The sequence below is a fragment of the Mauremys mutica genome, chromosome 2 (genome assembly GCF_020497125.1).
Source record: "Mauremys mutica isolate MM-2020 ecotype Southern chromosome 2, ASM2049712v1, whole genome shotgun sequence".
Lineage (NCBI taxonomy): Eukaryota > Metazoa > Chordata > Testudines > Geoemydidae > Mauremys > Mauremys mutica.
In genome coordinates, this window is record NC_059073.1 from 53990973 (window position 1) to 54277091 (window position 286119).

At 44.1% G+C, this 286119-nt stretch overlaps 2 protein-coding genes and 2 long non-coding RNA genes across 4 annotated transcripts; 3 read left to right on the forward strand and 1 right to left on the reverse strand.

Annotated features, from left to right (window-relative positions):
- The first annotated feature begins 19200 nt into the window (after window positions 1-19200).
- Window positions 19201-182894, forward strand: ZNF704 (zinc finger protein 704). The gene is made up of 10 exons (XM_045004454.1): window positions 19201-19285; window positions 66925-67172; window positions 138181-138284; window positions 142812-143044; window positions 145674-145774; window positions 146757-147018; window positions 151631-151735; window positions 175174-175271; window positions 177333-178104; window positions 182114-182894. The coding sequence occupies exons 2-9, from the start codon at window positions 66946-66948 to the stop codon at window positions 177442-177444; spliced, it is 1242 nt and encodes a 413-aa protein (XP_044860389.1). The 5' UTR covers window positions 19201-19285; window positions 66925-66945; the 3' UTR covers window positions 177445-178104; window positions 182114-182894.
- On the reverse strand, window positions 166129-225400 carry LOC123363472. Its single transcript, XR_006576768.1, has 3 exons — window positions 225133-225400; window positions 211758-211842; window positions 166129-166371 (listed from the first exon to the last, which is right to left on the reverse strand). It is a non-coding gene; the product is annotated as an uncharacterized LOC123363472 (long non-coding RNA).
- A 4202-nt stretch (window positions 225401-229602) lies between these two features.
- LOC123363474 lies at window positions 229603-236954 on the forward strand. The gene is made up of 3 exons (XR_006576769.1): window positions 229603-229701; window positions 231104-231167; window positions 236848-236954. It is a non-coding gene; the product is annotated as an uncharacterized LOC123363474 (long non-coding RNA).
- An 8369-nt stretch (window positions 236955-245323) lies between these two features.
- Window positions 245324-275172, forward strand: LOC123363471 (trichohyalin-like). The gene is made up of 8 exons (XM_045004455.1): window positions 245324-245396; window positions 254837-254951; window positions 256190-256374; window positions 260611-260765; window positions 261940-262102; window positions 269871-270026; window positions 272778-272945; window positions 274297-275172. Exons 2-8 carry the CDS (start codon window positions 254924-254926, stop codon window positions 274462-274464), a joined length of 1023 nt encoding a protein of 340 aa, XP_044860390.1. The 5' UTR covers window positions 245324-245396; window positions 254837-254923; the 3' UTR covers window positions 274465-275172.
- The last annotated feature ends 10947 nt before the right edge of the window (window positions 275173-286119 follow it).

Here is a 286119-nt window from a genome sequence, read left to right on the forward strand (position 1 = left end):
ATCCTTTTCCTTCTATTTACTCTCTTTCCCCTTGTCAAGAATGAGAGAAAGCATAAGGGGAATGGTGAATCTTCCTACAAATCTCTCCTCAAGCCCTATTTCTGTTTGAGTGCCTACTGGAAATTACCACTTGATAATAGCTTGGCAGAGGACCAGTGTAATAGGGGATGGGATTGCTGATATTTTACTTTAAATATAACTGATGTGGAACCATGGAGTTGTGTACACATAGGTGCTGACTCCATGGGTGCTCCAGGGCTGGAACAGCCATGGGGGAAAAATGGTGTGTGTTCAGCACCCACCGGCAGCCCCCCTATCAGCTCCCCTCAGTGCTTCCTATCCACTGGTGGGCCCCACCGATCGGCGGCTCCTCCTTCCTCCCCGCGCTTCCCGCCCACTGCAATCAGCTGTTTTGCAGCATGCAGGAGGCTGGGAGGGAGAAGCCAGGAGGCAGCACGCTCGGGTGGGGGGGGAAGGAGTGTAACTGGGCGGGAAGAGGCAGGAATGGGTTGGGGCCTTGAGGGAAGGGATGGAGTGAGGGTATCCTGGGGCAGAGCTGAGGGTTGAGCACCCCCCAACACTTTGGAAAGTCAGCCCCTGTGTGTGCACATCCTCTAATCTGTGTAGCTGCATACCTTTATTAGTGAGACAAGGTGGCTGAGGTAATATCTTTTGAGCCTAGACCTGAAGAAAAGCTTTGTAGCGCTTGAAAGGTTTCTTCTTTCACCAACAGAAGCTGGTCAAAGAAGAGATTTCATCTACCTCATCTCTCTCATATCCTGGGACCAAGATGGCTACAACAACACTGCAAATATCTTTATTTCTGTTGCCTTTGTCCTTCTCCCCATTGCCTCCTATTTTTTGTTACATTTGTTTGCTGCATCTTGTCTTAAACTAGCCGGCAACCTTTGCAAGGCAAGGACTGTCCTCTTTGCTGTTTGTACAACACCTAGCACAATGGGGCTTGACTCCTGATGGTCACCTCTGGGTGCTCTGGGAATACAAATACCAAAGATATGTATTTTTTTGCTACTACTGTCAGCAGATATGACTATGAATACACAAAAGCAATATACCTATTGAGTGTCTACTTTATGATGGATCCCTGTAATCATTATGGATTACAATTTATGCACCTTTCTAATGATTACTTTATAAGGAATAAGTTCCCATCTAGCTCTAGTTTCTGTCAACCTAGATGAGTAAATTAGAATAAATTATACCATGAGCAGAAGTGGACAACTGCCTAATTTTTATGTGGTGGAGAAATCCAAAAGCAGCTTCATGAAAATGAGTTTCTGACTTCAGACAGATGATTTAAAGAGAAACAAACCCAGTTTTAACAGTGATTGTAAATATCTGTGCCAAATATTCACCTAAGGATACAAATGCAATCTGTATGTTATTACCTGCTCAGGGGTAATCCGAGAAGGGGTTAATGTTGAAATTCATGAAAACAAACTAATCAAGTAAACAAATCTGTTGCTCCCTGGAGCTTCACAGTTGTCTCTCTTCTGAACACCCAGCCAGATGAGGCGCGTGGTGACAGTAAGGAATAAAACAGGAATCCCCCTGCTCCAAAACCTCTCGCCCCTTCCACTTAAATTGAAGGAGAATCTCTGCCAACAAAGAGCTTAGGGCATACTACTGTCGTTGTTTCCATCTTGTAGAGGGCGATAGCATACAAGCACACCAACAAAAGAGGGATACTGAGAAGGTTAAGGAGGTTAAATGCTGGAGTTCAACGCACAGTTAACTGTGTTTACAAATCTTGGAAAATAACATGGGGGAAGGAGAAGCTTTGAATTAACACTATTAAACAAAATTGGAAATAAAATAGCAAAGGATGGCAAAACTACTGAAATATTATCGATTCACGGGGAGAATATGCAAAAAAAAAAAAGACTTGTGCATCCATTGTCACACACATCTTTGAGACCAGCGAAGTACAGCTATTTAGTGAGTTGGCATTGCTCAAAATCAACTAATCTCCCTGAGCAGACTTAGATTCAAAGCATACCAGAGAGCAGCTCTTTGTTAATCATAATAAAGAATTTGCTGTATTCAAATGAAGTTACAGCAAAAGTGGATCCATGCCAATGCAGTACCAGTGTTCCAAAAGGGAATAAAGGCAAGCTCGGAAATTATACACCCTTCATCTCAATGTCTGCAATTTGCAAAATAATGGATACAATAGTGGAGTAAGTTTTCAAAATGCATGTGCAAATGACGTATCATTCTCTGTAATCTAGTAGGAAATAACTAATAGGGATAGATAGTTTTGGTTAATGAGCTACTTTTTGACAAAACTATGATACACTAATAAATTATATTTACATATTTGGAATAATAATTCATGGGACAGCCTAGTTATGGGATCAGTGGTAAAAAGATTGACTAAATCTACCTTTAAAAAAAAAGTAAGTTTACAATTTCTAAGAGGAACTTGATACTTTTATGCAAAAATATTAATCTAGATTCCAAGTCCCATAAGACATGGGTTTGCAGGCTACCTAGATTTCTGAACTGCACACAATTTGGACAGCTAGGACCACAGAGACAGAAGAAAGTGAAACTATTTGTACAATTTTTAAGGGCCAAATTCTGCCATATTTACTTTCGTTGAGCAGTGGCATACCCCATGAATTGTCCCGTAGGAAGTGATAAAAGAACCCCAAGGGCTTGGATGAGGGGCCTGGAGTGAGGCAAGGAAGAAGGAATCTGTGTGTGCGCGTGTAGGGTACAGTCAGACATGGAAGGGGGATTCAGGGGAGAAGAAGATAAAACAGGAATCTCTTGCACAGCTTTTCAGAGGCTGGAATGGTGTGCAGGCCACTGGAGAGCATGAAGACCATGGAGTAAACTGGCATGAGTAGGGACAACGGAGTCTGGAGTGTGGGGGAAGTAGGGGAGACTTCCCAGGAGACTAGGAAGGGATGGATGGAGACTAAGACATGGAAGGGGGGCAGGGGAAGTGGAGTGCAGAATCCAAGGGAGAGCTGGAGGTGGGATGGGGCTGCTGAGGCTCAGGGGAAGCATCATGCTACATTTCAAACACTCTCATTTGTAGATATAAAACTTCAGGTGATTAAAGTGTTCAAAATGTGTATAAGAACCTCCTGTTCTCCCACTTCAATCCCTTTCATTGTCCCCTTCCCTGTACTATTCTACCATCCCCCCAGGCCGTGTCCCACCCTGGTCCTCTGCACACTGCCATCTGTGCCTCTCCCAGTCACTGCACACAACCTCTACAATCCCCATCCCATATTCCCTGGTCTCCTATAGTTCCTTATATGCTCTGTTCTATGCCTTTGTCCCTTACACTACTCCTCACCCCTAGTCCCCTGCACCCCTTTCCATATCCATCCTTTATGTCCCTGACCCCAATTCCACCCTCCATGAGCTGCTTATCTACTGCCCACCTTCAAAATCTGCTCCAGCCTTTCCCAGTGTGCCTTCATTCTGTCTTTGTCTACACTTGGATTTCAAGATGTGCCGTAACAAGGTGTTAGCCAATGTGCTCTGATTGACACATTCCAAAAGTCTAGTGTAGACAAAGTGGTTGGTATTTAAAGCTAGGCTCTTATGTGACCAGCTAACACATGTCAATGCCTCCACTGCCTTGTCTAATGCCTTCTTACAGTATGTGTCTAGACCCAAGTCTAGACAAAGCCTTTGAGACTAGGGGTATGTCTACACTACGAAATTGGATCGATTTTATAGAAGTCGATCTTTAGAAAGACATTTTATACAGTTGACCCTGTGTGTCCCCACTAAGCACATTAGGTTGGCGGACTGTGTCCTCAATATCGTGGCTAGCATCGACTCACAGAGTGGTGCACTGTGGGTAGCTATCCCACAGTCCCTGCTACCCATTGGAATTCTGGACTAAGCTCCTAATGCCTGATGGGGCAAAAACATTGTTGCGGGTGGTTTTGGGTACATGTCATCAGTCTCCCTCCCTCCTTGAAAGCAACGGCGAACAATTGTTACTGCTTTTTTTCCTGGGTTACCCGTGCAGACACCATACCACAGCAAGCATGGAGCCCGCTCAGCTCACCACTGCTGTTGTGAGCATTGTAAACACCTCGCGCATTATCCTGCAGTATGTGCAGAACCTGGCTAGGGGACACCAGCACGAGGACAATTGTGAGGAGGATATGGACACAGACATTCCTGAAAGCATGGGATGTAGCAATTGGGACATCATTGTGGCACTGGGGCAGATTGATACAGCGGAATGCCAATTCTGGGCCTGGTAAACAAGCACAGACTGGTGGGTCCACATAGTTTCGCAGGTATGGGATGATTCCCAATGACTGAGAAACTTTCGCATGCATAAGGCTACTTTCATGGAACTGTGAGAGTTGCTTTCCCCCGCCCTGAAGTGCAGGAATACCAAGATGAGACCTGCCCTCACAGTTGAGAAGCGAGTGGCAATAGCCCTGTGGAAGCTTGCAACATCTGACTGCTACCGGTCAGTCGGGAATCAATTCGGAATGAGAAAATCTACCGTTGGGGCTGCTGTGATCCAAGCAGCCAAGGCAATCACTAACCTTCTGCTAGCAAGGGTAGTGACTCTGGGAAATGTGCAGGTCATAGTGGATGGCTTTGCTGCAATGGGGTTCCCTAACTGTGGTGAGGCAATAGACGGAACGCATATCCCCATCTTGCCAACCAGTCCATAAACCACAAGGGGTACTTCTTAATGGTGCTGCAAGCACTGGTGGATCACAAGGGACATTTCACCCACATCAGTGTGGGGTGGCTGGGAAAGGTGCATGACACTCGCATCTTTAGGAACTCTGGGCTGTTCAAACAGCTGCAAGAAGGGACTTACTTCCCAGACCAGAAAATTACTGTTGTGAATGTTTAAATGCCAATAGTTCTCCTTGGGGACCCAGCCTACCCCTTGCTCCCATGGCTCATGAAGCCATACACAGGCAGCCTGGACAGTAGTAAGGAGCAGTTCAACTATAGGCTGAGCAAGTGCAGAATGGTGGTAGAATGTGCCTTTGAATGTTTAAAAGCTTGCTAGCACTGTTTGCTGACTAGGTTAGGCCTCAGCGCAGTCAATATTCCTATTGTTATTGCTGCTTGCTGTGTGTTCCATAATATCTGTGAAACTAAGGGGGAGATGTTTATGGCAGGGTGGGAGGTTGAGGCAAATCGCCTGGCAGCCAATTTTGAACAGCCAGACACCAGGGCAATTAGAAGAGCACAGCTAGGCGTGCTGCGTGTCAGAGAGGCTTTGAAAACCATTTTCATGAAGGGGCAGGCTATGGTGTGACAGTTGTGTGTGTTTTTCCTTGATGCAAAACTGTCTCCTTTGTTGAATTTACTTCCCTGTAAGCCACCCCCCCCCCTTTGACCATAGCTGGCAAAGGAAATAAAGTCCCTATTGTTTTGAATCCATGCATTCTTTCTTTATTTTTAAAAAAGTGAGATCACTGACAAGGTAGACTGGTGGGAGGGAGAGTAGGGAAGGACAAGGCCACATTGCTTATTGTAGCCACACTGCAAATCAAAGCTGTTTGAATGACAGCATTCTGTTGCTTGGGCCATCCTCTGGAGTGGAGTGGCTGGGTGCCCCGAGCCTTCCCCCAACCCCGCGTTCTTGGGAGTCTGGGTGAGAAGGATATGGAACTTGGGGAGGAGGGCAGGCGGTTATACAATGGATGCAGTGGCAGTCTGTGCTCTTGTTGCCTTTCCTGCAGCTCCACCAGATGCCTGATCATGTCCATTTGCTCCCCCATTAGCCTCAGCATCTCCTCCTGCGTGTTCTGATCATGCTCACTGAATGCTTTCCTGGCCTCTGCCACCAAATGCCTCCATGCATTCAGCTGTGCCCTATCAGTGCGGGAGGACTGCATGAGCTCAGAAAACATGTCATCACAAGTGCGGTTTTTTTCACCTTCTAATCTGAGACAACCTCAGGGACGGAGATGATACGGGGAGCATTTGCACCTGCAGGGGGGATAAAAAGGGAGAGTAAAATTTAAGAAAAGTTTCTGAGAACAAAAGGGAGACTTTCACAGTGAATCAAGCAATTCACAGCAGACACCGCATTTTGCCTTTTATATTGAGCGTCTGCCAGTATGCTGACACATCACACACGGCTGGGCAACAGAATTCATTTTCCAGGCAGCCATGGTAAGCCAAAGGGTTGACTTCTTCTGCCTTCATAACATGTGGAAATGGTTTCAAACTGCAGCATCCTCCTTTCCCATAGCAAGCAATTCCGGTTGGGTTTGCCATTTTAAAAGGAGGGGGTTGCGGTTTTGGGTTGGATGTGCAGCACACCCCTCCCTCCACCATGTGGCTATTCTCCGAGATAATCCCTTTTAGCCAAGCGAAAACAGCCCAGCATGAAAGAGGCCCTTTTACTGTTCCCTTACAAAAATTTCCCTATTTTAACCAATTGACCATGAATGATATCACTCTCCTGAGGCTGACACAGAAAGATAAAGACCAAATGTTGCATGAATGCGACCAAAACCCAGGACCATTTGCTGCCATGCTTTGTGGTGCAATGATTCCAGACTACTTGTTACTGGCTTGGCATGGTAAAGTGTCCTACCATGGAGGATGAAATAAGGTAGCCCTCCCAGAAATCTTCTGCAAAGGCTTTCAGAGTACCTCCAGGAGAACTTCACGGAGATGTCCCTGGAGGATTCCCGCTCCATCCCCAGACACATTAACTTTTCTAGTCGCTGTACTGCCCGTGAATGCATCCCAATTCTTCAGGGCAAATCAAACATTAAAGACAATTGCTTTTAACCCTTGTAGTGTAGTTACAAATGTGCACTCACCAGAGGTACTTTCTCTGCCTTCAGGGTCTGTAAACCTGCCTTGGGAGGGTATTGGCTCCAGGGTGATGAAAAGGTCCTGGCTGCCAGGGAGAACGGATTCTCCACTTGCCTGCTGCACATTCTCCTCCTCCTCCTCCTCCTCTTCCTCATCCACAAAAGCCTCCTCCGTGTTGCGTGAGACTCCCTGCTTGCAGGTGTCCACGGACAGTGGTGAGGTACTGGAAGGGTTCCCCCCTAGAATGGCATGCAGCTGATCATAGAAGCTGCATGTATGGGGCTCTGACCCAGAATGAAAGTTAGCTTCAGCCTTGACTATCATCTGGGATCTTTGTATGTAAGACACGAAGTAAATGCCATGTGTTTAACAAATATTAATGCCTTAAGATAAATAATAGCACTATGAGATAAGTTGCTGTCCCATTTCCCTACAGCAAACCCCAAGCATTCAAAAATCATGAATCAGGCCCCCAAACTCATGAGATTCAATAATAATGATTTTTGAGCCATTTTTAAAACAGATTTTAGGTTTTTTTTCTTTGCCTTCTGGTTTCTTAGACTTTAGAGTATGCTTGGGTCAGATTTTAAAGCTTTTCTCCACAAACAATGAGGGCTAGAAACTTTTTTTTTTTTTAATGAAAGCTGAGAGTCTCATGAAATCACTTGTTTCCCAGAGCTCCGGCTTTAAGAAAACAACAAATTTAGTGAGATGTGAAATAAAATTGTGATCATTGGCAATGCTGCATTTTACAGGTGGGGAAATGGAAGCAAGAAGAGCTTAAATGGCTTGACCAGGTTTGCACAGGAAGTCTGCTTCACAGACAGAAACAGAACCTAGCAATATTGACATCTCAGTCTTGAGTCTTGACCATAGGACCATTGTCATAAGAAAAATGCAAGTAGTCATAATTATTGGAAAGTATTTTAACCATGGTGACCAGATGTCCCGATTTTATAGGGACAGTCCCAATATTCGGCGCTTTGTTTTATATAGACACCTATCACACCCTCCCTTTCCCCCCCCTCCTGATTTTTCACACTTGTTATCCGATCACCTTAATTGTAACAGATCAAAATATTGTATACTTCCACCTAAAACTACAAACAGTTCATAAAACCCCACTGCCTAATGTTCATCTTTATGGGTTAAACAGTTTTATGGCTGATGCAAATATAATTTGTCACATTGTTTAGAACATAATCTCTGAGAACCAGAGAGAGCTGCCTCGATGACAGCTCTGAAACATTCTCAGGGTGTATTCCTTCCTTTCTCTCTCCATAGACTGTGCAACAGCATTGCTTTTCAGGCTTATGTTTTTGTTATGGAACAAAAACCTCATTCCCAGCTGTGGCGCCAAAATCTAGTGCACACTGTAAAAGTAACTGACAGATCGGATGTGTAGTGTAGCGGAGGCCTGGTGGAGTGAATCTACCAATGGCAAGCTCCCTTTCTCAGAACCACACATGTTTACAGACAGCATTCTGCCGGTAGGTGGAATTGTCAGAATAAAAATCTGTACAGGATCCTGAGCAGGAGCATGGATCGAATGCATTGTGAGCATTTGTGACACTGGCAAACTGAGACATCTGCTCAAGTGATATAAGGCTGCTGCTAAAAGAATTTCAGATAGGAGGATTATACACACACACACACACAGAGCTGCACTCACCTTTGTAGGGGAGAACATACACAATGTTGTTTTTCTTAAATGCACAAAATAATTTCCATGCAAGTTAACTATTCTAAAAGGTTACAAGCATTCATTTTTGTGAGAGGAAGAGAGGTAAGTTCAGATTCCTCCAAAGGTCATGATGCACAAACGGTAGAACTGGTCAGGGAAAAAGGGGAGAGGAGAGGAAGAGTTTCTGTGAAAAAATGTCAACAAATGATTTTTTCCCCCTCCAAAATGTTCAGACTATCACTGAAGGGTTTGGCAACTGAAAAATGTCTTGTTTTTTTTTTAATTTAAACCAAAAAATGATGAGGAAAGCAGACTTTTTTGGGGGGGGTGGGGCGGGGGGAATTCCATCAAAACATTTCAAATGACAAACTTCAACCAGTTCTAATGAACAGTATTTACCTGCTGTAAAGCTCACTATTTTTATGTGACACGCTTATCCTTAGCTTTTCCCTTTTATGCCCTTTAAGGTAAAGTTGATCATATTTCTAAAATTACCAGTATGAAAATAGTCAATTGTATCATAAGGTAGCATTTATCTAAAGTGGTTGTCTTGTAATTGCTTTACAAACATAAATTATTCCTCACAACACCCCTGCCAGGTAGGCAAGTTAAGTATAATGCTCATTTTACAGTAGGGGAAACTGCTAATATGAGTAACTTACACAAACTTCAGATTGGGAAAAGATTCTGGCTTCCTGATGAACAAAGCTTAATTTTCATACAGAAAAAGGATAAATTGCAATTAAAAGCAAGGATGTAAAATTTCACTGGTGTGAAGGGTCAGATTTGTTAGACGACGAGGAGTTGATATTCTGTGGAACCAGAGACTAATTTAGGGCTCATCATACCATCAGGAACTGAGAAGAATTCAAACTGTGGATTCAGCTTTCCATTCGTCTATGGCAGTGGTGGCACATGAGTTATCAGGCTATCTGATTAATTTTCCGTTCAGTTCCAACACAATTTTAATGGTCACTACCTCAAGAACTGTTAGAAATAAAACCAATGTAGCACATAATCTGAAATGTTCAGATCCCATTTTTCAAAGGTAGATAACATTAATCCATAATACCAAGAGTTTGTGTGAATCACAGCTGCTAAAACTACACCAAAACTGAAGTCAGGGCACGGGGAAGGCAAGATGAGGACATAAATAATTAATAACAATCAAAGTTATATTGTTTTAAAAGTGTGTATGTCACCTAGTTTATTGAATTCATTATTTCAGTATTTTTGTCAGTTGTTTGATAACCGTGTAAAAACATTCGGTAGCATCACAAACCTTACAGTGCAGTTTTACCCTAAAAAGTGAGTTGGTAAATATGGCATTGTGGGGTTCTCTAGTTATTGTGTCTTACTAAATTCCTGATCAAATCTGCTCATCTTGCAATGAAAAAATGTTGGTTGCTCTTTTTTGTTCTTTTTAACTGCTAGCCCTGAAAATTCAGCCTAGATTCTGGGACTGGAGCTGAATTGTTTCCATTTCACATGTCACCAATAAAGAGAAGTTAATGGCCCCAATCCTACAAATGTTTCAGCATGTGTTTAATGTACCTCACACGAGTAGTCCTACTGAAGTCAGTTGGCCTACTCTCATGCTTTAAGTTAAGCATGTGTTTAAGTCTTTGCAGAACCGTGGCCTATAACTGTGTACTTCCCATCCTTGGTACCCTATCACAGTAAAGTCTGAGAGGTTGTTTTAGTCCAATGCTGCCATTAATGTCCTAAGCAGTGTCTATTTATCATTGGCTCTTTGTGGTTTATGATTAGACAGGGAACCAGGAAGTGCCCATGATGTCCGCACTAGCGTGAGATGCGGATGACTGCTCAGGTTGTTCCAGGAGAGGAAACCATGCAAGAAGCACAAATATTAGCTTTAATTTTTGTGAAATTATTGAAGATTTATGTAGTTGACAAGAAACAAAATTTTGGTGTGGGGAGACACTTTTTAACCTAGATGACACCCTTTCTTCATGGTCTGATCTGTTATGATCTGCCAAGGCTTGAAATACTTTGTTGGACCAGCAAAAATACTCTCAGGACTAGTAAGCTTTTCTAAGTACTGATCCTGTACCAGTGATCAGAAAGAGAAATGTTTGACTGATGATTAAAACTGTTACTATTGACTTCATTCCAACACATGATTACTATTAGAATCTTCTTAACGTAAATGTAGCCTTGATTGCATGGTGGAATTGCTCCACACAATAGCCAGATTCAGAAGCAATCTTGTGCTCCCCATTCTCTAGATGAGCGGGCACAGGAATGTCACAGAAGTGATGATTTGGGTTACTAAAGAGAGGGTGGGAAGGTTGCCACCTCTCTTCTTTTGAGCAGCATCTGGTAGACAATGTACAGACTAATGTTGTCAATCATTCCCTTCTTCTTGAAGGTGTCTGACTGTCCTCCCAGCTGGAGAGAGCGCTTCAGTGATCATTGCAAAGCAAAAAGAATCAGAAGTTCACAAAGAGGGTGGGGAGAAGGCAGGTCCTCAATTAAAGAAGTTGGCAGCAGCTCCAATGCCTGGAAGTACCAGAGCAGTAGCAGAATACACACATAATAAATGCATGTGCTGCTTTTAAAGGTACAGATCAAGGAAATTCAGCTACATTTGTTACACTCTATAATTAAGTATTAGAAACAGAGAAATTAGGATCATAAAGGAGTTCTTAAGTCACCCCTCTGTACAGGCATGTTCCCTGCAATATACTTCCATACACATTTACAAGATGTGATGTTTGTCTAGCTTATGGATTAGAACAAGGGTGGGCAAACAATGGCCTGTGGGCCACATCCGGCCCGTGGGACAGTCCTGCCTGGCCCCCGAGCTCCTGGCCCGGGAGGCTAGCCCCCAGCCCCTCCCCCCGCTCCCCCCCCCCAGCCTCAGCTCGCTCTCTCCGTTGCCGGTGCAATGCTAGTCTGGGCGGCGGGGCTGTGAGCTCCTGGGGCAGCGCAGCTGCAGAGCCGGGCCTGAGCAGGTCACTGTGCTGTGTGGTGGTGGTGGCGGCAGCGTGGCCTGGCTCCAGCCACAGCCGTGCTGCCAGCCACCGGTGCTCCAGGCAGCGCGGTAAGGGGGCAGGGAGCAGGGGGGTGGTGGATAGAGGGCAGGGGAGTTTGAAGTGGTGGTCCGGGGGTGGGGGCATGGATGATGGTCAGGGGGGAAACAGGGGGTTGAATGGGGGCAGGGGTCCTGGGGGCAGTCAGGAAGGAAGGGGGGTTGGATGGGGCAGCAGGGGGCAGTTAGGGGCAGCGGTTCTGGGGGCAATCAGAGGACAGGGAGAAGGGGTGGTTGGATGGGGCAGGGGTCCTGGGGGGGCTGTCAGGAATGAGAGGAGGGGTTGGATGGGGTGGTGGAGGTCCAGGGACAGTCAGGGCTCCAGGAACAGGGGGGTTGGTAAAAATGAGAAAGTAAGCAATGTTTCAGTAATAGTGCAGGGTGCCACTTTTGTATTTTTATGTCTGATTTTGTAAGCAAGTAGGTTTTAAGTGAGGTGAAACTTGGGGGTATGCAAGGCAAATCAGACTCCTGAAATGTTTACAGTAGTCTGGAAAGGTTGAGAGCCACTGTCTTGTGCTATAGAATTCCTGCTAGCCAGACCAGGATTCTGCATGGTGGGCCAGCAAAATACACAGTTAACTGCACCTTGCTGCTCTTGTGTGTAAGAACAAAGTGCACCCCTACCTGAGGCTGATTAGCGCTTGCTGCTGCTGGCAAACTAGCCAACTGGCTACAGACAACCCTAATCTGCCAATCATGTCCCATAATAGTTTTGGGACCAGTGAGTTAACTGACTGTCTTTTAGGGCCTCCATGAGTGTTCTGGTGAGTCTCTCTTGCTGCTTTTTAAAAGAAGGGGCTCCCAACCCCTGGGCACCAGGCTGTGCACAGAAGGCAGGATTTAGACTCAAATAAGATCACAGTATAAACTAACAAAATCTGGAATGAAAGAATGGTAACTTTAAACAAACGAGTGAACAATTACACTAGAAATAAGAGACATACATAGCTGAGAAATGGACCAGTAATGAATTCAATGATAAAATTTAGAGTAAAATAATGGTGAAAAAGATGTAGTGTAAGGAAATTCTACCAATCATTTTAAGGTATAGACAACATAGGTCAATGCCAATGATGGCTAGAGTTTTCTTCTGTGGTTAACACATGGCACTGTCAGGACGATACAATGAGAACAGTCAGACAATGTTTATATAAGATGAAATGTGAGACAATAGGTGAAACTCAGGGATTTCAACACTAAAATTAAGGGAAAAAATATTCCATTGCTGATAAGGCACCCCCACCTCAGGAATGCCCCTAAAAGAGTTATAACACTAAGGGTTGTAAAGTAGAGATACCCAGGTGCTTGGAAGTTTAGGGAGGAAACAGAACGACCCCAAGAATTGGTAAAATGGATAAAATAAGCTCTGACCAGTGAATTTATGCTGACTATCTACAGAAACAAAAAAGGTCATAAATAAGTTACAATTTGGACATGAGAGATACAATGTAAAAAGAGTTGAGCAGGGAGGAGAAAACATAGGTGCCACTGCGTGATTGGTTAAATTTTGTTGTGTAGGTGTGTTGAATAATATCACAGGTTTAATTATGTTAAAGGAGGTAACTAGTTTTACCTATATAATGTAACTGAAAAACAATGCTTTTTGGGAACCATCTCTGGACTTCAATGTAACATTAAGTTGTTAGAACCCTGACCCCTCTGCACGACTGTGGTGTGCAAAGGCAGCACCGGCACCCTCAGACGAGAGGATCTTGAGTGGCCATTGTAGCAGAAAGAGAGCCTGAAACATAAGGCTTTGTATCAGAAGCCCAGTGTGCTCCGGGTAAAGTTTGTCTGTATATTGGGAGTGGTGAGCATAAGAGATTTGCTTCATATACGTACTCTGTGTATGCTGCTAATAAACAGATGTTTAGAGCACAGCTGTTTAAGGCTGTTTCACTGGGAAAAGGTTCCACAAACTCTTAGAGCCCTGAGCCCCATGGGAAAAGGCAGGTACTTAAATTGACCAAGTTTCTTCCTGAGCCCCAGGAGTAAGGAGAGGTGCCTTACACCCCCAACCCTTGGAAGGGAGAGGGTGGGGGTGCCTAAATTGACTGGGTCATGCCTTGAGCCCTCAGTAGGATATAGGCAGGGTACCCTAGAGTGTTGTGAGTAACAGCATGGCAAAAAAAAAAAGTCCCCGTCCCAATTTTTCACACTTTCTATCTCGTCACCCTATAAGAAAAGAGAGTTGATTGGAAGACAATGGATTCTGTTACACATTTGATTCCTAACACTTAATGGACCTAGAAGAATAAAGATTTAGCAGGGCTGTGGAAGCTCTGCATTTAATCCCTAAACTGTTCTTATAAATCTTCTTAGGACATCGCTTTTGTTTTTTAATTAACCTGTTGGAAAATCTGTGTTAAACTGCTGCTCCAGTGCTACAGGATGAGAAATGTGCTGGGGAGAAATAGAACAAATAGTTATTTCTGTCCTCCAGGTGTACATGAAATTTTGAGAGAGAAACTCTTCTTGCGATCATCCCAATCTGGCTCAGTTAGGGAGTGCTAAAAATCTCAGACCAGTCTCTGCTCTGTTTCACTGGTCTAAATCCAATGCACAGACAATAATTATCAAGTCCACTGAATTCTACAATAATTCTGGGGAGAAACAGTCTAACTGAAGGTTTAAATACACAGAGCTGTATTCTGAAATTACATTGAAGAAAACAGGTTTACTATAGCTTCACCCCAGCATAAATTAGTGTAGAATGTAATTCTATGTAAGTATTTAAATACATTTGCTTTCCTGGGCCAGATAATAGTCTTTATTTAGTCGTTCACATGCTAGATGTGTGGCTGCATAACCTTACACTTGTGACAATGATTAATTCAATTTGCCTACCACTTGTTTTCCCATTTCCCTTTTAGTGTATAATTATGACTGAAACATATAGGGGTAGAATCTGATGTCAGTTTCATCACTGTAAACCTTGAATAATTCCAGTGAATTGATTCAGTAAATTTGACTCTGTGAATTTGAATTCAGTGGAATTACTCCAGACTTACACCAGTGCAAATGAGATCAGAATGTGGCCCACTATCCCCTATAAAGTGTTTATAATTTAAACTACTGAGGACTTCCTCATATGTGAAGCCTTTTTTGCAGATGGCTCTGCTCTGCCTAGTCATAGTGTAGCCAATTAGTTCATTTTATCATCCATTTATCATTGTAGTATGTGATGTTATGGTCAATTCATATGCTATTTCATATGTAATCAATGTGTGCAAAATAGATTTGTTACTAGGCCATAGGCTTAACAATGCTTGACATGAGTGGGTGAACGATGAATAACCCTATGCCAGTAAAGTCATAAGATTACTGCAAAAGGTGTGCCAATAGATAACGAAATAAAAAACTAGATTGCAATAAATGGTAAGGTAATGTCCAAGATCACGAGACATCTGATTGTAACATCATGGAATGTCCTGTCCTGACCACAGGGTACATGATGTACATAGGTGCTAATGAGCATAAGAGGAACTAAGAACAACCTAGGAAAACTGGGGCACCGCAATATCCATGGAGTATGGAAGCACAGATAAGGAAAAGAGGGTTGAAACCCTCATGCATAAGCATAAGGTGTTATGTATGCTCAGAACAAGATAAGAGATTCCCTGGTTGGGTAAAAGTGGGAAGACCCAAGGGACGAGCCCAAGAATTGACCTCGCAGGAAATCCCAGCAGGAACCATCCCTCTATTGATGATTTGTCTATTAAGCAGTCCATTGGACCCTAGAATATCTTTGAGAATGTGAGATTGATTACAGTCTTAGATATTGTGTAAGATTTCTATATGCATGGGTAACTGTAATCTTACTTACTGATTTAAAAAAACTTGTAGTACAGATAAGACGACGTAATTGTGATTGTCTGTGGTCACTATCCTTGGACTTTGAGTGCTCTTAGAGTCTCCAAATTTGAGAAAAACACCAGAGGTAATTTTCACCCAGTTGTGCTTGAAACTGTAGCAGTAGGAGCTAAACCCATGGTAGTTTAATACAAAATTACTACATTCAATTTAAATAAAAAAGGCTATAATAGTGAAAATTACCTACAGCTTATCCTTGACAGGTTCTCAGAACAACTAAACAGTTTGGACTCACTATCAACCTGGACAAAACTGAAGTACTCTTCCAACCAGCTCCCTCAACCACTACCCCTGAGCCAAATATAATCATTGATGGTCCAAGATTAAAGAATGACAATCAATTTGCATACTTTGGCAGTGTCATCTCAAGTGATGGTTCTCCGGATCACGAAATATCAAATAGAGTTCAAAAGGCTTAGGACACTCACCAACATACCATCAAACTCTCGACAAAACTGATGATATACAATGCAGCAATGATAGCATCCCTTTTATATAGGTATGGAACATGGACAATTTACTGCAGCCGCATCAAGCAACCTGAAAAATTTCACATAGGCTGTCTGTGCTCTCTTCTGAGGGTCCATTGGCAAGACAAAGAGTCAAACATTAACATCCTTGAAAGAGCAAAAACAACCAACATGACTATCAAAGCTCATCTTAGATGGACAGATCATATTATGACAGATTCCTGAAAAGTGTCCTCTATGGCTAGCAGAAACTCAGAAAGTGCAGGAATGGTGATCAACGTAAATGCTTCAAAGACACTCATAAGCAAAATCTCAACTCATGTAACATAATTATTGATAACTTTGAAGACACAACTAAAGACAGACCTGAATGGAGAGCAACACTTTGAAAGAGACAGACATGTAAAACTGATTGGGAAAAAAGGGTCAAGCTTCATGCCGAGCCTTCAGCAGGAGCCTACACATTCCTATGTGACCTCTGTTTGCAACCTTGCTCCTCACAGATTAGACTATGGAGCCACAAGAGATGTTGTGACATCATTGTTGGATATGACAGACAGCCATACTGTGGACTTAAGGAAGATTAGAAATTAGATTTATGATATTCAAATTAGGGCTGTCAAACAATTTAAAAAATTGTGATTAAGCATGAGATTAAAAAATAATTGTGATTAACTGCAGTTTTAATCACACTCAAACAATAATAGAATACCATTTATTTAAATATTTTAGATGTTTTCTACATTTTCAAATATATTGATTTCAATTACAACACAGAATACAAAGTGTACAGTGCTCTTTATATTATTTTTTATCACAAATATTTGCACTGTAAAAAAAATAAACAAAAGAAATACTATTTTTCAATTCACCTCATGCAATTACCATAGTGCAATCTCTTTATCATGAAAGTGCAACTTACAAATGTAGATTTATTTTTTGTACATCGCTACACTCAAAAATAATATAAAACTTTAGGGCTTACAAGTCCCACTCAGCCAATTGTTAAGACAAACATGTTTGTTTACATTTACGGGAAATAATGCTGCCCACTTCTTATTTACAATGTCACCTGAAAGTGAGAACAGGTATTCGCATGGCACTGCTGTAGCATTGCAAAGTATTTACATGCCAACTATGCTAAACATTTGTATGCCCCTTCATGTTTTGACCACCATTCCATGAGCTCTGTAGGAAAACATAAAAAACAATTATAATAAACAATAATAGAATACCACTTTAAGTGTAACAGAGCGTGATTAATTTAAGTTGAGTTAATTTGTTTTGAGTTAATTGCTTGAGTTAGCCGTGATTAATTTATAGCCCTAATTCAAATACATGAATGTACTATACATGTGGATTCACTCAGTCTTTAACCTTTCAAGGCTTTTAGGCCTTGGGCATGATGGAATCCACATTTAAAGCAAAACGTAAACCTGTCTTTGGTCTTCATTTACACTGTCCATTTTGCCTTCCAATTTATGTGATTAGAAGTGAAAAGAGGCAGGATTTATTTTTTGTCTCTTTTTCAAAAGCAGGATTGAGCCACTAAACACAACAGAGGTAAGAAGCTAGATAATCATGTGTATGTCAGAAGATATGAGAGAACTGCACATCTAATCAATGACAACTATTGTCAAACTTGTCAATCCCCAACTGAGCAAATTTTTGCCAGTGTATCTGGCAGCATCACATAGTCTTATTGCTGTGTTTTGTTAAGCATGTGGAAAAGCAACAAAACAGTATGGTAAAAGAGTGCGAAGCTACAGTAAAATGAATCTTTCAAGTGCTTGCAGTACCTACTTCCAAGACTCTTTGGGAAAATATATTGAATAAGAACTAGCTATAGAGGAATTGGCAACGGTCAGTCTATTCACACATCCTGTCACAAAAATCCCCACCTACCCAGAAGCAGGAGGTAGAGAGAGAAAATAAAGTTATTTCTATTAACAGCACAGCACGTTAATTAATTTAAAAATTAAGGGGGGGGGACAACAGCAGAGGTGAGGATGCTAATAGCTGCCATAGTCCTATAACATTGGCTAGGGCTCCAGTTCTTTAGAACAAATGTTCAAAGCCCAGGGCTATCCTCTAAAACTGTTGGTAGCTCTGATTAAGGGCGTCCTTTTAAAAATAATGAAGTATCCTGCTCTGGAAAGATTGCTGCTTATCAATGAGAGTGCTATATCTGTTTAATATAGGCTATATCACCTACTAGGACAATATTCTATGCACAGAGGGGTGGATTTGAAAAAACAAACAAACTTATTGGAGCGTCATCTCTAACTCCTGTGATCCTTTATACATGGAGACGCACGTTGCTGTATAATAGTTAACTGATTCGTAATTCCTTGTTTCTGTTGTAAACAACTTTAATTTTGATAAAATATGGGACACCAAATTGGAGTGAAACGCAGGGCGCTGTGGACTCAAATGAATGATGCCCCTCGCAATGAGGTAAGGTTGAGAAGGTGCAACTGCCGGATAATGATTTGTTTTCAAAATGACTGTTTGTTTGATTCTGATTAATGGTGGAAATCTACTAGTCCTGTGTTTGTCAGAGCTTCTTTAAATGAGAGCACCCCTCAAGTGTCATCACGGGGCTAGGCAGTGGCAAATGTTAAGTACTGCTAACAGTCTCGCCCCGGCTCCCTTTCTCAAGCAGCAGCGATCCTTTCCTCCCTCCCTGGGAGAGGCGTGGTAGTGACAGCGCCGGAGCATGGCCATTGCTCTCCAGCGAAGCGCCGGGCTGAGCGGGGAGCTGGAGGAATCCAGTCCGGGTTTTGGGGCACGGGACTAGCGGGCTGCCTGCAAGGAGCGGCGAGTAAAGCAGGAACGCACCGCTGCCGACAGCTGGGGCAGAGCAGAGCAGAGGGGACGGGCAGGCCCGCGCCGAGGGCAGCGGGAGCAGGTGGGGAAGCCGCGGGACTGGGGAGTCAGTGCCCCTCCGGAGCCGATTGCCACCTAGGCTCGCCTGCCCCATGGCTGCAGCGCGCCCATTGCGCCGCCCCACTGCCCCCTCCAGCGGCTGTGTCCCCCTGTGAGCGCCGCCGCCGCCTCCCGAGCCCCGGGCGTCTATGAGTGGCCGGCGCGGGGCCGCCGCCCGGAGCTGAGGCGCGCCGCGGGCTCCGCACCATGCAGGCGCGGCGCTCGGCCAAGCGATCCAGCCTGGGCAGCCGGCGGCGAAGCGTGCCGCTGGCAGCGCCCGCCCCGGATGGGGGCCGGGCCCCCAAGCCCGAGAGCGGCTGCTGGAGGCCGCCCCGCCGCGAGGGCTCTGCCGCGGCGCTGGAGGAGGAGGAGGACGAGGAGGTGGAGGTGGAGGAGGATGAAGAGGAAGGCGGCTTGGGGAGCCCGCCCGCGCCGCTGCCCATCCCCGCCAAGGGAAGCCTGAAGGTGCGTCCCGGGCTGGAGTCCCGCCGGCCCCCTCCCAGTTAGGGAGGGTCTTGAGTGCCCAGCCCTGCCCTGGGCTCCCTCAGCCCCGGCGCCGGTGGGAGGCGCTGGCGCGGCGGGTGTCCCGCTCCGCGGTGTCGCTGCCCTGGCCCGTGCTGCAGGCGGGGTGGGGTGGCGGCCGCTCCCTAGTCCGGAGCGAGAAGCTGCGCTGGGGGGCGGGCCCGGCTGCCCCGCTCTCTGGGATGGGGCCTGGACGTGTGCGTCATGGGGGCTGCCCCCTTCCCGTGGTGGGGTGACGGAGCAGGTCGAGGGTTGGGAGAACTGGGGTGTTGGGGGCGGCAGCCATGACCCCACGACACCGGGGGGGGGGTGAAGACGGGGAGCGTTCTGCGAGTGCCACCCTCTCCTCTGGGGCTGGGCATGGGCAGAAGGGGAGGGGCAGGGTGCTGCCCTTCTCAGGCTGGAGGAGGGGAGCGTTGGGGGTGAGGGTTATTGGTGTTGTTCTCTTCTTCAGGGCTGGGTGCACCACCCCCTCAGTGCCACAACCTCTCTCTTTCTCCAGGGCCAGGTATTGAGGGGGATGTGGTGGATGCTGCTCCCTTCTCTGGTTTGGGTGTATGTGTTGTGGAGGCCACCCTGTTCTCCAGGCATGGGCACAGAGAGGGGCATTGTGTGTGCTGCCCCTTCCTTTGGATGAGAGGTGCTCTTTTAGCTTAAAAATGCTATTGAAAACTGTGGTAATATACAATAGGAAAGCTATAAACTAGGGAAACTCAACATATAAAATAATCTATTGGTTAGCTACAGGGAGCTGTATTGTTGGCTCACTGCTGTTCCTCAGCTCTCTGAAACAGGAAGGGTAAGTCATAGGTGTAGAAAATGTGGAGCTGTTTTGCTGCTTATAACATTAATAGTTGTGAACCCCTTTTAAATCTGATCCTGTACTCGACAAGTACTTAAAGTAGTTGTGAGCTTTATTTTACTAGTGCTCAGTGTGGTTAACAACAAAAACGAGCGGGGTTTTTTTTTTGGTGTTTTGTTAGTATAATTTTACAGGGGATTGTTGGTTTCTGAAATAGTGGGTACAGCCATTTTTCTGAAGTAGGAATTAGCATTTTATCATCGATTTGGGAAAAGCAATCAATCATGGGAGTCCTACAATTAAAATGGATGTGATGGAGTCTTCTAATATTTTAGGTGGTTTAGAATACTTAAAGAACCAAATATTCCCCTTGTTAAATGTATGTCTTGAGATTTATTGTCAGATGATGCTGAGGGATTTGTAACTTAATTTTGACCATCGCTCTAGATTTTTCAGGAGTAAAGCTGGACATATAAGTGCCCATGTGTCACATGAGACAGATTGCCAAGAAGTACTAGGATATGAGGGGTTACAGGTAGCTCTGGTAAGCTGCATTAAATGGGTGATTTAAAAAAAATGATTTTTAGTTACCATATTAATTGAATATTAAGATTTACTCAGTGTCTAGACCAGAGGTTTTCGTGGGGTGCACAGAGGAATGTTCAGGGAGGTGAGCAGCAATGACAGCCCTGGAGGGGAGCTTAGGGAGTTCCACCTCCTGACTTACCTCAGCAGTCCACCCAGGCTGTGGGTGAGTGTCAATGCCTCCATGCCCAGCCCTCGGTCCGTCCCCAGAGACTGTCGCACACGCCTTCCCCCACCCTGAAAATCCACCGGGAGAGGGATAGGTATTTGGGGAGGGCACACCCAAAAATTGTAACTCAAAGGGGGGAACTCAGCTCAAAAAATTTGAAAACTGTTGGCCTAGACCCTGTGTGGAGGCCTGATTCAAAGTCCACCAAAGTCAATGTGATTATCTCCATTGAGTTCAGTGTGCTCTGATTCAAGACTTGTCTGAGTGCTTTAGAAATGTCTGTAGGCCCTGAACCTGCAAAGGTCTATGCACCTGCCTAACTTTACTGCCATGAGTAGCTCTATTGATTTCAGTGAGACAACTTGTGGTAAATTAATAGTAATGGTAGTAAAGTGAAGCACAGTGCATAAAGTAAGTGTTTGCAGGATCTGGGATGCAGATAGGTAGAGATGATGTGGGACAATTTATACTGAAGTCAGATAATTATATACACTTTAAGTTTTAAAAATTCTATTTAATGATTTTCTAACAAAGAGGGAAAAAGTATGAAAAACTTATAGAACTTGTGAAAGGTGCCAGGTTGACATTAGTCCTTTGCATATCCACAGTAAAAAGCACAACAAAAGCTGCAACAGTGCAAGATACCTCTACGCTATTAAAGTGTTTCAATCCTTACTCAGAGGGATTGTTGTAGGATTGTGAGGGTAAATCCAAGCAAGTTCAACCATTGGCCTATCTGCAGAGCCTTTCACAAAGGTGTCAGTTGGAGTGATACTTTTTGTGACACATCATTATGATCTGGACTGAGACCACCAATCCATATTATTCAGGTTTCCAAGCAGTTGACACCTTATAACTACTTAGTTGCTACAGATCTATGTGACACTTGAACTGGCAATCTAGAGATGAAGGGCTCTGTGACTGATTACTAATCCCATGTATCACCTTATCCCGCTGAAGTTAGAATCATGAAAGTCTTTCGCACATGGCATGGAAAGTGAATCTTTAAAGCATATGATATGAGGCAAATTACATCTTGTATCACACGGGAGAAGGAAACTAATGGGGAAAGTCTAAAGTGGAATACTAGTAAAATTAAATATTATCTGGATTATATAGCTATAAATTGCATACAACGTGGATTTCCTGAATATACTGTTTTCTGTGTTGGCAAACATTCTTTTGAGAAGTGTGTTATGTGAATACATATGAAGGTATTCAGATGTGAGGGTTTTTGTTTTGCATTTATTGTTTGTATGTGCCTAGTGTTCACTGACAAGCACATGAGCCTTATAGATCAGATCACAGTAGTAATTTTGCTTTTTGATAAGATACTGTTTAATGTAGTTTACTTGGTGTAAAGTGTTATGTCTCTTTCACTGAATAGTGGCTTTCATTGAATAGTAACATAGATGTTGGTATATTAGAAGAGAGTATGCAGAGTTGTCAAAGTGCATTGTTTCAGTGTTTTGTTCTTGACTAAATATTATAAACAAAGTAATGAGTTATAATTTAACATGTACAAGTATATAAGTGGGACTGCCCTTATTTATAGACTGATAAACATATGCCCCCATGAATCAATTCTCAGGGCTCTAATACAATAATTTTAAAACATAACACACTAAAAATAAGGAAACAGACAAAATGAACTCAGAATAGAACTCCCTCTCACTCTGACCTCAAAACCGTAGGAGCAAATAGGCTTTGCATCATGCACTAAACATCAGAATTTGGATTCTTGGCAAATACGTAGCCAAGGGTCTGTGACCAAAAACATTCTACCTCCTGTTCCCAGAACTCAGAACTGGAAACTCTTAGCAAAACTGACCCCAGTTGATGTCAGCTAGTGAGATGATGCATACTAGATAGTGTTTCAAATGTAGTCAGGACCTAAATCATGATGGGCTTTATAAATAAAATTCAAAATCTGGAAACAATGGTTTTCACTGCATTCCATGCAATGCGGGTGCAATATGTACATCTCCAGAGAGCACCATTCAGTAAGAGGGATGCAACATTCTCATAAACACATTTAGATAGTTACAAGAGACAATCAGCTTGATATTGAAGGATCAAAGAATTTTACATTAGCTGATGATTCCAAGTGGTCTTCACTGAATGGTTTATGTGGAGTGAATTGTAGTAGTCCAGTTTGTTGGCATGGGGGCTGCATTGGAGTTAGGGCTTGGAAAAAATTACTGGACAGCTACTTACCGACTATTGAAAACTGTTTGTGCCACCATACCCCCAAAGCCGTGCCCTCTCTACTATAAAGAAATAAAACCGTTGTATACTGTCTGTAATAGTGACAACATCAGTCAGCTTTCTATTTAACATATTTTAAAATGTGGAGAGAAAGAGGATGACAGTGACACTAAAGAGAAGTCATATGCCACAATCAGTTATAGGAAAGAAAAAATAGTGACATCAGGGAGAGAAAGTAGATAGAATATGCAACAAAGAAGCTATAGTAGGGGTCAGCAACCTCTGGCACGCGGCTTGCCAGGGTAAGCACCTTGGCGGGCCAGGCCAGTTTGTTTACCTGCTGCGTTGGCAGGTTCGGCCGATCATGGCTCCCACTGGCCGCGGTTTGCCATCCCAGGCCAATGGGGGCTGCGGGAAGCGGTGCGGGCCCAGGGATGTGCTGGCCGCGGCTTCCCGCCACCCCCATTGGCCTGGGACAGTGAACCGTGGCCAGTGGGAGCTGCGATTGGCCAAACCTGCCGACGCGGCAGGTAAACAAACTAGCCCGGCCCGCCAGGGTGCTTACCCTGGTGAGCCGCGTGCCAGAGGTTGCCGACTCCTGAGCTATAGTAAGTAGGGCTCATGGAAGATAAGGAAAAAATTAATTGACAACATTTGATTTTCACTAATGCTCATCTAAATATATTTGCTGAATAAAGACCTTTTTAAAAATGAGTTGATGTATAGTGGTGAAATTAATATATATTTCTGAGGTTGTTTTTTTTAATGAGTCCCCTTTACCTTATCTCTTTTTAGCATGTGACTCATCATAGTATTTCATGTCTTCTGTTATGGTGGGAAGTGTTTGGCAAATAGGTTGGTCTTGCAGCATGTTCTGAAGATGGCTAAGCTTTGGCTCAGTCTTTTTTTTTTCTCCTCCAGTAACTTACTCCAGTGTACAGCACTCTTGACCACAGACACTTTATCTCTAGCTCTTATGAGCTTCATCCTAGGCATCACTGCTGCATTTTCCCAGAAGAGCTCCAAGATAGAGAGAGTCTCTGAGTTAGCTGGGACCTGACCTCATGATAGCCTTGGTTTTAATCTATAAGGATTTCCACCCTCCGCTTCCTTTCAATGCCAAATCAAAGTACGGGTAGGATATGTCCTGCTGAGGAAGTACACCGCCACAACATCCTACATAAACTGAAGCCTCTTTGTCATTTCCACCTTTAACCCCAGATATAATGAATGGCAATAGTCCAGTCTGGAGGTGAAAAATGCTTGGGTCACTGTGGCCACATCTTGCCCAGGAGGAAAGAACTGGAGGTGGAAGAAAGCCTCGGGGGGGGGGGGGGAACGACACTTTATGCCAGCTGGAACCTAGAAGAGGCATGAGGGTTGTATGTGGTGGAAGAGAGAGATGGAGACGAAGGGAGTAAAGGGGAATATACTCAAGGAGTCACCTCCAGACTGGACTATTGCCATTCATTATATCTGGGGTTAAAGGTGGAAATGACAAAGAGGCTTCAGTTTATGTAGGATGTTGTGGCAGTGTGCTTCCTCAGCAGGACATATCCTACCCGTACTTTGATTTGGCATTGAAATCAAATATCTGAGCCTCTAGCTATTATCTTTGGAAAATCATGGGAGACAGGAGAGATTCCAGAAGACTGGAAAAGGGCAAATATAGTGCCCATCTATAAAAAGGGAAATAAAAACAACCCAGGAAACTACAGCCGGGGAAGATAATGGAGCAAATAATTAAGGAAATCATCTGCAAACACTTGGAAGGTGGTAAGGTGATAGGGAATAGCCAGCATGGATTTGTAAAGAACAAATCATGTCAAAACAATCTGATAGCTTTCTTTGATAGGATAACGAGTCTTGTGGATAAGAGAGAAGCGGTGGATGTGGTATACCTAGACTTTAGTAAGACATTTGATACTGTCTCGCATGATATTCTTATCAATAAACTAGGCAAATACAACTTAGATGGGGCTACTGTAAGGTGGGTGCATAACTGGCTGAATAACCGTACTCAGAGAGTAGTTATTAATGGTTCCCAATCCTGCTGGAAAGGTATAACAAGTGAGGTTCCGCAGGGGTCTGTTTTGGAACCGGCTCTGTTCAATATCTTCATCAACAACTTAGATATTGGCATAGAAAGTATGCTTATTAAGTTTGCAGATGATACCAAACTGGGAGGGATTGCAACTGCTTTGGAGGATAGGGTCATAATTCAAAATGATCTGGACAAATTGGAGAAATGGTCTGAGGTAAACAGGATGAAGTTTAACAAAGACAAATGCAAAGTGCTCCACTTAGGAAGGAACAATCAGTTTCACACATACAGAATGGGAAGAGACTGTCTAGGAAGGAGTGCGGCAGAAAGGGATCTAGGGGTTATAATGGACCACAAGCTAAATATGAGTCAACAGTGTGATGCTGTTGCAAAAAAAGCAAACATGATTCTGGGATGCATTAACAGGTGTGTTGTGAGCAAGACACATGAAGTCATTCTTCCGCTCTACTCTGCGCTTGTTAGGCCTCAACTGGAATACTGTGTCCAGTTCTGGGCACCACATTTCAAGAGAGATGTGGAGAAATTTGAGTGGGTCCAGAGAAGAGCAACAAGAATGATTAAAGGTCTTGAGAACTTGACCTATGAAGGAAGGCTGAAAGAATTGGGTTTGTTTAGTTTGGAAAAGAGAAGACTGAGAGGGGACATGATAGCAGTTTTCAGGTATCTGAAAGCGTGTCATAAGGAGGAGGGAGAAAACTTATTCACCTTAGCCTCTAAGGATAGAACAAGAAGCAGTGGGCTTAAACTGCAGCAAGGGAGGTTTAGGTTGGACATTGGGAAAAAGTTCTTAACTGTCAGGGTGGTTAAACACTGGAATAAATTGCTTAGGGAGGTTGTGGAATCTCCATCTCTGGAGATATTTAAGAGTAGATTAGATTAATTTCTATCCGGGATAGTCTAGACAGTATTTGGTCCTGCCATGAGGGCAGGGGACTGGACTTGATGACCTCTCGAGGTCCCTTCCAGTCCTAGAATCTATGAATAAGTGACCTTTTCAAAAACCTTAAAGATCTTGTTTAGTGAAGTTTCCAGGGTAGTGTGTTATCAGAACTAATTCAGCTGTATGCATATGAGAACAATAAATGCTAGGTTGCTGATTGTATAACTGTAGTTTGCCTATGAAACTGTTCTTCTGTGACACAGCTGAAAATTCATCTTCAGCTATAATAGCAGCCATTTGAAATTAGACTGCAATTAATATATTGGAGTAGTCGCTAATATTGAATATCTAGAAGCAGAGGCTAATTTTTACTGTGCTCATCTAATCTTCGGTGTGAAATTCTCTTGAATCCCTGTGGATCCCACAATAAGTTACAGTAATTGTTATGGGCTGTGGTGTTATGGCCTGTGCTGACTACATTAAATCTCATGGGATCATAAATAATCGAGTATGTGCATTGAGGCTGCACTCTTCCTATGGTAAGATTATATCAATATCATACAGTTTTTATGAATAGAGAATTGGAAGGAGGACTGGCTGGCAAGAATTCCCTTGGTGAGCAGGAATACTAAAGGACATGTTCAGCCCTCAGATACATATACGTTGCTCCCATACATACATAAAGCCAATGGGAGTTCACTGGGCCTAAGGTTAGAATTTAGTCCTAAATGTTCATCAAAGAACAGAATTTCATGGATCTCAATTTCATTTCATGTTGCTAATGAGCAGGTTAGCTTGCATGGACTGGCTCATACGTCAGCTCCGAAGTTTACTGCTACTTTCTGCTTAGCTAAAATATTCAGTTACAAAACTATTATCAGGTAGGGGTTGAACATTGAGCTAACTGCAACAGTTTGGAAAAGAAGCCTTACGCATGGATTGGGCAGATTGATTTGTGCATCATGGACATTCCTGATTAGTAGGGACGGGTGAACCTTGTTGCATTTGAAGGGTCATAGATCTCCACCTTATTTTTATAGGATTGTAAAACTAGCTAGTTTTTGAGTCTTTTCCCCAATAATTTCATGCTATGTGCATGTGTGTATTTAAAAGATTCAAAATAAAATGAGCTATAAAACCCATTTCAAACTGAATTTACAAGACACTGCTTCTAAGGGGTTACATTCAGAAATCTTTCCACATATAAAAGTCCTCCCCACTTCCTTCCACCAGCCAAAATAGCATTTCCAACTCCAACATCTCCCACAGCCATCCCCCTGCCTTTGTCCCCAAGAAAGGCCTGGGAAAACAGGTGAGGCTTGGAGTGCGTCTTGAGGGTCAAATCTGTCTTCTGGAGGAAGACAGGAAAAGAAGAAGGGAAGCAGAATCCAAAACCTTTGCTGAGAGTGCTTTGCTGCCAGCTTCTTGCAGTTATACATGGAGCGAGCTGTGAGTTTGAGCACTTATAATGCTCTCAGCTGTCAAAGTAATGCACACTTTTTTAACTAAAGAGAAGCCTGTATTAATATATTGAAGATAGGAGAGCCCTCAAATGTAGGCTGGCACCCTGTATTTTTGTCGGAGTTATGTGAGGTGTGTGAGGGTCATTTTTGTTCTTTCAGTTGCATTTCTCTCTCTTTCCCTCTGTTCCTTCTTTCACAGTCTCTCTAAAACATCACAGGAATTCAATACTTTCTGTAGTAGATCAGGCCTAGATAGGTCGCATCGACCTGTGTGTGCATGTGTCTACACTCAGATTTGTCTCCATCCAACATAAGTGCCCTGTTAGGTGGTTTTATTGCATCACCATCCCTATACAGCATGGATCTATGGTCAAACTGCTGAGGTCGACACTGTGTGAATGAAGATGCTCCATGACTTCCGTCAACCCTAACAGTCCTCCAGCAGCTGTCCCACAATGCCCCATTCCATGCGACCGTGATGGCTCTTGTCACAGTTGTAAACTCCACTGGCTAGGGGTCACAGAGACCGGAAACAATAGCCGTTTCCCTCCAAACCTCAGCCTGTTTTTGAAATGCCAAGCTTGGTGAGCACACCTAGCTGCTCACCCTTCTTATGAGCAACTGTCCAACCGACTGTGCTGGCTCCATGCACTAGATGCAGTCCGGCATGGAGTAGACAGGTGGTATTCGATCTCCTGGGCCTGTGAGAAAAGGCTGTGCAGGCGCAGCTATGGACCAGCTATAGAAATGTGGCGATCTACAAACGGACTGCATGGGGAATGCAGGCAAAGGGGCACGTTGGGGATCAGCAGCAGTGCCATGTGAAAATGAAGGAACTCCGTTAGGTGTGCCACAAGACCAGGGAAGCCAACAATCAATCTGGTGCTGAGCTGCAAACCTGCTGCTTTTACAATGAGCTGCATGCCATGCTTGGCGGAGATCCGCTAGCACCCTGCATGTCACTGTGAATACCTCGAAGGAGCCAGAGAATCCTGCCATGAACAGTGAGCAGAGGGGAGCTGCTGCTGGGGGCTCCAGCCATGCTGTGAGCCAGGAGCTGTTTGAGGTTTTGCCACAGTCTAGCCAGTCCTGCCAAGGGAGCATGGATGAGCCTGCTGAAGGGGAGGGCAACGCGGGTAAGTGTGTGCATGCATTTTCCCTTACAATGTCTAAATTTAAAGATAGTGCTCGGCCCATCCCCAAGTTAATAAGACACAAGTATCAACTTTTCATTGTTTTACTTGTATGAGAAGAGTGAGAGGTACAACAAATAGAGGTAGAGTTGGTTTCTGTTTTTGTATATAGGGCCCTTTTATCCTCCTGAGAGATCTTGATGAAACTTCTGTGGAGATACCTTGCAATTTTCTCCTAAAGATTTCTATGGATGGCTGCCTTATATCTTCCTCCATGGTAGGATATTTTTCCATGCCATTGTGAGTTTTGGCTGGCACCATTGCAGTAAACAAGCTAGCGGCATATGGGTCTGGATGGCTTCGGGATACCAGCAGCAGCTGTATTCTCTGTGCCTTTGTTAACCTCAGGAGGGAGATATCAGCTGAAGCTGCAACCACCTGTGCAAAATAATACCAGTATTCAGTGCCATTGCCTGATACTTATACGTTGGAATAGGGACTGAAATTGTATTGTTTCTTGCAACAGAAAAGCATCTCCCCTCCCCTGGCAGGCCAAACACACCATGGCTGGGGCTGGAGAGCAGTGCGAGCCGAGGCATTCCAAAGCCAAAGTTCGAGTAAGCATTTTTTTATTAAAAGTGTTTATGGGAACAAGGGAACTGAGTTATATCTTTCCCTTTCCATTGTGACTGTGAATCCAGTGGCACATCTCTCTGTCTTTATCAGCAGCTTCCGGCATGAAAACCTTGAGTGGTGCTCCCTCTATGCTTGCAGAACGTCTGGCACTTAGGAGGAGGAGAAAGAAAAGGACTAGGGAGGACATGTTCTGTGAGATCCTGCAAGCCAGTGTTGCATCAGACTATGATCAAGGGGCTTTGAGGGCCAATATGACTGACAGCATGGTGAAGGAAAGAGGACAGGCGAAAATCCCAGCAGGAAAAGGAGGGGGAAATGCACTAGGACATAATGGCTCTTCTCAGGCTGCAAACCCAAATGTTGCACATCCTAGTTGACCTACAGGCCCTAAAATCCCAGACTCCCCTTCCTTTGCAGAACTCCATGGCCACTGCTTCCTACTCCCCCAACATTCCATGTAGCATCATGGGCTGCATCCTTATGCTTAGCACTCCATACAAGGGGACAGCAAGGGAAACCACAGCTTCACATACACTCACCTGTGAGAACTGCCGGTGGCGCATGTGTAACCACAATGGACTACATTTGTGCACCAATATGGACAGAAATGTTTACTTCCCTTCCAATTTTAAAGTTCCACTCTGTTAATGTACGTTAAAAGTTTTTATTGCATTGTTTTTCTGCACTTCCCCCACACACTCAATAAAGTTCTATTTTTTGAGAATCAGATTATTTTTATTAGTTCACAACACATATTGCAGCATGCAAAGTGGTACTCAAAGCACACAGTACTTATAAATGTACTGCAAGCACTACACAATTCTTAGCAGCGCCCAAAGCTCCAGGCCTGGAGAACAATCTAGCACAGAACACTACTGTGGCTGACTGTTAAAGTGCTGTGAAATTATGCAGGACACAGTAGGCAGCTATAACCCTTGGGATATTTTTCTTGCTGAGATCCAGTCAAGTGGGTAAACACCACCAGCCTCCCTTCAGTTTACCAATAGCACATTCAGCTGTCATTCTGCACCTGCTGAGTTAGTCAGCTTGATCAATTGGTCCTTCAGACTTCGTATAGATTGGAAGACATGTTGTGATTGGCGCATTCTTCTTGTATCCTGGCCTTCCTTCTTCATTTGCGGCCATGTCTTTTCACGATAAAATCTTCCCATCTCTTTGGAGGTCAGCTGAGTGGTTGTTTAAGTTCCCGTGGGTACCACATGCAGTCCACTGATTGTCAGTGAGCCTCGCTATATGGCCGTCCCATCGTATTTTACTATGCTTGCTCTCAAAGATGACATCCTGCACTCCACTCTACTGTCTGATCACTTCACTGGGGACTCGTTGCAGATTGAAATTCTCAGAATTCTTCTTTCCATCGACCTCTGAGTGACAGATAGTTGCTGCTCCTCAGTCTTCATCAGCACCCATGGGCGCTGAGTTGTTAGTTGAATCTTTCCTTGGTGCAGTCAAGGGGGCCAATATATGGCTTTGTGATCCCGGGGAGCCAAAAGGAAGGCTGGATCCCCCAGAATCACTATTGGCATTTCCATAACACCAATGGAAATCCACTGATTGGGGAAAAATGTCCCAACTTGCAGTTTTCTGAACTGTCCTGTATTCTTAAAGATGTAAGCATTATGCACCTTCTCTGACCAGGCAACATTGATGTTGATGAAATGTCCCCAATGATCCACCAATGATTTTATAACGATAGAAAAGTAGCCCTTTTTATTGATATACTCCGTGGCAAGGTGGGCTGGTGCCAAAATAGGGATGTGCATGCTATCTGTTGCCCCACTGCAGTTTGGGAACCCTATTGCTGCAGATCCATCCACTGTGTCCTTCATGTTGCTGAGAGTCACAGTCCTGTGTAGCAGTAAATGATTAATGGCCCTACATGCTTGCATAACAACGGCCCCCGCTGTGAATTTTCCAGCTCCAAAATTATTTCCCACTGACCTGTAACAATCCAGTGTTGCAAGATTCCAGAGTGTGACCACCACTCAGTGGTCTATGGGCAATGCAATTCTCATTCTGGTGTCCTTGTGGTGGTGGACTGGGGCAAGTTTGGCACACAGATCCAGAAATGTGGCCTTTTGCATCTGAAAGTTCTTCAGCTACAGCTTGTCCTCCTAAACCTGCATTACAATGCAGTCCCATCAGTGCTCAATTTTTGGGCCTAAAAGCAGTGTTCCACCATGTGTGGCTGCTCCATGAATGCAAACACCCACCTTGAACTGTTTTTGCTATGTCCCTCAATAAATTCTCCTTGAAGAAATTATCATGTCCCCCATTGCTGCAGTACTTCCTGCAGTACTAAAATCTGCATCTGTATTTGCAATGTTCATGAGAATGGTGCAGAATTTTGTGGGCTCCACGCTTCTGTCAGAGATGGCAGTGCTAAGCAAGTTTATGGGATTTAAAAAGAGAGACATGAAAATTATGGGATATGGGTGGCATTATGGGATGGAGGAAGTTGCATGCTAGCTCCCGGAGAGCCCTGGATGAGTCATTTCTATCCCATAACACATTGCCAAAAAATTCCAAAGGTGGCATACCAGATGGCTGCTTGTGGTACACTCTGCATTGACACATCCAGTCCTGGTGAGTATGCCACCACTGAGAACAGCCGAACTCCATCCTCTTTGGAACCCTGCTTCAGGTAGTTGAAGGCTGCTATTAAATTCCCCCTCACTCTTCTTTTCTGCATACTAAATAAGCCCAATTCCCTCAGCCTCTTCTCATAAGTCATCTGCCCCAGCCTCCTTATAATTTTGTTGCCCTCCGCTGGACTCTGTCCAATTTGTCCACATCCTTTCTGTAGTTGGGGCCCCAAAACTGGACTCAGTACTCCAGATGTGGCAGTGCTCCTACTGATGCAGCCCAATATGCTGTAAGCCTTCTTGGCAACAAGGGCACACTGTTGACTCCTATCCAGCTTCTCGTCCACTGTAATCCCCAGGTCCTTTTCTGCAGAACTGCCACTTAGCCAGTTGGTCCTCAGCCTGTAGCAGTGCATGGGGTTCTTCCATCCTAAGTGCAGGACTCTACACTTGTCCTTGTTGAGCCTCATCAGATTTTTTTTTTTTTGGCCCAATCCTCCAATTTATCTAGGTCTCTCTGGACCCTATCCCTACACTCCAGCATATCTACCTCTCCCCCCCCCAGCTTAGTCATATGCAAACTTGCTGAGGGTGCAATCCATTCCATCATCCAGATCATTAAAGAAGATATTGAACAAAACCAGCCCCAGGACCAGCTCATGTGGCACTCAGTTTGATACCGGCTGCCAACTAGATATCAAGCCGTTGATCGTTACCCGTTGAGCCCAACAATCTAGCCAGCTTTCTATCCACCTTAAAGTCCATTCATCCAATCCATACTTCTTTAATTTTCTGGCAGGAATACTGCGGGAGACCGTATCAAAAGCTTTGCTAAAGTCAAGATATATCATGTCCACCGCTTTCCCAATATCCATAGAGCCAATCAGGTTGGTCAGGCATGACTTGCCCTTGGTGAATTCATGTTGACTGTTCCTGATCGCCTTCCTCTCCTCCAAGTGCTTCAAAATGGATTCCTTGAGGACCTGCTCCATGATTGTTCCGGGGACTGAGTTGAGGCTGACGGGTCTCTAGTTCCCTGGATTCTCCTTCTTTCCTTTTTTAAAGATGGGCACTATATTTGCCTTTTTCCAATCATCCGGGACCTCCCCCAATCGCCACGAGTTTTCAAAGATAAAGGCCATTGGCTCTGCAATCACATCAGCTGACTCCCTCAGCACCCATGGATGCAGTGCATCCTGCCCCATGGAATTGTGCATGTCCAGCTTTTCTAAATAGTCCTTAACCTGTTCTTTCATCACTGAGGGTTGCTCACTTCCTCCCCATACTATGCTGTCCAGTGCAGCAGTCTGGGAGCTGACCTTGTCTGTGAAGACGGAGGCAAAAAAAGAATATCAGTTCCTGTCTGAGGCTAGAGGAGTGAAAAAGAGTGTGCCTCTCTGGCCAGAGGATTCTGACAAGTAGCCAAAGTTTATGGCTGGCTGAATATACACTGAGATTGCAGAGGGAGAAGGCCCAGAAGATGTTGCTCCCTGAAATAGGGCTGGCAATAGAAAGGGCTGGGTAAGAAGAGGCTCAAGGAACTAGCAGTGAAAGACTGAAGTGAGCAGTTTGTGGTTACTATGTAGGGTCCCTGGGTTCGGATGTGGAGTAGTGGCCAGGCTCTGGTTCCCCCACTGCCACAGGTAAAGTGGCATAAACCTCCAAAGGGGGCAGGGCTTATTTGGGAGCTGAAACAAAGGGCTGCATTTAAAGGGCCCAAAGCTGGGCTGAAGACCGTAGCAAGGGCAAAGAGACTGTTTTATCTGCTGGATTCTTTTTAATACAGTAGAAGGGTGACATGGTTGAAGGGTCAAGTCACTGAAGATCCCTCCCAAGTTCAGCTGGCAGCCTGCAGGAGGAGAGGGAAAAAGGGAGGTGGATGCTGGGGCAAGAAAAGGACTGTGGTACCACATCCAGCCACTAGAAAGCATTCAAGAGGGGAGTGCCCCATATCATGTGTTTATGGGATCCTGCTATTGTTATAAAACGGAGTGAGATTGAGAGATTAACTCTTTGATATTGGTTTGTTAGTTTACTATCAAGCTCATTTAAAAATTGTTGGTGAACTGTCTTTCGAAAAATGGGTACTGTATGGTAATAATTCTATTGAACAGTAATAGACATTTTCTTCACAGGTGAAAACATATGTTGTACTGCTGGTTTAAAAACAAAACAAACAAACAAAAAAACCCCTTGACAGTATCCGATAAAGTACAGGGATACCATATTTGTAAAGTTTCCAAAGGAAATTAAAAGAGCAGTAAGCCATTCCTAATGCTTAAGTCATCCAAAAGAATACTGAAAGATGGTAGAGTAAGGGAAAATCTGGCGTTCACATTTCATATTTGCAATTATATGTGAAAAGAAAACAATGGATTAAATATGAAAAGTGATTGAATATTCATCAGCTCACCTCTCGCCGACTTGTACTGTCACTGTAGGCTGTAGCTCCTTGCAGAACAGAACATTCAAGCATTTTGCTCTTTTAGTACTGATGAACAATGTATAATTTGATAACTTTCACTATTTGGCATCTTGCCAAACTTTCTAACTCGGAATAGTAATGATTGTGATGACATTTGTCTCACAGTATTAAAAGTACATGGCTGGGTAGTACACATTGTTTGACAATAAAACTAATGAGGGCAGGAAATTGAGATACTGTAGATCAACTTCTGTTGCTTGAACTTTGTGAAGAGCAAAAATATCTTTTTTTACGGTCACTAATTTTTCATAAAGAAATAATCCAAGGATGAAAATCCTGACTGCAATGAAGTCAGTGGCAAAACTCCCATTGACTTCAGTGCGGCTGGGATTTCACCCATGAATGTGATTACTGGATTGGTGTTCCACATACTTTTTTTTTTTTTTTAAACAATAGCCTTAATATTTTTTTGTTTTTAAATACATCTTCAAACTATAGTAGATAGTACCAAATAATCATTAGGCACAGGATTAAAGAAAAAAGTAAAATGCTTATGTGATTAGATACTGAAATGTGTAACTTTATAGACAATCATTTCAGAATCATTCACTGAGCTTTTCTTAACATAATTTCAAGAAGGTTGCTTGGACTTTTGATAAGCAGTGTGATTATGACAAGCAATCATAAAATTGAATTTGGTATTGGATGGCTACTAGTGGTTTATACCTGCATCACGTTTCTACATAGTGCACAAACTGTATGATAATCCTATATAAATCTTACATTGTAAAGGTTATACACTAAACATTTGACCTGAGTTGATCATTTTACATACTGGATATCACTCTGGAAATAACTTTTAGTCTTCTGGATAGCAAATGCTTGGGATTGCAGTGCTGTCCTTGCAAGCCAAGCCTTTTCAGACTTAATTGTAACACTGGTCTACAATTTTTGAGAAGTCGTCTGCTTCAGACATAAAATGTAATATTTATTATGTATTTTGATGTGCTGAATTCAAATATGACAATTAAAACAACTGATTGGCTACTGTTTCTAAGTTATTTAAGTTTTTACATTTTATGTCTATGTATATTGTGTAGATAGTAGAGTTTTAATCATAAATTGTAAACCTAGGTCTTTTCATGTGTTTATGGTTGCTTTACATGATAATATTTCACCTGTCCTGTTTATGTAACACTTTAAAAATCAGCAAAAGGGTTATATAAATAAAATTTATTATGAAACAAAAGGCAAAAAACTATTATGTACATAGTTTAGTCCTATTCAGTGTCTACTCGGCGCTTCTTGGCTTGTCTCTTGTATTCATTAAATGGAGCATCTCTTGTCACTGTCCAGCAATAGTCTGCAAGCGTTGATGGGCTCCATTTGCCCTGATAGCTTTTCTCCATTGTTGCAATGTCCTGGTGAAATCGCTCGCCGTGCTCGTCGCTCACTGCTCCGCAGTTCGGTGGAAAAAAATCTAGATGAGAGTGCAAAAAATGTATCTTTAGTGACATGTTGCAACCAAGGCTTTTGTATGCCTTGAGGAGGTTTTCCACCAACAACCTGTAGTTGTCTGCCTTGTTGTTTCTGAGAAAATTTATTGCCACTAACTGGAAGGCTTTCCATGCCGTCTTTTCCTTGCCACGCAGTGCATGGTCAAATGCATCATCTCGAAGAAGTTCACGAATCTGAGGACCAACAAAGACACCTTCCTTTATCTTAGCTTCACTTTATCTTGGAAATTTTCCACGGAGATACTTGAAAGCTGCTTGTGTTTTGTCAATGGCCTTGACAAAGTTCTTCATCAGACCCAGCTTGATGTGTAAGGGTGGTAACAAAATCTTCCTTGATTCAACAAGTGGTGGATGCTGAACACTTTTCCTCCCAGGCTCCAATGACTGTCGGAGTGGCCAATCTTTTTGATGTAGTGGGAATCTCTCTTGCACGACTATCCCATTCGGGAGAGAAAACAGCAGTACTTTGTGTATCCAGTCTGCAGACCAAGCAAGAGAGCAACAACCTTCAAATCGCCACAAAGCTGCCACTGATGTTGGTCATAGTTTATGCACCTCAAAAGTTGTTTCATGTTGTCATAGGTTTCCTTCATATGGACTGCATGACCAACTGGAATTGATGGCAAAACATTGCCATTATGCAGTAAAACAGCTTTAAGACTCGTCTTCGATGAATCAATGAACAGTCTCCACTCATCTGGATCGTGAACGATGTTGAGGGCTGCCATCACACCATCAATGTTGTTGCAGGCTACAAGATCACCTTCCATGAAGAAGAATGGGACAAGATCCTTTTGACGGTCACGGAACATGGAAACCCTAACATCACCTGCCAGGAGATTCCACTGCTGTAGTCTGGAGTCCAACAGCTCTGCCTTACTCTTGGGTAGTTCCAAATCCCTGACAAGGTCATTCAGTTCACCTTGTGTTATGAGGTGTGGTTCAGAGGAGGAGGATGGGAGAAAATGTGGGTCCTGTGACATTGATGGTTCAGGACCAGAAGTTTCATCCTCTTCCTCGTCTGACTCAAGTGAGAGTGATTCTGGTGCATCAGGAACCGGCAGTCCTTCTCCGTGGGGTACTGGGCGTATAGCTGATGGAATGTTTGGATAATGCACAGTCCACTTTTTCTTCTTTGACACACCTTTCCCAACTGGAGGCATCATGCAGAAGTAACAATTGCTGGTATGATCTGTTGCCTCTCTCCAAATCATTGGCACTGCAAAAGGCTAGATTTCCTTTTCCTGTTCGACCACTGGTGAAGATTTGTTGCACAAGTGTTGCAGCATATGTGTGGGGCCCACCTCTTGTCCTGATCTCCAATTTTGCAGCCAAAATAAAGGCGATAGGCTTTCTTAACCATAGTGGTTATACTGCGCTTTTGTGATGCAAAAGTCACTTCACCACAAACATAGCAGACATTATCTGCACTGTTCACACAAGTACGAGGCATCTCTGCTCACTTTGGCTAAACAGAAATGTGTCCCTTTGCAAAATCAAACACTGACAAATAAGAGAGCATGACACTGTATGATTTCTAGAGTTGATATAGGGCAATTTGTTCAGCAGAATGATGTAAGCTTCGTTATGATTGCATCATCCATGACTTCTAGGAATAACATGATGCAATTCATATCCTGTATGACGCAATACCAGCTTCAGATTGCATCATTCATTGTTTTGCCTAAAAAGCAAGTACTGTCCAAACCCAGTCATAGATTTATTCATAGATCCAGTCAAAGATGTATTTTAGTCATTTCTGGTTTAAATTGAGATCCCTTCCCTTTATAACTCACTTATCCTCCGCTATTCCCAAGTCAAGGGTCGTATATACTGACCCAATAGCATAACTTGAAAACTAGAGCCAATCAACAATTTTAAGCATCATTTTCGTTCTCAGTGACCCAGAATTAGTAAAGTTTGACTACATTTATTTCAGAAGCATTTTGGCTGTAGAGCAGTGATGTAAGACCATCAAATCAACCAAAAATTTGAAATTAGATTTTTGCTGCTTATGAGATAGAATACCCCTAAAGAAAACACTCTCGCTTGGGTACCTGCTGCTGTCTGTCCAGATAAGTATCCTTATTCTATGTACTGAGGTAGAGCAAAGAGATGTGGATATTTTTCTTTTCTATATATTGATAGCTCCCTCTGCTGACGCATTGAAGCACCATGTACTTGATGGAAACCCTAATGTTCTCTTTCTCTGAGAAGGCAGGTTGCTGTCTGTGTGCTTTCTGAGACCCCTCTTTCAGTAAAAAATATTTTCCTTCCTCCAGTTTACCAGCAGTCATTAGGAAGAAAGTCTCTCTCTTTTCTGGAGCAGGGGAAGAAGTTTGAGGTCTCCCCTAGCCCTAGTGGTGGTTTCTGCAGTGCTTCCAAGTGGCAACAGCCATGCCCAGAAGTGAGATTGAAGGGCCTCCTCCTTCTGCTCTCGGATTCTTGTACTAGGACCCTCTTCCCCCCGTAAAAAAGCAGGATGAGTCTTTTGGGGCAAAAGGATCTTTGGGGAGCATCTCTTGGCTGTTCAATTCTCTTGCCAGACAGTCTCCTTGCTTGTTCAGCTGCCGTAAGGAGCATGCCTTTCACTTGTATCAAACAAGGTCAGTCAGAGAGGAGAAAATGTGTGTGATGTGGACCCTCTAATAGTCTCCCCATGGTGCCCTCTAAAAGGGTCTCAGGGCACTGAGACCAGTGCCCAGTATTGACCCTAGTATCTTTAATTGACGGTACCTGTATAATCAGGCTGTTCCAACAATGGGACACAACTAAGAACCAGCTCAGCCCCTCCCCTTGCACTGGAACCTCATTATGTAAACAGCCTCATTGATTCAGATGAAGATTTCTTCCTCCTGTGGGCCAGTAGGTTAAGAGTTCAGATCCTCCTAAGAGGTCCTGGCTCCATCCTTTGTCTCTCAGCTGGCCCTTTGCAAATTCAAGTAACATGGCAGCTTCTGGTCTCAGATTTTGCAGACCTGTCCAGAAAGCCCACTCTTTCCAAGCCCAGTTTGCAACAGATCTTGAAGCCTCTTAGCCTTTCTCCCCACCTTGGAACTTGATCTGGAGGTCTCCAGAAAATAGATTGAACAACCTAGCATTACTTGCTGAATCAGGTAAAATCACATCCGTGGGGGAAATTTCCCACTTCCTCTGGGATCATTCTAAATGTGACGGCTTCCATTTCCTCTCTCTGCATGTGGTTATTGAGGATTTGATTGACTTTATCAATTCCATTTTAGAGACTGCAGAACCAACCTCTCATTTTCACTGACCCAAGATCACTAAAGGTGATAAGAAAGACAGACACAGCAGCTTTTCCTATTCCTTGTGCGGAAAGGAGAGTGGGCTTGAAATCGTTGAAACTGAAGAGGAAGAAAGATAATTAGCACAGCCTCCTTAATTAAATCCTGTGTAATTTACAGGTGCAAATTAAGCCAATATATAAGCCAGGCTTAAACTGATGTAAGAGTGTCCACATACAAAGCTGCACCAATTAAACATATCCCATTCAGTTATACCAATAGAACTTCCGCATGAATACAGGCCCTAAATCAGGTACAGCTGGACCAGGGTGCTATGTTCTCACTAGTCCTTTCCTCTTTATATCTCCCTCAAGATCACTTTTAGCATGTGAAAGTCCTGATTTGGGTGAATGAAGCAAGGTTTCCTAGGGACTTTGGTGAACCACAAAATAGAAAATTCCCTGAAGTGGGGCTTTGATTCTTAATCCAGTTCACTACAAACAGCCATGTGGTTGCAAAACTCAGGGTATGTCTACATTACAGCAACTATGCTATTGTAGTGTAGACACTTCCTACATTGATGGAAAGGGTTTTCCCACTCTCCTAGAGGTGGTACTTAGGTTGACAGAAGAATCCTTTTGTTGACCTAGCCACATCTGCAACGGGAGTTAGGTAGACACAGGGCTGGCTCCAGACCCCAGCGCGCCAAGCGCGCGCTTGGGGCGGCATTTTGCTGGTAGGGCGGCAGGCGGCTCCGGCGGACCTCCCGCAGGCATGACTGCGGAGGGTCCGCTGGTCCTGGAGCTCCGGTGGACCTCCGGCAGAAATGCCTGCGGAGGGTCCGCTGGTTCCGCGGCTCCGGTGGAGCATCCGTAGGCGTGCCTGCGGGAGGTCCACCAGAGCCGCGGGACCAGCGGACCCTCTGCAGGCACGTCTGCAAGAGGTCCCCCGGAGCCGCGGGACCGGCGACCGCCAGAGCGTGCCCCGCGGCGCACCGCCCTGCTTGGGGTGGCGGAATTCCTAGAGCCGCCCCTGGGTAGACATAACTGTAGTCCTCAGGGCATGACATTTTCCACAGCTCTGAGTGATGTAGCTAGGTCGATCTAAATATTAGGTGTAGACCAGGCCTCAGTCTTGTCTAACTTATGTCATGGTCATAAACCAGAGTTAAATAATGACTATATTCAGGAATGTTTGGAGTGCAAAACTGACTTGGGCAGTCACTGTAGAGGCAGAAAGAAAGGGGTTATGAAATTGTGTATGCCAATAAACATGCTATAAAATAAAAGAAATAACACATGACAAGTAGGCTTGTTTTCTGTAAATAAGGTCTGTCACTTCCCTTCTTTAAAAGTTTAGCTAGGAAGCCAGGCTTATTGATGCTTCAGAGGATCTCTGACTTTTCAAAAAAAACATGAAAATCCAGGCTTTATGTATTTAGATCCTTCCAGGGTTTTTAGTTGAAAGGACCAATCTTTAGATAGATCTTGGTGTCAGAATTTGCAGGACTCTGATGAGGCGAGGCTTTTGTGGATTTTGGTGCAGGTAATCCATTAATCCACTTCAGATAAATATAAATTCAGGTACAGAACCGGTGCCAAAACCATAGATCTTTAAAAGCTGGTTTCTGGTTTTTCACCCACATTTTGAAGATCTAAATACTGAATATTATTTGTTAGTAATTTTCAGCTATTGTGACCTATTCTCTGGCTTCCTTACATCACACTATTTCTGCCTCAGTTCATCCTAAAGAGTTTCAGGCAGTCATCTTCTTTTCCATTGCTAATGTACATCTGTGCTCATCTCCTACAAACCCTTTCACTCTCTCTATGCCTTGCTCAGATTTGTCTCCTGACTGCTCCTTTTGTCTCTTTCACTCATTTCATCTTCCATATTGCCCCTTGTGCTTGAAACTGCTTCCGAGTTAAGGATCGTCCTCCCCAAATTACAATAATATGTATGCAGTATTGTAGCTGGGTTAGTCCCAGGATATTAGAGACACAAGGTTGGTGAGGTAACATCGTTTATTGGACCAATTTCTGTTGGTGAGAGAGAGACAAGCTTTCAACTTACACAGATCTTTTCTTCAGGCAGATCTGTGCAAGCTCAAAAGCTTGTCTCGCTCACCAAAAGAAATTGGTCCAATAAACAATATTACCTCATCTACCTTGTTTCTCTAATACAATACAAATTTTGTATATATTATAAATCAGCATTCAAATGTATCCAGTCAAGAAGGGTTGGCAGAAGCCTTCCATTCTGAATTATTCCACCTCCACTCAATCATTTTATAGGATTGTTGTGGGGTGCTAGCATTTGTACCTGTTTATCTTTCATATTTACTGGACACATGATTATGTACCTAACTAAAGAGCCTACTAAAAGAATACTGTATATGGGAGAAGGGATTGGTAATGCATTTCCTTTCACATCTCTTCTCCTATGTCCACAGCACATATATGACTCTCTGGAATGGTGGAAACAAAAGGCCAGTGGTGTGTATGAATCATTTTTGTTTGTATGTGTGGGAGAAGGAGATGGTAGAAAGGGGCCCTAGTGGCTTCCTGAGGTTTTTCTTAGATCCAGGCTATCATCATCTATCCCCTCTGCTGCCAGTTCTCACAAAAGGCTGTATGCAAAAAACAGCATTTCCAGTTATCTCCAGCTGCTGGCTGTCCTGCATGATAACTGCATGTGCCCAGGTGAATGATGGAGTCAAGCCTCTGCCCCTTTTTGACCTGAATGTCTAGTCAACATTTGGGCCCTGGGGATGTTCCAGTTGGGAGTAGAAATTTAATGGAGTCTGGTATTTTTCTTTGATGCCATCTTGCTTATTTACAAGGGAGGAACAAGGTCATGCTTCTCCGAATGCAGGAGGAACCAGAAACAAAAAAATAATTTCTTAGCTTACAACCCCAAGCCTTTTTAGTAGGCAACAGAAACAAAAGCACTGTTTCTCTAGCGCCCCCCCCCCTTCCAGGGCTGTACACCAGACTGACATACTGCTGTTTGGCTTGCTTGCTTTTTCCATCTTATTCTATTCGCTCTCTCTTCTCCTCCAACCTCCCACTCCCACCTCCAACCATTGGATTGGTTCACATAACTCTTTTGTTTTAGGTGGGGGTGTCATGTTCTGGGGTGCAATCCAGACCAGTCACTGCCTGCCTTCGGTGCCTCCCAATGCTTTTCTGTTGTAGCTCCCAACTGGGCCACTCCCAACCAACCTACCAGCATGCAGATCACACCTGGAGTGTCCGTGTGCTAGACAGTTCTGGTTCTGCAACTCTGACCCCAGCTGCCTGTCTACAGCTCCACTTTGGCTTCCGCCATCCTCAGTTACTACTTACAGGATAACCCCCAACATACTTCCAGTCCCACTTTTTCACCAAAATGTGTGCTCTGGTCCTCAGCGTCCAGCCCTCTCCTGGACAGTTCAGAGAAATAAAAATGGTTCATTTGCTCCTTGAAGGAGACAAAACACATCAATTTACCACATGAACTGGAGCTGATATTCATTTTTGCAGAAATGCAGCACTGTTGGTTTAGATTAGCAGTAAAACAAGTTCATGAACAAAAGAAGATGGGATTTTAAGTATCTCTTATACCTGAAATCAAAGTTTAGAAATGGTTACAAGCAAATGAAAGTGAAAACACACATATTAAAGTCTAAAACTTAACCTAGCAAGTTTTGGTTCAAGGCTTTGTTCAAGATGGGCATTCTTAACCACAGTCTTCCAGCAAGATGGTGACTGACTGTCTCCTTGGTCAGGATCTCTTCCAGAGGCCCAAAGGTGCTGGTGCTTTTGTTATCTTAGGTGAAAGAGAGAACTAGGGGTTCTTTGCCCCTTTATTTTATACTCCATTGAACCTTTGAAGTGGAGTAGTCTGAAGGATACCCCTCAAAGTAAATTTTATTCAAGCTGTGAGGAAGGCGACATGGGCTCTAGTGGTAAAGGAAGCTCCATGCTCTTTCGTCTCCCACTCGTATTTGCTGAAATGCACATTGTTCTGTTTCCTGCCATATCCTGCCTTTGCTGTCTTGATGACCATATTTACTGCTTAATGTAAATTGAGGTAAACACACATTCCTTTGTTTAGAATAAACCCATTTAACAACTTTTGCCTAGGCAGGGCTATCTATTTTTGAACATGTGCTAATAACATTATGCGGGAATTCATCACTTTTACATATAATGTTCCTATATGCATTTGATCATTATTGACCAGCAAGTGGTTAGTTTTCAAATGATACTTCAGAAAGCGTATTTTGTACAAATATTACAATAGGGTGTTGATGCAGGGGTGCTTTGGATCACAGAGGGTTGGTGATTAACTTCTTCTTACAGTTATGCTATTGAAGGGCGTATTCATACCCATCAACCTCAATAAGACTTTAACTCCGCTCATAACAAAAGTTTTACCCAGGTCATAACTTATTTGTGTGTGTGTGTGTGTGTGTGTACATTCACTTGGGTATGTGCCTGCCCCATCCAAGACAGCCAGTGTGCCTGTAATAGTATCATATATGTACACACGCCCCAAAAAAGTAAAATGGTGAATGCTGACTCCAAATCTTAGTGCTATACTTTGAAAAGGGGGTAATATTGGATGCCAGGTTATTCTATGTTTAAAATTACTAAAAATATTTAGTTTAGAGAAATAAGGAATGGTAGGTTGGCTCTTAAATTGTTTCTCTTACTGCCAAATCAGGGACAACCAAATCAAAAGATAGGAATTATTGATACAGGCTATTCAGAAGACTCTCTTAGGGTTTGTGGCTCCCACTGTTTTAGTCACAGGGGTTCTTTTACATATCTTTAGGGGATACCAGGGTCAAGATCAAGCAAGATAAGCACAATTATTAATCATGGCTATCTTATTAAAGAGACAAGTATCAGAGGAGTGGCCGTGTTAGTCTGCATCTGTAAAAGCAGCAAAGAGTCCTGTGGCACCTTATAGACTAACAGAAGTTTTGGAGCATGAGCTTTCGTGGGTGAATACCCACTTCGTCGGATGCATGTGGACGAAGTGGGTTTTCACCCACGAAAGCTCATGCTTCAGTACGTCTGTTAGTCTATAAGGTGCCACGGGACTCTTTGCTGCTTATTAAAGAGAGGAAAAGAAAACATTAGACAAAACACAGAAGACTACACAAATGATGAACTGGTTACTTCAATTGCAGATTTGTCTATGTCTCTCTCTGTGGAGAACTTTTAACAGAGATTATATCCTTCAGAGTGAACCATCTCTGGGACGGGGGGCACTTTGGTAAATTATCAAAGTATATTGTTACCCCCAAATGATCATGAATCCATTCGTTAGATGTACATCCTTTAACTAAGTGTTTATAGATGGCCAAAATTTTGTTTCAGAGTAAGTGGACTTATTGGTTATTTATAAGGTGACCGAATAGCAAGTATGAAAAATTAGGACTCGGGGGTGGGGTGGTAACAGGCGCCTATATAAGAAAAAGCCCTGAATATCGTGACTGTCCCTATAAAATCAGGACATCAAGTCACCCTAGTTATTTGTAACCAGCCAGTTTATAGTTGGGTAAAGTAAACAATCTTATCTACATCTTGTGAAATAGAAGAAAATATTTAAATCTGTTACTTAGAAAAAGCCATTTAAGGAGCTCCGACAGGCCAGTTATGAATACTAAGAATCTTAAATACTACTAAATTCCACTGTTTCTCTGTTTACAAATGTTGAGCCCCTTTCTGCTTTTCAGAAGTACAGTACATGGTCTAATCATCTGGCAGTTACTAGGAGAAACTGTTAATATTTTAAGTCACAACAACAATTTCATGTCCCAATGGAATCATTACAAGAGATTAAATCTAATCCCCTGGCAGCATTTTAGTTAACTTCCTCTCTCCAATCAAATCTGAAGTTTTGGGGAGCTTTTCGTAAGGTTAGTTTCTTCTTGAGTCTATTTTCTTATGTTTGCGGTAGCTTGCTTGTAGAGATGGACAGGATGAATTGTAGAGTGCTTGCTGTCCAAGCATGGTAGCAGAGGGTGGATGGATGGGTGTGTGTGTGTGTGTGTGTACACAGGGGTGGCTCTAGCCATTTCGCCGCCCCAAGCACGGCGGTACGCCGCGGGGGGCGCTCTGCCGGTCGCCGGTCCCGCGGCTCCGGTGGACCTCCTGCAGATGTGCCTGCGGGAGATCCGCCGGAGCTGCCTGCCGCCCTCCCGGCGACCGGCAGAGCGCCCCCCACGGTATACCGCCCCAAGCACGCGCTTGGCGTGCTGGGGCCTGGAGCCATCCCAGTGTGTACATGTGCTCACTTCAGAGATTTTTAATACTCTTCTCTTTCCAATTTTCAGGAAATTATAGGAAAACACATCACCTTCAGGCTTGTTTGCATTTAAAGTTTGTTGCTGTCACTCTCTTTCGCTGGCTGCATGTCTCTGGATTTGGCTTAGGTGATCCCCTTCGGCTCCTGAATATGTAGTCTGCCTAATGAATATGCAACGTTCTTTAATTGCCTTTGTTGTTTTTTGTGGTAGGAAGGCATCACAGTTAACTTTTAAAGTTAGTTTTAACTCTTTTTTTAAAATTATTATTATTCAGTCCATTTTCTGAAATATTCTTTCCATTTTATTAAAATTTGACAGGAAATAAAATTTTTTTTTCAAAAAGTCCAAACACTCCAGATCTTGAAATAGAAGTTTTTAGTTCTCAAAACAATCTTTTAAAATAGACTTTCTAAGAATTATTTAATCTTAAATTGTTGATTGTACATAACAATTTTTGGAAACATGATTTTCTTGTCTTCCTGGAAGGGTGAGAGATGCTTGAGGACTGCCAGTAATTAATTAATTTTTCCATTAATATAAATAATGTATACTTAAATGGCTTTTTACATTAGTTTAGTATCAGATGACTTTGATATATTTATAAAAATAATACCTTACTATTCATATAACAATATCAGGTAGTTATGTGAAGGCTTGTATTCAAATATTTGCAAATACACATACACCTCAAAAGAATCATAGAGTCAATCGTAGGACTAGAAGGGACCTTGAGAGGTCATCTAGTCTAGTACCCTGCATTTAAGTTAAGTATTTGAGAGACAACAAAGGTTTTCATCTATAAGTAGAAACATGAGTTGGGAAGAATCAGTATCTTCTGGAAAACATTTTCCCCCTATAAATGTTCTCCAGGTTTACAGAATGAAGACTTTAGTGTGTTTGCAAATTAAATCCATTTCAGTCAGGATACTTCTCTAGAATTCTTTCTGTGGGTTCAAACTAAGAGTGTTTCTTTGCAAAGGTGAGGTTGAAAAGACTCACTTTAATGGCTTGGTTTATACCTCTGATAATACATCCTATGCATTATTTCTTAAAGTTTTTCAAATAAAACATCCATCTGTTCTTTACACAACCAGACATTCTTCTCAAACATAAATATCTTACAAAATCTGTTTTCTTTAGATAAAGATCATATCTATACCAAACTGATGTATTATACAAGAGGGATGTTGGCTTGTTTGCTTTTGAGCAAATGGCTGCTATATTTACAACCTACCATTTGCAGTGTATTGTTGTTAGACTCTTGTCAAATATTCTATACAAAGCATAAAGCACAATAACACACTTATACATCTTTCAAAACACAATATAAAAGAAAATAGTATAGAATGTCAAAGTGAAATAGAAATTATAAAGCTGCATTCCAGAATCTGTGTAAATGCCCTTTTGGTGGTAAACTCTCTTCAGCCGTACAGCCCTGTTTATCTTCCCTGACATTTGCTGGTTCTTGGGAGATAAGGTAGAAACCTTCTGGGATTCTTTTGGTTAGCTTGAATATTTCACATAATTTAAATAAACAAAAATGTATGCATGAAGTATTTTCCTCCAAGCACCGTGTGCATGAAAATAATAACTATATCATAAGCTTCAGTAAAGGTGTAGGCAAGTTTAATAACAAATAATTGTATTAATATTTCTCTCCTACAGTGCCATAGCACTATCTTGTGAAGCCCATAGAACATTAATTCTTTGACATGTGTTTAGTATTCAAAAATACTGATGACTATTAGTTGGTATTCAATCAAAAACTGAAGACATGGATTTGTCTTAGCCAGGGTTTAAAAAAAAATCCAGTCCCATTTATATATGAAGAGAACACTTACAATGGTCCTAATAATGCATTATCTCATGTATTGTTAACAAGCAGGAATTTACAAATGCTTAGAGTGATTAGACTAAACTGACTTGGTTTATGTGTAATGAGCAGCCACTGGTGAGGAAAATAATTAAATGCAAAGTGTAGTCCAAAACGTAGTAATACATTAACATTCAGGGCAGAGCTTTTCCAAACATCATTACTAGAATCTATCTTACCTCATTGTATTCTTGTGTGAATAGAGAGTTCTGGCTGAATAGAAATTCAGATAGTACAATGCAGTTCTTTCCTTCCAATGTTGCTGCATTCTCCGGGAGGCAAAAAAAGAGAGTTCACCTCACATGAACATTAAGAGAGCTTGAGCTGGAAATACATTAAAAAGTAACTGAAACCCTTATTCTTCCAGGAATTCATTTTTAAAGAGTCTGTTACTCTTTTGATGTTGTCTTGGCAACAAGAGGTGCCTATCCTATGCTTCTTGTTGCTGATAGTGATATTTTGCTATGGACTGTACTTCTATTTTTTTCTTATATAGAACAAGAGAGATGATTATTACTGACCCCAGAACACAGCTATGTTGGCTTAGGCCTGATCTACACCAAAAAGTTAAGTTGACCCAGTTACATCTCTCAGCGGTGTGAAAAATCCACACCCTGTGAGTCAGTGTAATTAAGCTCACATAAGACCTGGTGTAGACAGCCCTCGGTGAATGGAAGAATTCTTCTGTCAACCTAGCTACCACCTCTCAGGGAGTTGGGTTTCCTGTGCTGATGGAAGAATCCCTGCCGTCAGTGTAGATAGTGTCTACGCTCAAGTAGTAGAGCGGAGCAGCTGTGCAGCTGTAGTGTTTCAAGTATAAACAAGCCAGGAGACCAGACTGTGACCTAAACTAGTCTTGCAGCCATCTGTCCCCCTTTTTTGGTTAAACTTTGTGTGTGTGTCCCGTTATTATTATACTGGAAGATGCTAATGGCTGCCAGCAATTTGATCTATAGGTGATTATAGACCTCATTAGAGCTGGTGACCATGCTAGGGACCCTTCATTCAAGCTAAATGAAAGAAACAGTTAAGCTCCTTTATAGGGTAAGATAGCTGGAGAGACTAAGAAGTCACCCCACAAGGGACTGGGTGCATGGGAAGGCCTGAGCAACAACTAATTCAGAGGAAATAAGAGGGGTTTCCCTGGGAGTCAGGGGCAGCTCCAGGCACCAGCGCACCAAGCGCGTGCCTGGGGTGGCATGCCTGTGGGAGGTCCGCCGGTCCTGCGGTTTTTGCGGCAGGTACGCTGAATGCGCAGGACTTGCGGCCCTCCTGCAGGCGTGCTGCCGAATCCGCGTTACCAGCGGACCTCCCGCAGGTGCGCCGCTGAAAGCCGCCTGACTGCCGTGCTTGGGGAGGCAAAATACATAGAACTGCCCCTGCTGGGAGTTACGGCAAATGCAGGAGCTGGGGCTTTGATTGTTTGCAGCTGTGTGTGTCAGAGGCAGGGAAATTTGTAGAAGGCAACAAAAAGGAATGAGGGAGTAAAGAGGACTCCAGGAGACACGAGAGAAGCAGTTGTGAGTATGGCACTGAGGGAGCAGAGACAGAGCTCCTTGGGGTGCAGGACTGACTGGAAAACAGGCTTGAATTTCTGCTCCCTGTTTGTTCTTACTGTGTTCACAAAGCCTCGTTTCCCTGTTCATTCTTTGTAAATGAACGAGACTGCATCAATGAAGTATCCAACTCATACCAATTATCCTCTTTCCAGAAATGACCCGACAAAGCCTCAGGTATTGGCTAACCACTTGGAACAAGGGGCAGCAATATATTAGTCCCTTTTAAGGTATATGAGAATGCATGCCAAGGTTGAAATTTTAAGAAGTTTTTTTCTCCATATTTTCTGCATTATGGGTTACTTGCAAAAATTGCATGACCCCACTTCTTCCTATTATAGACCATGTGGATTTTTGTGAATAGCCCATAATGCAGAGAACACTCACTATCTATTCTTAAAATTTCAATGCTGGCTTACATTCTTAAATGTGCAACACATTAATGGGACCTCCTGATTTGTTAACCAGATAGTAAGTGTGTCCTGAACTTAATGAACTTCCAAGGACACAGGGAGAGGTTTGTAGCAAATGAACACCAAAGCAGAAGACTGGGTAGCTTATTATGGCTTGAAAAATCCACTCAGAAAGAAGGATAACATAGTAAGATGGAGATCTGGGATGTGGGAAAGAATTTGGAGGAAAAATAAGAGATAGAAAATACATGGGAGGAGGTAGAGAATGCTATATAGGCAACAGGAGTGGGAAAGAGAGAAGGGAAAGGAGGGAAGAGAATGAAGACAACTCGAGAAATCATATACTATGATCAGTTATAAGAAAGAAAAAAGAGTGATGCTAAGAACAGAAACTGCTTACAAACCAAAGCAAGAGCGATGTATTAAGTAAAGCTGGCTGAAGAATATGTAGCCATGCTGTGGCTATCAGTGTTTTCACTATTAACTGGAAGGAAGTTTAGAATGGAATCAGACCAATAGACTTTATAGTGACTCACATGAAAATTAAGAATCTCTGTTAAACTAGATAGCATCTTTCTTTACATTCAGATCTTTTTTTAGGTTGTGCATAAACCTGGGGCTCAGAATTAGGTTGCTGATTATTGATTAATTATTGACCATGTTGATCTATCCAAAATATGGGAAATGTGGCAGAGGTAGTTACTTGTGAGCCAGAGGAACTCAGGCCCAGATCCACAGAGGGACTTAGGTGTACTGACGCTCAGTGTTTTGGCATCTAACTTTTAGGCCCATGGGAAATCACTGGAACAGCACAGCAATCCACAAAGCCTCAGTAAAGTGCTAGGCTCTGTATACAGTAAACGGGGAGAGATGGGCACCTTAGAATGTGGTCCACAGAAGTCAGCATGCCAGGAGGGGAACTGTCTAAGCTAGCCAAAGGGAGATGCTGATGAGAGAGGAGTCTCCCATGGAAATAGGTGCCTGAGACTGATCTGAAGGGAGGTAGCTATCTGTGCTTGTGATCCATGACCGAGAACCCTTCTCCTGGAGTCAGGTGGCTTAGGCGCCTAAGTCACTTCTCATGAGAATGAGTTTGGCACCTACCTCACTCCACACAAAATAGGTGGAGGTCTCCCATTTTCCAGGTGGGTGCCCTAACCACCAGGCTATACGGTCAATCTCTCTCAATGCCTCTTTCATTTTTTTAATCTAAAGTGGAACAGTTTCAACAGGACAGATGGAGGGATCCCCACATGAGACTATCCCAGCTGTGGGCAAACTTTTTGTCCCGAGGGCCACATCTGGGTATGGAAATTGTATGGCGTGCCATGAATGTTCATGAAATTGGGGGTTGGGGTGTCGGAGGGGGTGAGGGCTCCGGCTGGGGATGTGGGCTTTGGGGTGGGGCCTTAAATGAGGAGTTCAGGGTATGGGAGGGTGGTCCAGGCTGGGGGTTTGGGTGCGGGCTCCGGCTGTGGGTGCGGCCCTGGGGTGGGGTTGGGGATGAGGGATTGGGGGTGCAGGAGGGTACTCTGGGATGGGACCGAGGGGTTTGGAGGGTGGAAGGGGGATTGGGGCAGGAGGTTGGGATGCAGGAGGGTGTCAGGGCTCCAGGCGGCACTTACCTCAGGCAGCTCCTGGAAGCAGTGGCATGTCCCCCCTCCAGCTCCTACACGGTGGTGCAGCCAGGCGGCTAGGCGCACTTCCCTGTCTACAGCCGCTGCCCCTACAGCTCCCATTGGCTGCAAGCTGCGGGGGTGGCGCTTGGGGCAGGGGCAATGTGCGAAGCCCCCTGGCTGCCCCTACGCATAGCAGCCAGAGAGGGGACATGCCACTGCTTTCGGGAGCCACATGGAGCCATGGCACACGCGGAGCAGGGCAAGCCCCGGACCCCGCTCCCTGTCGGGAGTTCGAGAGACAGATTAAAACGTCTGAAGGGCTGGATGCGGTTCCCAGGCTGTAGTTTGCCCACCTCTGGACTATCCCGTAGCTCAGTGGTTAGAGCGCTACGCCTGTTCAAATCCATTCTACCTTTTAGGCAGAGGGGGGAATTGAACCTGGATCTCCCACATCCCAGATGAGTGCTCTGACCATTGGGTAAAAGTGATAAGGTTGGCATCATCACATTGTCATCTGCCCTCCCCTCCATATATGCCTGCCGGATCAAGCCCCATGGGTGAGATAGGTGGAGGAGCACCTGTCTCCCTCCCTCCCCGGTTGGTAGATTGCTCTGGGGCTTAGGCAGGAAATGGGCATCTGGATGACTAGTGAGGCAGCACTGCACATGCTCTGAGGCAAGAACTTAGACACTTAGGGAATTTTTACAATGGACATTTAGGCTCTGAGTGAGGTTAGGCAGCAGCCATGCAGAAGTTTTATGGATCACAGTGATGCCTAAGTACATATGTGGAGTTGGACCCCAAAGAGCAACTGAGTCTGGTTTATAAAGGGTCTTGTTGGCCTTAAGTAGAGGTGGAGTAATAGAATGGCTTAATTCACCCATGGGCTGTTTGGGCTCTGGCTAAAATGATTAAAGCCTCATCTTAGGGGCTCAGAGGGAACATGCACATGCAGGGGTTTCCTCTAGGCAGTTGTTCCCTTGAAGCATTTTCCCTACCAGGGGTTGTGTCTATAGAGGCATTCCCCTAGAGACTTTCTTTTTCCCCTATAGAGGAACTGATATATAGTATCAAAATTTCAATGAGTTTTAGAGGTATGTTCCATCTTTGTATGATGTGACACTATTTTTTTTGCCTGAAATTAGCACAAGAATGGTCATAGCCTTGAAGCTATCTAATTTACTCCATCCCTGAGAAGAACTCCCACTGTGTGTTGAATTGGGGATTTATCATTTATACTTTTTATCATTTCCATGGCTCCGTCAGTATATTTAGGACTTTACCAAGAACATTAAAGAATAAAGTTCACTGTCCCATACAGTGTACACACTGGGTATGTCTACACAGCAAAGAAAAACCCGCGGCTGGCCTGTGCCAGCCGACTCGGGCTGCATGGATGATTCTTCTTTGAGTGCTTGCTCATGTCGATTCCAATTAGTTATGCGCGTGCTGCGTCCACAGTAGCCAGAAGGTTTTTCCCCTATCAGTATCCATTGGGTTAGCTCAGGTGCACCCTGGAGTCATGCCTCAATAACGCTGTATACAGGGCCCTGCCACTTCAGTTCCTTCTTACCACCCGTGATGGTTAGTTGGAATGCTCATTCTCTCTTGCTTCAGCAAGCCTTCTCCCTAGCAATTGTCACACTGTTTTTTCTGTAAATAGTTAGAGTTGTAGTTAGTTTAGTCATTATATAGCTAGAATTCCAGAAGGGAATTGTTCTGGGGATATCCTTCTTCTTTTCCCGCCACCCCCCATACTGGGGCATGCCTTGGTCCCCAGGGTTTAGACCCTGCACAGTTTGTAACAAGCCTATGCCCAGGATTGACCCTCACACTTCCTGCTTGAAGTGTCTAGGGGAATTGCATCAGGACTGTTGAAAGATCTGTAGGGGATTCCGCCCCAGGACTCAGAAAGAGAGGGACCAACGGTTGAAGATCCATCTGATGGAGGCTGCCTTCTGTCCCCACTCAGAGTCAAGTTAGTCTGAACCGACGCCTAGCACCTCAGCATCAGTGCGCAGTGCTCCAGTGTTGACATGGGAAACTGGCACCGAGAAAGGACTCGGGTAGAGATACTTGGCACCAACAGGGCTCCCTGCACAGGGGATCTGCATATGTCAGCATGCGGCACCCTTCCCAGTCCCCAGTGCCCTGCAAGAAGAAGAAGCCAGACGGGGGCGCTCACTCACACGAGACCAGGACGGAAGGACTCGGACGCAGTGAGAGATGCGTTGGGCCATGTAAGCGCAGCATCGCCTAGTCTAGCACTGTTGACTCCTGCCCTGAGAAGGGGTCAGTTGAGTCCAGCTCTCCAGAACTCCTCTCCCTGGGAGAGACGCGGAGAGGTGTTGGAGCTGCCCTCCACACTGGACCTTTGAGGCGGTGAGAGAACTCATCACCTTCACAGCACTGCCTTCCCCGCCTAGGCAAGACAGAGCACCGAGCTCAAAAAGTACCCCTGAGACCCTCGGTGCCATCCCGAGGCAAGCCAGCGATGGAAGTCCAGTCACCATCACCTCGGCACTGGTCACTGGTACCGTCTGGCAACAGACTGGCAGGGCAGCCGCACTGGTCCCCAATCTCTCAGCACTGCTCCCCAGCACCAGTGGGCATGACTCCCCTATGGTCCTCCTACAGTGAGTCCTCCCAATCGGAGGTGGAGTCCTTTGTGTCCAGGTGGAGCTGGCAGAGATTGGAACGCAGATGCTCGAGGTCGGACAGGGAAAGACAGCAATGTCCCCAGATGCCATGACCCGCACAATGCCAGGCTCCAACCCTATGGCCATTTTGAACCCCCTGGGCATTCTATCAAAGCCAGGAGTCTTATACCAGGAGGTTGGTATTGGTGGCTTCAGAATCCCACATGCCTCCCCCACCTCCCTCGATGCAGGATCAGCCGTCACAAGCTGTACCGGTCACCGCACCGGAAGACCTGGCACCATGCGATCCTCTCAGTGCCAAGGGCCAGGAGCAAGAGCCGGTCTTTGTGAGGTTCCTCAGGAGCTAAGGGGCAAGGGGTTCTATTCCCATTATTTCCTAATCCCGAAAGCCAAAGAAGGCCTCCGGCCCATCCTAGACCAGCGAGACTTCAACAAGTTCATGAAGAAGATGAAGTTCTGCACGGTCTTTTTGACCTCCATTATCCCTTTCCTGGATCCAGGGGACTGGTATGCCGCCCTCGACTTGAAGGACGCTTATTTCCATATTTCAATAACACTGTCCCACAGAAGGTACCTCAGGTTTGTGGTGAACCACAATCACTATCAGTTCATGGTCTTCCCCTTCAGCCTGTTGGGGTCACATCAGGTGTTCACCAAGTGCATGGCAGTTATGACCACTTTTTTGTAGAAGTGCCAGGTGCAGATGTTTCCATATCTCGACAACTGGCTGATCAAGGGCCGCTCCAAAGCACAAGTGGACCTGCATGTAAGCATGATAAGAGCAATTTTCAATGACCTTGGCCTTCTACTGAACGTGCAGAAGTCAACTCTGTCCCCCGTTCAGAGTATAGTGTTCATAGGGGCAGTATTGGACTCAAAACAGGCAAGAGATTTCTACCAGAGTCACGATTTCAGACCCTTTGCGACATCACACAAGGTGGCAGACAATTCCCTATCCCCACAGCAAGAAATTGCCTGAAGCTCCTTAGCCATGTGGTCACCTGTACTTACATAGTGCAGCATGCCCGACTGAGGATCCGTCAGGCATGGCTAGCCTTGGTGTATCGACCAAACCGGGACAGTCTAGACAAGATTGTCACTCTTTCCTGGCCAGTTCTCAAGTCTCTCCTACAATGGCTCAACCCGCAAGCTGTGTGCGCGGGGATTCCCTTCTCCAGACGTCAACCATCTCTCTAGTCTCAGATGCGTGAGCGATGGGGTGGGGAGCACATCTGGGGACGCTCAGGACTCAGGGCCTCTGGTCACAAGCAGAGCTCTCACTTCACATCAACATCAGGGAGCTGAGGGCAGTTCGTCTGGCATGCCAGATCTTCCAAGCTCACTTGGAGGGAAGATGTGTATCAGTCATGACAGACAATACAACAGCGATGTTTTATGTAAACAGACAGGGGGAGCACACTCCTCTCCCCTGTGCCAGGAAGCCCTCAAACTGTGGGACCGCTGCATAGCTTACTCAATACACCTGGAGGCATCTTATCTCCTCAGAGTTCCGAACCAGTTAGGAGACCATCTAAGCAGATGCTTTCACAACCATGAGTGGTCAAGCCTCCTGGACATTGTGAACATCCATCTTCCGACAGTGGAGAATTCCCCAGATAGACTTGTTCACGACAAGATACAACAGGAAGTGTCTGCAGTTCTGCTCCTTCCTGAATCACAGCCCGGGCTCAATCGTGGATGCATTCCTTCTTTCCTGGAAGGACCACCTCCTTTATGCGACCAATCCCACAAAGTGCTATTCAAGGTTTGGAGGGACGAAGCCTCAGTGATATTGATAGATCCAGCCTGGCCATGTCAGCACTGGTACATGTCTCTTCTGTCAGTGGAAACTCAGATCACTCTACCGCTGCTCCCAGACTGTCTTCAGCATCCCAACCTCAAGTCTCTCCACCTCACAGCTTGGAAGCTCCATGGCTAAACCGAATGGAGCTTGTTTGCACGGATCCAGTTAAGGAAGTCCTCCTTGGCAGTAGGAAACCATCTACTAGGGCCATCTACCTAGCCAAATGGAAGAGAGTCACAATTTGATCATTGCAGAGAAACACGTCTCCTACACACTTGACAATACCTTTTTATTTTGGACTACCTTCTGCACCTAAAGCAACAAAGACTTTCTATGTCATCAGTAAAAGTCCACTTGGCTGCCATTTCTGCCTTTCACCCAAGTGTGGTGGGCCATTCGGTCTTCACCAACCCAATAGTTGGATGCTTTATTAAAGAACTTGACAGGCTATACCCTCAAGTATGGCAGCCGATCCTGGCCTGGGACCTTAACTTGGTTCTTTCCAAACTAATTGGTCCCCTCTTTGAACCACTTGCGACATGCTCTTTGCTCTAACTCTCATGGAAGGTAGCATTCCAGGTGGCAATAAACTCTGCCAGGAAGGTATCTGAGCTTAAGTCCCTAACATCTAAACCTCCTTACACAGTGTTCTATAAGGACAAGATTCAGCTTTGACTGCACCCAGCCTTCCGCCCGAAGGTCATCTCCCAGTTTCATGTTAATCAGGATATTTTTCTCCCAGTTTTTTACGCCAAGTCGTATGCAGACAGCCGGGAACAAAAACTCTACACTTTGGATGTTCACTTAGCATTAGCCTTCCATATCAAACGGACAAAACAGTTTTGAAAATTCACTGAAATATTCATTGCAATAGCAGACAGATTGAGAGGACTCCCAGTCTCTTCTCAAAGAATTTCATCATGGATTACATTGTGCTTCCGGATGGGCTACGATCTGGAGAAAGTATCTGCTCCCACGCTGACAGCAGACTCCACAAGGGCGCAGGCATCTTCAGTGGCATTCCTGGCTCAGGTTCCAACTCATGAAATTTGCAGAGCTGTGACATGGTCCTCAATCCATACCCTTACCTCGCATTACATTTACTCAGCAGGCTAGAGATGATGCAGCCTTCGTCAGAGTGGTGCTTCAATCAGCAAACCCATGAGCTCTGACCTCACCTCCAAGTTCCTGCATGGGAGTCACCTAATTGGAATCAATATGTGCAAGCTCTCAAAGAAGAAAAAACTGTTACCTATCTTTTGTAACTGTTGTTCTTCTAGATGTGTTGCTCATGTCCATTCCAAGACCCACCCGCCTCCCCTCTGTTGGAGCAAGGCCGGCAAGAAGGAACTGAAGTGGCAGCGGGTCGGTAGGGCCCTATATACAGCACCATTGAGGCATGACTCCAGGGGGCACCTGAGTCGATCTGACAGGTACTGCTAGGGGAAAAACCTTCCGGCTCCTGTGCACGTGGCACCTACACACCTAATTGGAATGGACATGAGCAACACATCTCGAAGAACAACAGTTACAAAAGGTAGGTAACAGTTTTTTCATTGCTGCCTAGACTTCTGGGTTTGGGTTGGAGCCTGAGCTCTGGGACCTCCCACCTGGCAGGGCTCTAGAACCCAGATTCCAGCCCGAGTCCAGAAGTCTACACGGCAATGAAACAGCTCTGCAACCCAAGCCCTGCGAGCCCAAGTTGGCTGGCATGGGCCAGTCATGGGTGACTAGTTGCTGTGTAGACATAGCCTCAGACAGTGGATATCCGTTTAGAATGGAAGCTTCATGAAAAGTGAAAGAAAGAAGAGCTCAGGATGCGGGAGTTTGTCCCACGTTTAGGGGCCAATGGGAGAATGTACTTCTATAATATATACTATACTATATTGTGTCCAGTTCTGGGCGCCACATTTGAGGAAAGATGTGGACAAATTGGAGAGAGTCCAGAGACGAGCGACAAAAATTAAAGGTCCAGAAAACATGAGGGAAGATTGAAAAAATTATGTGTGTTTAGTCTGGAAAAGAGAAGACTGAGAGGGGACATAACAGCTTTTTCAAGTACGTAAAAAGTTGTTACAAGGAGGAAGGAAAAAAATTATTCTCCTTAACTTCTGAGGATAGGACAAGAAGCAATGGGCTTAAATTGCAGCAAGGAAGATTTAGGTTGGACATTAAGAAAATATTCCTAACTGTCAGGGTAGTTAAACACTGGAATCAATTGCCTAGGGAGGTTGTGAAATCTCCATCATCGGAGATTTTTAAGAGCAGGTTAGACAAACACCTGTCAGGAATGGTCTAGATAATACTTAGTCCTGCCATGAGTGCAGGGGACTGGACTAGATGACCTCTCAAGGTCCCTTCCAGTCCTATGATTCTATATGTCATATACATAAAAATATACCCAGTGTTCTGTGGAGGCTGTTGGAGTTTACTTTCTGTACGTAAAATGATATCCTTAATGCATGGTGAACACTTTTAAAATATGTTTTAAAATATCCATTTAACCTTCCGTGCGTATCATGAGCAAGTTAAGAGGCTAACTCCCAATGAGGATGTTGTGAAGATATAGATTTCAGTTTGTGTTGGGACAGCCAAAGGCATTATTCCTCAAGAAAATCCACCCAAATTTGGCCAAGTTATAAGTCTGAAAAATTACAGTTTGCACATGCTCAGTAGCGACTTCTTAAATTTTAGTGGCTAAATTTCCCCCAAATTTCCATGGGGGGTGGGGTGCAGGAGAGTAGATTGGGACAAGGAGGCTGGTTGAAGAATAGGACTGGTTGGGCAAAGAGACTGGGTTGAGGAGTCGGGAGGGGGACACTGAGATTGGAGGAGGAGTCCGGAGATTGGGACTGGAAGCCAGTTGAGCTGGGGAGCATGTGTGGGGCTGGTGATTGGCCAGGATCAGAGAGAGAGACTGATTTGATGAGAAGCTGGTGCAGAGAGGGAACTCAGGCTGGGTAAGGAGACTGGGACTGTGGTGGGGGTGGGGAGCCTCGGGTGGGGAATTCAGATGGGTGAGACTAGGAGTTGCTGAGCAAGGAGACTGGTACTGAGATGAGGCCTGAGGAGTGGAGAATGAGATTTGTTAGATGAGGAGAATGAGACTGGAATAAAGAGACGGAGGTGGGGAAGAGACAGGACTAGGGGTAGGATAGGGAAAGGTTGGAGGGGAAGTGGCAGAAGAGGTCACACTTGCGGATGAGGGAGAGAAAGAAGGGGAATGGGCAGAAGTCTGTGCTCAGTAGGTCACACTCTCCTCCAGAGCTTGGAATGGAACCTAACTTTCCCGAGTTTCATCATTCCTCTGCTGTCGGCAGATATCTGTGAAACCCACTGGCAAAGTGACCTATCCCCCTCTGATGCTAGTCCACTTTGAGGATGACAACCTACTACTGCTATTCCATGTTCTGTAGCACAAGTGGCAGAGGTCTCTGCATCAGATCTAAAGTAGAGTTCCCAAAATTTTTTTGCTGATTCTCTTTCAGAGATTCATGTACCATGCTCACTCTCCCCCCTTTCTAAGGGATGGGGGGAGATGGATGCTTTGTATTTATGGGGGCTGGGTGAGGGCATGCCCAGTACCCACAGGAACTGGAGGTAGTTCTCACCCTGCATCAGTTGAGGAAGGCTTCCATTCACTATAGTGTTCGGGCAGTCTTGGGTGCCAGGATCAGATTCCTGCCTGTCTTGTTCCATCCCTGCACAGGGGAAGTTAATGGGGCCATACTGGGGTCAGTGGAAGGTTGTATCCCATGAGTAGTGCTCCCCATGCTGGACAGAACCTCCTCTGACCCTGGCCCTGTCCGCTTCCCTTGCGCAGGCTGTGTTTGGCAGGGGAAGCAGATGGGGCTCTGTGCCCTGGGGCCATCCTGAAGTTCTGGGGTCAGGAGAGATTTCTATCCATCAGAGGGGGCAGTACTCCTATGGTACAGCCTTCTACTCCCTGCTCATAGAGTCCTCTCCAGCCTCCTCAGTAGAGGAGAGTAACTGCCTGTTGGTTGTTGCCACAGCAGTGGGAAAGTGAAAAAGGCAGAGAGCCTAGTCCTGGCAGCTGAGACTGCCTTGCACAGAGCCCTATCCACTTCCTCTGCTGAGCAGAGCATCCTGCTGCCCCAGGCTCTTCAGTGTGGCCCTGTCAGGTCCTTGCACTACCTAATAACCTTATTACACTGTTTTTCCCCAGAGCGTGTCCCCCACAGTTTGGGGACATCTGATCTAAAGGTTCCCAACCTGGGTGATGACCTTTTGTAGATGTCAGTATAATGGCACACGGGATTAGTTTTTTCACCATGCTTTTTAAAAAGTTGTGAAATTACACACAAACTACATTAACAGAACATTGGTAAGGTTGAAAAGTCAAGCACTAAAAAGTTAGGAAATGCCAGAATTAAAGTTGCATGTGCAACCTTAATTTAACCTGCTGGTGCATATGCATTATGATAAAGCCTTTAATTACATGATCATATAACTTTTTCCTACCAAGGCCCCAGCCTCATTCAATGCAAGGGGTGGACCTGTTTTGGGGATTAAATGGTTGTGTAGTGAAGGCAGCTGTTTTCTGTAGGACCCCTGTCTCATTTGTTACAGAAGTTGGAAGGTGTGTAGTGAATGAAGCAGGTGATTGTAGGAAGAAGGTGGTCATTGTCATAATTAAGGTAGTTTAACTGGATTCTCTTCCTGCCTGTGCCACAGAGTCCCTGTGAGGTCCTAATCTTCATAAATCAGACTTTTCACAGCAAGTCACTAATTTTGTTTTCCTGATATTCTGGGTGTCTGACTTGAGATCCCGGGGTCCGATTTGCAGAAAGGCTGAGCACTCACTGCTGCGACTGAAGTCAATGGATGCTGCACTTTGTGAAAAATGAGGTTCTAGGCATCTCAGATTGGGCACCCAAAATTAGTGGATGCTTTTGACCTTCATTTCTGTGCCTCACTTGTTCATCTGAAAAATGGGGATGATATATACCCCCTTTTTCACAGGGGTATTGTGAAAATAAATTCATTAATGTTTGTGAAGCACTAAGATCCTTTACTGATGAGCACCATAGAAAAGCCCATGAGGAAATTAAAAATTGTGCCTTCTGAGTAAGGTTTGAATAGTGTCAAGTAAATAAGGCATGGGGGCACACATTGACCAATTAGGAGAACATAAAATGTCCATCCTGTGCACTGAATATGTTAGGGGTCATGTGGAAATCAAAAATAGTATGCGATCATGTACTTAAATACTGTCATAATGTAGCACGCACAGGAGCCAAATTAAGGTTGCACAGGCATTAACACTGACATTTTGTGTGTGTTTGCACGTTTGTGTGTGCGCGCTTGTGTGTGTAAATTCTGACCCTACAGCAATATTGATGGAAATTGAGCGAACGCATGAGGCCCTTGAGGAGGGACTTCTAGTCTATTTTTTAAATGTTTTTTTTTAAATATAATCACCATTACCACAACCAAATTTATACCATCTGTATCTTAGTTCATCGTTCTAGTTGTTTACATGTTGAGTGTTTTGCTTTCCAAGACAGTGGAAAGGCAAATTTTCTCAGTAGCATGTCAACTGGCTGTGCATCAAGAAGTATAAAATGACTAATGCTTTCTACTATTTACATTTTTTAAAGTAACTGTTCCAGTTTTCTGTTGAAACTGCTAGTAGTCCTGCCATGGAAACATTAGAATGAGACACACATTAAATCATTTGTCCTAAGTATTTATGTGCCTGTGGTGATATGTGCTTTTCATAGCAGAACAAACTTGGCATAATTATCTATCCTGTGAACTGAAAATAACATACCATTCTCGTACCTGCCGATGTTTAAAAACTATACATAGAGATGTTTGGGAGCAACAAGCATCTTTCTGCTCTGTTGTTAATAATTTGTCAGGAGACCTTTTTTGGAGGGGAAAAGAGGTAGTTTACTTAAGATACGTCTACACTGGAAGTTTTACTTGTAAAATTTCCACTGACGTACAGCTGCCAATATGGCCATATTGCTAGAGTGCAATCTAACTTGTCTGCATTTGCAAGTGAGCTCATCCTCAGTGATGGGTTGTGTTGGTAGAAGATGTGGATGGGTATTCCAGTGTCCCCTGCACCACTGGCCGGTACACTGCCTTCTGGGGAAAGATTGTAGTGCGTTGTGGGATACCAGAACTCCTCTCAGGGTATTATGGGAGTTTGGGGTCAAATTCTCACAAGCGCCACTGTACCATCCCAGAACCTGCTCTTCCTTGTACCAGTTTTCGATCTCTGCCATCTTACTGTGAGAAGTATAGATACTGAACAGATCAGTAGACCTATCATGTCTGTTTTAGAGACCAAGCAACTGATTGTACTGTGTTTGCAGAACTCGTTTCTATGACAGCTGGGTGTGCAGCAATGAATTGGAGATAACTGAGGATGTCTGGATGATGCAGACAATCAGTGGCCTTTGCTAATTGCTGCAGCCATTCACTGACCAACTACACATGGTAGAGTGGCAGTTCTGGGCTCATGAAACTAGCATGGAAAAGTGGGATTGCATCGTGATGCAAATATGGGATCATAGCAGTGGCTGCAGGATTTGTGGAAGGCCACATTTCTGGAACTGTGTGCTGAGCTTGGCCCAGCTCTTCAGTAAAGACACTCCAGAATGAGAGTTGTTTTGACAGTGAAGAAATGGGTGGCTATTCTAGAAGCTTGGAACCCCAGATGACTATCAATCTCAGTTCAGTGCTGGAAAAATCTGTGGTGGGGGTGGTCATCATCCAGGTGTGTAAGGCCATTAAATGTGTTCTGTAGCACAGGATGTAACTCCGGGCAATGGAAAGGAAATGATGGATTCAGCAAAATGGGCTTCCCTAATTATGGTGGGGCCATGGATGGGATGCATACCCCGAACCGTCCATTCCTTCCCTTTTCCATGGTAATGCATTCATGAGTAGATCACCATGGACATTTCACTGACACTAACACTGGCTGGTCAGGAAAGGTTCTTGATGCTCACATCTTTAGGAATACAAGATTTCTTAACAAGCTGCAAGCAGGGACATTGTTAGGGTTGGAAGAGACCCCCCTGTATGTGTTCCCTGGTTTCACGGTTTTTGAACTTGGACCACTAGAGGAGTTCCAAGAACAGGTCCTCTCCTGACTTTTTCCCCCTCCTGATCAAGGTCAGTCTTTCAGCAGGCATAGCTGGGGTGGCCCTCAAGAATGTCCCAGCCAAGAGGTCACTGATAAACAACCAGAGAGGCAGCCATTGTTAGATTTAAGGGATTAGTAGACATCAAAATAAATGCCACAGCTGCTTAAAATATTTCCCATATAGATCTGTATAAAACATCTGAACAGGTCACAGTCACATCCGCTTGCATCAGGCTCGTGCACCAGCGCATGCCATGGTGAGCGTCTAGGGGTACTTTTGAAACCCTTTAGGTGTGATGGGTGCAGGGCTAGATGTCGGGTCCAGGGTAAATGTAGGGATAATGCAGTAAACACTGTTGAACTTTGGCAGTGAGGATACTGGCAGCTATATCACTTTGGAGGATACAAAAGGCCCAGAGAAAGCATCAAGATGTCTTGAGGTTGCCTGGGCCCATACGCAGCTGGCTTCTTCACAGTGATCATACCCCTGGAGCTTATTGCAGAGTGTCTTATTGCAGCGGGAGAAACAAGGCTGCTCTTCTTAGAAATGCATGGGGAAAGATCAGAGTACTTGCTGAAAGTTTCCCCGACACTGTGCCAGAGAACAAAAAGGATGTCTGGGCCAAGGTAAACCAGAAACTCTGCAAGTGGAGGAGAGTTGTGGTAGTTGGCTATTTCTGTGAGCCAGTCCAAACCCCGTGAGCCAGCAGCAGGTTCTGCCTCTTTCCTGAGTCTATGCACAGCATGAAAATATTTTGTTTTATACTTGGATTTTCAGACATGAAAGGCAAAATATTGCATTTATGGTCTAGAAAACCTTCATCTCATAAGCTTACAAGAATATTTCTGCAACATCATGTAGTGAATGCCCAGGTACTAGATTGCTTGCAAGCATTGTTTTGTATTTTTGATGTATTTATTTTAAATGCTCAGGTATTGGTTTGTGTATATGTCTTTTCTGGTTTTATTTTTATTTTAAAAATGTTCGTTCTTTGAAAGGCTTCTTATCAAAGGCTTCTGCCAAAGCCTGTGTTTGGGAATGCTTTTTGGTATCTTAAAAAAAAAACAACAAAAAACAAAAAACAATAAAACAGAAATTCTTTAACTATTGCTGCCCTGGAGGTGTGTGGGTTACATGTTGAGCTAGTAAGAGTGTTGAAGGCTCCTTTACCTCTAGGAGCTGCAAGCATGATCCTCTGGGCTTTTTTCCCTTGGCCCCAGTCCCAGAAGGTACTCTTAGGGTATGTCTACACTATGAGATTATTCCGATTTTACAGAAATCGATTTTTGGAAACAGATTGTATAAAGTCGAGTGCACGCGGCCACACTAAGCACATTAATTCGGTGGTGTGCGTCCATGTACCGAGGCTAGCGTCGACTTCCGGAACGTTGTACTGTGGGTAGCTATCCCGTAGCTATCCCATAGTTCCCGCAGTCTCCCCCGCCCGTTGGAATTCTGGGTTGTTGCGGGTGGTTATGGGTAAATGTTGTCAGTCAATCCTCCCTCCGTGAAAGCAACAGCAGACAATCATTTTGCACCCTTTTCCCTGGATTGCCCGGGCAGACGCCGTAGCACGGCAACCATGGAGCCCGTTCAGCCTTTTTTCACTGTCACCGTATGTCTACTGGATGCTGCTGACAGACGCAGTACTGCAGTGCTACACAGCAGCATCCCCTTGCCTTTGCAAGTTAGCAAAGACGGTTACCAGTCATACTGTACCGTCTGCTGCTGTCATGGGTGCTCCTGGCCAGCTTCGGTGAGGTCGGTCGGGGGCCCCTGGACAAAAATGGGAATGACTCCCCAGGTCATTCTCTTCTTTACATTTTGTCTAATGGAAATCAGTCCTGCCTAGAATATCAGGCAAGCCTACTAAAGAACCAGAGAGGCAAATGGCCGCTCCGGGTCAGAGCCCCAGACATCCCACAGAAATGATGAGCTGCATGCCATTCTAGGGGGTGCCCCTGCAACAACCCCACCTGTTGCTTCCCTCCCCCACCCCTCCTGGGCTACCGTGGCAGTTATCCCCCCATTTGTGTGATGAAGTAATAAAGAATGCATGAATTTGAAACAACACTGACTTTATTGCCTCTGCAAGCAGAGATCGAAGGGGGGAGGGGAGGGCGGTTGGCTTACAGCGAAGTAGAGTGAACCACCATTCTGCACTTGCTCAGCCTATAGCTGAAAATGGGAATCTGGGATAAGCACTAAGATAGAAGCACAGGCAGGACTGAATCTCCATTTGTGTGTGGGCCTTTGGTTGACACTGGTAAAATACAAAATGTCCCAGGATATGTATGTTGGGGGACAGTTCTAAACAGCAACTTAATTTTTTTATTTGCAGCAAAATGTAGAGGTCTAAGTATCTGATTATGATCCCTGGTAGCAAGGGGTAGGCTGCGGTAGGCGTGACCACGCAGTGCTTCTGACTGGGAGAGCAGCCTGAGGCAGAAGCCTCCAGCTGCCATGATATTCCAGGCAGGACTGAATTTCCATTAGACAAAACTTCAAGAAGAGAATGACCTGGAGTCATTCCCATTTTTGCCCAGGCGCCCCCGACCGACCTCACCGAGGCCAGCCAGGAGCACCCGCAGGATGATGATGATGGATACCAGTCATACTGTACTGTCTGCTGTCCGCAAGGCAAGGGGATGCTGCTGTGTAGTGCTGCAGCACCGCATCTGCCAGCAGCATCCAGTAGACATACAGTGACATTGAAAAAAGGTGAGAAACGATTTTTTTCCCTTTGCTTTCATGGGGAGTGGGGCTGACGACATATACCCTGAACCACCCACGACAGTGTTTTTGACCCTTCAGTCATTGGGAGCTCAGCCCAGAAGTCAAATGGTTTTCGGAGAGTGCGGGAACTGTGGGATAGCTACAGTCGTCAGTCGCCCCTCCCTCCGTGAGCGTCCATTTGATTCTTTGGCTTACTGGTACTCTTGTCTCAGCTCCTTAAGTTTCATGCAGCACTGTGCTGAGTCCCTGTTGTGGCCTCTGTCCATCATGGCCTTGGAGATTTTTTTCAAATGTTTTGGCATTTCATCTTTTGGAACGGAGTTCTGATCGAACAGATTCATCTCCTCATACAGAGATCAGATTCAGTATCTCCCGTACAGTCCATGCTGGAGCTCTTTTTTTATTCTGGGACTGCATGGTCACCTGTGCTGATCAGCGCTCCACGCTGGGCAAACAGGGAATAAAATTCAAAAGTTCGCGGGGCTTTTCCTGTCTCCCTGGCTAGTGCATCCGAGTTCAGATCGCTGTCCAGAGTGGTCACAATGGTGCACCGTGGGATAGCTCCCGGAGGCCAATAGCGTCAAATTGCGGCCACACTAACCCTAATTCGAAATGGCAATGTCAATTTCAGCGCTACTCCCCTTGTCGGGGAGGAGTATAGAAATCGATTTTAAGAGCCCTTTATGTTGACAAAAACGGCTGTTGTGTGGATGGGTGCAGGGTTAATTCAATTTAACGCTGCTAAATTCGACATAAACTCATAGTGTAGACCAGGCCTAATACTTGAAGTGGAAGCATCTAAAGCGTGTAGCCCTCCCTTTTGTAGGAGGGGAGGCAGAGAGGAGGAGGACTGGAGGAAAGGCTCAGAGTGAATACTGACCACTGTCATGTATTTAAGGGTCACAACTTTTTGTAACCCTGACCCATGTTGTGTGACTGGGGTCAGGAAATAAAGGCTGGTCTCTTAACAGCCCTCCTGTGTGTTTGCACCTTTACAGTGTGAGGGTCTGAATCTCCCTGTAGAAGAGGCCAAGTGGTGGCAAATTATCATAGCTGCTATGAAACAGCCTCTTTGGAACTGCCAGTTTCTGTTTAATGGTCAAACAGGACGTGGCCAATAATTCATACTCCTGCAATCAGGAATCAGGTTCTTCTATGGGGAAGAGGGGGGAGAGAGACAGGTTTAAATATGTTATCTTTATTTTCAAGTAAAACACAAATGATTAAATTACTTCTCGGAAGCCTCCCAGTTGTTTTAAAAACACACTTCACATTCCTTCCAAATGATATTTACAGTTATGCTGTGCAATAATTGTGTGTGTGTGTGTGTATGTGTGTGTAATAAAGTTTTGGTGGGCTAGCCATGTTGGATTCATTTTAGAAAGATATCCATATAAATTGTGAATTCTTCTGTTTATTTCCAAATAAAGACTGTGTGTGTGTGTGTGTGTGAATATATAATACTTAGTTATTTGATTTATTCTTAGGTTAAGAATCATGAGTTATCTGAAGCTGCTTACCTTATAATGCAGTCAGGAATTGCTTCCCAAAACAATGATATTATTGTCTGGACTGCCTTTGTCACTAGTAAATTTCTTTTGAAGCAAAATGACAGCAATTTTAGAGTCTGTGAAGGGCAAAGTGGTAATGGCCTAGTTAATGATGCTAAATAGAAGTGATTGCCTGAGGAGTGTTGAATTTTTTCCCCTTTTAAGAGAAATAAAGGAAAATGTAATAATAATTGCTTTTAATTTTGCAGGCAGGCAGCATTAAGCGTGACATGACCTTCACTGCATTTCAACAGGATGACCTAAAAAGTGACATCAGTCAAAAATTACCAGACCAACAATTTTTCCTGTTGGCCATGAGGGAGGAAGATTTAAAAACTGCAGACACCAAAAAACCAAACAGAATTCATGAGCATGAAAAAGAAAACACTCGTTCTGTCTGTCTTCTTGAACAGAAACGCAAGGTTGTTTCTTCAAATATTGATGTGCCTCCAGCAAGGTAAGGACAGACTCTTAAAAGCATGTTTTGTTTTGTCTTTTAGTGGAAGAGGGGAGGAAAGTTTGATTACTGGTACTGTTGGCACAGTGAGGCTAATAGGCATTCTCCAGCAGGTCAAAGTAAAGCATTAAACTGTTCTTCTGAAGTGTCAGCTGGAGAACTAAACATACCAATAACAAAAACCAGAAACTGAAAGCATTTGAACCTTACCAGCATGTGTTTCTTCTGCTCCCTCTCTGTCATGAATGGTTGTACAGGGTATAGTAAGTTTCAATCCACTTAGCTGCACAGCTAAGTGCTCTGGAAGAGATTTTTTTAAAAAGAGAAACAAATACTGAGTCCCAATAAAGGGAGATGGGGGAGAGAAAAATGGAGATGGAATAGTATAAACAGAGAAATGGAGGTTGTTATTTTACATTGAGACCCAGTGTGGTGTAGTGCATAGCTGAGGCGCCCTAGAAGAAACCTGGGGAAGGATGTGTGCCCCTGACAAGTCAGAGATTGATGATGGAGACAGTGCCAAGGATCTTCCCACTCCTATCCCATCTGCCTGCATGCTTGCTCTCCAGGAGTGGCTGAAGGTCCCTAAAAGCGGGGGGTGGGGGGCACTGGTGCTCAAATTGTGGCCCTGTCCCCCCTGCCAGCTGCCCCTTCCCCCCTAGGCCTCCTTCCTGTGCTGCCTCTTCTCCCCAAGATCCTGACCTCCACTCACTCCTCTCTGCCCCTTCCCCCTATGTTGCTTGCCCTTATGGCCTGTAAAAAGTGGGAGGGCCATGGCCCTCTTACCCTCCCCCTCGTTCCAGCTCTCCTGTTGCTACCGCACACCGTACCTGCATCCGCAACATGGAGCAGATACTCAAGGGAGAATATGGGGTCTTATTCTCCATTAAACCCCTAGGACTGAGTCATAATGAGGCCTATTGAAGAGCGGGAGAGAAAGGAAATGAATGAATTGAAGAAAATAAACATGAAGGGGAAGGTAACAAAGGAAAGAAAAATCTGTGTTCCCAGGAAGTGGGATGGAGTGTGGATAATTCAACTAAAAACATGTCTGAGCCATTGTGGTGTAAACAGTTGCGTGTACTTTTACTTTGTACATGTTATTACACTTCTGCCCACTGTGGATCTGCTGTAAATGCACACAAACGTAGGTAATTTTATTAAACAATTCCACTTTTGGTTAAACTGCTCAAGATGAGTATTTGGGGATAAATAACAGTCCTCCAACTTGACAAATGCCCAGGTGAGAAGGCGATGACACTGTTTATTTGTATGTTTTCTTGAGTTTAAGTAACAGCTAGAGAGGGAATTTCATGCTGTGTGTCTGTAGAAATGGAGGAATATAGATGGTTTGAAATCTTATGGAACTTTGTGAGATCTATACACCGTTTACGGATGAGAGCAAGAGAATGCTGTGACGGGCTGGATCACAGAAACCCCTTTGGGACTGCCTCTGAGCCCGTTTTCCCTGGCAGCTTGGGACTTCAGTATCTTGCCTTGTTTGAGCCGGACACACTTGCCTGCTGCAAACACAGATCCAGGTCTGAACCATGTCCCCCACAAGCTGCAGGCTTAAATGAAAACAGCTTAAGAAGTGCTCCTGTCTCCTGCACTCAGATACCCAGCTCCCAGTGGGGTCCAAACCCCAAATAAATCTGTTTTTTACCCTGTATAAAGCTTATACAGGAGAAAACGCATACTTTTTTTGCCCTCTATAACACTGATAGAGATGCACAGCTGTTCCTCCCCCCAGTATTAATACTTACTCTGGGTTAATTGATAAGTAAAAAGTGATTTTAGTAAATACAAAAAGTAAGATTTAAGTGGTTCAAATAATAACAGACGGAGCAAAGTAAATTACCAAACAAAAATAAAATAAAACACGCAAGTTTAAGCCTAATACAGTAGGAAATTAAATGCAGGTAAATCTCACCCTCAGAGTTGTTCCAGTAAGCTTCTTTTACAGACTAGCCTCCTAGTCTGGGTCCAGCAATCACTCACACCCCTGTAGTTACTGTCCTTTGTTCCAGTTTCTTTCAGGCATCTCCTTAGGGTGGAGAGGCTATCTCTTGAGCCAGCTGAAGACAAAATGGAGGGATTTCCAGGGGCTTATATAGTCTCTGTCTTGTGGGTGGAAACCCCTCTCTTCCCCTGTGTAGAATCACAGCTGCAAGATGGAGTTTTGGAGTCACATGGGCGAGTCACATATCCATGCATGACTCAGTTCTTTACAGGCTGAGCCATTGCCCACATGTTAGACCTAACATTCCCAGGAAAGCTTAGATGTGGATTGGCGTCTCTCAAGGTCCATTGTTAGCCAAGTACTCCCAAATACTTGAATAACCCTTCACACTATGTTGATCAAATCTACCTTAGGTGCTTTCTACAGCAAACACTTTAAATACAAGCATAGAGCCAACGCTCATAACTTCAGATATAAAAATGATACATGCATACGAATAGGATGAATACATGCAGTAGAACATAACCTTTGCAAAGATATGTTACATGGCATATCTAGCTTAAAACATATTCTGTTATGTCATATTTACACTCATAAGCATATTTCTATAAAGCATTATGGGGTGCAAGGTCACAAATGCTTCCTCTAAGAAATTCTGAAAATTAGAATGCTAGAAAACATCTCTCTCTCTCTCGCACACACGCATACACACACGCACACACACGCACACACACACACAGTTTCTGCGATGATTCAAACTTCTCCAGATTCTCTTGTTTGTATTGGCTAAAAACTACTATAGGTAATGTTGTGGTGAATGTCCTGGGGTCCAGGTTAACCTGAAGTGTTCCTGTATGTTTTTTCTTTTTTAATTTTGACATTGAGGTTTCAGCAAAGGCCTTGTAAAATGTCTGCATAGTAAATTTATTCGTATGTAATGCTCAACGGAATGCCTTCCAATATGTCTAGTTGTCCAAGTTTGTTTATTACAAGTTCTGCCTTTGAAGTATATTGTGGTACTGGGAGTGGGTAAAGGATGATTCGATTGAGCTGCAAAGTTCAAGACTAGATCAGAGCTTCCCCGAAGTCTGAAGGTGGCGGTACCACTGGTTTTGCTCTGGCCCCTAGAGATAGAAGCCAGCTGTGAAAATCCGTGAAGTTCACAAATGTTCAGAGCTGGGATTCTGTTTCAGCTCCATCTCTAATAAGTGAACGTTTAAAATTTGAAAACGTTCGTGCAGGGATCGGCAACCTTTGGTACACGGCCTGCCAGGGTAAGCATGCTGGTGGGCTGGGCCAGTTTGTTTACCTGCCGTGTCCGCAGGTTTGGCCGATTGCGGCTCCCACTGGCCGCGGTTCGCCGTTGCAGGCCAATCGGGGCTGCGGGAAGCGGCATGGGCCAAGGGATGTGCTGGCCGCCGCTTCCCACAGCCCCCATTGGCCTGGAGTGGCGAACCACGGCCAGTGGGAGCCGCGATCGGCCTAACCTATGGACACGGCAGGTAAACAAACCGACCCAGCCCACCAGGGTGCTTGCCCTGGCGAGCCGCATACAAAAGGTTGCCGATCCCTGCCTTTGTTTATTTCAGTGTTTTCATGATATTCATCACTGTATTTTCTGAGTGCCACCCAAAAGTGACTAGACTTATCTCAAAACACCCCTGTGAGTAAGGCAGTATTAGTATCTCCATTTAAGGAAACTGAGGCACAGAGTGTAAATGCCTTTTGTTCAATCATAGAAATGTAGGGCTGGAAGGGACCTTGAGAGGCAGGACCAAGTAAACCTAGGCCATACCTCACGGGGGGTTATCCAACCTGTTCTTAAACATCTCCAGTGAAGGGATTCCACAACTTGCCTGGAATCTTATTTCAGAACTTAACTGCCATTATAGTTAGAAAGGTTTTCCTAATATCTAATCTAAATCTCCCTTGCTGCAGATTAAGCCCATTACATCATGTCCTATCTTCAGTGGACATGGAGAACAATTGAAAAATGTCCTCTTGTAACAGCCCTTAACATATTTGATGACTGCTATCAGGTCCTCCTTCAGTCTGCTTTTCTCGTGACTAACCATGCCCGTTTTTAACTTTTCATCCTAGGTCACGTTTTCTGAACCTTTTATCATTTGTGTTGCTCTCCTCTGGACTCTCCTACAGTGAGTGCCCAGGATTGGATGGAGTTCTCCAGCCGAGGCCTCACCAGTGCTGAATAGAGCAGGACAACTACCTCCCATGTCTTACATTTGAGATTCCTGTTTATACACCCCAGAATATTAGCCTTTTTAGCAACTGCATCACATTGTTGATTCCTGGTTCAATTTGTGATCCACTATAATCTCCAGATCCTTTTCGGTAGTACTACTGCTTAGCCAGTTATTCCCCATTTTGTAGTTGTGCATTTGATTTTTTTCCTGCCAAAGAATAATACTTTGCACTTGTCTTTATAATATTTCATCTTGTTGATTTCAGAACAATTCTCCAATTTATTGTCATTTTTAATTCTAATCCTGCCCTCCAAAGTGCTAGCAACCCCCCTCCCAGCTTGGTGTCCTCCACAGATTTTACAAGCATACTGTCCACTCCATTATTGAAGTCATTAATGAAAATAGTGAATAGTACTGGACCCCAGGACAGACTCCTCCACAATTCCACTAGATATGTTCCCCCTGTTTGACAGTGAACCATTGATAACTATTCTTTGAATACAGTCTTTAAACCAGTTTTGCATCCTCCTTATAGTAATTTCATCTATATTACATTTCCCTAGTTGCATATGAGAATGTCATGGGGGACTGTCAAAAGCCTTACTAAAATCCAGATAGATCACATCTACATCTTTCTGTCTATGCACGAGGCCAGTAACCCTGTCAAAGAAGGAAATTAGGTTGGTTTGGCATGATTTGTTCTTGTTGACAAATCAGTGTAAGCTATTTCTAAAAACTCTATTATCCTCTGGTGCTTACTAGTTTGTTTAATCATTTTTTTCAAGCATCTTTCCAGGTACCAAGGTTAGGCTGACTAGTCAATATTTCTCCAGGTTCTCTTTGTTCCTCTTTTTAATGGTTGGTACTATGTTTGCCCTTCCCTAGTTCTCTGCGATCTCATCCATCCTCTATGAGTGCTCAAAGATAATCACTATCAGTTCCCAAATTGCTTCAGCTTAAGTACCCTAGGATGAATTTCACCAGCCCCTGCCAACTTGTATACATCTAACTTATCTAAATATTGTTAACTAGGTTTTTTCCTATTTCAGCTTGCATTTCTCCCTCTTGTTGTTAATATTAATTGTGTTAAGTATCCGATCACTTCAGAAGCAAAATAGGCATCAAAGACCTCATTTGTCTTGATGTCATCATCTGTTATTAGCGTTCCTTCACTACTAAGCAATGGACCTGTACTTTCCTTATGCTACAGGATTAGATTGACATAAGCTGCCTTGCATCGACCTAGCTGTGGAAGTGTCTTCACTTAAATTTGGCTCCTGCTGACGTAAATGTGTCTCTACACTGAATTAGTAACACCCCCTCCCCAAGCAACATAGAGTAATGGTGGATGTAATTAGGTCAACACAGTGTCAATGTAGACATTGCATTGCTTATATCGATTGTTACTGGCTTTCAAAAGCCATCTCACAGTGCCCCACACTGACAATACAATAGATACAAGTGCTCCTCATGAGGATGGGCACCTCTGACACAAGGAGCCGAGTGTGCGCGCACACAAACAATTTAATAACTGTGGTGACTATATGCCAACATAATTTTGTAGTGTAAGCATGGCCTTAGTCTTTCTCTTGCTCTTAAGATACTATAGAACCTCTTCTTATTGTCTTATGTCCCTTGCTACCTGTAACTCATTTTGTGCCTGAGTCTTGCTTGTCACATAGCAAGTCTGTTAGAGCAAGGCATAGAACCTCGGTCTTCCAAGTGCCAGTAAAGTTTACCCTTCACCACCACAAGAATGTACTTCCTCAGTGAGATGGGGGTTTTCCACGAAGAAGGAAAAGAGAGAATGAATTTAATGTTTACAAGTACCTTAGTAAAACTAATTGCGATTTGAAGAAATACATCTGTTCATTTAGGAACCAGTGAACTCAGAGTGGTTTGGCATGTGTGAGCGAAGGATGCTAGAATTAGCCTTTGTAAGCAATGAAAAGTTTCCTGGTTGCCAAAATGTCCTCTAAAGTAGTTTGATGATGCATTTTATGCTATAAGTAACTAAATTAGATTGTTCTGCTTGCAAGAGAGGATTTTTTTCTTGTTTATATACATTCCAGTCAAGCTAGTATTCTAGCAGAATTAGTGAATGAAGAGGGAAAACTAACCTAGATTTTAGACCCAGTAAAACAGTGATGGATACCTTGGTGACAATTGCTACAATTTTGAGGCAAATTCTAGTAAAAGTTGTAATTATTTGGGAACTCATTATTTTCTTCACTTTGGGACATATTGTCCCACTCCTCCATAGTGGACAGGAAACTCTCCAAGGCTCTGCTAGGGGGAATATCCAGTGTCTTTTCCTACAACCCCCTTCAGCAGAGTGATTGTGAGTTCAGACCCAAATTCAGTGTATTGGTTGAAATTGCTGCAAGTGTGGGGGGTTCTGTGAAGTCCCTGTGCCTTTTCACATGGTCTCCGTCAGCTTTCTCCTCTAGGGAATCTTTGCTGCATTTGGGGAAGTAGGGACAGGGTAATTTCTCAGAGCAGCACTCTCTGTCCAGAGGTCCCTTGTCTGAATTTGTTTGGTCTTGTCTTCTCCACCTCAATAAGTTTTAATCAATCTACTGTATGCAAGTTGTTGCAAACTAAATGGCTTTTTCGTTTGAATGATGCAATAAGAAACTAGGCAAGGATTGCAGTAACTTTGTTTATACAAGGCGTTATCTTGTTTATTTAAGATCTGCTTACAGTTTAGGAAAAAAACACACAAACTTCTGCAACTGTGTATGAAGACTGAAGATAAGGACACAGAACACTACAGAAGTACAGTTTATTTATTTTTTGTTTTAATAATTTAGTGGAGATTATTTAAGGCCATATAACTGAGGAACTGTGTGTTTTGTTTCTGGTGCCAAAGTCAACAATTAAAATGAAACTTTATAATAGCTCTCCAAACAAAGGGGGGTGTACAAGGAATAAGAGCTTCAGAGACACACTGATAGTAGTACAGAATCTTTAACACAGCATGCGAATATCTTAAAAGTAGATCTTTTAACATAGGCTTCTTCAGAATTCGCAGTGTACTTAAGTGAGCTAATATCCCTTCCTTTTCAAAAAACTAAATCAAACCCAACCACATATTATTTTTCCCATAACATATCTGTTATAAAGGTGTAAGTAAGAGACAGAATTTTTCAGTGAATAAGAATGAAGGTCTTAGTGAGATGTAGAAGTGTAATGACAAAGAATCATTCTGAAAATGCAATAATTTATAAATGTCACTTGACAGATGAGTGCCGCCCTAGGGCTTGCAACTTGATTATTTTGTTTGGATTATGAAACTTTAGAAATGTAGAAAAGTTTAAATCCAGACTAACAGCTGTTTGGAAGCATAGTTCTGAGGTATGCTTTAGTTCCACTAGATGGCAATACAGAGCACTTTGCTTTTGTGAAAATGTAACTGGGGCTGGCCAGAATACAAGAATTCCATTTTGTAAAAAAAATAGAGATTTTGAAATTTGTTTTTGTTATAGTGTGGAACAAAAACGGAGACCTTCTCTTATTTTTTTCATGAAAATTTTTGAAGCAGACAGATTCCAGAATAGCCTGTAGTCTTGTGGGTAGGGCACTCACCAGGGATATAGGAGACCCAGGTTCAAGTCCCTGCTTAAAATCAGGCAGGACTTGAATATGGGTCTCCACATCCCAGGTGAGTTGCCCTAGCCACAATTCTTGACCAGCTAGCAATGTAACTCTGAGTTTAAAGGAATAGTAGAAAGATTAAAATATATTTGTGTTTTTGAAGATCCCTTAGATTATTACATGTGAAATAATTTAAAAATCTTACTTATATTTCAGCATTAATGGTGATTGTTTACTTTTTGCATTTGACTCCGGATGGACAATTTCTGGCTCTCAATGCATTATCATGGTGTTGCAGTGTTTGGATTGCAAATGGGATTAAAATAAGAGAAAATCATAGAAGCTTTACTGTTGATCTGAGGCCTGGTCTACGCTACAGGAAAAAGTCGATCTAAGCTACATAATTTGAGTTACGTGAATAGCGTAACTCAAGTCAACATAGCTTAGATCAGGGGTCGGCAACCTACGGCACGCGTGCCAAAGGTGGCACGCAAGCCAATTTTTAATGGCATGCTGAGGTCCCGGCCGCCGGCCTCACTCAGTCTGCTGCCAGCCTGGGTGAACAGAACCGCAGCCTGGCAGTGGGCTGAGCAGCCCGGCGGCTGAGACCCCGGCTGGCAAGGGGCCAGCAGCCGGAACTGAAACCCAGCCGGAACCCAGAGCCGGCCGATGCTGGGGCGCAGTGCGTGGTGCACTTCCAGTGCGGGGGCTGCTGGCTGCCGGAACTCTCCCGCAGGCTGGCGCTGGCGGCCTAAGCAGCAGGCAGTCAGGCAAGTTGGGGCCAGCAGGAGGTGCGGTGGAGGTGTCCGTGTCCCAGCCTGTCCTGCTGCCCCTCTCTCGCCAGTGGACTGAGTGGGGCCAGTGGCAGGCTGAGAGGCTCAGCCTGCTGCTGGTCTGGGGTTCTGGCCGCCAGCCCCCCTGCCAGCCGGTGTCCAGACTTCCGGCCCTGCTCAGCCCACTGCTGGCCTGGGGTACAGGCAGCCACCCCAGGGCTCTGCTCCTGGCCTCAGCCACTCCCTGCTGTGGCGCACATTGGAAAACTCATCAAAGAAAAGGATCACACTAAACTGATAAGATCGGCATTTTAATTTTATTTTAAATGAAGCTTCTTAAATATTTTAAAAATCTTATTTACTTTAAATACAACAATAGTTTATTTATATAATAAAGACTTATAGAGAGAGACCTTCTAAAAACGTTAAAATGTATTGCCGGCACGCGAAACCTTAAATTAGAGTGAATAAATGAAGACTTGGTACAGCACTTCTGAAAGGTTGCCGACCCCTGGCTTAGATCTTCTTAGCATGGGGGTCCATACTACGTGATGTCGACTGGAGACGCTCTCCCATCGACTCCCCTTACTTGTCTCAATCCGGTGGAGTACAGGAGTCAATGGGAGAGCAATCTGCGGTCAATTTAGTGGGTCTTGCAGAAAGCAAATGTGGGGCTTATATCAACATGAGAATTTCCTTTTTAAGATTATTACATTTATTGTTTAACTTATGTTGCCATGTTAACATACAATGATTTGAGCTGGATACTTCTTTCTGTTTTAAATGTTTGTATAAATTAGACATAAGTGATATGGAGGCCTTTTTCTGTGCAATTTGGGGGGAGGGGAAATGCAGTATTAACATCTTTCTAGTCCAACAACAGGATTAGAAAGAATTTGAGAGAACTGTCAGTCAGCTGCCAGCTGAATATCTCTTCCTGAAGGGTAGCTTTTTCTTCCATGTAAGTGCCTTTGTGTTTACTTCAGTTTTAGTCAGTCTGCATACTTCTGCTTTTGTATATGTGTTTATTACATAATTGTTTTGGAGAGTTTGCCATGTGTACAAGTTTTTCCAGTTGGACCAGGAAGAAATTAGGGGTTCATTCATGTAGGGTAACCTTTTCTTTAGCATTATCTTTAATCAGCCTACTACTGTAACTTGTTTCCACAATATCTCTTTTTATTAAACCTTCATGTGGCTCAACAGGTTGCAGCTTACACCAGTGTATAAGGGAGTCTGAGTATTAGTATAACATTTTTGGAATCTCACATTATTCTGAATTTATCCCCCTGGTTTTGTTCCAGTGTTTTACACTTTACTCCTGGGGAAATTCTGTGCCAAAAAAATTAAAAATTCTGTGCGCAAAATTCTGCATATTTTATTTGTCAAAATAACACAATTAGGCCAGTTTCAATTTTTTTATTTAAAAATACCTGTCAATAAGTAACAGTATAGACAAAATAAAAGATTTAGGAAATGTTTTTTTACTAATAGATTCCTTAGTAGGCATATTAATATAGAACTTTGAGTAATAATTCATTAAAACTACAATACAGAAACATATTTCCCGTACCCCTCAGAATCAGCCCAAAGGCTTGGGGGAATCAGGGGTAATGAAGGAGCTGAGAGAGAGAGGGAAGTAATTGCTGGGAAGGAGCCTGGGATTGAACCTGGAGGGCTGTTGGGGGTGGGTGGGAGAAGTATAGAATGTTTTTTCTTGGGGGGGAAGGATTGTTAGTGAGTTGGGGAGCCTCCCCCATGCAGACCCTGGCTGTCCCTTAGCCTCTCCCAATCAGTCAGGCACATCTGCCCCTTTTCCCATGTGCCCCTGCACGCCTACTCTCATTCAGCCCTGGGTTCAGTCTGTCCTTCCCATAGGCCTTCTGAACCCGTTTGTGACCCCCCCCAGCAGACCCGTGTGCCCCAAGCTGTCGGTCTGCTTCCCCCCACCCCCATATCCCATGCCTCTTCATCTGGCCCCACAAGCAGGGTGCTGTGAGGAGTGCTGCCTCTGCTCTTTCCCTATTGGATGCTGACTGCTATAGCCAGTGAGCGGTGAGCTGGCTGCTTCTGTTTTGGTGCCAGAGCAGCCCCTGGTGGGCAAAAGAAGTAACTGCAGCACCTCTCCAGCAGAATGTATTTTCTGGAGCAAAAAAAATCTGCAGGGCACACGAATTCTGCGCTTACACAGTGGCGCAGAATTCCCCCAGGAGTAACATTTGTATGCTGGCTGTCCTATTCTGACCCTCACAAAAATGACTTATAATGAAATTATCCATGAGAAAAATGTAAAAATGTCAAAATAAAATAAATATGATCAAGTTAAACATCATAATGATGAAGTCTCCTATGTGTTGGACATACAGTTTGAGATATTTCTATGTATGAGGCTTCAGAAGCAGACTTAGAAGATGGTATTGTATTTATGTAATAGGTTTACCATTTTTCCAAAAATCTTGCTATTGATCAGTGAAGATGGTTTACTATGGCCCATATCCACTTGTCTCCATCTGTAAAAGTGGTTAGCACCTTATCCTACCAGAAGTCAAGAGAAGAGGCTGAATTGTTTTCACTGTTTGATTATACGAAGTTGCCAGCAGGACTGTGATCTCATTACCAAGCATATTCCAATGAATTCTTCTAATATGCACAGAGGAGAAATGTCTCTTAATTGGCAAAGAACATTAGGCAGTGGCTCAGTTGCATTCAATAGTCATTGCTGCTTTATCTATTAGCCATCAGAGTGAATCCATGTCTTGTTCTCAAACTTTAATTCCTCCAAAAAAAAATGTGTGATTTCATAATACTGCTAAACAGCTGGCAATAGTCAATAAAAGTAGCTTCCTTGTGGTTTGCATTAACTGTTGTACAAAAAAATCACTGTTGAAGTGCCAAACATCTGTGCTTCTCGTGCAAGAAAAAAACCAATGGGTATGGGTTTTAACTTTTTGCCTCTATTAAATAAACAGGCAAGAAAACATTACCATGTATATGGGTATGTTTAGTATGTTCATGTCTGTAGTGAATTTTGGTAAAACATTTTCAAATGGAAAAAAAACCCAATTACATCCTAGATTAGACAGTAGTCTTAAATGTTATATCAGGTGGTCAGCAAAGATAAGATTAGTATTCAGACAGAAGATGTTACTCTCTACATGGTACCAAAATTGCAAACGATCATTTCTTTTTAACCAACTTTTAGAAGTTAATGAGTTTTATTATGTAATAGCAACTCTGGTGTATTCTGTGCAAGATTCACTTTATTACAAACTGGAGGTGGGAAAGTTGACAATTTTGCATATTTATCGTAATGTTGTATCTGAGATTTTTACGTAAGTTTTATTTATAACTGTAAGACCAAACACTGCACTAATAAATGACCTCACAACCTTATTACCTTCACTGAGAATAGAGTCAAATTTGACCAGTGGTCTATATTTGATGAAGGATCTATATCAGGGATCGGCAACCTTTCAGAAGTGGTGTGCCGAATCTTCATTTATTCACTCTAATTCAAGGTTTCGCATGCCAGTAATACATTAACATTTTTAGAAGGTCTCTTTCTATAAGTCTATAATATATAACTAAACTATTGTTGTATGTAAAATAAATAAGGCTTTTAAAATGTTTAAGAAGCTTCATTTAAAATTAAATTAAAATGCAGAGCCCCCCGGACCGGTGGCCAGGACCTGGGCAGTGTGAGTGCCCCTGAAAATCAGCTTCTGTGCCGCCTTCGGCACCTGTGCCATAGGTTGCCTACCCCTGATCTATATAGATGAAAGGTCACTTTTCAAGGATTTTCTAATTACAGTTGTTACAAGATGTTTTACATGCATTAAACATCCATTAAGGATTATTAGGTACTCAAATGCTGTAGTAATGAGGGACATACAAATCAGGCATTTAAAATAATCTGGACATCCATATATCAAAGTGATTTAAGATACATAGGTAGGAGGAATATTTATTATTTTAATGTCTTTCTCTTTTATAGTAGCATTCTATAAAAGGATGTATTTATTTAAGGCAGGTACCACATCTTCCTCTATGTTTTGAAAGTGGCTAGCACATTGTAGGCACTAATGCAACCTGAATAACAAATCATCCTCGTCATAATAATCCACTTGATAGTAGCAAATATTTTTTACAGTAACATACAAGGCAGGAGTATTATGTTAGATAAATTAGATTTGTTTAAAGGGATGCACACTTTCTGCTGAGCTGCTAGCATTTTCTTTGAGATTATTATACTCTTGTATATATTTATAACAGCACTTGGGAGGTTAAGGTATTGTGCAAATGGAGTTAGTAAAAAGCTTTTTTTTTATTTTTCAGTATGAAACGCTTATTCGTTTTCTGTACGGACGAGTATTTCTTATAAGCTTGCAATGGTTCTTCTGTTTTGTTCAAGATCCTTTTAATGCACTTTACCTGCTAATTTACTATATTTTTTGAGAATATAATGGGCAATGTCTCTGGTTTTAAACATATTAGCTGAGCTCATTGCTTAAGCACTTTGCAGAGACTTTTATTTCGAGTTCAGTGAATTCTCTCAAAGGCATGTCAGTTATTAGTCCAGTCAGTGGCAAATATATACCAAGTAATTTTAATCAAACTCTAATTTCCAGTGCTTAGAGAAGTATGTACGTTCCATTCATTTGAATGGACAGTCTGTAGGAAACTACTGTTGCAGCATGATCTTGTCTAAGTACTATTACTGGGGAAGAACTACCTGTTTAATTTCAAGATGGCTGACATACAAGTAATAACAAATACTGAATAATAGAATGATGGTTAGCAAGCAGCAGACAAGGCACAGGTGGTGGTGGTGGTATCTGATCAGTTCAGGTTTCAAAACCTCTTGGTGTATATGGAGAAAAAGAGACAGGCCATAATTTTACAGATTTAACAGCTTTCTGTAATGATCTCCATGTCGTTCATACATCTGACTACACACATAATGCAAGCACAACATCAGAGCGTGTATATTCAAGTGTGTCTGAAATATCTGCTGGAGTGTGCACCTGGTTCACTTACGGGCATATGTGTATATTGACCTTTAGCCTCTCTTTTAGGTACCGTAGGTGTTTATTAAAACCAGGCCCAAAGAGTATAAGATGGGCTAGCACCACCTCCCCAGTGTTTTTTTTCTGTAAGCAGTCAGACCTCTAATCAAACCCCATTGATTGAAAATGTTACATAAAACTTTTAAAATCAACCTTTTTTCCCCTAGAAGACATATTTTTTTCTTTTGAAATTCTTTCTTTATCCCTGATTTTTACCTCAACTGAACACTCTCCCTGTGTCTCTCCCTTCATTTGCTTGCTTTGCTACTGGCTGTCTTCTCTTCAGTTCTCTGGTTTTGTTTGTTTTTCCTCCAGTTCCATTTGTTCCTTTATCTTACCAGCATATTGCCCTATGTCCTCTTTCCATCCCAGGTACTCTGTTTTCTCTCTCTTCTCCCTCCATCCTGCCTCAGGTCCTCCCTTCTGTTCCTCATCTCTGTTGCCTTTTCTCTCCTAGCTTCCAGAGTCTGTCTTCCTTTAAGGCTGCTGTACATGGCAAGGAAGGGATAGTAAGAAAAGAGGGCAGAACTGACCCTTTCCCCTGCACAGTGCCACTTACAGGGAAGGAGGGGAAGGACTGCATCAGTTTTAATGGAGGATGACTGCTCCTCTGGTCAGTTCCAGGAGAGAGGAGAGGATAATGGAGATGTTGTGCTTGGCCAACCTTAATGTGCATATTTCCTGAAAAGTGTCTGAAAATGGAACCACCTTACTCCAAGATCTGCTTAATTGGGCGATTTTTTTTAAAAAAGAAACATTTTACTGCAGAAGCAGCATAGCTAAGGCTATGTCTATACTGCACTATGGAAAGGATTTTTCCATTGCTGTAGGGACTCCACTTCCCTGAGTGATGGTCTGTTGACCTTACTAGGTTTACAACAGGAGTTAGGTTGGCATAGTGCTTCAGGTATGAATTTTTTATGCCTCTGAGTGTGGTAGCTATGTCAACCCCAGCTTTACATATAAAGCAGGTCTATGAGGAATTGAGCAAAGTTGTGTTCCTAAGTGAAGAGGCTGCCTTCAGTTTTGTTTTTAATATTATCTTGGGGAATATGATTTGGTGTCTTTGTTACTTTCAGTTCCTTGAATTAGTTCTTCTGGATCTTTGCAAACTTCTCAGTATCTCTTTCTCTCCCACAGTCTTGTCTGGGTTTCTCATCTTCTCACCTCCACTCTTGTATCTGAGACACAAGGTGGGTGAGATATAGGGTTGCCAACTCTCCAGGATTGTCCTGGAGTCCCCAGGAATGAGATATTAGTCTTTAAAGTTTGTCATGTGATGAAACCTCCAGGAATATGTCCAACCTAAATTGGCAAACGTTCTGAGGTAATATCTTTTACTGGACCAACTTCTATTGGTGAGAGAGACAAGCTTTTGAGCTAAACAGAACTCTTCCTCAGGTCTAGGAAAGGTAGAGTGTCACAGCTAAATACAAGGTCAAACAGATAGTTTAGCATAAGCAGCTAGCACTTATTCTAATGAACCATTCAATGTGAAGTGGCCTGTTAACACCCCTACAGTTGTAGGACAAAAAAGGGAGGTTAGTGCATTACAGATTCCTGTAACAAGCCATAAATCCAGTGTCTTTATTAAGACCATGATTTTTAGTGGCTACCAAAGTGCTTTGCTAACTTTTTTTTCTAACTTTGCTAGATACTAAAAATCATGATCTTAATAAAGACACTGGATTTATGGCTTATTACAACAATCTGTAACCCACTAATCCCCCTGTTTTGCCCTATGACTACAGGGGTTTTAATGGGCCACTTTCACCTTGAACGGTCCCTTGGTTTACCAGAAGTAGTTAAAATGCTGCTGTTTGACCTTGTATTTAGCTGTGACATTCTGACTACCTTTCTGACTACCGCGTCTGTCAGCAGCATCCAGTACACATACAGTTACAAAAGGCAAAACGGGCTCCATGACTGCCATGCTATGGCGTCTGCCACTGCAATCCAGGGAAAAAGGGCGCGAAATGATTGTCTGCCGTTGCTTTCCCGGAGGAAGGATTGAGTGACGACATTTACCCAGAATCACCCACGACACTGTTTTTGCACTGGGATCTCAACCCAGAATTCCAATGGGCAGAGGAGACTGCAGGAACTATGGGATAGCTACGGGATAGCTACCCACAGTGCAACGCTCCGGAAATCGACACTAGCCTCGGTACATGGACGCACACCGCCGAATTAATGTGCTTAGTGTGGCCGCGTGCACTCGATTTTATACAATCTGTTTTATAAAACTGGTTTATGTAAAATCGGAATAATCCCGTAGTATAGACTTCCTGGACATTCTATAACAGATTTAAAAGTAGCCATACTTGAACAAAAAAAACTTCAGAAACACACTTCAAAGAGAAACTGCAGACCTAAAATTCATTTGTAGATTTAACACCATTAATTTGGGCTTGAATAGGGACTGGGAGCGGCTGGGTCACTACAAAAGCAGCTTTGCCTCTCCTGGAATTGACACCTCCTCAACAGTTATTGGGAGTGGACTACATCCACCCTGATTGAATTGGCCCTGTCAAACTGGTTCTCCACTTGTGAGGGACTCCCTTCTCTTCATGTGTCAGTATAACAATGCCTGCATCTTTAATTTTCACTCCATGAATCTGAAGAAGTGGGTTTTTACCCACGAAAACTTATGCCCAAATAAATCTGTTAGTCTTTAAGGTGCCACCAGACTCCTTGTTGTTTTTGTGGATACAGACTAACACAGCTACCCCCTGATACTTGACAAACTATTCTGTTGTTCCAGGAATAAAAATAAAGTGGAAGCCATTAAAAAGTCAATATTAGCCAGTCGTTACCACCCAATGACTACAGGTATTCGTGTTCTGTGGGAGAAAACTGGGATAATCTAATTGTGGACGCTTTTGGTAAAGTACTACAATTCTAATAGCAGCCACTGTATATCTCTTCACTGAATGAAACTCGGAGGACCAGATCCTCACCTGGGGTAAATCAGTATAGCTGCATTAGAGCTGGAGCTACACTGATTTACATCAGCTGATAGTCTGAACCAAAATTGTCATCCTAGTTTGCCAAAACTGTCTCCTGACTCCTTCCATTATACATTTTTCCATCTATCCGTCTATTATTGCTTAGTCTGTCCCACCCACTTAGTCTCCTTTCTGTTCCCTCGCTATGGGTATGACTCTGCTCCATCCACCTAGAAATCTAACCCTCCCTCTAAATTACTTCCTCTTTTCACATCTAGTCTCCAAACCTTCCTTTTCCTTCCACTTTAGCTAAGAACTTTAGAAAACAATTCCTTCTTCACACCATTCACCTAATTAATAAATCTTTCCATTCTCGCCTTACTATGACCAGGTTGCGAGATTGCATACTGGCATCTTAACCATTTGTAAAGTTCACCTTGCTTTTTGTTTCCCCCATTCCATCTTTCTTGTCTTTGCCTTCAATTGTTCATACAGGAGATGTGCTTTTAAAGTGTTATTTTTATTCCTCCTTTTGCTTTTTTGAGACGGTGTATAAGTGATGCTCTGTGAAAATAAATTGTAGAGTGTTGTGTTGTACTAATAAAGTGTTGTACTGTTTAAAGGTTCCTCTTGTTCTTTTACTATATTTTGAGTGTGTTTATGTGCATGGAAAACATCCAAGTAACTACTTTTTGCTATAAGGCAATTGAAAGGGAAGCTGCTAAACGCATTGCAGCTTTGGAGAGGGAAGGGAAGTCAGAAGAATGGGAATCCTGGCCAAACTTGTGAACTTAATCCTTATTTTTCACCATCATTTTCATGAAATCATCAAAGCTTTGTATATCCTGATGAAATGTAGTATTTGTTTATTGAAAATAAGTATGTTTCTCCCAAAGAGGAGTGTTTATTTCAGCTCTTTCTAAAACTGACAATAGTCCTAAATTCCTATCTGCTTGCTTGCTTTTTGCTATGTGAGAAACTTTTTCACACAGCTCTGATTTGATGATCTTCAACCAGAGTAGAGAGAAACCAAATTTATCTTCATAAGCCAGCAGAGGAGCTAGAAGATTTATGTATAGATTTGGCTATATTTTTATGGCTCTTGTTTTTTAAAACAAGTAAAATAGTAAATCACAAATACAAGTAGGTAATAACTCATTCAATAACTAGTACAGTGCAGCCACAAACAGGACAGATTGAAAACATACACAAATCTTTTAAGTAAACACTGACAATTTGAAGTTTCTTTCTACAAGCCAAAAATAAAATGCTTTGCCTGACCCCCAATGTAGCTTCTTTCTTTTTAAAACACTCTGAAACTTTTAACAAGTAGATGCAGAGCAAAACAGATCTTCAATTAAAGATTGACTTTTCCGTCACTAACCCATGTGTCTGTCAAAGGTTTCTATATATTTCTAGATCTAACACTTTTTAAAAAAAAATATTTATACTACAGTAGTGTCAAAATGTACTAGGCTGTCTCTGGACTTATTATTTGTGTTTGTGGAAGCACCTAGGAGCCCTGGTCATGGACCAAGACCTCATTGTGCTAGGCCCTGTACCAGCATAAAAACATACCTTTCATGGAAACTACATCACATAGGCTGCAACCTTACATACTGTTGAGTGCCCACAATGGGAGCCGAGGGAGCTCAGCACCTCATTGGATGAGACTTCAGTTCTCTAACTAAAAACGGAATTCATAATGAACTGATACAGAAAGAAACTTCCAGCTGAGACAAGCCTCCAAGGGCCTCTGCCTTCTTGGCCAGCAGGAGGCATCTTGTAACCTCAGAAAGCAACTGCTTATGGGCCATGAGGATTGTGGGTTGAGTCTTGGCTGGAGCAATGGACAAGCTGCACATGTGGCAGGCTAAAGTAATGCCAGCTGTAACTCCACTGACATCAATAGTTGCTCCAAACATGAATTTGGCTCTGTAATTTCAGCCTCAGGTGATAGACTCCACTAACTGATTGTCAGAGACAGTGTTTGCCCACCAGCTGGCACACGCAGCAAGTTGAAGACAAAAAGGTGAGGGTCTCATAAAATAAGAGGCTACTGAAAATTGTGCTAGGATTGCTGAAGAATTTTTTTTTCCTTGAAACCATATAAAATAATCAATTTACTAAAGAGATTATAGTGAAGCTATCGAAGGGGGAAATGGCTGAGTATGTACCAATTACCTGTGAATCTAATAGTGCCAAGGGGTGGGGAAGGAGTACCACATAACATCTATTTAGTCACCTCTCACCACCTACACTTTTCCAAAATTATAATCTTTGTTCAATACACTGAATAGACCCAATTACGTCAATGGTATATTTTCAGTCTAGGCTGGTAATGGGATTGATTGGGTGGTAGCTTATTTTTCCTCTCTCCCCTCCTCCTTCCCCCCTGGGTAGGCCAGTTACCTCCCACATTAAAGTGAGTTTCTCTTCCCCACCAACTTTCTGCAGAAGGGATAGCTAGGGTGAACAAGTGGTAGGTACATTATAAACTATCTACGGTACTTTGGAGGGCCAAACCTCGACTGAACCCATTTCCCTTCTACAACCTACCAGTGGATTGTAAACAGTAGTTTGGGAAATTGTGTGTGTGTGTGTGTGTGTATGTATGTATGTGTATGCACACACATGCATGCATGATAACATTCTCTGTCTATAGATCCCTGGCAAAATGACACACATGGCCCAATCAGCTTTCCAAAAAGCATCATCAATCAGCCATTGCAATAAAGGACAAAAATTAGTAATCAAATCCCCCTGATGTTCATTGAATATCATATTTGGAATTTAAGTTCAGCCCATCTCTCATTGTTCTAAAGCTAACTAGGAAAATGACCTTTTATTTGTTTGGGTAAATATAGTTAACATTTTAGAGAGAGATATGTACTCTGTTGCTTTAGGCTTTATATAAAATAATTTAGTTTAAAAACCATTCAGTGTTTCACAGATATTATACTGCTGGATATGCCCTGCTGAAGATCATGTATGGATAAATGCTTAAACAATCATTAGGCCAGAAAGAGCAAGAGCCAGAGAAAATGACTCTATAGTCCAATGGTTAGGACAGCTTCCTGGAAGGCAGGAGACCCAGGGTCCAGTCCAGTCCCCCTTCTCCGATCACTGTTCAAATCCTTTCTCCCATTGTGTTTTTAAGGGTACGTCTACACTACGGGATTATTCCGAATTTACATAAACCGGTTTAACAAAACAGATTGTATAAAATCGAGTGCACGCGGCCACACTAAACACATTAAATTGGTGGTGTGCGTCCACAGTCCGAGGCTAGCGTCGATTTCTGGAGCGTTGCACTGTGGGTAGCTATTCCGTAGCTATCCCATAGTTCCCGCAGCCTCCCCCGCCCCTTGGAATTTCAGGGTTGAGATCCCAGTGCCTGATGGGGCAAAAATCATTGTCGCGGGTGGTTCTGGGTAAATGTCGTCAGTCACTCCTTCCTCTGGGAAAGCAACGGCAGACAAGCATTTCGCGCCTTTTTTCCCTGGATTGCCCTGGCAGATGCCATAGCATGGCAATCATGGAGCCTGTTTTGCCTTTTGTGACTGTCACCGTATGTGTACTAGATGCCGCTGACAGAGGCGATTCAGCAGCGCTACACAGCAGCATACTTTTGCTTTTGCATGACAGCAGAGATGGTTACCAGCCATATTGCACCATCTACCATACCATAAATTGGTAATAAGATGATCATGGCTACCAGTCCTTTTGCACTGCAGTATTTGCTGCTGTCATAAGTGCCCCTGGCTGAGATCAAAAGCCAAAATTGGGAATGACTCCCTGAGTCAATCCCTCCTTTTTGGTATCTAAAAATAGAATCAGTCCTGCCTAGAATATGGGCAAGTGTACTAGAGAACCACTGTATCATAGAACCAGAGAGCACAGCTGCTCTGTGTCAGATCCTGCAGAAATTATGAGCTGTATGCTATTCACAGGGGGTTGCTCCGGCAACAACCCCACCTGTTGATTCCGTTCTTCCCCCAGCCTTCCTGGGCTACCGTAGCATTGTCCCCCCACTTGTGTGATGACACAGTGACTTGTTAGTGAGAAATGAGTGGAAGGCAGCCTCCAGCTGCTATGATAGTCCAGACAGAACATTAAGCAGTGTGTAGGAGAGGAGCCCAGCATCCCGCTGCTAGTCCAGAGGCAATTGAATCTTTTCTTTACACATGAAGGGTGGGGGCTGATGGAGCTCAGCCCCCTGTTGCTATGATGAAGACGGTTACCAGCCATACTGCACCATCTACCAGGAAAAATTAGGGGCAGGCGCCCTTGATCGACCTCACTGATGCTAGTCGGCATGGTTACCAGTCCTTTTGCACTGCACCATAAGGCTAATGATGAGGATGGTTACCAGCCATATTGCACCATCAGCCACCCATGGTGGGGGGGGAGTGAGGATGTTGGTGTTGAGTGCTGCAGCATCGCGTCTATCTGCAGCATTCAGTAAAGATAGGGTGACATGTAAAAGAGTCAAGAGAGGATTGTTTTCCCTTTCACTTCTGGGGGTGGGGGGGGTGCATAAATTGCCGAGCTATGCCCTGACCCACCGCGGACACTGTGTTTGACCCTAGAAGCATTTGGAGCTCAGCCAAGAATGCAAATGCTTTTCGGAGACTGCAGGAACTGTGGGATAGCTTGAGTCCTCCAGTCCATGAGCGTCCATTTGATTCTTTGGCTTTCCGTTACGCTTGTCACGCAGCAGTGCGCTGAGTCCCTGCTATGGCGTCTGTCTGGAGATTTTTTAAAAATGATTTTGAATTTTGTCTTCTGTAACGGAGCGCTGATAGAACAGATTTGCCTGCCCTTACAGCAATCACATCCGCATGGTCCATGCTGGAGCTCTTTCTTTATTTTGATTTTTAACTGCATCGCCACACGTGCTGATCGGAGCTCCACGCTGGGCAAACAGGAAATATTCAAAAGTTCGCGGGGCTTTTCCTGTCTACCTGGCCACTGCATCCGAGTTCAGATTGCTGTCCAGAGCGGTCAGTGGTGCACTGTGGGATACCGCCCGGAGGCCAATACCGTCGACCTGCGGCCACACTAAGCCTAATCCGATATGGTAATTCCGATACTAGCGCTACTCCTCTCGTTAGGGAGGAGTACAGAAACCGGTTTAAAGAGCCCTTTATATCGATATAAAGGGCCTCTCAGTGTGGACGGGTGAGGTGTTAAATCGGTTTTACGCTCCTAAAACCGGTTTAAACGCTTAGTGTAGACCAGGCCTTAGTGGCAAAAGTAGTAATGGGTTCTGAAAGCAGAGTCCAGCATTTACTGACTTGGAAAGGAAGAATGGCATTTTTCACAAGTGGATTGTTGGTCTTATACTTTGTTGTATGGTTCAGTACTGGATCTAACCCAATTTGTTGTCGTTTGAGAGGCTGAAAGCCCAGAAATGCCAGTTCTGTGCACCAAGGGTTGGCACTACAAGTAGTTTTAGAATGGATATGAATATTGTTCGCTTAAAAAAGCAGCTCTCATACTGTAAGCATGCTATCTCTGCAACTTAAACTGAAATATTCAATTGGTCTTTTTATTTATTACATTGCTATGTGTCAGGGGGCTGCAGTTTAGAAAGAGGTCAACAACTTTTTAAATTCAGTTACAACCATCTTAACTCTAGACACTGGTTACAGAAGGGAACTGAACATTTGCTACCTTACCTGCTGTGTTTCTCTGACAGTTAATTATACTCCTCGTGCTATTTGCCGCTCTTCACGGGGAGGAATGTTTTGTGTATTCAGTGCTTTGAGCACTGGTTGTTTACAAAAGATATAAAGTAGATTCATTGTTTTGTGCTCACCAGGAAGTAAAGGGGAATTTTGTTGGCAATCGTCCACATGTCCAGCTTTGAAACTTGATTACCATTCATTTGAACACTGATGTAGCTTTTCTGCACTGTATAGCTTTTGATAGTGGACTCTGTGGAACACAAAAGGGTGGTGGTGAAGAATTAAATTATTTTTAATAATACAGTATCAAAAGATATCCTAAGAGCCTTATAGATATGATTTGAAAAGACCATACCTTGAGGTAGGGTGAATCATAAGGATGACTTCTGTCCTCCTATCCACCCCAGGAAGATAAAAGATACTTATTGGAATTAGATTTGGGGAAGTCTGATAGGTGATCTCATTTGTTTCCCTATTACCAGAGGATTTTTCCCTATTGAATATACTCCCTATTGAATATTTTCAAATGCTTTGTCCAGTTGAAACTTACAGCATCTGAAAAATAATCCCTTTGAGGATGGCCTTTGTTGATGATTGTGTGACTAGGCTAAATGAGGATCACCTCCCTTATGCATTCCAGTACATGCATGTGTGTGCTGTGTTGTATCTGAGTCTGATGTATATGATATTAACTGACAATAGAATTTTGCTGAGAAAATGTTATATTTTATACCTGAATCTCTGTATTTTGGGTTAGGAGAATGGCAATTCGCTCAAAAAGAAAGCTGTATCTCAGGTAGTGATTATTTTTAAAAGTTGTAGTGTCCATGTTAGTGAGTTTAGGGTAGCAGCTCTGCTAACAATGATGTCTAGAAGTTGTTCAGAATTTTGCAGATAAATGGCTGTGCAAAATGAACTAATTTTACCACACCTTGGTAAGTAAGCATAACCGTTTTATAGATTTGGGGAAACTGGGGTAGAGAGATTAAGTGGTTACACAGTGTAGCAGAGCCAGGATTAAAAATGGTGACTTCTCCTGTCTCCCAGCAATAATCTCTTACTGATGAGTCCTCTGCCCCCGTCCAGCCTCCACAACTGTCCATCCCTGTTTAGACTCTGTCTGTCTGAGGTCCTTCCTGGAAATCCCACCATAACTCAAGTTGAAAATAACAAGTAAACAAACTGCACCTAAACCCCCCTCCGTCTCCTTTCTCTCTCTCAAAACCTCTACTTTCATTCCTCTCACAGATGCTTAATTGCTTACTGCAATAAAACATACACTAGTGATCCAGATTCTTGTGTCCGGAATCTGCTTCAACTTTCCTCCTTTTCCATACGGGGAGGTCAGAGTCTAAAGAGGTTAAGGTTAAACATAAAAAATGTCTATTGGTTTTGGGTGCCCAACTGGAGACGTTTTGGGCCTGATTCATAAAGATGCTGAATGCACACAACTTATGTTGACATTAGTGAGAGCTGCAGCTGCTTAGAACATCTGAAAATGAACCCAATGTGTCTCAAGTTGGGCACTCAAGACCAGAGGTGACTTTTCAAAAATGTTAGCCTAAGTGAATTGTCTAAGGCTACAGAAGGAATCTGCCAAAGCTGGGAATAGATCCAGAAGGTCCTGGCTCCCGGTCCCATTTTAAATAATTGTAACAGTTGTTGCCATTACATAACCAATCCTTTGGAAAATAAAGATGAAGTGTGAAGCATTTAGAATACAGATACATGGTGCTCTGAGCATAAAGAGTTGAGGGACCTAATTAAATCAGTCCCTCTTATGTTTTGTTTAAAACAGGACCTTGGGCCAGATTCTAGAGTGTGGTACATCTGCTTTGGGTCAGGCCATTCTTCATCATCTGTATTGCAGTAGCACCTAGGCATGCCAACCAAGGATCAAACCACTACACAGGCACACAGTAAAAAAAAGACCATTCCCTGTCCCAAAGAGTTTACAATCTATGACAAGACACATCGGATTCATAAGACAAACAAAGGATGGGAACAGTAAAACAGACAATAAAGTACAAGGTTACAATTTTGTATTAGGACAATAAGCAAGGGTCTCATCTCACTACCTTTCTAGTCAACTGGCTGAAAAGCCAGCATAACTGGCCAATAGAGAATCAAGGCTGGGGTAATTTTCTGAGGGTTTATAGGTAGATAGCGATACAGATACGTGGTGTCTGCTCATCCCTGTTGCCAGCCTAGAGATTGTAGCTGAGAAGCCTCCATCCTTCACCATTCCCCAGCTGCTCTTTTGGCCCTTGGGTCAGTTAGCAGCAAGCATAAATTAGAAGAGTCTGAAGGCTGTTCTCATGCTGGTGAGGGGGCGTGGCCCTGCACACAGGAACCCGGTGTTAGGAGAGTGGAGAGGTGAGCTTTGCGCTCATTCTCATCACTTGTGCTTTGTGCTCCTTGGGCGCAGTCAAATATCTGCCCCATTGTTTTGTTGTTTGCTTCATGTTTTGGGCCAACACGGTACAACATGCTCCCAGCAGGGGCTTGTGTTACATAGTAAATTATTATAGCTACTCGGGGCAGGGACTGCCTTAATTATTTTATCTTTTTCAGCATTAAAATGTTGGTACCCTTAAAAAGAATAGGTTTAGAGGTCAGACGGGACCATGATGATCACCTAGTCTGACCTCCTGCATAACACGGGCCATAGAGTTTCACCCTGTAATTCATGTGTCATGCTTCAATAACTTGTGGTGGAACTAGGACTTATATTTTGGAAAGACAACCCATGTAAAATTTTCAAAAGCACATACGTCTCATTTTCAGAGTGTTTGTTGGCACTTCAGAGTCAGTGTCATGGAAAGTCAATGGGACTTGGGCTCCTAAGTCACTTAGGTGCTTTTTGCAAAAATTAGCTCCAGTCCTTTGGTAAGCTTTTTTAGTGGTTAGTTACAGGAGTTAAAAAATTATCACCTTATTTCTAGTCTGAATTTGTCTAGCTTCAACTTCCAGCCACTGGATCTTGTTGTGTCTTTGTCTGCTAGATTCTCCTTGATGGCTTGGGTAATCACTGTGTAGGATTCCCCTATTAGCCTTGTAAGTACACCTCAGTCCTGATGGCAGCACTCCTGGCCCAGATTTCCTGCAGACTTTGTATGGTTTGGTGGACTTCTAAAGTCCTTTACAAGATTAAATTAAGCTAAATCACTTCACAGCAACCACAGCATTTAGGTATGTTTTAGGATGAGCAGAAAACCTTAACAGCAGGAGCAACTGCACATAGGTATCCCCAATATTCTTAGTTGTAGGTTGGGTAAAAAAAACACATCAGCAAATCCTTTTGTGCATGTGTGGGTTTGGGGAATGTCTATATTCAAACTACAAAACTTCTGTGCTAGTTTCCTTCAAACTTATACCTCACTGAGACCTATAAACCCAGCAAAGTGTGAACCAATTAAGTTAGTTGTGGATTTTATACATGCACAAATTTTGAAAATAACATATGGGAAAAGTGATTTGTTTTTGTACTTGCAGAACTCAAAAACTGCTGAACAGATTTAGCTGAAACTCAGTCTAAACAACCCACCCACCCCTCTGGGTTGAAACCAAATATGCAAAATTTCAGGCCAAAAGAAATTTGTTTGAGGAAGTTTGAGCAGCTGAAAAGGTGAGGAGTGTTTAAAATGTAACAATAGCTGTTACTAGTTATTTAATGGGAGAAGTGAGATAGCAGTTTTAGCTTCACTGGCAAGTGGGGTGATGGATATAGTGCATGATGTGGAGCCTTGAGTGAGCTGTGATGTTTAACCTCCATGTCCTAATCACTCAAAAGAGTAGATAAAACTGGTCTTTTTCACTGCACACCATTAAATACAACAGAACTGTGTGGATTTTTGAAAGAAGATTCAGAAAGAATACAGATGAAGAACATGTTTCTGTGACTTACACTTTAATACTTTGGAAGCCTGTTTTCAGTACACTCAGGTATGTCCCTGCAATTGCTGCTCTTTGTTTCAACAGCTCTCATGTACAGTAGGTGCATGGACTAGACAAATCAGAAAGGTGTCTGAGCTGTTGGGAGGTTGGCTGGCTGATGGTTTGGTACCTCTGAGGTGTTTTTAAAATTGAAGCACAACAGTTTGGAAAAACAAGTATTTCATAATTCCTTTGAACCCCATTAGAAGTTATAGTTACACAATATCACATAATATATTTAGAAAGATTCCTATAGACAATACCCTGGAGTGTTAGTGGCCAAGAAGTTAGTGCCCCTACCCTGTTTCAAAAGCCTAGCACTGTGGTATGAAAGAGCTGTTACAGATGGATAGTTCTAAATAGCCCTTGCCACAAAAAGAGCCCTTCTCTCAGTTCAGAAGCAAAGGCATACCAAACACATTTTCTAACCCAGTGATTACTTTGCATTATTACTAACAACAGATTTTTTGCACTTTTCACAAACATTTTCAGAGTGCCATTTTTATGACCTTGCAGCTGCTTCTCTTTTGAAGCTTGATATATGTTTTGCATTCTCTGAGTAAAAATAAAATCTTGTAAATGTTCTTGGACAAGTGAAAAATTATTATAGAGTGAAAAAGGAGTGTCCAGATGGCTTAATATTTTTTTCTTTTTTATAACACAGTGGTTCTCAAATGTTTTCACACTATGGCCCACTTCTTCAGATAGAGATCCTCTTGTGGACCACCTTCCCATCCAATCTTAATATCATGCATTAAAGAGACAAGTCAAAACAAGTTCTCTTTAAAGAAACAGAGGTACATTTTTGTGTCAGCACTGTTTATTTTCTCTTCATTTATTAGTGCCAAATTTCCCATTGTTGCCTGCGGCCCTCACTCTTCTAATCACTCCAGGTCACTAATAACTTGTTCAATTTTCCTCTTTGTTTGCTACACCTCTGATTCTGATGTCATCTGCAAATTCGATACTGTTTGAATATATACCAAATAAACACCAACAAAGACATGCAGCAGCTTCTCAGGATACAGAGAGTTCCTAGATTTAACTTTTATTAACATTTGTTGAGTCAAAATGAGCCTTTAGACTGAAATAGGTTACATCTAGGAGCATTGTTGCCATTGTGACAGAAGTAGCTCCGTGCACAACAATTGATTTGATAACCATAGTTTGAGAATCACTGTAACAATGTTTTGAGGGGAAAACTTTTTATTTTTTTTATTCAGGTTCTCCACACTCAGCGTCTCATCACTAAATAAATGTGTTGTGAAGGTCTCTCAAAAATGTTAACCTCAGTGTAAAAACCTTAAGAAATGTGCATAAGCCATTTTAATATGCTGAAGAGAACTCCTGAATGTAAGTTTGAAGTTTGGTATTAGTCAAAAGAAGCGAAGCTACTCTATTTCATACTGTAAATAATTATATAATGGTGTGGCTCGCCAAATGGAAGACCTATATTTAATAACTTATACAAATAAGTGGAGTAACATAATTCTTGACTAATATTTAACTAAAATCTGGCATTAAAAGAAGTTCTGAACTTCCAAAAATAAACTGAAGCATTATCTTGTTATGGCTAAGGAACTATATTTAAAATAAATAGAAATTAAACATAGAAGGAACTTGAGAGAGTAACTTTGAAAACGTAGCATTATTTTGTTTATTGTACTGCTGTATGTCAGAGTTCAGGGTAACTGCACCTCTATTTCCCCTCATGGTCCAGCAAAGACTCCTGATCTCAGGACTCCAGCTCCCGAGCTGTTGCCTCTTTTGGATAGAAACCTGTGTCTTTCTCCCTTCTGACCAGGATACTCCCAGGCTGCACATTTCCCTGCCTTCACCGTGTTTTTCCCAGCAAAGATGGTTTGCCTAAACAGACCTGCTTGCTTTTTCTTCAGAAACTGATAAGAGTGATTGCCACAGGTACAAATTGCCACGTGGTTCTTTCTAAGCAAACCTACTTTATTCTTAAGGTAAAAAACATTACAGAAAAAACATATTAAAAACAATAAAAGGAATCTACACGTATGCTCATAAGCTTAGTAGAGATCACCACAACTCTAACGTGTTCTGGCAAGTAAAGTCTTTCACCACCCCAGCCTAAGGGTTTCTTTGTGGTTACCAGTTCATCAGAAGTTTAGTCCATCCTTTTATACAGATTAGAGGTCTTTGATCTGGAGTTTCCAGAAGCATGTAAGGAACATACAATGGGCCTCTCTCCAGGGCATATCTTCAAAAGGTTGGCTTTGGAGGGTAGAATTTGTATTGCTCTCACCTCATGGTACGTCCTAGGAAATCCACCTTAGGCACCAACTCCGGGGCTGGAGACCCACAGGGGAAAAAAATGGGTGAGCTCCCACCAGCAGCCCTCTTATCAGCTCACCCTCCCCTCCCAGCGCCTCCCACCCACCTGCAGGCCCTGCTGTTCAGCAGCTCCCCCTCCCTCCCTCCCCGCGCCTCCCAACTGCCATGATCAGCTGTTTCACAGCATGCAGGAGGTCTCTGGGGGGGGAGAGAAGTGAGGGCAAAGCACACACAGAGAAGGGGGCGGAACGGAGTGGGAAGAGGTGGGGTGGTGGTGGAATAGGAAGAGATGGGGCAGGGGCTTGAGAGAAGGGGTGGGGTGTTGCCTTAGGGGAAGGGGGACGGGGGCGGGGCCTGGGGCAGAGCCGGGAGTCGAGCACCCCCTGGCACATTGGAAAGTTGGCACCTGTGCAAGTCACTTCAGACATATTGTTCCAAGAAGACCTTTGAACTTGCTAATGCCTTCCAGAGATTGTATTAATCTTTTCTTCCTGCTGAAGAAGTTCCATAAACCTTTGCATTTCTAATACAATGTACCCCAAAGGTGTTAAAACTGATCTGATAAGGTTTAACTTAATTCAGTAAAGTTTATTCAGGATATTATAGCTATGTCAGTCTGTCGAACTGTATTTTAATTATTGTGGACTAGCTCTCAGATACCATTAAACAGTGTTCAATGGTGTTACTCAAAATATTTTGATAGAGCTGTGTTCTGTGCATAGGTGGTTCATCCTCTAACTATTTGATTACTGGGCTCAGGCTACTGTTTTTTAAATTATTACTAATATAATATTTCCCTAGCACTTTATAGACAAGTACAAGAAAACAAGCTCCGAGACTCAAGGAGAGAAATTGTACAAACAAAGCTGTGAAGAAGTTGCTGGGCATGTATATTGTTCTCCCCTTCAAGGATTTCTGAAATCCTGTGCTAGTCTGATGACTCCTGTACCTTGCCTGCTAGTCTCCTCTGTATCATTATCTCTATTTTATATCTGGGGAAACTGAGGCACAGAGTGGTTATGTGACTTGTCCAGGGTTACTCAGAGGGCCAGCAGTGGAGTTGGAAATAGAACCTAAGTCTCCTGAGTCGCAGTCCAGTGCTTTATCCACTAGGAATCACTGACTCACTAGTATATTTCTAAAGAGCATGATAGCTTTCATCCTTATTAAATTCCATAGGAATTTTCCATAAGGCTACAAAACTATGAATACTAAGTAATAGCCTAATCAAATTGAGAATAATTTTGTGTGTCTGTTGCAAAAAGCAGGAGCACAAATCCTGCACAAGGCCAGCTTGTGAATAGCACTAAATCAGTGATACGCAGACCTCAGTGATTCAGGAACCAAATTAGCAATCAACGTTAGCCAAAAGAGCCACAGGTTTTCTTATTCTCACAGCAAAATGACTGACCAAATATTATTATTTTATTAACTACATCTGGTTAATAACATAGTAAAAGCATCCTGATTGGTTAATAGCTTAGATGGGTTAATAATTAAATCACAGTGTTTTAATATCATGTGCTGCAAAAAGCTGCCAGAGACGCATTAAAGAGCCATTTGTGGCTCCCAAGCCTCAGTCTGAGTATCACTGTGCTAGATTGTTCAGTGTTCAGGGTCTTGCTAGGCTGTTTCCATTAGGAGGAGAACTTGATTATGCAAGTCTGGTATTTCTTTAGTGTAATCCTGTTTGTGTACAAACAATGTACACAGAGTCATGTTTCCCCAGACACAGGAGCAATTAACAACAGGAGGCAGTTTTTGTGTTCCGAAATCAAGTCTGCCTTTTTCACCAATTACTGTGCATGCATGAGCCCTTGTGCATCCAGATCTCCCACTGAGTCACCTGCATCCAGATTGCCCCACACAGAAACCTCTCACCCCACACCTGGATCCCCCAGACTAAGCCCCTCCACACTTGTATCCTGCTGGGCTGAGCCTGCCCACCCACACCTGGTGCAGAGGGCCAGGGCCCTGGGATGTTTCTGGGGCAGGCCCAACCCGTGCACTATGTCAGGGTCAGGTGCAGCCTCACTGACGAGTCCCTGTACCGGGGGATGTGGGGGCTTCAGGGTGAGCTCCCACCTCAATGCATCCAGTGTCCTGTGCTCCCCACTGCCATGCTGGAGCCACATTTATTTATTGACAAATAAAAATTGCAGAATTATAAAATATTGTGTGCATAATTTTTATTTTTGGCACAGAATTCCCTCAGGAGTAGATAGTATAGCACGGGTCTCATTCAAGTGGAGGAAAGAAGCCTAATCTTTGTCTGAACTGATTCATGGTTAGAAAGTGATATAAGAATCAGAAGTGTATCCTGTTCTATTTCTTTCTAGATCACGTTGACTGTATCTAGCCACTGATCCATACTATTTACTCAGTTTGTGTTTTTATTGACCCTATTCGGTGATATAACAACATTCAGTTCTTGAAGAATGTAAAATAGATTTACTGACATTCTGTAATGGTAGTGTATTTAACTAAGCCTAATAAAAAATAAGTAGAGCGGGGCAGTGCATTCATAGTAATGTATTTGACAAATGTAGCTCTTCTTCCTGTTTGTGAATTATCAGCAAATAGACTTGGATTAATACAGTTTAGTATGTGATATTTGAAATGGTCCACTGAACGCTTCATTCAAATGTGTTTCCACCTGTGGGCTTTTCATTAACTGTTTAGTCTTTGACTATTAGCTATTCATTACTAATAGAGTCTGACTGCTCATTTAAGTTGCCCAGAATTGTTTTTCTCCGTAAGTGACAGATGACTGCAAAATTTATAATGGAGAATAAAGAAATCAAAGAGATTTCAATATGGCTGGATGAGCACTACTGGCAAGAACCTTTTGTACAAACACATTTGTACTCGTACTTGTGAGACATTTGATTTCTGTGAACATTCTTGCAAGCAAAAAGTCACACAGATTAATCTTTGTAGAAAATCAAGTGACAAGGTTGAAAATTCCATTGAAAAGTATTTGTGGATTTTATTTAAATGCACATTTTAATAGTTTTTTCAATACTGTTGTATCAAGCAGGCAAGGTAATAACAAGCTTCAACAGGACTTTATTTTTACAGTGGAAACCTCTTTACCAAGCTGCTGCTGCACACTCTGTAACTCTCACTCTGCCTCCTCAACTCCTCCCCCCTCCTTCCTGCTTTCTGTCCTTTCAGACTCCCAACAGCCAGTGCTCCCAGTTCTAATAATTACAAGCAACATCTAAACACCACATTCCCATCTTTCTTAAGAAACTCTCCCAATTAAAATAAACATTGTTGTTCTAATCACAGGAACAAATAGAAAACAAGACACTATACTATTGGCAGAAATATTACACTGAAAACACTGTAGATACTACATAACATAGTCTCTAGTCCAGACAGGTGATTGTCTGGGTCTGACAGGCCATCTCTCAAGCCCCGGTTCCAATGCAATGTCTCTTTTTTGTTGCCACTATGGTGAAGTCATCCAATGCAGATTGAGTGTTGGCATAATCTCCTCCACCTATGGCAGGTGCAAGATAAGAACCATTCCATACCTGCCCATCAGAAAGTCGATAGGTATAAGGTCTCTTCTTCTCTATGATTTTAAGAGGAGCTGTGAATTTATGGTCCCCTTTGCGTAAAATTCCAGGTTTTCGTATTCTAACGAAGGACCCACACTCAAACTTTGGTTCCTTGGCACCCCGCCGCTTGTCTGTGAAAGTCTTATACTTTGCTTTGTTCTGTTCAACTGTTTTTCTCACATCATCCTCCGTTGGGGCCTCAGGTCATGCCTTTAACAATCCAGCAATGTTCAGTTTAGTATTCATCTGTTTCCCATGCAATAACTCTGCGGGTGATCTTTGCATTGTGGCACGTCATGTAGCCCAGTATACTTGCAAGAAATCAGTAGTGAAGGGTATCCACAATCGCCATTCCAGGTTAGCCATTTGCAAACTCTCTTTCAAACTTCTGTTAAACTGTTCGATTTCCCCATTGGCTTGAGGGTAATATAGGGATGACCTTCTGTGTAAAATGTTCCTCTCTGCTAGAAAAGTTTCAAACTCCAGGGAAGTAAATTGACTACCATTATCTGAAACCAGTTCTTTGGGGTTACCTTCCCTGCTAAAAACTGAAGAGAGGAACTTAATTACTGTAGCAGAAGAGATTTGCGATGTAAACGCTACATCAGGCCTTTTACTGAAATAGTCTATTAAAGTGAGGGCATAATGACAGTCAATTGGAGCAGTATCAAAGGGTCCTACAATGTCAATCACCACTTTTTCCCATGCAGATTCAGGAAGAGGAACAGGCTGTAATGGAGGGGTACATGTCATTGCTGTCTTATCATGCATTTGGCAAGTGACACCGGATTTTATGAGTGCTTCGGTTTGAGAGTCCATCCCTGGCCACCAATACAGATCCTGTAGTCGTTGTTTGGTTCTGACAATTCCTGATGAGTATTGTGTGCCAGGTGTATGAGTTTTGACTGTAATTCTTTTGGCACAAGTAGCCAGTGTGTACCTCGTAGCACACAGCCATCGAGCAAAGAAAGTTCATCCTGAACTCTAAAATAAGGCAGCAAAACTGGGTCAAGCTTTTTAGGGTTACTGAGCCATCTCTTTGTCAGAAATTCCCATAGTTTTTGTTGAATTGGACACGCTGAACAAGCAGCTTGAAATTGTTCTCTTGTACCTGCAGTAAGAGTGCTTGTAATAAGCACAACTACTACATCCTCATCCTCCGGTGGACCATCTGGTGAGGGCTAAGGCAGGCGAGAAAGGCAATCAGCTACCACATTTTTGTTTCCAGGCTTATATTCCAGTTCCTAATTGAAAGAGAGTAGTCTTGCAGACCATCTAGCAATACGATATCTTGCTTTTCCCAGTCCTTTCGTGGTGAGCAACGTCGTCAAAGGGCTGTGGTCTGTGCGCAACTTGAATGTGTGGCCACACAGGTAAGTTCTCCATTTTTCAGTAGCCCAGACACAAGCAAGTGCTTCTTTTTCAACTGTAGAATATTTTCTCTCAGCATTACTTAGTGTCCTTGAAGCAAATGCAACAGTCCTCTCTGTGTTGTCCTCATGAAGTTGTGAGAGGACAGCCCCAAGTCCATAATCAGAAGCATCAGTAGTTACAATTGTGGGCAATGCGGGACTGAATAGTGCAAGTACAATCAAGTCTTTCACCATTTCGAAACTAGCTTGTGCATCTGTTGTCCACACTAAGGTTGAACTTCTCCATAGTAATTCTCATAACGGTTCAATGACAGAAGCATAATTGGGAATGAATTTTGCATACCAGGAGGTAAGACCTGAGAAGGAACGTAAGGTTTGCAAATCTGTTGGAGGAGGAGCATTTGAAATTGCCAGGATATGATCTGGATCAGGTTTTAGTCCAGCCTGTGAAATTGTATGGCCCAGAAAGAAGAGTTCAGTTTGTCTAAATTTGCATTTGGACCTATTGAGCTTGAGGCCTGCTTTGCTGATGCAGTTTAGTATAGACTGCAGGTTATTGTCATGCTCCTCAGTAGTATTTCCAAATACAATAATATCATCCAAATAACACTGAACTCCATATTGATTCTTCAGAATCAATTACATCATTTTTGGAAGGCACTAGGGGCTGATGTGAGATCGTATGGAACATGTTTAAAACAAAATAGTCCCTCATGTGTAATAAATGCTGTGAGGTCTCTGCTATCTTTATGCAACATAACCTAGTGGTATGCGCTCTGCAAATCAAGAGTAGAAAACATCTTTGCTCCACGGAGTACTGCAAATACTTCTTCTATGTGAAGAAGAGGATGGCTGTGAATCACAATAGCTTTATTTGACTCCCTTAAGTCTGCACAAAGGCGAATGCCTCCACCCTTCTTCTGCATCACTACTATAGGTGAAACCCATTCCGAGGAGTTAATCTCTTCAATAATGTCCTTTTGAACAAGTTTTCTAAGTTCCTCTGAAACAGCTTCCCTGACTAAAAATGGTAAGCGCCGTAATTTCTGTCATACAGGCATCACATTATTCTGCATTTTAACTTTATGCAGAAACCCATAAGCACAGCCAAGTTTCTCCTCAACCAGGGCCGGCTCCAGGTTTTCTGCCTCCCCAAATGGCAAAAAAAAAAAAAAAAAAAAAAGCAGCCGCGTCAGCGCAATCGCACTGCTCCACTCTTCGGTGGCAATTCAGCGGCAGGTCCTTCGCTCCGAGAGGGACTGAGGGACCCGCTGCCGAATTGCCACTGAAGACCCGGATGTGCCGCCCGAATAGCGGCCAGAATGCTGCCCTTTGGTATTAGTTGCCCCAAGCACCTGCTTCTTTAGCTAGTGCCTGGAGCCAGCCCTGTCCTCAACCTGGTGTTGGGTCCCAGCTGAAACTGGTGTGTGTACCGCAAGAGTGCTTTGCTGAGGAAGATCAATTCATCCATTAACTACCCTGAGATTTAAAGCAGCCAGTAAATCTCTGCCAGGGATAGGACTGCCTTTGTGGACAATGTAGAACTCTGCAGTTACACAGCAATCACCAAAAGTAACTATTGCTGGCAGGCAGCCATGTACTGGAATACGTTTTTTCAAATAGCACACCAACTGAAGTTTGAGTTCAGTAAGAGGCACATCTTTAAAGTAACGCAAATAGATGGAATCAGGTAGTATAGATACTGTTGAGCCAGTGTCCAACATTAGCTGAATAGAGTGTGATTTGCCTGTGGGTATGGCGGAAACATTTACAGTGCACTTTATCTGTTCTGGAATATGTGCAGTAGTGGTTTTGTCCACGCTCAGCACAGTAACATCTGGCATTGTAACTGCATGCACCTGTTGATTGAACTGGCTACTGCGACATACTTCAGCAAAATGCCCAATCTTTTTGCAATGATTGCACTGAGCTACTTTTGCTGGACATCCTGTGTAGCTTGCAAGATGTTGTGGGGATCCACAACGAAAGCTTTTACCGTATTTTGAATTTGCTGATTCAGTGGCTTTTCGTTAGTTTTCCTCTTGCAATTGTTTGTCTGCAGCGATAGTGAACTTTTCTGCAAAGGAGTCACAGCCTGGACTGTGCCTCCTGTATCCCTGCTCATTATTTTGGCTTCAGCTGTAGCTGACTCAATCTGCGTAGCAATGGTTATTGCTTTTTCTAGTGTAAGTTGTGGTTCTAGAAGTAAGTGTTCTCTTACACGAAGCATGGTTGTTTTCTCAATGAGCTGGTCTCTAATCATCTCATCTGCCATATTCCCAAAGTCACAAGTTACAATCAGACTCCCCAGGGAAGCAATATACTGCATTATAGTCTCCCCTGGTTTCTGCTCACACTGGTGAAATCTGTAGTGATTAGCTACTACATTCACTTTTGGCACAAAAAAGTTCTTTAGTGCAGTGAGTGCAGTCTCATATTTATCATCTGCAAGGGGAAAAGTGTAAAATATACGCTGCCCTTCTGCTCCCAGGCAGTGGATTAGCAGAGCACGCTTTCTTACTTCAGAAATCTCTGTAGCACTGATTGCAAGCAGATAAATCTCAAACATATGGATCCAGGCAGTAAAAGCAATTGGCGTCTCACCTGGGCTTTGCAGAAAGGGTGCAGGTGGGTTCAGAGGCAGAAGATCCATCCTCATCACCAAAATGTTGTATCAAGCAGGCAAGGTACTAACAGCTTCAATAGGACTTTATTTTTACAGTGGAAACCTCTTTACCAAACTGCTGCTGCACTGTTACTCTCACTCTGCCTCCTCAACTCCTCTCCTCTCCTTCCTGCTTTCTGTCCTTTCAGACTCCCAACAGCCAGTGCTCCCAGTTCTAATAATTACAAGCAACATCTAAACACCACAAATACTTGCCCAGTTTTGCTGAGAAATATGTAGTGTCACTTTTTCTACTTGTAAAAAAAAATCTTTTTTTTTTTTGTGTCTGTGCCAAAGCTATGACAGACCTAAGAGGAGCGGAGAAACAATAACCCTATATTCAGTGGAAGGCGACATTTGTTGCCTTTCACCCAGGAGTATCTGTACATAATTATCTTGTTTGGAGAAAAACTGTGTGAAGAAAAGCAGCTGAGGCTTCAGATATGAGTTATATGTGTATAGAGCTTTACAAGCATGATGTCATTCTAATTTGCACTGCTAGGGGATGAGCTCATCGGGGAGTGGCCTTGCAGATTTACAGCTGTGCCAATTCATCACTGTTGTGATTAACATTCTCCAAGCTTCCCTCTTGAACTAAACAACAGACACTTTGTTATGAATTATTTAAAGCCCAAAGAGAGCTCTTACAAAATATAATCAAACACCAGTCAGAAGACACAAAAGAGTGAACTCTGTCTCTTGCTTGTCCTGCATTGTAAGCAATGGCATAACTGCTGTTCCCAAAGGGATACGCAGATAATTGCACTCTGTTTTCACATGTTGTTTTTCTAATATTTTTGGGCTACTTGTTTTTCACAGCAATGAGACGCGTTATATTGGACAAACAGTGTATTGAGCTGTGCATGGGTAGTGTCTAGATGGGTCTTTTTATTGTTGTTTTATGAAGATTTAGTATAATCTGCCTATGTGGATATTTTGTTCCATTCTTTAACTGGCCTCTCCTGTCTTTAATAGGAATTTATAAGAGAAGCAGGAACTATTAAAGCTTGGACTGCCAGAAAACTAGATCCTTATATTACTAAAAGACAGACCTAGACTCATTGGAGTATGTGTTTTCCAAACGAGCCACAAGGAAGCATTGCTGTGTTTCTTTGAGAGCTAGTTAGTTAGTTTTGCACGTCATAGTTTCATTGTATGGTTATGGCAGAAATATGACTTCAAGATAGACAAGTAGGGTAAGTTTTTCACTTTACAAACAAAAAAGTTGAGGTTAAAAAGTATACAGAGGAGTTTTGAACAGATTTTGCCTCTTAAAATATTCAATTCTAACTTGAGATCCAATTTGATTTTTCCACAACGTTCATGTCACTTTTTCAGGTGGGACATGACAGCAATTTAAAACCACATAGTCTAAATGGGAGCTATTGCTGCTATGTGACATGTCATGGTTGGCTGCATTTTAGTAGTGGGTGATGGGATTAATATATGTGAGGCAAAATTTTGTTCTCAGACCTCTTGGAGGAGCAGAACATCAGGGATGAGAACTGCTGTGTAAATGTGTTAACAGAAATTTGTCCAGCATTTGTAAAATGCTTTGGGATCATACAACTCCATATTATGAAGGAATGCTAGATATTATTGCAGTTACCCTCCAGTGTCTCTTGTATCCTACTTCAGAACAATATCTTCTAAAAACACCCACTGCCTGGGCTGAAAACAGGGCCAGCTGCCATCTTTCATGAGCTCTGATGGTTGTCTGCTACGTTATCTGTAGCAGCTTTATTTTTTCTGATGTGAAATAACCCAGGTGCCTGACATTCCTCTGTTCATCTTTGAAGATGGCTCCTCTCTGGTGACAGGTGAGGGGTGTTACTTGCTGTGGTACAGAAAGCTGTGGGGATGAAATGAAATATGAAGTCAGAACATACAAGGAGTACAGTTTGAGGGCTTAAATCTGGTTTGTATTTAACATTACCCCCTTTCCTTTATGATTCTGTTAGTGGAGCTTGGCTGAATACTTGAAAGAAAACAATTAAGCATTTCATCTGGGCTTTGGAAATATTATAAGAGGACGCTCTTAGATGAAGTAATTTAATACAAAGGCCGAGCTGTTTTTACTTGTACATTCATTAAAAAGTTGCTCAATTAGAAAATCCTAATTTCCTTTATTAGCAACTGGTTAGACTATGTCATGCTAGGCTATTTCTCCTGTCCAGAAGAAGGAAGGAAGGAAAGAATATTCTCTGTACACAAGAGGAGAACAAGCCCCACAGAAGATAAATTAAAAACTGAATTTGCACTTTGATCCTCTGTAAAATGGCAGAGTAAGAATCACCACTGGAGAACTCAAGGGACTTAGTATAATTCCTATAGCCTCCCTAAATCTAATACACGAAGAGACAGTTTATCTTCCATGACCGTATTCTGACAGCCTGGGCAGAATTTAGAAACACTTAAATGACCATGAAGTATTTAAGGTTGGAAGCCTGTCAGCTTTCCCTGTCCTTTTCCTCCACGTTGTGCATTAGCAATGTATAGAGTACAGCAAATGGAATTTCAGTATGAGAGCCCAGCTCCTTATAATCAGTGTTATCGTTAACAGACAAATTGGTTACCATGTTAGCATGTGTGTTTTCAAAATAGTAATCTCTTAATTTCACACTGTGAATGGGAGGGATGCCAAACTATACTTATTCAGAGGTGAATTCTACATGCCTTCCGCAATGAAAGTATATGATTATCAACCCAGTGCTTCCTACTGAACAAAGCCCATAATGCTGAGTAAATACTGTTTAGTTTCCAATATCTTACAGCAGCTTCTACACAGTTACATTTAATGATTAGTTTAATGAATGTTTCCATTCAAAAGCAAAAAGCCTGTGATGCAGAAATTGCAAATCAAAGCCTCTCATTCACAAAACATTACGATAATCACCAAGGTAAACTTCAGTTATTTTGACAAATCTCCTCAATAATTTTAATTTGGGAGCTAACATAGTAGATAAGGCACTGCACTGGGAGTCGGGAGGAACTAGGTTCTGTTCCCAGTTCTACCACACCTGCTGTGTGATGTTGAGAAGGTCACTTCAACTTTCTGCCTCAGTCTCTCCATATGTCAAAGGAGGACAATGATATGCAGAGCTGTCCCTTGGGTATGGCAAACCGGGCTGACTGCTCCGAGCCCTGCTCTTCAGTCTGCGTGTGTCGTGCAGGGGGTGCTAGGCCGGCCCGAGGGGTGGAGTTAGGCGGGCCAGGCTGCCCCGGGGGGCTTAGCAGGAGGCCTGGTGCCAGCAGCAGGGTTGGGCCCACACTCACCGGCAGGAAGCGCGTGTTGTATTTCTTTTTCTCTCTCGGCATCGCGGGGCTTGGGCTCTGCTCTGCTCTGCCTGGCCCCACGGTTCCCAGCTGCACCGGCCGCCAGCGTCCTAGCGCCACCGGAACATGCCAGCGCCAGGCTGACCCCATCCGCTGCCCTTCCATCCTGGACACCTCCCTTTTCTGGGACCCCCTAGCACAGATGCCACCCGTGACTCTCCATCATCCCTCACCCACCAGCACTGATGTCCCCTCCCCACACCAGTATAAAAAATGTTAAGGAGGTCCCATACAGGCTGATTTGTCCCATGCCCTGCACCCCATATGGATGGCCTTGATGACATGTACCCATCTTTTGTTATATGCATTCAGATCTACTGATAAACACTATATAAGAGCTAAATATTTTTATCTATTTTAATTTTAGGGATATTAGTTATAGGACATGCGTAACGTTGTCAGTCAGCAGTGAGTACTTCTCCACATGTTGTTGGCCAAATGCAGGAGACTGTATTTCTTCTTATTCAGAAAGTTTAATATAGGAAATTTACCAGATTTCATGTGTTTCATGATTGATTGGATCCACAAAACTGAGATTTATATTAAAAGAGCTACAAATTACATCGAGTTCAGGCTGGCCTTTTTAAAAAGCTCTGTGGATATCATTCAGCAAGGCACCTCAACAAAGAGTAACTAGTTCAGTTTTGTAATTGTTAATATTGCCTATTTGATGTTTGTGGTCATGATTTGTAAAATTGTATTATATAAAATACCCAGAGGTGTAGCGAGCGCCCTCCGTACCCTCCGACCGGAGGGGGCCCCGCAAGGAAGGGGGCCCCTAAAAGTGGCAAAAAAAATGTAAGGTATAACTAGGTACGTGACATTTATTGACGCTATTGCACAATCCATGTCGGTTTTACTGACAAAACCGTGAAGTCATTATGATACATCATAATGCTATTGGCTACATCAGTTGTCTGTCGGTCAGTCTGAATTTTAGTTGGACCCATTCAAAGAATGTGTATTTGCGTTCATAATGAGGGTCGGCGGATAAATGTTATTAATTTAGTTGTTTAATTTTTTATCGTTTCCAACGCATAAGCGTGCTTTGTGATGTCTAAGAGAACGTATAAGAGCGGAGCTAGTAAACGAAAGGCAGCAAAAGATGCCGAGAAGGAACTTGAGAAAATTCCAAAGTTGTCAATGTATTTTGCGCTGCAATCCAACGTACAGGTACAGGCACATGAAACGGACAGCGCTAGCAGCGACGAATCGTATCCAGAAGTGCTTCAAGTGAGGTCGAAGGTGAAGCCAGTTGTTCTACCAAAAAAACTGTGACAGATATTCCAGCTGCTGCCGGGAAAGAAGTATCTGAATCTGAACCACTGACTGATGATCCAGGAGATTGGCCGTCTATAATATCGGACAGGCAAGTGTGTGACATTGTTGCACGTGGCCCACCGCAGCAGAATTAAAGTTACGAATTTCCATTTAACGAGGAAAGACGGAGGTTCACAAGTACTCATTTCTATCAAACCATGGCAAATGGCGAGAAAATAAGATGTTCATGGTTAATGTACTCAGTTCAGAAAGATGCCATTTTTTGTTTTTGTTGTAAATTATTTGGCACTGGCGACATACCGCTACGTCGTGGAACATCTGCTTGGAAAGCACTGTCAAAAAGACTTCAGCAGCATGAAACAGGCAAAGGTCATCAAGACTGTATGGTGAAATGGTTTGACCTTCGGTCAGGCATAGTAAACCGTACATCTATTGACCAACTCGAATTGCAGGCTTTTCTGAAAGAGAGAGATTTCTGGAGAAATGTTGTCAAACGCATGGTTGATGTCATTATTTTCTTGTCCGAAAGAAACTTGGCATTTCGAGGAAGTAATGAAAAGCTCGGCGATCCTTCGAATGGCAACTTTTTGGGACTGTTTGAATTGCTTGCAAAGTATGATACTGTCCTCAGCGAACTTTTACAGAGGATTAAGAAGGCAGAGACACATGTTCAGTACCTCAGTCCACAGATCCAAAACGAGCTGATTCAACTTGTTGCCAGTAACATTCAAGAGGCCAACATAGCGCAGCTTAAAAAAGCAAAATATTATTCAGTTATTTTGGACTGTACTCCCGACGTGTCACATGAAGAACAGATGTCTGTGGTGTTACGCTTTGTTGAATGCAACGGTGAAGATGGTGTCAATATTCGTGAAGCGTTTGTTGGTTTTCTTAATGTTCATGATACAACTGGCGAGGGCTTATTGGAAGCGTTTCTTGAAAAGGCAAACAACTTAGGAATAGACATTGCTGACATGAGAGGCCAAGCTTATGATAACGGCGCAAATATGAGAGGAAAGAATAAAGGAGTTCAAGCCCGCATGCTAGAAATAAATGACCGTGCTTTGTATGTACCATGTGTGCCATCGAGAAAGAGAGAGGACTTGTCATGGCAAACAATTTTTTAACGTACATATACAAGAACAGCCTTCAGGAGATATATCCGAATCTTTGCATTTGCATCAGAATTCTTCTGACCACACCAGTTACTGTCGCCGGTGCTGAAAGGAGCTTCAGCAGAATGAAACTGATCAAGAATATCCTGCGCTCAACCATGACAGATGACAGGCTTTCTGCGCTTGCAGTTATCTCAATCGAAAACAAGATTGCCAGATCTCTGGACTATGACGCATTGATTAACCAATTTGCGGAGAACAAGGCTCGAAAGAAGTGCTTTGCATAAATACGGAATACATGTACACTGTAGGCCTATGTATACATAATATGAACCCTGTATATTGTATAAAATAAATACCGCATTCCAGTTTCTGCATTGTAAGGGGCCCCGGACATATGTTCGGAGGGGGCCACGTTCTTTGTTGCTACGGCCCTGAAAATACCCAAACCGTAACCCCCCTTCTCCCCCCCCAGCCCTTTCTAGTGTTTACCTTGACTGGAAGTCATCCCCATGCGAGGCCTCCAAGACAGAGGAGTATTCTGCACTTCGCGGACAAGCACACATTTTCAGGGATTGTGGCTAAAGCAATGGGGGGGGGTATTTGATTTTGAGGGCTTGGGAGGAGATTTAATGCTGCTTTCATGCTTTCAGCACTGATAAGGATATGAAGTTGGCTTCTGAGCACCAACCAGAAAGCATCCCTCAATTATAATAGTTAATAAAGCATATGGAAACTACAAATGAAGTACTGTTGGAAGTGGCTTGTGGGAAAGTGAAGATCATCAGTGTGCTAGACTTTATCCTTTTTGTTCCCAGGTAGCTAAATTAATCTAGCTGGAGGGGATATATATTATATTTAAAAAAACTAAAGAAATGTAGATATGGCATCCTATATTTTTAGCCAAAGTGTACTGAATATTTTTAAACCTCTCCCATCATGGGTTTTATTTTGCAATAAAATTCATGTAATGTCAGCATCCTCAAGATGCTAACTTGCCATCCGGCTCTGCTGCCCAACTCCTTTCCCCATAATCATTCAGCTGGAGAGGGACTAGGAAATATTTATCCAGTTTTGCTTTTGACTTTTGCCAGTTGCATCATTCATAATTCAAAATGACCTTAACAAATTGGAGAACTGGTTTCTTTTCAACAAGATGAAATTCAGTAAACACAAGTACAAAGCACTACGTGTAGGAAAGAAAAATCAAATACACAAATGCAAAATGGGGAATAACTGGCTATGTGGTAGTACTGGTCAGAAGTATCTTGGGGTTATGGTATAGTGGATCTCAAATTGAATACGAGTCAACAATGTAATGCAATTGCTAAAAAAGCTAATACCATTCTAGAATATATTAACAGGAGTGTAATATGTAAGACACGGGAGGTAATTGTCCTGCTCTTCTCAGTACTGGCGAGGCCTCAGCTGGAGTACTCTGTCCAATTCTAGGCACCACCCTTTAGGAAAGATGTAGATAAACAGGGAATCCAGAGGAGAGCAACAAAAATGGTAAAAGGTTTAGAAAACCTGACCTACAAGGAAAGGTTAAAAAACTGGGCATGTTTAGTCTTAAGAAAAGAAGACTAAGAGGTGATCTGACAATAGTTTTCAAATATATTGAGGGCTGTTAGAAAGAAGATTGTGATCAACTGTTCTGTGTCCACTGAAGGTAAGACAAGAAGTAATTGGCTTAATCTGCAGCAAGGGAGATTTAGGTTAGCTATTAGGAAAAACTTTCTAACTATATAGGTAGTTAAACTCTGGAATAGGCTTCCAAGGGAAATTGTGGAATCCAATCTTCAGAGTTTTTAAGAAAAGGACAAACACCTGTGAGGGATGATCTAGGTTTACTTGGTCCTGCCCCAAGGCCGGGACCTGGACTGGATGAGGTCTCAAGGTCACTTTCAGCCCTACATTTCTATGATTCTATCATTCTGGGTCCTGAATGCACCAAATGAATAGAAAATACTTGTATAAATTATAACTAACTGCCTTCAATGTAAAGTAGCATGAGCTTTCGTGAGCTAAAGCTCACTTCTTCGGATGCATAGAATGGAACACACAGACAGGAGATATTTATACATACAGAGAACATGAAAAGGTGGAAGTATGCATACCAACAGGCAGAGTCTAATCAATTGAGATGAGCTATCGTTAGCAGGAGGAAAAAAACTTTTTGAAGTGATAATTAAGATGGCCCATAGAAGGTGTGAGGAGAACTTAACATAGGGAAATAGATTCAATTGGTGTAATGACCCAACCATTCCCAGTCTTTATTTAGACCACAGTTAATGGTATCTAGTTTGCATATTAATTCACGGCTGCTACTCTGAAACCTGCCTTCAATGTGTAATAATATGTAGCATTAACATAGTATTTTGTGTTCAAAGCATAATATGAGCATTATCCAAAACTTTAATGCTTAAAAAGATGACCCATCTCACAAGCACAACCACTTCGAGCTCCTATTTAGGAATTCACTATTTCAGAGGTTCTCTTTTATAAGCCTACTGAAAATTGGAAGTACCCACTAGTGCAACTCTAGGCTCAGTCTGGAACGCACATTTTGCTGGTGTATATTTTTCCAAAGATAGTTTTAAACTGATGGGGAAAGGCTTTTGGTTTGTAAACGTGCAGTGACTCTTTGCTTAAACCATCACTCCATTATCACAGCAGAAATTAAAACAAACTAACCACCCCACACACCATATCTTGCGGCCAAATTTAATCATAACCCTCACTGTTTAGTGCTCCACTGGCTCTTCAGCAGCAAGTGTTGCCTTACTCGTTTTATTCCCACAGCCATGCTGATATCAGTCAATGCTGCTGATACACAAATATATTTTGGGTTCAGATCAGCCCTTTCTGAATGGAAGGGCAGTAGCTGCACCACAGTTAGTTGTGCCTGAGGAAGTTGGTAGTTGGTCCTCATGAGCTAGCTATACGTGCTCACAGGGATGAAAGGGGGAGTAAGACCTTATGCTGCTGCACTGCCTCCTAGGACCCTGGGTCTGTGCACACAGTGGGAAGGTCCCCCGCTGCACTCTGAGCAAGTGAGCAGAGAGGGAAGGAATGGCTTTCCCCCCCTCCCTTCTTCATGTGCTGCTGAGCAGAGCTGAGTCACTTTGGGAGTGTAGCAACCTACAGGTATTGATCCAGTAGCAATGCACCACACCATATACAGGGCTTGTGATGAGACTCTTTGAAACAGTGAATAAGGTGTGGAACAGGTGTTAGCACTATGTGCCTGACTTGTGAATCCTTCTTTTCCATCTCATGCCAATTATTATTTAATAACTATATTCCAGTAGTGCTCAGAGGCTACAGTTAGGTTCAGGGCTCCATTGTGCTGGTGGCTATTCAAAACACACAGATGTAGCTGTCATTATCTTTGCTGTGGGGGAACCCAACAAAAAACAAACAAAGCTTCATGGCAGGCCTGCACTTCATCATCTGCAGAAACTGACAAAACTCATAGCCAGCACAACCCTCTACAAGAATTGAAAGATTTTTTTGGTAATTTTGAAATATTTTCAGCAACTCCCTTCCTGGAAATTGTAATAAAGAATAAAATTGAAAGAGGGCATAACACCCTACAAAAACTAACAAAAAATTAAATATTTACAAGTGTTTACAAAAGATTCCACAGTCTCTTTTCTAACATTAAAAGGTACTTGAACAGGAAGAGGTTCTACAGCTGGAAACACAGGAAAATGGGCCCTCTTGTTTGCTATTGCTATAGAAAATGTAAAAGTGTTAGTACATTCTTACCTGATAGGTTATACCTAACAGCCTTTCAAGAAGGTGAAACTGAACCACGTTTTAATCCTTTTTCCTTTTGTAGTTTCTATTTTAAGGCAAGTCAAGTAATAAACAAATTAAGGAGGGTCAGATCTTGCAGCCTTTTTTCCAGCACAAAAAAAATCTTTACTCAAGTGAGTAGTCCTTACAGGACTTCTGTAGGAGTATTGACGTGTATAAAGGTTTGCAAGATTTGGGCCCTTACTTTTTATCTCAAGTATTTAAATAAAAATAAATTGTTTTTAAAGGGCAGATGAGTTCATTAATCCCAACTCTCAGGTGTTATAATGTAAGATTTATTCAGTACAGTTCACAGGTTGGCAGCACCACTCCTTTTTATGCTTCAGAAAGCGTATAGAATATCCAGTGATGCATGAGGCCATTAACATTTAGCATGCTTTGCTGAAAAACTGCGCAGGATGAAAATCACTCAGAAACAGAATCAAACTATTTGCAGAACAACTTTCTGAGTGTTCTCTGCTGGGAATTTCTGCTGTGAAAAATTACTGGAAATTAAATCAAGTAGCAATTTACCATGGCTGTCAGCTGATTTCTAGGTAAAGCAGGTATTTATTTTCTCCTTCAACCTATAATTAATTACCTGTTGCAACTGTAAGGGAATAAAACAATATTTTGTTTTTGCACATTAACATTGAACTGCACCTTGTTAAATTTTGTCAGTTTCCATCTAAGGTAAGAGATGCAGGACACAAGATCTAACTGTAAAATGAAATACTTCTAAAATGTATAGGGGAAAATACAACTGCCCGTTCTTTTATCATGTATACTTTTTACTTAGTAGCACAGTGAGCTGCAGAAAATCTAAATAGAGTTTCATTTAGTAGATTGATCCCAACTGAGTATTGCCTGGGAAAATGCAGTCTGTATATGGAGCAATGAGACTGAATTAATTCTCCAGTTTATACACATTGGATATGTGTATATGTTGCTTTCTAAAATGCAGTCTGATAAATCTGTGTCTGAATGGTACATTTTGCTCCCACAAATTTGTGAGCACAAAATGTGAAGCAGAAATGAGGCTTCATTCAAAACCAGGGTCTTGAGAATAAATGTCTGCCCCCAGTTTAATCTAGATGTGCAGTCTTGGACAAAATCTATATTTCCACCCCCTCTCCCCCCGACTTTTGCGTAAATTGCATTTTTTCAAAGAACTGCTTTTGAATATCCTCAAAACCTGGGTTATGGCAGTTAACTAAGATTCCATTTCAATGTTGCAGCCTTTTTAGCAGTATTAGTAGGTACATTATGCATTTACTGTGAAGATGTTGTACAAAGTATCTTATTTAGTGGCATGAAATCCTGAAACTCAGTCTTTTTTTCCCCATTGGATTATACCCTCTCTCTAGCCTTCAAATTACCTGCCAGAATTTTATTGCATGTCATCCCTAAAAAGATGACATGGTCTATTAAAGGTTACATACATTTATGGTAGTATGTTTAAAACACAATTGGCAAAAACCAGCCTATGCTTGGTTGAGAAAAATGAGCCCTTGAAATTTAACAATCTATGTATTTGTGTTGTAATTTTGCAGTGCATTTGTAACATTCACCGTAGCAATAATGTATCTCCATGATTGTGTCAGGGTATTAATTTTAACTCCTGTTAATAAGAGGTTAATGTGAAATGCACAGAAGCCAAATTCTTTCCTGGAGTAAGAGTTTTGGATGCCCTACTTGGATGCCTTTTAATGGGGCCTAATTTTCAGAGTGTCATTGTGTAGTATGTTCTGAAAATCAAGCCTTTTTAAGATACCACAAGTTGGACACCCAAAATCACTTGTCACTTTTGAAAAGTTAGGCCCATGAGTGTACATTTTAACTATCATATCCTCTTGTTTTTAAACTTTTTTTAAAGTATAAAATCATGAAATTCATCATAATTACAATGGCCTGCCATGTTAAAATAATTTGCATATTCATTTGAGTCTAGATCTGAAAGAACATTCTTTGACTGAAGGGAGATTTTAAATGTGAATGTTTGTTTCAAATAGACATGGTATATTACAGTGCCGTTCTTTACATGTATCAGTGTTGATACATGTAAATGTGTATTGTGGATATGTGTGAGGTAATGTGAGTTGCAAGGGTTGGGTGAAGACTTAACTAGTGATTTCCTGTCTTGTCTTTTTTTATGCTTAATAATAATAGGAGATATACCAATCTCCTAGAACTGGAAGGGACCTTGAAAGGTCATTGAGTCCAGCCCTCTGCCTTCACTAGCAGGACCAAGTACTGATTGTTGCCCCAGATCCCTAAGTGGCTCCCCCATGGATTGAACTCACAACCCTGGGTTTAGCAGGCTAATACTCAAACCACTGAGCTATCCCTCTCTGCCTCCCTACTATGCTTGTGCATAGTACTTAAACTTGAACAACTGTAACTGTTTTTTAAACATTTTGTTTGGGGGGATATAGATCAATGTATCTTCTGACATTGGTACTGTATGTAAATGAGAATCAGACTGGCAGAAATAAGTTGTTTCAAGTACTCTGTACATGGGTATATGCTACACAACAGCTGGGAGGTATAATTCCCAGCTCGGGTAGACAGACACGTACACACGCTAGCTTTGCTTGAGCTGCTGCATTAAAAATAGCAGCATGGCCATGGCAGCACCTCAGGCTGACCATCTGAGTATAATCCCGCCAAACTCCCTGGGCATGTACTGGGATGGCTAGCTTGAGCGGCTGTCTGTGCTGTCGTGGCCATTCTGATGTTTTTACCGTGCTAGCTTGAGCAGAGCTAGCACGTGGTCTGTCTCCCTGAGTTGGAATTACACCTTCCAGCAGCTGTATAGACATACCCGAAGAGTGAGAGAGAGACTGATGCTTCCTTGCTTTTGTTGATGTGTAAGAAGATAAACCAAATGTTTGAAAAATCTGTGTTAGATAAGGGATATTACAAAGATGTACGGTCATTTAGGCTGGTATGCTCCTCTAAACTAATGAAAGCAGATTGGAGCAAATCCTTGCAGTAACCCATGGTTTAGCTGTCCCACCAGTTGTGCACAGACAACTCCCATTTAAGTCAATGGGAGTTTTGCATGGACAAGTGCAGGATAATCAGGGCTGTGATGGTGGTAGAAGGGGAGGAGCATTGGGATTCTCTCCCTTTTTCCTGGACAGGGCCAATGGGGTGGGGAGGCAGGAGGGCCAGGAGGGCCTCAAGCTCAAAGGGGGCCTCAAATTTAGACACTTGGTAATTTTTTGGCATTTGATAAGTTTCGCAGCTTGTTTTTACACGCATCCCTATTGGACCAAAATGTGACATGTTCTCTCAGCTTAGAGCTGCAAATTTAAGCAAATAGGAGATGTGATTTGGTAAAAGACATAATTTTTTTGTTAACTGATATAAATTTTGTCATATTAAAGAGTTAAAAATGTTCATAAATATTAATAAAAATACATCAGTTCTGGTGGCACAAAATTAGGCCATGTGTCGCCATTTTTTATTTTTATTATGGCTAGGGGCCTGAAACGCTGGAAATGGCCTGGGCCTCTCTGGACCTCTCAGTGGGACTGCTTCTGGATGAGGATTTGTGTTTGAGAACGGAGGTTGCAAGAATGAGTCATCAGGTATTAGAGCATGGATCCATCAAGTCCAGAGGCCAGGCTTCCTGTCCCCTCCATATTCCTCTAAACTCCACCCCCTTAAAGGGGTCCTGCAAAGGGAAGCCAGTGAGGTTGAACCCTGGGAAGTACCATGGGCACTCAGATGGTGTGATATTGCCCATACGTGGTGCTCTAGTTTCAAAGATGGGGTAATCGGCATGATGACTGGACTCCATTTGTTGTCCTACAATGCATTACATCAACTAAAGCAGTGGTACAGCACAAGCTGAAGTTATTTAAAGCATAAGGAAGGCCTTTTACATACAACTATAGGATGTGTGATGAAATTAAAGTTGCGTTTGAACTGGACTTGCTTAGCTATCCCTTAGGCAACAGACGAACCACAGATGGATATGTTGCATAACTGCCCTGCTGATCAGCCATTGATGTATTGTTTGTGACAGAATATTCCTTCAGTGTTGCACTTAGTATGAAGTACAGTTAATAGAATAGACGGATGAAAATAATCCCAATTTGAATCTGCCCTTGAGTTTTTCAGTTCTTGAAAACACAACCCTTTTTATAAGGCAGGAAAATCAGTCCTAAAGTATGAATTATCCTTTCAATAATATTTTGCTTGAGAAATAGTTTCAGTGGAGGCTGTGACAATATATAGGCTAGGTTCAAGTTGACTTGCGCTGAACATATGGCTGTCTAGCCGTAGAACTGAAAAGGTATTGCTTTTTAGTAAAAAGACCCACTAGAGGATCATGTACTGACATAAATATCTAACTTATTCATGGACTTCTGTGAAACATTCTGTTATTGTAAGTTCATGCTTTCTTTTTAAAATACTGCTTTAAAATAATTAATAAAGAAAAGAATAGCAGTTTGTTATACAATATCTACCATATAGTAGCGTAACATATAAATTTATCTAGATAGTCAAAAGATTATACTCCTGGGGGGGAAAAAAGGACAAAACCAAAACTAATAAATAAAAATAGAAGATGAACATAGAATAATGCTATTGTAGGTAACATTTGTTTCTCAAGCAAATGAAAGCCTTATGGCTTTGTTCTGTTTCTGCCTAAGTAAGCAACATAGGCTCCAGTTATGCGCTTTCTGAAGTCTGGGGCAAAATGCCCATGCACTTCAGTTCATGCAGGATCTGCTCCATTAGGAGCCCATATTTCTTCAAAATTACCCCAGCCTCTTCTGAAGTATGTAACATCCATTCTTGTTCTGGTACCTTTAGCTGCTGTAACTGCTATTTTAATCCATTCTAGTTGGTAGGTGTGTGAATGTTAGGGAAGTTTTTCAAGCTCTGAGCCAAGGTATGCAAGCGGTTTTTCTCTTTTCTATTAAGTCAGTGTCTGCAGCTCCTGATTATTTTTGTTGGTTCTCTCTGAGCTCCCTCCAATTTGTCAGTACCTTTCTGATAATATGATGCCCAAAACTGAATACAGTACTCCAGGTGCTGTTCCTCCAGATCCATGCAGAGGGAGTAGGACCTCCCTGCTCTATAGAAAGAGAAGGCTTTTGAATCATTATGTAAAGTGAAAAGACATCCACAATAGGCAGACAGTTATATTGTTCTGGGGTCACACTTTGTGTGTGGAAGCTGGACCCCAGTTCACACACAATTAACCAGAAGTAGTAGTCACAGTTAGAATGAGAACATGGATTTTGAGTTGTATAACCAGGTGCTGTGTTGTTTATTTTAAGGAATAATTTCACAAATGAAAGCCAACATAATCTGTTAAATTAAAGGGATACTTCCTTTCTTACAACATGCTATAAAGAAAGACGTTCGATCAAATTACCTAGACTTTGTGCAAACAGTGCAATGCTGTTTTAAACTGGCTGGAGATAGCCGATGAAGAATTCCCACTGCCCCGTGGAACTTTCCACAAGTAGAGAGTTGATAGGCACAGCTTTTCATAGTCTCCTGCGCCAGCCATCCCCCACTGCTGGCGTAAGGGGAAGGAGTAGGCATTGCAAGGGTGGGACAAGGAGGTGAGTGAGCATTAGTGGAGCACCACCACCATGAGTGGTGTAATTTAGAGATGCCCTTATCCAACTGTAAATTACTTTGGGCCAGACAACCTAAACCCAGAAGCCATAACTGGCTCACTGCTGTCCCCTAAACTCTGCTTGGATTGAGTGGCAAATCAAGGCGGAGGAGGAAGGGGGGAAAAAAAAGAAAATACAGTACTTCTTTTTAGAAAAGTAAACAAGAATATTTTTGGGGGACGGGATAGCTCAGTGGCTTGAGCATTGGCCTGCTAAACCCACAGTTGTGAGTTCAAACCTTGAGGGGGCAATTTGGGGATTGGTCCTGCTTTGAGCAGAGGGTTGGACTAGATGATCTCCTGAGATCCCTTCCAACCCTAATATTCTATGATATTGCAGAAAGCAAGTCAGGAAACCTATGCTAATAATTTCAGTGAAATAGAGAAATAAAACTTACAGCTGTAATTGAGGATTTGAGTCTTTATCTATAAATTCAGAGCAAGGAAAATAACCTTATTAGACTGTTGTTGTATTTTATAAAGAAAAAGTTAGAAAATAAGAAAGATTTAAATTCAAGTTACTGGTTCACCAAAAATGTAAAAGTGAGAAATGCCCAGCTAATTTACTCCAAACAAAGCTTCCCACTCTGTACAAAGTCCATGTAATATATGTGCAGCATGACAGTGTGACCTGTCCTGGAATTGGTTACCGCTGTATCTTTAGTATCACAGCGAGCTGAATGTCTTTTTCAAATCATTATGTAAAAGTAATTAATTACCTGCACAGGTCACCTCTTCTCTGTCCGGAATAGCTAAAATCCTAACCAGTCTTGTCAGTTTCCAGTGAAGGAGATGGGTTTGCCTGGGAGAGGGTTGGGTCAAAGTGGATATCTTGCAGCTACAGCATGTTGACCATCAGCATCATGAAGAAAAACTATTACTTTCAAACTATTAAAGTTATAACTTTATCTTTATAAAAGCTTTATTTATAACCCTAAACTTGGAATTTTCATGAATTCTAGCAAGATTTTTTATACTATATTGTAATAATGAGGACCGGGGAGCCAGCCAAAAAGCAGAAGTACAGTGGAGGAGAGAAATAAGGAAAGAAGGGTCCAGGAAAAATATCACGGCAGGGATCCACAAGAGAAGATGGGGAGGAGTGTGTGGTTTTATGCAAATGATGTAATGTATATTAATGAGATGTGTGGTGCTCTAATTTGCATAAGCCCTCCAGATTTTTGGATCTACAGCTTTAACAGGAATGCTTTTAAGATACTAAACTAATAAATTACTTTTCAAAAGCTTCTCTTCAAAAGAAAGATGCTATCCTAAATGCTGAGAAAATTATTAAAATACAGATTTTAGACAGAAGAAAAATCTAATGGCGACATCCTGAAAGGTCCTGTATACTACTAATTGTCCCTGAATCAGTGGAGATTGTAGGCGCTCAGCAGGTGTCAGGCTTTGGTCCTAAGTGAATAAAGATAAACTGGACTTTGAAGGCAAATAAAGTTAGTATAAGATTAGAACAAGGGGGGGAAGTATTATAAGATGTTCTACATGGGTATCTACAAAGATATTTAAGGTTGTAGAAGAATGTATATAGTACACCTCTACTCCGAAATAATGCGACCCGATATAACGCGGGTTCGCATACAATGTGGTAAAGCTCTGACATGCTGCTCTGAGCAGCATGTTAAGAGTGTTGGGCTTGGCCGGGGCCGAGGGGTTCGATAAGTGGCAGAGGGTCTCGGGGGCGGTCAGGGGCTGCCCCCCCCCAGGGCCTGGGGGGCAGGAGCTGTGGGAGGGCACTTTTGGGGGCTCCGCAGTCCCAGAGTGGCTTGGGGGATTAGCAGGGGGCCGGGAGCAGCCCGCTCTGCTTCCTTCGCCCCAGCCCTAGCTGTGTCGCTCAGGGGAAGGGATCCCCCCCCCCCACTCACCAGCAGCGGCGGAAGCGGAGCAGCCCGGCCCCAGCCCGCTCCACTCTGCCAGCTCCCAGCCGCAGCGCTCTGCTTCCCGCCGCAGGTGAGTAAAGGAGGCATCTTTTCCCCAACCTCCCTGCACTCACCTGTGGCAGGAAGCAGAGCGCTGCGGCTGGGCGGTGGCGGAGTGGAGCGGGCTCTGGCTGCGTCGCTCTGCTTCCCACTGCCGGTGAGTGTGGAGGGCATCCTTTCCCCAACCTCCCTGCACTCACCTGCGGCGGGAAGCGGAGCAGCCCAGCCCCAGCCAGCTCTACTCCGCCAGCTCCCAGCTGGGGTGCAGGACCTTTCCCCAGCCACCCCCCAGCAACACGGCTGGGGCCGGGGCAAGGAAAGCGGAGTGGGCTGGGGCCGCATTGCTCTGCTTTCTGCCGCAGGTGAGTGTGTGGGGGGGCGTCCTTTCCCCAACCTCCCCGCACTCACTGATGGCGGGAAGCGGAGCGCCCCAGCTGGGAGCTGGAGTGGAGTGGACTGGGGCTGGGTTGCTCCACTTCCCGCCGCTGCCGGTGAGTGCCTGTCAGGGGGTGGGGAGGGGGGTGGATAGGGTCAGAGCAGTCAGGGGACAGGGGGTGAGGTCCTGGGGGTGATTAGGGACGGGGGTCTCTCGAGGGGGCAGTCAGGGAACAAGGAACAGGGGAAGCAAAGTAAGTTTGATATAACATGGTCTCACCTATAACGCGGTGAGATTTTTTGTCTCCCGAGGACCGTGTTATATCAGGGTAGAAGTGTATATTATTTGGTAAATGGGATGCTATCTTGTAATTAAAGTCTGTCTCATAATATCTATGTAAAAGTGAGCAGAGTTAAGGTTACACATCCAACCATAACTTTGGCATTTTATGACTCTTGAGTGCTAGGCGGGGCAACTTTACCATTCTCTTAATATATATTTTTGTATGGAATAAGACTTCTACAGGACCTCATGGAAATGACACTGGGAAGGTGGGGGTGGTGTTGTGGTCTGACACTAGTGTAAATCAGGAGTAACTTCAATGGAGTGTAGAACTAGTGCAAAGAAATCATTGGCTATTGTATTATTTTATAATTGTTTTATTATAATAATGATATTGTGCTTGTTGAGATAATGCTACTTTATGGACAAGAACGCAAGTTCTGCTTGCATATCTGCAATCTAAAAGGGAAAAAATGGTTTTAACGAAAATACTTTTTCTCACAACTGTAGTCTTTTCTACACAAAAGTGTTATAATACTGTGTCTATAAGCAGTCACTGATGAAAATAGGAGTGTTAGCAAGGAAAACACTTTGTTCTGTCAAGACTAAGCTAATATGATTAGATAACTGTAGGCCATGACTTAGCTAGCTTCCTGTAATGAGAAATAGATGAATTTAGGCCAGTAGTGCTAAACAAGGAATTAGAATTAAGCCAAATGCATTCTACTGCCAGTAGAAATCGCACCACTGACTCCATTGTTTTAAATGCAAAGCAGTCAGGCAGTAAACAGGCTCATATAACAAGCACATCATAGCGGTATGAATGTTAAATATTAAAAGCATCTCAGAAAAACAGTTTTATAGAGAGTATCTATAAATAATTCTGGTATCTCTTTATATGTTTTGATCCACTTAGGCTGACCATTATACCTGTTCAACAGTAGTTTACAGCTTATATTACAGAGTGCACATTTATCAGAAGTAAACAAGTTTTTGCATTTTTGTGCTTTCTAATAATCTTCATTTTTATTATGGGTTCTATCTTCATATGCTAAAATTGTATATTTATTTTGTTTAAATATAAATATATACACTAATTAGCTCAAACCACATTAAAAAATCTTACATAAAATTTACTTTGTAATAAATATCAAACTAGAGCACTAAAATAAAGCAATATTTTGTAGATAATAAAAAAGAACCCACCCATCCCCATTATCATACCACTGCATCCCACCCGGACTGTGATTTTTTTTTAAAGGCTCCTAACACAAATCAGCACCAGTTTTCACTGGAACATATGGAGGATATTATCATGCCAAATTGCAGCTTTCAAATCCTATTCATTTTGGCTGCAGAACTGTTCAAGAGAGCAAGAGCAGTTTGGGGGGTTTATTTATAATATAAAATATAGATTTTTTTCACTCTTCTGTACTAAAAAATGGCTGTACAATTTTTGTTCAAACTCAAAAAAATCACCTCAGGAATATACCAAGGGTAGAAAATTTCAGCTGAAAAGTTTCATAACTTTATGAGCAATTTAAAACAATAGGTTATAATGGAAACTGTTATGCAATCTGTAGCCCAGTGGACTAGTTTGCCTTTATTATATTTACTGCTTTGCATTATATTCTGCTTTGCATTATGTTCAGCAGTAATGCAAGAAACCTACAGCCTGTATCCTGTAGGACATTAGCTTCAGCAAGTTAGCATAAAGCTTGAGACCTATGAACTTTGAACAGATAAATTTTGCACAGATAAACGGCCCAACGGAAAACCCCAAGTATTTGGGGAGCTGAAAATAGAGTTTAAGGGGAAGTTCTGACCACAGGAACATAATTCAACCACAGAAATGTCCTGGCAACAAACTAACATACATAACGGGTATATGAGATACATTTAAGGCTAGCCTGCTTGCTTGCCTATATATCTTTTCTTATAAGTGTCTTCTTTTCTTATGGGTTTGATTATTTGTTTTATTATAATAGGTTTATTGGTCTATATTATATTTTGGCTGTAACACAAGGGACCTGCAGGCCACATCCTGTATGTTGAGCTAAAGAATAAGGTCCATATATGGCTGTGACCTTTAACATAGAGGGTATGTTAAAGCAGGATGGCATTGGGGCTTTCCTAAGTTCATACTGTTTTAAACTTAACAGGTACACCACAACTTGAAACTTGGAAAGAACCGAAATAACCAGTTAGGACAGAAATAGCAAATGTGATACCTAACCACAAAAGGACCATGGTAATAAATGGACGTATATGATAATAAGTTGAGATCATTGATATACTAACCTGTAGAAAAAAGACACTCCAACATTAGTAAGATGAAGAAATACAAAAAAAAGGAAAAAGGGAAAAATCCCCTACTAAATATGCATTGAACATAATGGCGTTAGCATAATATATTATAAAAGTGGCATCCCAGCCTAGGGGTGGTAGGAAAGAGAGATATAGTCCTTGGGAGGTGCCAGAATGATGGCCACTGGTGATGGTGGGGATGGTGATGAGGAAGATGATGGCTAACATTTCAGGTTTTTCTGCAAGAGATGGTGTGAGTATAAGGATGTGCAGATGAACATTCTGTAGTATCTCTGTCTGATGAAGCTGAGGTATTAGTGACTGTGCAAAATGTATTAATAAACTATATTTATAAATATAAAAGAGTTCCTATAGTGCACATCAGGGTTCCTAACTATATAATAATTTAAATAATACTTGGCCTGGTTTTGGGACAAGAACCTATCGACACTCAAAGTGATAACTGGGGATTCTTAAAAAATCACTATAATTAATACAGAATCTAAAGATCAGGCAACAAACCTTACCTGTAATGGGTCACAACGAATGTCCTGCTATTTTTTTTTAATTATTACAAGTAGCCACATATAGGACTAAAGGTAAATGACTAAACCTGTGTTTGATTTGATTGCCCCATGAGTTTGTTGATAACTTTTCTAAGGCTGAATTGATATTTAATAGAAGATGAACCTGGAAAAGTTGGCATACACACAATAATGTTTTAGGACTGTCACATCATAGAGATGAGTCATTATAACCTTCTTAAAATACTTAACACAATTCAGACTCTTCACTCCTCTGGCAAAACAACCATGGGGTAACATGCATACATACAGTGTCTCAAAGTTCACTAAAAGAGTATGTGTAGTCCAAAACTCCACCAGATGTCAGTACTTCATCTTACATTCTTTATTTCCTGAGCAAAGGCACAATGCTATTTTTCCTTCTTTAGTCTGTGAGCATTTCAGTTTTATGCCACTCCAACAAGCACTGGTACTGCTAACTTCATCATATCCAGACTTATAAAGCATGTGGGGTTTGCACAGACATATACCTGTTTGGAATGTTTTGGAAGTGCAATTTAAGGCACAGTTTTGCAAATTTTACTCAGGTAACATAGAAGAGAGAGGCCTCCAAATGGAACATAACAACAAATGGCTTTTGAGATGCTAATATAAATGAAATTAAGGAATTATTTTGCCACCTTTTATTATAGTAAAATTTTACCTAAAACAAAGATTAATCATCTCAAACAAAAGTGCATTAGGGAACAATTCTAAGTCCAGCTGGACAACAGAATGCAGGTTATCAGTAAATCACCAGCACTGGGTTCCTTAAAAAGTAGGCTAGACACTACAGTAGTTGGAATCACCAGTGAACGGCTCTGTAAAATATGTGGGAACAGACTGGAAGACAAGTACTCTATAGTGTCACCTTTTTGACACTATAGAGTACTGCTAGATTGGATCAAAAGTCCTGCTTTGCCACAGTCAGGATAGGACAAACCATGGATTAGTTGACTTTATTGGAGGGAGAAAGGGTTGGTAATGGAGAGTAGGAATCTTCTTCATATGGCTGATGTAAATGCAGAGCAATAATTGTAATTTTACATTTAGATTCTTGTAACCATCGCTACCTTCTCTCTCTTATTTGGTATCACTAAATCCCTGCTCTCCCGTTAATAAACGTTTGCCATAAACCAATTCAGTGCTGTGTTTGAAGGGGAGGGTGTATTTACACCAGTTAAATTAATAAATGGTAATGTGCTGACTACTTAATAGATCAGTGAACTTAATATCTTCTGTGAATGTACAGTAAGAGGGACTTGTGCATTGCAGAAAAACATCTTTGAGAAGCTTGGAGGCTGGAGTTCATTGAGGTGAGGTTTGGGCCGGGAGAGCCTTGAGGAGTTTGCTGATGAGGAAGATGGACTGATCTGGCAGGGAGCTGACACACAGTCTAATCGCCAGCAAAACTCGCTCTTGCTGAGGCAGAGAGGTAACACGGTAGCTCACAGCTCTGGGTGTCCCCAGCAGTGTGTTACAGCCAGCTACTGAACTGTCTTCCATCCGGCCATATCATCAGGAGAAGCCAAAGGTGATTTAGAACCCCCTTACCCCCAAGTCCTTTCAGTAGCACTAAGCATATCCCTCGCTGGCTTGAGGATTTAGCACAATATTTAGATAATTCATTAATGGAAAATCACTCATGTGAATAGAAACTGGAAAGATTGGGATTGTTTATCTTAGTAAGGAGATGAATAAGAGGGAACATGCTAAAAGTATAATAATGAATTTTAGAGAGCAGGTAGATGGGGAGTTTCTGTTTTCCTCGTCTCAACACAAGAACAAGAGGAAATTCAGTGAAACTGAAAGCTGTCAATTCACTGAACACAAAATTAGGCTGTGGAACACATTGCCACAAGGTGTAGTTGAGGCCAAGAGTCATATTAGGTTAGACCAAGGGTCCATCTAGCCCAGTATCCTGTCTTCCAACAGTGGCCAATGCCAGGGGCTTCAGAGGGAATGAGCAGAACAGGCAATCAACAAGTGATCCATTCCCTGTCACCCATTCCTAGCTTCTGGCAAACAGAGGCTAGGGACACCATCCCTGCCTATCTTGGCTAATAGCCATTGCTGGATCTAACCTCCATGAATTTATCTAGGTTTTTTTTTAAACCCTGTTATAGTCTTGGCCTTTGCAACATCCTCTGGCAGAATTCCACAGGTTGACTGTGTGTTGTGTAAAGAAATACTTCCTTTTGTTTGTTTTAAACCTGCTGCCTATTAATTTCATTTGGTGACCCCTAGTTCTTGTGTTATGAGAAGGAATAAATAACACTTCCTTATTTACTTTCTCCACACCAGTCATGATTTTATAGACCTCTATTATGACTTTAGTAAGGCATTTGATATGGTCTCACATGATATTCTTATCAATAAACTAGGCAAATACAACTTAGATGGGGCTACTATAAGGTGGGTGCATAACTGGCTGGATAACCGTACTCAGAGAGTAGTTATTAATGTTTCCAATCCTGCTGGAAAGGTATAACAAGTGGGGTTCCGCAGGGGTCTGTTTTGGGACCGGCTCTGTTCAATATCTTCATCATCGACTTAGATATTGGCATAGAAAGTATGCTTATTAAGTTTGCAGATGATACCAAACTGGGAGGGATTGCAACTGCTTTGGAGGATAGGGTCATAATTCAAAATGATCTGGACAAATTGGAGAAATGGTCTGAGGTAAACAGGATGAAGTTTAATAAAGACAAATGCAAAGTGCTCCACTTAGGAAGGAACAATCAGTTTCACACATACAGAATGGGAAGAGACTGTCTAGGAAGGAGTACGGCAGAAAGGGATCTAGGCGTTATAGTGGACCACAAGCTAAATATGAGTCAACAGTGTGATGCTGTTGCAAAAAAAGCAAACATGATTCTGGGATGCATTAACAGGTGTGTTGTGAGCAAGACATAAGAAGTCATTCTTCCTCTGTACTCTGCGCTGGTTAGGCCTCAACTGGAGTATTGTGTCCAGTTCTGGGCACCGCATTTCTGGAAAGATGTGGAGAAATTGGAAAGGGTCCAGAGAAGAGCAACAAGAATGATTAAAGGTCTTGAGAACTTGACCTATGAAGGAAGGCTGAAAGAATTGGGTTTGTTTAGTTTGGAAAAGAGAAGACTGAGAGGGGACATGATAGCAGTTTTCAGGTATCTAAAAGGGTGTCATAAGTAGGAGGGAGAAAACTTATTCACCTTAGCCTCTAAGGATAGAACAAGAAGCAATGGGCTTAAACTGCAGCAAGGGAGGTTTAGGTTGGACATTAGGAAAAAGTTCCTAACTGTCAGGGTGGTTAAACACTGGAATAAATTGCTTAGGGAGGTTGTGGAGATATTTAAGAGTAGGTTAGATAAATGTATATCCGGGATAGTCTAGACAGTATTTGGTCCTGCCGTGAGGGCAGGGGACTGGACTCGATGACCTCTCGTGGTCCCTTCCAGGCTTAGAATCTATGTATCTATGAATCATATGCCCCCTTAGTCATCTCGTTGCCAAGATGAAAAGTCCCAGTCTTATTAATCCTCATACGGAAGCCATGCCATACCCCTAATCATTTTTTTGCCCTTTTCTGTACCTTTTCCAAAATCTTTTTTGAGATGGGGTGATTCTCATCTGTCTTATTATCTATTCCTTTCCTAATGATTCCCAACAATCTGTTAGTTCTTTTGACTGCCAATGTACAGTGAGTGGATGTATAGTTGGAATTATGTTTTCAAATGTGCATTACTTTACATTTATCAGTATTGAATTTCATCTGCCATTTTGTAGCCCAGTTGCCTAGTTTTGTGAGATCCCTTTGTAACTCTTCGCAGTCTGCTTTGGACTTAACTATCTTGAGTAGTTTTGTATCATCTGCAAATTTTACCACTTCACTGTTTACCCCTTTTTCCAGATCATTTATGAATATGTTGAATAGGACTGGTCCCAGTAAGACTCCTGGGGCACCACTATTTATCTCTCTCCATTCTGAAAACTGACCATCTATTCCTACCCTTTGTTTCCTATCTTTTAACAAGTTACCGATTCATGAAAGGACCTTCCCTCTTATCCCGTGACAGCTTACTTTGCTTAAGAGCCTTTGGTGAGGGACTTTGTCAAAGGCTTTCTGAAAATCTAGGTACACTATATCCACTGGGTCACCCTTGTCCACATGCTTGTTGATCCCCTCAAAGAATTCTAGTAGATTGATGAGAGATGATTTCCCCTACACAAACCCTGTTGACTCTTTCCCAACAAATCATGTTCATCTATATGTCTGACAATTCTGTTCTTTATTATAGTTTCAATCAGTTTGCTCGGTACTGAAGTTAGGCTTACCGGCCTGTAATTGTCGGGATCACCTCTGCAGCCTTTTTAAAAAATTTGTGTCATGTTAGCTATCCTCGAGTCATCTGGTACAGAAGCTGATTTAAATGATAGGTTACATATCACAGTTAGTAGTTCAGCAATTTCACATTTGAGTTCCTTCTGAACTCGGGTGAATACCATCTGGTCCGGTGACTTATTACTGTTTTTAATATATCAATTTGTTCCAAAACCTCCTCTAATGACACCTCGATCTCTGACAGTTCCTCAGATTTGTCACCTAAAAAGAATGGCTCAGGTTTGGGAATCTCCCTCACATCCTCAGCCATGAAGACTGATGCAAAGAATTCATTTATTTTCTCCGCAATGGCCTTATCGTCCTTGAGTGCTCCTTTAACATCTCAATTGTCCAGTGGCCTCACTAGTTGTTTAGCAGGCTTCCTGCTTCTGATGTATTTAAAAAAAATGTTGTTGTTGCTTTTTGAGTCTTTAGCTAGCTGTTCTTCAAATTCTTTCTTGGCCTTCCTAATTATATTTTTATACTTCATTTGCCAGAGTTTATGCTCCTTTCTATTTTCCTCAATAGGATTTAACTTCCACTTTTTAAAGGATGCCTTTTTGCCTTTCACTGCTTCTTTTGTTTTGTTGTTTAGCCATGGTGGCAATTTTAGTTCTCTTACTATGTTTTTTAATTTGGGGTGTACATTTAAATTGAGCCTATATTATAGTGTCTTTTAAAAGTTTCCATGCAGCTTGCAGAGATTTCACTTTTGGCACTGAACCTTTTAATTTCTGTTTAATTAACTTCCTCATTTTTGTGTAGTCCCCTTTCCGAAATTAAATGCTGCTGTGTTGGGCTGCTGTGGTGTTTTCCCCACCACAGGGATGTTAAATCTAATTATATTATGGTCACTATTGCCAAGTGGTTCAGCTATATTCATCTCTTGTACCAAATCCTGTGCTCCATTTAGGACTACATCAAGAATTGCCTCTCCCCTTGTGGGTTCCAGGACTAGCTGCTCCAAGAAACAGTCATTTAGGGTGTCAATAAACTTTGTCTCTGCATCCCATCATGAGGTGACGTACCCAGTCAATATGGGAATAGTTGAAATCCCCCAATATTATTGAGTTTTTTTATTTTTATAATCTCCCTGAGCATTTCACAGTCACTATCACCATCCTGGTCAGGTGGTCGGTAGTATATCTCTACTTCTATGTTCTTATTGTTCAAGCATGGAATTACTATCCATAGAGGTTCTGTGGTACAGTTTGATTCATTTAAGATTTTTACTTCATTTGACTACGCTTTCTTTCACATATAGTGCCACTCCCCTACCAGTATGACCTGTTCTGTGCTTCCAATATATTTTGTACCTTGATATTACTGTGTCCCATTGATTATCCTCATTCCACCAAGTTTCTGTGATGCCTATTATATCAATATCCTCATTAAATACAAGGCACTCTAGTTCACCCATCTTATTATTTAGACTTTTAGCTTTTGTATATAAGCAATTTAAAAAATTGTCACTTTTCAGCTGTCTTCCATTTTGTGATGTAATTGAATGGGACTTTTTCATTTGACTGTTTCTAATCCGACCCTACCCATATTTTATCTTCCATCCTCTCTTCCTTACTAGGACATAGAGATTCTCTATTAATAGATCCTCCTCTAAGGGATGTCTCTGACCGAACCATGCTCCTCTGCCACAGGGATGTCGACTTTCCCCCAGCCCTTAGTTTAAAAACTGCTCTATGACCTTTTTAATTTTAAGTACCAGCAATCTGGTTCCATTTTGATTTAGGTGGAGCCCATCCTTGCTGTATAGGCTCCCCCTTTCCCAAAAGGTTCCCCAGTTCCTAATAAATCTAAACCCTTCCTCCCTACACCATCGTCTCATCCACGCATTGAGACCCTGCAGTTCTGCCTGTCTAACTGGCCTTGTGTGTGGAACTGAAAACATTTCAGAGAATGCTACTCTGGAGGTCCTGGACTTCAATCTCTTACCTAGCAGCCTATATATAAATATATATCTTCAGGGATTAAACCAATCTCCAACTATTAGGGATTAGGATGAGATAGTCATTGAGGGAGATTATTCCACACATCTATCAGGGATTAGACTAGATGACCCTTGTGGTCCCTTTTAACCCTATGATTCTACCTATTGGGGATTCTTGTACCTTCCTCTGAAGTATCTGGCAATGGCCACTGTCAGAGACTTGATTATGGACTAGATGGACCAGAGGTCTGATCCAATGTGGCAATACTTATGTTCCTATGTACCTAGTATCTACAACCCATTAACCACTGTATTAATTCTGTAGGGCCATATACTTAAAATGAATACTGCTATTTTTTTTTTAAATAACCCATTGATTTCAGTTGGGCTGTTTAAGGAGTTAGGTACTACATTACGTGAATAAGTTTGACAAAATCTCACCCATAATCTGTAACCAGCCCAAATACCTTGGCTATCAGTTACTATGTCTAGAAACTGTGGCTTATTTTTGATACTACTCTTTAGCTTCAAAAAAAGTTGAATATGTATTGGCTCAGACTGATAAAACACTTACATGCTAAAAACAGTCAACAATCCTTGGGATCAGTTTTGAAACTGACTGAATCATTTCTGAGGGCCCAGTCCTAGTCTTCTTGCTCATGTGAGTAGTCCCATGAAGCTGGCCCTTGGCCCTTGGCCATTTGATTTTGTTGGCAGTTTCTGGACTATAGACTTGCAACATTAAAAATATATATTTTGTAAAAGTATCTATTTTATTAGAAGTTTTTAACTGTTCTTTGAATCTTTCAATAGTTGAAGGATCTTGGGAGAAGAAAACAACTGAATATTATTTTGGAATTATATAACTGCAAATTTCTATAGCTTAAATTTGACTAAAAATTAAGTGGTAGATGCTGTTCTGTGTAGATGTTTTCTCAGTGGCTACATACAGTACTTTAAGACAGTGGTTCTCAAAGCCGGTCCACCACTTGTTCAGGGAAAGCCCCTGGCGAGCCAGGCTGGTTTGTTTACCTGCTGCATCCGCAGGTTCAGCCGATCGCAGCTCCCACTAGCCGCGGTTCGCCGCTCCAGGCCAATGGAGCTGCGGGAAGCGGCGCTGGCCGAGGAATGTGCTGGCCGCCCTTCTCGCAGCCCCATTGGCCTGGAGCGGCAAACGGTGGCCAGTGGGAGCTGCAATCGGCTGAACCCGCAGACGTGGCAGGTAAACAAACCAGCCCGGCTCACCAGGGGATTTCCCTGAACAAGCGGTGGACCGGCTTTGAGAACCACTGCTTTAAGACATGTTTTGGGAATGCTAAAATTAATTTGGTTCAAAGTGTCAGCTATAATGGGGGGGGGGGTAATTAGAAACAGTATACATTTTGAACCTTCTGTTTGTATTTTGTCTCATGCTTTGAGAAAGAAACAAATCCCTTTAAAAAACTGGGGAAGATGATACTGGCCTCTTTTGTAAAGTGCGTTGAGATATACTGATGAATGAAAAGAGTTCTATAAAAGCTAAGGCATCATCAAGATGCATTTTTGTTAGATTAGTTACTGCTAAAAGGATTATTCTGGAACGTCAAGGAAGATTTCCCGAAAAATACTTTGAATGACAGCATCGTATGGAAGGGATATTGAGGCAGCGTGATATTCGTACTGCCCCTTCTTTATTGAACAAGCTCCTGCACATTAACCAGGTGCACGGGATACTGAAGATGCAGGATGACTTCTCTTTTCATAAATTCATAGATTCCAAGGCCAGAAGAGACCATTGTGATCATCTAGTCTGACCTCTTGCATAACACAGGCCATAGAACTTCCCCAATATAATTCCTAGAGCATGTCTTTTAGAAAAACATCCAATCTTGATTTAAAAGTTGGCAGGGATGGAGAAAACAACCACGACCCTTGGTAAATTGTTCCAATGGTTACTTACCCTTGCTGTTAAAATTTTACACCTTATTTTCAGTCTGAATTTGTCCAGCTTTAACTTCCAGCCATTTGATCATGTTATTGCTAGATTGAAGAGCCTGGTCTCAAAAATTTGTTCCCCATCGTAACAGTTCTGGGGTGCAGTGTAGAATAGTAAGGGGTTGTGGCACCACTTGCTTTGTAAGCCTGGGTGCTGTACAGTGCTTTGCTGCTATAACTTCAGCCTGGGATGATCTCAACCAGCCTACTGCAGGTAAGTCACAACTTGAGTGTCTGCGTCCTAGACAGTCCTGGTTCAGCAGCTCTGTCTACAGCCCCACTCTGGCTTCCACCAGCCTTGGTTACAACCAGCAAGGTGACCCTAACACACCCAGTCCCAAATTTTCCCAAAACTGTGTTCTTCAATGTCCAGGCCTCTCCTGGACAGTTTGGAGAAATAATAAGGTTATTTTGTTCGTTTGAAGACACAAGAGCACATCACAGCTTATTAACTTTACTGGGGTAAATACACCATTCCCCTCAAACACAGCACAGAGTTGGTTTATAGTAAAATGTAAAACAGATTTATTGACAATAGGTCATAGGTTCGGTGGTGCCAAGTAAAAGGAATAAACTTAGAAAGGGTTCCAAGCATATATAAGTGAAAACACACATCTAAAAGTCTAAAACTTAGTCTTGCAAGGTACAGGCTTTGTTCAAGATGGTTTCTCTCACCAATCTTCTTTGCAGTCATGGCTGACTTATGTGGAAAGTCTTGACTGAGGGAAAGTACAAGAAGCTGCTTCCCTTGTCTTCCTAAGTGAAATATCTTTGCCTAAGCAGGTTTCTTACTTGTGTTTAGTTTCCAGAGACTACAACCCCCCCTTCGTTGAAAGACCCATCTTTCTCTGTTTGCAAGAGCTTTGTTCTCTTGGGCTGTCTAGTGATGGATGCCAAAGATGGCTTCTGTCCTTGCTTATCTTCCAAAATCCCAGAGTGTCTTTGTTTCAAGAGGGAGGATGACCTCATGCTGTTCTTCCCTTCCTGTGGGCTTCCAATCCCTCTATATGTAAATTGGGCTTCCATTGTTTTGATTCCATCATGCTTCATTTTCATAGGAGTGAGGTAAATAGCTGCTTTCTCTCCTGTTTGGCAGGGAACCTGTTTCTCCCTGTTTGGATACAGACTTTAAAGCATAATATCGTTAAGTATCCATATTTCCTCATATAGTGATAATATATACATTTCACAATTATATTAATCATCAGTGTGTTATTAGCTTTCAGAAAAGACCTCACTTTATACACTTCTTTAATATAGTAATATTATATACAGTGTTGATTCAATTGCTTATCACTTGAGTTTCAGCCCCTCTCTCTTTATAGACCAGTAAACCTGTGAAGTGGATTCTTCTGAGGGTTACCTCTCAAAGTAAACTTTATTCAAGCTGTGAGGAAGGTGACGTGAAGTCTGGATACTCTTTCTTCCCTTGCTGGTGTTTGCTAAAATGCAAATTGTTCTTTTTCCTACAATCTCCCCCTCTTGTTAGTTTGATGGCCCTGTTTTACTGCTTATATGTAAATGTACCTTCTTTGTTGCTGCCTGATGAGCAGGCTGGTCAGAGAAGCAAATACATTCTTTTGTCTAGAGGAGACCTGTTTACCAGTTCCCCCCCGACATGCCTGGCTTTAAACACATTTTAGTCATAACACCAGCATATATCCATAACACTCTTAATACATACTGCATACATACATCATACAAGAGTATTATTGATCAGTGAGGTAATAGGGTAATAATTGGAAATATACCAATCTCCTAGAACTGGAAGGGACCTTGGAAGGTCATTGAGTTCCAGCCCCCTGCCTTCACTAGCAGGACCAATTTTTGCCCCAGATCCTTAACTGGCCCCCTCAAGGATTGAACTCACAACCCTGGGTTTAAGTAGGCCAATGCTCAAACCACTAAGCTATCCGTCCCCCAATAGTGAGCTATTACTATTGAAAAGATACCTCACAAGATATATTTTGTATGAAGATTATTACAATAGTGTGTAGGGGTGAATACAAGGGTGGTTAGAGTCACACACGTGTAGGTACTTATAGACTGTAATCAAATCACCCCTTAACCTTTTCTTTGTTAAAATAAATAGATTGAGTTCCTTGAGTCTAATCGTTTAATCATTCTCATGGCTCTTCTCTGAACCCTTTCCAATTTATCAACATCCTCTTGAATTGTGAGCACCGGAACTGGACATAGTAATCCAGCAGTGGTCACACCAGTGTTAAATACCAACTCTATTCCACTCAAGATTCCCTTGTTTATGCATCCGTTTTGGCCACAGCACTACACTCAGAGTTCATGTTCAGCTGATTATCCACCATGACCTCCAAATCTTTTTCAGAGTCACTGCTTCCCAGGTACAATCCCTATCCTAAGTATGACCTACATTCTTTATTCACAGAGATAAATATTTAGATGTATCCATATTAAAACACTGTTTGCTTGCATCCATCTTAGCAAGCGATCTAGATCACTCTATATCAGTGACGTGTACTCTTCATTATTTACCACTCCTCCAACTTTTGTGTCATCTGCAAACTTTATCAGTGATAAATGTATGTTTTCTTCCAGGTCATTGATAAAAATTTAAAATGGTGTAGGGCCAAGAACCAATCCCTGCAGGACCCACTTGAAACAGACCCACTTGATGATGATTCCCTGTTTACAATTTTATTTTGATACCTATCAGCCAGTTTTTAATCCATTTAATATGTGCCATGTTAACTGAATAGCATTATAGTTTTTTAATCAAAATGTTGTGCAGTACCAAGTCAAACACCTTACAGAAGTCTAAGTATATTACATCAACTCTATTACCTTTATCAGCCAAGTTTGTAATCTCAATAAAGAAAGAAATCAAGTTAGTTTGAAAGGATCTATTTTCCATAAATCCATGTTGATTGGCATTAATTGTATTGTCATCCTTTAATTCTGTATTAATCTAATCTTATATCAGCTGTTCCACTATCTTTCCTGCAATCAGTGTCAGCCTGACAGGCCTATAATTGCCTGGGTCATCCCATTAACCCTTTTTAAATATGACAGTCCTGGTCAGGGAACATCACAGATTTTTCCCTTCCTACTATCCATTGCCCTCCAACTCGTTCCCCAAAGGCCTGCATCTGTTCCTGGTGCATTTCCTCTGTTGGGCTAGAATTTCCTCCCATCCTCTGTTGACACAGAAGTAATCAGATTACACAATAAATCTTGGGCCTTGTAGTGAATGGCTCAACCAAATGTTTTCCCATTCCCTTTCTGCAAAGTCACCAGTATAAGCTATACACTTAAGATGAACATGCCTGTCAACAAACTCATTTGCTAGAATAGCAACAGAAAACAAACACAAACGGGGGCGGGGAGTGGGAAGGGGGGAATACAAATGAAGTGAGTTAAATCCTGTATTTCATAAAACAGTGCCCCATATGCAGGATGAAATTACTTTATAATGATTGACCAACAAGTGGCTAATCCAAAACACCAAGAGAGTTGTTCTGTTTTTAAATATGCGGTAGAACCCCGCTAATCTTCATACTTTCAAATTCACACAAAAAATTAGTAGTCTCTCCCAACTGCCTAGCAAAAATGTAATAGCAAAGCCTTGTACTGAACTCATTATTTAAAAATTTAATTACCAGGAATTCATTATTTTAAAAATTAATGGCCAGTAAATGCACTAATGGGCTATGAAGTATAATAATAGGAATTTATCTATAGTTGTCAAATTCAGTGATCAAAGTGTATTCTGTGATTCATGAACCTTGTTTTTTATTGTGTGTGCACTTGCTGACTGATTTGCAAAATCCAGTCATTGGCATTATTGGTTCATTAATGTGAATTTTGGGGGTTCTCCCACCTAGATGTGAGTTTTCTCTCTTTGCTTTTTGATAGAGTTCCTCTGTGACAGCTGAATTCACAGCTAGTGATGTTCAGTAGTTTTGTTTTGGTGCAGTCTATTTTCAGAAATTTGTTTCCAATACATTTACATTTTCCTGATTGTCTGTCTCTTGGAGTAGTTTGGCAGGATGTAAATGGAAGTGCTATTTGATGTATACTGTATTATAAAGAGAGCCACTTTTACAGCCACAAGCATGGAACAAGAGCTCTGCCCTGAATATATATCTATTCTAGAGGCTTGATTCATCCCTGATAATGTGCCTGTCTTAACCAGCAGGGGACACTGTGCCCCAGGCAGTTTTTGCACTGCTGCTTACTAAGAAGATCTGCCAGGCAGATCTTCTTAGTGTTTGTGCTTTAAATTGAAGTTCAGGCTATACAGGAAACTCTCTGAGAATCAGCTGTCCTCACTCTCCCTGCCACAGCAGACTTTGCCCACTTTTGGGAAGATGCTAGCCCACACCAGGCCCCTTAGTTAGCTGTCACAATCCCTGTCCTGGTAGACTTACCGTCCCCTGTGGACCCTTGTGCTACAGATCATTCTAGGGCTGAATCTTTCCGATTTTCAAAGACTTTTTTATCTTAAAGCAGGTGGTTGCTTGGTTGGTTGGTGGGTCTGTTCTGTAACCTAACCGGTCTTTTAAGCTAATGGCCAAGTGATGATAAAGTGAAAATTGATTGCGCACGCGCGCGCGTGTGTGTGTGTGTTGACTTAATACAATTAAGCAGAAGTAACTAAAATAAAATAAAATCTGTCCCACTCAATTTTAGTTTGAAAGTAAAGAATGCTTCCAGGTATCCTGTTACTCTGCTGAGAGTGATGTTTATTTTACCTGCCCTACTTTTGTTTCTTTAGGCCTCAATCCAGAAAAGCACTTAAGCACATGAGTAGTTGAAATCATGGGGCCTCACTGGGGTAACAAACAGATAGAGAGGTTCACAACATCTTTCATGCAAACCCCTTTTCATTTCCCTTAGATTTGTGCTGATTTGCTAAAAGTAGTCAACTTTAGTATACAGTAGGTGATTGACACAAACTTTCAGATCAGGTTCTTTTCTGATTCTTTCCTTGAGTAGTTTTGTTGCCATCTTCCAGTTTCCTGTGGACTAGGTAGGGTTGCCAGGCGTCCAGTTTTTGACCGGAATGCCCAGTTGAAAAAGGACCTTAGTGGCTCCAGTCAGCACCGGTGACCAGGCTGTTAAAAGTCTGGTTGACGGTGCTGCGGGTCTAATGCAGGCTAGTCCCTACCTGTTGTGGCACTGCGCTGTTCCCCAGAACCAGCCAGCAGGTTGGATCATAGGCGGGGGGGGGGCCACAGGGCTCCACGCGCTGCCCCCACCCCAAGCTCCGGCTCTGCACTCCCATTGGCCGGGAACTGTGGCGAAGTCAGGACAGGCAGGGCGCCTGCCTTAGCCCCACTGTGCCACTGACTGGGAGCCACCCAAGGTAAACCCATGCCCCTGTCCCAGCCCTGAACCCCCCCCCCAAACCTGGAGCCCCTTCCTGCTCCCCAAACCCCTGATCCCCAGAGCCTACACCCCCAGCCGGAGCCCTCACACACACATGCATCCCCAACACCATGCCCCAGCCTAGAGCCCAATCACACACCCTGAACCCCTCATCCCCGGCCCCAGCCCAGAGCCCGCACCCAGAGCCCATACCCCCTCCTGCACCCCAATCCCCTGCCTCAACCCGCAGCCCCCTCTCACGCCAAATCCCTTGGCTGGAGCCCCCAACTGCACCCAAAACCCCTGAGCTCCCCCCAACCCAAAACCCCCTCCTGGACCTCAAACCCCTCGTTCCCAGCCCCACCCCAGAGCCCACACCCCTTCCCGCACCCCAACTCCCTGCCCCAACTCAGTGAAAGTGAGTGAGGTTGAGGGAGAGCAAGCCACTGAGGGGGGGGGAAATGTAGTGAGTGGCGGGCAGGGCCTCGGGGAAGGGGCGGGGTGGGGCCTTGGGAAAGGGGCATGGCTAGGGTGTTTGGTTTTGTGCAATTAGAAAGTTGGCAACCCTAGGACTAGGCCTACCATTAAACTGCTGAAAGAGTCGTTTACTGAGATTTTTCTGCCTTCCTTTCACTGTGTTTCAGAAAATCTTCAGAAGAACTGGACATGGATAAAGTGACAGCAGCTATGGTACTAACCAGTTTATCCACCAGCCCTTTGGTTCACAGCCCTCCTGTACGGCCCAATGGTAAACTTACAACATAATACTTTGGGGGATTGTAAGAAGTGGTAGTAATACATTCTACTGAGAATCTGAAAGTTACTTTCCGTTTTGTGGCAGGCACATAACACATCTGAATAAATATGGTAGGGATAAAGTAGTCTTATCTGCCCCAGTAGTAGTAATTCAACTGCAAAAGAAAAATAGCTGCCCAGTTGTCCTGTTGTACCCATTGTAATTACCCACTAGGGGAGGTAGAGGCAAGCTTGAGGACTAGTGGGAGAGTTCAGGTAAGTAAGGAGGAGCAGAATCTACCTCTGGAGGGGACTGTGATTTACTCTGTGTTTATACTGTGCCTAGCACAGTTGGGCCTTGACCTAGTAGAGGTCTCTAGGTGCTGTTGGAGAAAAGCCCATACATGAGAATATGGCTTCTGAGTGGCAGTGGAGCTGCTCTAGCATCTGTAACCCTAGCTCACCCCCTGCATGGGAGGAAAGACCAGAGGAGGATCAGTAAAGTGGTGGATCTTCTGACCCTCCTGAAATGTTTGTATAAAATAATCTGATAATGTGGAGAATTTACACATGAAGTCAATATGGCAGTGATTCTCAGCCTTTTCCGTACTGTCCCCACCCATCCACATCCTCCCCAGTCAGAATATATCCAGGTCCTATTTCCCATTTAGCAATATGAGAAGGCAGAGTAATTGTGACTCCTCCCTCCTCCCGGAGACCTGATTACAACTTCAAGGCTGAAAAGATTGAAAGATCGGGGCCTTAGTTCCCATCCTGTGCACCTGTTTCCAGGATAATTTCTCTCAGACAACATGCAACCAAACTCATGAATAGGGCCCTACCAAATTCACAGTCCATTTTGGTCAATTTCATGGTCAGAGGATTTTAAAAATCATAAATTTCATGATTTCATATATTTAAGTCTGAAATTTCATATTGTTGTAATTGTACGGTCCTGACCCAAAAAGGAGTTGGGGGGGGCACAAAGTTATTATAGGGAGGGTTGCAGTTCTGCCACCCTTATTTCTATGCTGTTGCTGCCAATAACGCTGCCTTCAGAGCTGGGCGGCAGGAGAGTGGCAGCCGCTGGGCCAGCTCTGGGCAGAGCTGCCACCAGCAGCAGCGCAGAAGTAAGGATGGGATTGTATGGTATTGCCACCCTTACTTCTTTGCTGCTGCCTGCAGAGCTAGATTCCTGGCCAACAGCCGCCGCTCTCCAGCCGCCCAGCTCTGAAGGCAGCGCAGAACTAAGGGTGGCAATACCATGACTCTCCTAAAATACCCTTGTGACCCCCCTGAAAATCCCTTTTGGGTCAGGACCCCCAATTTGACAAATGCTGGTCACCACCGTGAAATCTGTATAGTATAGGGTAAAAGCACACAAAAGACCAGATTTCATGGAGGGAGACCAGATTTCACCGGCCGTGACATGTTTTTCATGGCCATGAATTTGGTAGGGCCCTACCCATAAGACACTTGATTACATGAACACAACACACGTATAAAACAATTCATAAATCTGATAAGCAATTGGTATTTTCAACATCTGATAATGAGATTGATAAGAAAATGTCACTGATAGTTTGAGAGGGCTTGTAAGGGTTTAAAAATCTATAATATTATGTGGCAGAGATCCTGATGTGGTGATGCACTTGTTGGAGGTCCATGGAGAGCTAGCCGGTCATGTGTGCTGGCTCTTCCTCCTCACTTCCAGCTGCTAACTATGTACTAAATACTCTCCTACTGTAAACAATTGCAGTAGCTGCAGTAGGGATATTAACTGATCATGAATCAGTGGAGGAGGTGGGAGTGAGCCACAAAGCAATCTTTCTATTAAGATGGAGTCCACACTTTGAAAATGTTTGAGAAACCCTTGCTTTTGAAGCCAATTCTTCATCTTTCATAAAAATGTTAATTTCCTTCATTCAGTATAACATGCCCACTGTCTGGGAATCTGTGTATCTAGATACTTACATCAGTAGCGGCTGAGGGAAATATTGCCCTGCCAGGGGCTTTCCTTACACAAGCGGCAATCCCTGTTTGAGAAACCATGACTTAGATAGTCCCCCCAACCCTAGCATCTGAACACCTTCCAACGATTTAAAAACAGAAATAACAAGAGAGCATCAACGCGTGCTCTCTAGTAGCTTTTGATTGATCAGCTCTCCCAGTTGATAAGTTCTACATATACTGTTTGAATATTTGCTAAATAGTGGAAAGATTAAATTAAAAGTTTTTATTCAAACGTTTGTAAGAATGGTGGGTGAAATTCTGCTCTATAGTAGAGTTGCTCTGGATTTACCTCTGTGTAAACTAGATCAGAATATGGCCCTTTTCCCCACAAACCAGTAATATTGGGTCTGATTCTCATTTACAGTTAATCCCCTTTATACCACTCTGGCAATGTAAAGGGGCCTTAAAGTGGAAGTAAATTACAATTATACCTATTTTAAGGCTCCTGTACACTGCCAAATGTGTTAGTGTAAATGCAAATCAGGCCCACTGTGTTTGTTTTCTTCTTCTTGTCAACCTCATTCAGTCATTTTCTTTTGTATATTACCTTTTTCTTGATTAAATCTCCATCTCACCAAAGTAAAGGGAAGCTGTAAAACCAGAGAACACAAAGCGCCGCCATAAATGTGTCAGAAAATTACATTTGAAAGCATGTTTCCTCCTTTGTTTTTCTGAACAAACAGCATTTTTAAATGCTGCTAAGTTCACAAGTTGATACCAGATGTGCTGCTTGGCTTTGTCATGGGACTGAAGTGCAAATCATTCAAAAAATAGAAAAAAGGAGAAACACACAAGAATGCTGAAATGCTGTAACCACAAACTGAAACAGTTTTGCATTATGTTCTAATGTATTATTTTGTGCTTTGTCAGCAATGAGCTAATTATTTGTACATTTTCAAAAGGAATTGTGGCACTCACTAACTTGCCTGCATTTTGCACTCTGATCCCGATTCTGCAAACACTTAAGCACGTAAGTGAGTATAATTATACATGAGCATAATGTTTGCAGGATTGGGCCCAGTGTTGTGAGCAGTGGATATTTTTAATAATTGCTCATGCTTTAGGGCCTGATCCAAAGCCCATGGAAGACAGTGGAAAGATTTCTATTGACTTCAGTGGGTTTTGGGTGAGGCTTTTGGTAATGAGTGAAGGAAATGATTCTTGTGCCTGTACCACCACTGAGAATGAGACTTGTGTGTTAAAAAGTTAAAAAGTAAGGAACAGTTTGTGAGGGACAGGAAACTGCAGGTACTGTCAGATTTGGAAAAAATTCCAGTCTCACATTTAATACTGAATGTTATTATTTACTTGCTAAGCACCAGCAGAGTGCTTGGCACTGTATTGGGGGGCAGGGGGAAGGTTCCTGTCCCAGGGCACATATATCTAAATAAATAAACAAAGATCTGATACATAAACACACTGGCACACCATGAGGTTGATGTTGGAGCACTTTTGTTTGTTTGGTGTTTTAACAGTAGGCTGATGACAGAATTTTTATGGATATGGGTTACTGTTTTGGGGCTGTGTATGCCTCTTTTCGGGGGAGCGGGTGTCTGAGATTACAAACCAAGGATTTAGGCATACTCAGAAGTTTAAGATTGGGGAATGTATATAGCACATTTAGAGTTTCCACCAGTCAAAGGGAGGGGATTTGATTTTTTAATCTAATTTATTTTAGTGATCAATTTGGGCCCTATTCAGGGAAAACATTCCTATTTATGATTGTAGTGAAGCATATGCTTAAATCGCACTGAAGTCAGTATGTCCTAGAAATACTCAAAATTAAGCATGTGCTTCAGTGCTTTCCTGAATCAAGCACTCATCACTGTGCTATCTGGCTGCTCTAGATATAGTTATATTCCAGAATAGTTTTTTGTCTCCCCGCTTCAGCTTTTTCTTTTCTAGAAAGGCGGTGTCAAGGCTGATTGACAAATTGACTTAGAGTGCAAAATATGGGGGCCCACAAGGATTTTAAAAATTAATACTGGCCACTCCAGGCTGGTATTAAATTCTCAAGGTCACAGCTTCTCTCTGACCTTGGATGGGTAGATGCTGCCACCTCCCAAGTGCAAATCCCCCACCCCCCTTTTTAGAACCCAGGAAGGAACACTTGTGAATTCCTTCCTGTGGGGTACCCTCAAGCCCTTTCACCCCACTTCCTGGGAAGAGCGGAGGAAAAAAACAAAAAGGAAATTAGCTGTTGCCACCAGTCAATTAACAGCATATGCACAAACCTTTTAGGGACAAAAAAATCCAATCCTGCCACCAAGGGGGACTTTATAGCTAACTGGCTGGCTGGGTGTCCATAAAAGGGATCTACCCTCCCCCCCTTCATGTATCACAGGTGGGTTTTTTACTGAAACAAATGTTAGTAAGATCAGTCTGTCCTCTTTGCAAACTGAGTTCTCTGGCTTTTCTCTGCCTAAGATAAGGTAAACATGGTAACTGAGTACCAGATAAAAGCAAACAGATCTTCTTAGCTTTAACTCATGACATTTGTTAATTCCTGTCGTTGCTATTCTTACAGAATCCCTGAATGGATCTTGGAAAGAAGGAGGATTTGTGCCTTCTAGTACCAGCAGTAGTGGATACTGGAGCTGGAGTGCACCCAGTGATCAGTCCAATCCATCCACCCCATCTCCGCCTCTGTCTGCCGATAGCTTCAAACCCTTTCGAATGCCCGCTCAGCCAGATGATAGTATTGATGAAGCTGAAACCAGTAATCTCCTTTTTGACGAGCCCATCCCTAGGAAGAGAAAGGTTAGCCTCCTGTGCAGCTCCACAGCACTACACAGCTGGGATCCTGTTCTGCTGTGTGGGGAGGGGGATGAAACCCACAAAAGATCACACAAACAACTCTGCAGGGAGTTTCAGCTGCTAGACAGATACTCTCCATAGCTCCATGTATGTGCTAGCCCATGCAGCATGTCCCCCCTAACACCACCCCTCTGGCTAGTGCACATGCTGCCATCAGCACCAAGTGTTTGCTAGCAGATGTTGGGGACACACATAGCTCCTGCCCAGAGAAGCAGCTAGATGCTCCCTGCAGAGACCCCTTTGGGACAGGCTGCAACAGGCAGCCTCTCCCTTTTCCCTTTTTGTCATCACAGGGCAGGATTTGGCCCTGTGTTTCTAGTTTGCTGAAAATGCTGTTAGCTTATCAGATGTCCTAATAAGGTGAAGCACTCAGAACAAACATGAGGGGAGGGCGGGGAGACAAACTGAAATCTGTATAATGTCATCAGGCCAAATTCATCCCTAGGGGAACTTCACTGAAATCAACCTCACTCCGCCAAGGAAGGATCCGGGTGGCCACTCACAACTAAATAAATTAAACTAAACCAAATGCCTTCATTTGGTATGTAACTCCCCTTCCCACATCACTATGCCAGCAAGCAAAGCGCCTCTCTTGAAGAAGAAAACAAAGAGATGGCATTAGTCCAAGCTTTCTTCGCTCCTAACACAACAGGATAGATTTTACATAGCAAGATGAAAAAGAGCTCTGTGTGAGAAAGAGGAAAACAAGGTATTTATCCTTTCTTGGTGACGTCTTCTCTGGATCAGACCGAGAGCAATAATTGCCTCACCACTGGCAGGATGAAGTTTTAATTATGGTTTTTAAACCCGATCGGATTCATCTTTTTGCTACAGGAGTTGCTCATTTGCTGTCCCACAATCACTGTTGCCTTTGTTGAGACATCTTTTACAAGGTTGCTGTTCCCCGTTGCTAAATAAAAAAAACAGTATGGAGAACACATTTGCTATGATAAATTAAAAGGTAGTTATTAAAATAAATCCAGAGGTGGCTCGGGGATTGGGGGCTGGAGAGAGAGAGAAAAAGAAATGCTGTGATGTTTTTACTACCCACTTAAAGCTGTGCTTGTCATTGTTCTGATTGTTCAGCAGTGATTAGGCAGATGGTTTTACAACTGCCATTCTTACTGCTTCATTGTTCATATTTTACATACCTGCCACACACATTTTATACTTGATGGTCTGTTTTGGAGTTTTTAGTTTTTGGCCTGTACAACAAACATCAAATTTGTATAAGGAATGAATGATATTACATAGGGTTTACCTATAGCAAATTCACTTTCTCCTATGTTTTCATTCTGTCCTTGACTAGTAATTGTCTGATTGTGACTTTGCACTTTGGAGAAAAATATTTATGATCTAATTACTGGTTTCTTAGCGCTGTCAGTCCACAACGTGTAAATGTGAAAATAGAGCAATTGATAACTTCACCAATTAGGAGTAACAGAATGCCTAATAAGTTAGTGTCAAATTACCTCTGCTTCATGGAGTCACGTCTTGGACAATGTCATGTACTCCACTTCCACTCCTCAAGAAAGTTGAATGTTTACATTTTGCCATAAATGCAACCCATTCCCCACCAAATCACTTACTTATGTCTGAGTGGAAGGCGTTAAAAGCACTAAAGAATGATCAGGCAGTTGCTTGACTATCTTAATATTCTGAACTCACTAATTTGGAGAAGAGGAGGTGCCTAGAACAATAAAAGTTTCTATAGAAATGGACTATTCCATGGCCAGGGAAAGCAATACATTCTTGAAAATGGGCAGGTTTCATGAGATCCAGTCCCATGCTGACTGTTGCCTTTTTAACACTGCCTTGTGTGTGTAGATGTGGGCGTGTCTCTATTTATATCTAATTTTTTCCAGTGTTTTGATTTATCATTCTACCAAGTTAGTGGGAGGTGGCTCTTTGTTATACTTAACACTATTTGTGGCCTTATTTTCCAAGATGCTGAGCACCCACCATTCCTATATGCAACAAAGGGATTTAATCATTTTAAGTTGAAATCTCAACAGAGCCTTTACTACAAATGAATGACTGATGCCTCCATCATCCATTTTAGGGATTTCTAAGGCACCTCTCCTTCTAGAGTCAAAGTCCCATTCCAAGGTAGAGGAAGTGGCTTTCTTTACTAGTGGAAATACTACTAATGAAGCTGTGGGTATTAAGCGCCTTTGAAAATCAGGCCACTTATGCTTCACGTGTTCAAGAGCCAGATTCTGCTTTTTCATCCCATATAGCTTGACTGAAGTCAGTGTGCTGCAAGATTTTAAATTAGGCATAGAATTTGGCCCTAAGTTTTCTTGCAAAATGATCCAGAAAATGTTGCAGGGGGATCCCAATTTCTGCTGTAGTTACACCAAGTATAAATCCAGAGTAGCTCTGTTGAATTCAGCAGAATTACACCGGTGTACCCTGGATTTACACTGGTGTAACTGGCAGCAGAATATGGCCCGGTTTAGGATGGAGTAACATATAGGGACGGTGTATATCTGTAATTTTTCCTACCTTTCATGTGAACATATGAATAATACCATATTTTTTTAAACCTGCTTTTCTTATAACTTGTCAGAACTCCATGAAGGTAATGTTCAAATGCCTATGGAAAAACTGTGGAAAGGTACTGAGCACAGCTGCAGGGATTCAGAAACACATCCGGACCATTCATCTTGGGTAAGAGGACAATCCTTCTTTGAAGAGATTTGGTACTGACCCATTTTCAGATTCTCCAATGCTCACACAAGCAGGGCCAGATGGAGGCATAGGACCAGCTTCTAGAGTCAAGTGATTACCTCAGAATTTAAGCTGCCATATAAAAAACAAACTAACAATGCCCTTCACCCCAGAAATGTGGCATGAGTGTAACCAACACAGTGGTTTCAAAAAGGAGTCTTTTTACCTACTTCTAAGTCCTAAACTCCTCACTGCCAATGTTTTTGAAAACTCATTCTGTACACTAAGAGTAAGTGAGGTAAATTTGGTGCAGTGACACAGTATATTCCATATGCAACAAAGGGATTTAATCATTTTAAGTTGAAATCTCAACAGAGCCTTTACTACAAATGAATGACTGATGCCTCCACCATGCATTTTAGGGATTTCTAAGGCACCTCTCCTTCTAGAGTCAAAGTCCCATTCCAAGGTAGAGGAAGTGGCTTTCTTTACTAGTGGAAATACTACTAATGAAACTGGTGACTGCCCACCTTTGCTATCACTTCTACTAGTACGACGAATACTCTGTATTTTCCATAGCCATACTTCATGTGAGGATCTCGAAGCACTTTACCAACATTAGCTATTTACCACGAGGCAAGTATCTCAATTTACTGATGGGTAAATTGAGGCACAGAAGTTAAGTGATGGGTCCACGGTCAAAAAAATGAGTCAGTGTCAGAGTCAAGAATGCCATGCAGAAGACAGACTCCTAGTCCCCTGCTCTAAAGAGTACATAAGACTTCTGCCAAGCCCTTCCCTGCAAATGAACAAAATGTTTATATGATACACACATCATTCTTTATAAAAGTAAGCACAGCTGAAGCTTAAATGTTCATATATTTAATTTATTTGCTATGTATCTGGGACTTCAAAAATTAACTTTGAAATTCACACTGTTGCCTTAGTATAGTAATATGTGTTTTGTCTTTTCTTGAATTAGACGTGTAGGAGAGTCTGACTACAGTGATGGAGAGGAAGATTTTTACTACACAGAGATCAGGCTCAACACAGACTCAGTAGCGGATGGCTTAAGCAGCCTTTCTCCAGTTTCTTCATCTCTAGGATCTCCTCCTCCTTTTCCCACCCAAGATGCAAACCGTCCTGAAACTTCATGTGCCAAAACTGAGACTAAATTGATGACGCCTCTGAGCCGCTCAGCTCCTACCAATCTCTACCTCGTACACACGGATCATGCTTACCAGGTAAAGTCAGTGACATTGAACTAACCTATTTAATAGAATTCAGTGATCACACACCTGCTTGAGTTTAACAACCAAAGCCCCTTTACATAAACTAGATAATGTTTTTTTGTATGAAAGAGACACTGGGAGAGACTGACACTACCTGGCCCATATTGGATTTTTCTGCACGACAAGTCCTAGTGGCTGCCAAAACATTTCTGATTGGTCTGTTGTGAGGTGGGCAGCGTTGCATACAAGTGGTTGAGCAGGAACAATAAAAAGAAGGCTATAATATCCTCCGCTGTTACTGGTGCTTCTTTACAAATGGCAGAAAAACCCAAGCAGATTCCAGATTCTATTAGAGAACTTTCCAACTTAATTCAAACAGCATGTAGAAATGAGTTTTTGAAAACTCTTGCTTTTAACATGCTTTGATTTCCTGAACACCATATAATTTCTAAGAAAAATATAGGCTTTGAAGTATTGGGGTCCATGGCCTGCTTATGGACATAAGAAATGAATTCTTACCACATCTAATAAATTTAATAATTTTTTCATATATTGTATGTGTATTTTGCACAAACTAAAAACCTTTGTTATGCATCTGCAAGCACCAAAGCAATATAATATATGCAGCTGGATCTGATATCTAGTCTTTAGTGAGATCACCTCCAGCTGTATGTTAACCATAAGTAGGGCCCTACAAAATTCATGGTCCATTTTGGTCAATTTCACAGTCACAGGATATTAAAAATAATAAAATGTCACGATTCCAGGTATTTAAATCTGAACTTTCACAGTATTGTAATTTTAAGAGTCCTGACCCATAAAGGAGTTGTGGGGGGGAGGGGTTGCAAGGTTATTGTAGGAGGTTGCGGCATTGCTACCCTTATTTCTGCGCTGCTGCTGCTGGTGGCGCTGCCTTCAGAGCTGGGCAGCTGGAGAGTGGTGGCTGCTGGCCAGGAGCCTAATTCTGAAGGCAGCGCTGCTGCCAGCAGCAGCGCAGAAGTAAGAGTGGCGTGGTATGGTATTGCCACCCATACTTTTGCGCTGCTACTAGCAGGGCACTGTCTTCAGAGCTGGGTGCCCGGCTAGCAGCCGCCCAGATTTGAAGGCACACAGAAGTAAGGGTGGCAATACTGTGACCCCCCCCGTAACTCCCTTTTGGGTCAAGACCCCTAATTTGAGAAGTGCTGGTCTCCCCTTTGAAATCTGTATAGTATCGGGTAAAAGCACACGAAAGACCAGAATTCATGGGGAGAGTCCAGATTTCACAGTCCATGATGCGTTTTTCATGGCCGTGAATTTGGTAGGGCCCTAGCGATAAGATAATTGGAGGTAGGCTTGGTCAGTGCTTTGGGTTTTCCTTGGAGGTCTCTCATTAAAGTATTTTGGGAAACAGCAGTGATGAATCCCTTTATCTGAGTGAGCATTGAACCAATGCTCCAGCATGGTGCTAGTGGATACACCATCTTCCCGTCAAACAAGCTGTTAGCCACTTGATGCTGCTAACCTTGCCAATCGTCTTTGGGTTTCAAACATTCCTGTTTTAAGGAAAATTATTGCAGAGATTGTGATAAAGCAATTCTGGTATCATTGCAAGTGACCAGATTGCCTTGATAACTTTCAGTCAGCCTTTCAGCATGGATATGTCACAGACACACTCTGACCTCATTGGCTGATGGCCTCCTATCGCTGGATAAGATTGTGTGTCAGTGTTGATTCTCTTAGATCTGTCAGCAGATTCTGAGAGCAGCTATTCACATACAGACCCTCGTTCCCTTAGACGTTGTTGTTCACAGTCCTGGTCCTTTCCCCTTTGAGAAATCCCAGAGGTGGGCTTTAGACAGTGCTTATGTGTCCTGAAAACTATCTTGTGCAGAAGTCTGCAATATTCTAGTTTGTCATCTCTCCTGCTGAACATGACTGTGAGTCTAGTGAGGGAGACACTCAGATACAGTGAGTGGCTGCAAACAAACATGATATTTTAAATTGATATTGGCTGCAGGGCTGCCCAGAGGATTCAAGGGGCATGGGGCAAAGCAATTTCGGGGGCCCCTTCCATAAAAAAAAGTTGCAATACTATAGAATACTATATTCTCGTGAGGGCCCCTGTGGGGCCACGGGCCTGGGGCAAATTACCCCACTTGCCTCCCCCCGCCCCTGGGTGGCCCTGATTGGCTGGTGGAAAGACTGGAAGGAAAGCTCACTTTTAAATGGTCTAAATGTAAAATAAGAACCTTGTGATGATAAAGGTTGATTCACAAAAGGCATAGGAAGCCAGTCCTAAAGGCAGCTACTCATTCACCCTGATAAGCAGAGAGGAACAAATTGTGAAATACTGTATAAAATAAGAAAGGAGTGAAGATGTGTTGAAGGAAACCCCAATTCAGCAAAGCACACCTTTTAGCCAGGTTCCAACAGCCCATATAGGAGGAGGCAGCTCAACAGAAAGATGCTCATCATAAATGTGATGAGCACATTATAAAACCTAGATGGAAGGAAAATGAGTGAGCTGAGAGGACAATAGTGTTGTTTTTCAAAATCTTGATTTAGCTTTATTTTTTCCAATATCTGTCCTTATGTGGTGGGAATGATTTCAGTCCACTGTTTTAAACAGAGAAAGCTGTTTTTCAGCATGTTTATCTTATAATTGCAGAATAGCTACCTCATATTGTTGATCATTAACCATTTTGGTAGCTGAAATTTCTCTCCTTTCACTCTTTAGTAGTTTCAATCAGACAGTAACATTAGTTTAAAGTACTATATTTGGGTTTGCTCATTACTGGGCCTTTAATCGTTCTAGTTCAAGTTTTTGTAAGAATTGACCAGATGCTGGTTTTTAGAACTTTATATATATGGTGGGGAAGGGGGAACATACTTGCACATCTGGTAGTTGTGTTGAGGAATTAGACAGTTTTGGGAGGAAATTCTTAAAGAAATTCATTTTATGACAGAATTCCAGCTTCCTAGAGATGCCCAGACATGCTTATTTAATGCTCCAGTTATAAACAGAATGGCAAAGTAATTTCCTTTTTTTCTTGTTTGTTAGTAGCAAGACTTCGTATTGCACATAAAAGTATGACTTCTCCTGCTATGCAATTGTGGTATAGTAAAATATGGATTATCTTTGTAATTACTCCTGGGGGACTTCTGTGTCAAAAAAATTAAAAATTATGTGCAGGATATTTTAAAATTCTGCATGTTTTATTTGTCAAAATAACACAATATAATCATGCCAGTTTCAATTATGTTAATAATGTATTTCAAAATACCTGTCAACAATACAGACAACAAAAAAGATTCAGGAAATGTTTTTTTAACAAATAGATTCCTTAGTAGGATATTAATACAGAACTTTGAGTAATAATTCATTTAAACTACAATACAGAAACATATTTCCCGCACCCCTCAGAAGCAATGCAAAGCTTTGAGGAGTCGGAGGTAATGGAGGAGCTGAGAGAGAAGGAAGTAATTGCTAGGAAGGAGCCTGGGAGTGGTTGGGTGTGGGTGGAGAAGTATAGAACATGGGGTTTTTTTTGCAGAGGGTTCTGGCGGGGGAGGGATTGTAAGGGACTTGGGGAGCTTCCCCCATGCAGGCCCTGGCTGAGCCCTAGCCTCTCCCAAGCACATCTGCCCGTCCCCATGTGTCCCTTCTCCCCCTACCCCCACGTCACTACATCCCCACTCAGCCATCCCCTGTCCCCATGTGGTCCTGCACCCCCCACTCCCATTCAGCCCCACTCCAGTCTGTCCCCGCCTCTAGCTCTTCTGGTCTATGTGCCCGCCCCCCCCCCCCCGGTAGCCCTGTGTCCCCCCACTCGGTCTGTCCCTCCAGGCAGGGCGCTGTGAGGAATGCAGCCTCTGCTCTCTCCCTATTGGCTCCTATGTTTGATGAGCAGTGACCAGGCTGCCTCTGTTCTGTCACAACAGCAGCCCCTGGTAGGTGAAAGGTGTAACTGCAGAGCCTCTCTGGTAGAATGTATTTTCTGTGGAGAAAAAAAAATCTGCAGGGCACATGAATTTCCCCCCCGAAGTATTGTAATGGAAAAGTTTTCACACCAAGTACATACAGGAGAAAAATGCCAAAAATTGGATAAGTATTTAGAAATTTGGTTACAATTTTTTGTGTACTCAGTGGAGCAAGCCAGAATCTTTTGCCTGTTTCTTTGAATATTAATCTGGTCCTGAATAAGTGATGTACGATTAAGTATGTTAACATTTTATTGTAACTTTGCTTTAATTAAAAGTTTCAAAAGAAAATTATATATATATAATATATATATATATTATATATATATATGGATTTCTGAGTTCATACCTAGTATTGTTTGATATAAGACCTGAGCTTTTAAAGGTTTCTTATAGAAGCCATTTCTCAGGAGAGCTATAGCCTTTTTTCTGTGCAATTAAATAATGATTGCATATAAAGACCTTGTTCTTTCTTTGTTGCCCTATTCATGCTTATCCCCACAGAGAACAAGGATAGAATGCTTGTCACAGCCACCATTGTGGAATTATTTTGAGCTGCTGAAAACCTGGATGATTTACAGTTTCAAAGAGCAAAAGATTTTGTTGTAATGCTTTGGAAGAGGAGCACTTATTTTTATTGGAATATTTTCTTTTTAAACAGGCCACTCCTCCAGTGAACATTCCAGGGTCAACAAAGTTCACTCCCAATGGCCGTAGCTTTAGCGTCTCTTGGCAGTCACCTCCAGTTACCTTCACGGGCATTCCGGTAAGTGGAAGATGAACAAAGAAGGTACCTAACCAATGGAAAGTTTTAAAACTTACCAGTAATGCTCTTATGATTGAAATTAAATGTGACCGAGATACAGAGAAAGAGATACATTCCCACAAGTCCTGATTCTTCTTCGAGTGCTTGCTCATATCGATTCCAATTAGGTGTGCGCGCGCCACGTGCACGTTCGTCGGAAGATTTTTACCCTAGCAACACTCGGTGGGTCGGCTGGGCGCCCCCTGGAGCGGCACCACCATGGCGCCGGATATATACCCCTGCCGACCCAACCGCCCCTCAGTTCCTTCTTACCGCCCGTGTCGGTCATTGGAACAGTGGAGTGCGGTTTTACTGACCTCCACCTCCCTAGCTACTCATAGTTCTCTAGTTATTTTTTTGTGTATATAGTTCAAAGTTTTATAGTTATAGTGTACTTAACATCCTTCATAGTTAGTGTTATAGTTAAGAGGGGTTCGGGGATTAGCCCGTTCCCCGCACCCGGTGCCGGGGCCCATGCCCGGTTCACCGGGTTTCAAACCGTGCTCGGCCTGTCGCAAGCCGATGCCGACAGGAGATCCACACGACTCCTGTCTTAAGTGCCTCGGGGAATCTCACCTGACAGATAAGTGTTGCATTTGCAAGGCCTTTAAGCCTAGAACAAAAAAGGAGCGGGACTCTCGGCTAAAACAGCTCCTCATGGAGGCGGCTCTTACCCCTCCATCTTCGGCACCGAGCGCTGGACAATCGGCGGGCAGAAGCGCCTCCTCGGTACCGGACCGCCCCGGTACTGCCAAGACCTCTCGGCACCGGCCGTCACCGGCACTGAAGTCGACTAGACACCGCTCCCTCTCCCCCAGGTTGAGAAAGCCTAAGACTCCTGCTGCTTCCGTGCCACCTGCACCACAGCCAGAGAGTTCGTCTAAGTTGGATTGCCTGGCACCGACACCTGCCGTGGCACCGATGACGTCGGCACTGTCGATTCCGGTCCCACAAAGGCCATCGAGTCCGGTGCCTGTCAGCTCCCTGGCGCGAGCCGTTGTTGAGCTTACTATTCCATCCACGCCAGAGACATTCTCAACGGCGCGGGATCTGATTGCCATGACAGAGTCAACGCTGCCTCGTCCCCCGGCACCGCCGGTGCGGGTAATTCAGTCTATCAGCAAGCCTGCCTTGATACAATGTGGCAAAGTACCTGCTTCTCCCCAGCTGGCTCAGTCCCTTTTTGCCTTGGGGACACAGGCTTGGGCAAAGTAAAAACCTTCCCAGTCACGCAGGGTCTGGCTGATCCTCCTCTCAGTCAGCCCCTTGCTGTTTTTCTCCCCTTCTGGGGACAGAGTGCAGTCTTCCTTGCTGGAAGAGGGCAGAGCCTTGCTGCACCTATTTGCTGGCAGCTTCTCTGCTTCTCTCACTCCCCCCCGTTTCCCTGCCAGGGAGGGTTTAAAAAGGTCACCAGCAATTGGGGCCAGCTGAACCAAATTAGTTCCCTGGTAACCCTTGTTCCAGCTGAACCTAATGTCTCACAGCTGCCTCTCCTCAATGGATAGGGAGAAGCCTTTTAACCCCCCTGGGACTAATTCCTACCCCCCCTTTGTAGCCATTTGGCCTGGGTTTGCCACATATCCCCCCCCCCCTGCTCAACACTACGGGGTTGGGCTACTTGGGTCGGAAAGCAGTGCACCCTTGACAGGCCATCTGCATTGCCATGTTGGGTTCCAGACCTATGTCGTACTTTGAAGTGAAAGGGTTGAAGCGACAGAAACCATCTTGTTACCCTCGCATTTTTGTCCTTGTTTTGGTGCATCCACTGCAAAGGGGCATGGTCCGTCACCAGGGTAAACCGCCGCCCAAGTAGATAGTAGCGGAGGCTTTCTATGGCCCACTTTACTGCCAGGCATTCCTTCTCCACTATGGCGTATTTCCGTTCCCTAGATAGGAGCTTCCTACTGAGGAAGAGGATGGGGTGTTCGTCATCTCCAACCATTTGTGAAAGCACCGCCCCCAGCCCTACTTCTGAGGCATCCGTTTGTAGGATAAACTCCTTCCCCCAGTCCGGAGCTACTAGTACGGGGTCTGTGCAAAGGGCCGTCCTCAGATCGGCAAAAGCGGCTTCTGCTGCAGCAGACCATTTTACTATGTCTGGGCCCCGAGCTTTGGTTAGGTCTGTTAATGGGCATGCCCTGGTGGCGAAGTGGGGAATGAACCGCCTATAGTACCCCACTAGTCCCAGGAACGCTCTGACCTGTTTTTTCCGGAGTGGTCGGGGCCACTTCTGTATAGCTTCCAACTTGTTGAGTTGGGGCTTCACTACGCCCCTCCCCACTACATACCCCAGGTACTTGGCCTCAGCTAACCCGAGTGAACATTTGGACGGATTTGCAGTCAGTCCTGCCTTCCTCAGGGTGTCCAGGACTGCCTCCACCTTCTCCATGTGCGTCTCCCAGTCGGGGCTATAGATAATGACGTCATCGAGATAGGCTGCCGCGTACTTTCCGTGGGGTCGTAACAGTTTGTCCATTAGCCGTTGGAAGGTAGCGGGAGCCCCATGCAACCCAAAGGGGAGAACAGTGTACTGATATAGTCCTTCTGGAGTTGCAAAGGCCGTCTTCTCCTTGTCGGCCTTGGCCAGGGGGATCTGCCAATAGCCCTTGGTAAGGTCAAGGGTAGACATAAACCGTGCCTTTCCCAATCGGTCAATCAGCTCGTCTATCCTGGGTATAGGGTATGCGTCGAATCGGGACACCTCATTCAGTTTGCGGAAGTCATTGCAGAACCTCGTACTGCCGTCCGGCTTAGGCACTAAAACCACGGGACTGGACCATTGACTATGAGATTCTTCGATGACTCCTAAGGCCAGCATCTTCCTGACCTCTCTCCTAATCTCTTCTCTCTTGGCCTCCGGGATCCGGTATGGCTTGATGTTCACCTTCACCCTGGGCTCTGTGAAGATGTGATGGTGAACCTCAGTCGTCCTGCCTGGTTTTTCTGAGAACACATCCTGGTTGCGTTCTATCAGGCTGATCACTTCTGACCGTTGTTCCGGAGTCAACTCCGAGGATATTCCCACCAGGTCGGGCTGGTTGCTTGTAGGGGATGGTGCCCCCAGCGCAACCACCGGAGTTTCTCTATCCTGCCACGGTTTCAACAGATTTATATGGTAGATCTGCTCCAGCTTCCGGCGACCTGGCTGTCAGACCTTATAGTCGACTTCTCCTATAGCCTCTATTACCTCATATGGCCCCTGCCACCTGGCCAGGAGCTTGCTCTCCGCTGTGGGTATGAGCACCATCACCCGGTCCCCTACCTGGAACTTCCGGGTCCTCGCTTGACGATTGTAGTACGTCCGTTGTGCCCCTTGGGCCTTCTCCATGTGTTCGCGCACAAGGGGGGCGACTCGGGCTATTCTGTCTTTCATCTCCAGCACATGTTCTACAACGTTTCTCCCCAGGTTCGGCTGTTCTTCCCAGTCTTCTTTAGCCAGGTCTAGTATGCCCCTGGGGTGGCGACCATATAACAGCTCGAAGGGGGAGAATCCAGTGGAAGCCTGAGGAACCTCCCGTACAGCAAACAGGACATAAGGCAGGAGGGCATCCCAGTCTTTCCCATCACGACTAATCACTTTCCGTAACATGTTTTTCAATGTCCTAGTAAAACGTTCAACAAGGCCATCGGTCTGGGGATGGTAGACCGACGTTCTAAGGGTCCGTATATGGAGCATGGTACATAGGTCCTTCATCAGTTTAGACACAAAGGGGGTCCCTTGGTCTGTCAGGATCTCCTTAGGTATTCCTACTCTGGAAAAAATTTGGACCAATTCTTTGGCTATGGTCTTGGACATGGTATTCCGTAGGGGTACGGCCTCGGGGTACCGGGTGGCATAATCTAGCACTACCAGAATGTACTGATGGCCCCGGGCTGACTTCTCCAATGGCCCTACAATGTCCATAGCTATTCGCTCAAATGGAACCTCGATAATTGGCAGAGGTACCAAAGGGGCCCTTAAGTATGGTCGGGGCCCATGTATTTGGCATTCCGGACAGGAGGTACAATATCGCCGGACGGCCGCATAAATGCCAGGCCAAAAAAACCTCTGTAGGATCCGATCAAGGGTCTTATCTACCCCTAGATGGGCCCCAAACAGATGACTGTGGGCCAGATCCATTACCGCCCTCTGATGCTTTCGGGGGACCAAGAGTTGTTCTATAACTTGGTCTTGGACCCGGACTACTCTATATAGCAGATCTTCCTTAATCATGTAATATGGCCCTGGGCCCTTAACTCTCCCCTCCACTGGGACCCCATTTACCTCGACTACTTCCTTGTGAATATTGTGGTATATGGGATCATTGGCCTGATCCTGACCAAAATTCCCGCGTGCGGTCCCCATTTGACCAAATTCTGGGGGGTCTACCTCCGTCTCCTCCTCGGGGACAGCCCCTGGGGAACCAGGCCCAACGATAGGGTTTTGGATGGCCGACCCAATCCCGCTGTCAGCCGAGCCCCTTCTTCCCCCTGCCAGCGTAGACTTCTGGTACCGGGTCAGGATCCTCGTCCCCCTCCTTTTATCCGCCCTCCGTTCCCTCCGAGTCTTCCTGGGCTTCCCCGGCGGGGAGAACAAATACTGGCTAAACTCATGGAAGGCTGGGGAAGGGTCATCTATCTGGCCCACGCCTTGGGTCCCAGGGTCATTATTTTCTTCTACCTCGTCCCCGGGGAGTAGGCCATCAAACCCCGGGAAATCTCGTCCGATAAGGACAGGGTACGGGAGTTTCGGAACTACTCCCACTGTCAACTTAGTGGGGTTTCCGAGAACTTCTATGCTTACGGGGATGGTTGGATAATAGTTGACATCCCCATGCACACAGGATATTCCCGAGCGTTTGGCCCGGGATAGTTGGTCCTGCCTGACCAGCTTCCCCGAGACTAATGTGACTGCACTTCCCGAGTCAATTAATGCCGTGGTCTCTATACCGTTCATCTTAACAGGCCTAGTGTATCTATGCGGGACCATCGCAACCCCAGCCAGACTTATTAGATCACATAGTCCCCTTATATCTCCCAGTTCACACTGCATAGGCTCTCCTAGATTTGGGCATTGAGCAGCAATATGCCCCAATTCGCCACAGGCATAGCATCGGTACCCCGCTTGGGGCAGCCCCCTATTTTTCGGGCTGCTGGGATTTATCCCCCGAGTCTTTCTCCCCCAGTCCTCCAGCCTCTCCGGGACTGCCGGCTGCTCTCCCGCCTCCTTCCTCCTCTCCATTGTCCGGCCTGGCGTTAGGGCAAACCGGGGCCTCGGCGCAGAGACTGGTCTCCGATTCTGGCGCCTCCCTTCCTCGGTGGTCCGAGAAAGTTCTTGGGCTGCCAAGTGTCTCTCTACGAGAGCAACTAGTTCATCACAAGAGGAGGGATCATTTTGGCAGACCCACCCTCGTATGTCTGGCGGCAACCCCCTCATGTACCTGTCCAATACCAGGATTTCCACTACCTTCTCTGGCCCATGGGTCTCAGGGCGGAGCCACTTCCGGGCGAGGTGTATCAGGTCAAATAGCTGGGACCTTGATGCTTTGTCGTCCCGGTATTTCCACTCATGGAAGCGCTGGGCCCTCATGGCCGGCGTCACGCCTGTCCTCGCCAGGATTTCCGCCTTCAGCTGGGGGTAATCCATAGCTGCGTCTGCGGTCAAGTCAAAGTAGGCCTTCTGGGCCTCCCCACACAGGAATGGGGCCAGGAGGCCTGCCCACTGGTCTTGGGGCCAGGCCTCCCGCAGTGCCGTCCTCTCGAATGCGAGGAGATATGCCTCTATATCGTCATCTGTAGTCATCTTCTGTAAATAGTTGCTAGCCCGTAGCAGCCGGGTCCCCTGGGCCCCGTGCGTCAGCGTGGCCAGGGCTTTCAGCTGGTCCACTACTTCATTCAGGGTGGCTCGATCTTGGGCCGCCTGGTTCATCAGCAGCTGGTTGGTCTCCTGTTGGACACGTACTGCCTCTTGCTGGGCCGCCGCCTGTACCCTGGTAGCCTCTTGCTGGGCTGCAGTGGCCTGTAACAGCGCCTTCACGACGTCCTCCATTTTTTTTTTTAATTAATTTTTTTTTTTTTTTTGTGATTTACCTTGCCCTGAGGTGGCTTGCCACAGAGCCACACTCACTAACACATCCCTCCCCTGACACCACGTGTGGCAAAGTACCTGCTTCTCCCCAGCTGGCTCAGTCCCTTTTTGCCTTGGGGACACAGGCTTGGGCAAAGTAAAAACCTTCCCAGTCACGCAGGGTCTGGCTGATCCTCCTCTCAGTCAGCCCCTTGCTGTTTTTCTCCCCTTCTGGGGACAGAGTGCAGTCTTCCTTGCTGGAAGAGGGCAGAGCCTTGCTGCACCTATTTGCTGGCAGCTTCTCTGCTTCTCTCACTCCCCCCCTGTTTCCCTGCCAGGGAGGGTTTAAAAAGGTCACCAGCAATTGGGGCCAGCTGAACCAAATTAGTTCCCTGGTAACCCTTGTTCCAGCTGAACCTAATGTCTCACAGCTGCCTCTCCTCAATGGATAGGGAGAAGCCTTTTAACCCCCCTGGGACTAATTCCTACCCCCCCTTTGTAGCCATTTGGCCTGGGTTTGCCACAACAACCATCCTCTGTTGGCACACCAGAGCGGCACCGTTCCCGATCACGGTCCCACAGACGTTCTCAGTCCCGTCGGCGCTCCCGCTCCTGACGCCACTCGCAGACCCGGCACCATTCCCCTCACCGGTACCAGTCGCACTCGCGGCATCGTTCAGTATCCCGTTCGCCGGCCCGCCACTCTCGGCACCGCTCCAGCTCCCGGCACCGCTCCAGGCACCGTGACTCCCGTAGCCACTCCCAACGTCGAGCCTCGAGATCTTGGTCGACCTCCCGGCTCCGCTCCGGTCGCAGGTCCCGATCTCGTTCCCGGTACCGGTCTGCCTCCTGGTACCGGTCCCCGATGCCGAGTAGAGCAAGGTCCGCTAGAGACAGAGACTCTGCCCAAGGCTTCTCAGCTCCTCCATGGCCGTCCAGACATGCATCAGGGTCCTCCCATACGGACAGCTCTTATGCGCAGGACCATGACTCTGACGTACCCACCAGAGTCTTCCAAGAGACCCAGGCTCAGGACCAAGGCCCCCCATCAGTGGTCATTCTGGACACCTTGGGCTTACCACCTGGCCCAAGGCGTACCAGTAGTGCTGTCCCGCTCTGTCCCATCAGAGCACAGAGGGCCAGAGGCGACAGTTAGCCGTCCCCCTCCGACTGCTCCGGAGGAAGCCCCAGTTCACCCACCGGACTCCCAGGTTCCACTGGAGCAGGAGCTTGCCCAAGAGCAAGAGGCCACACAGGACCTGCTCATCCCTAGCATCTACTCTTCCTCTTCTCCAGATGAGGCGGTGGCAGGGACATCCTCCTCGGGCCCTTCTCCAATAGACCTGAGAGCCCATCAGGACCTCCTCAGGAGGGTAGCGCTCAATATGAACCTCCAGGTGGAGGAGGTCCCGAGGTAGAGGACCCGGTAGTGGACATACTGTCAGTGTATGCCCCCACTAGAGTGGCCTTACCATTTATTAGGACCATCCAGGCCAATGCGGACACTATATGGCAGTCTCCAGCCTCTATCCCTTCTGCTGCCAGGGGAGTCGAGCGTAAATATATGGTGCCCTCTAAAGGGTATGAGTACTTGTATATCCATCCTCCTCCCTGCTTCACTGGTCGTCCAGTCTGTTAATGAGAGGGAATGCCATGGCCAGCAGGCGCCAGCCCTGAAATCGAAGGAGGCTAGGCGGATGGACTTACTCAGCCGCAAAGTTTACGCTGCAGGTGCCCTACAGCTCCGGGTGGCAAATCAACAAGCCCTGCTTAGCCGCTATAATTATAACACCTGGGCGGGGGTGGGTAAGTTTACGGAGCTTCTCCCTCAAGATTCCTGCCAAGAGTTCGCTGCCCTCTTGGAGGAAGGGAAAAAGGTGGCCAGAACTTCCCTCCAGGCTTCGTTGGATGCAGCCGACTCAGAATCCAGGACTCTGGCCTCGAGTGTTGCCATGAGGCGCATCTCATGGCTTCAGGCTTCAAGCCTCCCACCGGAGCTGCAGTATACCATCCAGGACTTGCCATTTGATGGTAAAGGCCTATTTTCGGAAAAGACTGACCCCAGGATGCAAAGCCTGAAGGACAACAGGGTCATAATGCGTTCTCTGGGCTTGCATATGCTGATGATCCAACGTCGGCCTTTCCGTCCCCAGCCTCACCGCCCATTCCCTGCGCCTAGACAAAGACAGGACTTTGGCAGGTGGTGCGCCCAAGATGGTCGCAGGCGACCTTCAGGATCCCAAAATCAAGGCCCCTCGAAACCACCACCGGGACCAAAGGCGAACTTTTGAAGGTACGCCCGAGAGCGACATACCAGTTACAGGCCAGGATCCCTGTCCCTTCTCCAACCGTCTCTCCTACTTCCTCCCGGCATGGTCCCAGTTAACTTCGGATCACTGGGTCCTACGCACGGTGGAGTATGGGTACCACCTCCAATTTATTTCAACCCCGCCCTCCCACCCTCCAACCCCGTCCCACTTCAGGGACCCCTCGCACGAGCAATTCCTCTTACAAGAGGTGCGGACGCTCCTCGCCATGGGAGCTATAGAGGAGGTACCAATGGACGGAAGGGGCAAGGGGTTTTACTCCCATTATTTCCTAATCCCCAAGTCGAAGGGAGGTCTCAGACCTATCCTAGACCTGCGAGGACTCAACCAGTTTATGATAAAATTGAAGTTCCACATGGTATCCCTGGGGACCATTGGATCCTGGAAACTGGTATGCCGCCCTCGATCTGAAGAACGCGTAATTTCACATCGCCATTTTTCCTCCGCAGAGGAGATTCCTTCGCTTCGTAGCCAACCATCAGCACTTCCAGTTTATGGTCCTGCTGTTTGGCCTTTCTACAGCCCCAAGGGTATTTACAAAGTGTATGGCCGTAGTCGCCGCCTACCTCCACCGGATATACGTTTTTCTGTATCTGGACGATTGGCTCATCCGAGGGGCCTCCGAGACACAAAAGTCACTCAGCATGTGGGCATCGTCAAGGACCTATTCACCTGCCTAAGCCTGATGATCAATGTAGAAAAATCCACTCTGGTTCCCACGCAGAGGTTAGACTTCATAGGAGCTATCCTGGACTCCAATCTAGCCAGAGCCTGTTTACCACAGCCACGCTTTCAGGCGATGGCAACAATCATCCAAGGTCTACAGAATTTCCCGACGACCTCGGCTCACACTTGTCTCGGTCTCCTGGGTCATATGGCTGCCTGCACGTTCGTAACCAAATACGCCAGGCTCCGCCTCCGCCCTCTGCAAGTTTGGCTCAACTCTGTATACTGCCCAGGCAGGGACCCAATAGATACGATAGTCACCATTCCCCCGAGCACCCTAGGCTCCCTAGACTGGTGGCTAACTCCCTCCCTGGTGTGTACAGGGCTGCCGTTCCATCCGCCCCAGCCCTCAATGTCCCTGACGACAGACCCGTCATCTCTCAGCTGGGGTGCTCACCTCGGACACATTTGTACTCAAGGCCTCTGGTCACTTCAGGAGCTGACATTACACATAAATGTCCGAGAACTGAGAGCAGTCCACCTGGCTTGCCAGGCGTTCCAGCATCAGTTACAGGGCCATTGTGTCTCAGTGTTTACAGACAACACAACGGCCATGTACTACATAAACAAACAGGGAGGGACACGATCCTCCCCCCTTTGTCAGGAGGCCATCCAACTCTGGGACTTTTGCATAGTCCACTCGATAGACCTGGTAGCGTCCTTTCTCCAGGGGTTCGGAACACTCTGGCTGATCAACTCAGCAGGTCCTTCCTGTCTCACGAATGGTCGATCCGCCCAGACATTATTCATTCTGTTTTCCAGAACTGGGGATTTCCCTACTTAGACCTGTTCGCTTCCCGTGCATGCCAGATGTTCTGCTCCTTCCAAGGTCTCTCCCCGGGATCGATCTCGGACGCTTTCCTGATGCCGTGGAAGGGCCAGCTCCTTTATGCCTTCCCACCGTTCCCACTGGTTCATAGGGTCCTGCTAAAACTCCGCAGGGACAGAGTGCACCTCATCATGATCGCTCCAGCGTGGCCCAGGCAGCACTGGTTCACCACGTTGCTCGACCTGTCGATAGCCAACCCAATTACCCTGCCACTCCACCCAGACTTCATAACGCAGGACCACGGCAGACTTCACCACCCAGACCTGCAGGCCCTTCACCTCAAGGTGTGGCTGCTGCATGGCTAAACCAGTCAGAGTTGCGTTGCTCTGCATCCGTACGTCAAGTTCTCCTGGGTAGCAGAAAACCTTCCACCCGGTCAACGTATCTGGCCAAGTGGAAGCGTTTCTCCTGCTGGTGCGAAACGCATAATCTTACTCCCACTGAGGTCTCGATCCCCTCTATTTTGGACTACCTCTGGTCTCTCAAACAGCAGGGCCTAGCAGTATTATCACTGAGGGTACACCTGGCAGCCATCTCTACCTTCCACCCAGGGGAAGGTGGCCATTCCGTGTTTTCACACCCTATTGTTTCGAGGTTCCTCAAGGGCTTGGAGTGCTTGTACCCCCAAGTACGCTGCCCAGCCCCGACCTGGGACCTCAACCAGGTCTTAACCAGACTTATGTCTCCCCCATTTGAGCCGTTAGGTAGAGTAGCGAGCAGGTTGCTGTCTTGGAAGACAGCTTTCCTTGTAACCATTACATCGGCCAGACAAGTCTCCGAGCTTAGGGCTCTTACAGTAGACCCGCCATACACTGTGTTCCACAAGGACAAGGTGCAGTTGCGACCACACCCGGCATTCCTCCCTAAGGTGGTTTCAGCCTTTCATGTTAACCAGGACATCTTTCTCCCGGTCTTCTTCCCGAAGCCAAACTCAACACGACAGGAGCAGCAATTGCACTCCCTGGACGTCCGTAGAGCACTCGCTTTTTATATCGAGCGACAAAATCCTTTCGGAAAACACCCCAACTCTTTGTCGCAATAGCAGACCAAATGAAAGGCCTACCTGTTTCCTCTCAGAGGATCTCATCTTGGGTTACAGCGTGCATCCGCACTTGCTATGATTTGGCTCATATTTCTCCAAGCCACATCACCGCGCATTCTACCAGGGATCAGGCTTCATCTGCCGCCTTCCTGGCTCGTGTACCTATCCAGGAGATATGTCGCGCAACTACCTGGTCTTCGGTCCACACCTTTGCTTCACATTATGCTCTCGTTCAACAGTCCAGAGATGATGCAGCCTTTGGCTCAGCAGTTTTGCATTCTGCAACATCTCACTCCGACCCCACCGCCTAGGTAAGGCTTGGGAATCACCTAATTGGAATCGATATGAGCAAGCACTCGAAGAAGAAAAGACGGTTACCTTTGTAACTGTTGTTCTTCGAGATGTGTTGCTCATATCCATTCCAAATCCACCCTCCTTCCCCACTGTCGGAGTAACCGGCAAGAAGGAACTGAGGGGTGGTTGGGTCGGCTGGGGTATATATCCGGTGCCATAGCGGCGCCACTCCAGGGGGCGCCCAGCCGACCCACCAAGTGTTGCTAGGGTAAAAAATCTTCCGACGAACGTGCATACGGCGCGTGCACCTCTAATTGGAATGGATATGAGCAACACATCTCGAAGAACAACAGTTACAAAGGTGAGTAACCATCTTTTCTCCTCTTACACCAGCGGTTCTCAAACTATATAGGTCGGGACCCCAAAGTGGGTCGCAACCGCTTTTTAATGGGGTCGCCAGGGCTGGCATTAGACTTGCTGGGGGCTGAAGTCCGAACCTCACCACCCAGAGCTAAAACCAAAGCCTGAGCCCCATCGCCGGGGGCCAAAGCCAAGGGCTTCAGCCCTGGGTGGCGAGGCTCAGGTTACAGGCCCATGCCTGGGACTGAAGCCTTTGATTTTGGCCCCCTTGCCCAGAACAGTAGGCTTTGGCTTCAGCCCTCCCACCTGGGGCTGTGGGACTCTGGCGGGCTCAGGCTTTGGTCCCCCCTCCTGGGATCAAGTAGTAGCTTTCGGAGTCAGAAGGGGATCGTGGTACAATGAAGTTTGAAAACCCCAGTGTTATACAACATTGACTTACATTCATTCAGTTACTCCCAATTTACAATATGTAAACCATTGGAGAATCAGGTCTGTAGTATATTTTTAAAACTATCTGATTACAAATGAATGAACTGGGTAGCTGCAGAGTCTGTAAAATCTACATTTGCCACTGCATGTGTCCGTTGTTTATATTTCTAAAGGATTAATTATAAAACTAGAGGAAATGATCATTTTCCTAGGCGGCTTATTAGAAAGGTACTTATGTTTAAAGAATCTAGCAGAGGTGCTGATGTCCAATAGATACCCCTGGGGGAATTCTGCGCCACTGCGTGTGAACAGAATTCATGTCCCCCGCCGATTTCTTTGCTTCCCTATAGAAAAATGACTTTCTGACAGGGAAGCTGCAAGAGCAGTCACACACCACTCCTAGCACCGCAGGTACAACGTTTCGGCCCCCAGAGCAGCTCACAGAGAAGTAAATCACTGTGGGGCTGGGGACACCCCGGCCAGTAGTTCCTACCCTGCGCCAGGATCAGGTGCTAGTCCTAGCTGGGCTGCTGGCAGGAGAGGACGGGACTTCCTCTTCCCCTGCAAGGAGTGACTGGGGCTGTATCAGATCCACCCCCAGAAACCTCCCCCAGCTGCAGGAAACTCAGCATCCTCCACTGCTTCCTGCCCCCATCACTCCTCAGCTGTGGGGAGGAGGTGTCACTCTGTGGGGAGCTGCTCCCTTATCCCCCCGAACCCTGTGCATCTGGACCTCCCATACCCAGACACCCCTGCCAAGCCTCACCCGGTACATTCAGATCCCCCCTAGCCTGCCCTACCGAAACCCCACCCCACTGAAGCTCAACCCCAGCTCTGACCCCCCTGTCTCCAGACTCCCACCCCTGCACCCAGACCACCCCTCACTGAGCTCCCAGCACTCCCAGGGCTGGGGGCAGGGTTCTGCCTGTGCTGCAGCGGAGGGCAAAATTGCTTGTTTGTCCAGTGTGCCGACCGAACATCGGTCGGGACGCAGGACAAACAAATATCGGGACAGTCCTGATAAAATCGGGATGTCTGGTCAGCCTAATCCCATTGCCCCTGTACCTGGAACCGCCTCAAAGAGCCTCTGTGCATCCAGATCACCCCACTGAGCTGCTGGCACCCATATTGTCCCACACAGAATCCTCTCACCCCACACCCAGATCCCCCCACACTGAGCCCCTCCACCCTTGGATCCTGTCTGGTTGAGCCTGCCTGCCCCACTCCTGGCACAGAACCCCAGGGTGTTTCTGGGCAGGCCCGGGCCTTGTGCTGTATCAGGTGCAGTGCAGCCTCACCGCTGAGTCAGTGTCTTGGGGGCAGGGATGGGTCCTAGCTTTTTTGCCGCCCCAAGCATGGCAGGCAGGCTGCCTTTGGCAGCATGCCTGCTGGAGGTCCACCGGTCCCACAGCTTCGGCGTACCCACCGCCGAATTGCCGCTGAATCCGCGTGACTGGCAGACCTCCCACAGGCAAGCCACTGAAGGCTGCCTGACTGCCGCCCTTGCAGGGACCACCAGGGTGCCTGCCGCCCCAGGCTCACGCTTGGTGCGCTGGTGCCGCCGCTGCCTGGGGGTGGAGGACTGCAGGGTGATCTTCCACCTTTGTGCAGCCAGTGGCCTGTGCTCCCCACTGCCACGTTGGAGCCTCTGCATTTATTTATTGACAAATAAAACTTGTAGAATTTTGCAGAATTTTAAAATATTGGGCATATAATTTTTAGGGACAGAATGTCCCCAGGAGTAAATAGAACACTACAACTCCTGTACAACTGAAAGAAAAGAATTGGCCTAACATAACTGAATGATGTATTTTTAAGTCCTGATTCTAGCCTCAGATACATGCATGCAACTTCTGTTGATTTCACAAGGGAACATTTTGCCTTTATATTGAAAACATGCACTTAGTATGTATTGAAATTATTTGTTAATGGTGGAGTATTAGATTTCAAGATCAACTTTGACAAGGATTATAAAATACCACCACAAGTCCCTGAGAGTATATTTATGAAAGTAAATGGAATTTTTGCCTGAGTAAGGACTGTTGAATCAGGCCTTTTGCTTAATTATGGAGAAACTTTCCACAATACCATCCAAATAAAATAAAATAAGGGTTAAGAGAGGCAACTAGATAATACTAGGTGACAGGTACATAATTCAATGTGTATACAAAATTTAAATTCAAAATCATTAATTTTAAGATGCAGAAAATCTATTAGTGAATAAATATATTCTCATTTTAATTTTTATTAAAAAATGTTAAGCAGGATTCTGATCGGCTGGCAATCATTTTTATGTTGGATATCAAAGCATTTCATTTCAAATTACACAATCAAAATTTTCACAGTTTATCACATAATGCACACTAGTCATCCAGAGAGCCACAGCGGTTTTTGGGGTTTTTTCTTGGCAATGTATAATAGACATGGTGATAACAGATATGGCCTCCCTGTCCTCGCTTCACCAAGTGAATCTCAAAAGCCTCTTACTCTCAACCTTTGGTAAGTCTTGGAGATTTTCTGCAAAGGCTGTGGTCTCCTGCAGGGCTGATAAAAATGAAAGTGGTTGAATCAATTACACTGCACTCTGCCAATGAATATTTATTAAATTCCATCAAGGAACAACTAACAGTGAAAGCCATCATGCTGGCAGCAATTTGAACAAGAGTGCCTCGACAGAGCATGCCATGTGTAAAGTATTCTCAGAATTCGATTGCACAACAATACAGTTGATAGAGTAATTATTAAACTAGCTCCTTTTGTGGAGTAGCAGAAATTGGCGCCAGTAGTATTGGGAATCCAAGAATGCAATTAGTGACATTGTAAATCAGACACTAAAAGGGAAGGGATTAGACATGTAGGTATTTAGTTGACTTCAAGCAATAACATTGATCTTGCAGCTAGAGAGAGAGAGAGAGAGAGAGAGAGAGAGAGTTCCCAGCAGAATTTAAGAAACAACAAATAATTTTCTGGGAAATTATAAGATGCTAGTGATTTACAGTATCATTTAAAACAATCTCATGTGAAGATCTAGAATAACAGTGTTGATAGCACAATTATAGGCCATTTTTATCCCTCTTTCTTCTGACAATCTTACAAATGCTGCTCAGTCCAAAAAATAAATAAATAAACCACCAAATCAGCCACACAGCACCACTAAATGGACACATTTCTCTGTTTTATAATTCTTAATAGGCATTAAACATATTAGGTGAAGTGGACACTAATATTTTAAAGATGTATGTGGAGGCTGTTTTCTTCCTCTTTTTCCATCTGAGAGGACAAAAAGGTACTGCTATTGAAAAAGGGCACTCCAAGCAGTGTGAAAAATAGCCCATCATTCTTGGTCTTATTGTTAATAATTACTAGCGTTTAGCAGGTAGTGCAGTTCACATCCTCAGAGGACTTTGCACACATTGCGGCAGCCAGGCCCTAACTAATGAATACTAGAGAGTTCAGCCCAGCTCCTCAAAGCACCTGTCTGGATCTTTAGGCTCCTAAGTCCACCATTTAGGCACCACTGACATTCTCAAAGCTGCTGCTGAGGTGACCACGGGTCAGCATATGCAAAGTTGACTGAACCCTAATGCCGTCCCATAGTTAGTGTGCATCTCTGACCCTACCTCATGCTGAAGCTCCAGAGATGGGATTCTCAAATTAGTCATGGGGATCCCTGTCTCACAGGTCCTGTAGACAACCTCTGAGCACACCAAGACCTGATGCCTGTCAGATCCTGTTGGAGACAGGCCAGCAATAGGTGATGGGGTAGAACAGTCCCCACCCAGGAGATGCACTGGACCATAGGGAAATGTAGGATGAACATGAAGGAGTATCGCATATGAGTGAGAGAGAGGGGAAGATGGTTTCAGTTGCTAGGACATGGGTTGCTTAAGTGTCTGAGCTGGTTTAGGTGCCTAGCTCCAGGAGAGGATTCGTGGCTGAGGAACGCTCCTACGTCTGCCTCGTCAGCAAGGCACACCAGGTCAACCACTTCAGTGCCTAAGACGCTCTCTTCAGCATTTCACTCCTGGCTAGCTTAGGCAGCTCTGTGGCTTCTGAGTCATTTCTAGGTGTGACAGGAGCCCTGGGGTGCAGCCTGGGATCGTGGGACTGCTGTTCCCCCTTAACTCTCCAGCCTAGGCTGTCTCTCACCATACCTTGCTAGTGACAAGCAGCAAACCCCTCCAGCCGCTGTTATCACTCAGCACAACAGCATGTGGAGCCCCACCCCCAGCTAGATGCATGAATGCTCCCAGAGCCACTCATGAATCACACAGAGAAAGGCACTAGCCAAATCCCACCACAGTACCTCAGGAATATACCGAGCAGTGCAAATTTATTAATTGGTTCACCACTTCATCAATGGAAAGTGCTCAAGTTTACAAAGACTGGTGTATATCCAAACACCCGTACCAAGCACTTCAGGCAAACTCACTGGTAAAGATAAATTTATTGACTACAAACGACAGATTTTAAGTGATTGGCTTTTTGCCTGAGTTAGTTACCAAAAGAAAAGAAAATATAAGCACGCAGTCTGAACTCTCAACCCTATTAGACTGGGCAACAACTAGACTAAGCAGTTTTCTCACCCCACTGGATATTGCAGTTCACAGTACACAGGGTTGACCCTTGAAACCTGAGCCAGTCTTCAGTCTTCTCAGTGTCCTTGTTGCTTGCAGCTTAGATGAGGGAAGGAGAAAGGCAAAGCAGCGGGCCCCTATATTCTGTTTTATACCCTTAGTCCATCTGCTTGGAGAACACAAGTCCAGGCATGGCTGGTGGGCATTGCTGAGTCACCAGGCAAGGTTGAGCAATTCTCCTGGTATAGCCTTACGCAGGTGAGTCATTGACTTGTAACTCCCTTGCTGGACAATGGCTGTTGACGGTTGTTTGATACTCGCCTGGGCATTGCTTACTTTCCTTGCTGCTGTTCCTTGCAGCTAATATCTGGCCGATTTGCAGCTTATAGCATGTTTTACCAACAACCATACAACACAATCTCTCAACTTCATATGCACTGATAGTATACATATTTAGCTAGAACAGTGACTTTCAGCAGATCATAACCTTTCCCGATACCTTTCCTGGCATGCTTTATATGCAAGATCACAAATTATATATAAATGAGGAATATGGGGGTTACAGGTTACCCCCAAGGTATAGAATGTCACATGAGGTTGCCAGGCACCCCATACAATGCATGGAAGAGTTAGGCACCTAACTCAGGGCTGAGAATTCCATTGGGCAGCAGGCTTCTTCAGGGTTAGATACTCCCATGCTTAGCAGTGCAACAACTATGTATGTTTAGGATCTGGGCCTTCGTCCCTACTTACCATCACAACACCCTGCATTCTCCCTAATCCTCTTCTTAAAAGTAGGGTTCCCCCTAGGGTGCCACTTGGAACTGGGGTACCAGTGAGCCCACCTAACCCACCAGCCTGGGCTCCCTTTCACCCTGTAGTGCTGTGATAAGTTGCCAAGCTCTCAAAGCTTACTCTGTCACCAGCCTACACACAGATAGGGACACACCCCGCTGCAGCCTCACACGCACACATGCTGAGATCAGCTCTGCATGGGAAGGCTCAGCTAAGGCACCTCCCAGTTGTGAAGGCATGCACCCTGCTCCAGAGTGTAAACCAAAAATTATACCAGCTTGTGCTGCACAGAGAGCTGTACAGCGTACGCTCATAAAATTAGCTCCCTCCCTCAATGTGGAGAGAGAGATGCAACAGCTTTCTGCTCCAACTTGTAACTTCCACACACTGGTTTTAGACAAAACAAAAACAAGTTTATTAACTACAAAAGATAGATTTTAAGTGATAGCCAACAGATCAAAGCAGATTACCTTAATAAACAAAACTGCAAACTGAGCTTAAATACACTAGATAGGTAGGATATGAACTAGCAAATTCTCACCCTGAGTGATAAACAGGCTGGCAGATTCTTAAGGTACAAGTTGCCTTGGCTTTCCCAGGTTTTCATACATAGGCTAAAAACCCCTCTAGCCTGGGACCATCACTTCCCCCAGTTTAGTCCTTGCCTCAGATGTTTCCAGATGTGTTGTTGTAGAGTGAGGTCCCATCATGATGTCATTGTCCCCTTTTTATATCATCTTCCTCCTTGCTGGAAAGCTCTTTTGCTGTGAGCTGGGTCAAAGAGTTCCCATTGTGTAGTGCTATCTCTGAGAAGTTTCTGGGGTAATCCTTGTGCTTGTGTGTGCATTTCCTCAATAAGCCTTTAACATTGTTTGGCCTTTTTACTGTTGTCCTGAAAGGCTGCTTGTGGGTATTTTCAACCTCACAACATGCTTCGGTAACACATACATAGCCAAACTTCATAACTTTACATACGATGATAGCACATACAATCCAATGAGATATTACTGTCTAGAAGATCAAGACTTTTAGAATGCTACCTCACAAGGCATACTTTGTACAAAACGTATCCTAATTACATGACAGTGGTGAATATTGGGGTCCCAGGATGTCACAGGGATATCGAACAGAGAACTGATTAATGTGAGTGATGAGTCCCTCCTGTGTCAATTCTACATACTCTGTGGCCTTAATCCTTGAGCTTGGTCTGAGCAGAGTCTATACATTGGCACGAGTAAAGTTAACTGCTACGTATGATTCTCCCTGTGAAACAGAAATAAATAAAAGTCTCACACCAATGGTGTACCTGTTCCCATACTCAAAAGAGGCATATGCATAATAAAAAGAGGCACGGTAAGGAGATCAACTGTCATGCAGATAATCCAGTGGGCAGGGATGACATTGGAGTTTGCAGATTGGTACCAGAGGGCCTAATTTGATGGCCATGCAGCAGCAGCAGGAGTTTTATTAATGCAGGATTGGGATCCCCATGCACTCAAGTGTGCTGTCAAGCTGTTTAAAGTAGCTCATGAGTGTGAGTGCAAGCCTCAGGGCAGACTGTTACAAACCAGGGCACAAACCCCTAAATGGGCTGTGTTCTACAATTAGTAGGGCTGTCAAGCAATTTAAAAAAATTGATTAATCATGCTGTTAAACAATAATAGACTAGAAGTGGGCAGCATTATGTCCTGCAAATGTAAACAAACTTGTTTGTCTGAGCGATTGGCTGAACAAGAAGTAGGACTGAGTGGACTTGTAGGCTCTACAGTTTTACCTTGTTTTATTTTTTAATGCAGTTATTTTTTGTACATAATTCTACATTTGTAAGTTGCACTTTCACAACAAAGAGATTGCACCACAGTACTTGTATGAGGTGAATTGAAAAATACTATTTCTTTTATCATTTTTACAGTGCAAATATTTGTAATAAAAATAATATAAAATGAACACTGTGCACTTTGTATTATATGTTGTAATTGAAATCAATATATTTGAAAATGTAGAAAAATCCAAAAATATTTTGTAAATTTAAATTGAGTCTATTGTTTAACAGTACGATTAAAACTGTGATTAATCGCGATCAATTTTTTTGAGTTAATTGCATGGTTAATGGCGATTAATCAACAGCCCTAATAATTAGATTTCATCAACCAAGGAACAAGTGTGAATTCCTAAAGCATGATAACAGCCTTACCATGGAGTCACAGACAGTCCCTTGGGCACTCCTGTCTATCTTGTCACTTAGCCAAGCCTGCCTTACACCAAAGCCTTACACCAAAAAGCACAACAATATTCAGGTTACTCCCAGTCCCAAAGGATGAGTCACCCTAGGTCAGTTGTACCTCAGATCTCAAACCAAAGACCATGCTCACAGCCAACCCTATAATATCAACTAAGAAAAATAAATGAGTTACTTACAAGGTTAAAGCCGGTAAACATACACACAAATGAGATAGTTTCCAAAAGGTAATAGTAGCTAAGACTGCTATAATATGCAAGTTCTAGGGTTTCTTTAGGGCTAACCTAAGCCAAGCAGCTTGGGAGTCCCTGGCTAATATATTGCCCTTTGAATTCCAAAAGCAGCACAGTGACCACAATTCTTCCTTGATAGGGATTTTATGCCCTTCCCCCAGCGTTCTAGCTGTGATAGGATGAGGGCTTGTGCACACACCTTCTTCATGGGTGTGGGGGAAGCAATTAACAAAGGCTTTGGCAACACTTGCATTTCAAAGCGCTGCCACGGCAGCGCTTTGAAGCGCTAAGTGTAGAAAACTCTCCCAGCGCTGTCCGTACTCCACCTCCCTGTGGGGAATAACGGAGCGCGGCTCCCAGCGCTGGGGCTTTGACTACACTGGCGCTTTGTAGCGCCGCAATTTGCAGCGCTGCAGAGGGTGTGTTTTCACACCCTGCTGCAGCGCTGCAAATTTGTAAGTGTAGCCAAGCCCAAAGTTTGTGGCCACCGATGTTCCACAATGGCTTGTCTGGTGTCTAAAGGCCTTCTTTTGTTGGGGAGAAGATGACACCTCTTGTGATAAATGAGCATTTCACACTTGGTAATGCTTCTCTACTGACTGTGGGGTTTCACAGTTTTAGCAAACACTTTTATAGTTACAGAGCAAACACTTAAACTTTACCTTATAACTTGAGATACAAATATTATAAGTGAGATTAATACTTGCAGCATCCCACAAGCATTTCATAAAATCTAAACACATTATTATAATGCTAAAATCTATTTTAACAATACTAACACACCGGTGAGCCAGACTGGTTTCCAGCTACACGTTTGTCAGCATTCAGTGAGACCTGGGGCGTTGGCAGAAGCTGGCCATCTGGTCTGCCAGCATCACATGTCCATCTCTGCTGTGTGCCAAGAAGATAAATCATGGCAGCCATTAAAAGACTCAGAAGGGTGAAACCAGAGAAGATCTGTGAGTATGGGATTTCAGAGTTAGATTCAGCTCCTGATTCTATTGGGAATTGTACTTAGAGACCTTCACTCTGATTTTCTGAAGTCCCCGGCTCTGAATACTCATGGGAGGGGGCAGGGGGGTATCCCCCACAGGAAAGGAACCAGTTCTGATGCCTCCCTCCTTACAGCTGCCAGCATAGGGGGCATTTTGGGGAAGTGGCTGGAACACACAGTGCTCTGGTAATCCCCAACTAGAGGATCATAGACAGCTGGTGGTGTTTAGTGCCACTGCCAACCTTCATCGAGGCTGGGACAGAGAAGCCGGGGGCTATAATCATCTCCCTGACAGCTGCATCATTGCTGCACCCAGCATAAGCTGGGCACAGCAGAATATCTGGCCTTCAGTGTATGCTACAATTCAATAGAAGCATACTAGAACATTTCAGCATGGTGCCAACAATCTCCCAAACCACTGCACAAAAATAGACTAGACTTCAGATGAGGGCTTGTCCACACAAGTTAAAGAGTGTTTTTATAACCAAAACGAAAACAAACAATCTCCTCTGATCCATTTATAACACCGCACTTGGGGGAAGCAGTTGTTCAGCAAGATTCATCACCCCCCCCTCAACCATTTGTCAACTGAGATTTTGTGTCTACACCTTCCAGTATGCCTGTGAGTGTGTATCAGATCATTCTGGTAAAGTCTGAGCCACTACCCTTAGTACCTTAGCAGGACATGAGCAATGCACTCTGGGATGTCCTGTCACACAGCAAGCTGGGAGGAAGATGGACTGACTAAGCTAGGTGTTCAAGCACAGTTAAGGGATCCCATCCACATGGCAGAACAACAGTTTAACAAATGGGTTACAGAATGGCAGCCATGTGCCAGTTTAGGACTCCAGAAAGGACAAACATGGTTAGCAGGCACAGTTTCCAATCAAGTATTTACCATACTGCACGTGGTCACATGCCATGTTTAGAATCAGCCACACCACTAACTGGTTAGAGCCATTCCTGATTTACACCAGTGTAACTGAGATCAGAATCTTGCCAGAAGGAATTAGATTAAACGATTAGTTGCTATATTACTGTAAACCAGAGTTTTCCTTCACAAGACTGTTCTCTACTGTGCCTGCAGTTAGATAAGAGCTTTCTGCTCAACAAATAAGAGGGAATGCAGAAGCTGTGTCAATTATATGCCAGTAGCATTACAAAAATTCTCTCTGTGTTTATAGCAATGGCATTGCTAGAAAGCACTTAGCCAGGCTGAAACAAAGAATATGCAGTTTCCTTGTCCTAATTCTTCAAAATGGATGGTATGAGCATTTTAAAAGACAGTGGTGAAAAATGATAATTTACAAAGGACTGTTACTTGAACGATCTTCAACAATTTGTTGGAATCTAAATTCAAGGGCACAGCAATCTCCATATTCAGAAACATCTTAAGGAAAACGCATTTCTTTGTGTACATCAAAATGAGCATTCAGAGCTATCACAGACATTTATCAGAGGGGTAGCCGTGTTAGTCTGGATCTGTAAAAGCAGCAAAGAATCCTGTGGCACCTTATAGACTAACAGACGTTTTGGAGCATGAGCTTTCGTGGGTGAATACCCACTTCGTCGGATGCATGACGACAGACATTTAACTCCTAGGTTCTTGTAGATGGTTTTTATGTTGATCTCCTCCACACCGGAGCAGAATCACCTCCTGAGAAATCAGAGTTCACAGGAAAGGTTTAGGGCCCTTGTAGTAAGTTTGCTCAAAAGGGGGGGTGTGGGCAAAAGCCATCTACCGCCCTCCTCTGCCAGGGGCACAGAGCCACCCAAACAGGGGAAAAGACTCTGAAGGAGGTTTCAAGGGCATGGGAAATACGGTGATTCAGTACATCTCCTTGACAGCCTCTGCCAGCAGGGATCCTAGGGAGCCATAAACTAGAACCAACATTCCTGGTAGAGCCGCCAGGGGAGAGCTCCGGTCATACTTACAGTGCTCCCTCCAGGGGGAATCCCCCTTTTATGTAGCTGCCAGGGATGCAGGTGTGTAAACCACACTCTACAGTAATAAGTGAAACCCCTTGATTGCAGTGTGGGTTATTCATTTTTAATCTTAGCCAGGCTACATACATCCTCACCCCTTTTTCCCTGATCAAATGACAAGTCAAGTCATTAACTATTCATCATGACCATTCACTATCTTAGGCTCTAACAAGAAAAACTCAATCATCCATTTTATTTATTTCCCAAAATACACAGTCATGTTGCTCTGTGTTCTAGTTTGTTCTATTCATGCAGCTGGAGGGTCACAGGAAGAGGGGAGGAAATTCATCACATGCATATAAAGCTAAGAGGACACTTTTCAGAACAGATCCCCTAACTTTTGGAGGGTCAGATGTCACATACTCACCTTACTTGACTACCTTTCTCACCACACACCAGGAACTGGGATTTCCTAGGAATCAGCCAGTAGTGGACATGCCAGCTGTGGTGCCAAATAATATGTTTATATTATATGTACATACATGTGTGCTTTATTAACTGCATTTTTGTGTGTTTTGCCAGGTCTCACCAACTCATAATCGTCCTGCAGGGACTGGAGAGCTGAAACAACAGACCCACACAGTTCTCTCATCACCGCCCAGAGTGTCATTTGGCTTAAGGTATGAGACCATTAACTCCTCTTGACAGAGCAGTAGGTTCAATATTTGGAGTGAGCCTGTAGGCAGCAGGAGTACAGAAGAGTCAAATGCCCAGAATCAGAACTGGCACTGCCTGTCTGTGTGGTGCATTTCCTTTCAATAGAACACAACAGCAATAGACACACAGTTTTCTCTCTTTCATTAGTACAGAAAGTAAAGGTTTTGGAGGAACTGAATCACTGAGAGTTTCAAAAGACATGCTATTAGGCAATACTCCAGATGAATCTGAGCCATGAAGTTCCAAGTCAGACCTGAATTTCACTAAAATTCAAGGGTGTTTGGATCCAGTATTCTAGTTTGGAACATCTCTAAACTTCACTACACTGCCTTGCATATTCCCTTGGATCCCGGGATATCTTCATGCTCATCAGCATTCATGCAGTATTTTTACTTATATTTTCCGTGGTTACACAAATTATCTTACAACAGATCATTTAGGTCAAGATATTTTTGGTTTCACTAAGAAACCAGGCACTTTGCTCTTGGCTGTGGACATGATCCGCCTCCTCTGAAGTCAACGGATGTTGAATCAGGCACCGCATAAATTCATGAGACTGTTTTTGCTTTTATGTTCAAAATCCCATATTGGATCTAAATTTCAAACATTATAAGAGATGCATGTTAAACCTTAATAACTCTGAAGAAACAAAGTGACATGAAAGGAGATACCATGCTTATTGTTTTTTCAGGTCTTCCAAATCAACTCTGTTCTGTGTACCAGACAAACATTTTTCTAATTACATAGGCTACAAACTCAACCTAGGGCTCTTCCTGGTTTAGATACTATTCCCAGTAGTGAATTTTCAGTGATCAAAATGTTGCTGCCACTCGTATTGCTGATGTAGGGGGCAAAGCAGAATCCAGGTAACTCTCCCCTAGGTGTTCTGCAGTGTTTACAGTATTGAACTTCATTTTGTCTGTAACATAAGCAGATATGATTCAAAGATACGCAGGGACAAATCTGGCACTTGTGTAATGGTGCAGTTATTTTAGAGTTGCACCTGCTTACACTAGGGCTAAATTTGGTCCACAAGATGCAAATATGTTGAATAGGAAGGTGCCATTTTAACTGTTACTTTAAGCTTACCCTGACACTTATTCCACATTGTAACTTGTGCTTTAGGGTTTGCAGTCACATATCTCAAACAAAGAATCCTTGTAAAGTGCTAGCTTTGGAATATCAAGTGACTTACAGAGAGCTACCCTTAAAACAAAACCAACATTCACTATCTTCTATCACACAGAATACTGTACCAGTTGGTTTATAGTGAGAGTCAAAGTAAATCCAGGACTAGGTACGAACATGTAGATTGTCTTCTGAATTTAGTGGCTTTTCCCCTAAATGTAATACCTACCATATGGGACAACTATCACATAATTCCAAGGCTTGCCTACAGCTGTGCAAAATTTTTATACTGCAAACCTAAACCAAGCAAACCTCTTGCCTGCTGTACTCCAGACAGCACTGCAGTAATAGTTGTGATTTTCTATTACTGCATGGCATTCTGTGGTATATCTGACTCCAGGGCTATATATATATATATATATATATTATAGGGACTAGTCCTGGATTGACAGAGATGGACAACAGAATCTAATAAGACTCTCTAGTTGCTAATTTCTAGGATTCTCTTAAGATACATCAGTGGAACCAGAGGAGCATTTTCTAATCTAGTTTATTATGACTGGGAAGGGAGAAGAGGGCAGATTGCCCTCTTACAAAGGATTGGGTGGGCTAGAGCCCTTGAAGCAACATAGAGGAGCGAGCCCACCAGCTACTCTCTAAAGACTACTGCACAGGGGGGTGGTCAGAGTGGATCACTCAATAGCGGGTTTCACCCCACTCCTAGTCTTACTATTTTCAAATTACCAGGATTCTGCTGATGTAGTGAGACCCACTGAAAATATGAGGCTCTTTCAATGTCATGCTGCATTTAGATTGTTTTGTCTCTTTCAAAACGTTTGTGGTGATGAGGCATAGCTAAAAACCTAGTTAACGAGGTGTCCCATTTTCTTGGACAGGAAACCTAGAGGGGAGGGGAAAAAATGCCGAAAAGTGTATGGGATGGAGAACCGAGATATGTGGTGTACTGCCTGCCGTTGGAAGAAAGCCTGCCAAAGGTTCGTCGACTAAAGACTGGAAGCATGGAGGACCCAAGGGATGTGAAGTACAATAGCAAGATCCTGTTGCTGCAGCTGCCCCTGCCTATCCTCCAGTGCTGCCTTTTAAACAGACTTGTATTTCAAAACAAAGCACTTGTAGCCAAGGAGAAGCACTTAGCAAAACCAGTGTGGAGCAATGGAGCAATAGAGCAAAAAGTCTTATCCAGTATTGAACCCAGAGCAGCTATTAATGTTTTTCTTAAAACAAAAAATAACTTGTTGCTAACTCTGAACTACTTGCTCCCCATGACTGTTTTTAACAGTGTCAATGTCTATGCTGTGAATGTCTGTATCAGTTAAACCAAGCACCGCGTCTTGCCCTGAAATGAAGATTTCTTTTCAAAAGCCTAATTAACACTTTAAGACATATAAGCTACAGTTCACTCAACAGCAGCCATACCAAGAGTGGAACCTGTTAAATAATTCTGCTGATGTGAATGATCTTGGTTGGATTCCTCATTTTCGGGTGTTTTTTTGAGGAATTCAAATCTTAATATGTCAGAAGGACTCCTGGATGATTTTTTAAAAGCAGTCACAAACCAGAACAAGAGTCGAGCTAAGTTTTAAATTAGATTGTAATACTTCAGAGACGGAAAAATGATGGGAAATCACCAGCAGATCTCAGCCACAAGTAAGTCCAAGATTTGAGGGAAGGCGTTTCAACGATCATTGAAACATACAGGAATATAATTTGGATTCCAGTATCTTTTCTTATCACTGGTCCCTTTTCCTAGCGATGACCATCTTATGCTGCTGAAGCCCTATTAAGAACTGGATTATATGTAATATCTATTCAGGGATGTGAGCCAACCCAGCAGTTCAACTCTTGCTTCCTTTTCTCCTGTGTATAAGATGGTTACTAAATTAATGGTTCATTCATTCTTTCCATTAGCAATGCCAAATTTTATTTGTGCAAAAAATGTATAGAAAACAAAAACACCCAAGAAGTGCTCCCACTGCATTATCCCAGCAAGTGGAATATGACAGCAGTGGAGCAACATATGTATATGTTAAGTAAAGTCTTTTTTTATTTAAAAAAAGTCACGGAGGTCAGAAATAGCCAATTTTCATGCAGAGGGCACTTTGATGGATGTGTGCGCTTTGGTGTATTTAGTGCTTCAGGTTGTTAGAGGGTGTAAATCCAGAATGCTAGATAGATGAGGTTACTTATACATCAGTAGTTATTTTAGTGAGAAAATAAAGTAAAGCGGAAATGCCATATGAATGTGCATCACCAACTCCTGCCTGTTTAAAAACAAAATAAACCATAGGTATAGGCACCTATCATATTAATAGGGTTACACAGGCCCACTACCAGCGGGGCTTGTTTTTCATGGAGTCTGATAAACTGGATCACATAGCTTTCATGACAGCATTACTTAACTTGCATTGCTTCCTATGCCCATTTTAAGAACAAAAGCGCACACTTTTGAACATAGCATAGAGTGTAGTGTTAAAGAAAAGGCAATACATGTTTGAATGGAAAGAACATAAGAATAGTAAGAGACTGATTTTTTTAAACAAATTATTTAATTTGTTTAAAAAAATTGCATGATTTGTAAACACAGTTGCAGAAATAATGCTGAAATTAAGCATCTGTTGCATGCTTAATTTCAGCATTATTTCTGCAACTGTGTTTACAAATCATGCAATTTTCATACACAAGTGGCTAGTGAGGGTCACTTGCATGCATACAGTTACCTGATTTTTATGCACAACTGTGCACCTAACTTGTTTAGAAAAATCAGACCCTAAAATCCAGCCAGAATAATTTATTTCATGTTTTGTTTTAACAACACAACGGAAGGTAAAGATTGGCAGATATACGCGCCATCTGCACCCTATTGTTTGCACTTCCTTATCTTTTGGTGAAGCCATAGGTCATGGCTTTTCCTTCTGTGATTTTTTTCAAAGATTTCTTTAGAGAAATACCTCTTAGCAATTTGTAACTGTTTCTAGTTACTTCCTTTTAAATGCTGACATTGTTGTCAGTGCCTTTACTATGGTGGGACACAGAATGTGGCTCTTGCTCCACTGATATCCCTCCTTATTTCTTAAAGCCTCTCAAGATGATTATAAAAACAACAATTATGACCCTGTTGGCCTCATATTCGTTACTTATCCCCATCATTGTTCCCTTCTCTTTGTATTCCCCTTCTCCCTTATTTGCTCTGATCTCTTGAATTTTAAAGAGGATTTTTAAATATATTATTGTAATTGGTTTCTAAAATGTTGTACAGCATCATGAGCACCTTGGCAGGGGGCACTTTATAACTGAACATATTAATTAAATCATAAAATTTCCACAACATGAGGCAAATTCTGGTTGGCCCTAGGAACCAGGCACAGCACTCGTCCCAGCTGTAATACTGGAGGAAAATGAGTTAGAGAGAAGGCACAGACCTTATTAATTGCATGTATACTCAGCTCACTCTGCTCTGGCTTGTGGAAAGATCTACTAGGCATGCTCAGAGGCTTCACATAAACGTTAGCAAAGCCATTCCCATAACGTAATTCACATAGCCACTCCCACACTGCTAATTTTATATCTATTCTTAGAAAGATAGGCACATAAATAGACCACCAAAGCTGTGTTATTGTCCACCTCTCAAAATTACACACACTTTCATTCTGTTCTTGATAAGAGTAAGATTATTTACAACAAGCTGCATGAATGGGCCCCTGCCTGGCTGAAGTGCTTGGCTCATATGTCTGTATGGACTACTTCCCTACACTGTTTAACCACATCAAGTCACACTTCTCTGGAGGGTCTGTCAGGTGACCCTTGATTTTTCAGAGGAGTCAGAATCTGGTGATCGGTTTCCATCATGCATTCTCACAGTTGGCCATGGGTTCTTTGGTATGTGTGTACATCCACCACTAGCAGCCGGAACGTGACCCTTAAAAATATAAATATTGAAGGACATATAAAATTCTTTTAACCACTTAGTAGAAATTATGCTGGTGACAGAAGTTGGTACCACATGATCTTATCAAACCTTTATATTGACAGATATACCACTGGGTCCTAATTTTTGCTGAAGTGACTTTCCTGCTACAGCAAAACAAATGTCTTTTTGGGAAAAAGCCTGAAGAAAGGAAATTTCAAGCAAAAGGGGAACATTTTAAACAAGCATTTTAAACATGATTAGCTTGTTTCTCTAGTCCTGCATAAAATGCCAAATATGGGAAATATATAAAAATTGGATAATCTTATTCACATAGCTGTTTCCATCCAGGTCAATTGATCTGATTCTGCACTGCCTTGCACCTTGTGTAGTCCTTTACAGGTGTGCAAAGTAAGCAAAAACTTCCATTCTGATTTGCATATTGGCACCTGCTTTTCATAGGTGTCAACTGCCATTCAAGTTGGTGCAAACATGCCCACTGGGTCTATCTGTGTGAATAAGGTGAGCAGGCTTCATACCTGGTCAGAGTCTAGAGCGGGACATTTTATGGAATTCAATCACCTAATTGGGATATCTGAATACTGATTGTTTAGTGATCAATCAGTTCCCTGCTCCCCTCCAGCTATTTCGTTAGCAATAAGCAATGATACAGCAAGAAGGCAGAGATCTTTATGGAACATGTATATAGGCCAATGTTACATGCTGAGACCTCTGTGTTTTTCCAGTATTAGCCTGGCTACCAGCTTGCATACGTGAGCTCCATGTGTCACTCCAAACTGGGTCTCCTCCTGAAACCTGAGCCTGTTTCTTTCTCCAGTCCCACGCACTTATATTACACCCTCAAGTTTTCCCTGAGAGTGACACCCTACATAGCAGCATGATGTCATTCTAACCATATCTCCGTTGCTATGGTCTGGTCAGGGACTATCTAGAGAGACCTTGCCTGGAGTTCTGGTGAATTAAATGTACAGATGTAACCTAGAGGGCTTCCCTGCAGGTCTATTACTCTCCCACAGGTACATTAAGAGAGCTGCTCAAGAGCCTGGGAGAGGGATGTGAAATTAGGAGTCTCCTGGCCAGTTGGGAAGGCTGAACAGGTTATGAGGGTTTGTCCCCACTCTTGATTGGGCCAAACTCCCCAGCAGTCATCACTACAATCAAATTTTACTGCTCTTCACTATAACAGTGGCGGTTGGAAAGAGGTTACTAAAATGACATCTTGTTTTCTGTTTATACTTCACTGAACTTACCTAGAGGTAGCACTGCTGGAACTGAACTCTGAAGAGACTAATGGAGCTAATCCTAGACTACTGGGACTTATCTTGTACATAGTTACTGCCTTTTCTAAAAGCAGTTATAAATCATTATTGTAGTGGAGATTTTGTTGTTGTGGGATTCCAGAAGGATTTTATACCACCTTTAGCAAAATAACGGAAAACTAGTCACGTTGAGAGTTTAGGTACGGAAAATGGATGCTAAATTAAGCAACTTGTGGTGGCAGGATCATTGTGCTTCAAAAACCTTTTTCAAGGTTGCAAAAAGTGGTGTCTTGAATTGTGGTTGATAGCATCTGCTTCCAGTATTCCCCATCTGGTACTACAGTGCTGTTTACATAGACTTCTTTATCAAATTTCCATCATATACAAGATACAAGGATTTTTCTGTGACTTTCAGCAGGACAATTTCTTTCATTATCTGAAAATCAAGCTTTGTTCTTTCTGCTTCATACAGTACATCATCTCTAACCAGTCCAGAAAGATTCTACAGTCAGAAGGTAGCTGGCACTATTTTTGATGATGCACAGGCTGAAGAAGAATACAGCTCACTCATCCATACCCTTGTTTACTCCACATTGCTGACAGTAGTAAGATCTTGTTTTTGTCAATAAACTGGTCAGATAACACATAAGGGAATAGACGAATGCAGTAACAAGCCACAGTTCAATAGAACTCCTTTCCTAACTTAATCAATTTTAAGAAAAAAAAATTCTGATAAAACCTTTGCATCCAAGTTTGAGATGACTATTGTAGGTTTCCCTGAGAGAAATAAAGAAATTATAACATGAAAAACAAATTAGTAGTAGAAATATAAACGTAGCTTTCCTATTATATGGGACAACTCACATAAATCAGGATTGCAAGATTTTGTCCAAATTCTTAAAATCTAACCCAGTGCTACAAAGGAGCTCCTAAATTACATTTGTAAATTCTCAATGTTCATCATCGTTCCCCTCTAGGAAATGTAAGAATTTTATCTTTCATTTTACACTACTCTACTGTAGATGATAGGGATATCCCTGAGTTCTGAATCTGTATCCAGTCATGTTAAGGAAGAGTTTTCCTCGCCAATTAGTTATTTCAATAGCAAATAGTAGTGCAGCATTTGGTATGTAATGTTCAGATAAACTGAAGTTACTAAGTGTACATAGAGAAATATCTTGAGAAAAATAACAAAATGATGTAAATAATATGGATTTCCTCAGGGAAAATAAAAGGGCAGTAGATGCAAAAAATTGGTTTGTTTGAACCTACAATTACTAAGAATTTTAATATGTATTTTATTTTATTTTTCTGGATAGAATTATTTAATGAAATAAGGACTATATTACCATTTGAATTATTAAAATGAGAAACAAGTGCTTATTTGTGACCTTTTCTTGCTAACACAGAGTATTTAAGCCTGTGCGCTTCAAATATTAAAAGGAAAGGGGTTTTAGCTGATGTAAAGTTATGGGAACAGAGCTTGAAACATGACCTGATACAATAGGTGGTCTACATATTTGTATAAAGCTTTCTAGAATGTAATGTAAACATGAAGTCTTTTCGCTATACAATCACCCAGTTAAACATGTGTTATCTATAACTGGATTACTGTTCATTTAAGTGGCTCACAACACAAATGTATACTTTGTAGCATGCTGTCCTGTAACTACTAAGTACTCTGGTTTGCAAGGTGCTAATTTCCTTATGGTGCACTTGATATTTAACTAGACCTTTTTCATATCTACTAGAGTACAAGCTTGAATGAAACTCAAGATCATGCACGCAAATAAGAAAATGCATTGTATTGATATACACACAATTCTCAAACTTCTCCATTTGTACATGAAGAAGTGACCCTTTTTTTTTTTGTTCCATTGTAATTTCTCCTTATCAGAATCTCTTTACAGAATCTATTAACATCATGACCAGGGATCCAACTGGGCAGACATACACTCAAGTGAGTAAAATCATGCATGTGCATAAATATCTGAACATTTTAATAAAAGTTTTTAGCTTTAAGTAATTCTCATGCGGACACTGTTAATGATAGTGACTGATCGTTCTCTCAGAATGTAGGTACGATAAATCTGCATAGCAGGGCACATTCAAAGTTTACTAGAGGTTGAAGAGATGTATTTCAGTAGCAGAAAAGCACTTATGCAGAGCACATGAGAGTCTCACCAATGGGATTATTTATATGCTTAGAGTCTAAATTTGTTTGCATGTTTTGCTGACTCAGGACCATAGAGACATCTTATTCTTATAGTCTTGTTTTGAAATATATTGCAAGACAACCTGGCTATTTGTAATTTTGTGCTATTTGTTGTAGATTCAGAAATACTTTTACACTAAGAAAAGTCTAATTCAGAGAACTGGCTTTTTAAGACACTGTTTAGAATTCCAACGTTGCCCTGTCCCTCTCAAACTCAAAGAAAGCCTGTCAGAACACACACATGACACATACAGGTCACTGATGACATACAGTTTGATCTCTGCATTGCTTATGCGCTCAACACACCCACTTACTTCAATAGGAATTCTGGGTGTACAGGAAACAAACGATCAGGCCCATAGTTCTTAGTTTGTCAGTTCACCTAAAAACTTTCAAAATGCAAATTTTTTGTATCATCATGACTGATGTTGTTCTATGTAAGTTTTAGTGTTTCTAAAAAGATCTCATATTTATACTGGCAAGGAAACAGATAGCAGCCTTCTTTATACGATGCAATACTTGCTTACTAAACAAAGGGCTAAACTATAGAACCAAGTGCTGCAAAGCATGCTCTTTAAAGCTAACTTAACATCAATAACAATAGGTTAGTAGAGGCAAAACTTCAGAGCTGTAACAATGCTGGCATTATTTTATATCAATTTACTAAAAACTGTGAAACAAAACTCAGATTCCATGAATGAACCAAAAGGGTTGTTGCTTTATACACCAACAGCCCACACACTGTAACAGAGCAGAAGAAATAATCCAAAACACCTGGGAGGACGTTAGAAATAGCGACTTTCAAGTCTTTCTGAAAGGAAAAATGTGGCCCTTGGTAGCATAGAGATAATTTAGTCTGAAATTAACATTTCAATGTCATGAAGACAAGCCTACTTCATGGACATGAATTCCATGTTCTGAAGAGAGATTTTGCTTGGTCTCTTGGGGTTTTTACAATATTTATAGTCTCAGTTGTAAAGTTCTTAAAATTGTCAACTATTTAGCTTGAAGATACAATACATTTTGACGATTTCTGAAACACTGTCATACCAGTTTGAGCCTGATCCTACAAGGCAATCTGCTCAGACTTCAGTGGGACCCTGTGCTAGAAAGGTCCTCACAGAAAGATCTTTTGCAAGAGCATTGTTCACAGGTAGAAACACTTTTCATAACTGGGGCAATCAAAAGACAAGCCTTACAGATGTTCTGGTATCATGTCATACACAGCTTTCACTAAGTTTATTAAAGGGGCTTTGTCATGTGGGTTAGGACCCACGATTTAGAGATTGTGGGGGGCATTTAAACCAAACAAAACTGTTTTAGAATTTTAAATGGCAGTTTAAAGCATTTGTTTTAATTAGATTTATGAATCCCCTGCAGAACTAGCAACTCATACATTGCAGCACTGGGTGCTGGAACATCAAACTGATTTCGTATTTCACTGTTTAAATAATTAAATATATTAAAGTAAAAAATTGAACTTTTAAAATCTAATTTTACTGATTTAATAATCTGAGGTAGCAGTTACGGAGGAATGTTAATTGTTTAAAAAAAAGAACAGCTCCGGAGCCAGATGCTGGGTGCTGCTCTTGCAGTGCAGAGCAACCATAAAAAGCCAGTGGATCCGGATCTTGTGAATTATCTCTGGCTAGGGAATCTTTGAGGTCCACAGAGTCACCATAGCAGTTCCTGTGCCAAACCCTTTCCTCCTCTTTCCCCCCCCCCCCCCCAAATCTGCTTCCCGGTATAGAAGGGATGCAGCCAAGGGAAGGATGTCATGGTCAGGTATTCCTACACCCCCATTAAACCCTGGCTGACAGAATCCCTCACATATGTAGCACCACTGGCGTCCGAGACTGTCTGCATAAGTTCAATGAGCAGGAGCTGCACCAAAATTTTGTGCTTTTTGTTGAGGACCAAAAACAAATGTACCTGAAAATGTCTGGCCTGAAAACTAATGAAATCCAACCAGGCTGGAGAAAAGTGTTCTCCCTGCCTTAGGACTGCCACTCTACCAAAATCTGTGCCAGCCTTTATCTTGGATGGTGGGGGTAGCCGTGTTAGTCTGGTTCTGTAGAAGCAGCAAAGAATCCTGTGGCACAGGCTTCACAGGCTCCTGCCAGACAAAAAACCCTAGGATGGCCTCAATCATCCGATATTGCCTAGAGGGTCCAAATGATATTAGCGGTGCTGCTAACATACAATCACCTATCCACTTACCAAATAGCATTCTTCCAGCTTTTCCCAGTTATGCCCAAAACCATTCAGCTACTGAAATAATTCGTGGGAAACCCCTGTCTTCCCACACTGAAAATATTCCTTAAGGAAGTGTGGTACCACCATAGGCATGTGAGCATATTTTATTATCAAGCCACATCTAACCCCCACTTACAATGGCAATTCCCCAGCACTTTTGTCTGCTTCAAAGTCTCTGCTCCCGCAACAAAGCTTTGGGCATGGCACTATTAATTGATCCAGGAGTCGCAGTGAGCAGCTTCATCCAAAGGCAGTGGCAGCATCACTCCAAGAGAAAGAATTCAGGGTGGACAAAGTAACAGCCTCAAATAATCAAGTGCAGCCTCCTCATGTGGCTGTGTAGGTAGGAGAATAGCCCTGGTCTTACTACGATTCCAGCATAGAGATTGCTCAGTGTGGGACATCATGCAGTCATGTATCACATTTCCTTAGCGGCAAGAAAGGTGCAGTCTCCCATCCTCCAATTAATATACCTATCTCATAGAGCTGGAAGGGACCCTTAAAGGTTATTGAGTCCAGCCCCCTGCCTTCACTAGCAGGACCAAGTACTGATTTTTGCCCCAGATCCCCAAGTGGCTCCCTCAAGGATTGAACTCACAACCCTGGGGGGTTTAGCCAGCCAATGCTCAAACCACTGACCTATCCCTCCCCCCTCAGTCTATTAACCAGAGTTAACTGAAGATTAAGACAAGCAGCAGTCTCTTAAACAGGATGTTTCCTTGCTTCACATTTAAAGAAACATGATTATCTTGGCTTTCTTCTAGGAGAAAGCCAATGGGCAGACTCAGTTACATAGGTACTACTTGAGGGAGATTTGAGCCAAGAAGTTAAGATCTTAATCCAAATATCCTCAGAACTGGAGCATAGTATGATTTAAGTGTTTGTTTGGGCCTCTCTCTACTTATTATTGCACAAGAGTTGTGACCAGCGCCTTGGCGGGGTACAGTACAGGGGTTCTCAACCTTTCTCTTTCTGAGCCCCCCCACCCCCACATGCTGTAAAAACTCCATACCCCACCTGTGCCACAACAACTGTTTTTCAGCACATAAAAGCCAGGGCCACTGTTAGGGTTAGCAAGCAGGGCAAGTGGGGCCCCCACGAAACTACGTTGCTCAGGCTTCGGGTGGCAGGGTTCAGGGTCCTGGGCTTCAATTCTGCGCAACAAGGCTTTGGCTTTCTGCCCTGGGCCCCAGTGAGTCTAACCCCAGCCCTGCTTGACGGACCCCCTGAAACCTGCTCGTGGCCCACCAGGAGGCACCAGAGCCCTGGTTGAGAACTGCCGATATAGTAGACTTCATGCACTTTGTACCTTACAGTATGCAGCCTGACAATCTAGTTTGGTTACATCTGCATAACGCTTCTCTATCCAGATACTTATGGCCTCCTCACTGTAAACTGAATACCGGTTCTTTTCTCCTGCCAAAATATTGTCTATTCTCAAATCACTTGTAAGTAGAAGATTCTGTCAGTGATCAACACCACTTTTATTTACTGTTTTATAATGTAATAGTCAAGAAACTTGCCAGAAAAGATTATTCATTAGCTTAGGTCATTTTTTTTCCTCTTAAGTACCTTAAAGCAAATGTGATTTGCATATTTATTAAAATGCTTTACTTATTTGTATACATGTGCATTTTTAAGTAACTGTTGTAAATTAATTCATGAAAGTGAGCCTTTCATGGATACCTTTAAGATGATTCTTTCTATAGAATAGGTCAGTCAAAACAACTACTGCTGGTTATTTTAAAATAAGATTAATATAGCAATAATTAGTGCTAGCATGTCTTGGGGATGCAGGGAGAGCAGCACATATTGCACATTCTCAAGTCCATATTAAACGACAGGGAATTTTCTCTAGAGCCAAGAGATCTGACACTAGTGTCTATCTTCAGTGCACAACTGCAGCGTATTATGGTTGTCAGTTGCACAATTCATATATTTTTACAAAACACTATTATATTACAATTCAAGGCTTTACATCCGTATCATTATGACTGAATTGCATTGTAGCTAGCTGAGGCCCAATCACACAGTCTCTTCTCAAGAGAATAGCTCCTACTCATGTGAACAGCCTCACTGAAGACAATAGGACTACTCATGCAAGTAAGGACTGTTAGAGTAAGGGTTGCAAGATGAGGGCCCTTAGTTTTCACTTGACATCAATGGCTATTAGCGAGGATGGGCAGGAATGGTGTCCTTAGCCCTCTGTTTGCCAGAAGCTGGAAGTGGGCGACGGGTGGATCACTTGATGAGTTCATTCCCTCTGGGGCACCTGCCATTGGCCACTGTCAGAGGACAGGATACTGAGCTAAATGGACCTGTGGTCTGACCCAGTATGGCTGCTCTTACGTTCACACATTCCTCCAGAAGAACAAACAAACAAGATTATGCCAAAAAGCTGGCTAAGTAGAACTGTGGAGTCTCTTCCCCATTATTCTAGAAAACAGGATTTTGCTCTCAGTATTTAGGAGAGAAAGGATGCTGGACAGGGGATTTAGGAGATCTTGGCTCAATTTTGATTTCTTGTGTGACTTTGGGCAAGTCACTTACGATAATTCCCCTCCCCTCCCCCCATGACAGTACAGCCTCTCTCTTACCATTTGTCTGTCCTGGCTATTTAGACTATAATCTCTTTAGGGCAGGGCCTGACTCTTATTTGTGTTTGCACACAGCTTAGCACAATGGGGCCTAATGTTTAACCCTCCTACTAGTAGTATTTAATTTGATTGGGAGGCGGGGGGGAGAGAGAAGTGGGGACAGGTCAGTGGTTAGCCAAATAATCTTATGTAAAATGAGACATAGGACCACAGCCTCAGCTGTGCCAGGGCTCCATTTGTCATGGCTTTGATGAGCATCAAGGGTAGCTTTGAACTATCTTTGTACTCCCCTGACTGCAGGGGCTTCCAGGAGCTAGTTTTTGGCCCACGGTATAATGCAGGGAAGTCTGAGGTTCCTCTAATTTTTGCCAGTTTGTAACAGCCCCTGAGTCCTTATGTTGGCTGGGGATTACAGGAATGGAGCAAGCTATGGCCACTGGGGCTGGTGGAGGTGGCACAGAGCTAGCTACACTGGCTCGATGCCCATCTGGGATTTCCTATGCTGAGGGGAATCCTCAACTGACTTGTTACTGCAGCATTCTAACCCCTTTGCACCATCAGAATGGCATAAAAAGGGGCAAAAGGGTATATAGGATCTAGTCCATAATGTCATTAAGGATCAAATCTGTCCTAACCAACATCAAATTGCACTAAGTTTTGTAACATCTCACAACTATGAAGAAGCACTTAAATCAAAATTTTGACCTTTTCTGTAATAGAGGCATCATATTTTAATGCACAGAAAGAGAATATTAATACTATAGACTGTGTATGGCTTTAGTGTAAGCCAAAAGGCCAAATATTAGTCAGAATTGGCCCAGTCTTGCCATCCATACGTAGGCAAAATGCCTAATAATATCACTCGGTATTTTGCTTGCATTGGGACTGCAGGATTCGGGTCCATGTGTCCTTATGATTGTTTTCCTACAATAGGGAAATTCGATCTCTGTTTAGTGTTTCTCATCGATTTCCTGCCAAATGTTGCTTTGGAGACTGTAAAGTAATTTTGAAATTTTAAAACACATTTCAAGAAGCAATTCAGTCTTTTTTTTTAAACTATATTTTTAAAAAGTATTTTCTCTTCCACTCTGTGCAAAAGAAGTGATCTTTAATTAGAGCTACTCAGCATGGCACTTCTTTGTATATATTTTTCCTACTTGTTATGCCATGTATTTTTTATATTAAAAAATTAAGAGAAATTGATTTAAATCTTTTTTATTATTATTACCAGCATCTTGCAGAGCTTTGACCTATAATTTTTAGAAATGATCCTGAAATATGGAGAAATCTGATACTAAGAAATTTTTATTAAATTAGTAAAAATGTATACTCTCTGGATCAGATGAGGTACTTTTTAATGGTATATACATAAATACTGTAGCTTCTGGAATTGACACTTGGTTGATTCAGTACACAAATGAGATGATACAGCTTTAAAAAGGAAAATCTCCTAGCAGGTGGAAAAGGTGTAGCCCTGGAACTTGTACAGAACTTCCACTGGTTAAGTAAACTATATTTTTTAATTGGTTTGGTTGAACCGGTCCAAACTCCTTTGTGATCAATCTTTATAAACCAGGTTTAAATGGATTTAAAAAAACAAAAAAAACAAACACCTGTCCACTATGGAGTTGGCACTAGTTTAGCTGAATTGATTTAAAAACACACCCTTAATTAAACCGGTGCAACTCTCTGCATAGACTGGGTCCTGATTATTAAAAGGAAGCTGCAGATCTTTACTCATATGAGTATGAGTAAGATCACAGAAGCCACTGACTACTCATGTGAGTAAACATTTGCAGGATCAGCCCCTAACGGCTATATTATCCATCATTCCCCACATGGAGCTCTCTTTGCATTAAAAAAAAAATATATCTGGCCCTAAAGCTACATCCAGATGGATTTAAGGTTTGTTTGTTTTTTTTCCTTTTTTGTCTTTCAAGATGAGCACCTGTTGCTTTAAAAATCAAACAAGGATCATCAGAGCCCTCTGTAGGTGTTGTAGAACACACTGAAAATAAACACTATGTCTAATTGTTTACCTCACCCAAACTGTGTTTATTTCAGTTTCCAAATCATCCCTTGAACTTCAGAGCACTAGGATCTACAGTGACTGGAAGCCAGAGCAAACTGGCTGGCTAAGAAAACTCTTTTGCCCCCTCCCTTTCCTTCCAAGGGCAGATCCTTTTTAGGTTCCCCTGCCATAACACAAACACAACTGGCTGAGGTACTGTGGGATCACCCTATGCTTGGAAGGTCTTGCGATTACAGCATGGAAGCAGAAGTAATCTGAACCCCTAATTCTATCCAAAAGACACACACACACACGTGCCTTCCTCACCAGTACCATATGAATAGGTAGATGATGGTATAACACCTAGCTTCCTCTGAAGTGGATGCTCTGCTAATTCACCAGTGTTAGTTGATCTGTAACAGCACAATTCTGCAGCTGTTACTGACAAACTCTGAAAACTCCGTTCCTGAGTCGTAAAAACAGGATCGGTCCCTACCCAGTGTGAGATTGCTGTCTTCTCTCCCTGCAAAGGCTAAAGATGTGTCTATGAAACCCAACTTCCACTTGCCCAAGGGTGGTAAAACTTACTCTGAACTAGAGCCCCTGCATGATAGCACACAGAACAGCTTTGCCACTGAGCTAGTTTCTGCATTTTCATTTGATGACACAAAAACTGAAGGAAGGAAAAAAAAAAGACTTTATGTATCTGATCAGTACAGACGAATAACTCTCATGCTAAGGGGAAAGTCTTCAATGCCATGTGCGGAGGATTTAAATGCGCAACTCCTGTTGGCAGCAAGGGGTAATTTTGTGACCAATCCACCATACACACTAGTAACAAATTTCCCTAAGGTGTTACAGAAATTTGGGAGGGTGGGGGTAGAGCATCTTTTTAAAAAAATCACAATCCGCACCCTCCTCGGAATTCCAGTCACCACTCTTGTTCAGACAGCATGCGCTAAGCAGAAAATAATATTTATGAGGCACACAAGGTGGGTGAGATACTAGTGTTTATTGGATCAACTTCTGTTGGTGAAAGAGAAGCTTGTGTCAGAGAACTGGAAAGCTTGTCAATTTCACCAATAGAAGTTGGTCCAGTAAAAGATATTACCTCTTCTGCCTTGTCTGTCTCATATGCTGAGACCAATATGGTTACAACACTGCAAACAATAGTCTTTATAGTCAATCTACTTGCTTAGAAGACCTGATACTATCGGAACAATGGGTGCACCTAGGGTGACCAGATAGCAAGTGTAAAAAAATCAGGACGGGGTGGAGGGGTAATAGGTGTCTATATAAGAAAAAGCCCCCAAAAATCAGGACTGTCCCTATAAAATTGGGACATGTGGTCACCCTAGGTGCACCTCTGAGTTGTCTTTATTCAGGTAAAACTCCCATTGACTTAGGAGAGACTCTTTGGGCCTATATACACCACAGCTAAGTTTGAGGACCCAGTTACAATTGAGTTTAATGTAGACTTAACCCTGAAATGCATCTGCGAACCCACTTCTGTATCCATGCAACATACACAGCTCCCTGCTCTTCAGGACAGTCTGCAATTCACAGGATCAAGCCTGTAATTCTTAGAAATGGCTCTGTGCATTCTGCTGCCAGAATGGAAAGGTTTTAGGGCAAGGCCAAGAATGTAGAGATTGGGGCTACCCGAAATTCCTTTGTGAAGTCTGCAATTGCTTTATATATATATACACATTTTAATGCACTTATGATTCTTTGTGCCCGCATATGCATATTTTTGCATTCTGAATTCAAATCTTTCAATACATTTTCAAGGAGTCTTATGATGTGTAATGTAACAACTCTAAGCACAAGTGATGGTGCAGATGTTGGAAAGCTAACTCTGCAGATAGTGCTAGTGAAGGCTCTGAGTTGCTCAGGACAATAGAAAAGGCTAGATTCCAAAGGGTTAATGAAATGTAAGTAGTAAGCACACTTGGTAGCATTTTCAAATACTCAGCCATTGCCAAAAACAAATAAAAAGTAAGAAGCGCTAGTCTATGCTGAGGACTAAAATTTCGGTGTTTGAAACCAAGCCACTTTTTAGCTAGCTCATAATGCCATATTTCAGACCAAGTTTTTCAAAGACTTATGTCTCCATTGTATCAGTAAGAGCAGCATTGGTCTAAACCCCAGACAAACCAGGCTAAACACATACATGTTGGCGTACCTGAAGTTCAGCAAGAATCCACTATAATGGGTTTGGAGATTGTATGTTCTAGTTCAGCATCTCACAAACTGGGGACCACGGCCCCAGCTGATCAACTCCTCCCCCTCCCTCCCAGTGCCTCCGGCACACCAGGGAACAGCTGTTCAGCGGCATGCAGGAGGTGCTGGGAGGGAGGGGGGAGGAGCAGAGACAGGGCACGCTCAGGGGAGAGGGTGGAAAGGGGGGAATTGGAGGGGTAGGGGTGAAGCAGGAGCAGGAAGAGGTGGGGCAGGGTAGGGCCTTGGGGGGGGAAGGGATGGAGTGGGGGTGGGGCCTGGGGCTGAGCGAGAGATTTGGGGGCCCCGAAAAATTTTAAAATCAAAATGGGGGTCCTCGGGTTACTGAAGTTTGAGAGCCGCTGTTCTAGTTTATCTAGGAGCCTACACGTGATAAAATGCTTAAAGTATCTCACAGAGACAGCGAGGAGAGAAAAGTAGCACTGTTCAGTGACCATTAATTTGCGAGATATATGTTGGTCACTGATCTCATGTAAGTTTGTCAAAATGCAGTTCTGTTGCAAATAGATGGTGATGAACTAGCCTAGCAGAAGAAGCTTCCTTTGATCACAGTGAATGAATGTATGCAACTACAAACTATGCATTTCCATACTGTCATTTTTTGTATTTTGTATTGATTCAAAACCAAAAGATTTTCTAGATACCTATCATATTGCTCATGAGGGCCCCAGCCCACATTCTTAACACCCTGAATTCCCCTCGACTTCAAAGGGAGTTTTGAGAGTGTAAGGAATGAAGGATCAGGCCCTACTGTTTTCAATGCATGCTTCACTGGAGAAATATGATTAGAAGATGGCAGGAAGACATGGGAAAATAAAGAAGGTATTACAGAGAACATTAAAGTACAGGCAGTTGCTTCTTCTGTAGCACATGTCAAACCATTCTGGTGAATGGGTAACATATGTTTCTTATATTTTACCTTGCAAGAGTCAGATGTGCTGAGAACATTGTTGCTTTAAAAAGGTACAGTACAGTAACCCTGGACTACAAGTCTAAGATGGTTTTTGCTTATACACAATCTACTCAAAACACAGGATACCCATATAAAGACAGCAGTGGCGCTATTTTTGTATTTATCTAGAAAAGTATCTGCTTCTAGTGGGTATTCAGTTACAATTTCAAAAATAACATACAGAAATGTTTTTATTTTATGGATCAGCTCACTTACTAATTTTGTAGTTTTTATAAAGGTAGCATGAAAACATATTTTTCAAGTTACATACATATTTCTTAATTTACTGTGTAATATTCCCATCCCTTCTAAAGCTTTTTTGTAACATTAGCCACTGTAGTTTTGTTTTTTAGCAAAAAAAATATTGTCTGTTCTCCAATATGAAAATCATTCTTCCTAGCACTACTGTGGCCCTGATCCTGCAGCGTGATGCACACTGGCCTTGCACCAACACTGAGTCTATTGATTTCAGTAAGGATGTGGGCCAACATCTTCAGCTGGTGTGAACTGTCATAGCTATTGGAAGTATAACCATTTGTACCAGCTGACAATCTATCCCCAGCAAGGGCACGCAAGTCCATCTGCATAGGCCCTCAATGCAGTCAAAGGGGATCTGTGGAGACCCAAGGTCTCACTAAACATATCACTGCCAGAGCAGGGCCTATGGCAAAAACAAAAAGGCACTATTACATTTCTCTGCAATCTTTGATTGCCCTTTGGGTCTGACCCAGGGCCCACTGCAGTCAACGTGAGCCTTTCCAATGATTGCAGTGGGAGCAGGTCAGGCCCTTTGTCATCAGTTAATATCACAAACTTCACTTTTTAAACATGAGAAAAAGAGCTTCCAACTCTGGCGCTAATGGAAATATTGGAAACTTAATATATATTTGGAAAGTATTTGAAAAATAAATTGTCTGTCTTTTTTATACAACTTTTAGCCAAATACAAGTGTTCTGATTACTACTTATGTGGATATCTATCCGACTGTAAATAATCTTAGAATGTTCAGGTACATAAACCTGGAGGAAAAAAATGACTGTTCATCAGCTATGCGTTTTGCTAGCTATTGGTATATTGTGTATATATCTATATGTAGAGAAGGTGATGTGTTTAAATGTTGGGTGTTTTTTATTGCTGTTCCTCTAAGGAAAGACAACTTGTTTTTATTCTACTTGTTTTCTCTTTTATGAGTTAAAGGAAAAAAGCTTTCTAATTTTTTGCACCAGAAATGGATAAATAACTGTTGCTATGTGTATCAGGACATTAATTTCTGATTGAAAATTTAAAATTTAAACTGTCCGTAAGGGGCACCCCAGTTAAAATGCACTTTTCCTGTGGCACAATGTATTCTCTCTCAATGGGCTTTCAAAGGACCATTAAATGTTTACATTTCTTTGTTGCCCATTATAGTTTCAAATATTTAAATGGCTTCCCTGAAACTAGAGAAAGATCTCATGCATTACTGATATACCAGGATCCAAGAAAGGATCATTACAGTTAGATAAAATAAGGAATTTGTACAAATACCATTTTAGTGATAGTTTTCTAACATTTGGGCTCTCATACTTTGTGATGCTTCAATGTGTCAATAAATATGCTCTTGCTTAGCTAGTCTAACATCATTGTAGACCTGTAATTTACTGTTTATGGTTATGCCATGGTTTGCACTGGCTTGAATTCAGTCAGAATGCTGGCCATCCAGCCAAAATAGTCAGACTGTTACAATGTCCACAAAACATTAAATAAATGCACTTGTAATTGATTAACTACTATGGAGTATGTTCAACTATTTCATGTAATAAAAAGGCTTTGTGTATAACTTCTACTTGTAGGTTGGTTGTTTGTGCAAAGTTTAATTCTTTTACAGTACGGGACTGTAAGCATACTGAGCCCAAACCAGTCAACAGAAGTGGGATTGGACCCATCATCAGCCTGGTCATAAGTCAGATATTTACAGGTGATCTCATGGTCTACCTTGGGACTGGAAATTTGGACCCAGAGTTTTAATTTTGGCTCAGAAAAGTCACTTAGCCTCTTCCTCTATTTCCCCATTTCACATTTGTGCCCTCAAAAATACAGACCTCTACCTGCTGAGCTGAAGCAGTAGCTCCGTCCTCTCAGCATGTTAGCGGCTGTACACGTGAACCAGGCCTCAGAGCGCCTGTGTTCCAAAGAAAGCTCCTGAAATGCAACATTTAAAGTAGTAAGTTAAAGAGCAGCTTCATTAGCTTTGCCTAGAAACAGAATTGCCATACACCAGAAGAGATCTGAGATGCATTCCGGCAGGGGTACCTAGTGACGGTCCATAAAAAATATACATAGAAGCAGCAGCGTTAGATTCCCCTTTTGAACCACTGTTGTGAATGTGTAACCTAAGAACCACGAAAACTAACCTAAACACGCTGTCATTCAAATACCTTGCTGAGAACTCAATCCCAGGATAAAGGGGGGGCTGGCAGCCAGGCCATATACTTCCCCTACTCACATTTTTTTTCCTCCTGTTTTGACAGTTTTCCAACCAGATCTAGTAAAGGATTGTCTCAAACCTCAGCCCCTTCTCGGAACCAAACACCAGAAAGGTTTAGATGAGGAAGCCCCGCTCTTGCCATCCCTACAACCATCCAATACATTGCTGGCTTCCACCGACATGCTTCTGACAAGATTTCTTTTCATTTTCCAACCAGCTCCCATCCTTATAAAAGAGCTGTTTTGCTCCTCTTAAATATTTATTTTGAAACCAGGAGTGGTCAGCAATTACTGCCAATGAAAGATGGCTATTTGGTGAGCTACTTTAGAGGAAAAATCCCACTCCTGTAGGAAAAAGTTATCCACAGCGATGTGGTCCTGTAGCTGGTAGTCTCAGTAGAGAAGTCCAGGACTGAATGGCATAAAGAGCGAACTACCCCATCACTCCTAGAGCTTGTCCCTCCAGAGCAGTGGTGAGCTACAGCTGTGCAATGGGGGAGAACGGATTTGAAATAATATATCGTGCACTACAAATGCTCTAAAGCAAATGTTTCCAATTAAATTCAACTACAATAAAATAATCTTAACATACAGTATTTAAAAATGTATCATGAGTGTACATCATGTTCACTGTGTGAAATTGTACTTCAGTAGTTAGATCAGCCTCTGTCATGAAGCTGGGGGCTTTCTTAATTCTTCCTAGCTATGTGCTTTGTGGTACATTTTTATGTTCTCTCATCAAGAGAGAGACAGGAGTCAGCCTTGAGACTTTATGCTCCATTTAGTGGACAAACTCAAGGGATTACCTTTCTCTAACTACATTGCACTTTTGTCACTATGGTCACCTAGGATAGAACTCAGGTCCTTCTGCTCACAAAAGAAAAACAGCTTTGGACTCACCACACATGCCAAAGGAGAACTCCACTAGCTCTAGCAATACCAAGGCCTATGAAACACATCTATGACAGTCAACCAGGTAAAGGTCAGTGAATATAAAGAGTTAGCAATACATTATAAAGCATTATATTAATCGTCTGCTCTCCAAGATTAATGCTACAAAGTTATTGTAATACAATCCTATTTTCCAGTAAATTTCGTAGTAGAAACCTGCTGCCCTGCAAGTCACAACATACATGAAATAATTTTACTTAATAGTAACATTATTCTGGAGCCCCTAACTTGGATAGGTTTTGTTTTAGTTCATTAACTTTGACAACCATCTGCCAAGATTTCTAGCAATGCTCAGTCTGGATAGTTTGGAACCAAATTAAAATATTTGTGGTTATAAAACTGCAGTGTTGGTTTGAAGATCTGTAGCAATGCAAAAAAATGTAGTCAAACAGGAAAACATTCTGCTACCATTTTAAATCTAGCTCTAGAGATGAATGACAGAGAAAGCATTTGCACCTTCCTGAAGTTTCAGATCATTCCTCATCCTGATATTGTCAGTGATACACAGAAGGTTTTATTTATATTTGCTGGGGAGGGAACTGAGAGAGGGAGACTTTAAGCTCATTAATTATAACAGTGGACAGGTTCTGTGCAAGTTTCCCTTACATCTCTACATATCAGCCCTATCCTGCTTAGTACCCTCCCAACTCAGTCTCCTGTACTATAGTTACTCTGCTATAGTAGCCTGTTCTTCTTTGAGTGCTTGCTCATATCGATTCCAATTAGGTGTGCGCGCGCTGCGTGCACGTTCGTCGGAAGATTTTTACCCTAGCAACACTCGGTGGGTCAGCTGGGCGCCCCCTGGAGTGGCGCCGCTATGGCACCGGATATATACCCCTGCCGACCCATCCGCCCCTCAGTTCCTTCTTACCGCCCAGGTCGGTCGTTGGAACAATGGAGCGCAGCTTAGCTGACCTCCACTTCCCTAGCTACTCGTAGTTCTCTCGTTCCTTGTTGTGTATATAGTTAAAAATTTTATATAGTTCAACTTAGTTTATCACTTTATAGTATATTTAATATAATATAGTTAAGAGGGGTTTGGGGAATAGCCCCTTCCCCACACCCGGTGCCGGGGCCCATGCCCGGCTCACCGGGTTTCAAACCGTGCTCGGCCTGCCGCAAGCCGACAGGAGACCCACACAGCTCCTGTCTGAAGTGCCTTGGGGAATCGCACCTGACAGCTAAGTGCCACATTTGCAAGGCTTTTAAGCCAAGAACAAAAAAGGAGTGGGACATTAGGCTAAAGCAGCTCCTCATGGAGGCGGCTCTCACCCCTCCGCCTTCGGCACCGAGCGCTGGTCACTCTTCGAGCAGAAGCACCTCCTCGGCACCGGACCGCCCCGGTACGGCCAAGGCTCCTCAGCACCACCCGTCGCCGGCACCAAGGCCGGCTCGACGCCGCTCCCTCTCCCCAAGGTCGAGAAAGTCTAAGACTCCTGCTGCTTCCGTGCCACTTGCACCGCAGCCAGGAAGCTCGTCCAAGTCAGACTGCCCGGTGCCGACACCCGCCGCGGCACCGACGACGTCGGCACTGTCGATTCCGGTCCCACAAGGGCCGTCGAGTCCGGTGCCTGTCAGCTCCCCGGCTAGACCCGTGGTAGAGCTTACAATCCCATCCACGCCAGAGACGTTCTCAACGGCGAGGGATCTGATTTCAATGACAGAGTCGATGCTGCCTCCGCCCCCGGCACCGCCGGTGCGGGTGATACAGTCTATAGGCAAGCCGGCCTTGATATGGCCACCCTATGTCGGCACAGCAGACCGGCATCATTCAAGATCACGGTCCTGCAGACGTTCCAGGTCCAGACGGCGCTCCCGCTCCCGTCGCCGCTCTCCTCTTCAGCACTGGTCGCACTCGCGGCTCCGGTCGGCATCCCGGTCGCCGGCCCGCTATTCTCGGCACCGCTCCAGCTCCCGGCACCGCTCCAGGCACCGTGACTCCTGTAGCCGCTCCCCACACTGAGCCTCGAGATCGCGGTCGACCTCCCGGCACCGTTCCGGTCACAGGTCCCGATCTCACTTCCGGTACTGGTATGCCTCCCGGTACCAGTCTCCGGTGCCGAGTAGAGCTAGGCTAGCTAGAGATAGTGACTCTGCTCAGGGCCTCTCCGCTCCTCCATGGCCATCCAGACACGCTTCAGGGTTGTCCCACGCGGACAGCTATTATGCGCAGGACCGCGAGTCCGATGTGCCCACCGGGGTCTTCCAAGAGGCACAGGCCCAGGACCTAGGCCCACACCAGTGGTCCTTCTGGATGCCTTGGGCATACCACCAGGCCCAAGGTGCACCAGTAGTCCCGTCCCGCTCGGCACCATCAGAGCACTGGGTGCCAGAGGCGACGATCAGCCATCCCCCTCCGGCTGGTACGGAGGAAGCTCCAGTCCACCCACCGGACTCCCCAGTCCCAGTGGAGCAGGAGTTTGCTCAGGAGCAAGAAGCCACGCAGGACCCTCTAGTCCCAGGTGTCTCCTCTTCCTCTTCTCCCAACGAGGCGGTGGCAGGGACATCCTCCTCGGGCCCTCCTCCAACCGACCTGAGGGCCCACCAGGACCTCCTTAGGAGGGTAGCACTCAACATGAACCTCCAGGTGGAGGAGGTCCCAGAGGTGGAGGACCCGGTAGTGAGCATTCTGTCGGTGAATGCTCCCACCAGAGTGGCCCTACCTTTTATTCGTACCATCCAGCCCAATGCTGACACTATATGGCAATCACCGGCCTCCATCCCACCTACGGCCAGGGGAGTCGAGCGTAAATATATGGTGCCCTCTAAAGTGTATGAGTATTTGTATGTCCATCCTCCTCCCTGCTCACTGGTCGTTCAGTCAGTTAATGAGAGGGAACACCATGGCCAGCAGGCGCCAGCCCCAAAATCGAAGGAGGCTAGGCAAATGGACCTGCTCGGCCGTAAAGTGTACTCGGCGGGTGCCTTACAGCTCCAGGTGGCGAATCAACAAGCTCTCCTCAGCTGCTATAATTACAACACATGGGCGGAGGTGGGGAGATTTACGGAACTACTCCCTCATGATTCCCGCCAGGAGTTTGCGGCCTTCTTGGAGGAAGGAAAAAAGGTGGCCAGAACTTCCCTCCAAGCCTCACTTGATGCAGCCGACTCAGCAGCCAGGACTCTGGCCTCAGGTGTTAGGTAATAAGGTAATAATTGGAGAAATACCAATCTCCTAGAACTGGAAGGGACCTTGAAAGGTCATCAAGTCCAGCCCCCTGCCTTCACTAGCAGGACCAATTTTTGCCCCAGATCCCTAAGTGGCCTCCTCAAGGATTGAACTCACAACCCTGGGTTTAGTAGGCCAATGCGCAAACCACTGAGCTATCCCTCCCCCCGTATTGCCTGACTTCAGGTTTCCAACCTCCCGCCTGAGCTGCAATACACCATCCAGGACTTGCCGTTCGATGGTAAAGGCCTCTTCTCGGAGAAGACTGACCCTCGGCTGCAAAGCCTGAAGGGCAATAGGGTCATAATGCGTTCGCTAGGCATGCACACGCCAGTGACCCAACGCAGGTCCTTCCGCCCCCAACCTCCCCGGCCGTACTTTGTGCCTAGAAACAGACAGGACTTTGACAGACGGCGCGTAGACGCCAATCAGGACCCCAAAGGGGCCAAAATCAAGGTCCCTTGAAACCACCACTGGGACCAAAATCTAACTTTTGAAGGTGCGCCCGAGGACGGCGTACCAGTTACAGACCAGGATCCTTCTCCTCCCTTCTCCAACCGTCTCTCCTACTTCCTCCCGGCGTGGTCCCAGTTAACCTTGGATCTCTGGGTCCTACGCATGGTGGAATATGGATACCACCTCCAATTTGTTTCAACCCCACCCTCCTGCCCCGTCCCTCTTCAGGGACCCCTCTCACGAGCAATTCCTCTTGCAAGAGGTGTGGTCGCTCCTCGCCATGGGGGCTATAGAGGAGGTGCCGAAGAACGAAAAAGGCAAGGGGTTTTACTCCCGTTATTTCCTAATCCCCAAGTCAAAGAGAGGTCTCAGACCTATCCTAGACCTGCGAGGACTCAACCAGTTTATGATGAAGTTGAAGTTCCGCATGGTATCCCTGGGGACCATTATCCTGTCCTTGGATCCTGGAGATTGGTATGCCGCCCTCGATATGAAGGATGCATATTTTCATATCGCCATTTTTCCTCCGCACAGGAGGTACCTCCGCTTCGTAGCTGACCCTCAACACTTCCAGTTCACGGTCCTGCCCTTCGGCCTTTCCACAACCCCAAGGGTATTCACGAAGTGCATGGCCGTGGTCGCCGCATATCTCCGCCGACGTCGGATACATGTGTTTCCGTATCTGGATGATTGGCTCATCCGGGGGACCTCCGAGACACAAGTCACCCAGCATGTGGGCATCGTCAGGTACCTATTCACTCGTCTAGGCCTGGTGATCAATATAGAGAAGTCCTCTCTGGCTCCCACACAGAGGTTAGACTTCATAGGAGCGACCCTGGACTCCAATCTCTCCAGGGCCTGCTTACCACAGCCGCAGTTCCAGGCAATGGCAACAATCATCCGCGGCCTGCAGAATTTCCTGACGACCACGGTTCGTACTTGTCTCAGTCTCTTGGGTTACATGGCTGCATGCACGTTTGTAACCAAGCACGCCAGGCTCCGGCTCCGGCCGTTACAAACTTGGCTCAACTCGGTATACTGCCCGAGCACGGACTCAATAGATACAATAGTCACCATTCCCCCGAGCACTCTAGGCTCTCTAGACTGGTGGCTGACTCCCTCCCTGGTGTGTGCAGGGCTACCGTTCCATCCGCCCCAGCCCTCAGTGTTCCTGACGACGGACGCGTCTTCTCTCGGCTGGGGCGCGCACCTCGGAAGCCTTCGTACACAAGGCCTCTGGTCACCTCAGGAGCTGATGCTGCACATCAATGTCCGAGAACTGAGAGCAGTTCGCCTGGCGTGCCAGGCATTCCTGCAACATTTACAAGGCCACTGTGTCTCAGTGTTTACGGACAACATAATGGCCATGTACTATATAAACAAACAGGGAGGGACTCGATCTTCCCCCCTTTGTCAGGGGACCATCAGACTCTGGGACTTTTGCATAGCCAACTCGATAGACCTGGTAGCGTCCTTTCTCCCGGGGGTTTGGAACATTCTGGCGGATCGACTGAGCAGGTCATTCCTCTGCCACGAGTGGTCAATATACCCGGATGTTATTCATTCAGTTTTCCAGAAGTTGGGATTTCCCCACATAGACCTGTTTGCTTCCCGTGAGAACAGGAAATGCCAGATGTTCTGCTCCTTCCAAGGCCTCTCACCGGGGTCGCTCTCGGACGCATTCCTGATGCCGTGGACGAACCGGTTGCTTTATGCCTTCCCGCCATTCCTGCTGGTTCAAAAGTTCCTGCTAAAACTCCGCAGGGACAGAGCGCACCTAATCTTGATCGCTCCAGCGTGGCCCAGGCAGCACTGGTACACCACGCTGCTCGACCTGTCACTAGCCAACCCGATTACCCTGCCACTCCACCCAGACTTCATAACGCAGGACCACGGCAGACTTCGCCACCCAGACCTGCAGGCCCTTCACCTCAAGGTGTGGCTGCTGCATGGCTAAACCAGTCAAAGTTGCGTTGCTCTGCCTCAGTACAGCAAGTACTCCTGGGTAGCAGGAAGCCTTCCACCCGGTCAACGTATCTGGCCAAATGGAAGCGTTTCTCCTGCTGGTGCGGGACACACAGTGTCACCCCCACTGAGGCCTCAATCCCAACCATCTTGGACTACCTCTGGTCTCTCAAACAGGAGGGCCTGGCGGTATCTTCATTGCGGGTGCACTTGGCGGCCATCTCTACCTTCCATCCAGGGGGGAGTGGCCGCTCCGTGTTCTCACACCCTATGGTCTCTAGATTTCTCAAGGGCCTGGAGCGCCTATACCCACAGGTACGACGCCCCGCCCCAACCTGGGACCTCAACCTGGTTCTAACAGGACTTATGTCTCCCCCATTTGAGCCGTTGGCAACATGCTCATTGCTATACCTGTCCTGGAAGACAGCTTTTCTCGTAGTCATTACATCGGCCAGACGAGTTTCCGAGCTTCGTGCTCTAACGGTGCACCCACCGTATACTGTGTTCCACAAGGACAAGGTGCAGTTGCGACCACACCCGGCATTCCTCCCTAAAGTGGTATCGGCATTCCATGTCAACCAGGATATCTTCCTTCCGGTCTTCTTCCGGAAGCCGCACTCATCACGACGGGAGCAACAATTGCACTCCCTGGACGTCCGTTGAGCGCTCGCATTTTATATCGAGCAGACAAAATTATTTCGTAAAACGCCCCAGCTCTTCGTCGCAGTGGCAGACCGAATGAAGGGTCTACCTGTCTCATCCCAGAGGATCTCATCATGGGTAACGGCGTGTATCCGTACTTGTTACGAATTGGCTCATGTACCCTCAAGCCACCTCACCCCACACTCTACCAGGGCTCAGGCTTCATCTGTCGCCTTCCTGGCTCGTGTACCTATCCAGGAGATATGTCGGGCAGCTACCTGGTCTTCGGTCCACACCTTTGCTTCACATTATGCACTGGTTCAACAGTCCAGAGATGATGCAGCCTTTGGCTCAGCAGTTTTGCATTCTGCAACATCTCACTCCGACCCCACCGCCTACGTAAGGCTTGGGAATCACCTAATTGGAATCGATATGAGCAAGCACTCGAAGAAGAAAAGACGGTTACTCACCTTTGTAACTGTTGTTCTTTGAGATGTGTTGCTCATATCCATTCCAAACCCGCCCTCCTTCCCCACTGTCGGAGTAGCCGGCAAGAAGGAACTGAGGGGTGATTGGGTTGGCAGGGGTATATATCCGGTGCCATAGCGGCACCACTCCAGGGGGCGCCCAGCCGACCCACCAAGTGTTGCTAGGGTAAAAAATCTTCCGATGAACGTGCACGCAGTGCGCGCACACCTAATTGGAATGGATATGAGCAACACATCTTGAAGAACAACAGTCACAAAGGTGAGTAACCGTCTTTTCTGAGCTGAGACTCAGCCATGCTGAACTTGGCCAGCTTTTAATGTGTTTTAGGGATATAAGAAAACGTATATCAATAAAAATCTATAGCATGACTCTGAAGATCCAGAGCATTAATTCATTGAATGTTACTGCCTGTGATTCATTCACAAAGATGTAAACCACATTTTCTCTATTAAAACTGATATATGCTTGTTTTCCCAGCCATAAAGCTTTGCAGCTTTGTTCCAAAGTGCACCGAACACCATCATGTTTATTTTCGTTTTAAAATGACTTTGGCTTCTAAATGTGGTATTTTAAAGATGGCAAAACGGCAGAAAATGTGAGGGGAAAAAAAAAGTATGACCTTCTGATGGGGGATTTCAAATGAGTCAGTCTGCAGGTATTTGTGATGTACACATGGCTTGATTTTTACAGGTGTGAGCACCCACCAACCCACTGATATCAATGGGAGTGGCAGGTGCTCGGCATTTGTGAAAAAAAATCAGGCAGTTCGTTTAATTGGGCAAACCCTTATCACATACCGACCTCTTGTGGTGTGTAGAGAATTTACAATCTCTAAAAATTAAAGGCATGTAAATAGAGATAATTCTAAGTGTTTGTGGAGAGATGCCTTCAAGAGCTAGTTATATAAATTGGGACTGTACCACTACTTACATAAGGTTAATAAAAACACTCCTCGTGACTCAGAAGCTAACAATAGATGCTCTTCTTCGGTCTTGCTCACCCTATCTGTGGAGGGCAGCGAGCCAAGTAACATGGCAAAAAACTACAGTAGCAATTGTAACCACCCTAATGTGAGCCAACCAAACTCTGATGTCCACTGTTAATGAAAATGCTGATATCAACTCCAATTAGTCCCTCAACCAGACAAACTGGTAAAAGACCCAGATGCTCCATCCCCATGTCTGCCAGAGATTCCCTTGCACCTAGCAGCATGGAAAATTTCCTGTGGGAAATTCTGTCTCCTCAGCTTTCTGGAAGCAGCTGCCAACCTTATCAGGGAATAATGGGCCCCTAGACCAGTAAAAGGAAATCGACCATCATGCAGAGAATGGGATTGCTTATGCTCTCACTTGAGACTGAATCCCACTCCAATAGATATAACTACAAACATTAAAGTCTTGTTTTTATATACCAAAAAGAGAGGCTATTTATAGAACAGTCATTTCAGAAGAGCACTCCCCCACAGTGCAATCCTGGTCCTACATACGCCCCATGCTAGAATTTGTACATGCTTACAACTTTCCCCACACAACTGCAAACATAAGTCGCCACACTAAGGCCTGGTCTACACTAGGGTGGGGGGGGTCGAACTAAGGTACGCGACTTCAGCTACGCGAATAGCGTAGCTGAAGTCGAACTACCTTAGTTCGAAGTACTCACTCGTCCAGACGCCGCGGGATCGAAGTCCGCAGCTCCCCCCGTCGACTCCGCCACCGCCGTTCGTGGTGGTGGAGTTCCAGAGTCGACGGGAGCGCGTTCGGAGTTCGAACTATCGCGTCTAGATTAGACACGATAGTTCGAACTCCGAGAAGTCGAACGCTACACGTCGACCCGGCAGGTAAGTATAGACCTGCCCTAAGAGAACTTCTAGCCACACTTCTAAGACTCATACCCTTCACAGAAGTAATGCAGATCAAGGCTTTCCTAACAATCCTATCCAGCCAACCAGCATTGGACCGCCAGCACATCTGGTCCTTTCTGGAGTTTGGTTCAGAGAAAGGGCTTATGTCTGAGACTAGATTTGGTTGGAAAACTCAAAAATGGGAGGAAAATAATGTGAGTAGGGGAAGTCTGTGGCCAGGCCTGTTCTCCACCCCTCTGCCAGGAACTGGCCCTATGTAAAAGGCTGTAAGAAAATTGTGGGCCACAATTCTGTTGCAGAAGTGCAACTTTCAACACTCTCTGCAACATTTTCCACAATGCCACTAACTAACATTTGGCCTGGCCACCCCTCCATCATGACAGCAGTGACCTCCTGTGACACCTTGAGGACTTTGCCTTCTGTGGCTTTCCAGCCGTGCCAGGGATCAGGCTCAGGGAGGCCCCGGTGAGTGGGGCTGGGGCTTGTGCCTCCAGTTGGCCACAGTACTGAGACAGGGGAGCCCAGCAGTGCCAGCACCCTCCACCCCCCAGCATCTTCAGGGGTTTCGGAGCTGGGGCTGGCTCTAGGGCATAGGGACTCGAGCCCCCCCCACCCCCCACACACACGCTCCCCCACCCTGGGTATTGGAGAAATGGGGGGGAGTAGAGAGGAAAATCCAGCCCCCGTTGGAGGTAAAGGACTGTGCTGCCACCTCAACATCTAGTAAATTATAAAACGAGTTTAGATCCTGGATGCACCTCCCCCACAGCCACGTACATGCACCAAACTGCAACTTTAACAAACAGGCCACAACTTCTGGACAAAAATCACAACTGTCTGGCAGCCTGACATGTGTATCATTTGCTATCTGTTCAGCACCCAGCCTCTGAGAGCAGAGAATGAACCTCAACTCCTGATTGCCTCATCATGCCCCTCATCTTGAACTATTTTGTTAGCAAAAGAGGTAAAGTCGACAACGCAGCAGCAGAACCTGACACAGCCATGGCTTAGTATTCCATCAGGAGAGTGAGCATAAGTGTAGCACACACCCAAAGGGAGAAGGAGCTCTTAAGATGAAAGTGTAAAAGGGTCATTTTTCCAAAAAATTCTATCTAAAAAACTTACAGTAGACGTAACCCCAGCTGCACGGACCTGAGCATTCGACTAGAATCATATCAGGCCTTCTACTCTGCCGTAACATTGTGATTTTACTAGACGACTCAAAGGGCAAGAACAGATTTCACTGAGGTTAAAGAGGCAAGGTATTACATCCCTCCCATATCGTGTAACAGGGCCGCCCAGAGGATTCCAGGGGCCCAGGGTCTTCGGCGGCGGGGGCCCCTTCCGTTCTGGGACCCGCCGCCGAAGTGCCCCGAAGACCCGCGGCGGGGACCCCCCGCCGCCAAATTACCGCCGAAGCAGGACCCACCGCTGAAGTGCAGCCCGGTCTTCGGCGGTAATTCAGCGGGGGGGGGGCCCCGCCGCGGGTCTTCGGGGCACTTCGGCGGCGGGTCCTGGAACGGAAGGGGCCCCCGCCGCCGAAGACCCCGGGCTGTGCTTCGGCGGCGGGTCCCGCTTCGCCCCGGCCCCAGCCTCTTACCCCCGGCTCCCTCCTCACCCGGAGTCTCAGCGCCTCGCCGGAACAGCTGCAGCGTGTCCCCGGCGGGGCCTGAGCTCCGTCCCGCTCAGAGCCGCATGGGGAGGGGGCGGGGCTGGGAGCTCCCCGCCGAGCGGAGGCAGCCGAGCTCAGCCCGGAGCTCCCAGCCCCGCCCCCTGACGACGCGGCTCTGAGCGGGGTGGGGCTCAGGGGCCCCGGCGGAGACTCGGCGCTTGATGCGCTGAGGCTCCAGGAGAGGGGCGGAGGCGGGAGCCTCCGCTGTTCTCTTGGGGGCCCCTGCGAAGCGCGGAGCCCGGGGCAAATTGCCCCCTTTGCCCCCCCCTCTGGGCGGCCCTGTCGTGTAATCTAGGTCATCTTTACTTGCGTGGGTCAAATGGCCCGGGACCAGAAATGAGGACTCCAGAACAGATGCGTCACAGCCATGAAAATAGCGTAGGCATGTGCAACACTCACACTACTCGAAAAACAAATGATGGGTTGAAGAGGGAGCAAAGCACTATTGATTCCTCCTCCTCACTCCCTCAATGTACACACTGATCACGACCACGCATATACGAAAAATCAGGGTCATGCTTTCTCAGGCCAGATTCATTGCATGTAGCTGAGTGCCCGATTTACAATCCCCTTCCCTTAGCCAACTCTTCAACTGTTGCCTCCCAAGGTCCACATCTAATCTCACACTTAGGATGGCTCATATTTAGAAACTACACTTGATGAAGATATACCACTGTATATCTCACCATTTCTACAAGATGCATGTGGGATGGGAAACCTGGTATGGTTTCAGGGTAGAAAGACTAGAAAACTAGCAGAGGAGAGTGAGATGAAAGGAGAGGGGAACTGGAGTAAGTGGGTGATAAAATAATGCTGTTATGTAGAGAGAGAGCCAGAGAGAGAGATCAAAGGATCTTTTATTTCCACTTTATCCTCCTTTCTGTTCCTTGCAGTTTCCTTCCTCTGCTGTACATTATCACCTCTATTATAAAAAACTCTGCCTGCCTGCAATTATTGCCCTCTTAATCTAGTGCCAGGCTTTTGCCCTTTGATCCAGTGCTGTACATGCCTTCTCACCATATGATGGCTTGTGCTACCTCTGCAGACAGAAAATCAGATATTTTCCCACCTTATTTTTCTTATCCTGTGTCCACTCTCTCCAGTTTAGGTTTCCTTTTTATAAAGCCTACCCAGTTTCTACGTCCTTTAGACAACCTCTTTTTTCTTACCTCAATATTGGGCTGATCCAACTCCCACTGAAGGAAAAGGGTAACTTCCTCTGACTTCAGTGAAAGTTAGCCTGGGCTCTGATTAGGTCATACGGCTGAAATGCCAGGCCTATTTTTAGCATGAACATTATAATCGTGATTTCATATTGTATGATGAGCATAAACTAGAGATGTAGATTCAGTCATGCCTTGTTTGAGATCCAGTTCTGCTCCCAGTGAAACCAATGGAAGTTCTGCCATTGACTTCAATGGGAACATAAGAATGGCCATACTGGATCAGACCAATCGTCCATCTAGTCCGCTATCTTGTCTCTGATAGTGGCCAGTGCCAGGTGCTTCGGAGGGAATTAACAGAACAGGGCAATTGTCAAGTGATCCATCCGCTATCATCCAGTACCAGCTTCTGGCGCTTAGAGGTGTGGGTAAGGGACACCCAGAGCATGGGGCAGCATCCCTGACTCTCTTGGCTAATAGCCATTGATGGACCTATCCTCCATGCACTTATCTAATTCTTGTTTGAACCCAGTTTCACTTTTGGCCTTGACAACAGCCCTTGGCAATGAGTTTCACAGATTGACTGTGTGTTGCGTGAAGAAATACTTCCTTATGTTAGTTTTAATATAACACAAGACCAGGGGAAATTAATAGGCAGCACTTATGTAAAGGGATAAGACCATAGGATTAACGGTTCATTTATCCACTCAATTTTCCCCCTTTATTAAAAAAAATAATTATAATGTATTTCTCCAATGATCAACACAGCAATTCACACACAAGATTCTAGATTTAAAACCAATTACTAAGATCAATACAGGGAATTCCAGTAATACACTGGCCCTGATCCTCTGGTCAGGCTCAGTTGTGTTTGGTGCAAGACCTGGAGAAAGGCTTTATGCAGGCTATAAACTCCCCTTTCCCCTGGGGATGCCAAGGACTGGTTTTGTCTACAATGTAATTAGAGCAGCCTCAGGGCTGCTGTATCTGACAGTCAGCAGCAATAGCCAAGGGGTTTTATGCCAGCCAGGGATCAGAGTGTAGCAGTAAGCCAGCCACATCTCTTTGCTCTGACCATGCCCACAGCATGACCCCACTCCATTAGACTAGAAGAGGTGGGGCAGAACCAGCTTTGCCAGCTCTACACCAGCCAGGAATTCCCCTGCGTGACAGGGATTTGCAGCTGCTCACTTAGTGCAGCTTTACAGCCCCGTTGTGTTCCTGGAGCAAAGGGACCCCAGCAAGAGCTGGCTTCTGAGCGGCTACATCTTAAGGACTTTGCAATCCATATGCAGCCAAGTCCTTAAGATGTAGCCGCCCAGAAGTCAGCTTAAGTTATGAGATAGACTGTCACAGCTCTTACCTGAACTGACAGTGGAGTAAGCCCAGCCCCTCTTACTTCACCCCTGCCTGAGTAAGGGCTGCACAGATTAAGACTCCTGATGCAGCGGCAGCTCATTCAATGCTCCCCAGGGAGTAAATGGGAAAGGAAGGGATGGAAGGGTGGGAATTTTGGCTCTGCCCCACCTCAGCTTTCTGGCTAGAATAGCTGGCCGGGCACCTGAGGGCCTGGGGTGGGGGAGTAAAGCTGCTCCATACAAGGAGTGAAGCAACTTACTCCCCATCTCAAGCAAGGAGTCAAGCTTGCTCAGGGCTAGGTGCATAAAGCACAACCTAGCCCAGTGGGAACAACAGAACCTCAGAACCAGGTGGAACACTCCGAGAAGCAGTCAGCTCTTAAAGGCACAGCCCTAACATCCTAGGGCAGCTGTTTTTAAACTTTCTGAGCTGAGCCCCCCTCCCCCCTCCCCCTTTGAGTTACAATTTTTGGTTGTGCCCCCCCCCAGACAAATATAGACACATGCAAAAGTATGCTAGGTAGCCAACTCAGAAACCGGAACACAACTTTCATTACATTACCTACACTTGTAAGTTTCAGATACACAGATACTTCCCAATGGCCCAGCCAAGGCTTCCTCCACAGCAGGCTGCTTCTACCTTACAGCCAGGCTGCACCGCTAGGGCAGGGCCATTACCTGCTCCCCTGCCCATCCCCCTCAGGTTTCCAGCGCTGGGCATGGAAGTTGCCAGGAGCAGAAACTGGCACTGACACTGACCCACAGGCTGGGTGGCCACTGAGGTGAGTCAGGGGGTGGAGGTGGCACTCCCTCCCTGCCCTCCCCCCCCCAATGGAGGCTGAGGGCTGGCATGAGCAGGGGTGCTGGAACAATCTTTATAGCGGAGGTGCTGATGATGGAAACCATGTATTTGGTGTTTGTTATTACTACTGCAAGCCAGGGAGTGCTGCAGCATCCCCAGTTCCAGCCCCACTGGGCATGAGCCACATGGCATCACCATTCACCCCCTCTGAACATTCCTCCATGCCCCCCAAGGGGTTGTGCCCCAGTTTGAAAACCTCTGTCGTAGGGATTTCTTTGACTACAAATCCCTCTTCTAGATTATTCTGTCCAGTCAATCCAGCCCAGCCCAGCATCTTCTGCCTTCTCTCCCCAATTTAAAGTTACAAAACATACAAAGAATTCTTCTCCTGGTTATTCTTCTGAAAATAGCAAGAAGTCATTGTTTCCTCTCTATCTTCAGAGGGAATATTGCAAAGATAATGTTTCTTTGTGTTGTTTTTAATACAGTCCAGTAACATATTCCTCAGTATTACATAGATTCTCACATAAAGATTAAAACTGAAATGAAATGCAAGTTGTTTTGTGAGGAATAATTTTAACTAGTCCCAACAGTTGAAGGGGTAGAGCCTGATGGAAAATGAATAGGTTATTTAACTTATTCATTTTGACTAAATTCCTACTGAACACCTACATTAAATCTGCAAGTTGCTAAATTAGAAAAATATTAAATCGAAATATATATTTCCCCTTTGACAGCTGAAATCAGCTGGGATGCACTTGCTAGCAGTACTCAAATTTAAACTCTGCCCCTAGCCTCCATAAATCTTGCATAACGCTTATGCTTTTCCTTCTTCTTGGCTGCAAAGTACCTGTCAATGTCCCCCAGAGACGTCTTCTGCCAGATTCTTCCCTACGTTATTCTTCAGCAGTTTCAAACATGGACTCTCCGGTCTCCTAATTAATCGCAGATTAATATTTCTTACAGGAATTTCCTCAAACATTCCTTAGCTAGGTACCATGGTTTCTAATTATTCTACACTCCTCACACACCCACAGTTACTCACAAAATCATGTCACAATCCCATACTTTATTGTCCCTAATAATTTGCTGCCCTAAGTGACTGTTAAAGAAATATACTGGGTCAAATTATGTTCTCATTTGTATGGGTGTAACTCAGAATAAATCCACTGATAGCAATGGGAGTTATACTGGTTTAAAACTGGGGCAGATGAGCAGAGAATCCAGCCCGTTTTCTAGTACTCTTAGGGCAGGTCTACACTAAGGGCGGGGGTCGAACTAGGGTACGCAAGTTCAGCTACGTGAATAGCGTAGCTGAACTCGAAGTACCCTAGTTCGAACTACTTACCCGTCCAGACGCCGCGGGATCGAAGTCCGCGGCTCCAAGGTTGACTCCGCCACCGCCTTTTGCAGTGGTGGAGTACCGGAGTCGACCGCGGCGCTTCCGGAGTTCGAACTATCGCGTCTAGATCAGACGCGATAGTTCGAACTCCGAGAAGTCGAACTCACCGCGTCGACCCGGACGGTAAGTGTAGATTAGCCCTTAGTTTAGAATATCTCATATCTCCACCACACAGCTTCAAATACTATCCCACAGAGGCTTTAGATATTCTACAAGTGATCCCCTGATTTCCCTTTCTGTTTACAGAAACTGTAATGAAAATATTCCTGTTACAGATCATGGATCATTAATGTTAGCAAGCCAACAAGTGGCTGCAAGCCTGACAGGTGTTGGATAAGGGAAAGAGATGTCAACCCAACTAAAGGCTTTCACTACCCTCTCTTACGTTAGCAGCAGCTACAAGCTGTGGCCGAGATGATGAGCTTCAGATGATGTGTGCTCAGTGCAAAATCAAGCATGTGTCCGCCAATGTGGCTTTTAGTCACTTTTGCATTGGCTTCATCCTGAGACTGGGAAGGTTGTGGCCCTCACCCCACCCCGTGCCCGAGCCACAGAGGAAACATGAGACTGTACAATGGTTGGCTACAGAGTCTGGATCTCTAGCTCAAGCTCTAGAGATGCTTTTAGAGCTGGAGGTCTCCTGTTCAATCCCGGGTGACATCAGACAGTACCTGGTATAAAACTAGACGAGCCCCACCCCGAGGCCATTCCAGCCACTGAGGATTGCTGGGGCAGGGGGATTTCACAGCCAGGCCCCCTCTGCCAGTGGCCAAGAGGCATAGAGTCAGTATAGTTGCTTTATACCACTGGGGCAGTCCTCATATGCAGGACAATCTTCTAGTGGCCAGATCCATTCAGGCAATTTTGTACTCAGTGAGATTACAGCAGAAACAGAGAGAGAGAGAGAGAGAGATGTGCTCAGAGATAGACAGGTTGCAGCATATATCATGCTTCAAGGTTTCTTCTTTTGACCTCATACCAATGGTCACAACCTAAGCCCATCTGAAAACCCCCTTGCTTCACAGGAGATGGGATAGTCTGGCCTATGGTAAAGTTTGAAGTTGGGTGCTGCTGAGGTCTTACTTTTTCCAGCCAAGAGGCCAAAACCAAGGCAATTTGGGAATAATGTGTGTAATAAAGGTAATATACCAATCTCCTAGAACTGGAAGGGACCTTGAAAAGGTCATTGAGTCCAGCCCCCTGCCTTCACTAGCAAAACCAATTTTTGCCCCAGAGCCCTAAGTGGCCCCCTCAAGGATTGAACTCACAACCCTGGGTTTAGCAGGCCAATGCTCAAACCACTGAGCTATCCCTCCCCCCTGCACACACATGTACACACACAGATACAACCTGTATATTTCATGTAGAAGGATCCCAAAAAGTTTCATAAATTATATATAGATTCTTTTTACCACTGCCAACATATAGGGTGAAATCCAGCCAGAGTTTATCACATCACAACGTTATGCACAGAGAAGTGACGAGAATATTGCATCCAGCTAACCTGGAGGGATATAGACAGGTAGAATGTAATCCAGATGGAATTAGGCCAGGACACTGGGGATACACATACTTCCTTCTATCCCCCTGACTCTAATTAAAAGTTCCCTGGGAATGGGATGGCCCATTTATGACTGTATACAACAATCCCAGACGATGCCCCAGGTGGTCTTTCACCCTTGCACATGACAGTAACGAATATAATTGTTCATATTTGATGATCACATAAACAGCCTTAATGCACAGATGTGAGGGGCAGGGTGACGAAGCATGCACTGCAGAAGAGATTCTGAGCCCAGGAAACACTGTATGGTTGCTATAGCTGTTGATCCAGACAGATGGAAAGAATTAATAGATTCTCACTGCAGGGATCACAACTGCAGGTGTCAATGGGAAATTCAGTGCAGCTGTCTCAAGACAGTAAAATAAAGAAGAGCAGTCAATCCCCCCCGAGGTCAGATTCAGGAGTTAGGTAATCTGAACAGGAATATAAACTAGTAATAATGTGGGACAGTAGAACAGGGCATGCAGTTTTATATAGTGATAGACATGCTACTGCAGACTTTTGCTTCAGTTTTACTCTGATATTTTCCCCCTCTTACTATTGTTGTCTCTTTGATCTATTTAAAACCACATAGGTGCCTTAGGACTTCCAAATGACATACCCTCAATCTCACCCCGCTTTATGCAATTTGAGTTTTATTCTTAATGTGCTTTTAAAATCTGATTTCCATACTCCTTTTGCTTCTTATTTTCACCTCTCTTGTACTGGAGATGGGATATAAATGGCTATTAATGTGAAAGGAAAATCAAGTTTTAAATTACATTAGTCCCATGGATATTATTACACCAAAAATTAATCCAAGCCATTATAGCCCTGTTAAGAAAACATTCCTGCACTGATTCACTAGCCCAGATATTCAAAAATAGTAGCCTAAATTCAGGCTTTCAAATCCATATTAAGGCCTTTAAATAACTGGCCTGATTTTCACAAGTGCTCTACCCTTGAGCATGTCAGAAATGTTCACATATATATTCATATTTCAAGTATTTTTGACAGAAAATGCAGTTTCCACAAAATGAAAGTTTTTTGGAAAACTGAAATGAAATACTTAGTTCCAGGTCTGATCAATCCAAATCAAAACATTTTTGGTCAATTCAGCATTACATTCACCTGAGCTGCAACAATACCTCATGAGAATTGCAGTTCAGAAGCCTCTTGTCCCCATTTTCCTTTATGGGTGAGGCTCCCTGGCTGGACTACATCTCCCATGAGGCACCACCGTCTCCTCTCTGGTTGAACAAATGCAGCGCAGCACAGAAGTCATGTGACCATCATGGGAGATGGAAAGAAGAATGTGAGTAGGGTGATCAGATGTCCCGATATTATAGGGACAGTCCCGATTTTTGGGTCTTTTTCTTATATAGGCCCCTATTTCCCCCAACCCCCTGTCCTGATTTTTCACATTTGCTGTCTGGTCACCCCAAATGTGGGGCATGTGGCACTTCACATGTACACTTCCCATGAGGCATCATGGTAACTCAGGAGGTTAGACAATCTGTGTCCAACCAAGTCAAAACTAAATGTTATAATTTGGGAGCATTTTGGAACTTTTGGGTCCTGATTTGGACAAAAACAAATGTCAAAATATCAGAATTTCCTGTGGGATTGAAATTCTGATTTTCAATCAGCTCTTCTAAACATCTACAGCTCCCACTGACTTCAGCTGATTTCAGCACTTCTGAAAAGTCATGTCCTAACCATACAACTTATATCACAAATCAGAGCCATGCTGAAAAATGCTGTCCCTCAAACAAGACCCATTTGGTACACAAAGAGGCAATCTCATGTAATATTCATGTTGGATTTTTCCTTAGCATGCATCCTTCCTTGGAACCAACAATGTGGTCTCTATTTACACAAACAGCATTAACTCCCTTTTGCACTGCTCAGGCAATAACAATGAAATGGAGACTGGTCACAACCCCTTAGGTAGGATTCTTCCTGCATGAGACAGTCCCCAATGGGTACAGAGCTGGCATAGCCAGCCCCTACATCCCCTGCTCTGCAGGGAGGACCGTTTTGAGGGTGAAGAAAGGCATGTCAGTGCTCCCACTGTCCTCAGCTACTGAATGGTCCCAAGGAGATTGCTGCCAGCTGGCACATGCTAGAGTAGCTCCTAGGCTATTCTAATCTGCATTCAAGGTGATGGCCATGCAGAGAATCAGAGAGTTGAATTCAGCTCCATGGTGGCTCCTCTGGGCGCAGCAGGCAATCTGACCCTGGGTCTTTGAACATCATAGAATCATAGAAGATTAGGTTTGGAAGAGATCTCAGGAGGTCATCTAATCCAATCCCCTGCTCAAAGCAGGGCCAACCCCAACTAAATCATCCCAGCCAGAGCTTTGTAAGCCGGGCCATAAAAACCTCTAAGGATGGAGATTCCACCACTTTCCTAGGTAACCCGTTCCAATGCTTCACCACCCTCCTAGTGAAATAATTTTTCCTAATAACCAACCTAGACCTCCTCCACTGTCAACTTAAGACCATTACTCCTTGTTCTGCCGTCTGCCAGAATGACCTTGAGCAGGTCACTGCAGACTATGTGACTATCTGTCCCCAGGTCCTTTTCTGCAGAACTGCCGTTTAGCCAGCCACCCTGTAGTAGTGAATGGGATTCTTCCATCCTAAGTGCAGAACTCTGCACTTGTCCTTGTTGAACCTCAGATTTCTTTTAGACCAATCCTCCAATTTGTCTAGGTCACTCTGGACCCTAACCTTACCCTCCAGCGTATCTACATCTCCCCCCAGCTTAGTGTCATCTGCGAACTTGCTGAGGGTGCAATCCATCCCATCATCCAGCTCATTAATGAAGATGTTGAACAAAACCGGCCCCAGGACCAACCCCTGGGGCACTCCACTTGATACCAGCTGCCAACTAGACATCAAACCATTGATCACTACCCATTGAGCCCGACGATCTAGCCAGCTTTTTATCCACCTTATAGTCCATTCATCCAATCCATACTTTAACTTACTGGCAGGAATACTGCAGACCACCTTATCAAAAGCTTTGCTAAAGTCAAGATATATCACATCCACCACTTTCCCTAATATCCACAGAGCCAATTATCGCATCATAGATGGCAATCAGGTTGTTCAGGCATGACTTGCCCTTGGTGAATCCATGTTGACTGTTCCTGATCACCTTCCTCTCCTCCAAGTGCTTCAAAATGGAATTCTTTGAGGATCTTTCCCCAGAAAAATCATGGAGCAGAGGTGAGGCTGACCAGTCTGTAGTTCCCCAGACTCTCCTTCTTCCTATTTTTAAAGATGGGAACTATATTTGCCTTTTTCCAATCAGCCGGGACCTCCCTCGATTGCCATGAGTTTTCAAAGATAATGGCCAATGGCTCTGCAATCACATCAGCCAACTTCCTCAGCACCCTCGGATGCATTACATCTGGACCCATGGACTTGTGCTCGTCCAGTTTTTCTAAATAGTCCTTAATCTGTTATTTCACTACTGAGGGCTGCTCACCTCCTCTCCATACTGTGCTGCCCAGTGCAGTAGTCTGGGAGCTGACCTTGTCTGTGAAGTTCAAGGCAAAAAAAAAAAAAAAAGCATTGAGTACTTCAACTTTTTCCACATCATCTGTCACTAGGTTGCCTCCCTCATTCAGTAAGAGTTGCACACTTTCCCTGACCTTCTTCTTGTTGCTAACATACTTGTAGAAACCCTTCTTGTTACCCTTTACATCCCTTGCTAGCTGCAACTCCAAGAAGGCCAAAGCACAACTGATTACACCCCTGCATGCTCAAGCAATATTTTTATACTCCTCCCTAGTCATCTGTCCAAGTTTCCACTTCTGGTAAGCTTCCTTTTTGTGTTTAAGCTCAGAGATTTCTCTGTTAAGCCAAGCTAGTCGCCTGCCATATTTGCTATTCTTTCTGCACATCAGGATGGATTGTCCCTGCGCCCTCAATAAGGCTTCTTTAAAATACAGCCAGCTCTCCTTTCCCCTTCATATTAGCCTCCCACGGGATCCTGCCCATCAGTTCCCTGAGGGAATCAAAGTCTGCTTTCCTGAAGTCCAGGGTCCATATTCTGCTGATCTCCTTTCTTCCTTTTGTCAGGATCCTGAACTCGACCATCTCATGGTCACTGCTACCCAGGTTGCCACCCACTTCTACTTCCCCTACCAATTCTTCCCTGTTTCTGAGTAGCAGGTCAAAAGAAGCATGGCCCCTAGTTGGTTCCTACAGCACTTGTACCAGGAAGTTGTCCTCCCCCAACACTCTCTAAAAACTTCCTGGGTTGTCTGTACACTGCTGTATTTCTCTCCCAGCAGATATCAGGACGATTGAAGTCCCCCATGAGAACCAGGGCCTGTGATCTGGAAACTTGTTAGTTGTCCGAATAAAGCCTTGTCTACCTCATACTCCTGGTCTGGTGGTCTACAGCAGATGCCCACCATGACACCACCCTTGTTGCGCTTGCCTCTAAACTTAGCCCAAAGACTCTCAACAGGCATTTCTCCAGTTTCATACTGGAGCTATGAGCAATCATACTGCTCTCTTGCATATAGTGCAACTCCTCCACCTTTTCTCCCCCGACTATCCTTCCTGAACAGTTTATACCCATCCATGACAGTGCTCCAGTCATGTGAGTTACCTCAAGTCTCTTATTCCAATCACATCATAGTTCCTTGACTTCCAATTCTTCCTGCTTGTTTCCCAGGCTTTTGTTCATGTACAGGTACCTAAGATAACTAGCTGATTGCCCTACTTTCTCAGTATGAATCAGAAGGCCTCCCCTGTTGCACCCTCCTCCTTGTGTTTCCTCCCGGTATCCCACTTCCTCACTTCCCTCTGGGCTTAGGTCTCCATCCCCCGGTGAATCTAGTTTAAAGCCTTCCTCACTAGGTTAGCAAGCCTGCCTGCGAAGATGCTCTTCCTTCTCTTCGTTAGGTGGGGATTCCATCTCTTCCTAGCAATCCTTCTTCCTGGAACAACATCCCACGCATTTTCTTCCACAACTCGATGACACCTACCTGGGCCTTTTCCTTCAACGGGAGGATGGATGAGAACACAACTTGCACCTCAAACTCCTTTTTCCTTCTTCCCAGAGTCACATAGTCTGCAGTGACCTGCTCAAGGTCATTCTTGGCAATATCATTGGTGCCCATGTGGAGAAATAGGAAGGGGTAGTGGTCCAAAGGTTTGATCAATCTTGGTGGACACTCCATCACATCCTGAATTCTAGCTCCAGGCAAGCAGCACACTTCTCGAATTACCCAGTCTAGATGGCAGATGGATGACTCCGTCCTCCTTAGGAGGGAGTCCCCAACCACCACCACCTCTCTCCTCCTCTTGGGACTGGTGGTCGTGGAACCCCTATCCCTAGGACAATGCATCCCATGCCTTCTGGTCGATAGAGTCTCATTCTGATCCCTTTCCTCAGATGACTCTTCCAAACCATTCTCTGCTGTAGTACCTCTGCAGACAGCCTGAAAATGGCTTATTACCTCTATCTACACTGGGGGTACATGGATTCTCCTCTTTTTTCTTCTGGAGGTCACATGCTGCCAATTTTCTTCCCCGTTCTGCACTGCAGTACCAAACTGACTTCCATTCAGAAAGTCTTCATTTTCTCTCACGCAATGCAGGGTTGATACTTGGGTCTCTAGTCCTTTAACCTTTTCTTCCAATATGGAGACCAGCTTTCACTTCCTACAGACGAAGTCACTTCTATCCTCTGGGAGAAAGACAAACATGGCATGTCCTGTGCAGGTCACAACAGCTGATTTCTCACTATCCAATCCACATTGTCTTCCTTCTAAGAGCCTCTTCAAATGTTGTATTTACTGCTCACAGAAGCCTGAAAGGCAAAAACTCTGTGGGAACTCCCGCCAGGCAAACTACCTGTTTGCTTCTCCTCTGTTTGCAGGTCGCTCGGTTCACAACTGGCTGCTTTTCTAAACATTGCCAAAGGCTGTTCTCTCCACTCCTGTGGCATTTATACATCTAGCACTTTCTAGGATCCCCCTGACTTCCCAAACTCTCCTCCTGCTGGATGTCCCTCATGTGGGATTTAACAAAGTAAAACGCTAGAGGAAGTGCATTTGAAAACAAACACAACATGGCTCCCCTCTGAACTAGCTTGGCTGCTAAAGTGACAAGGGCCAGACCCAGGGCTGGCTCCAGGCACCAGCCGACCAAGCACGTGCTTGGGGCGGCACCTTGGGGCAGGGCGGCGCTTGGGGTTTTTTTGTTTGTTTGTTTGTTTTGGTTTGTCGGGGCAGCGTCGGAGGGTTTTTTTTTGTTTCGGCAGCGCGGCGCTCAGGGGGCGGGGCTTCGGGCGGCATGGCGGGGCAGCACTCTTCTTTTTTGCTTGGGGTGGCAAAAAAGTTAGAGCCGGCCCTGGCCAGACCCGATTTAAAATGCAGAGTCCACACTTGAGAGTGTGGAAGCCATTTTGGAACACATGGCACCCTTGAACCTGCACAGTAATCTGCCCTCGAGGAGCTGAGTGGGAAGCAAACCAGTCAGAGCACTGATATTTTTATGCCACCTTGTTTTCTAATAGACAAAACAGACTTATCTACATCTGACAAAGCAGTCTTGAGGCAATTTCTCCAGGAAACTGACATATCCCTCTTAAAATCTAATTCAGTTTGAAAAATGAAATCTAGCAGAAGGTTGATTTTTTTAAATAAGATAATGGGAGAATGAGGTTCAGAATCTATCCAACAGATTGGTGTTACAGACATCTTATTGTGTTGGGTACCCACAGAGTGCGCTTGTATTTCCCTTCTATTCTGCATCTGACAATTCCTTATGCCTCCTGAACATACAATGTTCAGGCATTTGTGTGATGCTCCACAGGCCTGCTCTTAGGCAGAGGCAGTAAGGGGTGACCACCTGCACTTGGAGAGGCCCTGTGCTTTTTGGGGGCCCTCCATAAATACATGCACTGTGACCACATGACCATGCGGTTGCTGTCTGCAACAGTGTCCATTCTGTGCCTAGAAACCCCTCTCCCATTTTAGGCTGAGAAGCTGAACCCAATCCTTACACAATGTGGGATCACAAATTGTGATTCACAATGCCCCTTTCTCACTGACAGCCTGCCTCCTTATAGCCCCATGTGCTGCCCCGCCCCCCTCTGAATTGGCCAAAGTGAGAGCACATGTTCTAGCATATGGGTGCTGCTGGGCCTGTTTTATTGCAAGCAGCCAGCCAGCCTGTAACAGGGACCATTTTCTCTCAGAATGTTTGTAGATGCGAGACTCCAAAGGCTAAAAATTCTTAGCTACTTTGAGGCACTTAAAAGTAGATGTAATAAACATCTGTTTTCAAGTTTCTAAACTATGTCCTCTAACTCCCCATGTAGATTCTCTACAATATTCATATTGGGTAACACACAAATTATTTGCCAGCTTCTGAGTTTGCTAATGCAGAGAAGAGAAAACTAAAATGTTACCTGCTTTATTCCACTAAGGTTACAGGTTTATGCTGATCAGAAAAATACCCTACAGCAAGGGAGATAAATGCACTGAGACTTACCTCATTTGAGAACCTCTGCAAACACATTTGGTCCAGGGACTTGGACCATACCCTCAGTAAGACAATCAACTGGATCAAAGAGCCAAACAGCCATCTGTCCTGCTCCAGACCTACCATTGACTGCTAGAGCACTTAAAGGATAACTCAGAAAATGTCTCAAGACTGGGATTGTCAAAAGAGCCTAAAGTAGTTATTAGGTAGGCACCGAAATCCCACTGGAAGTTGTGTACCTAACTCCCATAGGCTCCTTTGAAAATCCCAAACACAAAGAACAAATCAAATCATGAAATCAATGCATATCTGTGCAATCTATAAATTCTGGACTAGCACCATGTCATGGTAATTAATTACAACATACAACTGAAAACTATGTGCTGAAAACTGCTCCCTGTAGCAAATACAAGTCCCTGTTTCTTTACTGTCTGTATCTTTCTGAAATTAAAATAAATAAAATAAATGCTGCTGCATAATGGATATATATTTTTAAAGGCTTGTCACTTGCAGTGGCTGTCCATTTCTGAAGTACAACAAGTGAACTGTTACGGGGGATTCAATTAATGCACCCGTTAGGCCTTGAATCAACAAGATCCTTCAGCACGTTTGAAAACCCTGCCCTAAGTGATTTAGGAGCATAAATCCCAATGAAAGTCAACAGAATGTGTGCTCCTAAATCACTCAGGTACTTTTGAAAATCCCATCTTTAAGCACATGTCTACATTTAAGCATTGGAGTCAATGGGACTGCTCACTCAGGACTATAAAATGTTACTGTTGCATTAATTTTCTTGTTTTTCAGACACTCCAGTTTAAGGCACTGAGTCTAAAGCATTCCTCTTCCCTATGTTCTATCACCATGCTCAAATTTACCTTGTTAATACTAATGTGCCATACTTTGAAGCAGACTTACTAAAAGTGCTTGGAAGTATTACCCTAGATGACAACTCTCTTATCAATTCTTGCTCCTGGCTGAGCAAATTTGACCTAGCCCTAATCTCAACCTTAACGCTGTGAAACTGTCAATAATTGCTTTCAGCCTTATCTCATAGACTAGTTCAGGATGAAGTACTATGAGAATTATTTCAAAGTCACAGTTCCTATTTAGGGTATTTCATAAAAGGACCCAGTGTTAGATTAGAACTCTGCCTTTCTCTGGACTTCTCCCCCATCACCACTCATGTTATTCCAAGCATACTTTTATTTTTCCCGGGGATGCTCCACCCCCACTCCATCCTGAGGTCATGCCCCCTCCCAAGGCCCTGCCCTTGCTCCGCCTCTTCCCAACCCCACTCCAACCCCTTCCCCGAGGACTCCACCACTCACTGCTCTGCACCCTCCCCAAATGCCTGCTCCAGCTGCCAAAGAGTTGATTGGCAGCACCATCAAACCACTGTGGCTGGTGGGTGCTGAGCACCCATTATTTTTTTCCCATGGAGTCAGCACCTATGATCCCAAGGCCAAACTATGTAATTTGCTAGTGGAAGACATTTGTTATTACAAAATGACTATGGTAAGTGGAAAAATTGACATACAACTTAAATAGATGATCACAGCTATTACACAGAGAGAACACATTGCACGGAGAAACATTTTTAAAATGCATCTATTCTACACAGCTAGCAGTTACAATAATCAAAGCCTATCTATATGTGTTGCATTACAATCTCAAAGCTTTAAAATCCATCTAATTCTAGATACACCCCTAAAGGAGAAACCTTGATTTTAGACAGTAAGTGGAAATATTTTTTAAAACCTTGTGAAACCCTTCAAATTAGAAATGTAGTTTTTGTTGTTTTTTTAAAAACCACACAACCCCTGAGTAGAGCAAATACATAGTGGAAGCTAGATGCTTAAAGAGATTGCATCATTGTGGCATATAAAGTAAGATTTCAACAGTCGCTCACTGGTTCCAATTAGTCTCAAGTCAGTAGTAACTGAAAGACAGGGGTTGTTTGCAGACTTGCGTGAGATAAATTGCTGGTGAGTCTCAGTCTAGGAGAAAGATCTCAAAAGTCAGATATCTACATCGATAATTCCCACTAGCTCAGCAGGGAATCCAAGGACTGTTGTGTGAATATGGAAACTGAACTACCTTTTCATCCTCTGGTTCAGGGTGAAAGACTAATGCAGAGCTATCGTGGCAAGTGACAAGCTCACACTGCCACTGCTTGTGCTGCGTCTGTCCTATTGACTGAAGATTTCACTTTCCAAGGCATCTTTCACAATCTGCCACTTCACACAAACTCTAACGTCACTTTAAAAAAAAAATCCAAGTTTAAGAAAAGTGCTCAAATATACTCAGTTTAATTGAACTTGTGATTCAAATCTGTTTTGTGTTTCTAGAATGGACCCAATCCTGCAAAGAGCCAAGGCCAGCAGACCCCCGCACAGCCCTGTGGGCTTCATTGGGGGTTCTCTCACATGGTTCTCTTTGCAGGATATGGACCATAATTATTAATTATAGAGGGAGGCATAGAACAGAACCCTGATGTCACAAATTCTGAAGCATTTGGGGATGAAGCACCAAATTTCTTGGTGATGTTTGGGATATGGGCAACATTTCACAAGTCTGTTTGGTCATCCCAAAAGAACATGCTGATAGGGCTCACTGAAATAGGCACCAAACTTGCAGAGTTTGCCTAGTGGAAGAACCACTCCAGAAACCTAGGTTCTATATTCCTAGCTCTACCAGTGGCCAGCTAGGGGACCATGAGCAAGTCATTTCACCTTTATGTGCCTCAGTTCCCCCAACTGTAACATGGGGGTAATGATACTGAGCACTTTTACAAAGCATTTTGAGATCTATTGATGGAGGGCTATATAATTAATTATTATTATTATTATAGATTTAAAGGGGGAAGGATTGTCTCCTTTTTGCTTCCTTATGATATATAAAGAAGCTCTGAGAGATGATTCTTTTTAAATGCAGGCTCATAAAGAGAAGAACGAAACTAGGCAGAGTGTGGGGAAGCAGGAAATAACAAAGGTGGGGGAAACCATGGGATCTGCTATATCAAACTTTGGAATACCAATTACAATGTCCTGCATTTTAGAAAAATTGTAGACCATGAATTTTAGGAACCAAAAAAAAAAATCAGAACCAAAACCCCACACCCTACTTCCTATTTACTAGTCATTTTAAAATAAACTCTCAGGTGAAAAATCATGCTTATTAAAAAGTCACTATCAAAGTTAAAGAAAAAAACCCACATGTTTAAAACCTGTTTACTCACTATTGTTACAAATAACACAACTGAAAGAGTTTAAAGTTCCCTTTTTTTAAGTTTTGCTTTGTGCATTTGATGGTATTTTGCATACCATTTCCCCTGTTATTTTTGTGAGTCTCCACGTAACAACAGAGAAGTGCGATTGTAGAACCACGAAAACTAGCCAGGGAACACAAGGGCACCTGAAATTACCCCAACTTCCAATTGAAAGCCACCCAGCCAACATGCACTGGAAACTCTAGACCCCGCCCACAGTCATGTTTGCCCTAGATACACAAACATAACATTAAAGCATTTTTCAAAGATGTGTCACTTCTGAGCACATGGTCCCATTCGATTGATTCTTTGCCCACTCCACCCACCCATCCCCATGAGCCAACTGAACTGATGCTACCTTCCGCCACACGCAGAAAACTCAGCCTGTACCTCCTCCAGCCAACTGATATAGTGATCCCCAAACCCCTTCACCCCAGAAAACTCAGTGTCTCCACCTTCCATAACAAGCAGATACTGGGCTTCCTTCAACTCACCTGGAGGCTTCTTTCCAGGGGGAGAACTCGGACAAAAGCTTCACTGCTGGCAGGGAGAGAGGCCACCTCATGCTAGGCTTCCCCCCAGGCATGGGCAGGGGCAGTGGAACACCTTTCCCGCTCACTGTGGGGAGAGAGAGCGCTCACTTAGAGCTGCTCTTTCTCCCATTTCACTGCAATACAGCAGACGAGCTGCTGCAGTCAGGCGAGAGATGGAGCAGCTGCTCCCAGCACTCCTGACACCCACCAGAGCCAAACTGCGAAGAGATGGTGGGGCAGGGGCAGAGGGATGATGCAACTTAATTCAAATCAAAATAGCCACCTTTGTCTAAAAGATGTGATGAAAAAAGAATATTCAGGTTGCAAAATGGAGCAAAGTTACTAAATGCTGGAGTTAAAGGTGCTAGTGCAACTTTAATTCAACCCACATGTGCATTATGATCATCTTTAATTACATGAGCACATACTGTTTTTTCCACAGGATCCTTGCATCATTCAGTTCACAGGCTGGATGGTGTGCACTTAAGTATGTGGTTCCTGCCTTATTTGCTGCACACCATTCAAACCCTGCTCTGAATACAGAATTATTAATTCCTTCATGGGCTCTTCTACAGTGCTCCTCACTATAGCATCCAAGGTGTCACAAAGATTAGAGAGTTTATCTTTCTAACATCGCTGTCAGATGAGGGGGTACTGTTAGCCCTACATTACAGATGGGCTACACAAAGAGATGTAAGGTTAGAAGTATCTATTAGTTTTGGATGCCCAGTTTGAGATACCTCCAACCTGATTTTTTCAGTGTACTTAGCATTATATAACATTTTATATGTTCAGAGCTCCCACTGACTGCAGTTGCAGCTGTGAGTGCTCAGCAGCACTTCTGCAAATCAGACCCCAGGTGTCTCAGTTTGGACACTCAGAAAGTGAGGAACACACAATTAGTGACCACCTGTGAAAAGTTTTGTGTCAGTGACTTGCCCAGCACAGGGGTGTGCGCAGGAATAAAAATTTGACTGCTGTTAGAGGGGCATGTTCTGTTCCTCCTGCCACAGCCCCAGGGCTGGATGAGCTCTTATGCACTCCCCACCCTGCCCCCTGGGCTGGAGGAGCTGTCAGTTCCCCCTGCCCGGGCCCCAGAGGAGTTCTGTGCCCCTGCTGATTACTGAGGGGCTGTGCCCCTGGTTGGACCCCCTTGTGCATGCCCCTGGCCCAGCATCATATATAAACTCTGTGGCAGAGGCAGACGGAGAATCCAATTCACCAGGGCAGCATTCAAGTGCTTTAACCATGAGATCATTCCTTTTCTTCCTGTAACTCCTGCCTCATTCATCACCCACACTTAACTTCTGCAATAAATAAGGCAGGGGTCCTGTATCCAAGAGTCTCCTTCACTGTACAGCTGTGATTCATCCCTTGACCACCATCCATTCAGTGCACTGAATGGGGCAGGGGTCCTGTGGAAGAAATAGCAGCTGACTCAAGGAGAAGGATAGCTCAGTGGTTTGTGCATTAGCCTGCTAAACCCACAGTTGGGGGTTCAGTCCTTAAGGGGGCCATTTAGGGATCTGAAGCAAAAATCTGTCTGGGGAGGGGCCTTGCTTTAAGCAGGGGGTTAGAATAAATAACCTCCTGAGGTCCCTTCCCACCCTGATGCTCTATGAGTCTAATTAAAGACTATAACATTATGCACAAGGGAGCCAAATTAAGGTTACATAGGTAACCTTAATTTTGGCCTTTTCTAAATTTTGAGTGCTTGACATTGCAATCTTAAGTGTTCTTTTAACATAGTGGGGTTTTTAATGTAATTTCCTAGGTTTTATTAAAAGCAAACTGAGGAAACAGAAATTCCACCATGTGAAATCATATTGACACCCACATGGTTCATCAACAGGGTCAGAACCTTTAGATCCACAACATGGATCTCTGCTATTTGAGCTAACAGAGTAACAGACAGCAGTAGTGGGTTATTATCCTCTATGTAGAACACCATTAGAGGGGAGATGGGACAAGCACTTTTCTCAGTGGTTTTAACAGCTATTTGCTGATGCCAAAGGACTGTGAAGACTCAGGAATCTTGGGTTCTATTCCAGAGGTCAGATGACTATGGTGTTGTGGTCATAGACCTACCTGCCTCTCTTCCCCCATGACCTGAATCCTTCTCCCCCTTCCCTTCCACCCTGTCCTCTTCCTGTCTCTTCTAGCAATTTGCCCAGCATCACACAGCAGGTCTCCTGCCTCCCAGTCCAGCTCCCTAGCCATTACGGAACACTGCCTCCCACTTCCTGTCTCTTCTAATTTCCAGCTCTCTGGCTTTTCATCCCAGTCCTAGTCTCCCCCTCAAGGTGGCCTGTCCATGTCCCAATCTCCCTCCCCACCAGGCTCCTCATCTGATCTCAATCAAATCCCTCCAGGCTCCTGTCCAAGTCTCATATTGGGACACATGGGGGGGCAGGTCCAGAGCGCCGCCAAAGCAAAAAAAAAAAAAAAAAAGCCAAGCCGGAGTGCCATCTACGGGGAAAAAAAAAAACACAGAGCTGGAGCGCCACACCCCACTACCCTGCCTGCACCAGCCCTGCACCCCCTGCCCACAGCCAGCCCCTGCCACACCCACTGCCCTATCTCCAGCCAACCCCTGCCGCAGCCCCCCCGCCCAAAGCCAGCCAGTCCTGCACTCCTCTGTCTCCAGCCAACCCCTGCCACACCCCCCTGCGTCCCTGCCCGGAGCCAGTCAGCCCCATACACCCCTATCTCCAGCCAGCCCCGCACCCCACTGCCCTGCCTGCAGGCAGCCCCTACCTCCAGTCAGCCTCTGCCCTGCCTCCAGCCAGCCCCACACTCCTGTCTCCAGCCAACCCATGCCGCACACCCCCCTGCGGCCCTGCCTGAAGCCAGCCAGCCCCACACCCCTGTCTCCAGCCAGCCCCGCACCCCCTGCACTACCCGCACCAGCCCCACACCCCCTGCCCTGCCTGCAGCCAGTCCCTGCCGCACCCCCTGCCCTGTCTCCAGCCAACCCCTGCCGCACCCTCCCTGTGGCCCTGCCCAAAGCCAGCCAGCCCCACATCCCTCCTGTCTCCAGCCAGCTCCGCACCCCCTACCCTGCCCACAGCCAGCCCTGTACCCCTTGTCTCCAGCTAGCCCTGCCCACGCCCCTGTCTGCAGCCGGCCCCATGTCCACTGGTGCCCTGCAGTTCCCAGGGCAGTAACCCTGCACACCTGCTTCAATGAGGGGGGCAGAGACCAGCTGGGACCCGCACATGTGCACACCCTAGGGTGACCAGACAGCAAGTGTGAAAAATTGGGACGGGGGTGGGAGGTAATAGGAGCCTATAGAAGAAAAAGACCTAAAAATCGGGACTGTCCCTATAAAATTGGGACATCTGGTCACCCTAGCACACCCCCAGGGAGTGGCAGGGACCCACACATGTGAAATGGAGCTCATTTCTAGTTCAGACCCATCTTTTTAAAAAAGAACTTTAGGTAGGGTTAACATACAGCCGTATTTTCCTGGACATGTCAGGCTTTTTGGTTCTTAAATCGCTGTCCGGGAGGAATTTTTAAAATTTAAATTTTCCTCCCAGGAAAATATGGACATATGGTAACCCTATTGGTACAAAAAATACATACTGTGGCACATCCCTTAAATCAGAACTTTTTATAGGGAACCAGTTGTTAAGATATTGGCAGCTCATCACTGGGTGGTTCCCTATCTGTATGTATGTTGGTTGAAGTGTAAGGCCGGGACCATGTCTGCAGCTTTTCACAGCAGCACGGTATGAGAGGGAGCCCAGGCTGGTGGGTCAGAGGGCTCAGTGGTACCCCAGTTCCAGGTGGCACCCCAGCAGGGGGGAAACAATCACACTGTGATTCCAGGAGAATTTCAGCTTTCATTTACAACATTTCTAGCCCTCATGGTTGCAGACAACCCTAAAGACTCAAAAACCAGGAGGCAAATGAAAAGCCCCCCAACATGTTTTTAAAATGTCATGAGTTTAAAGCCAAATCTGTGATTTTGGGGTGTCTGATTATTTTTGAATACTTGGGACTGGCAATAGTGCAGTAGCCTCATCGGGCTGCCAAGCTTTAGTCAGTTTACCACACAGCTTCCCCACTCAAAGACAAGCACAGATGGAAAAGAGCATAAAACTGCCTGATGTGGGAGTTTGGATACTCCTTTGGTGGCTGATTTTCTCCACAATTTTCTCCGCTATTTTTAATTTTCTTATTAATTCTATTTTACTGTCCCAGCTGATCAATTGCATCCACTGTTAAAGGGAAACAATAATATTTTTTTCTGCCCCAATCCATCATAGCAGCCACCTATATCCTTCAAAAATCCTAGGGCCCTTTAAATCGAGTAAACTGAGCCCCCAGTGGCCAGTGTAGTGCAGCACCAGCCCTCTCTGCACAAAGGAGTCTGCGCTGGTAAATGGTTTCTATAGCAGCAGCAAGGTTGGCAAACAAGGCTGGGCAGAGACAGCAAGAGTTTCCAATCTCCCAAGGCATTTAAGCTGTTACTCTTCTGCACTGCTCCTTCCTCTGAACGATACATGCAGGAGATGCAGCCTGGTAAGTCTTCAAGCCCAGCAATGCTGTCTGCTTGTGTGTGAATGACCAGTGTGCTGTCAGTGCTGGGGGGAACTGGGAGAGGATTGTCCTTGGGACTAGTTTGTAACGAAGATCCTGGAAGCAAGTTGCAAAGGAGACCAGAGGGTCATTTTACTTTATTTTGAGACAAAAACGAGCTGTAGCATAGAATAAAAATGCCTCCAACTGAATCAGACCTGAAGCCCGAGATGCCTAGAATCTATGTTACTAGTAAAGAAGCAGGACGGACAGTGTGGGGGAGGGGAGGAAGGAGGAATGACAATTATTACCCATATTTATATTGTACCTTTCATCTGGAAGGATCCCAAAGCACTTTCTTGACTGATGGCCAATTCAGCAGTAACATTCATCCTGCACAACCCAACTGAATTCATCGGTCACACAGTGTGTAAGTTAGGACCAAATTCAGCTTTGAGGATCAAATCCTGAAATCCTCCCCCCCACAGGGAGTTTTGACCCAGTAAGGACTAAAGAGAGCCATAACTTACCCTTAAATTAATTAACTTCAACACAGGGATCACTCAGCCTAAGGCTGCCATCTGTCCTGTTCTTTCCAACATTAAATTGATTTCCTCAGGGAGACTCCATGCGTCACCAGCAGTGTTTGTGAGACCAGCTCTGGAATCAGCTCTAAAGCCTGAAAAACATAATCATGTGGGAAAATTGGGTTGTGATGTGCTAAAATAAAATCCATGTCACCCCACTGAGTGGCAGGATTTTACTTCATTGGACAAACTTCCAAAAGTGGAAACTCAAGCACGACTACTTAACGTTTCACTTTACTATGTATGTGAATTGGAGTGTGCATTAGCAATATTTAGGCTGCTTGATTTTTAGGATATTTTTGTCTCTAAATGCAAATTGGTACTCAAAGCCACCTCAAATTGTGTCTTTTTTTTAATAAAATATGTGAATTTCATGTAAAACATTTAGTGCTTGGTATTAATCACAATTAAAGATCTTATTTCTAAACATCTGTGACAGAGAGACAATAGAATGAGTCTAAACTGTCATCAAGGTAAAAAAAGAGTTTAGAAACCTAAAGATGTATATTATTTTAATATAACACAACATAGCCCATAGTCAAATATAAGACCAAAAAACCCCACAGGGTGAGGAGAGAGAATGTTAGCCCAATTCTGCTCACTTTGTTCATGTGCATAATCCTATCACACTATTGAAATCAGTAGGATAAAACAAGATGAGTAGAATTTAACACTTCAAGCTGTATCTAAACATTACGAAAGTTGAAAATGTGCATCAAACCTTTGAATTTTAAAGATCATGTCAATTAAATATCTGCATCAATGATATATTCCTAGTGTGTGCATAACGGAGTGTACTGTGCCATTTCTAATTCCAGAAAAGTCAAAGAAATTCTCTGCTTCAAAAATGACTCACACACGCAACCTGGCACCTAGTTTCAAGTGAGTAGAACAGCAGTATAACACCCCTTAAGGATTTTCTGTGAACGTTGTTTCAAAAAGATATTTAGGCAATATTGGGATGGACAGTACTGTATTATAATCTGAATATATATGCACATTACCTACCGCTGGAGCCCAATTGGCTCTTTACTTGTATAGATTTGTCAGACCGTTTGCTTACTATAAAGCTACTAGCAACTCTTCCTCCAAATTAAACTACCTTTTAAAATTGCTTTCCTGGCATATGTGAAGATTAGAATCCTCTTGGTGTTCCTTGTTTAACAGAAAAGTTATTATTTATATAGTCTCAAAAGTGTGCTAAGTGCTTTGGAGTGTAGACAAATGTCACAGAGTCCTTGTCTCAAAGAACTTCCAGTCTAAGACAATGTATAGGAGGAGGAGGTGGTATACCGATTAGGAAACAAGCTACAGATTAACAGTTTGATTTTAGCAACATGCTGAACACTCTGGCCCTGATCTAACAAGGCATTTAAGCATATGCTTAATTTTAAATATGATTAATTCCAGTTGATTCAGTAGGACTGTTCACTTGCTTAAGTGCTTTGGTGGATCGGGGCCAGAGTAAGGATGTTAAGCTTTCTTTTCCTCCCTCTTTTTCTAAGGCCAGGTCTACACTATAAACTTACATTGGTATAACTATGTCGCTCAGGGGTGTGAAAAATCCACCCCCTCCCCGAGCAATGCAGTTATACTGACTTAACCCCCAGTGTAGACAGCACTATGTTGGCAGGAGAGCTTCTCCCATCCAATAGCTACCACCTCTCACGGAGGTGGATTAACTACCCTGACAGGAAAAGCTCCTCCCATTGGCACAGTAGCATCTTCACTGAAGTGCTACAGCAGTGCAGCTGTGCGTCTGCCGTGTTTTTGTAGACCTGCTCGGCCTAACCCTCCTTGATGGAAGAGAATAGGTGAGATAAGGCTCATGGAAGAAGTTTTTTGGGGGGGTTTAAGATGAGAGTGGGGGGTAGGAATTTTAAATATGCCAAAGGGAAAGTCAATGGGAGTTCGGTGCTTAAGGGTATGTCTACACTTGCAGAGTTTTTGAGCTGTAAGTTTCACCGGTGATAGGGAACTGGTGAAAGTAAAGCGCTGGTTTGTGTAGTCATTTAATTCCTTGGATGTCAGAATGTGTTTACATTAGCAGCACTTCCCTCTCCGATGAGAGCACTGCTCTAGGGCAGCTATCCTATAGTGCAGCTCTCTCCAGTTTGATGATGGGTCTTGTGGGAAGGGAGGGGGGTGATCGTGGGGCATCCTGGGTTCCTGCACAGCCTCCTCTCCCCAGATACTGATCAGCTCCAGTAGCTCAATATTGCTGCAAGCAGGGGATTGGGAGCAGGAATTGTCACCCGGCCAGATAAGTGAGCACTTGCCAAGAAAACAGGAAGGGGAGTTTCAAAGTTCCGGGGGCTTTACAGGGGGAGGGGTGGATGTCTGTTTACCTGGCAACAGAGCAGCAGAGCTGCTGGCTAGAGTGCTCACCTCGGCACTGTGGGATCTCCTCAGGAGGCTAAAAGCTGTGTAAACAGGAAGAACGTGTCTTCACTTGCAGATCACCACAAAAGCATCACCTGTAAGAGCTGTACACCTCTCATGGAGGGGGGTTTCTTTTTGCAGTGAAACTTCTGAGTTTCACTGCAAAAAGTCATTGGCAAGTGTAGACGCTCCCATAGTTTTTGCACAAAAAAGGGACTTTTTCTCTTTAAAGAGCAAGTGTAGACATGCCCCAACTCTCTTAGGCCTTGTCTACACTGACACTTTACAGCACTGAAACTTTCTCGCTCAGGGGTGTGAAGAAACACCCCTCCTGAGCGCTGCAAGTTTCAGCACTGTAAAGTGGCAGTGTAGACAGTGCACCAGCGCTGGGAGCTACTCCTCTCGTGGGGGTGGTTCTTTTACAGGGAGAGAGCTCTCCCAGCGCTGGTGCTGCAACTACACACCCACGTTAAAGCGCTAAAGGTCTTAATGGGCTATTTCACCTTGAATGGTCCCTTAAAATATGTGTTAACTCCTTATGCTAAACAATCGGTTCCATCTTGTATTTAGTTGTGACGTTCTGAGGCCTGGTCTACACTGGGGGGAAGGGGGGAATCGATCTAAGTTACGCAACTTCAGCTTCGTGAATAATGTAGCTGAAGTCGATGTACTCAGATCGACTTACCGTGGTGTCTTCACCGTGGTGAGTCGCCTGCTGCAGCTCCCCCATCGACTCCGCCTGGGCCTCTCACAGCAGTGGAGTACAGGAGTTGACAGGAGAGCACTCGGGGATCAATTTATTGCATCTAAACACGATAAATCAACCCCCGCTGGATCGATCACTGCCCGCCGATCCAGTGGGTAGTGTAGACATACCCTGAGTATGTTTCCCAGACCTGAACATAAGCTCTTTGTAAGCTAGAAAGCTCGTCTCTCTCACCAACAGAAGTTGGTCCAATAAAACTGATTTTCAAACTTTTTAGGCTGCATACCCCTTTCCAAATAATGTAGTCTACCACATACCCCCAGCTGAGATAGGGGCATACTATACCTATGATTAGATTGCCAAGTCTTACTAAATAAAGTGCATTGTCCATCGTTACAGGATTTTTCTCACCTACCCCTTGATGAGAGCTTGTGTAGCCCTAGGGATACACATACCCCAGTTTGAAAACCACTGAAATAAAAGATATTACCTCACCCACCTGGTCTCTCTAATTTCCAGCCATAGGGAAGCCAGTAGAAGAAAGCGTAGGAGAGGAAGGCATATATCAGGCAGCAGAGTCATTAGGAAAATGATATTGCATTGTGAGCACTGATGATGTGTTTGTCTACAAATGTGTGAGAGACTCCGCAGGGGTACCCAGGCTTGTATGTCTTTTAAATGAATCACTTCTGCCCATAGCCTAATAGCACAAAACTAGAATTTTTCTTTTTAAGGAAGCTTGAAATTCACTGTTTCTGGATAACTTGGATTATTATAGTTAACATTGCTAACACCTTTTCACTCATTAAAAGGGGGATAAAAGAGAAGAGCTTCATTTGAAGGCCTCAAATTTCACTTTTGTGTGACAAGTATTTACAATACTTCAGAGCAGTACAAATGTTTCCATGATTTAAAATCCAAGGGAAACAGTGTTTCTTTAAGCTAATCCATTCCCTGCAGTGTTTGCAGCCCATCCCAGCCATCAGAACATTGTGATAGTGTATAAATATGAAAACTGGCTAGAAACAATACCGAGATGGATTCGTTCCTTTTCAGTGTCCAACATAAGCATAACGCTGAATGGTTTTTAATATTTTCATTTTTAATACTACAGTGTAATTAACAAAATGAGTCAGGAATATTTTTAATGCTCTATTGGACTACTTCACTCCCTCCACTGGAGAACCATGCAAGAGGGGGCCTGAGAAGCTCTGGCAGAACCTCCTGTTGAATATCTTCTCACAAGGAAGGAGCTGAGCCCCTCTGAAGTTTGGGGGAGCCATGTACACAAAGCCTTCCCACTACTCTGCAGCACTCTAGTCTCTCCCACCCCTTGCTTGCCTGGCTCTGCTAGGAACTTTTACACCCTGCCACACCTGCAGCTGCATGTTTAAATCCCCTTCACTCACAGGACTGGAGCCTAGGGCCCTCAGCTATTTAGCAAATAAAGTTTTAGGGCCAGATTATGGAGGCTTCAGGGCCATAAAGGAGCCACAACTGTCCTGGGGAGAATTTCCCTATGTCAGCAGCTGTGCAGGGCTGTCATAAATGGCCCCCCTGTTGCAGTGTAGGGAAGATGCAGGGGTGTGTCTGCGTAGTGCTGAAAGTTACAGGGATTTCTGGGCTGCTTTGCAGCCCTGCTGTAAATAAGAGCAGCTCAGAAGCTGCTAAAACACATGCTTGTGCCTATACCAGCCACCACAGCAGCCCAGAATCCAAGGGGAAGGAGGGTACAAGAGATACATGAAGTCACCTTCCCCCAGTCCCACCCCAAGGCTGTGCATGTAGTGCTCTGGTGCAGCTGTAAAGTGGTGTCTCCTTGTTCAAGCTGCCTATGTGGTGGCTGGATAGACACAGGGGCCATCAATAGTGTGAAATGGTAGGTGGAGAAGTCCCAAGAGGTTGAGAAACAGCTGCAGAACAACCCTTGTGGGCAGGGAAGGGGGAGGGTAAGGAGATGAGACCAGACTGGAGTGATTCAGAAGAATGAAAACAGCTGAGAGAACACCGTCCTGGAGATCACAACTTGCAAATAGCATTGACTGCTTAGCACAGCATTCAAACTGTTAATGCCGGACGTGGCACATGACTCTGTCATAGCTTTTGAAAGGCATGAAATAAGAGACCTACAAAAACCCAGCAGAGGAAGCAGCTTGGCATATATCATGGATTTTATTTTCTTCAAACCAACCCCACCCCCCTCCCATCTATGTCATTGATTGATTGAGCTCCTGCTGTCTGCACACTGCCATCTGAGAAGTGTGGGAACTCCAGGTTGCTGAAGGATGGAGATAAACTTGAATCAGACCTTATGTCTACATTGCAATTAGACACCCTTGACTGGCCCCTGCCTGCTGACTCAGGTTCACAGGGCTCGGGCTCTCAGAGCTGTTTAATTGTGCTGAAGATGCCCCAGGCTCTAGTCCCTGTGAGGTAGGAGTCCAATCTGTTAGCAAAGGCCAACCACGAGTTTTTAATTACAGTATAGACATATCCTAAGAGGAAACATCATTCTCAGCCTGAGGCAGAGGTGAATGGCCTACATGCTGGTTCCAATCAGCTCTTGAATTTGGGTAGTGGAGGAGGTGGGGGGGGTAATTTGTTTGTTTTTTAATCCAAGGTGGGAAAATGCTTATTTGAAAATAAATCAGTAAAGATGGATCTCAGAAGTACATGTTCAATTTATGCTATAAATATTGAAGTGTCATAAAAAAGTTTACTAAGACTGGAAGTTGCAGTCAGTATAGAACCTGAAGCTCTAATTATATTTTGAAGTCAGAACTAAAGGCAGAAAATATGGACTTTCATACAGATCCCATCACAAGTTTTTCTGTCCCGACCACTGCAACCTTGTGTATTAAGGATAAGATAATATAGACTATGGCTTTGCTGAAACCAAAAGGTAAGATCTGTCCCATATAGTGGCTCAAGAATTATTAAAGAACTAAACCAAAACAAAACATAGGCATGTAGGAGTCTTTGACATTGATTGTCTTGCCATCTGAAGGCCCATTACTCGGTAATAGGAACCAGTAGCACAAAAGCAGATTAGACACCTCACCTTCCTCCTCTTTTTTGTAACAGATTTATTTGCCAGCTTCCATAAATGAGACAGTTACTTTCATAGGGGCGAAGGTTGATTTTCAAAGGAGCAGCGACAAACAGATGCCACTGTGGGTATAGCCTCTAGAGCAGTGATGGGCAACCTGCAGCCTGCCAACAGCGGCCACTTCCTGCAGCTCCCATTGGCCAGGAATGCCAAACCGCGGCCACTGGGAGCTGCAGGGGTCTATGCCTGCAGACGGCCAATGTAAACAAACAGTCTTGCAGCCCGCCAGTGGAATTACCCTGACCAACTGCGTGCAGGCCGCATGTTGCCCTCCACTCCTCTAGAGTATATTGGAATATACTTTGTAACAAAAAACAACAAACAAACACACCACCTCACCTTTGCTTTTCTTTCTCTCTCTGCAGACAAATGGACACGCTGAGTTCAATTGAGGCAGAGTACATAAAGAATCTACAGAAAGAAGTCTATCTACTGGAACTTGAGACATCATTTCTATATCCTTTAACAAAACCAAAACTTTATTATTTAAAAAGCTATTTATTTTCTCTGACAGAATACCATATTGCACCTGATAAAGAATTACAGAATGTTACAGCATTCATTTGGGGGAACTGTACTTAATTCTCCTGCTAGAAAAAAAACCCATAGTTGAATCATTTCATTTACTGTAGGACACGAAGACGATTCCTTTTGTGTGGTGCTCCATGGATGATTCTTCCTTGTTTGGAATGTGTGCGCGAGTCCCCTTATTTGGGAGGATACCCATGAGACCTGCAGGGATCAAATGTATGCTCTTATCTTAGTTTGAGAATAGACTGAATTCTATAGAGAAAGGACTCTCTCACCACTGGGGATGGAGTATAGCAGAGACTATAACAACCTCTGTGTCAGATTGAACTTTTGTCTTGGATGCAAAGTTCAGTTGCCTGTTTGGAGACTATGGCTTGGTCTACACTACAAAGTTAGGCTGAGGCAAGACAGCTTACATCGACCTAGCTGTGCATGTCTCTACATTTAAATGGGTCTCCTACCACGGTAAGCTCCCTGTTACGCCGACATAGTAACACCACCACCCCAAGCAGCGTAGAGCCATAGTTGATGTATTTAGGTGAATACAGTGCCTATGTAGACACTGCATTACTTATGTCAACCCTAACTGTCCTCCAGCAGCTGTCCCACAATGCCCCTGTTCTGGTCACCATAGTGAATTGCACTGCTCAGGGGGCCACAGAGACCAGAAGCCCCGCCTCTGCTTTAAAACCCTGCAAACTTTTTAAATTCCTTTTCCCGGTTGCCTGGCATGGTGAGCACATCTAGCAGCTCTCCATTGTTGAGTGCAACTAGCCAGCTGATCATGTCAGCAACACGCTCCAGCCGCACTCCTGCATGAAATAGACAGGAGATATTGGATGGATCTCCTGCGCATGTGGGGATAAGCAGCTGTGCCTGCACAGCCAGGAACCAGCTGTAGAAATGTCAACAAGACATCTAGGAGAAGATTGCTCAGGGGATGCAGGAGAAGGAGCATGACAGGGACCAGCAGCAGTGCCACATGAAAGCCGAGGACCTGTGTCAAGCATACCGAAAGGCCAGGGAGACCAACTATCGATCCACTGCTGAGCCACAGATGTGCCACTTTTACAAAAAGCTGCATGTCAAGGAGTCTGCAATCCTCTGCCAAAAGTTTCTAGGGAGAGCTGCCTTATTTCTTCCTCCACAGTAGGACACTTTCCCATGCCACTCAGCAGTTACTTCAGCAGGCACCATTGCAGTACACAGATGATCAGCATATGGGCATGGGCAGCAGATGAACCCTTGCTTTGGGGAGGTTCTGCCCAAGGCCCCGCCCCCCCACACACACACACTGGAGCCCTGAACCCCTCCCCAAAAGGAAAAGCCCTGAGGGCCCCCACCTAACTGGAGGAGCCTGGGCCTGCTGGCCCCAATGCCCCACCCCCGAGCGCTGGGTGAGCCCCAGTGCCAGGCTGAGACATCAGGCCAGCCCCAGTGGTGCCAGAGTCAGGCCGGCCATAGCGCCGGGCCGAGCTGGCAGCCTCCCTGAGCGCCAGCTCCTCCCACTGCCAAGCCGCCAGCCCCAGCGTCTGGCTGAGCCTCCTCAGTCAGCTGGCCGCTGGCACTCTGCATCACTCCTCACTCCCCCGTCCCAAGGAAGAGGGATGCGGCAAGCAGTGGGGACCTTCGTGGGGGGTGGAGTGGAGGAGGCGGTGGGGGTCTTGGGGTACGGGCGGGGCCACCTCAACCCAGTTGTCTGGCAGCAGGTCAGCGGCAGCACCTTGGCCTATTATACCCGCTGCCCATGCATATGGGTCTGGGCGGCTCGGGATGCCAACAGCAGCTGTGCTCTCTCAGCCTCTGTTACCCTCAGGAGTGAGATGTCAGCTAAAATCCCCACTTCCTGAGGAAAAGGGTGCCAGAATTCAGTCCCATTGCCCTGTACTATTACAATCATGCAACTGGGAAATTCCCTCTTCATTTCCCCAAGCCCTGAAAGGCCACACTCACCATGGCAGGTGCTGTGGCACCAAGCACAAGCAATCCCAAGCAGAAGTAAGACTGTAGTGCTGTTGAGCTGGTTGGCATACAGCTTCATGAGTCCGGGGAGCAAGGGATAGGCTGGGTCCCCCAGGATTACTATTAGCATTTCCCATGGGAGAAAGTAATAAAAAACACTTACCTGTACGGGGGCCTGGCTCCAGATCCCCAGAAGGGGCTGGGCCTTGGGCGGAAAGGGGGAGGGGGACTGGGAGTCAGCCTCCCTCAGCCAGCCCCTCCGTGCTGTCTGGCTCATGCCACCTGGGGCTCCAACAGCGATTTAAAAGCCCGGGTCTCCGGCCACTGCTGCTACTGTGGCAGCGGTGGCCAGGACCCCTGGGCACTTTTAAATCGCCAGCCCAGGGGCAGCTGCCCCTTTTGCCCCCCCTCCACCTTCCATCGGTGACCCGGGAGGGGGGAAAAACAGGCAACAACATTAAAATGCTGCCACAGTGCTTTAAGTCATTGCCCCTTCTGCACCCTCTCTGCCCCATCAGCGGCCCTGCTGGTAGGGTCCCTACCGGCAGGGCCGCCGACAGGGGGAGCAAAAGGGGCAGTGACGGTAAAGTGTTGCTGTGGCAGCGCTTTAACATGGGCTGCATACAGGCCAGTACCAGCTTCTTAGCGGTACGTGGTACCAACCTACTTTCACCCCTGGCATTTCCACATCCCCAATGGTAATGTGCCAATCGGGAAAGAAAGTCCTTGCTTGTACCCATCATGCATTGCCAAAACTTCCCAAAAGACAGTGCACTGGGGACAGTTGCAAGTTGCACAGTGGGATGCCTACATATGGTGCACCACACTCTGCATCAATCCAAGTACTCCTGGTGACAACGCACACCATCAATACAAGGAGCCAAGTACACATGCACACTAGCAACATGCTAACTGCGGTGGCTGCATGCCGATGTAACTTGAGTTGACATAAGTTTGTAGTGTAGACAGCCTAGGAAATGAATGACTGCATCACTTCTCCCTACTCCCTAACACGGTTCTGAAATCAAATCAACCAGGGATCTAAGAAAACTTTATCTATTCATCTTACACAACATGAGGGTCTGGTCTACACTGAAAAGTTACATCAGCAGAAAAATCCACATCCTTTAGAGACAGAGCTAAGCCAACATAACACTGATGTAGACAGTGCTAGGTTAACAGAAGAATTCTTCTGTTGATCTACCTACCACCTCTTCAGGGTGGTAAATTACCTAGAGATGAGAGAACCCCACCCGTCAGTGTAGGTACTGTCTGCAATGAAGCACTACATCAGTGAAGTTGTAGCATTTTAAGTGTAGACATAGCCAAAGTTTGATAGGGCAAAATTACACACACCGACAAGCGAAGAATAATTAAGCTGACTTAAATCAAGAGTGTGGACCTGATCTTGCATTCTATGCTCACCCAATTGATTTAAATGGGTGTTTTAGATGCATGAAGGTTACAAGGGTCAGTCCCTACCTAAGAATCTAGACTAAGGAATCAGGTTTTTACATATGATAACTAAAGAGAAGTTATCAAAAACTGGCTGAAAAATAAAATTATTTCTTGGGGTTTGTGTTTTGGCTGAACATTTAATTAGACTTGCAGAAGAAATAGCAGTCAGCTTAGACACAAGGTCCTTATTGTAAGAAGGGATAGTGTTACCGTACACTTGTTAAGGTCCTTGTTTTTAAAGTAAAAATGCACTCTTGGCTGAACTTATTGTAACTGGAGTCTTGCAGGAAAAATAATTTCTGGAGGCTCATTTGCTCCCTTCTGCTGCATATTGAGAGGGGAAGGGAAAAAAATCAGAGCGCATGTAGAAAATGGGTAAGAGCACTATACAGAGGGCAAAAGCCTGAAGTGTGTCTCCCCACCACAGGGGCTGACTTTCAGCTTTCTCTCCGGGTGCTCCACCCCCTCTCTGCCACAAGGCCCCACCCCACTCCGCCCCTTCCCCCAAGGCCCCACACTTGCTCTACCTCTTCCTGTCCCTGCTCCACCCCCTCCCCCAAGGCTCTATCCCCACCCTGCCTCTTCTCACCCCCCACACCGCCCCCTCCCCTGAGCACTCTGCCTTCACTCCACCTCTTCCCACCCCCGCTCCTCCCTCTACCTCCCAGTGTTTCCTGCTCACCGCTGAACAGCTGATCTGTGGTGGACAGGAGGCACTAGGAGGGAGGAGGAAGAGCTAATTGGCAGAGCCCACCAAACAGCTGTTTGGCAGGTGGCTGCTGAGCACTCACTATTATTTTTCTGTGGGTGCTCCAGGTCTGGAGCACCCACAAAGTTGGCACCTGTGGTCCCCACTACCACATAGATACTTTCAACCTCTCAGCACCGACTCCAGCTTTTTTGCTGCCCCAAGCAGTGAAGTGGGAAAAAAGATAAAGCTGCGATTGGCAGCACTTTGGTGGCAGCTCTGCCACGTCGCGTCATTCTTCTGTGGCAATTTGGCAGCGGGTCCTTCCCTCCAAGAGGGACTGAGGGACCCACCGCCAAATTGCCGCCGAAGACCTCGATGTGCCACCCCCTTCCATGGGCTGCCCCAAGCACCTGCTTCCTTCACTGGTGCCTGGAGCCGGCCCTGCAACCTCTGTTCCACCACAACACAAGAGCTCAGCTGCACCTGACTGCTCACCAGAGAGGGAGGAGAAGTCAGGAAACAGCTGTTCTACTTGGCACATTTCCCTTGAAAACAGGCATGTTATTTGCTCTGGGCATCAGAAACTTCCCTTTTTTGGCTTTGCTACACCCTCAGGGGGATCTGCATGCCCAGGCGGCCAGCTAGTGGGAGGAGGGCAGATGGGGGTGGGGGTGGGGATGGGTGCAGATTGCTGCAGGGTTTTCCCCTGCTAATGCAATGATCCCCAACCACACCCACTCCCCGATCTGCAGAGTCGATGTGGCAGAACAAAAGCCACACAGCTGTTTTAGCAGGTCCTCCTTCCTGCACCATTTTACCTGCACAAGGGAGGCCATACACATTCTGAATAAAGTCAGCGTAGCGAGTATTTGTTAAAGTTAGAGGGGGGACTATACCACAGGGAGTGCTGATGCACCTACAAGGCTCTTTTTAAAAACACACTACCGTATTTAAGATCACATGAAGGAGTAAAATACACCCCTATATGCCAAAGGCCTAATGCACCTCCTGAATGCCACTTAAAAACAGCCTCTGAAGGACTCACAAGGTGCATAGATCTTGTGCTGGCCCTTCTCCAGAGGGGTGAATTTCCTCCTTGCAAAATAAAGTGCATGTCTGAAACGGTTTAAAACAAGGCACTGCACTCTGTGCTCCATTGTGGAGCTTTAGCTCCTAACAATGACTTAAGGGAAACTAGGAATCTCAAATGGGATGTGTGGGGCAGATCAGGGAAGGCAAAACATTTTCTGCTAGTGTGAAAGACACCAAGCTGCAAAGGGTCTGTCCAGACCTCCCACACTCTCATTTCCCTTTGTGGGACATGGGGGAACAGGCGGTGCCTCTGTACTCCCTACGCGCGTGCCACAAAAGCAGGCACCAGTGCTGAATAGGTGGTTCAGAGTGAACCATTTCGGGTAGGCGTGCCATTAACAGCTGAAACTGGTGTAATGCCACAGTGTAGCTAAGACCTCCAAGCTTAGTTCCACTTTGATCCAGCCCCTCCAAGAAAAATAAGAGGATCCAAGTTTAGCTCTGGAGATAAGAACTCCTCAGCTGGAACAGGTTTATTTGACAATGTTGCCATCTCTCACCAATACTTGATGTTTTACTGGAAGCTTCCGTTCCAGGGGAGAAGTGATTACATCAGAATCTCAGCTTTCCTAAACAAAGGCAACTTTCTAGCCTCATGGTTGTGGAAATGAGATTGAAAATCTGACCTGAGTACACTATAAAGGCTCAAAACCCAGAAGTCAAATAAACTCTTCTTCCCCCCACTCCCTATTTTTTTTAAAAAAAAAAATCTCATGATGAAGCCATTCTCTGGATTTTTAAACACTTGGGTTTGGCAGTAGTGGTGACTTCTTAGCAGAGATCATTTAGCAGAGGTCAAATAGTTTTCTAGTCCTTGATATAAAACTTGCTTGGATTCTAAATTCAGATTTGCTATGCACACTATTTAGAACAGAATGTCTCTTTGTCAAGATTACTCAGCCATCAAGATTGCTCAGACTTTGTCGTCTCATGCAGCAGCTCCTACCTTAAATTCCAGCAACTTTAAAAAAAAAATCTTTGCTGCAACTGCATATTTAAAAGAACAAACCCATCCTGTTGTGAACAAATCAGTGCGTGCACAGACAGTCTGCATCTCTCACTGAATGGGCAGTGGAGTGGGGGATTTGCTTTTTAAATTTAGCACTTCACCAAAAATCAGTTTTTAAAAATTGATTGTTGTATTCCTTGAGGTAAGAGACTTAGGATAACTATTAAGGTGGATGAATTATGAAGAACAACATCCTGTCATTGTCCCCTTAAACACTCAAGTTCTGAGGCCAACTCTACATTACATACCTACAATCAGTATAATGAAGTCAGTCTTGGGTGTGAAAAATCCACACCCCAGGTTACATAGTTGTATCAACCTAAATCCCATGTAGACAGCACTATGTCGATGAGAGACCTTCTCCCATCAACATAGCTACCGCTTCTCGGGGAGGTGGATTAACTATGTGGATGGAAGCGTTGTCACTTAAGCACTACAGCTGCGCGGATGTAGCATTTTAAGTGTAGACCTGCCTTCAGTGTCATTTCAGATACATCCCAATATCAGTGTCATTTTTTAGGCCCTGATCCTGCCAAACCTTAAGTAAAGCTGTGTGTGTACTTAATCAATTGACTTAAGTGTATGTACAGTTATGTATGTCCTTAATGGTTAATAGAAGCAGGTCAGTAAATTAGATATCTGTTTAATACTTTCCTCAGTTTTGTGATGATATTGTCTGGCCTAACTTACCATTGTGAATTTATTTGAAATGGTACATATAATGCTAAAATAAGAAATACATAAGGTAATACTGTGAAATGTCATGACTAGCTTTGCTAAAGTCTGCTTTCAAAGTTGCTTAAGATGGTGAAAACACTTAGGATCAGAGAATTCACTAGTGTTAGTAACTCACAGTTTTATCACAAGTCTGTTGCAATATTTGGTTTTCTTTTTTTATATTTTTCGTTAAAGTCCCAGTTCCTGGAATCATTATCTGAGAGTCTCAGATGGGTTTTGTTTGTTTGCTTGTTTGTTTTAAAGAAGGTTTCTAGCGCTCTTGGTTGTGGAGGAAAGCTGAAAATATGTCTCCTAAAGGCTCAGTAAAAAGTTTGGCTTAAAAAAAAAATCACAAGATTTTAAAAATATATATATATTCTCAATTTTGGGGAGCCTGACTCATTTTGAATGCTTCAGGTTGGCAATACTGTAGATGGCACAGGAGTGGACCCAAACACTAAAAATGGCAGAAGATGTTACACACAAAAAAGGAAAAAAAGAGTACAGTTTTAAAACACAATCTGCAGTTTTTATGTTCAAGAATTTGTCAGAGTAGCTAATGCCGAATCTTGGATGTATAAAATGTTCGGATAAACATATTTTCAAACAGGAGTTCCAGTAACCATGCAAAATAATGCTTTCAAGTCACTATAATGCGGCACTAGTCAAACAAGCAACCACCTGCGACCAAGATCACTATGACTACTAATTTATATGAACAACCTGTGTCTGCATTAGCTTGTCCTCCATGACTCCCTCCCTCCACCCCCATTTGTTTATTCACTTGTTGCAGTATTGCCAACCCCAAACAGAGTTGTTTTTTTTCTTTTTTTTTAAAAAAGTCTTTTTGGCCATAGGATTGGGTTGTTTTTATTTGCCTTCTGCTCTGAGCCTTCAGGGTGATCCCAGGTCATATTTTCAAGATTTGTCTGCAATTGTGAGAGTTAGAATTTTGTTTTGTTTTGTTTTTTAAATGAAAGGTGAGAGTCATGAAATCGGTTGATTCTAGCAGCTGCAGCTTCAAGAAAAAAAAACCCACCAGCTATAATGAGACCTGCAATAAAACTCCTGGGAGTTGGCCATACTCTTGTTGCATATTATCTAAAAATCTGAGCTCCCGGGGGCAGGCACTATCTGTGTGTGTGTGTGTGTGTGTGTGTGTGTGTGTGTGTGTGTGTGTGTGTAGTGCTAGGCCAGTGGCTGGCACACTAGAATTACAATACATATTCTGAATGTAGTAATTTTAGCAACAAATGAGAAGGTCACTACTAATATGCTCCCAGTTACCACATGAATGTTGGAAATATTAAAACTGTACTACTGTCTGGTTTTCTGCCCATCTAAGCAAATTGTTCCTTAACCGTACATTGTAAACAAGAGAGCAGGCTAAAAAGGCTACCAGTATTCAGCCAAAAATCAGCTCTCAAGCAGAAAAAGTGTTGCAGAAGATAAAGGTAGTTTTCTAATGTTGTCTAGATTTCTTTAACTCCCAGAGTAAATCCCCTTTTTAAATACAACCCGAATGCAGCATGCTAATCTGCTTCTTCATTCCTGCTGGCATCTTGCTGTCTCAAGCTCTCCCCCTCCTTTTCTTTTAAATGTACTTTCCCTAGCTAGCTGCCCCCCCACCCCCTCACACACAACCAGTTTGACCAGGCAGTACAGTCACCTCAAGTCACACATCTTACGTGTCTCCAGCTTAACAGGCCTTACTTACTCTGGAACTGTTAGCAGTTGTTGCTCCTACAGTTCTGGGTACAAAGGTTCTAGTCTATAAAGAATTTGAAAATAAAGATACTGACCAATGTGCACATGCTGAATATCCTCTCCCTTAGACTAAACACTAGAAAAATTCCCTCCCTCCTTGCCTCTGAAGTGCAAAGGGGAAAAATTATGTACCACATTTTTGGGTAATTTTTCAAGACCAATCCACCCCTGGAATATTTTGTAACACTGAAACAAACATGCAGAATTAAAGACTCACCTTCCTCCTAACATGTTATATAATTCATGGACGGCCCCTTACAGCAACTCACTCCATTCAGGAACCTTATTACAGCATAGTTCCATTTTAAAGTGCAAATGGGTCCCTAACTATGTTTTGACAATGGCTCTGACTTGTGCAACACTTTGGCATGATTCAGGAATGGAATGGAGAGGTCTTGTTTATATTACAAAATGGAAGCGTGTTACCACCAGCCAGGGGACAATCTTGTATATTGGCTCTGCTTCGGAAGTCTGTAGTATTCAAGATGCAGTATAGGACATCCACAGAAAACAGAAAAGGGGGTGGAATCAGGAGCCAGGTAATGATGAGTATGGCTCATGCAAGAGCTGTATCAACTACAGCTAAAAACCTAGCATCACCTAGCACCTAAACAGCTGAGGCTTGGGTACATCTGTCCCCATACCTTCATCTGTGGCATTTAAATAGGGGCAGACATTTCCTGAGCACCTAAGGAGCGGCTTTTGTCCTTGTCTTCATATGCAGACATATAAAAGTACTAGTGCAGGATTCAGGAACTTGCTGAAAAATACCTAGGCCCAGATCCTCTGTTACTGTGGTATCTGAGCTAGGGTTGCCAGGCATCTGGTTTTCAACCAGAACACTCGGGGGGCGGGACTAAAGCAGGCTCCCTGCCTCCGCATGGCTCCCAGAAGCGGCCGCCAGGTCCTTGCGGCCCCTAGGTGCACGGTGACTTGAAGACCTCTAACTTGGCCAAGTAATTTTTAACAACTTCTTTCCCTATTTGAGCATCTGATCCTACCTCATTTTCACTGGCATTCACTCGGTTAGATGCCCAATCACTGTTAACCTTTTTGGTGAAAACTGAAACAAAAACAAAAAAGTAATTTCCACATTTTCTGTTAGTGTTTTTCTCCTCATTGAAAAATGAGGAGATATCCTGTCCTTCGTCTTCCTCTTTTCTAATGTATTTGTAGAATGTTTTCTTGTTACCTTTTATGCTTCTTGCTAGTTTGATCTCATTTTGTCCCTGCATACTTGAAGCATTTCTTTATATTCATCCTTTGTAATTTGATCTGGTTTCCACTTTTTGTAGAACTCTGAGTTTCAGATCATTGAAGATCTCTTGGTTAAGCCAGAGCAATTTTACAATAAAGATATAGATTTTAAGTTAGTAACGAACCATTAAACTCAGAAATGGTTACAAGAAAAATAAAGATTAAACATTTTCTTAACTTAAACTAGACAGTTCAAGGTGGAGTCCCTTACCAGATGTTTTCAGTACATTACTGACCAAACCCTCAGGCCAGGATATATTCCCAAAGTCCATACGCCTTTTTTTTTTTTTGGCGCGGCTGGGGGAGAAGAGTTGTTTTCTTAGCTGGAAAAAAAAAGATGGATAGGGAGAGAGAACTTCTGGTGGTTTTGCCCCTCATTTTTATAGTTCAGTCATCTTTTGAAATGCATTTTCCTGAGAGTTACCCCTAGATCAAATTCTTTCCAGGTGAGAGCAAGGAGACACGGAGGTTGGTGGGGGAAGAGGTTTTATGCTGTTTGCCACGATGCTGATCTGTTTGCTCCTCCCCCCTTTCCTTACCAAAGAATGGCCACTTGATAGGTGATAGACCATCAGTATTGATGACACCTGGCTAGAGGCATCAACTTGGCTTTTGTCTTTGAGAAACAGGTTTACCCAATCTCCAGATGCGTCTGGTAAACAAACATACTTCAGTCATGATTTCAGCTTATGTTCATAACTTTGCACATAATGCTGCTACGTACATTTCACCATATTACTGACCAGCAAATTATTAGTTGTCTAGTGATTATCACAATAGTGTATAAGGTACAAATACAGGGATGCATTCCATCACACCATCATTTTGTGCTCTCTTTCTGCCTGCTTCATACATATTTGCTTAGGCATCTGCTCCTACTAGACATTTCTGCAAAAGGGTAGCATGTGCTCCTGTTACCACTACACTCCTTTCAGCCTATCACAGTTAAAGTTATAGTCTGTGTTGCAAGACTGATTCCCAGCATCAGTTAGTTTGCTTTTTAGTCTGAAGCATCAACTTCATACTTGCATGCAGCTCATCTTCCCTGGAAATTAGATGAAGAGAGCATGAAAATAAACGGGGAAGTGTACAAATTTAAAGTAAATGGCTGATGCTGACATTGACAAGAACTGTACATAAAACTTTCAATGGCAGAATCTTTCAGCCTCTTATCAAAATAATTAGACTACATGAAGATATTAAATATGGATTTTCCTAAGAAACGCCCATAAACATGTCACCGATGGCTATTTCAATGTTCAATCAAGCCTATTTAGAAAAAAGATCCTGAGAGATTAGACTAGCTTCCAATACAGTACTGATGTAGTTATAATTACCTATAGAAACAACTAGTTGCAATGGTATGAGATTTTTCTCAGACTGAAAAGTAATGTGAAAAAAATATTGAGTCTGAAAAAACTGAAAAGGCAATTTAGAGGTCTTAGGAAAAGAATGGGGAGAAAGTGGAGAGAAGTAGAACATGGAACCATCACTAAAGTAAATAAATAAAGAACTTAATGCAAAAGCATTAGAGAACTTCGGGGGTTTGTTTTTAAAACAAGAAGGGTTTTTTGTTTTGTTTCTGTTTTTAAAATGCGTGAATGAATATCATGAAAGTGAAAAAAGGAAAACCATTGATTTGAGCCAGGCATAGTCTAGGTAGGCACTGTGCAAACTTCCCCATGCAGGACTGTCGCATCATCTCTGTTCCTTACTTGCCGGTGCTAGAACACTTTACCTTCACAAAGAGCTAGCAGACGCTAGTTACTCTTCACAACAACAAACCTGTGAGGTAGATGATTGTAAGTATTACTAGCCCCACTTTACAGAAGGAGAGAGATTAAGTGACTTTCTGAAGGCCACACAGTGAGCCCATGCCAGAGACAAAGTTAGAAGTCAGGGGCTCCTGACTTCTAGCCTTGTCTTACTTGCAACAATCCTGATATTCCAGACCTGCATCTTGCACCATCATTTCTGCCAGTTGTGCCGAACTGTGTGGTGAACATGAATTTATGATATAAATGAGGACCTAGCAGGAGACTACTACTGTTTCACTTGTAACCCACCCGAGGATTTGGATCACCTCAGACACCACCACACTGCATGATTTAACCTCTTTACATTAGCAGTTTTTATTATAATACTTGACCCATGTAGGGAGCCTTCCATTGCAGGGTTTCAAAGCACTTTACAAACATCAATTAAGCCTCAATACACCTGTCAAAATATGTATTATGCCTATTCTACATTTGAGAAAACTGCAGTAGAGAGATCAAAGGTGCAGATTGGCCAAATTTATGGATTCCCTACTGTGGGCACTTGGGCCTGGATCCACCAAGGTATTTAGGCACCTGAGTCTCAGGCTTAAATACCTATGGCCTAGTTTTGGCTCTGCTGCCATCCACAAAACTCCCACCAAACGCTGTAGGTGCCTCAACTCACGCAGTGCCTAAGTTTTCAGTCTAAGGGCATGTCTACACTACAAAATTAAGTTGACCTAACTTACATCAGCATATAGCCGCCACAGTAATTACATTGTTTGGGTGTGTCTACACTTTGCTCTTTGTCAGTGGTGTGTCCCCTCACCAGGAGCGCTTGTACCGATTGTACTGTCAGTGTGGGACTGCTTCTGAAAGCCAGAAACAGTCGATGTAAGCAACAATGTGTCTACACCAGGGGTCGGCAACCTTTCAGAAGTGGTGTGCCGAGCCTTCATTTATTCACTCTAATTTAAGGTTTCACGTGCCAGTAATACATTTTAACATTTTTAGAAGGTCTCTTTCTATAAGTCTATAATATATAACGAAACTATTGTTGTATGTAAAGTAAATAAGGTTTTTAAAATGTTTAAGAAGCTTCAATTAAAATGAAAATTAAATTAAAATGCAGAGCCCCTCAGAGCGGTGGCCAGGACTTGGGCAGCATGAGTGCCACCGAAAATTAGCTCACGTGCCATAGGTTGCCTACCCCGGTCTATACTGACACTACGTTGACCTAACTAACATTGACTATGCCTGATGTGGAAGTGGAGTTATTAAATCAGTGGAGTGGGGCAGTTATGTTGGCAGGAGCAGAATTTTAGCATAAACACTTACATAGTTAAGTCTACATAAGCTGCCTTGCATTGACCTAACACTGTAGTGTAGACCAGGCCTAACAGTTTTCTTGGTTGCTGCCTCCTTCTAAATACCTATCTCCTCAGTTAAGCCCCAGAGCTTTTCACACACTGGGGAAGAGAGGCTTCAGCCACCTAACTTGTGTGCAGGGCCCAATCCAGTAGGAATGCTCAGAAGCTGTTTACTAGACCAGGTCTCATTAAAATGGCCACCTGAGGAAGAGACCGGGGCACTGCCTACCTTGTCACTTGCAGCCTAGTGATTAGGGCACTTGAACAAGGTCTCCCACGTTCCAGGAAATTCCCACCTCTTTGCTAGAGGGAAAGGAGGGAGACCCCCATTAAAATCTTTTCTTCCCCCTATGGCAGAGAGTGGGGAATCAAACCTGGGTCTCCCACATCCCAGGTGAGTACGCTAATCACTAAGCTAAAGAGTGATAAAATGGGTGGCAGTACCTACTGCCACCACCACCACCACCGCTGCTATTTTCTGTGGTGTCAGGCAGATGCTGAACTAATTCCCACAAAAAAACTGCTTAGGTGTCTAAGGGACCTAACTCCAGACACTGGGTTTCCATTCATGGGTCACTAGCAGAGATAGGCACCTCCCTGAAGCCTGAACTTAGGGTCACCTGTGGAGGGCCAGGAAGAGGGCATGCAAAAAAGCAGCTTGCCCTAAGCCCCATGTTTGAGAGGGGCCCCAAACTGAGTAGCATTGCAACCTGATGTAGAGTGGCACTACAACCCTGAAGTTTGGCCCAGCCACTCCCCCCCCCCAGCACATATCCCTGTGCCCAGCATCTCCCTTCAATACCAGATTTACAATGGCACCTCTTCCCTCCAAGACCCTGACTGTTGCTTAGCCCCTGCTTGCTCTTCACCCCCTCCCTCCTGTGTGAGTAGCAGGCTGTGCTGGGTGTGTGTGTGGAGGGGCTGAGAAAGAGGCCAAGTTGGGACCTGGCCTCAGGTGGAACAGGGGCAGGGTCCTAGTCCAGGCGCTGGGGCCCACAAAAGATTAATCCAGCCTTGTCCTCCTCTGGCTAGCTTGATCAGTTTGCCACCCAGTGTGCTAGCTGTCATTGATCTCATTCTAAAGGTGCCTCTCTCTCCCCATTCACTGCATAGGGAGCCTAGGTGCCTAACCAGGCTTTGTGGATTACAGTATACTCCTGCGATTTTCTAGGCATCTAAAAGTTAGGCTCCACCACTCAGCACTGCAATGCCAAAGTCCTTTTGTGGCGCTGAGCCTTAAGGGACAAAGACCCACACTCTTGTTATCTCTTCATTTTGTTAAAGTGATACATCTTGAGTTTTATGATTAAGTAGTACAGTGCTTCAAAAATCCTTTAAATCTCCTATTTTGAAATGCATCTGTTTCATTTCATGAACATTGACATTTTTGTTTGAGGTTGGGGCAGGACATTTAGCAGGAAATACCAGTTGACACAAGTACTCTAAACATCGCTGCAATAGATTTAACTTACCCTACTTAATTTAACTACAACAAAAACTGGAATTGAAACTTGAACTGTCATTATCATGAGCTCTTAGAACACGGTAGCACTGACATCAGTCCTTTCCCCTAAGAAAAGTACACTTTAATCCATGCATAAAATTAAGCATGTGAGGCAAATCCACAGGACTGCATCTGCGTAAGTGGAGGCCTTAGTCTGAATTTAGTCACATTGTTGACCTTTGTCTTTATTGATAAACATGTTTCTTTATAACCTGAACAGGAAAAGAGAAGATAGTGACATTTAAGTTTATACTGCATTTTTAGTACCACTCAGAAGTTGCTGAGTATCCCAATTAGCTTAATCAAGCTGATTTTCTCCAATAACGAATACAGTATTAATATTAAGAGAGAAAGTCACTGTTTTTCCCTGGCAAGAGCTTGGCAGCTCATAAATAAAGCATGAGAAAAACAAAGGGAGTAAAACTGTGCCAGTCCCCAAAGTACCTTAAAGTTCATTTACTTGTCAGAAGGATTTTCTCAGTGAAGGAATCTGCTTGCTCACGTGAAACAAGAAGTGAAGCAATTTACATACGCATCATTCATTCTTTCCCATGTAATTTTTCCATTGGGCTATAATTTACTATGTCACAAGGCTTGAGAAGGTCAACAGCCGCATACTGAGTAGGTTCTGATTACATCAGTAACTGTGAACAAGTCTTTAACAATTCTTGGTTCTTCACTACTAGAAAGTAAAAAGACATGGTAGATAAACTCTTGGAATCAAAGATTTGTCACTTAACAGAGGGGAAGGCATAGGTGCTGTATGATTCTAAGACCAGGTCTACACTACAATCTTATATCAGTATAACTACGTCGCTTAGGAGTGTGAAAAACCCACACCCTGGAGCAACCGGTTATACCAACCTAATCCCTGGTGTAGACAACGCTATATTGAGAGGAGGGCTTTTCCTGTCTACATAGTTACTAGTATCAGAGGGGTAGCCGTGTTAGTCTGGATCTGTAAAAGCAGCGAAGAGTCCTGTGGCACCTTATAGACTAACAGACATTTTGGAGTATGAGCTTCCGTGGGTGAATACCCACTTTGTCTGATGCATGTAGTGGAAATTTCCACATCCGACGAAGTGGGTATTCATCCACGAAAGCTCATGCTCCAAAACATCTGTTAGTCTAAAAGGTGCCATAGGACTCTTTGCTGCTTTTACATAGTTACTGCCTCTTGAGGAGGTGGATTTCTACTCTGACAGAAGCTCTCCCATTGGCAGAGTAGCATCTTCACTGAAGCACTACAGTGGCACAGCTGCACTGATGCAACTGCGTTACTGCAGCTTTTTAAGCGTAGACCTGCCCTAAGCAACTTGCTACTGCTGTGTGACCCGTTCAACTTGAAGATAACATTAAAGGAATGTTTCATGCTTCCAGCTACGTATACAAAAATATCATTCAGGTATTTCTGCTTAACCAGTTCCATCCAGAAGAGAAAAAAATGCCACATGGATTTTTCCCATTTAGTTTGTTGGCTATTAGTGAGAAATACAATTTTCAATAGAGGCTAATGTTTGCAGAAGCCTGCCACTGCCATCCCTTCCCTCACCCCCTTCTTCTATATTTCACTTACAATTTGATCCTACAAGGTGCTGGCAACCTATGAGGACTCCAACTCCCACTGAATCTAATATGAGAGAAAAGGATCAGGCTTCAGGGCATTGGGCCCTTAAGAGTGCAAAAAGATTTTAGTAGTTTAGTAGGAGTATTTATAGACTGGGTGTTTTGACCCCAATTTCCTTACAGTGACAAGTGAGAATTTATCTAGGAAACCAAGTTCTGGCCTCCATTACCCCCATGCAATTCCATTGCTTTTCAAGTGCAGCTGAGGACAGAACTGAAATGCTTAGGTTAAAGTCTGTGTTGTATCCCCTGCTGTTCCACACAGTTCAAGCTGTAAACCATTTAAAATATGCACTGGCTCATCAATAGCTTCTCCTTTTGGCTTGTCATTAAGCATTCATCTGTCAAGTACAATATCTGTTTATCACCAGATCCAAAAGGAAGCCAAATTACACTTACAGATTTACTGTATGAAAACCAAGGAGCAATAACCAGTGTCTTCCGTTTTCCCTACCAATCACAAAGTGGTATTATCTGACAATGCAAGATCAAGTTCCTGGAGAATTTGAACAAAGCATCCCAGTGACCATCAGTTTCAATCTCCACTCCAGCAGAGAGAGCCACGCAGACAGCCGCTAATGCCCCCGAATTGTCCCAGTGAAGTCACTGGGGCTCTGGGTAGGCATAAGTGTCTGGCTACATAGGTCCTTTGTGGGACTGAGGCCCTATGACTGCAATTTCAGTTTGCAGAGGTTGTGCATTATGAAAGGCACCAGATACTCTTTTCAAATTTTAATATAATGGACTAGTGCAATGAAATCATCATCACTGGAGAATCTCACTGTTACGGTCTATCCCAGCTTCTGGGAGAAACTTACGGAAGGACTTCCTTGTGTGTACGGGTGGATTTTTCTTTATGAAGCATTTTACAGGCAGAAGTGACATCAGTGATTTGACAAGAGATTAGAAGGTATATGGACTCATACAGCTACATATATAGCGTAGATATTTCTAGTTTCCTGAAAGAAAGCTGGCATTTGTACAAACTTGTTTTCATTACAAAACAGGAAGGCTGATTGGTATTGTGGCCAGCTGCTGACTGTGTGTGGTTAAGTGATTTAAGTGCCTTGGTAGCTTCAGTTTTGTTGAGTTTGTGGGCAATTAAATGGGACCCTGTTTTTATACTATACAGTATAAACCCAGCAACAGTGAATACACAAGCTTTCCTCAAACACAGCGGGTACCATGATGGACGTACACAGAATAAGAACTCAATTATAAGGGAAGTACCCACATAAGTCTGAAGGAATCCTACTTGAAGGCAAGCATTAAGTGAACATTTCCTGGGAAGCAAAAGTATTGCCAAACCTGTAGTGGCCCTGCCAGCTGGTACACTTTGTATTTGGGAATCCCACTACGGAGTTGTTTGTGGGTGTGGGAGTAAAGAATGGATCCAATGAGAGTGGAGTCTTTAACTGTAATTATTTATTTAACACTTACCTATTTTTCCCAGCCTATGGTCTTTTTCCTTGCTCAGCTTATCAGGTTTTTAACCCTTGCCTATTTTTCCTAGTGTAAATATGGAACCCTTTCAGCACCCTTAAGATTAGTAAATTTATGTTATCTTCAAACATGAGCACATAATTCTTATTCTTAGTTATTCCTATTTGTAGGAATTACAGTCAGAAATAAATACTGCTCAGCTGGAACTTGGAAAGAAAGAGAACAGCACCAAGTTTTTCGATGCAGAAAATCAAGCCATGCATAAACGTCTGCAAACTCTATCAGGTAGTAAAAGATGATTCCCATGTGTGGTACTTCTCCAGTAGCTCATCCTAGAGAAAAATACATACCTATCCTGAACAAATTATGTATATGAGTGAGTGTTAAATAAAATAAAATAGTAAAATAGGATGAAGTGGAAATACCAAGGGGTTATTTTGGAATATTTGAAAATAGTCTGTCATAGAAAAAGTTTACACAGAAACCAAAATTATGCTAGATGCTGTACAGAAGGAAAAAGGCAAGGCATCTAATCAAACACGACAGCTAGTGAGCGTAACAAACAATATTGCCAAGGCAATATTATCAGGAGAACTATCTGTTGCTGATAACAGGTGCAGTTGAACTGGTGTGGAACATGTAACCACAGATACAGACAATTAACCCATGATTAGCACCATTTTCAAACATCATAGTTAAAAGCAGCAGCTATTTCCATATCATCATGCTGATTACTTTTATTTAGTAACTGGAAGTTTTAACTACAGTTAAACTGTGTTGAGCACCAGCTGAGATCGACCCTTTGCTGACAATGGGTACATGTTCTTAGTGCTGACAAGCCCTTTGGGGAAAGGGGTGAAGGATAAGGAACAGAATCTCATGGTTACTTGGTTTTGGCACATGCATAGCTTGCTGCTTCCATATAAATTCTTTACCAGTCTGATTAAGTTAGCTCTCTTCTTTTAGGTAATATGGAAGAGGTTTTTTAGAAGGGACTTAAATAAGAGTGGTAGTTTGAGAGTTCATTCCATGTATAAGAGAAATAATTCATTACAATTGATTACAGTCTTAAGAGTGACTTTAAAAAAAATAATGGCGTTGGTAGTTAAATTATTATTTAACAGTCTATAACAGTGGTTCTCAAACTTTTGTACATATAGCGAGTCTCTAAGTGCAACCCCCTCCTTATAAATTAAAAACACTTTAAAATATATTTAACACCATTATAAATGCTGGAGGCAAGGCAGGATTTAGGGTGGGGGCTGACAGCTCATGACCCCCCATATAATAACCTCGTGACTCTCCCTAAGGGGTCCTGATCCCCAGTTTGAGAACCCCTGGTCTATAGTATGTCAAAGTAAAACAGGCCAATTCTAGATCAAAAGGTTTGGGAATCTTCTAGTTTTTAAACCACTAGTCACTTGAGCATCCTACTAAGCAGTTTCAGAAGTCAGTGTGAAGACTGGAAGGATACTGATTTTAGTTTATGGAATAGCATCTGAAAGACTGGTGATTTCATCCAGATGCAAATACTAGAGAAAAGCTACTATTAATGGAGGATGCTACAAAGCTGAAGAAACTTGCTGAGATTGTCATTCAGGATATTTCACACAAAGAAGCAGAGCTACTAGAAGTCCAGCAAGAGCTACAGAGGGCCATGAATTCCACGAAAGAAAAACAGCATAATCGCCATCATTTGGAAAACGAAGTAAGTAATCCTAGCCAAATACCCCTTTTCATGATTAAATTTATAAATCAGACTCTCAGATGTTTAGACGTTAAAAATGGGAATATCTGTTAATTCATACAAACCACTCCTGCAGGATGGTCCCCCCCTCCTCCCAAGTGGCCTAGTTTGAAAGTACTTGTACCTATTGGGTTTCCGGGAAACGGGGCGGGCGGAAGCCAGCCCAATGCTAAAGGATCCCCCCCAGCCTAAGGGGAGGATCTACAGGACCTCAGAAACCCACTAATTTCAGGGGACAACTAATAAAAGAACAGGGACAGGAGTGCGGTCAAAGGGTCATAAGAAGGGAGCCTGATGGGGACACCGAGCAGAGAACCCCGGACAGCGCCCACTGCTCCTCGAAGGCGTCAAGGGAGCCAGTGGATGCCGCCCAGAGGAACTCCGCCCGGACACGTGAACGGACAAAGGACCGGAAACAAGCCCCACAGTCGCAGGAGTCTCCATTGGCCAACTGCCTCTCCCTGGTCATGTAGATAGCCATTTTAGCCAGGGCGAGGAGGAGGTTGACAAGGAGGTCCCGGGAAAGTACTTGTAGGAGGGCAGCAAGCTTTCACCATTCCCTTTAGAAGGCATCCACACAGTATAAATAGATTTCATTTCTCACTATGATATTTGGGGGAAATATTCCCAAAGTCTTAGTTGACACCTGAAAGTGTCAAGGAACACCCAAAATTTTGACAATCAGGAGTTGAGATTATCATGAGCATCATCTCAGCAGGACTTCAAAGCCTGCTGGACAGTTCTCCAGATAATAGACAGACAGACAGACAATCAGAACTTCAATATCCAAGTCTCTGTACACTAAATCCTGCTGAGCTGGTCAACAGTTTTGCATAATCAAGGATATACAGCCTGGGTCTGTCAGCTCCCTCGATTATCCACCTAGTCTTTATGGCCATGATTCAGCAAAGCCCTTAAACCACATGCTTAATTTTAAGCATGCATATAAGGGATTTGAGTCAGGGTCCATATGCTGAAGTCAAACTTCACAGGACAGGTCTGCTTTTGGTTAATCAGGACTCAGGTCAAAGACTGGATTTTACTGAAGAGTTCTAAAAATTAGGGTGAAGAATCTGGAATGAAATAAGGTCTCCTTTATCTAGCAGTTATTTAGGAATCTTTGGATGCAAAGAGCAACCTATGAGAGCAGTGACTGTACTAGTACACAAACAAAAAGAAAAAACAAAAGGAAAGTTTGGCCACGGAGACATGATAGCTAGCTAAAGAGCCACATTAGAAACAGATTAGTCACTTAAATAATCAAGGTAATCTAGACTAAATTAGGGTTAATTCATATGGAAGTTTTAAATAGTCATTGTTAGGTTTAAGTGTTAAATCACATTAATACAAGTGAGACAGCTCACAGCTTTTATGCTGCCTGTTTGCAGACTGCTGAAGTAGTTCATGTTGTGGAAGATTTGTAAAAAAAATTTAATGTTTAGATTTTGAAGCATACATCTGCATCAGATTCCACAGCTGTAGAAAATGAGTCGCTACCTATACTATATAGTGTGGGAGATCTGCCAATATAAAAAAGTCACAACATGGACTAACAATCCAGAATATTTATTGACAATTCCCTGAAAGACATCTCTCTCAACGCTTTGAAATTGGTTCAGTTTATTTTTAAAAAAGTAATACTATTCATCCTTCAAGTGAAGTCCTGGGACACTAATAGCCACGTACACTACACCAACACTTAAATTCATAGGTTTTCAAGTCAGATTCTAGTCTGACTCTTGCATAATACAGGCTACAGAATTTCACCAAGGGTTTTCTATATAACTTCTGGTTCAGCTAGACCATACCTTTTAGAAAGATATCCAACCTTGATTAATATCTTCCTGTGATGGAGAATCCACCACATCCCTCGGTAAGTTGTTCCAATGGCTAATTACCCTCACTGTAAAAGATTGTGCCTTGTTTCTAGCCTGAATTTGAGCTTCAGCTTCCAGCCATTGGATCTTGTTATGCCTTTGTCTGCCAAATTAAACAGCCTCTACTCTCTTCCTGCTGAATTGCAGGTCTGTCACTGACAGTCCAGAACACAAAATCCAATGACTTGCTGTCACTTAGCTAGACTTCATGAATTGCTAAATGGGGAAAGTGGTCTGTTAGCTGCTGCCAACCACCAACTCTGAGGGATAGAGATGTCTGGGGGCAGGAGAAGAATCGGAAAAACAATTTACAAAAGTCTTTGCAAAACGATTATTCCAATTCTTATTGAAAAGATCTTTTCAACTGCAAACATTAGTATCCTGCCGCACTTTTTTCAAACATTGCTTATCAGTTAATTGAAAGCACTTTAGAACACCTAATTTGTGGCTGTCCCATGCAAGCTGGCTGTTGGCTTCACTTTGCCACAGTTCACTTATAGATTGCTACCTGCAGTTTGGAATATCAAAATAATGCATTTCATTGGACGACATAAAATGCTGTTGCTAAGGAATTACGCGAGTATATATGCCATTACATTGTTAGGTAATATTTTTGGGAAAAATCCATTGTGGCACAATTCCCCATATTACTTGGTTTTCTACTGCAAAAAGTGTTTCATATAGTTAGACAAGAGCTGAGAGAAAATTTTTTGAATTTTTTACCTATTCTATCAAAGTTCAACAAGCTCAGATCAGCATCAACTTAAACTCAGGATAATATTTAATCTATATTCAAGTGTGGGAGGAAACTAAACTATTATTTCTGGCTTCTCACTACCAGAGACAACACACCCCACACATACAGATGGCTCTAGTTTTTGCTTGAATACTATTCTTTTACAGGGGAAGCGTGGGTCTGGGAACATACAATCCTTTCTCAGCCACAATCCCAGCAACCAGATACAAACAGGAAAGGAGATTAAAAATGAGATTTTTCACCAAATTCAGTTTTGCTGTAAATACCTGCAGCCTTACTGAAGTCCATAGATATCTACCTATATAAAGCTTATGCCAGAGAGTTAAAATTGATCCCGTCTGTCTAGAGAGCACGGAAATCTGTCAGTGCTTCTTCTCAATTTCACCCTTAGGAGATACAAAGAAGTTGGTGGTTGTAAAACAGCACTCAATTTAAATATACGTTTGAGGAAACCCTGGATAATATGTTGCTTCTGAACACCATGTGCAATACAGAGACACTTCTTTAGGTAAACAGATTTATCAAAATTGTTGAATGAGCTTGCCCCAGCAGAGGGGGCATAGCTGAGGCTATTTCATATACCATCTTGATGCAGGATGTTATACATTTGGAGATTGTCTGTGAAGAGACCGCTTGACCCTTCATATGGTCCACATATGATACAAACAAACCGGGCAAAGCACAAAATGGTTTAGTCCTATCCAGATAAAAGGCTAGCCATTGCCTGACATTTAAGGTAGGGAGATGCTGCTTTTCTGGAGATTAATGTAGCTTAGGAAAAAACACAGGTAAATATACCGCCTGGTTCAAATGAAACAGAGACAATGGGATTTGGGTACCCAACTCCCTTAGCCCTATGAAAATCTCCACTGGAGGCTTCTGTAGAACAGGAGGAAGAGAAAAATGGGAAATCTAAACTGATAAGGAGGTGATATCATGGTTCTCCAAGATGCTCAGACTTTACAATTACAACAGAGAGACTTCACCGTCAGCACACAGCAGTGGAGAATAAACATTTACAGTAGCATCAAAACCAGTCTCTACTAGGTCAAGCCCTTTCTGACCAGAGGCCCCACTTCTGTCAGGCATTCAGCACCCTATCTAGAACACTGAGTAGGGAATACTGCTTTTGCACTTTGAGATTCCCTTATGGAAATCACACTAAGTACTTTGATGAATACGAGCCTCACAATACCCTGCGAAGTAGAATAGTTAAGTATTATCCCCATTGGAGAAATGAAAATTGTCTAGCAAACCCTAGAGCAGTGATTGTCAGCCTTTACCATACCATGACCCTCATGTTAGTATAGAAAAGTGTTGTGTGACCCTCTTGCATCTAATGATCAAAAGAAAAGGATGGCTCACCATAAGACCTGTCCATGATCCGCAGAACCTGTGGCCTACAGATTGCTCACAGTTGGAGCTAATAGAACTATTCGGAGAGCCCCTTTTGCTTCCCAGAAATAGTGCCTGTGCTTCCAACATTACATTAAAACAAAAGCAAAATTGGAAAAGGCAGTTTTACATGCTCACTGTGTCTAATCTCTACATTGTTGTGTTCAGCTCCACCAGCAGATTCAACACCACCAGGATATGGAAGCAAAGCTTGTGGAAAATAGATCAGAATGTGTAAGAGTGCAGGCGTTGCTCCACCAGCTAGAGAAGAAATACCTTACTAGCTCCCAGTCCATGCAGCAGCATATTGCTAAAGAACTTCGGTAGGGACATCTGCAATTCTACATCAGAGCTTGTGATTTACTTATGTCAGTAGCTAATTGTTTGGAGGTGCTGAGCATCTGCAATTTCTAGTGGCAACAGGACCCTTGGTGCCAGTAAAATTGACATAATGGCACAAGTGGCGAGCATGTTATATTTGGGGAAATTTTTTAATAAAAAGTGAATTTGGCATTCAAGAAAATTTTATAATACTGTCAATAAAAAACCTCTATTTATCCAGGCATAGCATCAGCCAGAACAATTTAAGCTTCCCCACACTGACTTCATAGGAGTGTGAGGAAAGTTCATTGTCTTGCCTATTCTTTACAGTGAGACTCATGGAATTGTAAATTATGGAGGTTGTTTGGGCAATATGGACAAAAGCTGTATCTCTGAGGCATGAGATGGAGACTATCCAAGTGTCTGCCTGACCTACTCTCAGAAGAGCTAGGCTTTCACCATGTAGAGAGTAACTGCCCGATTTATGTTTATGGGGCTGATGTTATGACCGTCTCTATAGTGGGACGACTGAGGTTTGTATACAGGAGGGAGATAGGAAGCTCACTCTTCTCTATTGTGTCTTCATGTGTTGGATTTGTTTGGAGTGAATCAGATTAAGAATCTTGGTATCACTTGTTCTTATTCTGTTGTTCAATTCCAAGATGCTTTGGCTAGAGGGATTCATGAGGGTGGTGTGCTGATATTTCAGATGGCAAATTATCTTATTTTATGGCCAGAGACATTCTATTATGTTCATTCTTGACCACCACCAGACTGGTTCAAATTGAGAAAGTAAAAGGTATTTTTTTTAAACCTAATTTTGTAATCAAGCTCAGAATTGAACCCAGTATGTCTGAGAACAGCAGCACAGAGGCAGGACAGCTCAAGAATCCGTATAAATGGATTAGAGAAACAAGCTGGTCTTTTTACAAACATTACCAAAGCATCAAACCAACCCACGACGCACAAGTTAGTCTTACAAAATTGTAGTCCTGCACACACAGAAGAAAAAAGTCTATGAACTGCAAACTGCCTATCCTTTCCCACAGAAAATGGGATCACTGCAATTTAGATCAAACTTTAAAGTCAGTAAAAATACTACAGTAAAATTGCTTCTTATAAAAGGTCATCAGCAATATTGGATTTGGGGCTAAAGTTGAAACTATTTTTATTTAGAGAGGAAGCTGAAAAACTAAGACAGCAGCTCAAAGAAAAAGAACTTTCTGCTGATGAGGATAAATATTTACGCAACAAAATGGCAGAAGATTGTGGATATCTGACAAAAGAAAATGGCTTCTTACAGTCTCAGGTTCTGGAAGCCACCAGGCAACTAGATAGAGTAAGTTGGGGCTTGTATTTTTTTTTAATGGTTTGTTTTAAATAAGGCCATGGGGGGGGGGCATGGATCAGCATTCACGTTGCACTCCCTATCAGTACCCGGGCCAAACCAGGGAAAAGACGGTTACTCACCGTTGTAACTGTTGTTCTTCGAGATGTGTTGCTCGTATCCATTCCAGTTAGGTGTGCGCGCGCCGCGTGCACGTTCGTCGGAAGACTTTTACCCTAGCAACACTCAGTGGGTCGGCTGGGCGCCCCCTGGAGTGGCACCACCATGGCCCCAGATATATACCCCAGCCGACCCACACACTCCTCAGTTCCTTCTTGCCGGCTACTCCGACAGTGGGGAAGGAGGATGCGTTTGGAATGGATATGAGCAACACATCTCGAAGAACAACAGTTACAACGGTGAGTAACTGTCTTTTCTTCTTCGAGTGATTGCTCATATCCATTCCAGTTAGGTGATTCCCAAGCCTTACCTAGGCGGTGGGGTCGGAGAGAGACGTGGCGGAATGCAAAACCGCCGAGCCGAAGGCCGCGTCGTCTCTAGATTGCTGGACTAGAGCATAGTGCGCAGCAAACGTGTGGACCGAAGACCAGATCGCCGCACGGCATATCTCCTGGATTGGAACATGTGCCAGAAACACGGCAGAGGAAGCCTGAGCCCTGGTAGAATGGGCAGTAAGGTGGCCCGCTGGGACATGGGCCAAGTCATAGCATGTGCGTATGCATGCTGTTAGCCAAGAGGAGATCCTCTGTGCTGAGACGGGGAGGCCTTTCATATGGTCCGCCACTGCCACGAAAAGCTGGGGGATTTACGGAAGAGCCTTGTGCGGTCAATGTAAAATGCAAGCGCCCTGCGGACATCTAAGGAGTGTAACCGCTGCTCCCATGGGGAGGAATGAGGTTTAGGGAAGAAAACTGGGAGGAAGATGTCCTGATTAGTATGGAAGGCCGAAACCACCTTAGGGAGAAAGGCGGGATGTGGCTGCAACTGAACCTTGTCCTTATGAAAGACAGTGTAAGGGGGGTCTACAGTGAGAGCTCGAAGTTCGGAGACCCGCCTGGCCGAAGTAATGGCCACCAGAAAAACTGTCTTCCATGATAAGTATAGTAGAGAGCAGGTTGCCAGCGGCTTGAAGGGGGGGACCCATAAGCTTGTTTAATACCAGGTTGAGGTCCCAGGTGGGGGCAGGACAATGAACTTGAGGGTAGAGGCGTTCCAGTCCCTTTCTAAACCTAGCGACCACCGGGTGAGAGAACACAGAGTGACCAGCCTCTCCAGGATGGAAAGCAGATATGGCCGCCAAGTGAACTTTCAGGAAGGATATGGCAAGGCCCTGCTGCTTAAGCTGCCAGATGTAGTCCAGAATGACTGGAATGGGAGTCCCCGAAGGAGTAAGAGCCTGTGACGCACACCAGGCTGAGAAACGCTTCCATTTGGCCGAATATGTGGACCGAGTGGAAGGTTTCCTACTACTGAGCAGAACGTGCTGCACAGGGGCGGAACAGCGCAACTTCGAAGTTTCTAGCAACGCAGGAGCCACGCCGTGAGGTGGAGGGCTGGAAGGTCCAGGTGACGGAGACTGCCGTGCTCCTGGGTTATAAGGTCCAGGCAGAGTGGGAGGGTGATCGGTGTGGCTATGGAGAGGTTGAGGAGCGTGGTGTACCAGGGCTGCCTGGGCCACACTGGGGCAATCAGTATTAGATGTGCCCTGTCCTGCCGTAGTTTTAACAGAACCTTGTGCACCAGCGGAAACAGAGGGAATGCATAAAGCAACTGGTGCTTCCACGGAATGAGGAATGCGTCCGAGATCGAGCCTGGTGAGTGACCCTGGAACGAGCAGAACACTTGGCACTTCCTGTTCGCGCAAGAGGTGAATAGGTCCCACCTAGGGAAAGCCCCACTTGCGGAAGATTGCATGGATAATATCCAGTCTTATGGACCACTCGTGACACAGGAAGGATCTGCTCAGCCGATCCGCAAGAGTGTTCCCAACTCCCGGGAGAAAGGATGCCACCAGGTCTATCGCATGAGCTATGCAAAATTCCTATAGATTGATGGCTTCGAGGCAAAGAGGAGAAGACCGGGTCCCTCCCTGCTTGTTTATGTAATACATGGCCGTTGTGTCTCCGTGTTTACGGATAACACAACAGCCGTAGAGAAGCTTGCGGAATGCGTGGCATGCCAGGCGAACTGCTCTGAGCTCTCGGACATTTATGTGGAGGGAGAACTCCTCTGATGACCACAGGCCTTGGGTGCGCAGGCGACCGAGGTGGGCTCCCCAGCCGAGGGACGACGCATCTGTCGTCAGAGACAGGGTGGGCTGCGGTGGGTGGAACGGTAACCCCGCACACACCATGGAGGGGTTCATCCACCAGTCGAGGGAGCGCAGTGTACTCGGCGGGATGGTGACTAACGTGTCCATCACGTCCCTGCCCGGATGGTACACCGAATGGAGCCATGTTTGAAGCTGGCGGAGGCGGAGCCTGGCGAATTTGGTGACGTATGTACATGCTGCCATGTGGCCTAGGAGACCGAGGCAAGTGCGGACTGAGGTCGTGGGAAAGGCCTGCAGACTGCGGATGATCGCGGACATTGCCAGGAACCTTGGCTGAGGCAGACAGGCTTTGGCCAGAGTGGAATCCAAGGTAGCTCCTATAAAGTCCAGCCTCTGAGTGGGGACCAGGGTGGATTTGTCCACATTGAGCATTAGGCCGAGACGTGTAAACAGGTCCTTTGCCACTCGTATACGTACCCTCACTTGCTCCTGGGAGGCTCCCTTGATGAGCCAGTCGTCCAGGTATGGGTACACGTGGAGCCCTTGACGACGGAGGTGGGCGGCGACCACCGCCATGCATTTCGTGAACACTCGAGGCGCTGTGGAGAGGCCGAAGGGAAGGACCGCAAATTGGAAATGCCGATGGTCCGCTACAAAGCGGAGGTATCTCCTGTGTGGAGAAAAAATGGCTATGTGAAAGTAAGCGTCCTTCATGTCGAGGGCAGCATACCAGTCTCCGGGATCCAAGGATGGGATAATGGTCCCCAGGGAGACCATCTGGAATTTCGACTTTATCAGGAATTTGTTGAGGCCCCGTAGGTCTAGGATAGGCCTGAGACCTCCTTTTGACTTGGGAATCAGGAAGTAACGGGAGTAAAACCCTTTGCCCCATTCCTCCTTTGGCACTTCCTCTATCGCTCCGATGGTGAGGAGCGTCTGGACCTCTTGTAAGAGGAATTGCTCGTGAGAGGGGTCCCTGAAGAGGGACTGGGAGAGGGGGTGGTAAGGCGGGGTTGAAGCAAATTGGAAGTGGTATCCTTGCTTCACGGTGCACAGGACCCAGATGTCCGAAGTCAGGTGGGACCACGCAGGGAAAAAATAGGAAAGGCAGTTGGAGAAGGGAGGGAAAGGATCCCGAACAGGGAGTGGTATGCTGTCCTCGGGCGCATCTTCAAAAGGACGACTTCGGACCCGCCTGTGGCTTGGAGGGGCAGCGGCCTTGACCCGTTTGAGGACCAGAATATTGTCTGCGGCCACCACGCCCTCGGCGCCTGCCAGAATCCTGCCTCTGCCGAGGCACAGAGTATGGACGGAAGGTCTGGGGGCGGAAAGTGCGACGCTGGGTCACGGGGGTATGCATGCCCAGGTTCCGCATAGTGACCCGGTTGTCCTTTAAGCTCTGGAGTCTAGGGTCAGTTTTCTCCGAAAATAAGCCCTTACTCTCAAAGGGTAAGTCCTGGATGGTATATTGGAGTTCCGGCAGAAGAGTGGAGGCCTGCAGCCAGGAAATACGCCTCATGGTGATACCGGACGCTAAGATTCTGGCTGCGGAGTCCGCCGCATCTAGGGAGGCCTGCAGGGAGGTTCTGGCCACCTTTTTCCCTTCCTCCAGGAAGGCCTTGAATTCCTGGCGGGAGTCTTGGGGAAGCAACTCCCAGAACTTGCTCATCTCCGCCCAGATGTTATAGTCATAGCGACTCAGCGCAGGGTGCTCAGCAGTGGCCCTTCTGGACACCATGAGCGTACCATCAGGCCCAAGGTGCTCCTTTGGTTCCCTCACATGCTGCTTGCTGATTCGCTACTCGGAGTTGCAAGGCACCTGCCGAATACACCTTCCGGCCTAGAAGGTCCATCCTTCTGGCTTCTTTGGATTTTGGGGCCGGGGCTTGTTGTCCATGACGCTCCCTTTCATTGACGGACTGGACCACCAGGGAGGAAGGAGGAGGATGTATATACAGGTACTCGTACCCCCGGGATGGTACCATATACTTACGCTCGACCCCCTTTGCCGTTGGCGGAATGGAGGCCAGCGACTGCCACAAGGTGTCTGCCTTGGCTTGTATGTCTTAATAAAGGGCAGAGCCACCCTAGTGGGCGCGTCAGCTGTAAGGATGCTGACGACAGGATCCTCGACCTCTGGGACCTCCTCCACCGGCAGATTTATATTGAGGGCAACTCTCCTGAGGAGGTCCTGGTACGCCGTGAGGTCTATTGGAGGCAGGCTCGAGGCCGATGTTCCTGCCACTGCCTCGTCTGGCAAGGACGACGACAAGATGCCAGGGACAAGGGGGTCCTGTACCTCCCCTTGGTCCTGTGGTGGTTCCTGCTCAAGCTGCGCCGGCGAGGTGGACGCTTGAGCCAACTGGTTGTCTGTGCCAGCTGGTGGGGGACGACTAGCCGTGGCCTCTGGGGCCCGGTGCTCCGATGGAGGCAGCACGTGAGGGAACCAAAGGAGCACCTTGGGCCTGATGGTACGCCCATGGTGTCCAGAAGGGCCACTGCTGAGCACCCTGCGCTTGAGAATGGGCTTCTTGAGACAGGCCCTCAGGCACATCTGCATCGCGGTCTTGTAAGTAGTAACTGCCCGCTTGGGACGATACCGACTGATGCCTGGATGGCCATGGAGGAGCAGAGAAGCCTTGGGCGGATGTCCCCACAGACCTGGCGTTCTTACAGAAGGGGGACTGGTGCCGTGAAGAATTTCGGTGCTGAGATCGAGACCGGGACCCGCGACCGGCCCGGTGCTGGGAGGTCGACCGGGACCTGGAATAGTGGCGCCGTGAGCGGCTCCTAGGTGAGCGGTGCCAGGAGCGGTGCCTAGACTGTGAGCGGTGCCGTGAGTAGTAGGACGGCGACCGGGATGTAGAACGGTGCCGCAAGTCAGACCGGTGCCGTGTGGTGGAGCGGTGCCGGGACTGCGAGAGCGGTGCCGGGATCTGGATCGACTGTGGGACCGCGATCGAGAGCGGTGCCGGTCAGGTGCGCTGATAGAAGCTGGACGAATCAGGGCCGGCTTCCCAATTGATTGAGTCACCTGCACCGACTTGCAAATTGGGCACTTAGCTGTTAAGTGCGATTCGCCGAGGCACTTCAGACAGGAGTCGTGCGGATCCCCTGTGGGCATCGGCCTGTGGCAAGCCGAGGATGGCTTGAACCCCGGGGAGTCAGGCATGTGCTCCGGTCCCGGTGCGGGGAGGGGCTAAGCCCCAAACCCGACTAAACTTACTAATTACTAACTTAACAATTAACAATTAACTACACTTATCTAAATTTCAACTATATCTACAACTGTATATACAAACAGAACGAGAACTACGAGAATGCTAGGGAGGTGGAGGTCAGCTAAGCCGCACTCCACTGTTCCAATGACCGACACGGGCGGTAAGAAGGAACTGAGGAGTGGGTGGGTCGGCTGGGGTATATATCCAGGGCCATGGTGGCGCCACTCCAGGGGGCGCCCAGCCGACCCACTGAGTGTTGCTAGGGTAAAAGTCTTCCGACGAACGTGCACGCGGCGCGCGCACACCTAACTGGAATGGATATGAGCAATCACTTGAAGAAGAAGCTAAAGAGCCAACCAGTGCACCAAATTCATGATGCATCCTCATCACATGCCACCTGAGGCACATTACACATACACTAGAAGGAGGAGGGCATTCAGCAGCAAGTAGAAGAAAATGATTAACCTTACAGTGGGTAAGAACTGTTTTTTAAAAGTCTGTTTTTTTTAAATCTTTGTACATCTTGTGGCTTTTAAGTCAGCTGGACCCAGTAAGTCTACCACTCCTTCCTGGAGTTGCTACACTGCATATGTACTTTCCCACTACAACTACACATTGTGCTACGCTGTACTATGCACACTAGTACTAAAGTTGAGCATAGAGGCCTCATTTGGGACTGGAGTGTTGGGATTCCCTGCAAGGCCTCTTTCTACAAGGCTTCCCAAAAACTCAGTTCGACTCCAGCTTTCCTTACTTAGGTATCTTTAGGTGGTATACAGCAAAACTACAGAGCTGATCAGACTAAACCATAGGGAGTGGATATAGTGCGTACCACACATCCAAAGTTACACATAAAACCTCTTCCTTTGTATACATTTACACATTACATTGCATCACACATTTTGGGATTGGCTTGGTTATTTTATAGGAACCAATCCCTTTACAGCAGTGGTTCTCAACCTGCGGCCCAATCAGCACAGAGCTGCAGCCTATGTGAAATCCTCAGGGCCATACGGGTAGTATTGGATGCGGCCCACATAACACATTATTTACTGTTGTGGGCCGCATTTGTGTTATGTGGCCCACAACAGTAAATAGGTTAAGCAGGGAAAGTTACTCACCTCGTGCAGTAACTGAGGTTCTATCCACATGGGGAATTACTAGTGAAATTGGAAAAGATGGGGATCAATACGAAAATTGAAAGGTCAATAAGGAACTGGTTAAAGGGGAGACTACAACGGGTCGTACTGAAAGGTGAACTGTCTGGTTGGAAGGAGGTTACTAGTGGAGTTCCTCAGGGATCAGTTTTGGGACCAATCTTATTTAATCTTTTTATTACTGACCTTGGCACAAAAAGTGGGAATGTTTACTTTATTAATGTGTAATAAAGTTTGCGGATGACACAAAGCTGGGAGGTATTGCTAACACAGAGAAGGACCGGGATATCCTACAGGAAGATCAGGATGACCTTGTAAACTGAAGTAATAGTAATAGGATGAAATTTAATAGTTAAAAGTGCAAGTCATGCATTTAGGGATTAATAACAAGAATTTTAGTTATAAATTGGGGACACATCAGCTGGAAGTAACAGAGGAGGAGGAGAAGGACCTCGGCGTATTGGTTGATCACAGAATGACTATGAGCCACCAATGTGATATGGCTGTTAAAAAAGCTAATGGAGTTTTAGGATGCATTGAGCGAGGTATTTCCAGCAAAGATAAGGAGGTGTTAGTACTGTTATACAAGGCACTGGTGAGTCCTCATCTGGAATACTGTGTGCAGTTCTGGTCTCCCATGTTCAAGAAGGATGAATTCAAACTGGAACAGGTTCAGAGACGGGCTACTAGGATGATCTGAGGAAGGGAAAACCTGTCTTATGAAAGGAGACTCAAAGAGCTTGGCTTGTTTAGCCTAACCAAAAGAAGGTTGAGGCGGGATATGATTGCTCTTTATAACTATATCAAAGGGATAAATATTAGGGAGGGAGAGGAATTACTTGCACCAGTGTAAATCAGGAGTAATTCAGTTGAAGTCAGTGCAGTTACATGCGTGTCAGTGAGATCAGACCAGTGTTTTCTGTTTTGAACAAAGGATATTTTTAATTATAATTGTTACCTATATTTTCATAGACTGAGTTAATAGTTTTCAAGCATTATCATCTACAAGCACATCTGTAAAAATGGGTTTTGTGAGAGTAAGTTCTAACTTCTGCACAAGTCATCCAAGATAGACTAGGTATAAAAGACTTATGCATGATTTGCTACAGGAGAGGCAGCTGAGAGAGGAGGAAAGCACCTGCCGTACAAGGATTTCTGAGCTAGCCTGTGAAAAGGAGAAAGAACGACAACTTGAGATGGAGCTCACTTACCTGAAGAGACTATTGCAGGATGAAAGACAGAAGGCTCTTACTGCACAAGAGAAGGTATTACATATTTGTTTTGAGTTTTTCAAATTAATTGCACTAAATATAATACTCATCCAATTGCATCTGAACACCTTTAAAGAGCTGAAGTTCAAGTAAAAGATTAATTTCCTCCCTTGCTAGATTTCTGATTAATATTTTCAATAAAAATTCTGAGCTCAAAAAGGAGCTTAAAAAAATCAAAACCTAACCTATGCAATTGATGATAGGTTGCCAGTTTAGGGTTACATTGCATTAAAATAGCTCTTGTATGTTAGAATGGGTGGTGGAGTTGTATAGCGCTCACGTTTGAAATATCTAGACTCAAGCACAAAAGTTTAAATTCCAACAAGGCTGACTTAGTCCCTTAGCCTTCCAAAGTAGATAATCTACGTGCACATTCTGCAAATACTTTGGGATCCTTTGATATGAAAGAAAGTTGTACAAGTTAAAGAAATATCAAATTTCATTTGCAATTATAGCATATGAAATTAGTGCAACTGTACTACAAAAATATACGAATGTATGGAAAAAATACTATAGTCCCACTGTTTGAGAGAGCTGTTCCAAAACAGAATTCAAACCAAAAATTCTATCAAGGTAGGTATTTTTTGGGGTTGCCATTCTGAGCTCTGTGAATTAATTTGGCACTCAAAAGTATTCACGGAATAATTTGCAAAACAACCTGCAACTTGTTCCCTGAAAGTTTAGTCCAAAAACTGTCTCGCTATTCACTAGTATTTGCTATGAGTGATTGTAACAGTCTTGATACAAATGAGAAACCAAGACAAATATTTTCATGAATATCAGCAGCGTCCTCAAGTTAAGAGGAAGTCAAATAAGAGCAATATATGCTCAAAAATATTTACAAGTCAGTCAAATAACTGAAGACAGACTCTAGATTAGTCTAATCATTTTTGTATGCTCATTAGTATAAGTTTTGCCACTATCAGCTCAGTTTGAATATTATGAAGCTGATTTTCATAACTGCACCTGCACAAATGTGTATGCAGTTGTCTTCAGTTACTGCAATTGGATACAAATCAGAACTCACTGTGCATGCAAACATCTTTATTTGCACATGTAATCATACTAATGTATGAATTAGACATCTATGTACAATTATGAGAATGTCATTTTGAAAATCATTTGAATTGCAGGTAAAGTCAGGGAGAAAGACATTCAGAAACAGCACAGAAACATTAATACATCATACAAAACTGAATTTTTGTGGGGAAGTTATTAAATAAGGATTGCACTATGTCTAGCTTCTGACAATTCTGTTGTCTATCCAGCACCTTTAAATAGCTTATTTTATAAATCTAAATTTAAAAACTACCCTAGGTAATGGCAAAGGTGACTGGACAGCAGGGCCGCCCAGAGGGGGGGGCAAAGGGGGCAATTTGCCCCGGGCTCAGCAGGGGCCCCCCAAGAGAACAGCGGAGGCTCCCGCCTCCGCCCCGCTCCTGGAGCCTCAGCGCATCAAGCGCCGTGTCTCCCCCAGGGCCCCTGAGCCCCGCCCCGCTCAGAGCCGCGTGGTCAGGGGGCGGGGCCGGGAGCTCCAGGCTGAGCTCAGCTCCCTCCGCTCGGCGTGGAGCTCCCAGCCCCGCCCCCTCACCACACGGCTCTGAGCGGGACGGAGCTCAGGCCCCGCCGGAGCCACGCGCTGCGGCTGTTCCGGCGAGGCGCTGAGACTCCGGGTGAGGAGGGAGCAGGGGGTAAGAGACTGGGGCCGGGGCGGGGGGAAGTGGGACCTGCCGCCGAAGCGCAGCCCAGTCTTCGGCGGCGGGGGGGCCCCCGCCGCGGGTCTTTGGGGCACTTCGGCGGCGGGTCCCAGAACAGAAGGGCCCCCCGCCGCCGAAGACCCCGGGCCCCCGGAATCCTCTGGGCGGCCCTGCTGGACAGTACAAGATAGCACTCCAATCTCCCTAAAAAAGAAAGCTTATTTGTTGAGCACAGACCAGTGGTTCTCAACCAGGGGTCAGGAGGACCCTGGGGCGGCCATGAGGTTTCAGGGGGCCACCAAAAAGGGCCGGTGTTAGCCCAGGGCAAAAAGCTGAAGTCCCACCACATGGGGCTGGGCCCTGGGCCCTTCCACCTGTGACTGAAGCCAAAGCCTGAGAAACTTAGCCTCCTGGGGGCCCCTGTGGCATGAGGCCCCAGACAATTGCCCTGCTTGCTACCTTCTAATGCCAGCCCTGGCTTTTATATGCAGAAAACTAGTTGATGTGGCACAGGTGGGCTGTGGAGTTTTTAATAGCATGTTGGGTGGGGGAGGGCCTCAGAAAGAAGATTCTTTCAGGGAATTTTTTTGGTATATGGCAATGTTTTTTTTCCTCCCCTGGCTGTTGACTTTCTACCCTATACGTTTTAAATTCTTGCATTGATTGTAGATGGTTATTACATTATTCCAAATGCAAAATATTAAGATTGCTTCTACCCTCCTACAGAAAGAAGGTGACGGCCACCATTAAGCTAAACTGCTGAGCAATCTGAAGCCACAGGAAATGAAATATCAGTTTGTTAGTGCTTCTATAGCTCATCTTAATTACTCTCATTACAGTTGGTATGGCAACACCCATTTTTTCATGTTCTCTGTGGATATATATCTTCCTACTGTATTTTCCACTGCATGCATCTGATGAAGTGGGTTTTAGTCCATGAAAGCTTATGCTCAAATACATTTGTTAGTCTCTAAGGTGCCACAAGTACTCCTCCTTACAATGCTTTGGAAATTTAAATGCAAAGTAAGTCCATTCATTGCATCAATAGGTACTACGTCTCCAGCAAGAAAGGAAATCTGTAAATCTAAATGGACAGTCACTTCAGAGCCAGCTAAAAGATTTAGAAAGGAGATGGTCAAGAGCTCAACTGGAAAATTCAAAACTGCAAACAGAAAAAACGCATTTAGTAGAACATATTTCTCAGTTACATAAACAGGTAAATGAATTCACTGCTTCTTAAAAAAAAAGCGGTAGGAATATTACCCTACAAGTGAGTCACCCTCCTTATTATGATTAAATTATAGAAAAATATGAAGTGGCAATTTAAACCACACTTAGTTACAGACAGCCAAAATTCTTTTTCCCAGGCTTATGTCAAAGTAAGTAAAGTAACTCCAGCATTTCTTATTTACACTGGTGTAAATCTGGAGTATTGAGTCCCTGGCCTCTTATTGTAAGCAATGCAGGTAGCAACACCTGTAGTTACAAGATAGGGTATTATGGAAAACTCCAGGTTGTTTTCAGTTGCTTATAATTTCACCAAACTAACATTGTGGGTTTTCTGATGGCGTCTACTCAAGCTGAATTTTTTGGGGAAATTTTCAGCAAAACCAGCCCAAATGCTTTTCCGAACGAGGTTGGGAAACACCGCTGTAAAAATTTAACATGGGAAAAACAATTGTTTAGTTGAGAAGCTCTAGTGCCTCCATGCTTTGCAGTAGGGACATGCAACCTGGCAAGGGCCGTGTGTCACACTTACCAGGGATGTACCTGAGATGTTTTGAAGACTGTCTATAAAGTTTAAATAAGGTTAGTTGTTCCTTGTGATAATAGGACATCTGTTTTCGTTTGAACCAAGCCAGTAAACAAAGCCAAAAAAATCTGATTTATAAATGCAACTTAGCCCTTATGGTTGCTGGGTTATCAGTCTGTCACAACATGTACACTATGCAGCGTCCCAACAGCAATTGCCATTACCAAATCAGACCAGTGGTTAGTCTAGTCCAGTATTTTTTCCTCTAGCTTTGAGATACTTAGAAAAGTACAAGAAATCCAAGGAAGAAAGTCTGCTTCTAACAGGATTTATGGTTCACAGACTTACTGATAAGGAAGGCTCTAGTTTTCACATCCCATATACATTCCATGCCTTTTTAATCTCATTCAAAATAAAGATCAAATTCAAGGAAGAAGCTGGGCAAAGTGATACCTTTTACTGTATAGTTCTGTACATAACTCCTTTACTTGCCATTGGAGTGTTGTCTTACTCTATATCCTCTTTACATAAGCATGTAAACTAAAAGGCCAGTATACAAAATAAGGTATTCATTATAGATAAGTCCTTTTCAGCAACTTGAAAGAAAAAATTACTCAAAGTTTGACACAAGTAGGGTTAAGTGTTATGGCTTAGTTGATGTAATTTTAGGAACCAGTAACATTTACAACAATACATAAACTGAACTAGTGTAAATCAAATTTCATCCTAGAATAAAGTTTAGGGCAAGGTGTCTTCCTAGGCCTTAAATTGTATTATATAGAATTAAACACTAATGTCTTTTTCCTTTACCTAGATTTCTGAGAAAGAAGATGAAATCCGTCGCATGCATGGACATGTTAATACTATGTCCTATGACCTGACTACTCTGAAATCTCAAGTGGAAACAGAACATAGCTTGCAGAGAGAAAGATGGAAAGAGTTCTCCAATATTCTAACAGCATACAAGTCACCTGCTAAATGAGGTCTATTTAGGGAAGTAGTTACTGAAAGTGAGCTAACCTAATCATTTTAAAAATGAAACTGATACTAACAATTAGTTCCTTAAATTCCCATTGTATAAAAAAAAAAAAGTAAAGTGTCCTGATGCACCTATATAAGGCATACTGCTCTTCAAGAATAGTATTCTGCATTTCTACATAGCAAATGAAACTAAATCCTATCAGAATCACTTGGAACCTGGGGAGATGGGCTAAAAACACTGAATGGAGGCAGCATGCTCAGCCCTTGTGAAGCTGGCTTCAAATTAATTAAAAAGCAACCTATTTGGCCACTTCAAGGAGTGGTATTTTTGTAATTGCAAAGGTAGTCCCATGCAGTCATCACTCCTGCCCTAACCAAGGTGACAGGCTCTGTCACGAGCAGTAAAGGCTGATTCCCCACTCCGGCACTTCGAGTGCAGAAGGTGGGGGCCCGCAAGGAATCTAAAAATTAATACTGGCCACTCCAGGTTGGTATTAAACTCCCAAGGTTACAGCTTCTCCCTGACCTTGGATGGGTAGATGCTGCCACCACCCAAATGCAAAACCCCTTGGAACCCAGGAAGGCACACTTCGGAATTCCTTCCTGTAGGGTACCCTCAATCCCTTTTCACCCTGCCTCCAGGGAAGAGCTGAGAAAGAAAAGGGAAATTAGCTGTTACCCCCAGCTAATTAAACAACATATGCACAATCCTCTTAGGATTCCAAAAACCCAATCCTGTTCTTTAAAAAGATAAATGTTATTAAAAAGAACAAAGAATGAAAATACACCTGGAACTTAGGCTTTTGCTAGATTTAAAAAAAAAAAAAACCCCACAAAAATTAATCAAGAATAACCTTCTTGAGGTCCATCTTAAAGGTTACAAGCAAAACAAAAAGCATTTGGGGTTAGCACACAGGAGTCCCACAAGCCAGTAAGAAATAAACAGAAATAAACCTAATCATGTCTTTCTAAACACTCCTGATCTATTTGCATGTTAAATAAGGAGTTGTAGATACGATCTGATGATTTTCACATCTGGCCTTCAGCTTCTCCTATCATAACTGTACCCTGTTCCCCTTTTTCCAGGAGAACAGCAGCAGCACACAAAGGGAAAGCTTCCCCCCCCCCCATTTAAAAAAGTTCTAGCCTTCCCATTGGCTCTTTTGGTCAGGTGCCCACTCCCTTCCTTTTACCTGGACTTTAACCCTTTACAGGTAAAGCAAGTAGAGAACAGCTACCAAGAGGAACTTTATAGCTAACTGGCTGGCTGTCCAGAAAAAGGGAGCTACTCCCCTCCCCCTTCTTTTATCACATGAGCCCTTGAAGGGACAAACATGCTTCCTGAATTTAACATTAACAGTAATGGATTTTCCATTTAATTTTTAATTATATGAAGAGAGCTTTAAAAAGTAATTGTTTAAATGAATGTTCTTGGCACACAAACACTAACATCCTCTACCAAAAGCAAATGCATCAATACTTATAAAACTGTACTAAATTTCTGAAGTTCATTGTAGCAATCTTCTTGAAAGCCTGAGAATTAAAAGTTAGTGAGCTTTTGGCATTCAAGATCAACAGGAAAAATTCTTTGACATAATACTAGATTAGTTCAACACCTATATCAACTCAGAAATTAAGAAATGTCAAGTCCATTCTTAGCTTTCTTAAAAAAATTCTTTTTGGCTCAAAGTAAATTAAACTATGTCTCAAAATGAAGGTGACCATTTTGGAAGTTTTGAACAAAATCCATTTAGCCCTTTTCAGATGAGTAGAAAAGTTTCCGTAAGAAAAACAAAACATGTTTGCACTTAATTTGAAAACTGCTTCAGTTTAAAGCATCAGACTCTCAGCTCTACACAGTTATAGATCTGTCCTTTTGAAAAGGCAGGGAAATTTAAAAAAGTTAACGGTTTCTACAGCAGTATTAGTTCAGCCAAACTGCAGTTAAGAATGTACATCTCTGGCCTCAGATACAACCTTGCTCTGCACATATCCATTCAGAATGCTGCTGCAAATATTTTCCTAGCCCTTCACTTTGACCCTCCCACCCATCACCTCTCTGCATGGCTCCTCTGCCCCCCTTCTCTAACGCATCAACCACCACCTATTTATCTTAATTTTCAAGGCCCTTCAGAGCCTATCCCCACTCTACCCATCATCTCTCATTCACTAGCAAGATGTCAGCTCCTGCTTCTGATGAGTCCATGCTGCCAGCCTCCATTGCCCACTTGTTAAATTCTCAAACTCAAATTATGTGTTCTCTCCCATGCTGCCCCACATGTTTGGAAGGAGCTCCAAGTAAACGTCTGCAAAACTCACTCACTACCCTTCTTCAAATCCCTCACTAAACACCTCCTTTTCCATACACCTCTACCCAGATATAACGCAACCCGATATAACACAAATTCGAATATAACGCGGTAAAGCAGTGCTCCGGGAAGCGGGGCTGCGCACTCCAGTGGATCAAAGCAAGTTCGATATAATGCAGTTTCACCTATAACACGGTAAGATTTTCTGGCTCCCAAGAACAGCGTTATATCGGGGTATAGGGGTACTTACAAAAAAAAAGCTTGACAGCAATTAGGCAACTGGTGTGCTGAGACCACTGTGCATCATGCCAACCTCTCATCTCTCATTGTTTCCTCGTACTCCCCATCTGCAGGTATTTGTTGGCTCTTATCTTCTATATTCAGCCAATATTTGCTTGGCATTAGCTGGCAATCTTAAGACTGTAAGCTCTTTGGGGCAGGATCAGTCGGTTCTGTGTTTGTACAGCACCTAGCACAATGGGGTCCTGGTCCATGACTGGTGCTCCTAGGTATTAGAGTGATACAAATAATTAGCAGCAACAACATTTAACAGCATGAATACTACATGGCACTTAACTCACACATTTAAAGCACAGTGCAAACCTTAAAACTGTCTCAAAATCAACTGTAAGATTATCTGTGCAGCTAAATTTCTAACTCAATGCTGCATTAATGTAGAGGTCTGCATTTAGAATTTTTACTTACTAATGTTATGAACCTTGAAGTTTTATATTTTTATACTACAAGTGTGCTAGTGATTGTTTGCTGCTTGAATTTTGAGAGATATAAAACAAATTCATAACAGGAAAAATGTTTCACATAACTGGAAATCTTAGTGAAAGCAAATGCCAAGCAAATATTGGGTTCAAATTGCTATAAAACACAATGTACCTAAAATCAAGTAAATTTAGTTATTCACTACTGTACATTTTATTCTCCAACCTGCATGACAGTAAAAAGTATATTGGAAGATTTTGTTCTGCTACTACTTTCCCACATATAAAAATTAAGTTTTCAATATTCTCTGCTGGGCCCTATCAAAGGATACATCTACACTACCTGCCAGATTGGCGGGTAGTGATCAATCTATTGGGGATCGATTTATCACATCTAGTGTAGACGCGGATAAATCAATCCCCGATCACTCTGCTGTCGACTCCGGAACTCCACCATGGCAAGAGGCGGAAGTGGAGTCGACGGGGGAAGCGGTGGCCGTCAATCCTGCGCCACGAAGATGCAAAGTAAGTGATTCTAAGTCGATCTAAGATATGTCGACTTCAGCTACGCTATTCTCGCAGCTGCAGTTGTGCATCTTTGATCAATTCCCCCCCACAGTGTAGACCAGGCCAAAGAGTGCTATTGTGGTCTTCAAAAGTACTCCTCTCTTCATATGAGTGCCAAGTTTTTTTTCTACCTTGGACTTATCAGGACCCCCGACTTCTGTCAAACTCTTATTGCCTTTATTACAAAGGCACAGGTTTGTAAATAAAATTCTGTATGCTACAGCCAAACTCCTTAACTATTTTTATTTAGTACATTGATATCTAATCTTGATCAAGTTTTCTGTAGCACCAAACATACAGAAGACCGTCTCAGTCCCAAACAGTATATAATCTTGTTAAAAAGGAGGCAATAAAAATAAATTATGATGTAGTAAAGGAAAAAAAGTGCTGGATTTTTTAAACAAGCTAATAGGATACCATGAGAGACTACAATACATAGTAACTAACAAAACATAATTGGCACTGCACCTCAACAAAATTTGAGCCCACCTCCCAGGGATTGAAAAAATGTAGTAGATTTCTTGGGTTTTCCAGAGTGGTAGCACCAAGTTGTTAGTCTTAAACCCAGTAAACTGGCCAATATATTCAAGAGGAGAGCATCCAACACAAAAAGGTCTTCATCACAAGAGGTATTCAACTATTCCACAAATCCAGCTGCTTTTTCACCATACCATTACTGCCTCCATTGGTTGATCTATCAGGTTCTCTTCTCTTCATTTCTTCTTAGCACAAGAAAGCTCTCAAAGAAGATAACCAGTTTATCCCATATTTATTTCTCATCAGATTTCCAGTGTCAAACTTCCCAAGCCTTTTAAAAATAATAAAATGATTAACCAAAACCTGACTATTCTTACAAAATGAGAAATGCTACTTGTTTGCACAGTGCTCAATACCATGAGGCCCTAACTCCCTGTCTGAGGTCCCTAGGCACCACACTAGAACATATTTAGGTAAGATGGGAGACCTGTTTTGTTGACCAACGTGCCCCTTATGCTAACAAGGTAGGACAAACCCATAAGCTTAACTACTTTAAAAGTTTTAAGATTTTGGTTAAAAGGTTTCTTAAAACCTCAACTATGGGATGTCTTTACTATAAGTCACTGTCAGGGGTAATACAGAGGCCATATCTACTCGACAAACCATGGTCAATGCAAATGCCATTAACATACAGAGGTCAAAGTTTGTAGATCACTTAGGCATGTACAGACCTAGCTGCTTGCATTGGTGCTGGACACACTCAACAGGAGCAGTTGTGTCTACGTAGAAGTGCTGTGCACCGGGGTAGATGCACCAGCCAATGGTATGTGGCAAACTGGGTAATTCTTTTTGGGAAGTTCTTGAATGTGTTGGATAAAAACTGAGTTGCCCAGTGATCTCTGGGAGCTAGGCATCAAGTTCCTAGCATGCAACTTTCTCCATCCCATAAGTCCATCCATATCCCATAATTTTCATGCCTTTTAAAAAAAAATTCCACAAACCCATGCAGCACTTTTCCATCTCCACCATCTCTGACAGAAGCATGGAGCCTGCACAGCTCTGCACTATTCTTATGAACGTTGCAAATACAGGACACATGATCCTCCTGCATTTGCAGACCTGCAGGAAATACTGCAACCATGGAGGACATGACAATTTCATCAAGGACAGTCTGCCAAGGAATATAGCCAAAAAAATCAAAATAAAAAATTTAAGGCTGTTGGGGGCATCTCCAGGGCAGCTGCAGATGGTGCATTGCTGCTTCTGAGACCAAGAAAGTAGCATGGATTGGTGGACTTGCATTGTAATGCAGGATTAGGACGAGTAGTGGCTGCAGAACTTTTGGATGCAAAAAGCCACATTCCTCCATCTGTGCGCCGAGGTTTCCCTAGCCCTCCAGCATAGGGACAGCAGAATGAGAGCTGTGTTGACAGTGGAGAAGTGAGTGGGCAATTGCACTGTGGTGCTTGCAACACCAAATTGCTACCCGTCAGCAGGAAATAATTTTGGAGCTGAAAAATCTGCAGAGGGGGCAGTTGTCATGCAAGTGTGTAGGGCTACGCAGGACTGTGACTCTCAGCAATGTGCAAGAATAGCAGATGGATTTGCAATAATGGGGTTCCTGAACTGCAGTGGGGCAATAGATAAGCATGCACATCCGTCTTTTGGAACCAACTCATCTTGCCACAGAGTACATCAACAGAAAGGGATACTTTTCCATGCTTATGCAAAGCATTGGACCATGCAACCTTTTACCTGTCCTCTTTTCCTTATGCATGCATTCTGCAATATTTGTTCTGAATAAAGATAATATGATTCTCCAAAAATAGAATTTTGACTAGCAAAAACAGTGCAGAAAAACAACATGCAAAATAACTTTAGGCAATATTATTCCAGTTTTAAAGTTTACTCCCTTTCTGGTTTAATAAATGAACAGGGTGAAATATTTATGTTGATTTGAGTGCACAAAAGTAGTCTGTTGTGGCTACACATGCACCAACTGTGGTACACACAGGTCAGTGTATGTGAAACTGGTTTTCCTTCCCTTCTCCCAGCATGGAGTGCTCAAGGTAAGAATGCAGCCCACAATGCCACTAGGAATGTTGCAGGGAGTGTAGTAAGCAGCAACCATGGAGCTCTCCAAGGACTGCAAAGGGTCAAGGGTTTGGACCCAATCAAGGTTTGCAGCATTTGGGTTTGCTGTCTGAGAAGGTGTTGCATTTACCTCTCCTGGGCCTTTTTCCTGTCCTCTTTCCTTATCCATGCTGTTGGGCATATTAGCCCTTCAAGCCTTTTGTTCATGGTCCAATGCAGCACTGGCATGCAGGATCTCACAGAACGTGTCCTGCCTAGTCCTCTCTCTCATCCTCATCAGGGTCAGATGTTCTGTGGATATCAAGGGGGCACAAGACAGCCACCCCAGGGGCTGCTGATAAAAACAAACAGACGTGCCACTGGATTTATAGTCACAATGGAAAAGGTAAGATACATTTCAAGACTCCATTCCCTTATTCCCATAGGCAATTTTAATAAGAAAAGCTTATTGACACTTCAGCTTTGGTGTGCCTTGGTTCAGCACCGCCCTCCAGCTCCAACCATGGTGAGTGTGGCCCACCAGTGGCGAGGGCAGAAGGATTTTTGGTTGCACAAAGCTATACGATTTCAGTTGCTGTTCCATGGGAAAGAACACAGGGCAGTGACACTGAATACTGCCACTATTTTCACAGAGAGTGGTGACTATGATCCTCCTGGAAGAGAGAGATCAGCTAAAGGAACAGAGAATACAGCTGCTACCAGCAACCTAAAGCTGCCTGAGCCTGTGTATCACTAATCTGTTTACAGGAATGGTGCAAGCCGAACTCACCATAGAATGATATGGGAAAGTGTCCTATTGTGGAGGAAGAAATAAGGCAGTCATCCCTAGAAACCCTTGTGAGAGGATTTATGCCTGGAGGAATTGTGCACTACTGAGCACATGCTGAATTCATGTGTCCAGCAGCGGCATATGGGGGGTGGGTTGCAGCTGAGTTGGGGTGCAGGGACACATTAGGACAGTAGATGTGCCTGACTAATTGGGAGTCTGGGGTCAGCATGGGGGAGGCTCCCTAACAATACCTCCCCCTCCACCTGTCTTCCCCCCTCCTCCCCCCAAAACCCCTGTTCCATATTTTTCCCACCCACACCCAACCTTCCAGGTTCACTCCCATGCTCCTTCCCAGCAATTACTTCCCCCTCGCTCAGCTCCTCCTTTACCCTAACTCCCCCAAGCCTTCGCACTGCTTCTGAGAAGTGTGGGAAATACAGTTCTGTACTGTAGCTTGAGTAATCATTCATTTAAAATTCTGTATTAATATGCCTAGTAAGGAATCCGTCAAAAAAACATTTCCTGAATCTTTTTTGTTGTCTGAATTGTTACATACTGACAGATACTTTGAACTAAGTTACCAAAATAATTGAAACTGGCATGATTATACTGTGTTATTTTAACAAATAAAATAGGCAACATTTTAAAATATTGTGCACAGAATTTAATTATTGGCGCAAATTCCCCTAGGAGTAAGGATTGCAGAGTCTCTCTCAGGATAAGAGGGACATCCCAATGTACATTAAAGTGCTCCACATGCCTCCGTTCCCACAACCCAACAAGGGAATGAAAAGCAAATGCCAATCTACCTCTTTTATACCTCTACCTCTTCTCATATGAGTAAAATCATGAAAAGTTTACACCTGTGTCTTGTTAATTTGGGGACGGGATGGGCATCATCTTTAAATTTAAATATTGTAAGAAAAAAATGCATGCACACACTTACCCAAGTTCCCTTCCCCTTCATTGGGCTTATCTGCGCTTGTCCGGGGGGGGGGGGGGGGGCGGGAGAAGAGGGAGAGACAGAGGCTAGACTGTGGCAAAAAGTCTCAAAGATCTTGACTGACAGCACGGAATCCCCTGCTACATCCCCCTCCTGTCCCCATTCACAGGAGGGGTGTCTTGGGCTCATCAGTTGTCTGTGGGGGCACTGATGGGTCTCCATCACATATGGCATGAAGTTAGTTGCAAAAAGATCTGCAGGGCAGCACTAGATCTATTGTTGGCCTTCCTGACCTTGGGGTATCCCTGGCTAAGTTCCTTTGCTTTCAGGCAGCACTGCTGCTGATCCCACCATATCCCTTTTCCTTCTTCCCCTCTGCAAACTGCTTGTGGATGTCCACATTTCTACAGCTAGTCCATACTGTGCTTGCACAGCCTTTTTGCCCACAAGCCCAGGAGATCTAATACCTCCCATCTTCTCCAGGCAGTACATGGAGCTGGCATTGTTGAGCACTTGCCCCAACAAGGATAAGCTGCTAGGTGTGCTAGCCAACGCGGACAATTAAGAAAAGGCATTTAAAAAACACAAGGGGGGGAGGTGGTTTCTGCTCTCTGCGCAATGTGACTTTACAATTCTGACAGTCACAATCACAGGGAATGGGACAGCTACTGGATGACTGTTTGGGCTGACAGGTCATGCAGGGTCTACACTCACTTCGTTGACTTCAGTAGGTCGACCATGGCTCTACTCTGTTCAGGGAGGTGGTGGGGGGGGGTGTTGCTTCGTAAGAGGGCGCTTACGTCAGCCTGAGACAAATCTGAGCATAATCTGAGGGCAGACCATGCACAAATAGGTTGACTTAAGGTGATTTATGTCAACTTAACTCTATAGTGTAGACAAGGCCCTAGACTGGCCCAATTAGACACTTGATGAATATACTTTCCAATTGCCAGTTTTCCTCCTATCACTCCTAGTCAGTCTGAATAGAAGTTCCAAAACACCACCGGGTGCTATGATAAATCTTATTGCTATCAAATCACCACACACAAATTCCACCTCCTAAAGATAAGCTAAATGTACAGACAAATGTTTTGTTGTAGCAGCAAGAATGTATGAAGGGATGTCTAAGTTGCAGATCTGCAAGCCCTGCTAGATGTATGAGCTCTTCCCAGGACGTAGTCAGGTCTCTAGTGGAATACACTTGAGCGTTGTGGGAAAGAGGGAAATTGCCTCGCTGTCATGTAGACAACAACCTTCATCCATCTGTAAATAGACTTCTGATTACAGGGTAAGCAGGTTGGTCACAAGTTGTTCTCTAGATTATTTATGTAGAGTAAGCACAGATGCAGAAGCTTTTCTTTATATTTCAAGGAATTTTAAGAACCTTAGATGACAAGCATTTTAGAAGTGTCAAGTATTCTGTTCTCATTCTTCCGGAGGCAATTCTTCCATCAAAATGTCCCCTGAGCTGAGTTGTTGAGGAAGGAATCTTAGGCCTTGGCTACACTTGCGAGTTGGAGTGCATTAAATCAGCCCCTAACTCATGACGCGTCCACACTGGCAAGGCACGTAGAGTGCCCGGACTCCGCGGCTGGAAAGCTCCTAGTAATCCACCTCTACGAGGGGCATAATGTTTGCTGCGCCCCGGCTGGAGCACCATGGTGCCAGTGTGGACGCCTTGGTCTATTAATGTGCTCTGATGGGCCGCCATGCAGTGTCCCACAATGCCTGTTCTAGCCACTCTAGTCATCACTTTGAACTCTACTGCCCTGCCCTCAGGTGACCATCAGACCTTCCCTTTAAATTCTCTGGGAATTTTGAAATTCTCCTTCCTGTTTGCTCAGCAAGGCATGTAGTGCTCTCAGCGCATCTTTCCAGGTGACCATTCCTCCATATGCCAGGCAATCCCCAGTATGGAGCAATGGCGAGGTACTGGACCTCAGTGTTTGGGGTGAGGAAGCTGTCCAGTCCCAGCTACACTCCAGCCGTAGGAATTACGATACCTATGGGCAGATATCAAGGGCCATGATAAAAAGGGGCCATGACCAGGATGCAGTACAGTGCAGGGTTAAAGTGAAGGAGTTGCAGAATGCCTACCACAAAGCGCAGGAGGTGAACTGCCACTTCGGTGCTGCGCCAATGACCTGCCGTTTCTACAAAGAGCTGGATGAGATGCTTGGGGGCAACCCCACCTCCACTCCGAAGTTCACCATGTACATTTCAGAGGCAGTGACAGCCCCGAGTTCAATAAGGCAGGAGAAGGAAAGTGGGAGCAAGGGTGCTGAGGAGCGGGGCCCAGAGCCAGAGGACAGCCTGGCATCCCTAGATGCATGCAGCCAGGAGCTGTTTTTGCGACAGGAGGAAGGTAGCCAGTCGCAGCGGACAGTGCTTGTAGAAGAACAAACAGCAGAGGTGGTGCCTGGTAAGCGGCTTTTATTTTGGGAAGGAAGTTGTTTGGTGCGGGCTCTTGGTGCGAGGAGGGTTGCAGAAAGGTTAGGGCTGCATGCATGCCTAGATGCAGAATAGGGCACTAATGTGCTCTCTCACATTGCAGTAATCGGCCTCAGTGATCTCATCGAAGGTCTCATGCAGAAACTGGGCAATCTGCTTGTGCAGGTTCCTTGGCAAAGCTACTGTGCTCCTTGTCCCAGTAAGGCTAACATGTCCATGCCACTGTGCAGTGATGTGCGAGGGGACCATTGCTGCACACAGGCAAGCTGCATATGAGCCAGGACAGAAGACACATTGTAGTAGAAGACCCTCCCTTGCTTCCCAGGTCACCCTCACCAACGAGATATCTTCCAGGATGAACTCATCCCGTGGAAAATGTGGGGACAGTGTTCAGTATAGGGGCCCCTGCAGCTGTTGGCTCTCCCCAAGGCACAGAACCCTAGAGGACAGTACAGCCCTGAAACAATCAGTCCCCCTTGCCCCTGTGGTTACTCCCCATTTTGGGGCTCTTGTGGGTTATGTGCACTTGCTATGGGATGGGCACTTTCTCCTATTGTGTGCACTGTGCTTGTCTAAATTTGGCTGAATCACTGCTCTGTCTAGCGTGAACAATGCTGTCCTCTTAAATGTTGCATTTTGGCTTTAACAGATGCAACCTGGAGATCCCAGCCATCCTGGTTATCAACAGCTGAAAGGCTGCAAAGAATCAGGAAGCATCCACAAAGAAGCAAGGACCACCTTCTGCATGAGGTCATGCAGCAGCCCCTTACTGAAAATCAAAAGTACAGGAGTAGTGGGAGACCGAAAGGAGGCTCAGCCAGGAGAATGCAACAAGCCACAGAGCAGCTCCTAAGCATTTTGGAACACCAAATGGACTTGATGCAGGTACTTACAGCACTGCAGATGGAACAGATCCATGCCTGCTCCCCCACAACAGTCCTTGTCCCAAAGCGCTTTCCCTTGTGCCCCATGTCACCGCCAACTCTTTCCTCAACATCTGGTTTCTTACTGGCACCAGCTGCCTCCAACACCTGCAGCTTCACCACCCAGCCCTGCAAACTATGACCCTTACCTACTGCACTCAACTCCCATCACCATGCATTTTAGCCAGCCTGAAGTGCAGCACTCATTGCATGGCACTCCAGACAGGAAGGCTGAATATAACAGAACATATTCAAATCTGCGATTGTCCCATTCCCCACCCCACCCCTTTCCCTCCTCCCACACAGCAGATGCATCATGCCATGTGTGTCCCCAGAAGTTGCATTTCTTTTCAATAAATAAATTTTTTAGGGTTTGAAAACTCTTTATTGCATTAAGACAGCATAGC

Bases quoted from the DNA above. Each gene is read 5' to 3' on its own strand.
- LOC123363471 (XM_045004455.1), top strand. From the start codon at position 254,924: ATGCATAAACGTCTGCAAACTCTATCAG. The intron at 260,766-261,939 runs GTAGGGACATCT...ATTTTTATTTAG, and splicing joins CATATTGCTAAAGAACTTCG to AGAGGAAGCTGAAAAACTAA. The intron at 272,946-274,296 runs GTAAATGAATTC...TCCTTTACCTAG, and splicing joins TTTCTCAGTTACATAAACAG to ATTTCTGAGAAAGAAGATGA.
- ZNF704 (XM_045004454.1), top strand. From the start codon at position 66,946: ATGACCTTCACTGCATTTCAACAGGATGACCTAAAAAGTGACATCAGT. The intron at 147,019-151,630 runs GTAAAGTCAGTG...CTTTTTAAACAG, and splicing joins ACACGGATCATGCTTACCAG to GCCACTCCTCCAGTGAACAT. The intron at 151,736-175,173 runs GTAAGTGGAAGA...GTGTTTTGCCAG, and splicing joins TTACCTTCACGGGCATTCCG to GTCTCACCAACTCATAATCG.